Source organism: Ruditapes philippinarum, unplaced genomic scaffold (assembly GCF_026571515.1).
Source record: "Ruditapes philippinarum isolate M1 unplaced genomic scaffold, ASM2657151v2 ctg764_1_1_1_1, whole genome shotgun sequence".
Taxonomy (NCBI): domain Eukaryota; kingdom Metazoa; phylum Mollusca; class Bivalvia; order Venerida; family Veneridae; genus Ruditapes; species Ruditapes philippinarum.
In genome coordinates this window covers 14,168-302,525 of record NW_026857818.1, presented here as the reverse complement: position 1 = coordinate 302,525, position 288,358 = coordinate 14,168, and the positions used below count along the sequence as shown (strand labels likewise).

The 288,358-nt window shown below is 30.9% G+C and overlaps 4 protein-coding genes across 17 annotated transcripts; 1 reads left to right on the top strand and 3 right to left on the bottom strand.

Moving 5' to 3' along the window:
• Positions 1-59,998: 59,998 nt before the first annotated feature.
• LOC132751147 (cubilin-like) lies at positions 59,999-235,482 on the bottom strand. Of its 13 annotated transcripts, none has more exons than XM_060741278.1 (19): positions 235,418-235,482; positions 181,242-181,297; positions 118,816-118,897; positions 83,006-83,177; positions 81,955-82,172; positions 81,385-81,592; positions 80,516-80,766; positions 77,880-77,921; positions 77,106-77,292; positions 76,588-76,772; positions 75,762-75,795; positions 73,249-73,515; positions 72,599-72,819; positions 71,983-72,162; positions 71,271-71,400; positions 70,570-70,640; positions 69,608-69,718; positions 66,158-66,181; positions 59,999-64,642 (listed from the first exon to the last, which is right to left on the bottom strand). In XM_060741278.1, exons 3-19 carry the CDS (start codon positions 118,892-118,894, stop codon positions 64,194-64,196), a joined length of 2,829 nt encoding a protein of 942 aa, XP_060597261.1. In that variant the 5' UTR covers positions 118,895-118,897; positions 181,242-181,297; positions 235,418-235,482; the 3' UTR covers positions 59,999-64,193. The 13 variants fall into 13 exon arrangements, with proteins under 13 accessions (XP_060597261.1, XP_060597259.1, XP_060597260.1 ...); XM_060741281.1 differs by lacking the exons at positions 181,242-181,297; positions 235,418-235,482 and adding exons at positions 67,802-67,881; positions 121,717-121,758 and having other exon boundaries at positions 64,531-64,642; XM_060741276.1 differs by lacking the exons at positions 181,242-181,297; positions 235,418-235,482 and adding an exon at positions 161,391-161,786.
• Positions 235,483-258,571: 23,089 nt separating this feature from the next.
• On the top strand, positions 258,572-261,821 carry LOC132751150 (uncharacterized). The gene is made up of 4 exons (XM_060741284.1): positions 258,572-258,646; positions 259,076-259,270; positions 260,060-260,210; positions 260,763-261,821. The coding sequence occupies exons 1-4, from the start codon at positions 258,644-258,646 to the stop codon at positions 260,846-260,848; spliced, it is 435 nt and encodes a 144-aa protein (XP_060597267.1). The 5' UTR covers positions 258,572-258,643; the 3' UTR covers positions 260,849-261,821.
• Positions 261,822-267,857: 6,036 nt separating this feature from the next.
• On the bottom strand, positions 267,858-270,537 carry LOC132751146 (uncharacterized). 2 transcript variants are annotated; one of them, XM_060741267.1, is made up of 4 exons: positions 270,388-270,537; positions 269,534-269,686; positions 268,506-268,656; positions 267,858-268,235 (listed from the first exon to the last, which is right to left on the bottom strand). In XM_060741267.1, the coding sequence occupies exons 1-4, from the start codon at positions 270,388-270,390 to the stop codon at positions 268,150-268,152; spliced, it is 393 nt and encodes a 130-aa protein (XP_060597250.1). In that variant the 5' UTR covers positions 270,391-270,537; the 3' UTR covers positions 267,858-268,149. The 2 variants fall into 2 exon arrangements, with proteins under 2 accessions (XP_060597250.1, XP_060597251.1); XM_060741268.1 differs by having other exon boundaries at positions 269,534-269,683; positions 270,388-270,497.
• Positions 270,538-274,233: 3,696 nt separating this feature from the next.
• On the bottom strand, positions 274,234-278,360 carry LOC132751144 (uncharacterized). The gene is made up of 4 exons (XM_060741266.1): positions 278,157-278,360; positions 276,766-276,990; positions 275,648-275,798; positions 274,234-275,073 (listed from the first exon to the last, which is right to left on the bottom strand). The coding sequence occupies exons 1-4, from the start codon at positions 278,157-278,159 to the stop codon at positions 274,988-274,990; spliced, it is 465 nt and encodes a 154-aa protein (XP_060597249.1). The 5' UTR covers positions 278,160-278,360; the 3' UTR covers positions 274,234-274,987.
• Positions 278,361-288,358: the final 9,998 nt, after the last annotated feature.

Here is a 288,358-nt window from a genome sequence, read left to right as displayed (position 1 = left end):
TCCCACATCGTAATAATATGACAAGGTTGTATAAACATAATTTCCTTACTAAGCATGGAAACTTAACACATTACTGTGAAATAGACAAACTTATTTTATTATGTTTTGTGGTCGATATTTTCAAATACAGACTTCATCCTCAAATTCATTATAAATGGCAATACACAGGAGTGTATGACAATTAAAGAACTTTTTGAGGGACCGGTAGGGGACTACTGTATTGCCCGCAATACTATCAAATGCTTGTTATTATTTGTGTCCGTAAAAGTGCCTTATTGATCGACATCTGGTATAACGTCAACGATTATAAGAATAAAATCAAACACGGCTTTTTCTGTTATTCTGTTATTAAATGGGGACATTTAATTCAAACTTAAAATAAATAATTTTTATTAAAAAGAAATAAATGAAACTATATGAGTATTTCTAGATAAGTTTTTTCAGCACTAATAACACTGGAAACTGAATACTTTTTAAGCTTACGGCATTTGCCCTACTTAAAAGTTATAGACTTTGCAGAAAGTTTTATTTTTGTGCTTAACAATGAATTGACTGTACTGTATTATTTGGCTTCGGTTTCCTTGGATCTATCTGGTAAAGACTTAAAATATGTTCTCTTTATAAATTAATTTGCATGAAGACATGAGTTTTTTTTTCTTTTAAAAGAATATTATTGATTCGAATAAACTGATGCAATGACAAACGCTAGTTCAAGTATATTTTTCAAATTTCATGAGACTTTTGACGAAACGAATAATGTTAATTGGCAGCAAATTTCCGAAACAAAGTATTTGTTTATCATATTTTGTATCGACAAATTTTGCATATGCAAAATAATGGACATATTTAATATGAAAATTTGCAAAACCGCATACAAAATTCCAAATCATCAAACGTCGATAACCATTTAAAATTGGTTAATCAAACTATCGTCAGAGAACCAAATACATTGTTGTAGTCAGTCCCAGTCTAGGTAAATTGCTCTTAGGTTGTGACAGCTGTTTCCTGTAATTCTTATTCTTAAAGTATATAAAGCTATTTATCTGATGCAACAATTTTGTTAAGATTTTGAAAAAAGAATACTTCCAAAATGCTTGTATGAAATAAGAATGGCAATCAAATGCTTGAAAGCGAGAGGCGCATGCACAAAGACATTGGTCATACCCTACTTAACATAGCAAACAATTTTGTTCCGGATCATTTTATTCGGTTGACGTACATATTCCATGTGTGCTAAATAACAGAGACATTCTACGTTACTACTTTTTCGGGATCAACCATATAATAATGGAAGTAATATAATTTTATTGTTGATAAATATATAAAGATATTTTATAAAATATTGATTTATTCCTTCCCTTTAATAACGATTCCTCATATTTCCCATCAAATTTCAGTTGCTTACTATAATTGTTTTGTCGACCTACTTGGCCTGCCAAAAGGGTATCTTTTGACATGGTATTCATACAGAAGTGAATTGCATCCATCAAATTATTTTAGACAGAGAGCATGGCATAAGATTTCCTTGTGTTTACTACTTTTTGGCAAACATAAGATAAAGACATTTACTTGTAAGTGATCCGCATCATATAAATTATTGCAGTCACTTAGAAATATTTTCTATTCATCAGAACTTTATTAGCCTCAGAAAGTAATTTCACCTCTTTGTTGTTTTTTTTTGTCAATTTCAACTCATTTTTGTAATAATAATATCGGGTGTCAGTCACACTAACCGATTTGTTCAGTGACCAGTCGGTCGACTAGAGTCAGTCCAACGTGGTTTGACTAATTGGTCACTATAATGACGTGTAACAACAATTTACTGTTACAGTAGTAAACAATAAATGAGATATTAACACAAAAACAATATTCTCTTTAATATCGGACGCTGTTTGCCAGGGCGAAAGGAATTTAATAAAATTAACTTTACTGGCATGTTTAATAGCAAAACAAAAGAGAATTAAATTTGGACATCTGTCTCAGTGTATAAGTTTTGGGTCCGAGTATAGCTGTAGTTAATGTCTGCTATCCCGTGTCTGTAATGGTTTAATTTGAATTCACTATGTCAGGCATCTGAAGTATTCATGAAAAGCAAAAATACAGCTGGATGAAATACAAATAAATCAATAAAACACATTTAATGACAGTTGGTGAAAATTGGTATATCAATATTAAAATGGATATAATTTTAAAGCATTGAACGTTCTATGACGTTATTTTTCACGAGAAATTCTATGATCATATAAGATCCATGTGAAACTGACAACTACAAATAAATAGTTCTCTAACATGCTTATTTTGAGATGTAATTAAATCACTCAATGTTGTTTAACATAAATCTTTCTGTGTTCCACAATTTCTTCCCCCTTAAAACAATTTATTGGTCGGTTCTTCTTAAATTTATTGTTTCTGTTCCAATTTGATTTGCAATTGCATATTAATCAAAACAAATTTTGTGGTAATCAGAATGAATTTGATACAAGAATTGTTTTATAATTCGCAAAGAACATCATTTATAAACAAGATATTCTCTACAATAATCTGCTCTTATCCGGCTACAAAGCAAAAAAAGGTGTTAGTTCTTCTAGTAACATTGGTTTAAAAATAAATGGAGAAATCTGCTTTGATTTTTTAAATGTTGCTGAAAAATTTAACAGTTTTTATACTACTGTTGCTGAAAAATTAGTTGAAAAATTACCAAGAAGTTGTTTTAAATATGATAAATCTTTTGTAAGAAAATTTTATGTGTCTAAAGGTATTTTTCCAGATAGCTTTTCGTTTTCGGTTGTTTCAGAGAACAAAATTCTAAATTACCTTAATAGGCTCAGTGCTAATAAGGCCACTGGGTTAGATGGTATCCCCAGTAGGTTCTTAAGGGACAGTGCAACAGTTATAGCATGTCCTTTGACTCATATAGTCAATCTCTCCATTATTCAGGGTTCTGTTCCCGATGATCTTAAGAATGCACGGGTTATCCCTCTTTATAAGAAAAGTGATAAAACTGAAGTCGGTAATTATCGGCCAGTGTCTATTTGTGTGTTTTTTCGAAAAATTTTGAAAGGGCTATATATGATCAAATGGAAGGGTATTTGAGTAAGAACAAGATTTTATACAGTTTTCAGTCCGGTTTTAGACGCGGTTTTTCTACAGACACGTGTCTTATCCATTTATCTGATTTTGTAAATTTGCAAATGGATAAAGGTAACATGGTGGGAATGGTTCTCCTTGATTTGCAGAAAGCGTTCGACACGGTCAATCATAGTATTTTACTAATGAAACTGAATGCAATTGGCCTCAGTTCTGATGCTGTCCGATTGTTTCAATCTTATCTTTCAGATAGGCAACAGTTAGTTCAGGTATCTGGTGTTTATTCCAGCCAGGCTCCCGACACTTGTGGGGTACCCCAAGGATCAATATTTGGCCCCCTTCTATTTTTAATTTATGTTAATGATATGTCGGCTGTTGTCAGAAACAAACTTTTATTGTATTCTTGTGTGTGGTAAAAGTACTTCCGACATTGAATCTCTTTTATCACTTGAGATGGAGTATGTTAGTGAATGGCTTGTCGATAACAAGCTTTCACTTCATCTTGGCAAAACAGAATCTATTCTGTTTGGTTCAAAACCAAGGTTAAGGTCAAAAGGCAATTTAAATATTTCATGTAATGGTATAAATATCCAGGCTACCAGCTCAGTTAAATATCTCGGTGCAACTTTGGACCAGAACCTTTCCTGTGAAGAAATTGCACGGTCAGTGGTTACGAAAGCAAATGCCCGGCTGAAATACTTGTATAGGAAAAGTCAATTCTTGGATCTCCACACTAGGAAACTCCTGGTCATGTCCTTAATTCAATGCCATTTTGATTATGTTTGTTCTTTTTGGTACCCAAGTTTGACTCAGTATTGGAAGAAAAGGCTACAAACGAGAATAAATTGGTTCGTTTTGTTTTGAATAAGGACAGCAGGTCACATGTTGGGCCAGAGCAATTTAAGGTTCTTAACTGGTTTCCGGTCTCCAAAAGAGTTGATCAGATAACTTTTTGCCATGTCCATAAAATAAAGTCTGACACAGCCCCAAAATACCTTAAGGAGCATTTTGTACCCCTTAATCAGGTCCATGACCGCTGTACCAGGTCCAGAGTGTCTGCACTTTCAACATCAGATTCCTGTGTAAGCTATTCTTTTAGTGACACAGGACGATTTTCTTTACCAAAGGTTGGAAGCTTTGGTAGAAAATCTTTTGCTTTTAATGGTATTTCACTATGGAACGGCCTTCCTCAAAATCTTAGAGATATTCAATCTTCCCACACCTTCAAGCATGCCATCAAAGCCCATTTAATGGCCAGTTAATTTTAGTTTATTTTTCAATAGTATTTGAATCTTTTAATAGTCTTAATAGAGTCCCAGATTTTACTTATTCTTAAGTTTAAGCACAACACACATATGTTGTGTCCTTTAGTAATTTACCCATTTTTAGCTTGCACATTTAACGGGTTATAATATTTTTATTAAATTTTTACAGTTTGACTGACAATTTCTGTGATGCACTATTTCATGATTTATTGATGTGATACAAACTTGAACTGTGATTTTAATGTGATACAAACTTGGACTGTGATATATTGTGATCTCAACTAAATTATTGCAATTTATGTCTTATTAGTAAAAGAATTAATTTCAATTTCATACAAATTAACATGACTTTCTGTGTCATGCCTCCAATATCAGGGACCACAATGGAAATAAGAGGAATCCTTTCCTCTTTTTTGTGTTATCCCTGGTATTGGTGCGCACTACATGGCTCATATATTTATATTTTGTCGTATACTTATGTCATGTGATATTTCTAGTCTCTTTAATATTTTGATTATTGTTATATGTATTGTATCATTATGCATCATTATGTCATTGCCATGTCATGTACACCTTTACCGAATAAAAAAAAATATTATTATAAGCTAAATGGCAATAAATCGTCACACACTTTTATACAACTTGATAATGAATAATAAATATAATGAGTGTTTCTAATTTTTAAATACATTTAGAGATATTGAAAAACAACAACCAAAACTGATCACAAGGACTTTTGTGACATAATCGAAGACCTGTATCTTTTTCGTACATTTGATTTTTTAAAATTCACTCATATCTTGATAATGAGAATGCAAACTCTTATCGAAAAAATATTTCCATTGATTTTCTCATACACAAAATTGTCACAAGATAGAATCAATAATAATGGTTCAATCCGTGACAATGACACAGAAAAAGAGTTACATTTTGCACTATGGGTATTGAATTTTGATTCCATTCTGGAAATCTGTTGCTACGTCTCTTCCATGACGTTAATTTTGTTTAAATTTACATCTTCGGAAATATATGATGTGTTTGAAAAGAAGTCTTAATTTTGTATAAAACTGTTTCACATAATGTGTCAGAGACTGCGTTCTATGAATGCTTCTTGTCTTCTTATTAAATTTTAATTCAGCACAATAAATAATTACTTTTCTTTAAAACCTAACGATAACTATATTCCAGTAAATCATTAATCACCATAAAATACGATTATTGCAATGAGACTCGATTTAATTCAAGTTCATTCTGTCCACATGACTGAGGTTTTGTTTCCACTTCTAGGTGAACTACACAATTATAATTTTTCCAAATTATATTTCTGGCATGCATATCTTAAAGTAGATTCTATTAATAAGCTCTTCATTTACAACAACAACAACAACAACAACAACTACAAAACTTCCAATCAATGCAATGGTTTCTTGACACGATCCAGATACCAGAATTTATTTGCTTTTTTAATTTTCTGAAATGCCTCTTCAGTCTCAACAACTAAAATGATTTTTTCGTTATCAAGTCTTAAGTCCAAAGCACATAAACAATATGTAAGTGACTAGGGGATTTGTATAAGATATTGATATTTTTATTTTTAAATAATGCAGTGTTCTAACCGCCGATCAGATAAACTCGATCAAGCACGATCAAGCGTTCGGGTACCGGTCTAGCTCGCATGCGTGATCGGGGGTGGTCGGAGCGGTCTTTCTTGGTCGGCATGGTTCGGGCTTCCTACCCGAATTATTTTGAAATGTCAAAAAAAATTCGAGTAGCGATCGAGTAGTTAAGCGGTCGAGAAGCGATCGTATACATGGTATAGCGATCGAGTAGAAGATCTAGTTGATTGAGAATAAATCGTGTAACGATCTAGTTTGGTCGGGTAAACATCTCTTACCCGATTTGTACACGATCATCTCGACTTCTACACACGACTATTCACGACTCGATTGCGATAATTACGATCTGGTCGGGTAGAAATGTGGCAACGATCAAGCAGAGGTCCAGTTAGTCTAGTTGAGATCGTGTATGACTCGTGTATAGGTCTGGGTGCTCGAGAAGTCGGGATGTTGGTCGGGTTGTCGTCGAGAAGAAGTCGAAAAACATCGTGTAGGGTCGACTTGATGTCGTGTAGGAGTCGTGAATGTGCATTTAATCCAGCTTGGTCTGGCTTCATCGGGGATTTAATGCGATCGAGTTGATCTGATCGGCGGCGAGAACATAGCATAAGGTAAGTGACAGTAAAATTACATCGGACATAGATTTTTATCTCACACACCAGTAGCCTCTTTCGAGCCATCTGAAATGTGTATAGGTACCGTTTTATTAATTTCAAAACAAGTGATGTTTTATTTTTCGGAATAGATCTTTTCTTTTACATTTGAAAATTTTCATGAACAAATGTGTTTAATTACATATACTGTAACTTAAAAACTGGTTCTCAGTGTCAGTTAATTCTGTACATATATTCACTAGATATTTAACATAATAATTGATATACAGTCACATTTATGTAAAACCTGTTGTTAAATTAAGGTTGTTATAAAATGTTCTTCTAAATTGTATTGCAATACACTGATGTTTATATACTATATATTCATTCTTATGTTACGCTGAAAACAAATTATTAAGAAGTAATGAATTCCTTGTTTACCTTGACCACAAATAACTGTAAAAAATAATATACTCGTATCGGGACATAATTAGAGATGGGTGTGTTATAAAGTCAATGAATAAAAAAGATAATTTTTATTACTTGGCACATTTACTTTAACTAAAACACGACAAATTGTTGCAAGCTCTGGCTATAAATAGATGTATCCAAAATTATCTAAATAAAAAAACACAAATACCGCAAAATTGTAGCAAAATCGTTTACTCTCTCTCGTTTCAGTGTATTGGAGATCTTTAGGGCAATGTGTACTTTAAACGTCAAACAGTTTGCTGTTACTTTCAAATACTTATTGAATTACATATTATAAATACATCAGTTTTTCAAAAGTGTGTTACTATATTGATATTAAACAGAATAATGTCTCAGAGCTTCATATAAACATATCTAGGTTAATGTAAGTAAATGCCTTTGAAATGACCTGAAAATCACGAGCATGATATATTATGTAAATCATGCAGGATCTCCATCCTAAAGAAATGTAATTTGTAACAACACATAATGCAAATACATTCAGAAATGTAATCTATTATATGAACATGTGAAAATTCGAATGGCATTTCTCGAAAAAAGGTACAACAAATGTATAATGTAAATAACAGAATTGATGTTTTTTGAAGTATAATGTAAAGCGTATCACTGGTGATTTCGCAACACGCCAAAAACTTATCCGTCTTTTAGACTCCCATTTACAATCTGAAAAAGATACATTTAAGAATTGTTGTTATTTTCACGAAGAGGTTAATTGAAAACAACATGTATGAAAACGGAGCATGTTGTAACATTTGTATCGTGTCAAAAAAGTGCTACTATACAATAATGAAGAATTTGATTGGTGACACGAAGGACAGATTCCTATTGATCAAAACAGAATTTACATTGGATTTTAAATGAAATACCTCAGAAATGTTAGATAAATTGTATCCCTATGATGACATGATTTGCCTCCTTGTGTCAAATTGCCTATTGGTTTAATGTTTTGCTGGAAATCTGAAAGGAAAACGTGCACTTGGAATTTGAACAAGTTTTGTGTTTTCGTTTCAGTTACGAAATTGTTTAGGAAACGACGACACACACCATTCTTTCATACTTTTGATAATCATGTTTAACAGGTTCCTTTAATCATTAAAGGGTGACACAGGCAAAATTTTCATTTCTTAGTTTTGAATTTTTCATTCATTTTTCTGTAAATGCCCGCAAAATGTATACATTAGACAGTCAAAGGAACAAAACTTTTAAAGAATAAAATGGTGGTGTCCTTACTTTACCCGCGTGGGTCAGGTTAGAGCGCTAGGATTTCACAACAGTTGTCACAGTGAACTCTGTAAACGTTAAAGAACTTGTCAAATGAATGGCCTAGACTTGTTTCAATCGTACAATATCCACAATATCTGTTATTGTAACATCAAGGGTTTGTTCAAGTCATATGACTTGTTTTAAAAGTATTCAGTGCTTCATTTGGCGTCTAATTTTTGTTCAACATATATAGATATATTTACGCTTCAAACCCAAAATATATAGAATTTAAACAGAAATTCATGCTGAAACTATAAGAAACGTCATTTTAGCGTGATTTGAGTACATTAGATCATTTTCATATTTTTTTCATTAATTTGCCTGAATATCCCTTTAAATGAACAAAACGTAATCTAATCTTTTTTATGGTAACTATTCCATTCAAAATGATATCTGACTGTTTCCAAGTACAGTAGCACCGTCTTTCTTTCTTAAGTATCTAAATATTTTCATTTGTCTGATTGCTAAAAAATAGAAAATTACAATGTACTTGAGGCAAATAATAAACCAAAGCTTCAATAATGTGTTTTTTTAATTTACTGCGTCTGGCATCTGTCTGAAAATGTCTCGTAAAACAAAACAAAACGTAATTCCCTATGCTGCTTTATTTAAAATTAAACATGTTTAAAACAATTAAATGAAACGGTCAACAAAATGTCAGAACCTATCCCTAATATTGGACATTGGTTCAATCATTAAAGATATACTATGCTCAAATTATATATTTTAAAATATTGAAAATTGCTACTCACTCTCTTTGTATATATAGAATAACTATGTTTTGACTGAACTCAAAGTAGATATCTTATATGTTTTAATATCTACACAATATAGGTGGACACAATAAAATTATATTATGTCATTAAAAAACTTTTTTAGAAAGGACCAACTTCACTTGACATAGGTTGTTCATCATCCGACGCAATGTTTGTACATTCTTTTATTAAAATAAGACACAAGAAAAGCATTGATGCAAAGCATCAAAGGGCGTCCAAACAGCAGGTGCAGATGAACTAGTAGATATATGATGACAAGATATTCTTATAAACTTTTCAATGGTTCATTGGGTTTTACCAGAATTGTATATCACTTTTGAATGAACGGACGAAAGACATTGTTCATTATTTATAACTTTGATCGGCATGCTAGAAATTAGAATATTACTTGTTATTTCTTTATGATCGTGGTTATTAATAGCAACGGATATACATGTATACAATCATTTATAATCCATATGTGTAACGCATGATCAACACCATACTTGTGTAATTGTCCCTTATTATGTTATTGCTATTAACGAGGACCCCCTCTTAAGGTATCTGTTCACACTAAGTAACAATATGACACTTGTTATATTACCATGTTGATCATAATTGTTTATTATACAATAAATGTAATTTCTATTTTAATAAAAAAAAATACAGATTTTATGAATATTGTTTTCTTTTCTTTTTTTGTGTGTGTTTTATGCGCTATTTTAATACTGAGTTTTTACGTTTACTACTATTTTAAGAATTCAATTGTTATAATGATCGACGATTATAAGTCAAAACTTAACTGGAAAAAGTCAGTAAATCATGGTTAATCTTTCAATTTATAATATTGTTTATTCTTAAACCATATACATGTACATTTGTATTTTTCTTTATCATTTTTTAAATTATGAATGAATTGAATAATTCATAAAATCTGATTTGTAACTTTGAATAATTCCTCGGAATCTTTACTAAACACGAATAACAAATTATATAAAATGTTTTAAAGTTGATAGTGTCATATTAATGCCATAAAATGTACATTTTTTCTCAATTATTGTACATATTTATTGTTTTTATCTCGTATAGATAAAATATAAAATGCGATTTGTGTTGTTGGGTTTTTTTTCGAATTGTATGTTTAATGTATAATAATAATCAATCAATTCGAGAGTTGATCTGTGTTTATTAATTATTGTAACCAAACTAAGTGACAAACATTCATTTTGAAAAAAAGCTTATTTATCTGTAAAATATTTGTTCTGTTCTGTAACGATATCTACTCCAAAACCGGGAGAGACGGACATAAACGTGTGGTACTATTCGCCGGTCATTAGTAAATCCCGGGAGAGACCGGGAATTACCTAGGAGTACATCCCTCTATAATAATTTTCGGAATATTAATGGTCATCAACTCATCATTCTATTAACAGCTTTCGGAATAACATACCAATATAACCCACTGTGTACTACAAAATGATAAGCAAAAATACCCCCGAAGAGCGCGATTTATTGACGGAAGGTTATTTCATTGAAAATGTTTGCATTGCGAAATTCTCCAGTTCGCATTCATTGTACATATCGCGACTAAATTAACAATCAAGCACCCTCATACCGATCGGAATGATCGGCTTTTATTATTGGCAACTATAAAAGGCTCGAGAAGTTGCTGTCGCCCTTTCACAAAATCTCATTTCATTCCAATAGGCGCCGCGCTTCGGCGCGGACGCCAATAATAAAAAAAGTGACATAGATTTCAATTTACTTCTGGGATAAAAAATATTTTACTCTAAGATGAGCATAGTATATCTTTAAATATTTATTATTGAGACGTACTTTCCAAAGATTGAATTAAAGACGACAAGTTAGAAGAACTAAGAATAAACATATCTAAGCAAGACATCAATACATCTTAATCCTAAACGAAGTATTTTTTTTAAGCTGACTGAAATGTGATTTCGTTCAAAATAGAAAATTGAAGGATATTTTTTTTCCAGATATTTAATGCAGAATGACATTTCATCTGTAAATCAGTGTTGTTATTTTCTGGTCCTTCGTGATAATATATTCAAGCACATAAAGTGTTGAAAATTGAATATCACTTAAACTGGTGCTAAGCAGTATGAGGTATGTTGTGTTTTTCAATCATTAAAATGACTCGATCAAACAGTCTGCAATGTTCCTGTTATTTTGTTCTTTCTATTGCAATCGAGTTGATTCCCATTTTCAGATTCTTAATCATTGAAACGTCGACGTTGCAATTTGTTTACTTCAGCAGTTCATTTTAATTATCAAAGCAAATTTTACTGTTTCTTTTTTCTTTATTTTGTCTATTTCTTCTGAAATTGCAAATAAATAAAAATCGGATGTTCGTGTTAATGCGAAAGTATCTTTTGTTGGATGGTAAATTTGAAACAAACTCTTGGTACTATCGTATCAAAGTGTTAACTAATTTTGCAACCGAGACAATATTACAGTATTCGCCCGGACCCTTTACATGCTTTTTGATAAATAGAATGGTTACACATCTTTCTTTGTGATATTTTCTTCAACTTTACCATACATAGGCATATAGCGGAGGGAATCATAACCGCATGGCTCTACTTCAGTTCCTACTCTGTTCTTCTTCTCATATAATTATTGTGCTGTATTAAAATTTCATATTTTTTTATAATATTGTAAATTTTAAGATAAAATGGTCTCATAATATTAAGTATTGATTTTTTCCTTATTCGAAGAAAACTCAGTTCGATGTAAAAGTTTAATAAAGTTTTATCAACATAAAGCCTGACTAGTTAAGAAAAACCAAAGAGAGAGTGGGTGGGAATTTACAAACACGACTAATTTCCAATGTTTGTCTGAATATTTCGCATTATTATCATTCAGTTACTTGATTTATTTCAATTTGCAGGATGTTTGAGTCGCAGACATTTTACAAAAACAATTAAAACCAACAGTCACTAATCTCTTTCAGCAGTTGAAATCTCCATGAATAATAAATAAGTGAATTAACACAGACAAAAATCTTCTAAAGCATCTTCTAAAACACTTTTGTTCAATAACATTTCGCATCGTGTCATTTTAGTAAATTAAATAAAACATAATTGATTGATCATATCGGTAGGGTCTTTACTTTCTGTCACTTTGGTATATTTGAATGAAAATATACAGATATGATTTTATGTCTTGACACCCTGGTGTATTGTAATGAAAATATATATAGATTGATCTAATCGAGCTGTTTTTTTCTGGCTGATTAAGCATATTCAAAAAGCTATACATAGACGGATTTAAGTATGTATTTAACAATACATCGATTGTTTTTGATTGAGAAAGATTTTTGTCATTTTGGTATATTTACGAGTACATGAGGGTTTAAGCATGTGAAATTTTATTCTTCATTTTAATTTTGTTCCTTCATAGTATTCACCTCCAAGTGATATACAAAAATTTAGTCTTCGGATCCAAACTGTTAAGACATTTCATAGTATTCGTAAGTATATTATGAAGTCTCTGGAATATTGTTGAACCAAAGTGTTTGCGCTGAGCAAATATTCAGCTTGAAATGTTATTTTGAGCTTTTGAAACACAAAAAAATCACAAGGGGCAAGTCAGGTGATTACGGAGGATAGGAGAGCACAGCGACTTTTTTCTGCTTCAGAACATCTCGCACTATAGATGCCTTGTACGATGACGCATTGCCATGCAGCATTATAACACTGGCCAAACATAATGCGGGGTTTCGTTTTTAAAAGTATTTGTAGAGTTTCCAAAGAAGTGTTGTCTTGTACAAATTCGCATTAACATATTTGCTTTAAGGAACAGCAACCTGGCGGGACTGTAAAGAAAATTGTTAAGTACCTTTCTTTATACTTTTTTATAGTCTTGATTTACACCTTTGTAGCGTAAATTTTGTTTTGATGTTTTCGTTTTGGCTCATCAAATAATCCTCTGAATCGTCACTAGTGACGACATAAGCAGAAGACCGTGCACTGCAATTTGGATACTGTTTTAAGAAACAACCCAGCAAATTGAACGCGAGGCTTTTTCTGATATTCAGTCAAAAAATGGGGAATCCATTCATCACTGATCTTTCTCATTTTCAAATCACGTTTGAGAAGAGTATGAGCAATTTGATGAGATGTCAACGATATTAGCAATTTGACAAGTGGTGAATCTTGCATCGATATTAACTTTTTCTTAAGTATATAACTGTTCCTTGAATTTATTTAAATAACAATAAATGACGAAAAAGACATTTACAGAACAAATTTCATCAAAATGCCATTACATCCTCTGCCAAGGAAACAACGATTCTTAATATAAGACTGTAATTTCCATTGACACACCCTGATCTTCTACCAACCATTTTTGTACTACTGTTCACAGTTTAAGGGAACGAACTTAAATAATAGTCTTATCAATGTATAGGTAACATGCATAAGACCTTACCGATTAATTAATTCTCGTGTTTTTCGCAATTTTGAACAATACACGTTCAAGATGTTTTCATATTTGAACGCTCAAATGGCAAAATATTTACTGATATTATTGAGAGACTTTTAATGCTTGTTATCATGGTATGTTAGAAGGAAATATAGAGACATCAAATAATATACACTGCTGTTAATAAAACTTTAAAAGGACTGCTAAATTTATAAAACATTGAATAAAGTTACTTTGTTTTAAACAAATTATTAAAAAAAAACCTCAGTACGCCCGAAGCGGCTAATTTGATTGTTAAAAGCTCGGGTTGATTTAACATATACATGGACAAAAATATGTGTCATAAAGCTTTCATTATATTCAACGAATAAAATAACGTTTGAAGTAGTGTAACTATTATGTTGACGCTTTTTTAAAGCTATGTTTGATACGACAAAAATTTAGGAAAATGTCTTCCATAAAGTCAAAGTTTGTTATTGTTAAAAGTAAGGTTAGCATATTGTAACTATATGTTATCATATATTGATGAAAGCTTGTCTTAGCTTTTTTTTCAAAGTTTAAAGAACGCTAAAATAGCGTAGCGCTTTGCTTGCATGAAGCCTAGTAACATTAATAAATTCAACACTGTCGAGAATTTTACTGCCCAGTCCATAGGGCATATCATTTTCCTATGACACATTAAATTCATAATATTAATATTTGATTCGATGATGTATTTGTTCCATTTTCCAAATTTTGTGTGTAAACTTGTGTATTCGATTTACACTGATTAGGGTATGACACAGTATATTCAAATGTTAAGGGTAAAACCATCAGTGTACAAAAACAAAGCTTCCAACAGTACAGAGCCTTGACAAACTACATGCTTTGCTTGGTAAAGATTAATCGCTTTCGGTTCTCACAAACTGAAAATTAATTTATGGAAATGGATATTTTCCTATTTTCATTATTAATAATAAACTTCATGAACATGAAGTTGTATATATAGAATCTATGGAATAAACCATAAATTTATTTAAATGAAATTGCCGTTTATTATTATAAGACCGTTGCATTTGCTTAGAGTTATTTCTCAGAAGTTCGTTTGTAAATACACTTTCAAGTACTAAAATAGTTATCATCTGTGTGTTTCTCTTTTATAATATAATAAAAAGAATTTAATCTACTGATTTAATTGTTTGTTTTGTAATGAAATGACAATATATAGTTTCTGAATTTTTTTTTTGGTTTAAACATATTTTATTTCGAACATTTAACACATACAAGATTTACATACAATGGTGAAATAATACAGTACAATGCTGAAAAAGGAATGGATCCGAAAGCATAAAATTTAATGCTAATAAAGGCCTTTTCCTGACATAAGATTAATTACTATGAGGGGGTTTTGAAAATGTTTGAAATATTGAAGTTTAGGTAGAAAAGTAATTGTTAATGCTAGTAGTTTACAAAAAAAATGAAGAAGATTCGTCACTATCGCCATAAGTCAAATTAGCGACCTACAATCAAAAAGGGGCGTTGAGTAGAAGTTTCTATCTGAAAGATGTATGAATGGGGACTTAATAAATTACATGCAATAATTGGCTGTTTATAAATGTATAAAGTTAAGAATTTCATAATTTAAGATACACAAAGAAACTTAATTTAATAAGTAGAAGAAAGGAGGAGGATCTATTCGCTGAGAAATTTGGAGGAACAATGTAGCAAAGACTATGAAAATCGTTTGCTGTCTCGGATAAACATTTGAACTGCCTGAAATATGTTGATATTGATATCGTCACTTAAGTTTGTATCGCCGTTAAGTAGTGTGTGAAGAGTGAGATTACAGTAGGCTTAAAGAGATTGGAAAAGGCTGTGTCTGATAGTACTGAAGTGTATTGTTTGCAGTCAAAAAAAAAGATAGTTTTTGGCATTCCACATTGACATAGAGGTGAGTTAAAAATATTTTTTCTGTATAGATGGTAGTTTAGGGAACTGCACTCTGTTTGTAGACGTGCATGATATATTTGCCATTTTCTAACACCTGTATAGAAAAATTTTGGGCATATTTTACGTTTCTATTCAAAAGACACTTAAAAGCAGATAATGTTGGTGCATTTTGTACATCAATTGGTAGTCCATTCCATTCTGTGAGAGCTGAAGGAAGTGAAGCGCTATAGTATAAAGATGTTCTTACGTGAATGCCTTTATATCGTTCGAATTTCTAAAATTATAACGCGTGGTAGACAGGAGAGAGTCCATTTTTCATCTTATATAGAAGAATCAATTTATGTTTTCTTCTTCTACTGTCAAGAGGTTCCCAAAGGAACCTCTCGTTGAAGAATAAAGAGACACAAGTTTAGTAGCACCAGTTACAATTGTAGAAGCTTTATATTGGATTTTATTTAGTTCTGCTTTTTCATATTGAGTACAATTGATGTAAACAACATCGGCATATTCTAGAATTGGCCTGATGTAGAATAAGTAGATTATTTATAAATTTTCGAAGTTTTTGCAAAGTATTTCCTAGTCCATAAAGTTTATTTTTGAATGATTAGATTTTTTATTCGCCATAAAAAAGGATGCCTATTTTAAAAGGAAAAGAGTGCAGGACATTAAAAAAAAACTTCTTTCAAGTTTCCTGTGACATCCGAAGCAAAATATTTTTCAAAAAATTGTAGATGAGTAACAAATCATTTGGCATACATCCAGAATGTGCAAATGGGAATGACATTCTTAAAACGATGTAGAACGTTAATTATAAACACAAGTCTTTCAAAACCACATGTAAAGGGACCCACTAGAACTCCCCCGACAAACAAAAACCTGTCTTGTCAACTTAATTTTGGCAACCATTAAAATGCAATGTGGATAATAGTTTCAGAATAGAGAAAAGCAAAATCCTTAAATGGACCGAAATGGCAAAATAAAAAGTTTTGAACGATTGTAAATAAATCGTACATAATTCTCTGAAAAGGGAGCATGTTGTCAGGTTTTCTCAGAGAAACAACTTTTTTTTGCAAAAAAGTGCTGCTTTAATTTACATAAGTGAATCAGTATCTCTAAGATTGCGGACACGAGAGATAGTTTTCTATTTGTCTAAACTTAATTAGCACCAGACAGCACGTTCAATTGGTAATTAAATATCTTCATAAATGTCTACACAGAGTGTAAGATGGATTCAATATATGTGACGACATAATTTGCTATTTGTAGTCAAATTGCCTATTGATCAAATGTCTCGTGAAAATCCAAATAGGAAAATGATTTGTGTGGCCCATCAAGTATCGCTTAAGTTGACAACGACACACCTTTTGATATATGCGATAAATATATTTTTTATTAACTAATTGTTTTGATACGAATTTAAAAAGCTTTCTATCGAAATTTTATGTCTGTTTTACCACAATACATCATTTTACAGTGACAAACATTTTAATTTTGAAAATGTTGACAGTGCCAGAGTAGTAAAGTGAATTTATAGGGCTTCTGAATCCTTTGAAATGATACCGATTCTTGTCAGTACACGTTTTAAATGTTTTGCTTGTCTGTTGAGGTAAAATCAGAAATAAATACAGGTTATTGGCAACAAATTCGTCATTTGCTTTGCGACACAATGAAGCCATTGAAAAATGCACATAAACGTATTATCACATTATTATTATGAAAGCTCTTACCCGAACACAAAGCTATGCAAAAAAAGTATAATAGATAAGAACCAAAGAGTATATGAAGCAGCGTAATATTGAAATCACCATAATGTGTCTGACATACGTCTTAATATATCTCGACTTAGCAAAACAAATAGTATTTTCCTAGTATGCTGTTTCCTAATATGCTGATTATAGTATAATTCAACATGCATAAAATAAGCCAATAAAACAGTCAGCTTTCCTTATTATTGAGTTTATTAAATAAAATGTATGTTTTGAGACGTAATTTCTTCAATTGAATAAAAGACGATGAATTAGACGAAATAAGAGTTAACCTATCAAAGCAAAGAAACCATCCATCCTATTTTTGCAAGCAATATTTTTTTCATTGGACTGAAATAAGATTTAGTTTTAATTTTGAAAACGAAAAGATCTTCCATCTTCCTTATTTTAATAATACACAACGACTAAGTTTCCACATGTTTCATAGTGTTGTTATTTTTATTTTGTCTTTCGTGATTATTGTTGCCGGCAAATTGTTGACGATTGGATACCATTCAAGCCATTGCTAAGAGATTTCAGGGATGTAGTACTTTCCCATTATCTGTTATACACACTTATTCATACCAAGTCTGCAATTTTCATGTTATTTTCTTGTCATCATTGCCTCCGAGAGATCTCCCCTTTTCCAGATTTTGAAGGTAATAAGACATAATTAAAAACATTAATAATTTAAAGATACAGATAATTTAGTTCTTAATGTGTCTCAATTTCTTATAATTTATTATTTCAAAATATATAAGAAGATTTGAGAATTGTTATCACAATAACAAGGTACAAAAATCATGCTACTTTTCTCATGACTGCTTATGCGAGGTATTACTAAATAATGTATTTAAACAATGTTCTACCTAAGGTTTCAATTGTTTTGAGAACGGACAATACAGTACCTTATACCAGGAGAGATTACTATTTCTAAAAGTGTCTTAAAACATATAAACTGAATACTGTATGCAATTGAGTTAGAAGTTATAATAATTTATTAGAAATATAAGTTAATAACTTAATATAATTGTAACGCTACATTCAAGTTAACCGATTAGAAACATTAGCTTATTTTTGGCCATTTACAAGTTCAATATTATTTGACACACAAATTCTAGAATAATATTATCAAGTCATCAAGCCAAGCTTTAATGATGTTATGACTTCCATTCGTCTGACATTCATTGACAAAGCAAAACAAATCTCAGTTTTCTTCACTGATTATTGAATAATTAAACGCATTTAGAATAATTGAATGACGGTTAACAAAATACCAGATTTTTTCCCTTTTCATGGCATTTTAAACAAGTCGGTCATTTGACATGTTTTCGAGTGCTTATATACACATTAAGAAATAATTATACAAAACTGATATTAATCTACTTACAATGTATGAAACAATATTTATAGATAAATAAATACAAAATTTTGTAAATCTTGGAAAACAGTTTGAGTTTGCAAAGTATATGACTCATATAATTACGATGAATTTTCTGTCAGTTCAAGGTACAAGTTATCACCAAGGGCGACACATTTTATGATTCCACGTAGTGTGAACATATTGCGTGTGACGTCATATATAATTTCGTCATGTAATGTAACCGAAAGTTTTTCCGTTGGATATTGAAGAATAATATTTCCTTTTAAAATCTAGAAAACAAAAAAATATGAAAAACACATTTGTATTGCCACTCATCATTGGCGATAATTGACAATTTTGTTGAAGTCGGTATGTTACATTTTAACAAAATTTGCAGACATGTTTTAGAGATTGGGATTGTGTCTGTCTTAACCGATATACATTGTACTAGTTTGAACGTTGCAACGATATGCTTTTAAACGCAAGCTTACAAACAATGTGAATTAATATTTGTTTCAAATGTCCATATATTCAACAATATTTTATCAGAAATAAAATATATAATCATTTATTATATACTTATAAATGAAATATTGAGAAATATTGATGAAATAAAATGCGTTTTTTCATTTTCCGTATTTTCACTGTAAAAATTTATTTTTCACTGCAGTGAAACATATTTTCCGTATTTTCACTGGTGTCTTGCCGGACAACTTTCTTTTAAATTCTGCCAGTACACAAAATTTAAGGGACAGTCTTTCAAATTTTAATGTCAAAAAAGAGAAAAATGTATATAATGAATAGAAAATTCAAGTTTTTTCTATATATACATGATTTATTTTCATCTTGTGGCATGAAAATTACCATATTTCACTTGTGGCTACCGCCACTCATAAAATATTTATTTTCATACCACTCGATGAAAATAAACCATGCATTTATAGAAATAACTTGAATATCCTCTATATATTTGACTTTTTAGCAATGGGCAATGTGAATATCTCCTAACCGTGGAAACAAGTCTTAAAAATATTAGCTTTTAATTTTGATATCCAGTCTTTTTTAAGATAACAGAAAACAGGTTTACGTTATTACGCGACAACATTCAAGAACAAAGGGATCAATATCGGACACTTTATATAATAGATATAATTTTTACAGGAGACTTCAATATTAAAAAGCGGTATTCGAACATATAATAATAACATTACATGTTCAAGGATTCTTGTAATTATATAACAGGCAATCTCCATAATGAAAAACAATATACTGATGATTTATTTTCAATAGTATTTAGCGGCAGACATCGGTTTAGACGGGTTATATTTTATAAACATCCCCAGGCTACTCTACATTACATAGTCCTATTAGCATGTTAGGGACACGAGAATGTGGAATAGGTATCTGGTTTTTGTATTGTGCAAAAAAGGTTAAAAACTGACTCAAATAACATTTTTGTGCCTTTGTCTCTATTTGATATTGTTACTAAAAACTGTTTCTTAGATAAGAATACTAGTATAGGATCGTGTTACCCAAGAACTTTTTCAATAGTGTAATGATTAGAGAATGTTTCAAGAGAGCAGCTGATGAATATGTAAGCTAGACAACACGGGCTGCCGTTACAAATATTTCAAGAAAGCAACAACTTGTAAGGGTGAATTTACAGCCCTATAAACACTGTTTATATTAAGAAACTTTTACAAACTGTTACAAGTACTTTTGGAATAAAAAGCTTACTTCATACTCTTTACTTCATATAGACGTGTTTTGGCGGCTTTTCGACCCCCCTTTTTTGAGGCCTCAAACAGCGAAAATTTCAATGTTTTTGCGTTTGGGAAATGTTGCTTAAAAAGTGATCACCTTTTCGGCGCCGCCTCCTATCAAAAAGCTACATCAGGGGGTTGCCAGAAGGGGGATATGCCAAGAAAATTTTGGACTTGTGAGAGGCTAAAAATGACCCCTGATTGGTAACTAACGCAGAAAAGCCTTAGACCCTATCGCAATCCATTTAGAAGTTGCCGCACTTTAAAATCAATTTTGATGGAAAAAATCAAAGGAAAATAGTAATTTTTGGTAATTTTGAAATGTCCCCTCGTTGCCATGGTAACAGGAAATTTAAGACCGAGCATGTCGTTACAAAGGCAATGATCCATTCAACATCTGTGCCAAGTTTGATTAGTATTAAAGCAGTTTTCATAGTTTCATGGCAGTTTGAACTTTTTACAGGAGGCTTTTCAATGAAAATGGCCATTTTTCACAATATGCTCATGAGGGAAAGGGTAAATTAAAAAAATTTAAAATGCTACAAAAAACAATTGTTCACAAAAATCAGGTGAAAGGCCACATGTTAACATGAAAAACTAGATTTTGGGTAATTCCAAGGTTTTTCATCATTTTTTGTTAATCCTTTACTTCATATAGACGTGTTTTGACGGCTTTTCCACTCCCCTTTTTTGAGGCCTCAATCAGTGAAAAATTACCCTATTTAGGCCCCAAACACTGTTTTTCGTTTGGTTGCTAAATAATAGTGATCACTTTTTTGACGCCACCTCCTATTAAAAAGCTACATCAGGGATTTGCCAGAAGGGGGATTTGCCCCTTCTGTTTGGGGGTTTGAAGGGGGCGGTATTCCCCCCTCATCGCCAAGAAAGTTTTGGACTTGTGAGAGGCTTAAAATGACCACAGGTCGATCATACGGTAATGTGTTACCAACGCTTAAAACCTTTGACTCTATCTCAATTCATTGAGAGGTTGGAGCACTTAAAAATCAATTTTGATTGAAAAGTCAACGCAAAATAGTAATGTTTGGTAATTTGAGATGTCCCCTTGTTGCCATGGTAACAGAAAATTTAAGACTGAGCATGTCGTTACAAAGGCAATGGTCCAGTCAACATTTGTGCCAAGTTTGATTAGTATTAAAGCAGTTTTCATAGTTTCATGGCAGTTTTAACTTGTAACAGGAGGCTTTTCAATGAAAACGGCCATTTTTTTCACAATATGCTCATGAGGGAAAAGGTTAATTTAAAAAAAAATAAAAATGCTACAAAACAACAATTTTTCACCAAAAATAGGTGAAAGGCCACATGTTAACATGGAAAAACTAGATTTTGGGTAATTCTAAGGTTTTTATCATTTTTTGTTAATTAAAAAAATCAAAAATAATACAAAACAACAATTTCTCACACAAATTAGGTGAAAGGCCACATGTTAACATGGAAAAACTAGATTTTGGGTAATTCCAATTTTTTTCATCATTTTTTGTTAACCCTTTACTTCATAAACGTGTTTTGACGGCTTTTCGACCCCCCCCCCCTTTGAGGCCCCAACCAGTGAACAATTACCCTATTTAGGCCCCAAACACTGTTTTTCGTTTGGTAAATGTTGCTAAAAAAGTGATCACTTTTTTCGGCGCCGCCTCCTATCAAAACGGTTAAATCTTGAGGGAAAGGATAAAAAGCCTAAATAAAGCGAAAGTATATACTAGTTAAACATTTCACATTTATTTGATCATTTTACTTTGATACATGTAACAGTAATAGAAGTTCCATTTCAATAAGTTTTTAAGATTGAAATCAGTTCTAGAAACTCTTGACATTTAATTAGACAAAATCTGTAAATCGTTATAAGAAATAGTTGGTATTCTTTAATTAATGGTATACGAACACTTCAGAAATAAATCGAGAAAATGCGACAGTCATTAAAATCCATCAGATTTAATTGAAAAAAATAAATTTTTGGATTTACTTAAACGATGTTAATTTTTGTTCTGATAAATGTATTTAGTTACTGGCGTGATTTTAGAAGTTGTTTTATAGATTTATAAGGCACTGTCGAACGAGGGTCACAACTAATAATAATAAAATTAATAATAATGATAATAATAATAATAATAATAATGATAATAATAATAAATAATAATAATAATAATAATGATAATTATAACAATAATAATAATAATTATTATTATTATTAAAAAAATATTAAAATGATGATAAACAAAAAATGAAAATGAATAAATAAGATGAAATATAACAAAACGAAAACAATAAGACCCGTCTTTCCAAATAAAAACCCCAAAAAACAACAAAACAAAATCGAAAACAACAATAATAATAATAACAACAAACAAACAAAAGACATACACCTAAAAAACAACAGCAACCTGTAACTTAAATGTATATGACCCTGCGTTGCAATTTAATATATCTAATGAAAATTAGGTACTATGTGTATATTATTTTATCCAATAAATTTACAAGTAAAACTAATTCATAAGTATACAGATTTTAGAATGAAATTTAAGATTGTGAATTATAATTCTATTAAATTTAAAACTGCTATCCCTATTTAGTTTTCACAAAGAATTTTATTCAGAAAAAAGTAAAGGGTTGCCATTAATATCTGAATCATTTAAGTGTAAAAAGTAATTTCCTTGACTTTTATTAAACGACTTGGTATATTAAATGTTATTACCCATTGTTTACTAGCTATAAAGTCTGGTTATAGTATAAGAAATTATAAATTTACCAGAAAGATAAATTGTCAACTATTTTCATGTTCTGCTTCATGTTCGGGGCACAACATGTGCCTTATAAAAGGAAAGAACATGTTATATTTAAATGAGAAAGAATCATGTTTATTCTAGTCAGTGAACCACTTTAAATGGTTTATATAAAGCAATTTATATAAGCAAAGATCGTTAATGCTGGTTTTGAAACAAATGTAAATAGTGACAGTTAAATCCTTTAGTAAATAAAGTCAGTTAGGGAAAGGATTACTTTTTTAACAATTTGTTGAACTCTTGTTTCTTGTAAGAATAGAATTTATGTTGTGAATTTTTCATGCAACTCAACGTAAACATATTTTTTATACATTTGTAGACTCGATTTTTACACGCAAATTTAATGTAGTGTGTACACAACTTTATACATTCCTGTCAGTATAAGAATGTATTGCGTTTTAATAGAAAATAATCGGAACATACAGTTTTTAAAAAAGTGTACATTTTTACCAGTGTTAACACATTTGTCTTCCCAAATTGCTTATACTTTTGTTTTTTTTGTTTTTTTTCCCTTATATCTTATATGCTCCTTCTATGTTAATGTTTTCATATAGTATAACTTAAGGTTTGCATATAAACGTTACTTCAGGAGCAGACTTAATCAAACCATTCAGCAATTGTCTTATAATTTTATTGTTTTCATTGCAATTTGCCTCCGAAGGATATCGTCTTTTTCCAGCTTTTTATACTATTAAAATGACACTATTCTGTTCCAACAGTTAAAATACTGAACCGATTCAGTTCAATTATATCACAAATTTATTTCCACCAATACTATTCAATTTGATATGGCAAACCTAAATGTGTTAAGTCCGTCGTTATGTATTTGTTTAAACATCTGAAGGTATAATATGTTATAGAAAATTGGCTTGACTAATATTTTTATCACTGTCGGTGTCAGCAGGACAATGAGTAAAGGCCTATTTTTCCTCAGAAATACAATCATTTTTATTATTCAGAAACTTTTATTTTTATTTTTGGTATCTTGTTACAGTTTCCAAATATGTTCTCATGTTCTAAATAGTTGATATATCTTTTGTTTCTTTTGCTCTTCTGTCAATTGGTTTACTTATAGTGAATAAGTATTTGGTATAGAAGTAAAAATACTAACAATTTTACATTTCATATCTTTACGACATATGACTTCACGTTCAGTGCTACTTTGTTGTTGACACTTTATATGCTGTATTATTAAAATAATGTATAATAAAACACATGCGTGACATCTCTAGGGAATTGAAAAATGTGGGTTTCTGAGGCATAATGTGCCTTAAAGCTTATAACAATTAAAGGAGTGATCAAACATGAGACACTTTAACGACATTTAGCAGTAAATCATCGTGTCACACCTATCATTCTAATCTTACCTAAAATAAATTAAACTATCTACAGACAGATGAAGCCTTCAAAAACCAGCAAATTGCCAACCGTTGACACTTGAAAGTATTATTACTGATTCCGAAACCTTATTTAATGACTTTAACATTTAATATGGGACATTAAAATGCTGGTTAGATAGTGATAAAACTTTCCCAGATCTAATCAAATATATGTATATGCTAATAAAGCACGTCACATAAAGACTCTTTCATAAATGAATGCGCGTTTTACTTTCAGACAATAGCATAGTTAAATGTACATTGAATGTACGGTATCTTTCAATATGACCTAAATTCAATGTTTTTCACATCAAATACAAAAAATGAGCAAGAAACTGAACAAATACGCTTACTTTGTATAAGATGAATTTGTTATATTTAAGATTGGAAAAGAGAGACACAGTGATAGATTTCATTGAAACATGGTATTTTACGTATTAAGATATGCTTTTATTAATGTAACAAATAAACATTTTTTTCTCATTTAATTCTACAGATAACCATAATTAAGAAAATATAATTTATATCACCATTCCTTATACAAAAAAAAACGAAATCTAATTTGGAAACTAGATTAAGTCATTTGGTTTTGGAAACCTCATTGAAATTATTTATACCTTTTTGCTTCAAGTAGTTATCAAAATGCTCGTAACAGACTTTACAGAAAATATATTCTGTCTACAATCATGGACATTTTGATTATTTAAAATTGCATTTTTGCATTGAAGTTGTACTATTAAACAATATTTCAATAACAGATATAATAAAAATATTAATCATTTCTTATATCAAATTACGCATCATTTCATATCTAACCAAAATATATTTAAAAAAAAACTCGCAGAAAACAAATTGTTTATTTTCTTAAATGCACGATATTTTTACAAAAGTTTGTCGAAGAAGTGTACCGTTGTTATGCGTTTGCACTTTCATTCGCAATGACTTCCTTTTAAGTTTTTATTTTTCATCAAAGAATTTGAAATGTCAATAATTGATGCGTTGCATGCTTTCATGTAGCTTTTTTTTCATGTTAGATATGCATTACTTTCGAGAGAAAGTCGCATTGGTGAAGTACACTAAAATTTAATAGGAGAATATCATGTAAATTCCGAGCTCCTAGCTACAAGACGTGCATGTTATGAATGATAATTATATGTGATCATTGTAAATCACCAATTAGGTTACAACTGCAATATCAATATATCTAAAATATTTAGACAATTTTAGTTGCACGACATATTACATGCACATTTATACATGCAAAACAAAATATGCAGTTATAAGAAGCAAGATACGACAATATAGCAACGAAATGAATTTAACGTTTTGAATAAATCATGAAAAATTGGGTAAAAATATAATGTCATAGATATCTTTAATAACGTGTTTGATACTGGCAGACTGTTGAAAAATAATAATTTGAAAACAGTCTTAGGTAAAGGTATCAATTGTCATTGTCTTTATAATACAGAACTTGTCAACTGCTATTAATTTTTGTTATCAGTATTATTTCATCAACAAAAGTAATGTTTTGATCAAGAAATTATAACATTTACCGGTCAAACGCGTTATCATGATAGTAACCTGATCTGAAATTCGTAATTGACTTGTGTTGATGTGTTTGGCTTTTGTTCTTTTATATGAATGAAAAAACTACGTATAACATCTTTTTACCTATGAAGGCAAATGAGTTCACATAATTCAGATTTTAAAGAATAAAAGCGTTATCAATGTCTTTCTATAATACCACCAATTGCATGCATCTTTTATTTAAAGTACAAAACATAAAGTATGTCATGAACGAAATTGAGTCCCAACCAAACCTTTGTAGAAGGGAACATACTGAATTCACACAAAGTCTCTTGCTTCGTGTTAACTATTTCTCGAGGTTTTGCAAAAACATTCACAAGTTGCCAGATTGAATGAATTTTACACCATGTTTGTGTATGTCATACACCAGATGCAATGCATAATGAATATTTCTAAGAGCAGTCTCTTGAACAGCTGTTGTTCCTTATACTGTTATTTAGGGAAAAGACTGTTCATAGAGTAAATGATCGTAAATGTCTTTGTAATTATATCATCAAACAAAATATTTGAACACTCGAGACTGTGTTCTGTAGTTTTCACACTTTCAATGATCTAGCGCTGACATCAATCATTGTTTTGTTGGGTTTTTTTTAAATTCTTTTTAGCTGTGTTGTTTTTTGTAATCTGTTTTGGGTGCTTTTGTCTGTAATGACAGTTCACAATTCCTTCAGTTATTCGGTTGTTTTAATTAGATGTTTTGTTTATTTTAAAAATGTCGCATTTTGATTTTTATTTGAAAGTATTTGGTATCAGTCAGCAATAGTTAAGCTGTTTTTAAAGAATGTTTTGCTTCAAAATGAACACAAAAAAAGAAAAAAAGGACAGTTTACAAATTCATATTTAGCATATCTCATTACAGCTTAATCTGTCCGATGAATAACATACAACGGTCAATTTAACACTAGGAAATTGTTTTTGAAACTTTGCAAAATAACCAGAGGCTACAACTTCAAAACATTATGAAAAATCATACAATCATGTCTATTATTGACCTGAGACTCATTAATTTTCGGGAGGTTTTCGTTAGTTTCCGTAATTTGTTATGATTTACGCTTAAGATTTGATGACACTGTAAATCTCGAAACATTAATCAATACAAATTGGATTACAAGAATTACAAGAATGACGGAATTGTGACCACGTAGTTACAAGTTCAAATCTTGAACAAACTTTTCTTGTAGTTTTCAAAGTGACTTTTTATTTGTTTTAATTATATGATACACGAGTAAATAGTGTGTTTCATTTCTAGCATATTTCATTCAGATTCATATTCCATATTTTTATAACAAGGAAAAACTTTTAAAAATTAACGAAAGAATCATGTTTTCTTTTAGTAGGTATCAGTTTCTACTTCTGAAAAGCATATATTGTAAATCATTAAACTTAACCCAAAGACTAATCTTATCTTAGAACTTATCATATTGCTCATTGATTGTAATTATCCAACATTCAAAAGAATGTTAACTTTATATTCTCGAGACAAATAATTAAACTTATAATGTCAGATGGTGTACAGCACTGACTAACTACAGTCAACTGATTTCTAATATAATAATATGCGGTCACTTTTTGCCAAATATATATCAAAGATTTCAGATAACTGGACACACGCGTTTGTCCGCAGATTTTCTTCACATAAAAATTGGAACAATGAATCTAAAGACCGCCTAATAGAGTTATGTTAATTGGTTTGTCTAAAAACTGTACTGGTAAATCGTAGCATTATAGATGCGTGTCTCCAGATGAGCCACCATGTATCAAGAAAGTCAACTTAAGAAAAATGCAAAATTAAAAAGATTCATGTACTTATTTATGTGTTACGTACGATTCATGACTGATTTTTATATCACCATATTTCTATCACCGTATTTCTACTGCATGACTAACACAGTAAGGGCTATTTTACTTCTTTTTCGCTAATAAAGTGGATTATAAGTGCTGTTTCCAATATGTAAGTTACTTCCTTAGTTCACATTAAATTACTTTCAAATACATTTTCAAAATCTTCATGAAAATTATGCTGAATCTGGAGACATGCTGTTTTATTACGTTGTCTAGTTACCAAATGATATTGTCGGGAAACTTAATTCTATTATATTAATGTCTGTATTATAAATGAAATCCATTAATCATACGGTTGTAATAAAGTTAGATCTGAAGATCAGAATGTTTCATATCAAGTCAGACTGTTTAATTAAAACAATAATTTTAGCAGTTAGTCTTAAAATTGCCATATAAAGGAAAATGCGGTTATAAAATTCGATGTTAAATTTAATTTCTTTAGTAAATCACTCTTTGCTGTCTGTTTAGCAATTGTAAAAGTTACCTAAGGTTATAAAAAATAAAAACATCGATTTGTTCTTTTTTTAAATTAGTTAGACAAAACACAAGACATTTTGTCTAAAATAGATGATAAGACACAAATAGCGTCTTGTTGCTTGTTATATGAAAGTGAACATTAATGGTAAAAGACAAGTTAACTTACATTATAAGTAAAAATAATTGTTGAACAAAATCTGTCTTTATGAAGATGTCTGACATAATCTTGTCTAAAAATATTGCTCTTTAAATATCTTCAAAATACGACAAAAATCAATCACCAACATTCATACAGATATTCTTGCTTGTTTATATTTAAAACAGTTCATATCTTTCTTCAGAGCACAATTTTACACTTTCCCCATTCAAAACGACGTAAATATGAATAAAAACGTTTGCGCAACGCGCAACACTTTCCTTTAAATCATATTCCATTGATTTGTAATGTATTGCGTTTTGATTTTTATAAATGAAGCATGAGTTTTTGTATTTAAAAGAAAAGCAGGTGAGGTGTGTTGACAAAACGTGACCAGAAAAATAAAATGATTTCCATGTTACACTGTTACAATTATTGTAATCAATGTCAACGCAACATACAGCTATGATCAGTTCTTTTGCAAATCAGCTAAAATATTTCTTAACTCTTGTTTTGATAGGAAATGTTTTTAACTTCTGTTTTTACGGGAAACTGTTTTGGTGAATATATTCATATTTTTGTTTTAACTTGAACAGAGTTATGGTGCATAAACAGGCCAATAATAATGAAAACTAATTGGAAACATAACATAATTTGTGATTCCTATTTTGGGGGATGCATTCACTGAATGCAGTCCTTCTTGTTGATCTTTTCAAGATTAATTATCGTACACATGAAAAACAATTATAATAATTATAATATGAACTGTTAAGGTCATCTGTAAATGCCTTTTATACATTATTTCACGCCTTATTTCTTTTAATGAACTTTGCTTGCCTTAATTGCAATGAGGAAGGTTGATATCATAAATTTATTTATAGTGTACACAACAAACACATTTATTTATTTATTTATTATTAAATAACAGGATTAAGAATTTTAGTTACGTTATTCTAAGGATAGAATTATTGTTTCAGATACGTAATAATAAATAATAATTAGTAATACGTAAATCGGATACAGAAGGAGACATTCGGATACAATTTAGAGACTCTTGGCAATTAGATATTTCAGCAACCTCGTGAAACAACTGAATGAAAATGACGCATTTTCGTCGCCATTAACTATACTGTTTAAAATATCATTCTTTAATGATTGAGACGGTTTGCATTTAAGTTTAGAACATATTGTTGTTAGGACATACATAACGTTATAAAAGTAAACATTTATGCGGATTTCCCGTCTAATGCAATATTATCCGCAACTAACTCGAAAAAGACTGTTTAATTATAATTAGTATCCATAATTTCAGCAGATACTATTAAAACTGCCATATAAATGGTGTACGGTTATACGTTCTCGATGTTGATTTTAATTTCTACAATAAATCACCCGTTGCTGTCTCTATAACATCGTAAATTCTTGATTAATATCAGTAAAAGGAGCATGCTGTATTTGTAAACCAAACATAGATAGATTTATGTTGCCACATAAATGACACTTAATTTCAAAACCTTATTTCATAGAATCCTTATTTACAAAACCAGACAATACTTGATTAGTTATACAACTAAATGATTACTACAAATCAAAACATTACATTATAAGTAAGATCAAAATATATATTGATAAATATGTAAACATGGGTTAAGAATCATATATCATAAGACTACGATGAATAATTGTTAAGCGATAATTGTCTTGCTAAACTATTGCAATTTTAATTTAATTTGCACATTAAAGCGACATTATTCTCGTTTCTTCTATTGCCAAATTGAACTGAATATTTCAAAAGATTGACTATTATAATGCTGATTGACCAACAATTAATATTTGAAAATGTTCCGGATAAATTGTATATGTACCTAAAAATTAATGGACCGTCCCACTGTTTTATAAACTGAACGTTACAGGTAAATTTTTATGGATATTTGCAGACATTATCAAGGGCCATACGAGTTAGTTACTGATCATGCGAATTAAATTATAAATGACAAGTTGTATTTTGACCTTCACCTGTTCACTCACTATATAACATTGCATGGGCATAATGTCACTTTATAGTTGAAAAGTTCAAATAATAAAAAACTTGTTTGTATCAAACTCCAACTTTTGTTGATTTGTCCTCAAAAAGATGTACACAGTAAGTATATGCTAGACCATGGATGTGGTGCAACATAATTTTACATCACACATCAAAATTATTTATGATGCTAACATTCTGAATCTTAAAAGTTAACGTGTCTGCTTAAATTATACTTGGAAATCTGAATATCTCCTTACATCTCATAAACATTCGTATTATTTTAATATGATATGCTTAACCTGTATAAAATGTGCTACAAATACCACAGAAAATATTTTAATTTTACGTTATAGGTATTAAATCTAATTTCTGCAGAAAACCTGTCGCCTCTGTCTCGGCTAGGACATTAAGTATATAATTAGTATCTGGTGAAACCTATGATGTGTTTGATGAGACTAAGGTTTAATCTAGCACAATAATAACTACCTACTGCAATTTCACGACTATCATATTGCAGACACAGATGTTTAAATGCTGTTTAAAGTTTCACTGTCTCTCCTGTTTCGCTGATTTTCAAATATGTTATTGCTCTTCAACGATTTTTTTACTATGTTATATAAGTAATGACGTTGTCGAAAAAATAAGTCAGTAGACCAACGACATTCACCAAGAGCAATAGTAAATTACTAAATATAGTAATGTATTAAAAGTATATATACGGACATATCACTCCGACACAGAAAATGCAAACATCGATAAATAGCTGTTCCAAAAAGGAGGAAAAGGAAACTGAGATTAACAAAAATGTAGTTTGTTTGCAAATAAAGATGTGTTTTATGTTGTACAATGCGTGTCGTTTTTCTCTTATATTAGATATTGAATTACTTACTTGTTTTCAAGTTTTAGACCTATGTTGCAAAAGTTGAAAATGCCGACCTATCAAATACCCTCATCGGTGTTTGTTCTAAACACGACATATACATTTTGAGTAATCAAGGGAGAGTACTGAAGGTCAGTGCCCCTACTTAGCGGCATGTCCAAGCTTGAACTAAAAGTATTGACTCAATTTTAATATATCCTTTAAAGTGTTTCTGTTCACAACTTTTCCGTTTATGAACAGGTTTAATTAAACTAAGCCTTATACATTTCCAATTTTGCCCCTGTGAGCCATCTTTAGGCATTCTTATATTCATTGTTCTATAATGATTAATCTTATACGATTAAGTCATTACCAACGGTTCAGTATTAAAATGAGATCACCAACTTATATTTACTCTTTCTAAGAACCAAACCTATATGTACTTTTCTTTATATAAGAATTAACAATTTAATTTTTTCTTATCTTTCTAATTAAAACAACAGGTGTAATATATCGGCGAATACTGCTGTAAACAATATATTTATAAGCATATTTCCCATACAGAAATAAATTGAATTTTGCACGGCTTTCTATTGAAAGAAGACATTGATTAGATGTTAAAATCAAATCTCGGTATCTAATTATAACTTTCATTATATCCCTATAGCCAAAGACGTACCCTTTTGATTTATGAACTACAAAGTTACGAGATGCACTTATTTAATTATGTCTATTTAGATTATAATTGGGTACAGATTATGTGGATTTCTACAATTTCGATATTCTTAGAAATAATTTTATTTTCAGTAACAATATACATGCTTGGTACTGATAATCCTGGACCAAAGCATCGTTTGTATTGCAGATTGGTAGTAGACCTTAAAGCATCTTATGTCGACTATTATGCATTTTACAATATTAATAATTAAATATATTGTGCCAGAAATCCACACGTCTGTCCGTACTCAGATTTCACCCTATTAAAATGTGTACATTTTCGAACTAAATCAAGCGGGTACCAGTATCTTATTTCTCATTTAAAACTACCGAAGACTGGTTATTTAATCCTTGCTCAGAACATTTTGTTTCCTTTTCATTGAGTTTAAGTTTTAAAATGTAAATAGATCTTGAGTTTTATTGCGAGGTGGTATAATATTTCAAGGCCTTTGTAATTAGATTAAATTTAATATTCGCATCTTATTGCCTAACTGAACTTTTCGTTCCAACGGAAATTAAAATACGATTCTGATGTTTTTAAGATGTAATATGAAAATATTATATTTATAGTAAATTTTGCACAAGATGAAAAGATAAGCATTTTGAAATGGATGCAATTTGTTTACATGCGGGAAAAATCATTTATGTTTTAAGGCATATTATACCACAGAAACGATTTTCTTTCCATAACAGATTTTTAACGTTTAAATCATACTTTACGAGTATACTAGATGCTTATCAAATGAAGGAAAATCACTGAATATGAACTTATTTTAACCATCGTATTGTAAACTAGTTAGTATTTTGACGTCCATACAATAATAAAGTATATAATAATTAATCACTGTAATTATAGTACTAATTTCAATAAAAGCAAAACAGGCAAAATTTTGTTCAGGTAATTGGCAAATGACAAATTGCTTGCGAAACTATATCAGGGCACACAAAAATAAGAAGCCTTTGAAAAAGAAAAGCATTACTGAGGCATATTTGGTCTATAAAACCTTCACTGTCTGGGACAAATACTCGTGTTTTTCATGAAGTGGTGCTATATCTCTTATGTGTTGTCTGTTTATCTGATACTAGTCATATTGTCGTCTTCGACGTGTCGCCAGGAAACAGGACTCGTGTTTTTAATGAAATGGTGCTATATCTGTCAATGTGTCTATGTGTTGTCTGTTTATCTGATAGTCATGTCGTCTGCGACGTGTCGCAAAGAAACAGGACTTTCTAATATCGTTGGAAAATATATATTCGAGAACAAAATAAGACATTCAATGGTTAGCGCAATTTCTGTGATATACAATCAATCAAAATTATTACAAATGAACAAATTGTTCTTTTGTTACATGTAACTATTCTCATTTAGTGGTATAAAGTTAAAGCATTGTAATCACACTTTTTTTTATATCGCATCACTGTTACATTACAAAACACACAAAATATCGGATCATAAATTTGATATTCTCGTTTGGTAAACAGACGCAACGTGATCATGCCATATAGTATAGACAATTACATGACTGTATATGCAATGAGTTGTATAAGTGACTATAGTCTGAATGAGATACATATAGCCCGAAGCGCTAGACAATACTGCAAGGCTATATCTTTCATACCATATGACATTGTATACAATTTAATTGACAAAATGAGCTTACGCACGCGTTAGATTACAAAAATGTGAAATTAAGCAAATGTGTAAATACCGTGTAAAGTATATCTTGATAACATTGTCTGTTTCCTCGAAAAAAAATTTTTTTTCTCTTCTGATGATTGAGACGACATTCGTTGACCATTGGAATGGAAAGTAAATAACATGTCATATGTTATTTTAGGAATATTTCAAAATAAATAAAAATGACAGCAATTACTTGCTTCTTATATATATTGTGAATATGTAATCCGCTACATTTATTGTTGTTCAATCTATCAAAGCTAAATAAATGTCCAAAAAGCAATTTCCAGTTTTAATGAGATGTCTCCAAAATTCTTAAAATGTACCAAGCACGGTAAGGTTAATTGGCTCTCGTGTGTAATATTACTTGCTTTCTTAAATAAAATTGACTATTGATTAAGTGTCTTGGACGGTTTTAAAGCAGAAAACTGATAGAATTCAAAAGTGTCCGATGGTAGCTTAAGATTTTTATTTCGTGTTGACGAATGAATGTTTGCCAAAAAAGATTATTCGATTACATTTATGACAAAATGTGTATGTCATTAACATAAATGTATATTAAGAAAATTGAACCAAATCTTATCTTATATGCTCTAGATCTATTATTAGATATATTATTAAACACATGCCTGACATTCAAGGGAATTAAAAAAATATGAATTTTTGAGGCATAATGTGTCTTTAATCTTATATATAGTGATATAAAATGCGGACACGTTAACGACATTTAGAAGTTAATCTTCGTGTCACACCTATCATTCTACTTCTACCTTTGATAAATTAAACTATATTCAGACAGATGAAGCCTTAAATGAACAGCAACATGTCAGCCGTTGACACTTGAAAGTATTATTACGGATTCAGAAACCATATTGAATGACTTTTACATTTTATATGTAGTCTCAAAAGGCACATTATGCTTGTTAGATACTGATAAAACTTTCCAAGATCTAATGAAATATATGTATATGTTAATAAAGCATGTCACATAAAGACTCATTCATAAATCAATGCGCGTTTACATTCAGACAATAGCATAGTTAAATGTACATTGAATGTACGGTATCTTGAAATTATGACCTAATTTCAATGTTTTCCACATCAAATACAAAGAAAAGGAGCAAGAAACTGAACAAATACGCCAACTTTGTATAAGTTTAATTTGTGATATTTAAGATTGATAAAGAGAGACACCGTTGAAGATTTCATTGAAACATGGTATTTTACGTATTAAGATACTGTTTTTATAAATGTAACAAATAAACATTTTTTCTCATTTAATTCTAAAGATAACCATAAGTAAGAAAAAATAATTAATATCACCATTCCTTTTACAAAAAAAGAAGAAATAAAGGCCAGTTTGGAAACTAGATTAAGTCATTTGGTTTAGTAACTTTATTGAAATTATTTATACCTTTTTTGTTTCAACTAATTGTTAAAATGGACGTAACAGATTATAGAAAATATATTCTGTTTACAATCAGGGACATTTTGCTTATTTAAAAATTCATTTTTAAATTGAAGTAGTACTATTAAACAGTATTTCAATAATAAATATCATAAACATATCAATCACTTCTTATATCAGATTACGCATCTTATGTTATACCATGAAATATTAAAAGTGCTCGAAGAAAAAAAGACAAAAATGTGTATTTTTCTAAATGCACGATAATTTTACAGACGCAGACGTGTAATGATGTAATGTGTATGCAATTTAACTATATTTGATATTTCGCAATGACTTCCATTTAAGTTTTTATTTTTCATCAAAGAATAATTTGAAATGCCAATAATTGATGCGTTGCATGCTTTCATCTAAAAGTGTGAGATATTCATTATCTTTCGAGGGAAAGTCCCATTAGTAAAGTACACTAATGGGAGAATCATGTAAATGTCGAGCTTGTAGTCACGGGACGACGTGCATGTTATGAATGATAATTATATGTGATCATTATAAATCACCAATTAGGTTACAACTGAAATATCAATATATCTAGAATATTGAGACAATTTTAGTACCACGCACTTTTATATGCACATTTATACATGCTAAACGAGGACATTTGCAAATAGTTTTGAGTTTTGAAAAACCAAACTAGTATTCATAGCCATCTCTTATATTTGACTGAAGTTTTAATTCAAAATCTTCCAAAACTCGGTACGTTTATCTAAGATTTTCATGTTTATCATGACTGTAAAATTAAGTACATGTATATGATGTCCTGAACTTGTCTTTATGACATTTGAATTAATGTAATGACTGGTCGCTAGTTTATGAAATTTCCTCTTCGTCAGACTCGTTGCAGTAAGAATTGGTTTTGCAATATTTTAAGTTATAATTCAAAATATTTCCTAATTTCGGTACGTTTTTCTACGATTTCCATGTCTGCCGTTGTAATATTAATTATAAGATGTTCTTAAATTGTCTAAATGGCCTTATATTGAAGGTTATGACTGATCACTGGTTTATAAGATACATGTAGATATAAAATGATGTAAGAATGTTAAATTTACTAAATCTATACAAGAACAAAGTATGTAACATATAATGTGATTACAACTCCTCTTTAGGCAAGCACATTTGTTTCACATTTACTTGTTCGAAATCCTGTCCCATTGGTAAAATGTAAATATAACTGTTACAAAATGTAATTTGTTATCAATATTAAAGCGGTAAGTATAAACAGTAAAGAGTAATAGGCAAATCATGAGATCGCCTTTACTAACCCAAAATACCTTTTGGACATTTTTTTCATTATCATCACCATGTATTGTTCAGTAATATGTTTAAAAAAAACAACATCTTATTAAAACAAACGAATAACTGAAGGAATTGTGTACTGTCATTACAGACAAAAGCACCAAAGACAGATGACAAAACTCCAACACAGCTAAAAAAACCCAACAAAATCATTAAACAAAACGATGATTTATGTCAGCGCTAGATAAATGAAAGTGTGAAAACTGAAGAAAAGAGTTTCGACAACTGAAATGTTTGTTGGATGATAATACAAATACATTAACATTCATCACACCACAAACAGTATTGTCCAAAGAAATAGTATAAGCATCAAAATGCCATATTTTGATTTTTATTTGAAAGTTTTAAGTATCAGTCAGCGATAGTTTAACTTTTTCAAAAGAATGTTTTGGTTAAAAAAAAAAAGAAAAAAAAGAGAAAAAATTGGACAGTTCTCAAATTCAAATTAGCATATCTCATTTTAGCTTAATCTGTCCAATGAATAACATACAACGGTCAATTTAACACTAGAAAATTGTTTTTGAAACAAAATAACCAGAGGCTACAACTACAAAACATTACGTAAATTCGTACAATCATGTCTCCTTATTGTTCGGCATTATTGACCTGAGACTCATTAATTTTCGGGAGGTTTTCGTTAGTTTCCGTTATTTGTTATGATTTACGCTTAAGATTTTAAGACACTATAGATCTCGATACTATAATCAATACAAATTGTTATAATCCCAGTTGTAAGAACGCCGGAATTGTGACCACGTACTTGCAAGTTCGAATTTAAGCCAAACCATTTTTGTAGTATTCATGAAGTGATTTTGTTCATAAAGTTTGTGTTTTCATTTCTAGCATATCTTATTCTATTTCATCATTTCGATAGAAACGTATATTTTCATATCATTAATTTCAATATGTAAAGTCGTATAATGAGTACCCCATATGTATAAAGCATATAGGTCACGTTTTGCAAAATATGATAACAAATCATGCAAGAAAACATAATAAAGTTCAATCGATTCGAATTTACGACTTATTGAAAGTCTTACAGTAGTTAGTCAAGTGATATGCTGGTAAGTTATACTCGTACATATACTGTTGTATCACACGTTAAAACCCGTATGGTTTACTTCGGAATCCGATAATTACCGACAAAAATTCATGAAATGTTCAAATGTTTAAGGTTGATCTGTGCAAACAAAACACGTAACTATGGAGATTATGAGTTATAGATAAAATTCCAAGTACAGATGTATCTACTTTAATGCATTTTATGCTGAAACTATTTAAGATGAATAGTTTAAGATGAATAGTTAGTTATAGGTGCCTTTTCAAATATTAACTTAATTCCATTTTTAATAACAAAGAAAAACTTTTGAATTTTTAAAATTAACCAAAAGTATCATCTTACTTTTAGAACGTATCAAGTTGCTCATTGATTTAATAATCTTTAATTTACTTCTGCCTTTTAATAACAACGAATATCTTGTGAATCAATCATTAAACTTAAATAAAAGTCTTATATTTTTCTTAAACTAATTAACTTGCTTTAAACAAACACATATTTGGTAAGTCACAAATCTGTGTCTGATAGAGTAATAATAATATATAAAAGTAATTATTAAATTGCAAAGCGGCAGTCTTCTGAATATGTCTTACTTTAATTTAAACTTCTTACTTTTTTGTGCATCAAAATAACAAATATATGTGGTCGATTAGTTCTATATGTGAGTCATAAAGGAAGAAATGCAAATATTTAAAAAAGAAATTGAAACAAAGTAACAAATCGGTTTAATACCATGATTGAATATGATAATATTTCCTGTATGACGAATGCAATCATAATCTTGAGCATTGTATACTTTGAAACTTATATTCTGGTCTGTTTATCCTTCTAAAGCACGTACCATAAATACGTATAATGTCAGATGGTTTACAGCACTGATTAACTACAGTCAATTGATTTCTAATATAATAATATGCAATCACTTTTTGGCAAAGATATATCGAAGATTCCAGATTACTTGACACATGCGTTTGTCCGCAGATTTCACTCACATAAATAATTGGAACAATGAATCTAAAAACCGCCCAATGCAGTTATGTTAATTGGTAAGTCTGAAAACTGTACGAGTAAATCGTAGCATTATAGATGCATGCCTCAAGATGAGCCACCATGTATCAAGAAAGTCAACTTAAGAAAAACGCAAAAATAAAAAAAGATGCATGTACTTATTTATGTGTTACGTGCGATTCATGACCGATTTTTATATCATCATATTTTTATCACCATATTTCTACTGCTAACACAAGGGCTATTGTACCTCTTTTTCGCTAATCAAGTGGATTATAAGTGGTGTTTGCAATATGTTAGTTACTTCCTTTGTTCACAATAATTTACTTTCAAATACATTTTCATAATCTTCATGAAAATTAGACTGAATCTGGAGACATGCTGTTTTATTACGTTGTCTAGTTACCAAATGATATTGTCGGGAAACTTAATTCTATTATATTAATGTCTGTATTATAAATGAAATCCATTAATAATACGGTTGTAATAAAGTTAAATTTGAAGATCAAAATGTTTTATATAAAATCAGACTGTTTAATTAAAACCATATCTTTAGCAGTTAGTTTTAAAATTGCCATATAAATGAAAATGCGCTTATAAAATTCGATGTTAAATTTAATTTCTCTAGTAAATCACTCTTTGCTGTCTGTATAAAACAGTAACTTCTCTTTTTATACCTGCAAAAGAGCATGCTGTATTGGCAAACCTGTCTTAAGATGGCCCTACAAATAGCAACATTTGCTTCTTCTGGAACATAATATATATACATAATTTTGTGCTATGTACGCTATAATATCGCATTGTTTATAAAATGTCCATCATTCTGAAGAAGTGTGACATAATCGTGTCTTAAAATATTGCTTTTTAAATATGTTCAAAATACGACATAAATCAATCACCAACATTCATACAGATATTCTTGCTTGTTTGTTTAAAGTAATATTTAAAACATTTAATTTATTTCTCTTTTTTTTGGCATTTCCTTTTTACAAATTTATGGCAATTGTCGAATTTTATCATTTCGAAATAATAAAAAAATTATCCAACGAAGTAAATTAAGTAGATTTGGCATATTTGGCAATTTTGTCCCTACTATCAGTCAATCAGCATTGCTTTTGTAATATAAATAACAAATCAACTGACGTATGTAGTACAAAATCGAACATTAAACATTTCCATTAGTTTGATTTGTACCGTGTGCGTTATTTTATTTAAGTACAAAAATGTCTGAAAGTCACAGAATTTTCACATGTTGATGAATGGGGTAATGACTTTTATCGTCTGTAGAATACAAAAATGCGACAAGATGTGCTGTTGTTATTTCTTTCTGTACCTTTCGGGACAGTGACACCATTAGTTAAATGTGGAAAAGCAAAGTTGCTTCAGTATATGTTAGAGGAATATAACGAAAAGGAAAGGTTTAATATATTAAATAAACTAAATTAACAGCTTCTGCAATGTCCATCTTTTATATTTTCATTGATCTCTTTCAATTAGTATATTAATAATGATTCTTAAATAGTTTTCCTAAATATTTCAATAATGGTTTGTCTGATCTTTCAGAATCAGTTATTCCATTACTGTTGAAGACTGAATAATTTTTACGCTGGTGCTAAGTAGCATTATGTCATTCTAATGTACCAACGGATTGAACCGTCGTTATGGGACTTTCCACTCCAGTATCTCGAATATAATACATTTACCCTAACTTTGTGCGTATTTATTTAATTTAAAATAATATATGAAATGACAAAATATTTATTGATATAAACATAATACAATGCTTTAAGCATCAACATATGAACAGAGAAAGTACATTTAATAGTAAATAGTGTTATATTATCAGAGCAATTTCCAGATAATCATCACTGCACATTTTTAAAATTTTCCTATTTAAAATGATGTGAATATGAATAAAAACGTTTCGTTTAAGAGCAACGCGCAACACTTTCCTTCAAATCATGTACACCATTGCTTTGTAATTTACTGCATTTTGATGTTTATAAATTCAGCATGACTTTTTGTAACTCTTTTACATTTTTAAAAGAAAAACAGGTAAGGTGTATTGACAAAACGTGACCAGAAAAAAGCAAAAACTGTTACACTTATTGTATTCAATTTTAACGCAATATACAGCTATGATCAGTTCTTTTTGCAAATCAAAACAAATATTTCTGAAAACGTGTTTTGATAAGAAATGTTTTCAACTTCTTTCTTTTTACGGAAAACTGTTTTGGTAAATCTATTTATATTATTTATTTTAACTTGATCAAATAAGTGAATGCAGAAAATGGCGAATAATAATGCAAACTAATGTAAGAATTTCTATTGGAAACAGAACATAATTTATGATTCCTATGTTGGGGGATGCGTTAACTGAAAGCCGCCCTTCATGTTGATCTTTTTAAGATTGATTCTTGTAAACATGAAAATCAATTAATATAATAATTATGATATGAACTGTTAAGGTCATCTGTTAATGAATGCCTTTTTATACATTAGTTCACACCTTATTTCGTTTAATGAACTTTGCCTGCCTGAAGTGCACGGAGGAAGGTAAATAGCATTTAACTTTTTATGGTGTACACAACAGACATATTTATTTATTTATTTATAAATAAATAGCAGGATGAATGAGAAAAGTTTTTTTCCTTTGGTAATCGAAAACAGAATATTAAGTTTAGAATTTTGGTTACTCTATATTTTAAGAATGGTGTAATTGTTTCGGATACGTTATCCGGCTACAGAAGAAGACATTCGGATACAATTTAGAGCTACTTGAAAATGACATATTTTAGCGACCTCGTGAAACAACTAAATGAAAATGACGCATTTTTTCGCCATTAACTATACTGATTACAAAATTTTCATTCTTTAATGATTCAGACGGGTTTGCATTTAAGTTTAAAAGTATATTGTTTTAGGACATAACGTTATAAAAGTAAACATTTATGCGGATTTCCCGTCTAATGCTATATTATCCGTAACTCGAAAAAGCCGTTTAATTATAATTAGTATCCATAATTTCAGCAGAAGCTATTAAAACTGCCATATAAATGGTGTACGGTTATACGTTCTCGATGTTGATTTTAATTTCTACAATAAATCACCCGTTGCTGTCTCTATAACATCGTAAATTCTTGATTAATATCTGTAAAAAGAGCATGCTGTATTTGTAAACCAAACATAGATAGATTTATTTTGCCACATAAATGGCAGTTATTTCAAAACCTTATTTCATCAGAATCATTATTTACAAAACAAGACAATACTTTATTTTGAATTTTCCTGCTTATTAAATTAGCATGAAGATTAGTTATACGACTAAATGATAACGATAAATAAAAACATAACATGATAAGTAAGATAAAAATATATATTGATAAATATGTAAACATGGGTTAAGAATCATATATCATAAGACTACGATGAATAATTGTTGAGCGACAATTGTCTTGCTAAACTATTGCAATTTAAATTGAATTAGCACATTAAAGCGACATCATTCTCGTTTTTTTTCATTGCCAAATTAAACTGTATATTTTAAAAGATTAACTATTATATTGCTGATTGACAAACAGTTGATATTTGAAAATGTTCCGGATAAATTTTATTTCTACTTAAATATTAATGGACTACCCCACTGTTTTATAAGGTAAATTTGTATGGATATTTGCAGAAATTATCAAGGGCCTTATGAGTTAGTTACTGATCATGCCAATTAACTTATAAATGACAAGTTGTATTCTGACCTTCACCTGTTCACTCTCTATATAACATTGAATTGGCATAATGTCACTTTATATTTGAAAAGTTTAAATAATATAAAACTTTTTTTTATCAAACTCAATCGAAAAAATAAGAATCTTGTGTTGATTTGTCTTCAAAACTGATGTACACAGTAAGTATATGCTAGACCATGCCTGTGGTGCAACATAATTTTACATCAGACATGTAAATTATTTATGATGCTAAAATTCTGAATCTTTAAATTTAACGTGTCTGCTTAAATTATATTTGGAAATTTGAATATCTCCTTACATCTCATAAACATTCTTATTACTGTAATATGATATGCTTAACCTGTATATAATGTGCTACAAATACCACAGAAAATATTTTAATTTTACGTTATAGATATTAAATCTAATTTCCGCAGAAAACCTGTCGCCTCTGTCTCTGCTAGGACATTAAGTATATAATTAGTATCTGGTGAAACCTATGATGTGTTTGATGAGACTAATAACTACCTACTGCAATTTCACGACTACCATATTGCAGACACAGATGTTTAAATGTTGTTTGAACTTTCACTGTCTCTCCTGTTTCGCAGATTTTCAAATATGTTATCGCTCCTCAATGATTTTTTAAATTTTGTTATAATATAAGAAATGACGTTGTCGAAACAATAAGTCAGTAGACCGACGACACTCACAAAAAACAATAGTAATATAGTAATATATTATATGTATATATACGGACATATCACTCCGACACAAGTACTGCAAATATCAATTAATTGCTGGTTCAAAAAGAGGAAAAGGAAGTAAGATAAACAATTTTAGTTTAGTTTGTTTGTAATTATAGATGTGTTATTATTGTACAATCGATTCTTGTCGTTTTACTCTAATATTAAATATTGTACTCCTAACTTGTATTCAAGTTTTAGACTTGACAATGCTGACCTATCAAATCCCTTCATCGGTGTTTTTTCTAATCGCAACATATACATTTTGAGTAAACAAGCCAGAAACCTGTAGGTCGGTGCCCCTAATTAGCGGCCTTCTATGCTTGAAATAAAAGTATTGACTAACTTTTGATATATCTTTTAAAGTGTTTCTGTTGACGTCTTTGCTATCACAACTTTTCCGTTTATGAACAGGTTTAATTAACCTAAGCCTTATACATACCCAATTTTGTCATATTCTGTCATATTTATGTATTCTTATTTTCATTGTTCTATAATTAATAACTTTATACGATTAAGTCATTACCAACAGTTCAGTCTTGAAATGAGAACACCAACTTACATTAATCCTAAAAAGAACCCATGTACTTTTCTTTATATAAGAATTACCATTTAAACTTTTTTAATCTTTTTAATTAAATAACTGGTGAAAAATATCGGTGATTACTGCTGTAAACAATATCTTTATAAGCAAATTTCCCATACAGAAATAAATTGAATTTGCAGGGCTTTCTGGTGAAAGAAGACATTGATTAGTTCTTCAAATCAAATCTCGGTATCTAATTATAACTATCATTACATCCATACAGCCAAAGACATAGCCTTTTGATTTATGAACTACAAAGTTATGAGATACATTTATTTTATAATGTAAATTTAATTATATTTAAACAATGTACACGATTGATACTGCTAACCTTGGACCATAGCATCGTTCGTATGGCAAATTGGTATGCCTTAAAAGTATCTAATATCGACTATAATGCATTTCACAAAATGAATAATTGAATATATTGTGCAATAAATCCACATGTCTGTCCATACTCATAGATATCACCCTATTAAAATGTGTTAATTTTCGAAATAAATCAAGCGGGTACCAATAACTCGCATATTTATACATTACATTTCACGGCTAAAATGCATGCACAAAGGAAGACAGATGAACTACTTCGATTCCCTCATTTAAAACTACCGAAGACTGATTATTTAATCCTTGCTCAGAATAGTCTGTTTCCTTTTCATCGTGTTTAATCCGTTTTAAAATGTAAATAGATCTTGAGTTTTATTGCACTGTGGTTTAATATTTCAAGGCCTTCGTAATTAGATTAAATTTAATATTCGTACTTTTATGTCTAAATTAAAATTGAGAAACATAATAAAGCATGTCACATAAAAACTCATGCATGAATCCATGCGCGTTTTATATTCATTATTTAATAACATAGTTACATTGAATATACGGTTATCTTGAAATTATGGCCTAAATTCAATGTTTTTTCACATCAAATACAAAAAGGAGCAAGAAACTGAACAAATACGCCAACTTTGTATAAGTTGCATTTGTGATATTTAAGATACCGGTGAAGATTTCAATGAAACATGGTATTTTACGTGTTAAGATATAAATGTAACAAATTAACTTTTTTAACCAGGTTTTCAACGGAAACCGGGTTATTGTAATGCCGAAGTCGGCGGGCGGGCGGGTTGGCGGGCGGGCGTCAACTTTTGGTTTCCGCTCAATAACTTTAGTTTGCTTTGGCTTATTGACACCAAACTTGGTGTATGTATAGCTTATATCAAGGGGCAGCTTGGCATTGCTATCCACGTTTCTGCGATCAAGGTCAAGGTCACTGTTTCTAAAAAAAGAAATTCAGTTTCCGCTCAATAACTTAAGTTTGCTTTGGCCTATTGACACCTAACTCGGTGTATGGATAGCTTATATCAAGAGGCAGCTTGGGATTGCTACCCAAGTGTCTGTTATCAAAGTCAAGGTCGATGTTTCTGCTCAGTAACTTGAGTTTGCTTTGGCCTATTGACACAAAACTTGGTGAATGTATAGGTTATATTAGAGGCAGCTTGGGATTGCTATCCAGGTGTCTGTGATCAAGGTCAAGGTCACTGTTACTAAAAACAGAAATTCAGTTTCTGCTCAATAACTTGAGTTTGCTTTGGCCTAATGACACCAAACTTGATGAATGGGTAGCTTATATCAAGAGGCAGCTTTGGATTGCTACCCAGGTGTCTGTGATCAAGGTTAATGTACATGTATTTACTTTTCATGTTATAACTTGAGTTTGCTTTGATCTTTTGACACCAAACTTGCTGACTGACAGATTTGGATTGCGACAAAGATATCTGGGAGCAAGTTCAAGGTCATTTGCTTACAATAGAATTTTCAGCTTCTACTCAATAACTTCAGTGCTTTTTGACCTATTGATTGATGTCACATCAAAACTTGGTCGTTGAAAACCTGGTTTTCGTCGCATTGCGGCGCTTCTTGTTTCTTATTTAATTCTACAGATGACCATAAGTAAGAAAAAAAGTAAGAAACAAATATATTTATATCAAGTTAGGCATTCATTTGGTTTGGAAACCTAATTGAAATTATTTATACCTTTTTGCTTCAACTAGTTGTTAAAATGCTCTTAACAGACTTTATAGAAAATATATATTCTGTTTACAATCATGGACATTTTGATTATTTAAAATTGCATTTTGAAAATGAAGTAGTACTATTAAACAGTATTTCAATCACAAATATCATTAACATATCAATCACTTCTTATATCAGATTACGCATCATATCTAACCAGAAAATATTAAAAGTGCTCGAAGAAAAAAAACAACAACAACGTTTATTTATTTAAATGCACGTTAATTTAACAAAAGTTTGTTGCAGAAGTGTAATGATGTTATGTGTAAGCACTTTAACTATTTTTGATATTTCGCAATGACTTCCTTTTAAGTGTTTATTTTTTCATCAAAGAATTTGAAATGCCAAATAATTGATGCGTTGCATGCTTTCATCTAAAAGTGTGAGATATTCATTATCTTCGAGGGAAAGTCCCATTGGTAAAGAACACTAATGGGAGAATCATGTAAATGTCGAGCTTGTAGTCAAGAGACGTGCATGTCATGATAATTATATGTGATCATTGTAAATCACCAATTAGGTTACAACTGAAATATTAATATATCTAGAATATTTAGACAATTTTAGTTCCACGCACTTTTATATGCACATGTATACATGCCAAACGAGGACATTTGCAAATAGTTTTGAGTTCTGAAACCAAACAAATATTCATAGCCATCTCTTATATTAAAAATACATTAATATTCATCACACTATAAACAGTATTGTCCAAAGAAAACAGTTTAAGCTACAAATCATCAAAATGCTATAATTTGATTTTTATTTGAAAGTATTTATTTGTTTTTAAAATCTTGAATTTACTTCAATCTCTTTTTAAATAACAACGAATATTTAACCAAAAGTAACATCTTACTTTAAGAACGTATCAAGTTGCTCATTGGCTTTACAATCTTTAATTTGCTTCTGCTTTTAAATAACAAAGAATATCTTTTTTGTGTGAATCATTAAACTTAAATAAAATTTTTATCTGTTTCTTAGAACTTATCAACTTGCTTTAAACACATATTTGATAAGTCACGAATCCCTATCTGATAGAGTAATAATAATATATAGTTATTTTTAAAATGCACATAGGCCGTCTTCTGAATATATATTATGTCTTACTTTAATGAAAACTTCTTACTCTTTTCGTGCATCAAAATAACAAATAGATATATAGTCGATTGGTTCTATATGTGAGTCATAAATGAAGAATTGCAAATATTTAAAATTGAAACAAAGTAACACATGGGTTTTATACAATGATTGAATATGATAATATTACCTCTATGACGAAAACAGTCATAATATTGAGTTTTGTATACTTCGGATCTAATACAGTGTAACTTCTGAAAACGGAACACCTGTGGGACTAGTCAAAAAGTTCGGAATTTGGAAGTTTCCGGAATTCAGAAGTTCTGACTTATCTGAACAAGTAGAAACACTAAACATCAATTGTTTAAGTAAAACATATTGAAAAATATATGAAGCTGATTAAATTCATAAAACGGCAGAATTATAGGACTTTTAAAAAAGTTTATAACTATTTTAAATTTCATAATCACATGTAACTGAAAATGTTGATATAAAAGCATATTGTTAATTAATTATCACAATTTATCCTTTAGTATATTTCATGAAGTACCTGCTATTTACCTGTAATATTTTTATTTTCTTCACATTTTACTTCTCAATTTCTTAATTTTCACACTTTAATCAAGTGTTTGACATGCTTGACAGGTTGTGATTCTTATAGGTGTCAAGATATATGGTTATTGCTAATTTGAAGATTTTGAATGTTTTACAAACATAAGTATAATATTCCTTTACACCTTTTTCAATTTCCGGATTTTTGGAAGTAAATTTGAATGGAAAAAAACCCAAATTTTACCCAAAAACCGTTCGGAATTCAGAATTTAGAAGTTCCGTAATTCAGAGGTATTAATTACATAGAAAACAGCAGGAAAAATTTTGGGACTCTGAAAAATGTTCGGTTTTCAGAAGTTTCCGGATTTTAGAAGAAGTTCCGGAATTCGGAAGTTACACTGTATTCTGTTCTGTTCTTGCTTCTAAGGCACGTACCATAAACTCATATAATGACAGTTGAACAGCACTGACTTCCAATAAAATGAATGAATGAAACAATGAATCCAAATACCGCTTTTCCAATGTTTCACAATGCAGTTAAATAAATTAGTTTGAAAACAATAAATCGTAGCATTATAGCTGCATGCCTCAAGATGAGCCACCATGTACGTAAGAACAATGTACTTAGATTTTAAGAGAAGTAGTAAAATTCAAGATTCAGGTATTAATTTCTATGTTACGTGCGATTCATTACTGATTTTGTAGTATTTATCACTCATTTCTACTGCATGACTAACACAAGGTTATTTTTACATATTTTTACCTCTTTTTCGGTAATTATGTGGATTATTAGTGCTGTTTGCAATGTGTTAATCACTTCATTGGTTCACATTAATATTTTACTTTCAAATACATTTTCAAAATCTTCATGAAAATTAGGCTGAATCTGGAGACATGCTGTTTTATTACGCTGTCTAGTTACCAAATGATAGTGTCGGGAAACTTAATTCTATTATATTAATGTCGGTATTATAAATGAAATCCATTAATCATACGGTTGTAATAAAGTTAAATCTAAATATCAGAATGTTTTATATCAAATCAGACTGTTTAATTAAAACCATTATTTTAGACGTTAGTTTTAAAATTGCCATATAAATGAAAATGCAGTTATAAAATTCGATGTTAAATTTAATTTTCTTTAGTAAATCACTCTTTGCTGTCTGTATAAAACCGTAACTTCTCTATTTATATCTGCAAAAGATCATGCTGTATTGGCAAACCTGTCTTAAGATAGTTATCATGACCCTACAAATAGCAACATTTGCTTCATCTAGAACATAATATATATACACAATTTTGTATTATATACGCAGTTATATTGCATTGTTTATAAATTTTCTATCATTATAAACTAATAGTTTGATTAACAATTGTAAAACTTACCTAACGTAATAAAATATAAAAACATCGATTTGTTCTTTGCAATTAGATAGGCAAACATATATGACATTTTGTCTAAAACAGATGCTAAGACACAAAAAGCATCTTGTTGTCTGTTATATGAAAGTGAACATCAATGTTGAAAGACAAGATAACTTTCATTATAAGTAAGAATATAATTGTTGAACAAAATGAAGAAGTATGATATAATCTTGTCTTAAAATATTGCTCTTTAAATATGTTCAAAATACGACAGAATTGAATCACCAACATCCATACAGATTTTCGTGCTTGTTTGTTGAAAGTTATATTTAAAACAGATTATTTCTTTCTTTTATTGCATTTTATTGTAATTGTAGAATTTTATCATTTCGAATTAATACAGAATTTATCCAACGAGGTAAATTAAGTAGAATTGACATATTTAGCAATTTTGTCCCTCTTACCAGTCAATACCAGTATATATATATACATATATATATGTATATTAACAACATATTCTAGATAATCATCTAAGCACATTTTTACACTTTTCCTATGCAAAATGATGTAAATATTAATGAAAACGTTTCGTTTAGAACAACGCGCAAAACTGTCCTTCAAATCATACACCATTGCTTTGTAATTTATTGCAATTTGATGTTTAGTAATTCAGCATGACTTTATGTCATTCATTTGCATTTGTAAAAGAAAAACAGGTTAAGTGTTTTGACAAAACGTTACAAGAATTGACAAATCGTTACAAGAAAAGAAACAATAATTTCCATGTTTCACTGTTACAATTATTGTATTCAATGTCAACGCAACATACATCTATGATCAATTATTTTACAAATCAGCACAAATATTTCTTAACTCTTGTTTTGATAGGAAATGTTTTTAACTTCTTTTTTTTACGGGAAAGTTTTTTGGTGAATATATTCATATTTTTTTGGTTTAATTTGAACAGAGTTATGGTGCATCATAAACAGGCTACTAATAATGCAAACTAATGTAAGAATGTATATTTGAAACATAACATTATTTGTGATTCCTATTTTGGGGGATGCATTAACTGAATGCAGTCCTTCTTGTTGATCTTTTCAAAATTAATTATCGTACAAATGAAAAAGAATTACATGTTTTTGTATAATTATTATAATATAAACTGTAAAGGTCATCTGTTAATGCCTATTTATACATTATTTCACGCCTTATTTCTTTTCATGAACTTTGCTTGCCTTAATTCAAGGAGGAAGGTTAATATCATAAATATATTTATGGTGTACTCAACAAACATATTTATTGATTTATTTATCATTTAATAACAGGATTTAGAATTTTAGGTACGTTATTCTAAGGATAGAATTATTGTTTCAGAAACGTAAATCGGATACAGAAGAAGACATTCGGATACAATTAAGAGCTTCTTGAAAATAACATATTTTAGCGACCTCGTGAAACAACTGAATGAAAATGACGTTTATTCGTCGCCATTAGCTATACTGTGTAAAATCGTATCATTTAATGATTGAGACGGTTTGGATTTAAGTTTTAAAATATATTGTTGTTAAGGACATACATAACGTTATAAAAGTAAACATTTATGCGGATTGCCCGTCTAATGCAATAATATCCGCAACTCGAAACTGTTAAATTATAATAAGCATCCATAATTTCAACAGAAACTATTAAAACTGCCATATAAACGGTGTTATAAGTTCTTGATGTTGATGTTAATTTCTACAATAAATCACCCGTTGCTGTCTCTATAACATCGTAAATTCTTGATTTATATATGTAAAAGGAGCATGCTGTATTTGTTAAACAAACTAAGATATCTCTATAAATATAAATGACACTTTTCAAAACCTTATTTCATTAGAATCATTATTTACAAAACCAGTCAATATTTTTTTGAATTGAGCTGCTTATTAGATTAGGATGAATGTTAAATATACAACTAAATGATAACTACAAATAAGAACATAACATAATTAATAAGATAAAAATATACATTGATAAATATATATACATGGGTAATCACATATCAATAGACTACGATGAATAATTGTTGATGTCATGCTAAACTATTGCAATTTAAATATCACATTAAAGTGACATTATGCTCGCTTTATTCATTGACAAATTGGACTGTATATTTCAAAAGATTGAATAGTTGAACAGTTGATTTTTGATTATGTTCCGGATAAATTTTATATCTGCCTAAAGATTAAAGTGACATTATGCTCATATTTTCATAGTCAAGTGATCTGAACTGACTATATATTTCAAAATATTGACTGTTAAATGGTGATTGACCAACTGTTCATTTTGGAAAATGTTAAGGATAAAATCTTAATCTGCCTTAAAATATAAAAGACTGCCCAACTATTTTTATGAATTGAACGTTGCAGGTAAATTCTAATGGATATTTACGAGAAAGTCATTTTGATCCATGCTTTGTTTATTGTTAATGTGAAATAATTTGTTATATTAAAATGAATTATGGCAAAATTAAAAGTTATTTTGACCTTCACCTGTTCACTCATTTATGCACTTAAATGGGCATAATGTCACTTTAATCGACATAATGACGCTTCTTTAGTTGAACTGTTTCCGAAAGGAGGTACACAATAAGTATTTGCTAGAACATGTCTCTTGTGCAACATTATTTTACATCACACATCAAAATTATTTATGATGCTTAAAACTACGAATCTTAAACTTTAACGTGTCTGCTTTAAATATATATGAAAATATCCCCTTTCATCTCATAAACATTCCAATTACTTTTAAATTAATATTATATGCTTTAACTGTATAAGATCTGCTACAAATACCACAGAAAATACTTTTTGCATTATAGGTATTAAATCTAATTTCTGCATGAAAACCTGTCGCCTCTGTCTCTGCTAGGACATTAAGTATATAATTAGTATCTGGGGAAACCTATGATGTGTTTGATAAAATAATATTTAATCTTACACAATAATAACTACTTACTCCATTTTGTATAGACTATCATATTACAGACATACCGTGTGAGGAATAGTAAAGAATGATTAATAAAAGTTTAGTTTGATTGCAAATATAGATGTGTTTGATATTGTTCAATGATTGTCGTTTTCCTCTTATATTAAATATTGTTCTACATTGTATTCAAGTTTTAGACAAACGTTGGAAATGCTGACCTATCAAATCCCTTGATCGATGTTTGTTGTAATAACGACATATACATTTTTAGTAATCAAGCCAAATAACTGAAGAACAGTGCCCCGATTTAGTGGCCTGTCCAAGCTTGAAATAAAAGTATTTAAGTTTATCATTTAAAACTAAGCATGATACATTTTCAATTTTGCCCCTGCGTGCCATCTTTAGGCATTCTTATTTCAATTGTTCTACCTTATACGATTAAGTCATTACCAACAGTTCTGTTTTGATCACTTATATATCTTTTTAAAAATTTTATGTCGGTCTTTAAAAAGGTTACCAATTTTAAAAAATTTTAAAAATTTTTTATTTTTAAATAACAGGTGTAATTATGTAAATATGTTAAAACCCCAATAAAATTTGTAAGAAAATTTCCCCGATACAAAAATATATTGAATTTGCAGGGCTTTCTGGTGAAAGAAGAAATGGATTATTTGTTCAGATCAAATCATGGTATCTAATTATAACTTTCATAATATCCCTATAGCCAAAAACCTTTTGATCTGTGAACTACAGTTACGAGATGCACTTATTTTATTATGTAAATTTAATTCTATTTAAATTAAAATTGGGTACATATTATGTGGATATCTACAATTTGATATTCTTAGAAATATTTTGTTTATTTTCAGAAACAATGTACACACTTGGTACTGCTAATCTTGGACCAAAGCATCGTTTGTATGGCAGATTGGTATGCCTTAAAATTATTTAATATAGGCTATAATGCATTTTACAAAATGAATAATTTAATTTATTATATACTTATAAATGAAATATTGAGAAATATTGATGAAATAAAATGCGTATTTTCATTTTCCGTATTTTCACTGTAAAAATTTATTTTTCACTGCAGTGAAACATATTTTCCGTATTTTCACTGGTGTGTTGCCGGACTACTTTCTTTTAAATTCTGCCAGTACACACAATTTCAGGGAAAGCATTTCAAATTTTAATGTCAAAAAGGATAATCAAAGTGCTGCAGCACTGAATGCGACGGACATGCAACCGGGGAGACATTTAGGGTTATTTAGAAAAAAAATAAAACACAAAATATAGGAATCTATAACAGAGAAAATTTGTTCCATACAAGGAGCAAATATATTTTGTGTCCCAATCTGATATAATCCAGATTTTCTACTTTCAAGCAGAATGAAATATATGCCTAAAACCTGGTCAAACTTGTAAATCAGTGTCATTATCGATTTATTCCAAGAAATGATATGTAAATGGAAAAAAAACTTTCAACGACATATTTCTAAAATAAAACCATGCAAATAGACTTCAAGCATAATACATTATACCACGGATAAATCCGTGATTATACATGTGAGAATGTTATTTAGAATTGCTTCGTGTTTTAACATAGTGGGCATATAGACAATAAAATATAAGTCATTTGTATTTTTATTTCTTTTGGATATGTACGTCTCATTAAAAATATCTTTGGTTAAAATCATCAGCAATTAATAGTCACCGTATTTTTTAGATTTCTTTTATTTGCAAGGGCCAGAGCACATCGTTTTTATTATAATCTAAATGTCACAATTTTTTTTAAAAGCACTATAGTGTTTAGTTGTCCTTTTCATTTTCACACTAAATTACATTTTCAACTTGTTTGCTTCTTACAATTGTATAGAATTTCTAAAAGTATTGCATGTGAACAAAGTAAGTATCCGCTGGTTTATATAACATGTATAATGTGTACTCCCTACTGTCCGAAAATCAGCACAGGTAAAGCAGAATCTATTTTTTAGAATAGCGAAGGTTAACTCATATCGTGACCTAGAAAATGTATCTAATTTATTAATAACTGCTGAATATTCAGCTAAACCTGCGGTATGAGTCACGAAAATAGTTCTTCTTTTTATTAATGCGCGAGTTATTCTAGAGTCCAAAAAACTTTTGATTTGTTAATAATAATGTTTTGTATAATGTAGAAATATTTATTTCCTACTAATAATTTCTTGGAACTCAGAGCTTACACCTTTATTATAGTATAATTTGCTGTCCTAATTTTTCGACAGCGGTAAATCGTTTCGGCAGTAATTTGCATAATTGCGCAATAATACTACGGGACTACAACGTTTTTATCAATCATATACGTCCATATTTTTAACTTGGATAACTTAATTTGAAATTGAAAAGGCTAAATATGGAAGATTTAAAGATTATCCCGACATAGTATGGGAGTTTTAAAGGATCAAATTCATGTACTTTTTCTTGGGCTGTTAATCGGTTGAGGACACTTTGCGCGAGTGTAGCAGACGAAATCCCATGTAGATGACTTAGCTCTGAACGCGCCTGAGGGCGCGTCCGTCGCAAAAATGTATATAATAAACAGAAAATTAAAGTTCTTTCTATAAATACATGATTTATTTTCATCTTGTGGCATGAAAATTACCATATTTCACTCGTGGCTACCGCCACTCATGAAATATTTATTTTCATACCACTCGATGAAAATAAATCATGTATTTATAGAAAAAACTTGAATATCCTCTATATATTGCGTTAGAAATCCACACGTCTGTCCTTGCTCATAGATTTCACCCTATTAAAATATGTGTATTTTTGAAATAAATCAAGCGGGTACCAGTATCTCGCATATTTATACATTACATTTCCCGGCTAAAATTCATGCGCAGATTCATTCCCTCATTTAAAACTACCGAAGGCTGATTTTTTTTTTTCCTTGCTTAGAATATTGTGTTTCCTTTTCATCGTGTTTTAAGTTCAAAATGTAAATAGATCTTGAGTTTCATTGCGCTGTGGTATAATATTTCAAGGCCTTCGTAATAAGATTAAATATAATTTTTGCATCTTTTGCCTAAATGTACTTTTCGTTCCAACGTTTATTAAAGTACGATTCTGATTTTTTCTCAGATGTAATATGGAAATATTAAATTCATAGAAAATTTATAACAAGATGATAAGATAAGCATTTTAAAATGGATGCAATTTGTTCACATGCGTGATAAACCATTTATGTTTTAAGACATATATACCACAGAAACGATTTTCCTTCAATGACAAGTTTTATAACGTTCAAATAATAGTTTTCGAGCATGCTAGGTATTTATAATCACTGGATATGAACTTATTTGTTAAGTATTGTAAACAAAACAGCATTTTGACTTACATACAATACAATAAATACCGGTAACTATAATAAATATACTACTTATTCCATTGTCATGCTACACGGGCAAAATTTGGCAAATTATAATAAGCCTTTTGGGCAAATATATCAAGGCACCAAATATAAGAGGCTTTCAAGAAAAATAAAATAAATTTTAAAGCACTTCTGAGGCATATTAGGTCTTTTAAAACACTTAAGCGTTTGAGACTTCTGCTCGCGTTATTCATGAAATGGAGCTCTATCTGTCTGGCAAAGTGTCTATGTGTTGTCTGTTTATCTGATTGAGTGATATTGTCGTCTGTGACGTGTCGCAAGTAAACAGAACTAATATTGCTGGAAAATGTATATTCAAGAGCAAAATAAGACACTCTGGTTAGCGCGTTCTGTGATTTACAATAAATCAAAATAAAAGAATTGTGATATACAATCAATCAAATAAAAAAAACAAATTGTTCATTTGTCAACTACTCTCATTTAGTGTTTTAAAGATAAGCATCGTAATCATACATTTTATATATCGCATCACTTGTTACATTACAAAACACAGAAAATATCGGATCATAAATTTGACATTCTCGTTTTGTAAACAGACGCAACGTGATCATGCCATAGATTATAGAGAACATGTATATACTATGGGTTGTACAAGTGAATATAGTTTAAATGAGATACATATCGACCGAAGGAAGCGCTAGGCAAGACTTATACTAGCAAGGCTATATTCTTTCATACCATATGACATCGTAAACAAAAGGTTTAAGATACTCTAAATTCGAACAATTAATTTGTATTATTAAAAGGTTTGTTTCTTAATTTTCTGTCTTGGAATTAACTTGTTGTATCATTTGTATATCAATCAAATAATCTTTCTTTAAGGATCTTTTTCTTTATTATCAAGACTCTTGTATAACGTCCAAATAAAAATGTATCTGTTTGCCATTTTATAACGAAGATCGTTGTTTTATAATATTGCTATACAAAATGTAATATGAAATAGGGAAAATAAAAATCAATAATGAAAGACTCAAAAAATGAAAATGGTGCATGTTCGGTTACATTGAGCCAGTAACTCATGGCCGGCATTGGAAAGTGCAAGCTACCTTCCACGCCACTAAGCACCAATCAGAATTCAACATTAAACATAAAACTGGCAGGCAAATTTGAATTTGCAAAATAAGATGATACTTGTTCACCCTGGTTTTATAAAAAAATATGAATTGAAACCAAAAGCACATAATTTATCTGATTGTTTACTGACACTAATTGTTTGAACTAATTAGAGATTCCGAACCTCAGTTTTGTTAATTAAAACAAAACTAAAGCATAATTTGATTTTGCATTTTAAGTATATGTATACTCTTTGAGTCTGCGTTACCTCATTCTTATCCCTTAATAACGTTTTCTGAATAAGAATAAATTTAATTGATGAATTGTGCTTACGCACGCGTTAGGTTACAAAACTTATAGTTTGTAATTAAAATAAATTAAATGTATAAATACCATATAACGTAAATCTTGATGTCATTGTCTGTTTCCTCGAAAATAATACAATTTTAATCTTATAAGTTATTCTTTGCTCTTCTCATCATCGAAATCAACCTATAGTTATGTATTTTTAATCTTTATTAGACTAAGGATTAAAGATTTCAGCCACATATGTATGCGCTAGACACAACTTCCGATCGATAAAATGTATGTTAAATAGAATTATCAAACTATGTAACAACAACATGGCCATCAAATTTGACTTTGGGTATTGTAGTCACACACCGAACGGAGATTAAACTCGATTCAAGTTAATATTTCACTGATAACTTTAGTGTTACTTCAGGTTTCTATGGCATCCTATTCAGAATAATTTATTATATATGCATTTGTCCATACAGCAATGGGGAACATTTTAGACTTGATTTTGTGTATTATTTTTGTTTTAACACAATCACACTGTTTTTAAATTTTCTAATAAAAATAGATTTTATGATTTACAACATGTCACAGAGCTTTAAGGGATTAGAATAAACGTTTAAATGAAGTGATAGTGCCATGTTTGAATATCATATTCTTTTAATCATTATCTTATTTTACCTACATAATAAATAACGTGCCAATGAGCCAGTCTATAGTCGATCATTCTAAAACTTAACCGTTGAGAGAGGTGACAACTGAGGCAGTGCCACGTACTTCATTTGATTCGCCTCTGTTGAAGTTCGGTTCCGCCTTAAATTGTCTGCTAGCATTTAGTCTTCGTTGACGGAGAAGAAGGGAACCAGGACAACTTTGATCAATATCACTTGTCGAAGTTACAAAACCTAAACTACGCCCACTATCAGGGAGGCGGTTCTCACTCAACCGTTAAGAAAGTACAACAAACCGGTTACGCTACGGCCTGTAAGGGGAGATCACTGAAGAACAGTTTGTCCTCAAAATCATTCGAACATAATGCAATTCGTACCAATATTTAAATGGGTATATTCTCGGCACATATTGTCTTGAATTTATTTTAAGTATACCAATCATTTCAATTTTATTTGTTATGCAATTTATTTTGATTCGACCAGAAGTTTCAGTCTTTGTCGCAACAGACAAACATTTAAGAATTTCAGACCTGGCATTATTTTGTGAATTTATGCATTATGTTCTACTTTTTGGCAAAAATATGCAACTTTATTATTAAACAACGAGCACATACCAAGAACATGGAGAAAAAATTGATTTGTGCTTCGGATATTCAACTGTAATAGAGAACGATTTTTAATGCTGATTGACTGTTCACATCATTTGGCGGCGTCCTTGATGTGCAGCATCAACATTTAACTTGACAGTTATGACATCTCGTCTGTGACTTGCTTGTGTGCCCTGTTATGTTTGGTGTCCTGGGATCCTAACAGGTGGTCATGTGTTAGTGGACGAAGTTATTGAGTGCCGTCATTCCTTGATGATCTTATTTTTCATTTTCTATAAATATTCTTATATAGAGTACTGGTAATTTAAAGATTTATCAGATGGTGTAATATGTTGGCGCGCCGTTGTAAAACTTTCATAAAAACAAGCTTGGTTTTCAAAATCGTTACAGCCAGTATGTTTTTGTAAATTTACATAGGAAAATCTCACAGATTCAGACAAAAGGCAGATAAAACGAGTATTTCAGGTCATACTGAATTACACATTTGCGGTCCTATTAGTAACATGTCTTAGAATACGATGCAAAACACAATTTATCATCAAATCATATTGTTAAACTACTAATTATATCAAAACACTGAATGACTAGAAAGCGAGACCTAATTAAGGATATCACAATTGTACAGTTGTTCATAAAAAGAGACATAACTGGGAGAATTCTATAATTATCTATAGGCACCTATGGAAAAAATATTTTGAATTTCAGAAATCTTTGGAACATGGGTGACAGGAAATAAAGTATCCCATTGTTTCTCATTAAAGAAGTTGAAGTTGAAATCGTGAATTATTGAAGTTGAAATCGTGACTTATGTATTTTGAAAACGTCGATTTCATTAAGTTCGCGAAGATGATATCGTGAATTCATAAAGTTGAAATGTCTCCAACGGTCTTTCGTAATATTGTTATGCCAACTTATTAGTTATTAGCAATTTTAGAGAACATCAAATCACAATTGAGACGCCATTCTTTGACCATTGAAATAGAAAGTCGATTATATAAGAACGCATATGCTATTTTAGGAACATTTCAAAATAAAAACAAGACAGCAATTACTTGCTTCTTATATATTGTGAACGTTGTAATCCACTATATTTATTGTTGTTCAATCTATCAAAGCTAAATAGATGTCCAAAATGCAATTTTCAGTTTTAATGAAATGTCTCCAAAATTCTCAAAATCTACCAAGCACGGTAAGGTTAATTGACTCTCGTGTGCAACATTACTTGCTATCTTAAATCAAATTGACTATTGATTAAGTGTCTTGGACGGTTTTAAAGCAGAAAACTGGTAGAATTCTAAAGTGTACGATGGTAGCTTAAGATATTTATTATGTGTTGACGAATGAATGTTTGCCAAAAAGGTTAAACAATTACATTTATGAATTTCAGATTGACAAAATGTGTATATGATTGATATAAATGTATATTAAAAAAAGGAACCACAAATCTCCAGATATGTGTAAATTAAATATCATTTTTATTTGAGGGACAGGCAGATTAGAGGTATCGATGTGTTTCCTTACTGTTTGTGTATTTTATCGACGGCAAATTTCATTTTCCACCTATAGTAATATCTTTTGATATGGCAATTATATGAAATTATTTATTTAAAAATAACATATTTAACCTTTAAAAAAGATAAAGGCCGCTTAAATGAGTTGAATTAGGTATATTTCAATAATATATACAAATGTCAAGTAAGTTGTTAAGAAATTGACACAATATTAGCACCGAATAATGAAGATTATTAAATTCGGCTCTGATCGAGTACTATCATTTGACCGTCAATTGAGTTTTATTTCAGACTGAAAGACATTTTCATGAACAATGTTGAAATTTATACTTGTATTTTGTAAAAGAATAATTACAAATAACCTGTTTGAATGAAATATTCTTGTAAAGAAGAGGGAATGACGCATGCATACAGTTATTCAGAAATGCTTTTAACCCTACCCTACTTGAAATAACAGCATATATTTGTTACTCTATTCACATACAATATTCATGTGTTAAATAACAGAGACATTCCATGTTATAACTGTTTCGAGAATCGATCATAACATTTAGAAAACAGCGTAATTTTACCTGTTATAAATTGCATAACAAAATATTTCTTTCAATATAGATTTATACACTTTACAATGCACGCAGTCAACAATTAATATTAGCATGAAAATAAAAAAACTAGCAACATGTAAGTATTTTGATATGTTTATTTATTTCCATTTTGTATAAATCTACACATCTTACAACAGGTCTATTTCATATTTATCTTAATAAATATCTAATAGTCAATAACAGAACACTACGCACTCATGCTTTACCACGTGATAATTACTCTTAACCACGTGACCATTTTAAGACAGGACAGACGAGTGAACACAATAAAAATATAAACACAAAGAGGATAACAGAAGAGATTATTGAAATAAAATATACATCAAATTCTCATTGTTTTGAGTGAATGCATTTTTGTTCTGTATGCGGTTGATATTAAATATGTAATATAATTGTGCATATTCATCTCATCGAACCTTGTTTCGTTTATCAAGAAATGCTTAGAATCGTACAAGTTAATGGGAGTATTAACCCTTAGGCTGATGTTGTTGTAACAAAGATGAAGACCTATAGCCGAGAAGAAGCCCATGAAGCCCATGGAATCTTCGAGTTTTGAAATATAAACTAATGAAATTGGTAACGACACTTCAAGAAATATGTTCTTAAAACCAAATAATTAAGTGGTACTTAAAGTCGTTTTATGACTTTCGACAGGATGTCTGATTCTGTTATAAACGGGACTATTTCACCTGTCAAAGATTGGAATTAAGATGCACCTTTGTAATTTGAAGTGCTTACAGAAGTAATGAAACATAAAACCAAGTGACTTCAACATGAGAATTTCTTTTATTTCCGGAAATATCATGAAAAGTAAAGTTTGGGTAAATCCTATCTTTGGATCGTTATACGTGTATTATACATGCATATGCAACGTCAAAAGAATGATATAGTGTGTAAATATGACAGTTCACCTTGGGATTACACGATACCTTTATGATAACATCCCAGGATTTAATGTGGATACTTTAAAAAAAACGTATAGGTCCAGACAGAATGAATATGAAAAGTAGCAGTAGCAATATGTCTAGTCTAATTACTATGAAATCGATATCTCACTTTTAGCAACAAAACATGAAACAAATATACATGTATGCGAAAAGTCAACGCAGTTTAAAAAGTGAATAAGTAATTAATTTTGCAGGCACCGACCATGAAATTGTGCAAAATAATAATCCCTCTTTCAATAGCACGTTTCAATTGGTGTAACCAATGTTTAAACAGACAATCTGCTTGCTATTTAATTATTTTGGTTAAATCAATCACTCAATCAATCAATCAATCAATCAAATTAAATAAAAATCAAATAAAAATCAATCAATGATTGTAATGCAATAGAGAAAATATAATATGAGAATTATTGCTACAGCTTTTTCTGGAAATATGTGCATAAATATTCTTTAAATACCTGAAGTTACAAAAGCCTGATTATGTTAAAAATTAAATAATATTGTCTTTAGGCGTTTTACTGTATGCATTAATAATAGAGTTTCGAGTTTTGTTTTGTATATTTTAAATATCTAATTCTGTATCAAAATTCAAAATTACAGACACACACATAAATCTAATCTGTTTTTGGTCAAAACATTGATATTCAAATATGATAATTACATTATTCGCCAAAAAACCAGCGCGCCTCAAGATTAATGTTTAAGTTACAAATTCGTAAACATGTTGTCAATTTAGTGTACAAATAAAGCAACATTATCAAGCACAACGTACTTTCTGTCTACATAAAATACAGATAACTTGCCTAAATACGCAAAAATATAGTACGTAACATGTATTTAAACAAAGTATGTTTTTGTGTCCTTTATGCTTTCATTGAAATAAGTTTTTAGCTCTCAAACCATCGATATTATTTCGTTTAAATAATTTAAGTTTGATCATTGTCTAGAGGCGTGTAGCCTTACAAGATTTGTTATTATGTTGAAATTGAAATATATATATAAAAAAAACATAATACAACAAAATGCAGTTTGATATCTAAAATGTGTTCAAAATAATAGTGAAAACATGATTAAAAGTTCTAATTTGCGGATCATCTGACATTTTAAAAACAATAAACGTGTATCAATCACAATAATACTAGCATAATAATTATAAAATGTGATACTGTGAGACGGGAAATTGCTTTTATGATGACTTAAAATTAATACCTTATAATGTTTAGTCTAAGCGAATGAAATATCGTCACATGTTGAAAAAGATAAAAAGATAAAGCTATTTAAAATGAAACACTAACAGCCAAAAGAATAACAAAATAATGCCACATGCATTTTATATATCTTCACCCGCAATCATCTATCAAACACACAGAATATAAAGCTTCATGGTTCGATATACTTATTTTTTACAAAATATCATGCTAAATCTCATTCATCACGCTATAATTTTACGTTAGTGTTTAAAAATATGTCAAACACCTTTTTTTAGGAATAAGAAATCATAAAAAGAATATTAAAACAAATCATTGAAGAAGACAGATAAACATTATTGACACATATGCTTAATTTTCACACATTACAATTCATTATCTATTCATATTGACACTATTTCACAATCATGCATTTGATAAATATATATATTTCATAAATAATAATTTAAACATATCATTTACATTTAATCATTGACTTCAAAATTAATATTTATATGGTAAACAGTAATGATAAACAGTAATGATAAACAGTAATGATAAACAGTAATTAAGTTTACACATTTTTCGATGTTACAAAATGTACGATTTATATACAACAGTTCAATGTAAATATTATGAATACCAATGTTTTTATTATTCTTTAATGAGTTACGAACGTCATGAATTGTAAAAATTGAAATGTGAAATCAATGAAAAACGTATTGGCACTATATAAATATGATATATAAATAAATACTTTAAATTGTTGCTTTTGTTATACATTTTAAAACAAGACTTTGGCAGACACAAATGTTCGTGTTGTATCGAAACAATGTATTCAATATGTGATGGCTTAAAACTATTTTTAAATTAAATAATGCGAATTTAGGAAATTCAAAAAAATCGTTACTGTATGCTCAACCGCGTATTTAGTAATGGAAACTACCAATACATGTATTATCTTGCAGTTAAAATGAATATTAGTCTTAGAATAATAAACCGATTGCAAAAAAAAAACAAACAAAAAAACAAAAAAAACATTTTTTTCAATCAATGTTTCAATAAGTAAATTTCGACTAAATTCGTATAATTTCGTAAAACACGAAGCTGCTTTCGCCTATATCCGACAGTTTCTGTAATACATATATTTAGAACTTTTCCTGTCACATGACAAGATGTTTACCACTAAAACGTTATTTTTTGAGAAAATATCAATATTACGGCTCATTTCACGTACATGCTTATAGGAATCAAAAGTTTGATAAAACCATCAATAAAATCACGGTTTATCATACTACTTATCGAAATAAACTGGTAAAATATGCTAAAAACATCTTCCATGATTAAATAAAACTAGCACAAACGATAACTTTCAATTATATTGCTATTAATATGAAGAGGTTTTCACACTTTTCCAAAAATCTAGAATTTGGCATTATGTAATATTCATGTAAGAAGGCATGATTGGTCTTCTAGTGTTTGACCCTATGACCTCAGCATATATGTACATTTTACATGGTTTAACATGATAATCACAGATTAATTAATGAAAAGCATAAACAACTACCCGATGTACGGTAAAATATACAACTCGAAATACTGGACATTTCACACTTAACTGCTGTATTTAATGTTTTAAGTCAAAAAATATTTACATCAATGTTAACGTACGTATAATCTTTAAAAATATCGTTTTCAAATGTGATTTTAATAAGCAAGTACCTTACCAGTATACTGACTTATAAAGCCAATAAACCGTTATTAGGTAGAATCATTCCAAACGTATCTTATGTTAGATTAACTAGTAAAATGGTCACACAATAGTATTGTAACAACACCAGCTATGAACGTACATCAACTTAACAAACAAGCCCCCTTTTATCACAGTGGACACATTCACATGCCCCACTACTTCCTTTTACAATTTTATTTGCTTTTGTAATCAGTCTCTTTTTATTTCGTAATAGTGCAATCATCACGTCTTCATTTGTGTTCAGCTGAATATTTGTCGACTTCTTCATATTCATCAGAACCTTTCTGCATTCATGTAACGCTATCACCGGGCACATCATCTGTTTTACCACAACTTGCACGTAACAGGTACACCACATAATTGAATAAAAACTCCTATAAAAACTTTTATCAAACTATCGACACCTTTTGAATTTTTGGAGCAGTCACAGGACGGGGCAAAGTTGACGTGGATGGTTTCTCCTGAGAGGGTAAAGTATTGTGGTTTTGCCTCACAGAGTTATGGTCGCCTGGACCATTTTCATGTTCATTCAACACTTTTTTAACTTCTGCGTTGTGACCCACGTGGTCACGATTATTTTCTGTCCTTTCAGAAGTTTGTACGGAAGATCTATTTGATTCTGATTTGTCAATTGTGAGCAATCTGTCAGTAGTATTACTACCGGAAGTAGCCGCAACATAACGCACTTCCACATTATCTGTTTCCGGAGAATGTCGATCACGTGGTCGGAATTTTTTACGGTGATAGACTCCACAAACAAGTAATACTACACAAAAGAACACAGATATTGAGGTACCAATTACAATATGTACTACTTGTACTTTCTCTTTCTTCGGGCCTGAAAGTAGAGAACAACATTGGATAAAAACCTTTCCGACAGCTAGAAGATGTTTGAATGTTTTATAGACAAAATCCTTGATATTTCACGTTTCATTTAGAAAAGAAACCGCCACAAACTCAGTATTCTTTGTGGGTTTTATGTTTTCATCGATGCAAATAATAATTTGAAAAGTACATATCTTATTTATTATAATTATTTCTAAATCCAATTCTTTATTCATTGGTAATTAATGTTTATCAATTTTACTATCTTTAATGTCAGCTTTAAGGTTTTCGAATCATATTAGTACAGCAATAAGTTACATGCATGCTCATTCATGTAATCATGCCTTTAAATGATCTGACATTCAAATAATTTGTTAGTTTTTGTCTGTAACAAAAGCATGTTAAGAGCACTATAACAACAACAAATGGGAAATTAGAGAAGTAGATATTAAGGATGTTTGGAAGAAGAAACAAATTTAGTATTAAAAGCGGCAAATCAAAGAAAACATTTTAATTATATTGAAAAAGTATTACACTTTAAATCGAAATTAACATATCATTCTTTGTGTGACGAAGTTGTAAAACTGTAATTATGAAATTAACTTTAGAATACACAAAACAATGTTTGAAAGCACTAAGCAAGATTTCAGAAAATAGGACTAAAGAACGAAAAGTTTGAAATTGGAAACTACACAGAACAGGGAACAAACGATTATTCGCAAAGAGCGCAGATATATACCTTATTTGCAACTGAGATCATCATGAATTCGAATTTGTTATTTTTATTTTATATAATAATGCTGGATAATGATGGCTTTGTTGAAATATGTGCAGTTCAAAATAAGTTGAATGTATTTCATGTATTTAAAAGTTAAAAAATATTACAGTGTACAGTTAAACCTTAGAACAATAAGTTAATGATAACAAAAAGATCGAACACTTTTTTTAATAAAAAATCAAAGTTGCTTGCAAAATAAGTTAACGCATGCGCAACATATCAGAGATTTAACGCAAAGACTACGTAACTCTTACCCTGCTTGGACCAGACTTGGTAAGACTTTTCATCCAGTATAGAACCAGACCAGCCCTCACATTTGTGCAGTCTGACCAGACTCTTTACTGTGAACTGACTAGATTAAAAGTTTTACCTTGATGTCCCCATGTTTGTAGAAGGTACTGTTCAATTAATGAAATGTGAAAAACTAGATCGACAAGAAAGGGTGGCAATCATTGAACGCATCTCCCAGCATAACCCAGCAACACAGACAACCGGCTGGAGACCAAACCGGAAAAGGTCATGTAACTAAATTCAGCAGGTTAAGAGTTTAGGTAGTTTTTATGTGTATGCATAAGTGAAAGAGATACCAAAAAGAAAAACGTAAAATAATTCTGTAATATTCTACTCTATGTTCTTTGTTAGTCAAATTATTAATTAGATATACACATATACAACTAAAAGAACTGTGAGTAATGCTTTTAGAGAATTTGTGAGCAGCTATAGAAAAGATCGACAACTCTTATTACATACCACGACTGCTCGCCTGAGGTTCACCTAGGGAGTGTATATTAAGGTAGAATTAAAATTCTGATTATAACACCTGTAAGTTTATATCATGGAAAAAATATGTACACTGATCAAATAACTGGTGATGAAAGGAATTCACAAGATCGCAGTAATTTACAATAAAAGTTTTTTTTCTTTTCTTTTAAAACATTTTCTTTTAACCTTGATTAATATGACCATATGGTGGTAGATACGATGATATTCAGTGGAGCCTTCCTTCTTAAATAAAACAGGGTGCAGAATGTTAGTCTTTTTTAAACATTTTTTTAAAAGTATTTCTTATTTGCCTTAGAAAATACTCTCATTTTTAATACTCTGTTTTTGGAAATATACGCGAGTTTAATATCAAATTTATTTAATTTATTCTAAAAAAAACAAACAATGTTCATTTTTCGTATTAAAATATGTATTTAATATCATACAGCTTTGTGAATGCTTAATTTAAGATACGGTCTATTATGGTAACAATTGCATACTATATTTCATTTGTTTGATTATTTCGGCGGCGGAAGAAATAAGTTCATATAAAATTGTAACCAATCAGTACTTTTAAAAAAGAGAAGATAAAATTATGCAGTAACTTAAGAAAAAAATCTGTAAACAAATGTTTCATATACTTTTCTTTCATAAAGACTTGGTATCTCTAATAGCCTAATAGCTTATAACATGAGCCGCGCCATGACAAAACCAACATAATGGGTTTGCGACCAGCATGGATCCAGACCAGCCTGCGCATCCGCGCAGTCTGATCAGGATCCATGCTGTTCGCTTACCAACCCTATTACAAGTAGAGAAACTGATAGCGAACAGCATGGATCCTGATCAGACTGTGCTGATGCTGGTCTGGATCCATGCTGGTCGCAAACCCATTATGTTGGTTTTGTCATGACGCGGCTCATATTAAGTAAATGTATCGTAATGTCTTTAAACAATCAATACATGAGCATTTGTATAACTTTAAATATTTGAGTTGGTCACGACAAAACCAACATAATGAGTTTGCGACTAGCATGGATCCAGACCAGCCTGCGCATCCGCGCAGTCTGATCAGGATCCATGCTGTTCGCTATCAGTTTCTCTACTTGTAATAGAGTTGGTAAGCGAACAGCATGGATCCTGATCAGACTGCGCGGATGCGGAGGCTGGTCTGGATCCATGCTGGTCGCAAACGCACTATGTTGATTTTGTCATGACACGGCTCATTTGTATCACTTTAAATATTTCTTTTTCAAACATTCAGCGTCGTACAATTGTAAAACTGTAACAAAATATCAATTGTCAATTGGATAAAAAATCTGCAAAGAAAACCTGTTCAGATTCACAACATGACGTCAGTGGGATATTTGCTCTTTACTTTTAAGAATACCAATACATTTGTTTGAACTTTAAATTTCTGAAAAGACATATTTGTCATTTCTAAATTAATGACGTTATCATATTTTGAAACAAGTTATTATTACGTAACGGAACTAAACAATGCGATTCATTCACATTTAAGGCATAATAATATAGCGGTTACATGTAATTAAATGCGTGTCAGTCAATACTGTTATACAAATGTATTAACAATTAAACTGGTTATAAAATCATGCGTCCCGAAACCCTTACCTACAAATATATAAGCTCCGACACTATTGTTACTAAAAATAGTAACAACAGCGTGGAAGAGACCTTGAAGCTTGCCCCACCTAACAAACAAAGAGTTAACAAAGAATGTCACACATGTTATATAAGTTGATATGTCAAACAGTGAAAAAGCGTTTTGCAACAAACAATTGAAGTTTGCTTGTCTACGAAATAATGATTTTAAAATTTTGTAAAAATGTCATTTGGTAACAGAATACGCTCATGAATACATACAAAAATAATTTGTTTTTCAAGATTTAGCGGAAATAAAAATTAACGAACAACTCGTTTTATTTGTCCAGACATAGCCATTGTCAATGTTAAAGAATTATGTAAACGAAAAACTACAGAAACGGTAATAAATGAATATTTATTACTTTAAAAATCGTAATTGTAACGATTTTATTTTAAAACGTTCGTTTATCTTCACAAGTTGTCTGGTAAATCATTTGTGTTATTTACAAATTTTCATTTTTGTTACTCACATTTTTTCTATAAAACAATCAATGACAACTATCATGCTAACAAGAATGCATGGCAATAAAATTGTTTTTCTGGTGTCTTAATATAATGTTCTTAATTAATAAATAATCCTAAATGTTTTCCCTCCTTACTCATACTCGAAACATAACAAAACACGTATTGTCGATATAAATGCAATTTAATGTTTTTATATCAAAATGTTTCTTTTGAAATTTCACGCGTGCAATGGAAAACTGTTCAATTTGTAATCTCTACACGGTTGCTACAAAGATTTAAATCTTTTTTAACTATAGAACAGTTGCGTTTCATTTAATAAACCTATTAACAGATATTTTGGCGGTGTATAAACAGTAAGTTGCTAATCAACTACATGTATTTACATCTGTTTTGGCCATTGAACACATCATTGTACAATTATTATAACTAATAAAGTAGGCTATATTTGATAAATGATTAAAAAGATGTATTCGAAACTGTTTGTTAAATTGATAAATATATATAAATATATTTTAACATTGATATAAAACATGCATTTACAGCCATACTCTTTTAGGTCGTAGATTTCTTTTACTGTCAAATAAAACAAATCTACATATCGTGCATACCAGCGGTGCGTAGAACATTTAAGTGTTAAAATATAAAACCAAAAACATTTAGCAGACACATTGCTAAAATGCCCTTTCTTCCGTCTTTTTTTTTTGTAAACTAAAACAAGACTGACGACAAACTAAACACGTTTACGGACAGAGCATGAGTGCATATGATTCGGCTGTGTTAAAATACAATGGTCATTTTCACTTCTAACATTTATATCAAAATATTATAGGTAACAAAACAAATTTGTTTCTCGTTCATTGGTTTTCATACATCACTAACAAATTCAGCGAGATGATATTGTGACTGACAAAAAAGCAATGGTGAATTATCTATGCTTAACTTAAATAATTATTATGTGCATTTGATAAAAATAAATTATTTAATATCTATCTATCTTTAATATCTATATTTAAAGATGTTTTGTTGTTTTCTTTTTTCAATTTTTGAGGTACAAAAATATCATTCCTGTTTTGTATTTTCGCAACTTCAGTCTTCAACTTATGAGACGGAAAGTCAAACGAAAAAAGAAAATGAATCACCTGAATTAAATAAAATTAAAGAAACAATGGCAGAAATAAACCTTGACCCAAAACAGCCATACCATTGAAAAATAATTGCATATATATTTTATAATAAGTAAGCAAGAAACAAACTGATTTGCGGCCTATGTTTTTTTTTGATTGGTAAAATAAATTGATAAACATTTACATATTTCGTCCGATTTATCGCCTGGACCACAGTTAGGCAACTGGTTACACTTCAAGTCCGGAGAAATACAGTATCCTGTCTTCTGACACTTAAAACCATAGCATGGGCCAGCTGAAATAATTAATAAAAATATAATTCTGATACAAATACAAAAATTGCCTTATTAAAGTCTTCTGTAATTTTGAAGCTTTGCTTTCGAAATTTCTACCCACGTTTTATACTATATTCAAAAAGCAGGGACGAAGTAGTATCAGGCAACCGAAAATATAGGTCTGAATTTCATTTGGGTATGTTATAAAATTTGGTCTGCCGGGATCATTGATTGCAATATTTTTATTATGTTTGCCCAAGTCATAATATTGCATAGGCTGCAACTATTAGCTTCGTATCATAGCTTTGTTTAACGAAATATATGCAACATATGCAATATCTGCCTTGCAAGTATATAATTCTATACTTTATTATAATGTCAGTTATGTTTTTATAATAAGAACTGAATTTTTATATGTCCTTCAACATTAAATTCTGACATTTCTCTGCAGAGGTGAACTTACTTTAGTTTTTTTAATGTCAACTAATATTATATTTTTGGTTTTTTTTTTTGCTGTGTCGGGAAAATAAATTCCAACACTTTTAGTATTAAGGCTAAAATACCAACTCCCGGTGCTAGGGTGTGTGGGTTATGTTGCACTTGGCATTATTTCCCATGAATGCACTCAATAAAACATAGAGAACAATTTTCACTCACTGGTTTCTGTTGTTTTCTTCTTATTGCTCTTGAGGGCTGTATTATATGCATAAGTTTAATGGTATCAAATTATTGCTATACCATCATAAAAAGCAGTAACTGTTAACTGTTAGATTTTACAATTATTTATTTCTGAAAATCAATATTTTATTGCTTTCAATAATAAATGGTCAAAAAAGTGAATTATAGACGTAAAGAAGGCAAAGACTATAACCTGATACGTGTAACTCTGTCCACGTCAATCGGAACCCTTTGAAACCCAGAGCAGCATTTGATGTTAGAAACCTGTAAACAATACAATGTTTTGTATTTTAAAAAATATTCCAAAGTTTTAATTTCAATGTTGATACATACAATTCTGATAATGTATATCGTTTTACTTCTCGTGAAATCTTTAAGTTTGATTATGTATGAATAAGCCATGCTGTTTAAATGTAAGTTATCATTTAACATTTTTCATTTTTATTTTATTTATAACTTTGCTTAGTGTTATCTAGCGTAAATTTAATATAAATATAAATACATTTACTAAACTTAGTTTAGCTTTGTTAAGTTATTTTCCACAAACAGTAAATACGAATAGTGGCATGAGCAGGGAGAGTATGTAAAAATGACATTTTAAAACAATGTCAACAATGCAAAACAATATTTATGCTAACATTTATTTCAAGGAAAACCAAAAATAAAAAATATGATATGCCATTGATATACATACATATTAATATTTTCAGCATAATTCACGCACAAGAAAACCTTCGGCAAATTTATGCCATCAGTTTGAGCCAGGCAAGATTGCAAACTTAGGATCAATGGCTTAAAGCTTGTTAATGTGACGATAGAGAAGTTCATGTTCAAATTGAATATAGTCATTTATGGAAAGTGAACGACAAAACTGTTATATATCATCAAACTTACTGAATAACCTCGGTGTTTCCTGTTGATGTTATAGAAGTTTTTGACATTTCATTTTCATTAAATGTACCACATATTTCACTCATTTCTTTACCATTCTGTACTCTTAATACTGCATTTTTACATCCCTCTCCTGTAAGATAATAAGAAAATACAGTTTGCATTATCTCAATGTTTCAATATTTATATAATATTTTTGGTGTTATTTTCCTTTTCAAATATCGGGTTAAATACCCTTAACTTAGAGCTGATCGCATGTGTTCAATCCCCATTTCGGACAGGCTGTTGTAACTCAACAAACAAACTGACCACTCATTGTTATGGTTGGTCATTAAGCTTAAAGTTACCTACACAAACTAAAATAAAATATAAAAAAACTAAATGTATTGTTAAAAGCTCACTCACTGATAAAATTGTAAATTTTATTGATTAATTGGAATAAGTTATAAAAACATACCTTTCTTCAATATCAATATTTGAATCGAAATTGTAGATTCTTTATCATAAACAGTAATACCTTTTACATGACCACATTTCCAAAAATGTTACAAAATCGAAAAAAGTTTCTTTAGTTGTATTTTTTACTTTAAACATTTATGCATTCAATCATTAAATACCTTTGTCATATTTATTTTGCTTATCTATGTTATCATCTATAATTATTATAATTCCATAACTTGAAAAAAGAAAGTCAACAAAAAGCTACATAACGTACCACCATCTCGTCCCATCTCTCCTTCTATTTTGAAAGTCTCTAGTTGGATCAATATTCTATTTTGAGGTTTACTTGCAGTTATCTTCCATTCACAGTAAGTTCTACTTTCATACTTCAAAGGAAACCGCGGACTTGTTATTGTACCACCTTTTCCTCCTGTTACTATTTCTTGAGGACAACCTATAATAAAGGTATCAATCCGCATTTTGATTACATTGATGCTTAGATCCCTGACCTGTCTTATTCTAATCATCAGATAAGTGGATAATAAGAATTTCACCACAACATATTTGTTAACAAAAGAGCAGTAAATCTTATTTTTATTCAAATAAAATGTCAGAGTAGGGATCCATCAATTTCTTTAAAAGAAAAGGGAACTCGTATATTCTTTGATAAAAGGTAAAACTATTTTTGTTCAATTATGTCTTATGCTCATTGAACGCCGCCTTCCCTTGTTGATCTTGTTTATCCTATTTTTTGAAAATATTATTAATTTATCCAATAATAGAAAACAAAACTCATAACAATGCTCAGAACTGTTTAAATAATGGGCGATATCGGTTAAATAGCATGCATTGTACGTACATAGTACGAAAGAAAGACAAACATGACTTACCTTTTTGTAATTCGGCTTTCGGTACAAACTCATACCTAGCTTTGAATCCCTGAAAGCTGCTATTTTTCATGGCTTTAAATCTGAACTTGATTTCCCTGTGGGCAATAATTGGTGCTGGAAATTTGGTCCCGCAGTAAATACTGACCGGTACATACCGGTTCTGTGATAAATCGGCCTCGTTTAACTCGTACAATTCGAGAAAGTCGGTGTTATTTAGGCACCTAGTATTAGAAAGAAATGAGTTAATTATTTATTAAAGGGTATAAATCTACATCTTATGAACAATTTATATGGACATCTTCGCCTCTCAATAATCATTTTCTGAGAATATTTCAAAACATGCAATGCTTGAAGAGCAAAAAAGTGCAGACAATAATCAGACTTTCCGTGCCGCGTGCTGGCTGATTGTCGTCTGCACTGGTCACAGAGTTAGAATCTGTTGCCAACAACAGCATGACATAAACTGTATTTTACATTATTTTATAATAAATGAAAAGAATTACGAATATTCAGTTTGTTCGTATTTAATTAATCCGAAATAACATAAAATCTTCTTTTTTTTCCAATAAAATTTCCTACATTTAAAAATATCAGGTTTATTAAAAAAAACCAAACTTAATGTTTACTATTTGAATCCTTAAAATATTTACTTTTTTGACATAACATACTTTCGGCTGTGAGGGTCAATGATTGGTTCAGCAATATGATCCCCGCTTGAGAGTTGAAACATGTCGAATGAAATGAGCAATTTTTCGTTTCTGGACTCTGGTTGAAATATATATACACATTCTATATTTGGTGGATAGTTGTCGGGATGACGTGGTGAATTAAAGGTTCCGGAACGCTCGCGCTTGCTTTCAAACAGGAAGCTGCACTCGCCCTCTCTTCCAATATGCTGTCCGGATATGGCATAATCTAAAAATAGATAATAATTCAAAAAGGTCATCGCAATATCGTTATGCGCATGCGTAAATGTTAAAACCGTTTTTGTCGACTTAGCTGTGATAAAAAACCCATGAGAATTGAGTTTTATAATAACTGAAGTTTGAACAAAAAATATATTATTTTGTTACATGCATTTGTCAAGATTATAAAAGCGCGATTGTATGCTTATATTAAGTTTAAAGGTTATGCAGTCGGCTGAAACAGGATGAACTGTAATAAGTGGTGCACAATTTTATATTAAAATATATATTTCATAACATTTTATATTTTCAAAAAGATTTTCAGGCAAGTTTGACTATAACTAAAACAGTGCCTACATGTTGCTAATATCTACACTTGAACATAACATATATATATCTATTCATGCATTCATTACGACTTTTTATGATAAGTCCATGCCATTCCATTACATCGAAACAGTCAAATGAGTAGCATCAGGGCCATCTACCCTTCACGCAATTTTATTTTATAATGGTTATGCATCGCATCGAAAACGAAAATATTGGGAATCATATTCTTTTGTTGACCAAATACAAATGAAAAAGCTTAAAATTCTTCCATTGCCCTGATTTTATTGGAAACATGCGTATTATCCATCATTTCATTTTTTATTATTTATTTGATTTTGAAAAAATGTCAGTTGCCTTGCTGATCATTATTTCTCCAAATTATCCAGTAAATTGAAATGCAGTTTGTTGTTGGTAGGGATATTCTAAGACAGATAACCTAACTATGTCTCCATACTCTTGTCTAACGCCGTGATCTGTAAAACCATTCCTTGACGTCATGATATCTATCAATATGGTCTTAATTACCCTCTTCTGTGGATAAAATCTTTTTAACCCTCGTCTAGCGCTAACATATTTCTAACATTTGTTTTGCGCTTAGATCGTTCTTAACCTCGCCTAGCAATGAACGCTTAAACAGCTTCGCCTTGCATCCCTTGCCCTGAACCGAGATCTCTTTTATCCTCGCCTGGCAACGAAATTTCTATTACGGTTACCTAACACTAATATCTTTATAACCCTGGTTATGATTTGACATTTCTTTATCCCATACCCAGAACCATTATCTTTATAACCTTTGTCGAGGTCCACGACTTGCAAGTTAAGTTAATATGCAAAAATTCATAACGTTACAGAATATATTAAGTAAGAAAGAGATGTAAGTTTAAAAAAAGAGTCCTACAGATAAGATTGTTCTTGAGCAAAATGTGTGAAAGCATGCAAAAAAAGTACAGAGATGTCACACAGAAATTTTTTTATAGTAATTACAATAAGACTTGTGACTCAATATTAGTCTATAGTTATATAATGAAAGAATAGTATTCAAAGGAGAAAGTAGATATATAAATAGTGGAGACTTTAAGTCCCGAAAAGTTGAATATACGCGGACATTTTGATCTTCAGTGCTAAATTAGGAAAGATCATAAACCTGTCTGGAAATTTCAAAATGTACTCGTAAAAGAGATTGATTTTGAGTGGCTTTCGCAAAATCAACGATTTTGTTGTTATAGTGGTTCATACTCCGATATAATGTATTAAGTAATATAAAATGTATTTGTTTGATTATTGTGTAGGATTAAGTGCTAGTTCTACAATAATTGTCGGCCAGTTACCTTGATCATGTGCAACAGACAAAATGTCGCCTGTTAACATTATGCAACGTATAGGAAACGCAAACTCAAGGGCCATAATTTAATCAAACTAACTAGCCTCGCTTCTGATGCACAGTGACAGGCTATTAACATGTATTACTTAAAATATAAGATTTCTAAAGCATTTGATAATTTAATTCTATACGACTTTCTAATGTAGTTGATTATGTAAATCTATGAAACTTCAAAGAGAGAGAGAAAAAAAGGTAAACTTCGAATTTGCGGGCTTCCTGACGAAGGTTTCTTTTAATTATCGTTTCGATATCGGATGTGACGTCATACTTACAAACAAATGATCGTAAAAATTCGTCACAATTCGGCACTTTTCGTACAATTATTCAAAATCAAGTACATGTCGTCTGTGAAACAGAATATTCTTGAGAACTTAAAAGTTTTCTACAGGAATATCAGTTACGAAAAGTGCCGAAATTGCCGAAGTTAAACGAACTATTGACGAATTTAGTTCCTCATTGTGAGAAATTACTGTGTGACTACGTAAGTTTCTAGACATACAATAAAGATGAAGAAACAGAAAAAAGAGCAAAAGAGCACAACTTCCCTGTATCAATAAAATCGTTGATAGGGGTAGATTCGTCTGAAAGGAAGACCGTAGGATTTAGAAAATATAGCGAATTTGATTTAAATTCAACGAAAAAAAAAAAAAAGTTAGGAATTCAAAATTCATACAAAATAATAAAAGAAAACAGAAAGGTATCTGTGTGCATTGGTAAACTATTGCAATTACATTCTTTATTCCCTTCAACACATTCTTCATAAAAATTGAGATATTAAACGAAGATTTAGATTTTAACTTTTTTGAGTTATTTCAAATTGTCATTTTTTTGAACATTGAATTCCATACAAGTTAGCGATATAATATATAGTAATATAACAACTACTTTATACATCTATTAAAATGTAAGACAAAAATATATCATGCTTAAATTGCATGCAGGCGTCAAGGATTTCTAAGCTGAGTTTTACAAAATAGTTCATACTCAAATGCAATGCACATCCCGGTCAAATATTTCAATTACACATCTGCATAGTTAAATTCTGTACTGCATAGTTAAATATTGTACTGCATAGTTAAGGTATGTACAAAATGCATGACTTTTTGATATTCCTCCTCAAAAATCTATCTATCTTTGATTTCGTCAAATGATTAACTGTATCTATGATTTGACAAGCAACGTCCAAATTTATAGCTATTCGAGTCTTTTAACGGACAATTTTGCTTGCCAAATGTGCCTTTTCATCACCCATTTTTACAGCACACATTTTTAACCAGTCAGATGTATACTGAATTTGAATTTAAATTTTTTTTCAGAATAAATAAAATAAAAAAGTTTAAACTGCAAACGGTTGGATTAAGATTAAAACATACCAGAAATAAATTTGTACTGTAACATGAACCGTGCTGTGGAAGCACCGTGGGTATCGAACGTGAGTATCATTCGTGGATCTTTACTTGTTAGCTCAGGAGGCCATAGATGCCCACAAAACTTTTCGTCTATGACACTGGGTTTTCTGTGGCCTTCCTTCGTGACGCCGAGAAAGCCCTCTTTGCAGCTAAAAGATCAAGAACGTCCGTTAGAAAATAAGAATAATGATGTGTAGTATATCCATCATAAAAAGTTTATCAATCGTGGTAGAAGATAATTATAAGCATTGATAAAAACTTTTGTGTGCAAGTTAAAACATGAACTCTTTATCATTGTTATAACTAAACAGAGCAATTATTTCGTAGTTCACGAAAAAAAAAAAAAAAAAAAAAAAAAAACGCATCAGTGTAGTTTATTTTACACAGGCACCATTTCAACATATTTGACCAATATATTTATTGGACATGAAAACATCTATCATTAATTTTAAATGTCCGTCAAATTTACAATCGATATTTACTTCTGTATTGAACCGGATATGGCAAAATCCTTGAATAATACGTTGACTTTTTCCAAGTTACCCTGGTTCATTTCTCCATCTAGATAGAATTTGCACGTCGTGTTTTTAGGAAAATCCCCCTTCAGGTATCCAGGCGATTCAACTGTACCAATTGACCCTCCTGTACTGATGATGCGGACATCACATTCTGTAATGATATGTGTACATTTTATTTAAAAAATGACTTTATTATTATTATTAATTATTGTGAGAATTATTAGAATAATTAACAATACTCCGCACTTAACGTCGTTTACTATACCAAACACCAAAAAACCCGACCCGATAAATAAGCACAGTCTTAAATGAGCCGCGTCATGACAAAACCAACATAATGGGTTTGCGACCAGCATGGATCCAGACCAGCCTGCGCATCCGCGCAGTCTGATCAGGATCCATGCTGTTCGCTTAACAACTCTATTACAAGTAGAGAAACTGATAGCAAACAACATGGATCCTGATCAGACTGCGCGGATGCGCATGCTGGTCTGGATCCATGCTGGTCGCAAACCCATTATGTTGGTTTTGTCATGACGCGGCTTAAATATGCTATTTTTAGGTGTCATGTTTTACTAGTGGAGGAAGCCTCAGGTGTTTCGTGCATTATTTCAGGCACGTACTCATTAAGACAATTTTGTCTCGAATCATACCTTCTACCAATACATTCGCCATATTTTAATCATTTAATTTGAAAGTCACATGTTCAAGATGAAATCTTACGCATAAATTACTTACCAGTTCCTGTAACATGCGTAGCTTCCTTCGTTTGACGTAAATCTGAAAGTTAAGAAGTGGAGTTGAAGTTTTAATGACATTTAGAAAAAATAAACAAACCCACAATATTGTTTATAAGAGCTTATCTTAAACACTGACGCATCATCTTCTGGTATAGAAAAAATAAGTGCAAAAGCACAGATATACAATGTCTTATATTTTATGTATAGTATTGTCACTTTATATTAACTACTATTAACTATAAAGGATTGAAAAACGTAAGAATCGGCAAATATCGACTAATTTCGGGTTCTCTCGTAATAACACGAAGCGAGTCATGTCTTTCTTTGTCAGTTTTCGGTAAACATAATTGAGCCGCGTCACGACAAATCCAACATAGTAGGTTTGCGACCAGCATTGATCCAGACCAGCCTGCGCATTTGCGCAGTCTGATCGGGATCCATGCTGTTCGCTATCAGTTTCTCTACTTGTTATAGGGTCTGTTTAAGCGAACAGCATGGATCACGATCAGACTGCGCGGATGCGCAGGCTGGTCTGGATCCATGCTGGTCGCAAACCCATTATGTTGGTTTTGTCGTGGCATGGCTCATATATTTCACAAGAAATACTATCATCAATTTGACGACATTATAAAAAAAGGAGACACGCATGAATGTTCGTAAGTGTCTACAATTCTACTGTAACAAAAAGCGGATTATTTGCCAACTTTTCATTAAAAACTGAGATATGCTTCAATGTTCTTCGACCCTTTTCATGATTTCATACTTAACTTTTAAAGCTGTCTCTGATGTATTATGTGTTATCATGATGATGTTGCAAACGAAAAATATTATTGACAATAAATTTGACTGAAAGTGGTTGATCTGATTTGCTGCGTGTTTTTATCACAATTTAATTAAATTTTGTAATAATATCATCAGTAAAAATAAACTGTTACAGCAACTTGCAATTTAAAAGTTTTTCTTTCGACAGTGATTAAGTAATAACGACAATTGAATGTTTGTTATTTTCCTTATAAACAAAGGAATGTTGTTTTCCTTATAAAAAAAGGACAAATTCAGAACATTTGGCATGTTTTAATGACTGTGGCTTGTTTGGGAATAAAATGTTCCTGTTCTTGTTAAAATGGTCGCTTAAAATTACATTAGCAATCAATTACCAACGGAGAAAAATTAGTTCAGTGGTCAATAACAGAGCCAAAATAACACACGAAACAGAAGATCCCATATGTTACTATTTACTATTTATAGAACAGAGAGGTCGTTTAAAATCCGCGATAATGACCTACTCTGAAAGATTTTCCTAAATTAACAAATCTTGTATATGTCCATCACAGGGAATAGTAACATGCGGCAAATATTCGTTTACTTGGCACCGTGTCCTTATTTGTATTGCAAATGCTCTGTCGTGACTTATTGGAATGACTCCGTCCAATAGTCTGACAGCAAATTAGATCTAGTTCCAATGTCAGAATTTCTTACAACAAATGATGAGTAAATGTCCGTTTTCTAATTAATACAGCCAAAGCAGTAATTTCCAATTCAGTGACCGGTTCATTTGATTATCTCAAATGCGTTTAATTATTCATCAATCAATAATGGCAAACACGATTTGTTCGGCCTTTTTTCGACTCATTTGGAACGTATTTATATTAGAAAACGGAAAGTATTTGCAGCTAAATTTGCCCCCTGAAGGTATAATATTTGACCTATATAAAACAACCATTAACTTCCTAACGTAGTACTTCTGTGCTGATATTATTTGAATTTTCTTGTCATCATACTGATTTATTTTGGTAACTTATATATAAATATCTATTCATTTTGTCAATATGAATAGTCAATGTTGATTACCAAAGCCATATCAATTATAAGCTAGATAATTTTCACACTAATTCAGACATTTTTATACTGCCACTGACCCATTATATTTATGAAACATATATATAACTAATAATTTACTTCAGAGCCAAGCTACTTTGAATAATATTTAAATTTTCTTTCTCTTAGTGACATTTTAATACAAGCAGAATTAAACATACTGACAAAATAAAATACAATTTATAGGAGAAGATATTAATTAAACGGCAGCGGTGTAGAAATTTGTAGGAGTGTATATCATATTTTAATGGAAAATGATCTCCTACAATGTTTCATAAAGGTAATAGCATCGTACATAATTTGTTTCCGACTACTTAAGATAAATCTGGAACTAACTTGCTTATTTAACGTTGTATAAGTAAGTTGCTTTCCTTCATAAAACATACAATAAAAATGGTTATATTCTTCCTAACATTCTAGTTATCAACAGGAAGATTAAAATACACAAGAAATAACTCAATCCTGGCCTTAACCCGAACTCGCGTCATAGCGCATACAAGCGAAGGTAAAAACTCCCTAGCCACCTGAGCCAAAGAATCAATTCTAAAACGCAGGGTCAGATGTTGAACTTATGAGTTATGAAAATAGATATGATATCAAGCGTAACAATATAGATAGGGAAATATATATAAATTTAAATGAGCTTACAAGTTTCTTCATATTCCATTTTTTATTGATAAAAAAGAACCTAAAAAGCAACTTTTGTCGACCTTTGACATTTATGATTTATACTAGTTCAAAACTCACGTGACTTACCAAAACGTATGAAATTGGTGCTGAATTCAAATGATATGTTAAACCCACTTCTGTCAAACTTATAATCAGCTATATCATCCAGTGAATTTTCATCAAAACTAACACGTCCACTTCTAGTCACAAATTCAACAAATAAAAATTCCCTTGACGAAAACACTGTAACATTTTCATATCTTCCACAAAACACGCCAATGTCTTCAGCATATGTCTTTTCTCTCCCGTCCTTTATTCTCACATAATCAAAAGGACAGCTGAAAAATGACGATCAAAATTAATTTATGGAGCGGTGCCTAATGTTAACGGATGTCTGACTCTCAACAGAGATCATGGTTCAAAGCCTATCGGTCAACGACATGTTTTCATTCAATAACACATATGGTTGGTTCAGAACAGACTCGAAAGTTGCAATTAATATAAGTTGCAAGAACTTGTTTCGCAATCGAGCTTAAATAAATATGTCTGTATGTATACAAAACTAAAAGAAACGAAAAATTTGATAGTGATTATAAAGTATTATCAACCTTTCAAAAAAAACAACCTTTTTTAATTAAATGCAACTTTAACAAATGCATTTTGCTAATTCAAATTATACAAAATTAAAGTTTGAAATAAAGTAAACCGTTAAGTTATCAAATTGATATAAATGTAATTGGATAAGGTGTTTGGTAATAAGTCTAAATGAAAACCATTTCATTATAAAGTATATAATTTATTGCAAACTGATTTTAAATCATCATCATTATCATCATCATCATCATCGCCCTAATCGTCACCATAAAAGTCATTATCGGAAACAACAACGAGCACCATAACAACAATAACAACAACACCATCATCATCATCGCTACAAATATTTAAAACAAACTTACTAATCATCTCCGTGGAATAAAGAGAAGTCGTTGAATGTCAGTTTTATTCTTTCTCCAGGTATTCCTTGGAATTCATATGTACAATGCAGATTATTGGGGTATGTTCCAGGATAAGTCGGGGAGACGATGTAGCCCTGCCGCCTTTCTTTACTGTTGATAAGGAAGTTACAACCTCCCGGTGTCACTTGTTGCCCTACATTATAAATTGCTGCAAATAATATTACAATTTGTAATTTTCTGTTCCTGTATATAATAACTAATATACTTATTCATTTATAATTATTTTCATGATAAATGCTTTTAAAGTAAACGTTGAAAGAAATGTCGCAAATAATTAGATATACGAGGGTCAATCTAATCGAATACGCATCAAATCCGATAAATCTTATACATTGTATAATCCTTTCGATATACATGTAGTTTTGACATTAAACTACTTTGAAAGGTTTTACACACACGAAGCAATGAAAACAACTACTGCTTGCATTTAAATTACTTAACGATGTATTTATTTCGTTTATATAATGATTTAAAAAATCCAAACAAATATACAATGGGAAAACCTCTCACCAGCGTCAATGAATTCATAGTGACCCTGAAATCCTTCGTAAGTTTTCGAGTCATCAGAGAAGAATATGAGAACGATGACGTTATTAGTTGAAATGACTTGCTGAGGAAGATCTTCTTGCATGTCGTCCCCACAAAACCTCCCCAATAACTCGGCGTCCAGCAAGGCGTCGTTTGGGCTGGTCAGTTGAATATAAAGGTCTATATAGTCGTGTCGACAACTGTAAATATCAAACAAGTATCCCTTTATTTCCATGATATTTTTGATAGAAACATCAATCACTAAAACAAGCTCAACGTTTGTTCTCTAAACAGTATGATTCTTGGCAAGTAAATAAGGCTTTCAAGCATTTAGATCTCTCTTTTTCATTAATCTAGTTTAAGAAACATCTAAATTTATATTCAAATACGCAGTACACCGAGGTCTTTGTATGTTATTTAATTTAATTTTACGTTATCATTCATTTTTATATATCGTAGATACCATTTGCATTATTTTATCATAATTATGATATCAACCTTTTCGTAAAAGAAATGTCATATTTTTTTATCGAAAAATAAATGTGAGTTTATCTAAATAGATTAGGATTAATATTCTAACTATCATTATCTTATTTTCCCTCCATAGCTGAAGAGTATTTACATAATATTAATTTAATATATAATTTCAGTGCATGTTATACACCTTGAAACTGTTGTTTTTATTTTGTCATTAAAATTGCGTGCATTTTAACCGAAACACAAATAAAATAGAGAAAATAGGAATCCTAAAGAAAGTCCAAAACAATGTTGCATGCTCTGTTTGATTGAGCCTGTTTATGAACCGTACTGTCAAGTCAAAACTACCGTCTACGCTCCCTATCACCTGCTTAAGCAGAATTCAACATTTAGATATAAAAATGGTGATTTTTTTAAATATAGAAACACACCCGAAGAGGTATTTATGACGACGGTCGTCATGGAACCTTCAATGTGACACTTTCGTGCCATTCCATGAAAGCGGTATATGTTCCCCAAGTAATAGAAAACGTGTAGAAAAAGCAATGGGACTTACTCAGGTGACATTCCTTGCAGGTTAAATTTGCTGAATCTGAGTTTGACTCTCTCGGTTGTGAGGCCAACAAACTTGTAGACACAGCGTTTGTTATTTGGGTAAGGGTTAGGCCAGCCCGGGGAGGCAAATCTATCTCTTTTGTTATCCCGACTGCTGAACGTGACGTCACAGTCTGAAACGAAAAGATATTTAGTCAATATTACGTGCGGTCTGGTTAAGTAAGAAATTTTACTATGATATATTTTGTACAGAAAAACTCACAAATGCAAGGCTCAACAAAAAGTTGTAAAGATATTTTGTTTTTATAAAAATATTAGCTTTTAAAACCTCTCATAAACTGGCTTTATTACCGTTATGTAAAAGAACTCTTTTTTGTTATAAAATATTTGCTGTTCAGAATATCTAAGAGTCGCTTATTAGTTAGAAACGTTTCGTTGATTTAACCAATTACTGCTTATAAATCAATTTATCTTGTCTATGAAAACGGTTTATGCTGCTTTTATAATGTTAATAAGGAATTAGTGTAATTATATAAAAATGATGATTACACCATATAGTTTAATTAATGAAACATAAAAATTATGAGTTTATCTAATCCGACATCCATTCCAAAGATATCAAAGTTATTTTAGTAAGACGCTTGTAATTACGTAATAGCGCTGATAAAACGAATAAAAGTTGAAACATAATCCTGCCTGGATTTATGTGTAATTTAGAACATTGTAAGAATTACAGCTTACATTTGATTTATTAAGATAAATATTTTAGTAATGCTGATGTAATGGTATTATACATCATCTCTAACCTGTAATAGTAATAAAGCATGTTGTGAAATATTCCGGGACTTATTAATATTCTAAAATATAGATATCTGTTATCGTCAATTAGAAATTTAAGGGTGTATCATATCAAAATTTATAAAAACCAATCATCTGCTTCCGCCAATTGTAACGGGGTTTCAAAATGGTAAAACAAATCATCTTCTACCGTCAATTGAAAATTGAAGGGAGTTTCATCAAAATGGTAAAACCAATCAAGCAATAGTAATAAATCTTGACGGATGAGGAGGTTGACCTAGATTAAAACATACTATTAGCATAGACAAAATACTTACAATCGATTGTATTAAAATGGTCAACAAAGTTGTTATTCAATTTGTCCATTATGGGTTAATAAAATTGTAGAAAAGCAATATTTTTGCTGTTTGGTTACACATTACAGTCTTAGTCTTCGACATGAGACATGTTCGAATCGCGATATTTTAGCCTAAAAAAAACTTGCCAATGCATTTAATATTTGTTTTGTAAATTTATGTAGCAATGCGTAAGAAAGGATACATTAAATGGCAGAGTATGTGTTTGTGAAAACATCCCAAAAAATTCAAATGTATTTGATATCAAGGTAATAAGTCATTTATACATACTGAACGAGTGATAAAACGATAGACTTATCTCAAACCTTTCGAGAACATGCAACTGTGTTCTGGTTGCATGGAGATACATTCTGTAGATTACCTTTAAGACATTTGCATGATGCCATTATATGTTATCGCGATAATAGAGAAAGTTTTAGGGTGTGTTAGTTGTTTTTTCAATTATTACAAAGAATTCGAACAGTTCAACATGAATCATAAGTCAATCATCCGCTGCTTACAGTATGCACTGTTAGATAAATTTAACGATAGCTATTGATAAGAGAAACTTCTCTTTGCAAGATCTTGCTTTCCGTACGAACAAAGCAATCAGAAAAAAGCAAGAAAATAAATAGTTAAGGCACCATGTACATGCAGATTATACCATATCATTATGTTATGATTTCGATGTTTTTGGAAAAGGTCCATCGAAACTTTCAATCCTAGAGATATTTTGCCATGTACCACCTGAAAGTAATGACACGTAACGCATGTCTGCTACCTCGATTGACTCCAAGATGGATATTCAAAATTGATAACTGTTTTACCAACGATGAAGTTAGATAAAATATCTGATAAAACGGAGTGTACAGAAGTCGAGCCACTTAATTTCGCAGTAATCTTCGGTAGTGGGTTATAATTTTGTTTTGCTAAATAATTAAAGGTTAAAGCTGAAAGTGACAAATTGCACATTTGTTGTTATATTTAACCGTTTTTGCTGCGATAATTATCGATTGAAGATAGAATATATTCTTGCAATTTTTTTTATCTAATGAATGGAGCATCCACGAGACTGTGATAAAGATGCAACCACAAAATACAGGTAAAAGCAGCCCAAACGGATAAACCCAAAGGAAACACTCTTGAACCGAATGTGATTAGTCTTTGTCACCAGTATAGAGCCAGGCCAGCCAGCACATCCGCGTAACCTTACATTATTCTATAATGTGTGTAGATCAATACTTGTATCCTAACATTTTAATTCCTTTTTTTTCAAATTGTCTGTTTGAAATTCAAAACAAGGCAACATGTACACTTATTCAGCAGGTTGTTTGAGAAGATTTGAAATTACACTCAAGCATCTTCAATATTGGAACCTTCTAGAAATTGCCTAGCTTAAAATTCATACTACATTTTAGATTGCTTAAGTTGTCAAAAACAAAAGATTAAGTAAATAATCTTAAGCTTCCACTAACACTCCTTGTATTATCTCCTAAAAAAAACATATTATGTAAATAAACGCTTTTAAACGTAAATGCCCATCTAGGTATGTTTTCTATAAAATACCCGTAGATAATTTTTACAGGTTACCCCAAGTGATTTTTACAGTTTTTCTAAAAAAAATACATGCAGAGCATTTAGAAGATTGTGTACTATGTTAAATGTTTGATAATTCTTCGTAAGAAGACTGGAATTTAAATCATTCAGAGAATTCTGATTTTTTTGTTATTTGTACGTACGTGCCTGTGTGCATTGACATATATCGAAATTCGTTATTAGTATTTTTCTTACATAGAAATATCACTTATTTACCTTGCTATAACTTGAACGTTTTTAAAAAGAAAACGAATATATAGATATACTAGAAAGTTTATTACAAAAACAAATTTGATTGAACAAATCAGGCACACTGCTCTCGACTTCTCCGTTTAAATATATCAAAAAAATAACTTTAAAAGCGATATGGAATCTGAATTATCAATGCCAAAGACGTCAAAGAAAAAAAGAGACCCAAGTCAACATATATTTCTTTCCTCTTTCTTTCAATATATAAAAAAAACTACTTATTTTTTAACTGATGCAGAAGATAGAAGTAATGACATAACGTCGGCTAGTTTTAGACTAATTTGACGTTGTCTTTATTAAATAATATACGTATCACTTTATTCAATCACACAAGCTTTGGAATGTTTCTTTATAATATACGTTTTATGTGACAGCCGAGCTATGTTCTGTCTCAAGACGATAATTTTGCTGATAATTGGTCTGTAACTTGGATTTATAGACAGAACAAAGAAAATCTTTGATTTATATAAAGGACAGAGAAAATGTAATTACAACAGGACTGATGTATAGTTATCGTCTCTGGAGGTAAAAATATATTTTAATATTCAACCGATCGAATGATGTAAAAAAAAAACAACTAAAATTTCTATCCAAGCAAATTCGTGTTGCAATAGTAGATGGTTAATTAAAATAAGCCGTCTGCAGGCTTCAAAGCAAACGTCTGTAAATGAATGAATTCTTATGTCAGAATCTAGATTTAAACCAACAAAGAAGAGTTCAAATGATGTGTTGTTTAAAATCTTCAAAATCTGTTCATTAACTTGGTCGTTAACCATTTCATTACATTCAAACTTGCCCTGATGGCGGGACCTTATTCTACCAATGCAACAAATGCAGATCAAGATCAACCAGCACATCTGTAACTCATGATTTTCAGTATTTGCATTTTAATTCAGTAGTTATTTCAATATTTCACTAAATAAATAAGAATGACAGATGAACAAGACCATGTAAGGCATATAACACAATAAGGGTTAAACAACACTAATTATGACAGGAAGTGTGTGCGGTGATCAGTTTGTTTAATAGAGATGATATTGTTATTAACTATCTTATAATAATCTTAATGTTTTGCCTATTTGCATTGATTAAATCTTTTCATGTGACCATTGCAGACTGGGGTAAACCGGCACATTCATTTTCACATGATCTGCACTATTCGCTATTCCTTCAGTGTACCTACCTTCAAAATTAACTCTTGAAATAGTTCACGGTTTTGTTAAGATTTAAAGGTGAGATATAAAGCGTGTTTTAAGTTTATTTTGACTAATAGAAAGATTGTTGATGTATCCCAGACCAAACATAGTAAATGTTCAATTTATTTTCAAGCTTTTAAATAAAAATTATTGATCTCTTTCTGAAGCAAACTTACATAAAATTCAGGAAAACGAAATGCTAAATTAGACATTATTAATGAGTTAACTATGCACTGAAGCTTGTTATTTTGATGTTGCATCTCAGCATGAGATGTTGAACGAAAAGTAAATTGATATACCAATATATACAACTGTAAAGACTTTATTCATGTAAACAAGTCTGAACAGAGTCAGAAGAAGAAAAAACCGCCGTCATAATTCTTGAGCAAAATAAGTGTTATAAAATATCCATTATATATGCCAATTGCAACTTTTTAAACCATTGTTATCATGAAGATAAGCATCATACTCAATTTTCGTATTTACTTCTAGAAAACATGTTGTTTTAACAAAACATAATGTAAAATACTGATTGGAATATTCTATAATAGTTAAAATGTGTTAGTACTGCGTTGATATTGCTTGGATTGTTAATGTTTAGGGTACATATATATTACATCGCTCAACAACCACAACAAAAACATCTCTGAAAACAATATAATTCAATTTGCCGAATTACATTATGAAAAAAACAAAGCGCAGCAGAAACAAACACACAAGAACCGCAATTAATCACAATTAAGAGTTAACGAAACGGGCGCAATTTTCTCGACCATTCAATTTAAATTCAATTAACAGCTCTACAAGAAATGAGGGATCTGCTAATTAAATCCAATTAACATTTTAGGAACACCTTGTTCGGTAAAAATAAATTGGGTTGGTGGATATTTACAATTTGATGAATATGTTTTTTGAGAACTCCTCAGCTTTTCAACATGTATTGTTGATTTATTTATGTATTAATATGCGTAGACAGAACATTTTAGTAAAACTTAAAGTTAAGAAAGCAAGGAAGGCGAAACAATAACTTCTTTTCTTACTTAAATAATTTCATGAACAACAAAAAGACGGTTTCATAATCCTAAAATCATTGTAACATAGTATGCAAGATCTCATGTCAGCAGATAAAATGTCAATTCAATCCGTCCGACGTCTCAAGAAAAGTACATGTATAGCTTTCTTCATAAACATGTACATGTATAAACTTACTTCCACCAATCCGCGTATAAAGCATCGGGCAAAAGTGATGTGCAGAGGGATTATAATTTTATGAAGATTTGCGGAGAACTGGTGAATCATATATTGTTAATATAAGTAGATAATATTTATGTATTGCCAAAAAGGGTAAAATTATTAATATGCAAAGACCAATATCGTATAAGTATATCATGCAGTTATTGTTGTCATATAATAAGTGACATGGTTTCATTTTTCTTTTCACTTTTGCATTATTGTTTTTGTCCCAAATACAGCGCAACAACCGGCTTACAAAACACAGATTTCAATCACAATTAACATAGAACAAAACGGGAATAATTTCTCAACCAATCTGTTGAAAATCTAATCAGCAAGCAATGCTTTGAATACGAGAATGGTACTTGCATTCCAAATTTCCATTTTCATTTTATTTTGCTTTTGCCTAAAAGGACATATTTCAATGTTAGCAATCAAACATTTCTTTCACGATGGGACGATGTTTTTATCAATCCTGTCAAAACGGCTTTTCAATATTAAGTTTCATTGTGGCATATTTGTTCACAAACTATTTTGTTGGAAGACACAAGTCAAAAGTTTTCTTTGGGTTACTTATAAACATTTTTTGTATCATTCTTATATAAGTAAAGATTTTAACAAACTAAAATTGCATTTGAAATTGTATTTAACGATATTTATGTAGCTTATACGATTCTACGCACATTTGTATGTTATTGGACAATACATGTATTGAGAAAGAAAGGATAATTTCACATCAAAAGTTGTAACATTACACAATTCTACGGCTATAAGAGAACTTACAGCAATTTAAATGCATTAGCAGAAACCATAGAAATACAATTGTAGACGGATTCTGTCTGAAGCTAAATCACAGATTTGGTCATCACTGCGACGAATATGGCTGCTGCAAATAAGATGTATTTCAACAATTTTCTAAGGTTATGCCTACAGCAAATGTGTTATTTTTCTGACCAAGAAATAAAACTTAAAGTGGATAGAAATTGGATCCTTAATATCAACAATCACTGCACAACTGAAATTGTTAATTCATTTATCATATTAATATCTTTGTTACAAATTACACATGAATCACTAGACGAGTATCATGTTCTACCAATCAGCAATGGTATTTCCGATGATCATATTATCTCTACAATTTTGATGAATTTTGTACACTGTAAAAATAGATGCTGGCTTAAAATAATCGTGCACTTTAGTCAATCATGGCATATCCACATACAAACACCACTGCATTAAGAATAATAGCTAAATATCTAAACAAAAGTAATGATAAAGGAGCTCCTTCACTGAAGCGTTATGAATGTGGGTAAAATAAATTACATCTATATTTTTGTTCAATAAATCTGTGTATCATTTTATCTAAATCTTGCTTGTACATTCCAAAATGATATTTCTTAGAGTTTCCGGCAAAAATATGTACTTATCAATGATAATCGGATTCTAATTCCCTTAGGAAAAGTTATATGTTTTAATTGCAGGTAAATATCAAGCATCTACACATTTTTCTTGACGGTATCAAACTGCACTTGAAATATGATTTTGGTCGACATAACTGTGAGAAAATTTTACCTTATGCTGTGAGTATTGGTTGAAAGGGCGCTAACCGATTGAATTTGCAGATATTTCCTTCTTATCATAATAAGAATATAAAATTATGAAAATAAATGTAATGGTGCTGTTATTTTGAAAATGCATTGATTGAATCCAAAACGAAGTTGTAGAATAATTTACATAGCATCATATTATCATAATTATATTATAATATCATTTCATTTAAAGTAATTAGTGCTAGTTGATAGAATTTTCACTGCAAAAATATTAACCATTTTAATTTTCTTTTCACTTTCCTATCTTAAAATTGCATGCCTCCAGATGAACCAAAATATTTCAAGACAATCAACCATGAGAAAAATGTGCTAAGATTTTCAGAAACGCTGCAAGCATAAGTTATGTAGTAAGGGCTTTTTTTTGCATATTATGAGCTATTTTCTGGTAATTTTCGAAGATTTATGCCGTTTGCAATTATGTATGAATTTCTTTCGCTGTTCATTTTATTTTACTCTTTGATAGATTTTATAAGTTTTTTATGAAGGTAAGTATGAATCTGGAGGCACGCTGTTTTAAACTTCATATTCTACTTTTATAAGTATGAATATTTGACAAATTTGATAAAAAAGAAAAACATGAAATAATACTTAAAACTGTCAGTCATGCAGCATGATATGATGATTACTTATACAATGTTATATCGAGAAAATAGCAATGTTTCTGTCTTCAGACTTTTATTCTCAGTGTTATGTAACAATGTTACGGTTGCGTGCAGAAATTTTGCTGAGTATTTATCAGCATGTCAGCATGAAGTCGAGTGATTATATCTTATAGAGAAAGTATTTGTGTGTGTTGTGAAGTTTTTGCAAATTATTGCAAAAATTTCCTCTAATCTACATATAAATGCTTGAAAAATAGAAACATAGAAGTTTTAAAAGTGACGGGAAATAAGCAATAATGTAGGGTTAGAAATTAATTTCCGGATGGGTCAAACTTAGAACCACAGATACATAAAAAGACGATGCAACAAAGAAGCAAATTACAACCGGAAAAATAAGATATATATTTCTTCATATTCTGAGTATAAATAAGACATATTTTTCGTAAAAACTTTGCTAATTTTGAAGGCATGTAAAATCAAATAATCACTTTATTTCACAAGTATGATACAACATTAGCATTTGATGAAGTTTTAAACACTTAGTTTACTGAAATACAAATGACTGTGCCGGTTTTATGTTGCGTAATAAAACAACAACTTTTAAGCTTTTAAAGTTATTTAAGTAATAAAGTAGTTTCTATATTGCAATAATAATTTATATTAATTCGTAACAAACATTAAAATTGAAGAAGCTTTAGCCGAATTACATTAAATGCATCGTATACATATCTATTTATCAAATGTTTGATAGCTTGGAAAGGATCCATTGAATCCTTCAATCATAATAATTTTTCACTCAGTACCATCTGAAAGTAATGACACGTAACGCACGTGTGATGCGTCAATTGTATGCCAGATAATTATTTACAATCAATTATAATTTTAACTCTGGCTTATCTAAAAACAATCTGGTAACCCATCAGATAAGTATTTTGATTTTACAGGCTAAAAAAAACATTCATAAATTCTGTCTTTATTATTAAACAAAGACGTCAAGGAATGAAAAGAGACCAAATAAACAGATATTTCTTTGTTTCCATTTATTACAAAACTACTTATTTTAATTGATGTAGAAGATGGACGTCATGACATTACGTCGGCTAGTTTTAGACTAATTTGACGCTGTCTTTATCAATTAATATACGTATCACTTTATCCAATCACACAAGCTTTGGAATGTTTCTTTATAACATGCGTATTATGTGACAGCCGAGCTATGTTCTGTCTAAAGACAATATTTTTGTTGATAATTGGTCTGTAACTTGGATTTATATACAGAACAGATAAATGATGTATACGTATTGTCTCTGGAGGTAAAATACACTTAAATATTAAACCGATCGAATGATGTCTGAAAAATTAAAAACAGTTCTAAAATTTCTATCCAAGCCCATTTGTGTTGCATTCGTAGATGGTTAATTAAAATGCACCGTCTGAAGGCTTTGAAGCAAACGTCTGTAAATGAATGAGTTCTTATGTCGAAATTTAGATTTAAACTAACAAAGAAGAGTTCAAATGATGTGTTGTTTAAACTCTTCAAAACTTGGTCATTAACTTTGTCGTTAACCATTTCATAATATTAACATTTGCCCTGATGGTGGGACTTTATTCTGCCCATGAAACCAGTGCAGACCAAGATCAACCAGCACATCTTTAAACTCATGGTGTTCAGTATTTGCTATTTATTCACAAGTTATTTCAATATTTCCCTAAACCAATGAATGGTTTTTTCAACAAGGCAATATAATGCATTTAAAAGCGTGTGCGGTGATCAGTTATTTTTAATAAAGATGATATTGTTATTAAACATCTTATAACAATCTTAACGTTTTGCGTATTGGCATTGACTAAATCTATTCATGTGACCATTGCAGACTGTGGGTAAACCGGCACATTCATTTTTTCATGATCTGCACTATTCGCTATTTCTTCAGTGTACATATCTTCAAAATAGTTTATGGTTTTGTTAAGATTTAAAGGTGAGATATAAAGCGTGTTATAAGTTAATTGTGACTAACATAAAGATTGTTGATGTATCCCAGACCAAACATAGTAAATGTTCAATATATTCTCAAGCAAGATTTAGATAAAGATTAATGATCTTTTTCTGAAGCAAACTTACATAAAATTCAGGATAACGAAATGCTAAATTAGACATTATTAATGATTTAACTATGCACTGAAGCTTGTTATTTTGATGTTGCATCTCAGCATGAGATGTTGAACGAAATGTAAATTGATATACCAATATACAACTGTAAAGACTTGATTCATGTAAACAAGTCTGAATAGACAACTGAATTATTGTCAGATGAAGAAAAAACCGCCATCATAATTCTTGAGAATATAAGTGTTATAAAATATCCAGTATATATGCCAATTGCAGCTTTTAAATGATTGTTTTCATGAAGATAAGCATCATACTCGATTTTCGTATTTACTTGATTTAACTTAACATTATGTAAAATACTGATTGGAATATTCTATAAAAGTTACAATTTGTTTGTACTGCGTTAATATTGCTTGGATTATGGTATATTTGTTAATGTTTAGGTAAAATATGTATTACATCGTTCAACAACCACAACAAAAATCGTAACACCTCTGAAAACAATATAATTCAATTACTTTTGAAAAAAAAAACAAAGCGCAGCAGAAACAAAAACACAAGAACCGCAATTAATCACAATTAAGAGTTAACGAAACGGGCGCAATTTTCTCGGCCATTCCATTTTAATTAAATTAACAGCTCTACAAGAAATGAGGAATCTGCTAATTAAATCCAATTAACATTTTAGGAACACCTTGTACGGTAAAAATAACTTTGGTCGGTGGAGCTTTTACAATTTGCTTAATATGCTTTTTGAGAAATCTTCTGTCTTTCAACATATATTGATGATTTATTTATGTATTGATATGTGTAGACAAAACATTATCATATAATTAAAAGAAAGCAAGGAAGGCAAAACAATAACTTCTATAATACTTATTCCCTGAATGATAAAAAACCGTTTCCTCATCCTAAAAACATCGTTACATAGTATGCGAGATGTCATATCAGCAGGTTAAAAGCCAACTCAATTCAATTCAATATTGTATTTGGCATTAAACGAGCCATTATCACATTATATATGTAAAGTGTAAGACATTTTTACAATTAAATGTTCATAATACCCAATGTTTTCAGAAAAGTAATTTAACAATAGATCTTCATGTAGATTTATCAATAAACAATAAGATATTAATTTACAAATTCAATTTGACGTCTCTAAAACAAGTACATGTACATTTATAGGTTCTTTGTTATATAGACATGTATACACTTTCTCCCACAAAATTCGTGTAAAGCATTTGGCAAAAGAAAAATGTGCGAAGTGATAATAATTTTATGATGATTTGTGGAGAACTAGGGAATCAAGTTATAGATATCATTATTGTAGATGATGCATATTTAGTGCTCAAAAGGGTAAAATAATTTTACATAGTGTATACGTATGTCGTGCATTTACAGTTGTTTTCAGTGACATGATTTCATTTTTCACAGTTTCATTTGTGTTTGTCCAAAATAAAGCGCAACAATCGGCTTACAAAACACATATTTTAATCACAATTAAAATAGAACAAAACGAAAATAACTTCTTAACCAATCTGTTGAAAATCTAATCAGCAAGCAATGCTTTGAATACGAGAATGGTACTTGCATTCCAAATTTTCATTTTCATTCTAATTTGCGCATGAAGTCGCACAAAACGTCAATGCAAGCAGAAAATATGGCTTTTTGCCTAAAAGGACATATTTCAATGTTAGCAATCAAACATTTCTTTAAAGATTGGACGGTGCTTTTATCAATTTTCTCAATCAATAACGTTTATACCGGCTTTTTCAATGTAAAGTCTTTAATACCGAAAATTTGACAGTAAACAAGTTTCTTTGTGACCTATTTGTTGCAAAACTATTTTGTTGGCAAAAGCTTTCTTTAGGTTTCTTATCAATATTTGTGTTGTATCTTACAGAAATAAACATTTTCACAAACTAAAAGTGCATTTGAAATTTCTTTTAACGATTTTTATGTAGCTTATACGAATTCTCTAAATCTACGTACATTTGTATTTTATTAAGAAAGAATAATTTCACGTCCAAAATTTTATCATTAGACACAATCCTAAGTCTATAAGAGAACTTATATCAATTTAAATGCATTAGCAGAAACCAAAGGAAATACATTTGAAGACGGATTCTGTCTGAAGCTAAATTACTGATGATTTGGTCATCACTGCGACGAATATGGCTGCTGCAAAGTAATATATATGAGCCGCGTTACGACAAAACCAACATAGTGGGTTTGCGACCAGCATGGATCCAGACCAGCCTGCGCATCCGCGCAGTCTGATCAGGATCCTTGCTGTTCGCTTACCAGCTCTATTACAAGTGGAGAAACTGGCAGCGAACAGCATGGATCCTGATCAGACTGCGCGGATGCACAGGCTGGTCTGGATCAATGCTGTTCGCAAACGCACTATGTTGGTTATGTCGTGACGCGGCTCATATATATTAACAATTTTCTAAGGTCATTCCTACAGCAAATGTATTATATTTCTGACCAAATAAAAAATTAAAGTGTCACTGAATAGAAATTGGATCCTAAATATTAGCAATCACTGCACAACAGAAACTGTTAATTCATCTTTCATATTAATATCTTTGTTACAAATTACACATGAATCACTAGACGAATATCATGTTCTACCAATCAGCAATGGTATTTCCGATGATCATAATAATATCTGTCATATGTTGCGGTTCGGACCGGAATATCCGTCCCGAGGGGACCCGCCCATTGGGCGGTAACGAGGCTTGCCGAGTTACCGCCCATGGGCGGGTTCCCGAGGGACGGATATTCCGATCCGAACCGCAAACATATGAAAGATATTTTTTCTTGCATATTCTGCCATATTATTTCATATTTAAAATGGTTTACCTCAATATGATATATGTTCATGGAAATTAAAGTCATTTCATCCATAACTATTTTCTTACAATAGCGTATGAACTTTCAACTTAAATAACAACGGCGAAATGACGTCATCCTAAGACATATTTCCCTTCTAAAACGACGTCACTTTAACGCGGTTCATTCATAAATGGCGCTAAAATGACGTTGTTGTTTGGCACGCGACTCATCTGGCACCCCCCATGCCAGACGAAATTTCCGGCATGGGTAAAACTCACGGAAACGCCAGTCTGCTATGCAAGAATATTATGTCTACAATTTTGATGAATTTTGTACACTGTAAAAATAGATGCTGGCTTAAAATAATCGTGCACTTTAGTTAATCATGGCATATCCACATACAAACACCACTGCATTAAGAATAATAGCTAAATATCTAAACAAAAATAATGATAAAGGAGCTCCTTCACCGAAGCGTTATGAATGTGGGTAAAATAAATTACATTTATATTTTTGTTCAATAAATCTGTGTATCATTTTATCTCAATCTTGCTTGTACATTCCAAAATGATATTTCTTAGAGTTTCCGGCAAAATATGTACTTATCAATGACAATCGGATTCTAATTCCCCCAGGAAAAGTTATATGTTTTAATTGCAGGTAAATATCAAGCATCTACACATTTTTCTTGACGGTATCAAACTGCACTTGAAATATGATTTTGGTCGACATAACTGTGAGACAATTTTACCTTATGCTGTGAGTATTGGTTGAAAGGGTGCTAACCGATTGAATTTGCAGATATTTCCTTCTTATCATAATAAAAATATAAAATTACGAAAATAAATGTAATAGTGCTGTTATTTTGAAAATGCATTAATTGAATCCACAATGAAGTTGTTGAATAGTTTACATAGCATCATATTATCATATATTATAATATCATTTCATTTAAAGTAATTAGTGATATTTGATAGAATTTTTCACTGCAAAAATATTAACCATTTCAATTTTCTTTTCACTTTCTTATCTTAAAATTGCATGCCTCCAGATGAACCAAAATATTTCAAGAAAATCAACTATGAGAAAAATGTGCTAAAATTTTCAGAAACGCAGCAAGCATTAGTTTTGTAGTAAGGGCTTTTTTGCATATTATGAGCTATTTTCTGGTAATTTTCGTAGATTTATGCCGTTTGCAATTATGTATGAATTACTTTCGTTTAGGAAATAGATATCAATTCTGAGTGCATTGTTGTAGAATAATGCACGGTTTGAGTTCAAATGCGTAGTTATATAATCACGAGGCCGATAGGCCTGAGTGATTAATTACAAAGCATTTGAACGAAAAACGTGCATTATTATACAATAATGCACGAAGAATTAATATCTATTTCCATTCTAACACGTCAAGAAAAAATATAATTATTATTATAAAGTTGGACTTTATGTTTGGTGGTTTAATGTGTTTTCGCCTCAGAGTTTCCAATAGAAACGTTCTTTAAAGGTCGTTCCAGTGGGTTGAAAAAAACTGTCGTTAAATCTACCGTGTGTAGAAACATTTTGAGAATAACGAATTTTGAAAACGTTGATAAACGTTATTTTATTGCAGTCTATAATTTTCCAAGCGAAATACAAATTATTAAAAGTGAAATAAATGTAAAACTTAACTCGTTTGCGACATTAAAATAGCGTACTTGATTTGATTGTTTTGCACGTGCTGTTTGGCGCTACATTGTGACGTCACGTAAACAACACTTTAAACGTCTGTACAGCGTTAACGACTGAATTAAAGATATTGGTGTTCGGATTAATTTTCTTAGTTAGACCATTTTCTTTCATTCTAGATAGTTTTCACAACAAAATTCGACAAAAAATTGTTTTTGTTTATCAGATTTTGAATCAAAATGGCGCCCTCAATGTGAAAATACACAGGGAGATAATAAGAACAGCGAGTGCATTGTTTCAGAAATAACATCGGCCTGAGAGGTGTATATCGGCTATTATCCTGTCACTTGTATCAATTTCGGCCCGATAACAAGGTGCCGTATATTTTTACTGATCTACGGCACTTGATCACGTGGTATGCATGTTTGCCGGACTACTTTTCAAGAAAAAATATAAAAACTGTCGTTAAATCTTCTGTGTGTAGAATAACGAATTTTGGAAACGTTGATAAAACTTTGTTTGTTTATTTTATTTCACTCTATAATTTTTCAAGCGAAATAAAAATTATTTAAAGTGAAATAAATGTAAAACTTAACTCGTTTGCGACATTAAAATAGTGTACTTGATTTGATTTTTTGCACGTGCTGTTTTGCGCTACATTGTGACGTCACGTAAACAATACTTTAAACGTCTGTACAGCGTTAACGACTGAATAAAAGATATTGGTGTTCGAATTCATTTTCTTAGTTAGACCATTTTCTTTCAATCTAGATAGATTACACAACAAAATTCGACAAAAAAATTGTTTTTATTTATCACATTTTTCAAACAAAATGGCACCCTCAATGTGAAAATACACAGGGAGATAATAAGAACGGCGAGTGCATTGTTGTAGAATAATGCACGCTTCGGGCCTTCTTTGTTTATATAGAAACATTTCCGACAGTGTGATTAAAGGTAGTTTGCCTAATAAAATTCTTTAAAAAAAACGGTGACAGGATAAATAGAATAATAGATTGGTGCCGTGGATGGAGGAAGTTTATCTGGCTCTGCCCCGGAATTTATTGGGTGAGCCGAAGGCTCACCCAATAAATTCCTCCGCCTCGCCAGATAAACTTTCTCCATCCACGGCACCAACCTATTATTCTCTATTTTAACACCGGTTTGGAGTTTTGATGCGTAGGAATTGACCACGAAGGCCGTAGGCCTGAGTGGTTAATTTTGTCGCATCAAAACGACAAAACCGGTGTTAAATAGCCGATATACACCTCTCCGGCCGATGTTATTTCGATTCTAACACGATAAAATAAGGAAAATCACTAATGTTATTTTTCAAGCGGAAATAACTTCCGGTGCCGATTTTCGTATAACGCTGTTCGATTTTCGCACCCTACTGTTGCGAAGATATAGAAATTATCAAACAAAAGAAATAATAAGAAAAAAACGTTATTTTATCAAGTTTTCAACAATAAAAACTTACGTCGTATTGTGTTTACATCAGTGCCGCATTTATCATTCTTGTATGTATGAAATAACGTCAGCTTGTTTATGAATGAGTTGTTTATTTAGGATGACGTCATTACGCTGCTTACGGATTGGCGCCGTTTTGTCAAAATATTTATTAACTGATATGGATCTGATATGTGGCGTTAGTGTATATGAGATATTATTTCGGTATTGTATGAAAAGGAAACATTATACGAACTGAAAATATAAATAAAAATGCTTTTTATTGTTGCTTTAAAATGCTTTGTAAACTATACAATCGAGGGTGAAAATATAACAGCGAATATACAAGTAGTCCCTAACTGGTGTTTATTGGCAGTTTAACACCAGTTTTTTCCTTCTTTGTCTATAGTGACAAAATCACGTGAGTGTTAGAATGTAGAATAATGCACACTTCGGGGCTTCTTTGTTTATATAGAAAAAATTCCGTTAGTGTTATTATGTTCATTTGATAATTTTTTACTCTTTGATAGATTTTAAAAGTTTTTTTATGAAGGTAAGCATGAATCTGGAGGCACGCTGTTTTAAACTTCATATGCTACTTTTATAAGTATGAATATTTGACAAATTTGATAAGAAAGAAAAACGTGAAATAATATTTAAAACTGTCAGTCATGCAGCATGATATGATGATTACTTATACAATGTTATATCGGTCATAACGAATTTGTTGCATATAATATATTACCAGTTGAATGCATGATAAGGAAATAGCAATGTTTCTGTCCTCAGACTTTTATTCTCAGTGTTATGTAACAATGTTATGGTTGCGTGCAGAAATTCTGCTAAGTATTTTTCAGCATGTCAGCATGAAGTCGAGTGATTATATCTTATAAAGAAAGTATTTGGGTGTGTTGCGAAGTTTTTGCAAATTATTGCAAAGATTTCCTCTAATCTACATCTAAATGCTTGCAAAATCAGACACATGCAAGTTTTAAAAGTGACGGGAAATATGCAATAATAATGTAGGGTTGAAATTAATTTCCAGAGTGGTCAAACAAAGAACTACAGATACATTATGACGATGCAACAAAAAAGCAAATTACAACCGTTAAATAAGATATATTACTACATTTTCTGAGCATAAATAAAACATATTTTTCGTTTGCTAATTTTGAGGATATGTAAAATCGAATCATCAATTTATTTCACAAGACTTAGTATGATACAACATTAGCATTTAAACATTTAGTTTACTAAAATACAAATGACTGTGCCTGTTTTATCTTGTGTAATAAAACAGCTTTTAAGCTTTCAATGTTATTTAAGTAATAAAGTTGTTTCTATATTGCAATAATAATTTATATTAATTCGTAACAAACATTAAGATTGAAGAAGCTATAGTCGAATTGACATTAAATGCATCGTAAACATATCTATTTATCAAATGTTTGATAGCTTGGAAAGGATCCATTGAATCTTTCAATCACAATAATTTTTCACCCAGTACCATCTAAAAGTAATGACACGTAACGCATGTGTGATGCGTCAATTGTATGCCAGATAATTACTTACAATCGATTATAATTTTACCTGTGGCATATCTAAAAACAAACTGGTAAGCCATCAGATAAGCATTTTGATTGTTCAGGCTTCCAAACAATTTTGTTCGGTATTTAATTTGAATTTCCGCAGTTGCTCTAATCTTTCTTAATGATAAGTGTTTTGACTTTCATTTTGTATTGTACTGTCTAGTGACATCGAAATGTGATACCAAAAATTGACATTTATATTAATATGTCTTCTTTTATAATCAGACAATTGGTAATTAAAAAGCAAATCCTTTCCTTTTGTTCATAGCGCGATTAGAATCAATATATTCAATACATGCTCCAGTAGCAACATTCTTTAGGGAAGTTCTCATTTCGTAAACATATTGATATAGGATATTAACAGCACTTTTTTCAAAATTGAAAATGTACAAAGAAGGGCATTGCAGAGCAATACAATGGATGTTATATCAAATGCTAAATTTCACCATATGATTTCGGTTGTTTTGAATTATACTAAAGCCTTTCCTATAGAATGTGAGCTATACTTTTCATTATCTAGTGCCATTCATTTGTAGAGGAAATCAAATCCATTTGAGCCTGCATTATTTGTGTCATAGTTGAGGACATCCAAAGCTTTCTTTTGTACATCCAAGAAGCAATAGTGTCATAATCTCTTTGCATATAAAAATCATACCCAGATTAGAAAATACCAGGGATCATGGGGTCAAGCCCTAGTCTGGTCACGACAATGATTTCTCATGACATCAGTACTGGTTAGTTCAAGGAAGCGGACTCAAAAGGGATTAATACAAGTTGCAAGAACTTGATTCACCATCGAGCTAAAATGAATATGTTTTAAACTAAACTGAAACGTAGCATACACATATTGCAAATTAAAATTGGATGCCCATTAAAATAAATGAATATACCAACATCTACAGAGTTACTTGGATTTTTGTACATTAAAAGTTTCAAATACATACAAGCAGTCTTAAATAATCATAATATTCCGCCAGCTGTGTTTCTAGTTTCTAGCAGAGCCGAACAAGTGCGACAATGATATACAGGCAACAATTTTAACATTTTTCTGTATTGTTATTAAGTAAAAGAAATAGTTCAGCCGGAGGAAAGCATATTCTAGCATTTAATCATGTAAAATTGTCCGAAAAGAAGAAATAAATGTTCCGTTCTTTTTACCAGTACTAATCTTTAAGAATTCGTCTAACGTCTATATCGGATCAACGTATAGACTTGTTTGCTAAAGTACAAATAAATATACATTAATAAGTAAAAGCGAGAAACACATTATTTTGATTAAAACTAATAGAAAGATTTTGGTATATTTCAAGCCTGTAAATGAAGACAAACAAAGTTTTTAATGAATCAAGATAAATTCGAACTGATACACAATTAGACACTATTGATGATTGATTTTTAACATGTTTTGGAGCTTGTTAATTAGATGATCGCTTTATTTATGTATATGAACATCAGACGTATAGACGTTTCGTGTAGGATTTTTATTTTTTCTTCATTCCTTTGCCCCGTTTCTGTCCAGTACACTTCTACATGTAGATCTTAATGCATCTGATTAAAACTATATAAGCCACACAATCTACATTAATTGCACTGACAAAAGCGTTCGCTAACTTGCTGAACTAAATAGTGTGTTGCTACTAGCTCTTGATAATGTTCATGTTGAAATGAATTTCGTTGTCAATATTTTCAAAGCTAAAACATAGAACGTGAGTTCGGAGGCTATAATGCAATTATGTTGCTACTACAACACACATTCCGTTTTTTTAAAATAGATTAAATTAACTTATTTCTTGCGCACAGGATGAGGATTTTGATTATTAGAAAGACATTTAACACAACTACTGTGCTATTATAATTCCAAACAAAACACAATATTACAGTCCTTGATATTGTAGTTAGTTCTGTTGTCAATCCACCCAACTTTCTTTCCTTTGTTACTTTTTATGATCCTTAAACTGCCTGTGATTTACATTGATGTTATGAAGTCTTCTTGTAATTTAATGTCACGAATAATTTATATTATTGCAGCAGGGGGGTAAATTCTATCTGTCCAATCCTAAAATTGTTCAGCTCTTACTTATATTTCCTGAAACGCTCTGAATAAAAATGCAATAAACCCATTCCCTGCTAAATTTGTGTAATGGCTTTGACATGCTTTAAATCTGGTGTCGTTTATTTTAATTGAAGGATTGCATAATAAAGTAAAATTTCTGAGCTACCTACCATATAGAGCTTGGCCAAACTGTATGAACGAACATGCTTACTAGGCTCTATGCTAGTTGCAAATGCTTATCACTTCCAGTTCAAGCTGGTTAAAGCTGCACGCCTCCAGATGAACCAAAATATTTCAAGAAAATCAAATTTGAGAAAAATACTGGGATTTTAAAAAGATTAAAGTAATAATTTCTATGTTATGTGCGATTAATGACCAATGTTGCAGTATTTTTAACCATATTTCTACTGCGTTAGTAATGTAGTAAGGGCTATTTTTGCATATTTTGAGCTCTTTTTGTTGATTTACATGGGCTGTAAGTGTGGAAATTGTTATCTTTGTTCACTTCACAATATTTTACTTTTCTATGCATTTTCTCAATTTTCGTGAAAATTCGCATGAATCTGGAGGCGTGCTGCTTAAAAGGTTAAAATAAAATGGGGGTATTTCATATAAAAAAAAAGAAAAAAAAAGTAAAAAAAAAGTTGTTGAACATAATTATTAAACCGGTAGAATTTCTCTTACAGCATACTTCAGTCTTTTATATTTTAGCAATATGTAATACGTTCAAATGTATCCAAGAAATCTTATCTTTTCAGAAACTACTTATGATATGTCATCCTACATTAATTGCAATTATCAAATTTCGATCAAAGCTTTATGTCAACTTGCAATTTTGCAACGTCGGCAAAAACTGATTAATAATGTATTGATCTTTTTTGTATAAGTTCAGAGTTTCAAAAACACTGTTTGCTAATTAAGGATTAAACAAAGCCATAACAAAACTCATGAACATTTGAGATTAAAGTGTTTTAAATTTTAACATTTTAACTGAGGCAAAAAGCTCTAGCAACAACGATTTTAATCACAATTAAGTTTAAACGAAATGGTGTAATTTTATCGACCATTCATTTTAAATTTTACATTAATCAACAAGCATCATTGGAAATGAGGATTTTGCAGCTTGCTTCCAATTAGCATTGAAAACAAATTACATTATGTGCACCTAAGCATTTTATATATTACAAATGCGTAAAAAAGAGCTGTGGTAATTTATTTAAAAGCAACGTCGAGGACATGCTTGTATCCGTAAAATAGTTTAAAATTTCACGACAGATATGTGTTATTTTTAAATATGTCCTTTTAAAAATGAGTGTGTCACTTTAGAATTATTTTGTACATAAATGGATAACAATTTCAACACAATTTTCCTTTTCCTTGTCACAAATCATGATATATTACGGACCTTTTCAAAGCCAGTGTAATTATTACTAGATAAGCACTTCAGGTAAATTTCAGGAATTGAGCTTGTCTGCAATGAAATTTTCTTCAAATTATGGACCCTTCATTAGAACATATTTAGCGGGAATAAACCTAACATCAAGAGTTTTGTCATTAGCTATTAGCCTTAGGCAATAAAAGAAGTTTTGCTTATTAAATAGCCATACCAACTGATGACAGTTTTTTTCTGAGGCAAAATTATCGACCAGGTCATTTTTTAAGGTATTAGGCTCAATTTACAATGTATATAGTTCATAGCGAGTTTATTTGAAAATGCAACATTCTTTTCATTGCTTTACATATGAGAAGACTGCAAGTCGTACATCAGAGTTATTAAATATGAGGGAACATAGTTAAGTCTCCTTTCACAGAAACACACAGTTCGACATTTTCCATTAAATAGCCTAATTGCAAGCAAAAGCCTCATGCTCTGTTCTCGACATTAGCATAATAGCATTATATATTAAAAGTTAACACATAAACAAACAGAACATGTCTATTTCTGTTGTTGTTGTTAATAATAATAATAATAATAATAATAATTATAATTATAATAATCTGAAAAAATATCCGCAATAGGAGGATTACTATTTTTTATAAAATGCACTAAATATTGAACACTTTTTAAATTAATGACCGTGTGATATAGATATCATTATATCATGTTCACAGCTATCAGACATAATTCGACGTTGTCTCAATGAATAAATATAATAATCACCACTTAATTCTGAAGAAACATACTTTATTTTTGTCCTTCTTTTACGATATGCGTATTACGCTTATTATGCGACGGGCAAGCAATTCCCCGTCCCGAGACAATAATTTCGCTGAAGATATGTCTATAAGTTAGATTTATAGATTTTTATAGAGAAAATGTAATAACCACATAAATGATGATGTATGTCTATTGGAAGTAAAATTGTTCCTTTACGGTTAACAAACCTTTGCTTGTCGTCTTTTAAATTTAGACATTAATATGGAATTCAAGATAAAGCAATCTTTGTAATGATATTTTAACAGCAAAATTCCAAAATTTTTGGTAAGAAAATCATTTGTTGGACACATTAGCCAAACCTTATAACAACTATTTCGCATATAAATAGAACTATCGACCTTCGGCCATGAGCAGGAATTGCTTCAATTAAATCATTACCTTAGCATATTTCGAACAATTACACGAGAACACAGTTTGGGAGACATCTGCTCATCTGATTAGCTGTCTATAAAATGTTTAGCAATTCATTTCATATAATGATAAACGTTGAATATGGTATGAATAAGCATGTGCTATAGGAATTCACTACACTTCACTCGCCAGGCACGGCCACGACTGTGACCATTTCAATAAAGTGTTACAACCAAAGTATAAGAAATTATCCTAGTAAGAAAATGATTATTCGTTTTTTGTTTTGTACATACGGCATAATGAAAATCTCACAAGCCCTCTAGCACCGGCTTGAGTGGTACTCAATTTTCAACACTTTAAGTGTTGGATTAATGATCAGAAAATATAACAACACTGAATGTGAAATACGGGGCAATGTTTTACAGCTGCCACACAGCACTTTCCACCTACTGTTGTGAAGGTATAACAAATATGTCGCACATACAAATTGCACATACACATTTCAAACGATAATGTTATGTTTATGTAAGGAGTCAAGCAGGCTAAGCAATATGTTATTATACGGTAATATTAGAATCTTATCAATATATTACATTAATCAAAATAAGCTGCTTATACAAGAATTCATCATAGCCTATATTATCAGAACATTCTACAACACGGTAATATATCATGACTGTGCAATATACATGTATTTTCATATGATGTACTTGTGCTTATGTTTTTCATGAATCTAATGTAGTCTTTAAAAGTTAAAGATGATGGCCTTAATATCATGATATATGAAATTACATTTTATGTGTCTGTGACATCTGTGTTTGCTATGAAAACTCAACCGGATTTGAGCCCCTTTTTGTCAGTCTTTAAAGCCGAATTAAATCAGTATTAGCGCGTCTGCGACTAACTGAATAATGGTTGCGCCAGCATGGATGCAACCGCCGCAGCAACCGGCAGTTGATCCCGATCCATGCATGTTCGCTATCAGTTTCTCTACTTGTTATAGAGTTTGTAAGCGAACAGCATGAGTCCTGATCAGACTGCGCGGAGGCGCAGGCTGGTCTGGATCTATGCTGGTCGCAAACGCATAACGTTGGTTTTGTCGTGACGCGGCTCATATTTTAGTCAGGTCATAACTAGGCGGTGAGGATACTGGTCGGCTTTGCGCAGTTTTAATTAATTTGTTTCTGTTTTTATTTGTTTTTAGTTATTCCCTTTTTCCCGATATTTTTTTAACATTAATAAAAATGTTTCTTATCATGAAATGAATCAGTTTAAACATTTAAGACTCTTTACCGTTTAATCGTCACTTTTGCGCCATAGCATGTTTGTCGAAGACAAACAGTATTATATGCACGACGAAAACATTTTAACAAATACATGTACCATATTATCTCAATAATATAATAAGGAGCACAGGCATAAAGACTACCATTGACGACAAACAGGAAAACTTCAGCTTTCATTAAATAAATTTCATTATGCTTGACTGTGAAACACATTCTACTAACTAAGAATATCTTCCTGAACGTAAACATACAGCTTCTGATATCATATGAAACTTGACCCTTCAAAGAGTTTGGCTACAACAAATGCTCCTTTGGTTGAGTGGAAGTCACATAAACCACCAGGTCACCGTTCTGTTTATCACAGTACAATCATGTTAAATTCATAATTGATACCGTGTGTGTATATATCAGTTACCGTTCTTGTGGATAATTAAATAAATTGTTGATGAAATCCAGACTTTGGTAATGAATTTGCTCAATGTATCTCTAGATGTTTAAACAAAGATGAATGTTTAGTCAATTAAATTTAACGTCAGTAAACGAATTGCACAATTTGGAATTAAAGATGATTTAACTATGTCTTTAAGTTTTTTTAATCTAATGTTTTGAATTCCGGTTGAATTGATTGATTTAAACCCTAATCTAAATAAAGATAAGACTAATGATTATTTAACTAAGATCTTCTTAATTTAATATGGCGTTGTAGCGATAATTTTGTTTTTGATTCTATTTGAGAATGTACGAACCGGAACAGAACATATGAATACACCGCTTTGTTTAAAGCTTATAAAAATGTAATTAAACAGAAGGAATTAGCCGTTACCATCGAATCAAAAGAAATATCATTTAAGCAGCCCCGAGGCTGCAACTTTCGTTTATTTCTGTAATACATTTGTTATCATTGCTTTCGTCAATTATCCTTTTTTCCAGATATGCATATAGGCATAACGGTATAACTATATATTATTAGCTTATATATTTCTATTTATCTGGTCATGACTCGTGTTCCATTTCTAAGTTCATTATATATATAAATACCAAAGGAAAATCTAATGAAATAAAAAAAACTACTGTACTTTATAGTGACAGATTTTCTTACAGATGTGTCTACTCTCGGGTAAGATAAAAAAAACAATTCGTCTTCAAGTACTTTTCAAATACATTTAAAGTTTCTGTACTTTAAAGAAGGATATGATGTCTATCAAACTACTATTCCTTCATTACACTATATTATTAGAAAAAAAATCACATCATGTCTGTCATCAAACAGAATCCACGGGCTATGTGAGCACTTTTAATAATGTAAATACATTAATAGAAACCCTTGGTCGACAAATTCTGTCTGAGCTTCAGACAATATAACAAAATGGTCAAATGTCACTGCCTTAAGGCCCTGTCATATATCCAGCAACGACACAAATACACCCTTCCATTCCGGCAAGTTTTTATAGGTTCTCTCTTAAATGTTTTCTTGGTTTTGGTCGGTTTAGTTCCAGTAGTGTACAGCTCTCATAATCAGAAATTACATTTTAACATTGGGTCGAGCAATAAATGGAACAAAGTAATTACGGTTTGGTATGTTTTAGAACAGATCTATTTAACAAACAGTGTCGGGTAATATATGGGTACCAGTATATTCGTATCTAACACTTAGCAAGGTCTTTCAATGTGAAATTCACCTTATTAATCATTTGTGTATCCAGTAAAAGTAAAAGTTTGAAACATTGCATGCAATTGTTAACTTTCTTTTAGATTTCTTTACGTTAGTTAATCACAAAATAAAGTTAATTTAATTTATGTCGTCAACTAAAAGACAAAATTAACTTTGTCTCAACAGTTCATAATCATATATATGACAGTGTATTATATTCAGTTTGATTTACATTGTGTGGCTTTTATATTGCAGATGAGTATATTCTGTCTCCAGAAACTGTCTTGCTGATTGTCTATCTATAAACTAGATTTATAGATTTGGACAGGGAAGATATAATTACTACCTAGATGAATATTATTGCAACTGCTTCATAAAGGAGAATTATACTATTTAAAACAAAACAGTTATTTATAGTTTATTGAAAAAATAAACGTCAACATCAGACTTTAAGTAAATCCATGATCTTTGAATTTATCTGTGGTTGAGTTTCAATAAAACAGTTTGTGTGAAAAAAAAAACAACGTTCTAAATTTAATTGTAGTGGTTGACAACAGTCTCAATATCTTTTATTCTCAAGTTTAAATAGATATTGGTTGAAGCTATGTTGTTTTGGCACATAGTTTAAGAAATATAACTTTACTTCTTAGCAGATATGAGGTATAATTAGGAATACAAAAGCGTTATCCTTATATTGTTATAATAGATTAATGATAATTTTCTATAAATATCTAAGTTAATGCAATTGCACGTTTTATTAACTTTATCATAGAGGAATACATAATCGACAATACTAACATTTGTGTGTTTGTTTTAAATCAATGTATGGCTACTGAAATTAACAAAGAAACAAACTTAACGATGTCATCTATAATAACTGTTTGATTTAAATCATTTTCAATACACTGTCGTACATAACATACTTAAAGTAAATACTCGTATCAAATACTCATTTTTACAACAAAAATTATATAACTAAATGATAAAAGGGCAATCCATGCACTTTCTTTTCTAAAATACAATTGAATCAAATGTTTCTTTATTGACGGCAAATACTTCTTATTAGAAATAGTGAAATTAATTTGTAAGTTTCTCAGAAAATCTCAGAGGTTTAAATGCTGCTGTACATCAAACATTTGGAAATGATTCATGTATCAGCTTGCACTAAGAAAGATAATTTTATTATAAAGATAGCCTTATACTGGTTCCATGCGATCTATCTTCTTTATTAGGTTTACATGCGTCGTAGATTTCTCAATCAAAATAATTTGCCAAAAGTACCTAACCATAATTTATCTTTGCGGCACAACACATTTCTTGGTAATACTTCAAGATAATATCAACGATGATCGTCCATTTATTAACTAATGACCAGGCTTCTGAAAATTTGAAAGAGTCGTAGTTCTTCGTTTTAAGTCTTTCTAGTGTTGCTATTGAAAGGAGGCCTATGGTGTCTATAACTAAATGTATACTATAGCTTCCCCGCAAGAAATATTAAAGTTTCAGGCATGTGTTTAAAATCAGCATCTCTTTCTTTCTGAGTCAATATACATGTGTTATATAAAACAAAACATATCAAACAAATAGCTTTCATTAAATAAATTTCATTATGCTTGACTGTGAAACACATTCTACTTACTTAGAATAGCTTCCTGAACGTAAACATACAGCTACTGAATCATATCATGAAACTTGACCCTTCAAAGAGTTTGGCTACAACAAATGCTCCTTTGGTTGAGTGGAAGTCACATAAACCACCAGGTCACCGTTCTGTTTATCACAGTACAATCATGTTAAATTCATAATTGATACCGTGTGTGTATATATCAGTTACCGTTCTTGTGGATAATTAAATAAATTGTTGATGCAATCCAAACTTTGCTCAATGTATCTCTACAGTAGATGTTTAAACAAAGATGAATGTTAAGTCAATTAAATTTAACGTCAGCGAATGAATTGCACTATTGGACATTAAAGATGATTTAACTATGTCTTTAAGTTTATAATGTGATGTTTGGAATTCCGGTTGAATTGAATGATTTAAACACAAATCTAAATAAAAATAAGCCTAATGAGACAATAACGATGACAGCAAACATTATTTTACTAAGCTTTTCTTAATTAAATATGGCATTGTAGCGATAATTCAATTTTTGATTCTATTTAAGAATGTACGAACCGGAACAGAACATATGAATAGACCGCTTTGTTTGAAGCTTATAAATACGCAATTAAACAGAAGGAATTAGCCGTTACCATCGAATCAAAAGAAATATCATTTAAGCAGCACCGAGGCTACAACTTTCGTTTATTTCTGTAACACATTTGTTATCATTGCTTTCGTCAATTATCCCTTTTTCCAGATATGCATATAGGCATAACGGTATAACTATACATGTATATTATTAGCTTATATATTTCTATTTATCTGGTCATGACTCGTGTTCCATTTCTAAGTTTATTAAGTATATTAATACCAAAGGAAAATCTAATGAAATAGATAAAAACTACTGTACTTTATAGTGACAGATTTTCTTACAGATGTGTTTACTCTCGGGTAAGATAAAAAACAATTCGTCTTCAAGTACTTTTCAAATACATTTAAAGTTTCTGTACTTTAAAGAAGGATATGATGTCTATCAAACTACTATTCCTTCATTACACTATATTATTAGAAAAAAAATCACATCATGTCTGTCATCAAACAGAATCCACGGGCTATGTGAGCACTTTTAATAATGTAAATACATTAATAGAAACCCTTGGTCGACAAATTCTGTCTGAGCTTCAGACATTATAACAAAAATGGTCAAATGTCACTGTCTTAAGGCCCTGTCATATATCCAGCAACGACACAAATACACCCTTCCATTCCGGCAAGTTTTTATAGGTTCTCTCTTAAATGTTTTCTTGGTTTTGGTCGGTTTAGTTCCAGTAGTGTACAGCTCTCATAATCAGAAATTACATTTTAACATTGGGTCGAGCAATAAATGGAACAAAGTAATTACGGTTTGGTATGTTTTAGAACAGATCTATTTAACAAACAGTGTCAGGTAATATATGGGTACCAGTATATTCGTAACTAACACGTAGCAAGGTCTTTCATTGTGAAATTCACATTATTAATCACGTGTATATCCAGTAAAAGTAAACTTTCGAAACCTTGCATAAAATTGTTAACTTTCTTTTAGATTTCTTTACGTTAGTTAATCACAAAATAAAGTTAATTTAATTTATGTCGTCAACTAAAAGACAAAATTAACTTTGTCTCAACAGTTCATAATTATATATATGACAGTGTATTGTATTAAGTTTGATTTACATTGTGTGGCTTTTATATTGCAGATGAGTATATTCTGTCTCCAGAAACTGTCTTGCTGTTTGTCTATCTATAAACTAGATTTATAGATTTGGACAGGGAAGATATAATTACTACCTAGATGAGTAATATTGTAACTGCTTCATAAAGGAGAATTATACTATTTAAAACAAAACAGTTATTTATAGTTTATTGAAAAAATAACGTCAACATCAATATTTAAGTTAATCAATGATCTTTTGTAATTTATTTGTGGTTGAGTTTCAATAAAACAGTTTGTGTGAAAAAAAACAACGTTCCAAGTTTAATTGTATTGGTTGACAACAGTCTCAATATCTTTTATTCTCAAGTTTAAATAGATATTGGTTGAAGCTTAGTTGTTCTGTCAGATTCATTTTGGCACATAGTTTAAGAAATAGAACTTTACTTCTTAGCAGATATGAGGTATAATTAGGAATACAAAAGCGTTAACTTTATGTCGTTATAATAGATTAATGATAATTTTCTATAAATCTCAAAGTTAATGCAATTGAACATTTTATCAACTTTATCATAGAGCAATACATAACCGACAATACTATCATTTGTCTGCTTGTTTTAAATCTATGTATGGTTACTGAAATTAACATAGAAACAAACTGCACGATGTCGTCTATAATTACTGTTTGATTTAAATCATTTTCACTACACTGTCTTACATAACATACTTCATGAAGACAGTCGTACATAACATACTTCAAGTAAATACTCGTATTATGTATTCATTTATTACCGCCAATACAACAAATATATATAACTAAATTATAAAAGGGCAATCCGTGCAATTTCTTTTTCTAAAATACAATTAAATTTACATATTGAACCAAATATTTCTTTATTGACGGCAAATACTTCTTATTAGAAATAGTGAAATTAATTTGTAAGTCCCTCAGAAAATCTCAGAGGTTTAAATGCTGCTGTACATCAAACATTTGGAAATGATTCATGTATCAGCTTGCACTAACAAAGATAATTTTATTATAAAGATAGACTTAAATACTGGTTCCATGCGATCTATCTTCTTTATTAGGTTTACACGTGTCGTAGATTTCTCAATCAAAATAATTTGCAAAAGTACCTAGTAACCATAATTTATCTTTGCGGCACAACACATTTCTTGGTAATACTTCAAGTTAATATCAACGATGATCGTCCATAAATTAACTAATGAACAGGTTTCTGAAAATTTGAAAGAGTCGTAGTTCTTCGTTTTAAGTCTTTCTAGTGTTGCTATTGAAAGGAGGCCTATGGTGTCTATAACTAAATGTATACTATAGCTTCCCCGCAAGAAATATTAAAGTTTCTAGCATGTGTTTAAAATCAGCGTCTCTTTCTTTCTGAGTCAATATACATGTGTTATATAAAACAAAACATATCAAACAAATAGCTTTTCTAAGCTTGAAAAGTCAGCCAGACTTACACTGTCAAAAAGTCATAAATAGTAAATCTATATCATTAACAAAGCGCACCAAATGACAACTCTGTATTTATCAAGTCAGTTACCTATAATTATAAGCATTATTCATCATGTGTTTGTAGCTACATGTTCGAATTAACAGAGCTAAGATGAAATTTATCAAATAGTACAAAAACGAAACAAACAACGCCTTTTACAACCGTAATTTCAAAAAGATTTGATTTGATTTGATTGATTGGGTTTTACGTCACATCGACACAGTATAGGTCATATCGCGACGTTCCAGCTTTACTGGTGGAGGAAGACCTTAGGTGCCCCTCCGTGCATTATTTCAGGCACCTGAGTAGAACCACCGACGTTCCGTAAGCTAGCTGGATAGCAATTTCAAAAAGATCTCTATTTGCAAAAGATGATAGTTGAAACAAAAATCTACTCGCGAAATATGTAATATTGAAAGCTTGGATAATTATCTCGACAAGTATGATGCCCGCAAAAAGAGAAGACAAAGTAAAAATAAAAAGAAAAAAAAACACACAACAATTTTGCACTTCTGGTCTTTAAAATAGTAAACACATTCTATATTAATGTACCGATCTAAATTCTCCAAGATTAACATAGTATTTGATATAGTTGGTAAAACTGCCGAATTGATCACACTGTTGTGCTAACTTCAGTCCGGTGTCAAAGTTCTGTCAGCATTAACGTTATATCATAATACTTTTACCGTGAAATGTTTGCCATTGACAAACAATATGGCAAAACATCGATAGCATCACTACCATAGGATAGGCTTAACGATAGTCAACGGCGGTGCTACCGTACTGATGATGACTCCCTCGAGAAATCCGGTTACTGTGTTAAATTAATGATTCATGGGTTATGAATATTTCGGCTGTGGTTCTCACACGAGGATTATAACATTAAAACATAGGCAAGTTATACTTGCCATTTCAAATAATGCACATAATATACTTCCGATAATGAAAGTGTTGCGTATGTCATAAATGCTTCGTTAGACACAAATTTGTATGTGACCCGGATTAACATGGTCAGAAACGTTAAGTGACTGTCATGAATATAGCTTTTGCTGAGGGGAAGGGACGCCAGCTTACACTTACAATTTCCATCCCTCAATATGCACACAATCACAACGAGTCTTAAACATTTGAAATGTTGCCAATTTGGGTGTTCATTAGGAATTGTGTGATATATATTTTGATATTGTACTTTTTGAAAAGATAATATATCATGACGATACGCGTAGATAAATCCAAGGGTAGCATAAGGCACTGATTGTACCAAACATGTAAACGCTGAACAAAAATAAAAGAATACGTTACGGTAATAATGGATGATGGTATTTTATCAGTGTTGATATATAATATGCAAACTGATTCTGATATTTAATTATATGAAATTAGTTTTATAATAGTAAATGCGAATACAAAGATAAAGCACACCTTTTACTTTTGTTGTTAGAGCTGAATTATGAATATGCTGATAGGAGGAAAGAAATGAGAACAGCAAATCAAGTTATATACAGTTTAACATTTAGTGCTTTTAATAAAAGCATATTGCTTTTAATAAAAGCATATTGTAACATTGACATGATTTTCCCGAAGCTTAGTTTGGTCCGTTAGAACATATTTTGTAAAAATGACTTCATAATCAAGATTTTTGTCAATAGACACAACACTGAGGTAATAAGAGAACCTATTTCAATTTGAATACATAAACGGAAACCCTGGAAACAAATTTGTTGACAGATTCTGTCTGAAGCCAAATTATCAGCCTGGTCATTTCCACTAGAAAAAAGCAATCTGCCAAAATGTAAATGCTGTAGGGGAAAGTAAATCTATATTATAGCAACTCGAATATTAAAATGTTCTTATTGCAACGTTTGCACAATTTTCTGACCAAGAGTATCTCAGAACTAATATTATATTAAATAGAAAGTAACGATGCTTAAAGAATGACTTTTGAAATAATTGATATAAAAAAATCAGTGATTCCTTTGCTTAAACAAATAGATAGATTGCAACAGTACAAAAACAATTTTCTCTAAAGAAATATTATCCTTAATAAGATATCATTCTGTGAGTTTCAGACAAATTTGACGTTGTCTCAACAAATTAATATATTTATCATTTAATCCAAGCATATTCGTTTTTTCCTTACCATATGCACATGAAACGATAGGCGATCAATATTCTTCCTAGACAATAACTTTGCTGATTATCTGTCTGTAATTTAGATTTATAGACTTCATAGAAAAAAAATGCAATTACCACATAAATGATGTATAGATATTGCTTCTGGAAATAAAAAAAAAGCAAAGAGGCAAGGATCAACAAGAAAGAGCAGCGCCTACGTTACGCAGTCACCGGCGATATCTAGCAAATATAACTACCCGGAAGGCATCTTGCAGGGTACCGAACATGAACAGACAAACGTCGAGTGGACGGGGGCAAATCCAAGGGTATTTGTTAATTACCAGGACAACTTAAATTATTAAATATACTTCTTTGGTTAAATACTTCAATGCAATGGATACTACAATTCAGAACTTAATATTCAAATATAAGTACATTTCTAAATTTCTTGTTTTAAAATTATTGTGTTCTAGTATAACCATCACACAGACAAGCTAGGGTTTCAGTAAAACATTTAAATCTTAGTATCTCCATACAACATAAATTCAAACGGTACAATCTTTACAGGCTAGTTTTCATTTGTTTGTATATAAGTGCTAAACACGTAAAATAATCTTATAGAATTTCTGGCAAAAACAATAGCACTCAGACAAAAAAAGTATGTGAGAATGATACACTAAATGATATGGTTCCTTCATGAGCGTTAATGACCATTGCAATAATTTTATTATGTTTAAAGAGCAAATACCGGTATCAATAATACAGAGCAACCTTCAATAAAGCAGCCCCCAAAAAATCTAACAACACAGGACCATCTGCAATACACAAGAACAAAATGGCCAAGCAAGGGCGGAGGATTGAAAAACCTCTCAAACCCTTTAGCTTGCTAAATGCGCTACTTGACCCTCCGCACACCTCACCAATCTCTTTCTCTTACTCATTAAACAGCTTTTACAATTTAAAATATCCTCTTGAATTGTTTCATACAACAACAACGTAAAAGTCGTTGTTGCACTCAAACTAGGTAAAAAAGATATATTAAAAAAATATTCATTTATATATTTAATCTATGAATCAGCCTCTTAACACCTCTCGGCAGGATTCCCATACATTATCTAATGATGTTTCCAAAAACACATTTTCTGCAAAAATCGGTTGTTATCAAATAGTAATCTCTTTTTCAGATCTCCAGGGAATCGCTTGTATGTTCTAACTGCATCTTAGTATCAAGCATAGAAAATGTATGTCTTTTTATTATAGTTGGAAAAATAGTTTGGCAAATATCATATACCGGTAGATTTGCCAAGATAGCATTGACACCTTTTCCCAGTTAGACCATGCTAATACTCACTTTCGGAAGTACCTTTGCAAGCTAGCTAGTGATTAAAAATTATATATTCAAAATAATGTTGTAGGTTAGATCTCTTGAAAGCAATGGCGGTTAAAATTGAGGACAATTTTATTTAATCTGTTCATGAATGTTAATGACGACTACAAATCTCTCAAACACCCATAGACCGACTAAAGCAGTACTAAAAGTATCAAAATTAGTGACACATACCGAGTATTTGGAGATTAAATTTCAGCTTAACAGCTTCACCAGCAACAGAAAGCCAACAGTAGATCGTAACTTTGACCAATGCAACTATATATCACATGGCCATGAAAGCAAGCTGTCCAGCTGGTTTTTTCAATCACAATATTTACTTCTACTGATTTCTGTAACTATGGATACATTCACAAACATTTTGCCTTCCTCATGACTATGTGTGCTTTTCAGAAATAGCAGATTTATCCTTATCACAAAGCTTGACAACCCAATTCATAATTATAGAGAAAAATTCAAAATAATTACTGACTAAATAGCGGACATTGTAGACCCTGAAGGTTGGGTAAATTTAGTCGTTGCCAGCGGAGTAAGAGGTGAACGTTTCTTTAAAATAACGAGTTTTGTTATCCTTACTGTCTTCGGTATCAATACTGCATATTTCATAATTATACATCACAAATAATTGGAGACACAGACAAAATTTTCAATTCTTAGTTTTGATGTTTTTATTCTTATTCATTATTCTGTAGATCTCCTCAAAAATGAATATGCTAGACAGTCAAAGGAACAAAACTAGAATAAAATAGTGGTTTCCTAACTTGACCCGCGTGTGTCAGGTTAGAACGCTTAGATTTCATAGTCGTCACAGTGAACTCTGGAAACTTTAAAGAACGTGTCAAATGAATGACTTTGACTTTTTGAATCATACAATTTCCACAATATCTGTTAATTGTAACTTTGAGTCACGTGACTTGTTTTAAAACTATTCGGGGATTCTGTTGGCGTCTAAATTTCGTTCAAGAAATATAGATATACTTACGCCTCAAACCCAACATATATAGAATTTATACAGAAATTCATGATGGGACTCTAGGAAATGTCATTTTAGCGTGATTTAAGTACATAACATCATTTGAATATTTTCGTTATTATTTTGCCTGAGTATCCCTTTAAAATTGACTTTTTGTAACAATATTAATCCTGATTTTGTTTTGAATTGTTTTGAAATACACAATCTACCTTATCAATTTTACCAAAGAACAGTTATTGATGTCATAAAAGTTATCAAGTTCATTTCCTAAAATACGTAAGCACGTTAAGCTTCACAATGCACAAAAATTGTTATCTTAATATTATGTCCCTCAACAACTTCAAACTAATGTCTAAGTTCTGTCAATTTAACAGCTATATCATTACAGCATTACTGATATTACAGATATGCCGTCAAGAGTTTGTTTTTGACAAACAATATGGCATATACATCAATATCATCTCATTCCTAGGATAGGCATGAGGATGAAACCAAACTTGTTATTTTAGTCTAATCAGCTTCACAGCATTAGGTATCTCCTCCACTGATGACCCCCTAGAGAAATCCGGTTACTGTGTTGTATTAATGATTCATGATCTGTACATTTCGGTGATATTTGTGACTTGAAGATAATAATGCTTAACATGAACATTTATTCATGCCTGATACTGTAGCTGATGCTTGAAAACTTTCATTTTTATGTCATTTGAATAGCATATTAATACAATAAATGCTATATTCATAAAAAAAATGATGTATCATTTTGAAAAATTTGTAAGATTTAATGCGATGTGGCGACACCCTGATTAACTCATATATATATATATCTGTACTATGCTCATTTTTGCGTAAAAAATCTTTCTTCGCAAACTATCATTTAAATGTAAATGGTTCTTAAGAATATGTCTAAATTTAATAACAGAATGCACAAACTATGTTTGAAAATTACAATCGCTATTACTCGTCAAGTTAATTTGGTCCTTTCTTAAGAAAACTTCGGTTTTAAGTGACATATTTTGTATTCATACTGTGTTCACCTATACCATTACGAGTGTAAAATGTAATCTATCTTATCTGCGTGTTCTTGAAAGATGTTAACTTTACATTCAACAAGAGAAGTTGTAACAGTATTTTAGTGACTAGCATGTGTCGCAACAAACCCAGTTTTATTATTTTTCAATTGCACAGCATTCGCATCACTACACTATCGCATTAAACATTCCTGAGCATGGGAATGTTTTAGACTTGTTTCAATGTTGTACATCGCTATAACAGACTTATTGGCACTGAGTGAAGCCTTTTAATTAATTGAAAACCTCAAGTTTGTAAACAGCTAATTATGCATGTAAGCTCAAGGCTTAATCAGTTAGGGAAAAAGTCATCTAAGTTAATTAGGGACTGCTACATTAATAAGCTCGGATATGGGAAGGGAGTTCTGAAATAGATTTTTTCTCTGTAGAACAGCTCTTGTTCAACTTGTTAATGTGAAAAAGACTTTGGGGATCATAAAATGTTTCATTTCATATCATTAAGTAACCTATTAAATTAGTTTTTCGTAATTATTTCTTTGGCTTGTACAATTCAAAATATAACGTATTAGAAAACAAAGCCAAAAACAATAATGTCGTAAGCTTAATGTATCAAAATAGGTACAACATGCATGGTCATTTGAATGTGGGTGTTGAACATACCTCTGTCCGCAGTGCCGACCAGGACGAAGGAGAAAACCGTCGTTATCCATATCAGCAGCCGACATACACGCGGGGGCATTTTCTGAAAAATATGAAAATAAAACATGAAAGCATTTATTATATAACAGTTTAGTAAATATTAGATAGGTCCATCTGGAGCAAGGTAAACAAAATGAATGAAACTTAGTCTCTTCATTACATACAATGAAAAGTGCAACACGACTACATAAATTATTAAAACATACACATGTTTATTCATTACATTCTAACTATCATTTCATATACTTCCAACAAATAACAGTAATTTTAATACTTCATAACAAATCATAAAATGGCGAGTTCACAAGCTTTTTTTTAAATAAACACAACAACATGAATCTTTAAAGCGAATTGGTGTATTATAATAATAGAGGTCAGTGATAATATAAATAATTATACAGATATTATCTAGTATCACAGACGACAACAAACTACAAAAGAATTATATATAAGTGTTGTTGATAAGTGCGAGAGGCAAGATCCGATATAACATTTGTAGAGACAGCAGATAATAAATTGTTTCAGTACAAAATATTTCAATTGATATATAAATGTGCAGTATTAATCACTTATACATTTTATCAACGTGGTTTATCTAGAAATGTTTCATAAGAATATCCAAATGATACTTTAGTACTTTTCATCAATATTTGAAGAAAAAATATGGAAAAAGTGCCAACTGTAGTCCAATCCTATTTAAGACAAGAAAATGCCGAATAACGCCGTGTCTGCTTATGGTATTGATAGATTTATAAAAATACTGATAATCTGTGACATAATACGTCATTTGTATTAAAGACACATAATTATACTACTATTTCCAAAATTACTCTTATTGTGTTTATGACATATGTGAAATATGTAAGTAATACTTTTCATAATACGCTAATACGTATAAACACAATAACACACATTGTAAATATCAATGTCAATTAACATGCTTTGGGCTTATATATATTTAGACTAAAATCAACGTTTTATTAACGACTGTGCCAATAAAGCAGGAAGATATAAATTTTTATCTAATTGTTACCGATGAGATACTAAAATATACTAGTAAGATATAAGTCATATCCAACTGAGTGAATTATGGACTTCATATACTAAAATACATGTATTTCAAAAGCACTGCGTGACGTTCATTGTAGTAACCTTATATAAAGATGTGTGATTTGAAAACATCCTGAGTAATATCTGATAAGTTTATTGCAAATATTTTCGAATTTTCGAATATAGCATAAAAACTGTTTCTTTTCGAGTAAATGATGAACGTATCTCTTCCTTCCACAGTAAATAAAGAACTTTTTAGTTATCATTATACAGAAGTACCGTTATTTAGGCTATTCACGGTGCTTGCGCTCTTGAAGAAATTTCTTGAAACCTTTTGTTTTGTTGGATATATTCCAAATTCATCTTACAACGTTTTTTTTATTGTCTTTATTTTATTTCAATAACTTAGCATTATATTTAGAATAATTTATGACTACAATATGTTTAAGCGCGTATTGATCTGTTTTAAGAGAAAGCGTCGGAGGTGATATGGAAAGATTCTATGGTATTTTTAAACTTCATCCCGCACTGAATTAATGTTGTCTTTAGTTTTCTTTTTATCAGTTTTGACAGACATTCAAGACAACACACATACCACCATTCCTAATTGTTTTACATACATTTTTTTAGTTATCATTATACAGAAGTACCGTTATTTAGACGAGTGTAGGTGTTACTTAGACAATAGTAGACAAAATCGATAAAATTATCATGCTCTGAATAATAATCCAATGAAAATGTATAATTTAATTAAACAGTATCATTTGACACACTTTTTGGTAACATCTCTTGACAGGGGGTGGTGGTGTATTCGTTTTTCAACTTTCAATGAATTTCTGTTAAGAAATATAATAGTTTTTTTTACAATAAAACAACCTTTTTAAACATTAGTAAGTTCTATATTGATTGTCAATAAATAGCTCTTAATTAAGAAGCACCAGAGCAAAGCAATCGCTTAACACAAAAAGGGCAGTTTCGAACAGTTATATACGTCACTGACAAGTTATTTTAGCAAAATTTGAAAAGTTGCGCTTCGTTGTTTACACATGTGTATAATAATTTCTTAAAACATGACATCTCGTCGGTTCTGACATAACATATAATATACTAATTATTTTAGTTTTTTTGGAACGTAACTATGGAAAATACATATTAATATAGGGAAAGATGGTATAGACAAAAAGTTATTTGAAAAATGTATGTGAGTAAATCAGACAAACATAGTTGGAAATATCTACAAATATATGTCAAAGAATGAGAAATTCAGGATTTCACAAGAAAATATAAGTAAAAAGGCGTTGACCGTTTAGACTGTAAAATAACAACATTTAAAAATCAATAACCGCATTAAACAGCAGGCCAGCACTTCTTCAGCTAGACAAACTAGAGTAGTGTATGCAATAAAACAGCATTATAAATCCCGCGGCTTTCCAGAAATATGTCTCGGATAAGCAGGCTTTTGGTACGATCGACACAATCCAAATAAAAGTCTAATTTTATGTCTTACATGAAACAAAAGTTTTATAGCATAATCAAGTTAACTCTTTTTGATCCCATTTTCTTATTTTACAATATTTGTTACCACAATCTATAAATTTATTATATCTAATCAAACAGCTTTCATCAACCAAATATTGCACTAAAGATTGCATCAGTTGTCAAAGAGATTTTACAAGCTTGAGATTAAAGTAAATATCAAGGCAGTGTCTAATATTCATCTAAAAATCTCTTACTTAAATTAAAGTTATTCAAAATAATAGAACGTTCTCAAATAAAAGACAACACACACTCACAAAAATCAAAGCTACTTACTGTCTTACAATTTAAAGATATATCCATAAAATGAATCTCACTCACACGAAACATAAATCAAATAAACACCGGGAATGTGAATTGTATGTTAGTCTAAATATATAATCAAGTATAAAAAATGGCGCGACGATCCCCATATTTGGACATGTAAATAATTATATTACAATAATAAGAAATACAAATGTATGTTCATATTTTAATCATATATGTATATATAAATATAACATAAAGATCAGGTGTTTACTGCGAATTTTAATGAACAATCTCATTAAAGAATACCAGCACGATATTTCTAATCATGTATTATTGTGAAACGAATAAAAAAAGTTGTAGCTGTTTTAATTATACTATTTCTCCGAGAATTTGATTAATATCTTTATACCCAATACAGCAATGCGTCAACATGTTAACAACTCTACAATAAATCAATAATTCTTTGTAAAACATTATTTTATCGTAATTGATGGCAAAAAAAAAATTATTCTTTAGCGCTAAGTATAGGTATTTATTTATAAGCATGTACAAAATTAAATTGGTCAAGAACGACGCAGCTAACCCATTAAGTGTTTGAATATTTTTTGGTAAGACTGTCGATTTCATGGACTGATTAACTAAAGTAAATACGTTATGATTCATTTGAAATACTGCAATTCTATTGGACAAAAATAATTCCAAACACTAAATATTTTTAAAACATCAGAATAACGTTTTTATATTTGTTCTTAGCCTTGAAAACACTCGATTTGAGAATATGTACACAGTAATACCTTCAAATGCTGTAACTCATTCCATGCATGCGACAAAGGAAACATTAACAAAAATCGGCTTAAAATCCATACATAATCAAGCTCTTGACATGAAGTTCCATTCTTTGCACTGATACATAGTCAAAATAATTATTCGTAACAACTCTCAATACTAAAGTGCCTAACACAAGTGCGTTTAATGGTTTGAACAAAATCATACTTTATCATGCAGCCTTTTTACACAATGACGTATATTACTGCGAAAATAATCTAGCTCCAACGAGAGAAAAAAACTGAACATGTAAACAAACATTGTGATAAACGTAGAAAGATTTGAGCCGCGTCACGACAAAACCAACATAATGGGTTTGCGACCAGCATGAATCCAGACCAGCCTGCGCATCCGCGCAGTCTGATCAGGATCCATGCTGTTCGCTATCGGTTTCTTTACTTGTTATATGGTCTGTAAGCGAACGGCATGGATCCTGATCAGACTGCGCGGATGCGCAGGCTGGTCTGGATCCATGCTGGTCGCAAACCCATTATGTTGGTTTTGTCGTGACGCGGCTCAAATTTTGTTTCTGCATGCAGTAAAACCGTATTTTCATGTTGAAGTCAGAGAAAATACGAGAACTTTCAGTATGACTAGATAAACACTGAATCTGCGGGAACATTAACTTTTGCACAAGATTGTTGATGATGGAATAAATAAAACATATGTACACTGTTGTGTTTTAGAATATAGGTAAATATCTACTGATAGTGCTACATGATAAAAAAGAGAAGAATTTATTTTTTCACCAGTAGCTATCAAAACAATCTAGAATGAAATGAGATTTCTTGTATTTTTTCAGAGAGATCTGATATCATATCTTAATCCGTATTTCAAGAAAGAGATTAACTGAATTGATCCTGAATGCGACGATTATCTTATAAATATTCGTAGATTTACTCTTTAAATCTGATGTAGTAATCGTAAGAGGACAAACATTCGGCTTATTCAGCCACTTTTTATTCTCTTAGGAAACCTCAATTAAAGAAACAATACGCTGATTAAATCTATAAGCTTTAGGTTTGAAAAGCCTACATATTTTTTAGTTTACGGTTAAAAAAAGAAATCATTTGCCACAATCAGAGCCATCTTTGGCTTCGAAGGCACTCTTTTCTTTGTTTGGAAGTCAGAATACTACTTTTTTCATTTTGCTTTCTGTGTGACAAATTATTTCATTTTCAGCGCTTCACTTTATCCAATGGATAAAGAATAAGCATTTAACAAGCTCAATATCCACTATAACAATATTATGAACAAGTTTGCCATACATTTTCTAAAGAAAAATATACATGTGTTCATTTATTAGAAAGCGTCCATGTAACATAGACAAAAATTTATCAACTTGGGCTTTCCAAATAAAAATGATATACGGAACGTGACGACGTAAGACGAATTTTATACAAGCACTTGATGGATATAATTCCTTACCATAAGCGTTTCAAAGTCAGGCATCCAATTAATTAACCTTTCTGTAATAGGGGCATTCCGCTTTGTTAAAGCCATTGAAAACGAGTTTACTGTGATCAGTGATTCTATATTTGTATGCCTGAAGTCTCGTATTTTAGTCGTTTCTATACGTATAGAATGAGAATATTAACTTTATTATTCCTTAAATGTATATACTGTATCCGCTTTCTTAGAAAACTTCTGATAAATTGGAAGTCTCTAGTGATTTCTCAGAGACGATTTTGGATTTGTAATCGATCATACTTGTGTGCTTACAATCTAAATCAAAGATACGTGACGCACATGCGCGTTACTGAAAATACATGTATGTCTTTTGAACGGACATTTGAGGAGAAGCTAAACATTACAGGTGTGCATGATATAAAAGTAATACGGACACTGCAGCAGCTTTTAAACTTATAAAACGTACAAATATGTTACCTTGCTTAAGGATACATTGCACATTAGTAGAAGCAACTAAATAACGAACCAGTTTTGCACTGACATGTAAGTTATTTAAACAAAAAAACACACACACACGTGCACAGCCTATATGTTCTATACAAATAATTTATTTCTGTAATCGGAAGCCGAAAGTTAAAAAAATTAAATCTTGCAAAAGTCATATATAGCGAATACCAAACAATAACATTTTACCAGAGCTGTCAGTAGTACAGCGTGCTCGACTTTTCTGAGTGCTTGATAGTTAAACAAGTGTCTGGATAATATAGAATTTTCTAAGTTTAAAAGGGCGATAATTCTGTCAAAATCCACGTAAGGATTAGTAAGTGACTTCCTGTTATGATTTCAAATATGTCTGTGAAGTTTCAACCCATTCTTTTGTGTAGTTTTAGAGACACCATCTGCCACGCAAATACTTATCCCACGCCGACGCCGGGAAGAGTACGATAGCTTATATATTAAACGTATATGTTTTTTTTTGATTTTGTGAGAAGTACGTAATTTGTATTCTATTTGTCAACTAGTGTATTCTACTGACATCAGCAAAAAGTGACCTAACAATTTGAGGCGGATGCAACATTCTTGGAATTATACATACACTGTTATTAATCTGGATATGAAATTATGCTAGCTTCAGGTTTTTCATAAAATATAAACATTTAAAACCTTGAAGGCTTCATTAAGACATTTCTTCTTGACACTCATATATATCTTGGAGGGAAACGATATTCACGTTTGAGATTAGAGGGTATTTCATAATATGCTCATAATATGCTCAAAACAAGTGCTAAACCTGTAACTCAATAACTAATTGAAACCTTTAAATGTTTTATCTCACGCAAAATTAAATTGCTAAAGACATTTGAAAGGGCTAATGTATTTCTGGCTTTTCGAAACTATCATAAAACACTTTTGAAATTTCCCTACAATACATTTAGACTTCTAAATGTTACTCTTACATTCAAACTAAATAGATGCCTAAATTATCTGACAGTTATAGACCAAAGAGTGATTACATTTTAAAGTATGTCTATAATTTAACTCCTAATGGAATATTTTCATAAAAGATGCATTTTGAAAAAGACAAAAACAGTTGTTTAGGTCTTAAAATTGCAATAAATGTCAGTTGGTCGGGTAAGTATACTTAGGCTTCCTATTCATTTGATGTTCGGAGTGATTTAAAATACTACAGACAATTCAAATAATGACATCATCAAAACTATGATTTTATAATGCTCTTCTATGAAAATATAAAGATGCAATGAAATCAAACGAATTTCTTTCCGATAGCCCTGTAAAACAAATCAAAACAGCCTGTTAGTCGTCGGTAGTTATATATTACCTTGTCATTACAGCTAAGCCTTAGTTTCTTTTTAGCACTTTGGTTATCGATATCAGTTAATTTAAAGGCTGCTTAGTATTATGTATGAAAGTCAGAATGATACTTTGTCTTCATTTTCCTTTCTTCATGACAAATTACTTCATTTCCAGCGCTACACTTTCTAAAAGATAAGCACCTATTAGCTCAAATACATTCTAACATAAAATTCTGATTATCTTTAGGCAGCACATAAAAATCGTGTTCAAAAGTTGTGGCTACGATGCACTTCTTGTCTATTATATTATGCGAGGAAGCTTTCAAGCTAGTTTTCAGAACAATAACGGTATCGATGTGACAAACCCCCAACACCACATTATCCCCCTTCTCCAACCTCCACCGCCCGAAAATATACATTTCATTTTTTAAATCATCCCGATCAAGAAAGAAACTTCAACATAAACTAAATCATATGATTTTTTTAATCAAATCCCACCACGAGTTGCTCCTGTTTTTTATGGGAAAAAAGTCTAGAGTCGTAAATCACAATCCTTTAGACCAAACGACTGGTTTGCGGTCAAATCTTTGTCATTGATGGATGCGTTAGAGATAGTAAGACAGATGTCGCTATGATATATGTTTGCCTGTATTTGTAATGGTGATACTTTTGTATTGTGTAGAATCAGATAAGCCTCTGATGCTAAACTTAGTGATAATGAACAGGAAAAGAAAATATATAAAATATATACATTATACAAAATACACATTTGTAGCAATAGTTGTTTTGTGTGGTTACATATTAACATATCAAAAATAAATATTGATACAAATTTGATACAAAACCCCTAAACGTGTTTATAAAAATGATTGATTAAACCGTTTGCACGTTTGCAAAACAAACATGCATTTATAACTTCAGGAAATTTATTAAATTCAGATTCGTTTGGAAAAGGCTAAGTTGCAAGAGGGTTATAACGAGAACAGGTCAGAAGAAAGATTTTATCTTAACCCAGACTTAGATTATGTGTATTGTAACTAAGAAAGTTAAAACTATAACTGGTTAGTGGACATATTTGTAATTAGTTATATTTACCTAGGCAACAGTATTCAGACAGGAGAGCAAGACCCTCTCGTTAATACGGTAGTTATAAATGTCTTCCTGCAGACAACACTGACATTATTACAACTTGCAACATTGCAAACGCATTACCTGAAATTTGGTTTACCTGAACATTACTGGCAAACAACCAATAGAAAAAAATATAACAACATTAAACCACGGGTGACGAATATTTATATGATAGTTGTTAAACGGAGCGCCGCGTTCAACAATCTATAGAAAATCGCAAATTTATGTTTTTTGTTGTAAATATAACTTATCCATAAAACTACTAAATAATATCATCTTTTATCGGTTAATTGCTTGGCCAAACATTGATGACCTGACTAGCATTTCATGACTTTCGTATAAATTATTAACACAATGGCATTTTCAAATCATTTCCATGTTATTGTGATTGATATGATTTGACATCTTTTTAAAAATATAAATGTTTGATTTTTGAAACTTATTTAATAACAAAAAAACTAAAATTCAAATTTTGAAAATCCTTTGGTCATAAAACATATATTTAAATAACCATCTTTATAGATTCTAATTTTACAAGCGTTAACAGAATTTGATTTGTAATCGAGCAACCTAAGCTAGCAGACGACAAAAACGGAAACAGGCTTACCCGCCAGATATAAATTTACAATACGCCTAATGCCCAACAAAGCCGTTGACTTATCAAATAATTTGATGGGGAGGAATTTTAGTGCTTTGCAATCATTTGGAAATTCCCTTGTGGTAATAGATGAGCAAGAACTATCTTTATTACTAGAAATAGATAGAGAATATATATCAGACCATTTGAATAAATGCAATTAAAATAATGATGGATCCACTAATTGAACAAAGATATCCTGATCGGGTTCTAAGTTTGCATTTCATTAAATATATATTACTCGATAATAGCCTTAGTACATAATACGTATGGGTTAAGCAGAAGAAAACATGTGATGAACAAATATTACAAAGTATTAATTGTTCCCTTAGCCAAATAAATTGGCAAATCCAAATTGATATATAATCTACGGAAGACTTAACGTGCTACCTTCGTTATAACATTTATTTAAATGAGATCAAGTACTTCTTCTGTATCAGAAATACATCATTAATGGAATATATTTTCGTAAGCTTAAATTACTGAAAACATTCATCATATTTGTCAACAAAGTCACCTATATGTTCTGTTTTCCGGCCAGTTTGTCCAGGCACAAGGGAAAATAAATGTCTTGTGGCGATAAGAATCATTTGGTTAACAACCAGTTAAGTATAAATATTGGACTCAATTGCAATTTTGTAATTATACTGAACACTTGTCTTTTATTACAATTAATAATGAATCAGTTGTCTACATGTAAATACATGAAAAACAACATGTCTTGTCCAACAGGAAAGAACGTTACAAACGTGTGATATCATAAACGTTGTTTAAAGGCTTCTATCAAACCGAGCCTACAACGCCGTTCCTAATTTTGTTTTAAAAAGATACGATTATTTTTTTTTACATATAATTTACTAATTTTATGTTAATGAAATTAAATTATGAATTATTGTTTCTGCGGGTTAACATAAACTATGAAAGCGAACACCTTTATAAAAAAGAAAACATATTAATTACTTACACGTATTTTATATATTAAAAAATCACATAAAATGTGTATACATTTCCTTGCAATGTTGCTGTTCTAAATAATCGATAACTGAATCGATCAGACTAGCACCTGTAGAGTAGAGATACTATGCATTTAATTTGTTTTGTGCTACCTTGTTAATTGTGCTAATATTATAATGTTGCCAGGCAATTATTTATGGCTACATGTTTTTCGTGACTCCATACAATTTGGTATTGTAACTGACTGTACATTTTTTATGATGCTACTGTCTGACAATCGCTATATAAGTATACGGAATTTTGTCTTTTTAATATCAATTCTTGTAATTGACTTATACTGTTTTATAGCTTAATACAAATGAGGCAATATCGATTTTTCAACATCAACAATGCGTAACTACATGCATGCTTAAACGCACCCCCCCCCCCTCAAAAAAAAAAGAAACCCAACAAAACAAAAACAACAACAACAACAACAAAACAACAAAATCCCCCCGCATATTTAAACACGTATCAACTATCAAATTACGATAAGCATCATGTATATCTTCCGTAAACAGTAATGTTACTGATTCCAACTAAAGCAAAACTATGTTAATTAATATAATTGATATTAGTGGACTTGACCCAGTCTCTTTTATTTTACAAGTCTCATAAAAATAAATCTTTATTGTCAAACAAATTATTAATCGTTTATAAATTAAAAATAATACTGCATGCTTGTAACGTTAATTGCGAAATGGGTAAATGAGAAGCTTATATTCGCTAAATCAGTGAAATATGTATTGTTTATATGATTACATATATACAACCATTTTCTAATCTTATGATTGAAATTAATATGTTAATATTTTCAATTGAAACTGAAATGCAATATCATATAAGCGTTCCAAAAACTTTTGTCTTGTTATATAACCTCGTAAGGCGCCCGAAGATAACCCATACGCGTACATCCATTGATACAGTAAATATAACCAATAACAAATCTTAATGTCTAAAAGTATAGCACATATTGACAAATGCTTTATAATAAATACACTATACTTAGATAAATGTGTTCTCCAGCTGTATAATATTAAATGAAAAAAATCGATAATTTAACAGAATAACATTACATACAAAAAAAACACCTGCTTGATAGAGAGGTGCTCTTTATTTAATTTGTTCCGACCTACTGCGTTAATTGTGCCAATATGTAATAACTGCCAACCTGTCAGGCATTTCTACCTATATTGTAAAAGTAGAAAAACGTATATATACCACCATTGGGTGTGGAATAAGAAGTTGTTTATACTGTGTAATAGTATAGCCATTTGACAACACAAAAAATGTTGTAAAATGTCGGTAAATATAATATTAATTGCCATTCTATCATGTTGTTTTACGGTTCATTGTGAATAAATGGGACGACGCAATTTGTCTATGGAAACGAGTATACAATTTGGCATTGAAGTTTGTTTTTAACAAAAACACCAATGTATTTAATAGATACACTAAAGGGAAATCATTTTACCCGGTTTTTTCATAATTGTGCTTTTGGCTAAACATTCAATACAGCGCATTATTATTTTCGATTTGAGACTACAGTTTAAATTTTATTGTAAATCTTATAATGCCGACTTCACATGTTACTTAATTAACTGCACATATCTATTGAGAGCACAATGCTCACCTGACCTTACAATTAATATGTAACGAACTTAAATTTGTTTTAATTCTAATTTTCACATGCTCACATATTTACTGTCTAGTTTATAGTCGAGTGATTGATACTTAAAGTTTGTACATTATTCGTATTTGAAGATTTGAAAAGTATATAACAAAATGTTTAACTATTTACAATACAACAGATTAGAAAACAAAAACACACCTCGATAGCATATCCAGGAATCCTTAATTATATAGAAACAATATTCCTCTGTTATTTTTACTGGAACAAATTAACACACATATATTCCACTTATATAACGCATAGTTGTCTAACAAATTACACATACAGAGGGAATTTCCACTTTATTACACATTATACGAGCTTTAAATACCTCCTATACATTTCCCACTTACGCATCATTTATTTGTGTATATAACTACAAGCACCGGCGTTCTGATATCTATGTTAAACACTGTTTTCCACACTCATAGGAAATAATCAAGGCTTTGATGTTTCCTCTATACGTATAATCACATATAACAGTATGAAAACTCTTCGGAGGCAATATAGTGCTAATAATAAACTCTTCCCAAATCGACGGAACCAACTCACTACAACGTATGATTATTATTGGAAATATTTAGGCTCTATATATGTGTAGATTTGCGCGTTCCTTCCTTAGCTATTGAATCAGAACTAAAGTTATTGTTCGAGAGAATATTAGAAGGTTGTGGTGCAGAAAATCACTTGTGTCCTACGGTGATTGACGAAATTACATTTTGTAGCACATTTCCTAGCGTGCTGAGCTGTAAAATAGTGGATTATTTACAGAACGAGTTGATAAATCTACAGTTTAACCACATGGTTTAACCAATAGTTTTACGTAGATTTATTTGCCATAATAACTTCGACAAACTTTATCACTTTTAACATGCTACTTACAGAGGAAACACTTTAACATTTAATGATGGTGGCAAATGTTAAGAGAACTATGACTTACAGGAAATATTTATACAATGTTAAAACACAATAGCCTCTTAATATTAAAATCACAAGAAATGAAGACAAAGCTAGACAGAAAAAAATGATACTTTCAATTTAATATCAATTTACATACAAGTATTTCCTTGAAATATTTTTTATATTTCAAACATTATATATTAACGTTCATGAAATTTTACATAGTTCAATACACACAGTTTTAAGGTTTTATATAATTATGATAAAATAATCTCAGAATATGTAGAAGTTAAATGTTAGAACAATGAAAAAGTGATGAATATTAAATACATTACAAGTGAACTTGTTTTCGCACGCACGAAGTGATGCGACCGCCCTTCTAATTTAAATATAATAGAGAGTGGCCCGGAAAATTAGAGATACACCGTTTTAGCTTATTAACGGTTACAAAGTTCGTTTTACTTCCATAATTCCTTTTTTTTTTACATTGAACTGATTTATCTAAAGATAACATATTTTACCATAATGATTACAAACTTAAATACGTACGGAACTGAAAATGTTTTAGCTCCTTATTCATGCTAATTATCATGAGAATTGTGTGCATAAATCATGCAGTAGAATTAGGGTGATAAATGCTGCAACATTACTCATTAACCACATATTACATTGTAAATTATTCCACGAAAATCTTGAATCTTTTCACTTTTCTTAAAATCTTAGTACAATTTTCTCATATTTGATTTTCATGAAATATTATGGCTCATCTGGAGGCATGCAGCTTTAACTACTTCTGGCCTAACACAAATCAGTGACGTCATAATATTCTTAGAAGTATATTCAATGGAGATAATAATTCATGTTCAACGTTTACAAGTTAAAACAGAATTAGAATAATAAGTAATGCAGACTAAACATTAAAAATCTAAATATCTGCCTTCAACTGAATACCAGAACGTTTCTTTTCAAAAACATTATACAAATGTTCGTGAAACAACTAGACGCAAATGATGGCCAACGCGTTAAAAGCCTGTTAAATCAAGTCTAAGTATGTTTTATACCCCGAGCATCGAATATGAACGGAAATCTTTATGTTTCCGGTCTGACCTTGTTTTATCCATCGCAATAAATCATATATTCTTAATGCAATCTGCCAAATTCTAAATAAGAAAACAGAAGGCAATATATCAATGAGAAAGTATTGACCAATATTTATGATGAGAGGAAAATACGAAAGATATTCTTATAAAAAAATAGTTTATCAGATCTAGATTCAAATGTTTATGTTTTAAACTAAATAAATTTGTTTTGCTTGTGTTTCGAGCCATACATACATAAACAATTTATGTAAAAGAAGTGATACAAACGTGAATTTGTAAAAGTACATACGTTTCTTTATCAATGTTAATTAATCGCAAAATACCACCACTCGGCAAAAAAGGAATTTATCAAACATTCTTAAAAAAAGTCCGATAAGTCGTCCAATTTCAGTTTTAAGGTCTGACAGAACACACATATGTATTCAAATATCTCTTAAATCTAAATGTATTAAGTATATTAACATGTTCTTTCCATTGATTTGTTTAAGAAGAATTAAACGTCTCCAATTGATGCCTATTGGCCATTAATACCGATGAAAATTAACAGAAATCTTGTGTAATTTTGGAACAAAAATGTGGTCATTTTTTCAATAAAATGCTCATTATGTTTGTTATATAATTAAGTAGCCTTTGGTTAAATGACTTAAGTAAAACCATCGACTTAATATGTATATTCATTAAACTACTGTAACTATGTAAGTAATAAAATAAACGTGCTTCCTGCCTAGTTGTTATTGGCATTGTTCCAATAACAACATAAAATTCATATCTACAAACACATAGTTTCTCTTTTACGAAGCATTTCATGTTTATCAAATGATTTAGTAGATATCTACAGAAACTATCACCATTTGGATGAAGAGCACGCAGAGTACTTTTCTTGTTCTAAAAAGCTTTGAAACATATTATCTATGACGCTCCAAGAGCATTGGTTTTGCGAACGTATTGTGTAAGAACGAGGTTAACAGATTGAAGTACGGTTTGCATGCTTAATTACGCGTCAATATCATTCAAAGTGACCGAATCTACACATTCTTAATATATATAGATTTGACAAACATGTTGGAAAACAGATGACTTCTGTATATTTGTAATTTGAACAGTTTTAAGTTCGTGAAATATAATTTCCTTTTTCAAATTAATTATTTTGTAGTTAGAAAACACGGTTCAACAACATGATATACACGTAATATACATAGCGATACAATAATCAGCAACTCTGTTTGTTATCATATAAATAAAGGCCATTTGATAATTATAAATGCTGTTCAACCGACGCATTTCCCTGAATGATTGTTGGACTTTTACTCGTACAATGAATACAAAAACCATGTAACACTATAGTGTAATAATACTCTGACGTGACGTCATTTGCGTTATATATAAAACAAAGTTCAAACGTACGCTAGAATCTACTCTTTACAGGCTCGCATAACATGATTTTTATTCAGCTCGTTAAATAAATTAAGTATTAAATCTACAGTCATTCAATATCCTCAATATGTTTTTATAGAGCCCAAGGTATCTGCACCAAATATCAAATGTTATATCATAGTTACCGTCTTAATTTTAATAAACGAATGCCATTTTACACCGACATCTTTCATTCTGCATATCAAGTCACTAAGTTATCAATAAAACTGATACAAAAACATCTGTTCTTTTAAAGTATTTGATGAGATTTTAGAATTTCCTTATTTCTTTCTTAGACCACCTACAGATTAGTGTAGAAAGTTGATTTAATTCAAGTCCAATTTGGTTTCATGAAGGGTAATTTTACTTCTACTAAGTGTATCAATAACAATTCTAGACAAGCGAATGCGGTAAAAATAGAGAAAAAAACTTTGATTTACTAGACTAAGTATGATTTTATCCTATAGCTTTACTTTAGCACTCACGGAGATAGAAGGAGCACCTGTTAAGTAAATAGCTTTTATATCTCTGTACCTCTTCAAAGAATTAACTCTAATTGTACAAATGTGTAATTATTGCAAAATTGCCAAAATATGTTGTCGTGATTTAAATCTTATACACTCGCTGCAATTCTCCTTTTTTCCATAAACAAAACAGCACATCTTAACTATTATAACAATATCATGTAAACACGCAGGGAAATGTCACTCGAAAAACTCGAAAATTCTTTCCAACAGATATAACATCAAACTTTAATACAAACAAATATTATAGTAAATATTTGATAGGCATGATATAATTTATGTAAATCATACATCTTTGTAAATGTGCCATTCCATATAAAAATAGCAGAACTCAAACAAACAAACAAACAAACAAACAAACAAACAAACAAACAAACAATCAAAGCAACAGCTTATGCCTAGCATCAACTTTATAAAGTATGACTTTAAATTACAAGACACGTTTTTATTGTTGTACATTTATACTATATCACAACCTTCAATCGCATATTTCTGGGAAAGGAACAATTTGCAGTGATTGTTGAAACTGAGACAGTTGTTGTAAATAAGAACACCAATTTGATTAACAATGCAGACTGAGGCTCTTTTAAAATGCAAGAAAGCGTCCGATAAAGATCCATAGTAGAAAATTTATAATTTATTTTAAAAGCTTTTCGACAAAACATTTTGAACGCACATTCGTTATTATTGACCAAATCACATTTCAGTAGCTATGAGATCAAAATAATATTCAATACAGAAAATAACTTGTTGTGTCATGTCATGGATAAGAGTTTATGACTAATGTTAAGGTAGTCTCGACTGGTTACTTATATAACCGTTACCATAGATGAAAACTAAAAACATAATCAGTAAGTCAGAGATAATACATGGATAATGAGATAATGACATTATATCACATCTCTTCAAATGATTTAAGTATTATTTTGTAGTAATATAACCATGTCAAAAGCATGATATTACAAAATAAAAATCTTGAGAGTGATCCATCGGACGCATGAATCACAACAAAATTACATGAAAACTCCAGACTCGGTTTTATTGAGTCTGTACATGAGGGATAATGAAAACTTGCAACACACCTAACGCCCAATTGCACCGGCTTGAAAGGTACTCAAGTTTTTACACTTAAAAGTGCTGGAATCCATGATGGCTATGCCAGTGAATTCATAGCAAATCTGCGTGAACAATTTTTACTAATATCATATGGAAAATGAATGCACATATCTCAAATCATCAATGTAATATGAATAATTAAATAGATTGATTTTGTTTATGTTTATAGAATAAATGTTTAGCTTAAATTTCCTTAGTTGATCTTGTTTACCATATTTTAAGTTCCAGATTATGCAAACAACTGTATATTTAGAACATGGAATAGCAAAATTGTTCGTCGGTTCTTTGGTCGTTACCATTTATAACAAATGAAAGAAGCTTTTTACGAGTTATCAAATAAATTCAGTTTGCACATTATGTTATATATTATATTCCTATTTCGTTTTTCTCTATTTTATTGACACATCCGTGTTTTTATGTCCTGTGGAGGCCGTAAAATGTTCCCCCGAACATTCATTCAATCAGAGATGTTGTATTTCCTTGAAGATCATGCAGCACTACGTAATTTATTTGCTTGTGGTAATTTATTTCCTTATGTTTGACCTTTCCTAGTGACTAGGTGACTTGAATACTGTATGATCACCATTTGGATATTTTATCTGCTGTTTTTGTTTGTTTATTTGTTTTGATGCCATGTCTGTGATATTAAGGGTTCAAAACCCCTGTCCTCTTTCAAAATCCAATTTTATTTAGGTTTCTCATTTTAGACACACATATTATTTAAATCGGGGACGATAAGCCGCTTGTCAGACACGAACGTATGCCAAATTTCAGCATTAAATGTTTGAAGGTTTAAAATGTTGAATTCAGCCTCGCCGGTGCTATACTGTTTTGAGGGTAGCCTGCACTCATCACATTTTGACCCTTAACATTTTCAACATCGCCGCTTTTGGCGTTCTTTACGGTTTTTCTCTAATGTTTGTGATGTATAAATATCTGGAAAAAAGTGATTCTTTAAAAGCATTAAAAACAAAAAATACATGAAAAATGCAGACGTAAAGCAGACGTAAATCGTATTGCAACAAAATTGCTTAAAATCTAAAAATTCGACATTTTATATGTTTGAATTGCTTTATAATTTTAAATGATTTCATATTTTGTTTGTTAATGTTTCACGGGGCACTGTCACAGTTAATCTCAGGTGTTACAAACTTAAAACAATATCAGGGGTCAAAACCTCCTCATCTACTGGATCTGAAAGACTTCTCCTTATGTATTAATGAATAATTAGCAATACCAAGCAATACCAAGCAATAGAAATTTAACATGCACTTATAATGTTGTAACAGTTAATTATGTAACTGATAAAATTGTATCAATGCCATTTACCCTGAAATAAGTCTTAACAGCTAATCTTGTATTATATTTGAAAAAAAATAATTTATATTTCATTTCAAAGGTAATATAAAAGGATTTTTATAGATAATATGTGAGGGAAACCTACTGCGATATTACCAACAAAGCATTAACCATTCCTACTCTAATTAGAAATCACAAAGACAAGACACATTAATATATTTTAAATACATTTCTTATCTATGGTATCAAACTCAATGCATCAAATCAGCGCAAATATCTTAAATTGTTGAGGAAAACACCTGCTTAGAACAGATGCTTTTAATCGGTTCTGAGAATGAAAGCTAATTGCTGAAATATGTTATACATGTCAAAACTGCCAAAACTTATTATCTATTCTTTCTAAATGAAACAAAAATATCGATATCTAGAGCAGCATGCCTTGTTGCTTAACAACCTTCTAGTAGAATTCTCTAACATAGCATACTGATCAGACAAAGCTGCAAAACTCATTGATAAAAAACTGACTCACTATTTTGCTTTCTCCGATGAAAGGTAAATAATTTGGCAAATCTTGTATTAAGGAGAAAACGGAAAGTTCTGGTCAGATGAAAATATTAATTATTTTCATCATTATAACCCGACTACAATATCAGATTTATTGGCGGGTTGCCAATTTTTATTCTATAGTTGCTGAAACATGCAATATCTTAAATATTCAACACCACCAATTCTGCATTCAGTGTAATGAAAACTAAACCGTACCTCACAAAACAAATAAGACCGGCATTGGAAAGGAGCTTTGCAATCATTTTTTTAAAGTTTGTATGTAAATAAGCAAAATGAAAATCTGCAATTACAATTGTAACCGGCTGTCAAAATTACGAGAAGATTATTCACATACTGACGTAAAACGATTCATCAATTAGTGTAATTTATGGCACTTGTTTGCTTTTATTTTCAAAATTATATATTTCATTTGGAAAAAAATCTGTTAAAATGGTGATCCTTCGACAGTAGCGAAAACAAATATTGAATGGAAATTGCAGATTCGGTTTGATTGAGTCTTGAATGAGAAACGATAGAAAAGCATTTTGTGACATCCGATGTTTTGGCAGGGAAGCTTAGTATTTTTTTCTAAAAGAATATATAACATGTACAAACACTGCGTTTTTATGAGTTTAACGATAGGTTTTTTTATAATAAAAACTTCAGTAAAGGTTCAATGGCACTATCTGTTTAAACATGGATGAAAATTATAAGTACTAATTATTGAATTACTAAATCATGAATGTAACATATAAGAAACAACTCATTAAGAGCTCACCTAGCTATGCTTTACATTTAATTTTATCAATTTTATAAATAAAATGAATAACATTGTCCCCGCAATATGCATAATCTTTGTAAAGTATACATAAATTCTCTAGAAATTTGTTTTACAACAAGCAATACTGTAATTAAACGGCTTGGAGGAACCATAAAATCAGATTTAAGGACTTTATGATCAGAATAAGAAATATAAATCTTGCTTAAGATTACAAAGAAAACGAATTTAAAGCAGTTACAAAAAGTAATGCTTGTAAAATGTGAAATTTGATATATAATGTAAGTTTATCTTTCAAAATAATGAATTTCATGTACGATGCGCTCGAAACCTTTCATCAGGCATAGATATGTGAAGTGAACACGGTAAAAATGGTTAAAGTATCAGCATCGTTGCCATTTGGGTTTCAAGATTTAACATGACAGGCAATATAGTCGTAATTTTGCAGCAAAGGATGTTCTATCGAGACCACTGAAAGACATCGGTATATTTAACAATGGTGGCACAACTGAACATATTACATGCATATACCTATGCATATATGTTGAAAAATACACTTTCATCACTAGTTATTACTATCTTCAGTGTACACAAAATCTAGTCTACGAAATGAGTAACCAATTTAGATATTTGAACATTTTATGGCACATAATCAGTTAAAACTGTCTGAGATGAGTTCGTTGTCTGATAGATGAACGTTTCAGTTTTAACTGATTTTTCTACGGTGAGTTTAGACTCATGACGTGCCCTTAACATCTTTATTAAGTTTATGTAAATGAACCTTCTATTTTAGGTACAAGATAATCTGTAACAAGAACACGACTAAGCGAGTACTCAACAAAATTAATAAAAATTTCATATGGTTGTTTCTCTGCTATTTAAGTTTATTTTACATTTGCGACATTCTTGAACTTAGAGTAATAATGATATTGTCTGCATATTAAAGTGGAAAAATTTATGAATTATTGTTGAAAGATAAACCTTATCAGATAGTTTATATGTAAACATGGTTGGAAATTACCAGGATTTAATTATATTGCTTTGGCTAAGTGTGGTCATACTGTATTGCTATTTGATTTAATTGCGTCAGTTAAGTCCCTTGTTTATAACTTAATGAGTTATTGTAAGTATATATCTTAAATATTCAATTTTGCAGAGAGCACCACCCGAAAATTGAATAAAAGAGTTATATATTGAATAAATAGTAAATATTATATAACTGACAAGCATTCTTGTATGCATTCAAGAGACACTACGGAGGCATATTTGCCTCATTTACATATTATTATAAATCCATGCAATTTAACATCTATAGCATCTTACATCATAACTTCTTGTTTACAACAAATTGAATATTATTTATTTGATATAATAGTGAACACCTGTAAGATTTCCGAGAAAATAACTCATTTAATAATACTGCAGTCATACATACATAAAACAGTTGAACAGACTTAAATCGTAGTTAACCACACTGTGTAGACAATTTGATTATTCCAGGTCTTATATTCCTCTATTTCCTACAAATCCTACCTAAATGAGAAAACAGAACCTATCCATTTATGCTATCCTGTACTATGTGAACCAAATGTCTGCATTTTGAAACAGGCAAATAGAATAGAGAAAAACGGAATCTTCAAAATACGCCCAAAACGACAAAATTGAAAATGCTGCAGATTGGTTTGATGAAGGCTGTTCATGGACGGTACTGGAAAGTGTAAGTTACCGTCCGAGCTCCGCTAGCAGCGGCTTAAGACGATACATATTAAAAAGGCTTCCGTATATATTGTGCCAGAGAGAGCTTACCTAGTCAAAGATTAGTTTTGCTGGTCGAAAGAACTGACTATGCATGCACATTATTGGAGCTGACTGAAACAATACGTATATTCGATATATCAGAGGTATCATTTAGTACAAGATTGTTTTAAGTATTTTTTTAACCACAAAGAAAACACGATGATTACAACAAAAGTATTTTGTTAGTGAATGGAAACAATAAACCATAAAAAGTAAAGTAAAGGAGTTTCCATTAAAACGTTTTTATCACACTGTGATGTGATATTATCTTATAATAAGGTTTGTTTCAATGCATCTTAACTTTAATATACACATTATACGAGTTAACATAAATTTCTTTTTTTGTTCTACGCTACGTTTTTATCCAGTTACTAAGTTATTGACAAACCTGATACAGTAGCAGCTGTTGCTTTAAGCAGTAAGTTGAAATTCTAGAGTTTCCTCATGTGGTTTAGACCACCTACAGATAAGTGTAGAAATTGATTTAAATCAAGACTTTTAGTCTAAATTCGTTTAATGAAATGTAATTTTACCTCTACTAGAAGTATAAAAAACAATTCGTGATGAACAAATGTGAAAACAAAAAAATACTTTGATATACTCATATGTTTTGATTTTGTTGATACCTGATTTATCTGTCCGCCTAATGCATTTGTTTGATCTCTTTACCTTTTCAAAAATTTATGAATTGTAAGATTGCCATAATAAAATTCTGAAAACAAAGTTTTCTCGATTCGAATCTTACAGGCTCGCTGCGGTTACAGTATTTTGTTACAACACAATAAGTACTACGTATGGACTATAAATCTTTAAATGATACTTAAAATGGCACGCCTCCAGATTCTTGCTAATTTTCATGAAAATTTTGAAATTGTCTTTAAAAGTATTATTCAGTGAAATAACCGAAAGGAAGCAATTTACACAATATCAATGGCACTTACAACCCACGTAAATTACTAGAAAGAGGACAAAATATGCAAAAATAGCCCTCACTGCGTTAGTAACGCAGTAGAAATATAGATATAAATACTGAAAAATCGGTCATTAATAGCATGTAACATGTAAATTATTACTAGAACTTTGAATCTTTACATTTTTCCTTAAATCTTAGTACATTTTTCTCAGGTTTGATTTTATTGAAATATTTTCGCTCATCTGGAGGCATGCAGCTTTAAAGATAAACTCGATTTACTTTTACATTTTAAACATTTTGTCAAGCAATTCAGTGACCTTTGAAGGGTTCAAAGTAGTCTTTGCTGAATTGCATATAATTCAATTTCTTTAAATTTACTTTTAACTGAAGAGCACCAGAAAAACGAGTAAGTAGCAACGATTCAAAAATATGTGGCTTTTGCGTGGACGGTAACTTGCACTTTCAGTACCGTCCAGGAACAGGCTCAATCGAACCGAGTCTGGAACATTTTTAGTTTTTTAGTTCTATTCTGTTATAAAAATGAATCGAATAAATTCATTTATAAATATACAATTGATATGCAATTGAAGATAAAAACTTTCAGAAATTGATTAAGAAAAAATAGGTTAAGTTTTTACAAGACCCAACTTAATAATTAAAATTCTTTATATTAAGTAAGAATGATTTGTTACGTACTTCAGTATATCTATTAGTTACAGCCTGTTTTCCTAAATATCACGACTTTCAACAATTGCATATTTCTGGGAACGGATTTTTTTTCTAAACAATTTGCAGTGATTGTTGAAAGGCAGACAGTTGTTATAAATAGGAACACCAATTTGATTACCAGTGCAGACTGATAGAGGTTCTTTTAAAATGCAAGAAAGCGTCTGATGCGAATCAATAATAAATGATATAGCATGTATTTCAAAGCTGTTTTGTCAATATATTTCAAATACATTTGTTATCACTGATCCAATCACATTTCAGAAACTATAAAGAATTATACAATAAATGTAATATTATAAATCTTACTCCACTGGGTAATATTTGTATGGATTCAAAAGAGTAATATGATTTATTTAAGGACTAACAAAATAAATAGAGAAAAAAATGAAACCATTAAGAACGCTCACAAGTACGAGTAAAAATGAAACTATTAGAGCTCGATTTGTTTCAGCCTACTTACAAGCTTATTTCAATGCCCCCACTAGCACCGGCTAAAATGTTTGAGAGACACATGTATGCATAGTGTACGTAGAATCTTCTATTTATTGTCACAATAGTCAAACAAATTTTATAAGGAATAAAAAATATTGTTCGCTCACAACTCACAACACAACATTTTCTCAAATGGTTAATTGAAGGAACATAAATGATAATAATTCCTGAAATCAATCTAAACAAGCTAACATTTATTTGACAAGCCTTTTAATATAAAAATCTAAAGTCCATTGTTAAATTTCTATTCATGATAATTATATAAAGCGAATTATTTTTAATCACTTTTCGCAAAATTGACTTATTTTTACTTTGGTTATATCATTTGAAATAAATTATTAGCTGATCCATTTCATTCCTAAATGTCCATGATTTGACTGTTAAAGCAGGGAATTTAACCAAATATACAATGTGAGTGAGTGAGATGCGAAGATGTATTTAAACATATGTTTCTTAAACAGAATATTGAATGTCACTTTTACAAATATGTGGCATAATGGAGAAACAATCAGTATGCAATTATTCCATGTTGTCAGTTTTAATAATTACTGTTACAAATGTCGGTCTTTTTGGCCGTGTAAAATTAATTGCTCCTGAATTGCAAATTCAGCTTTTACTTCATTTGTCAGTGAAAGCCTTAAAGATATAGTTATGGTACAGTAATGATATTATATTATCATATTGCCAGTTCCTGTATTTGTTCTGATATTAATAAACTGGCAACTTGCAACTGACAGAAGGTGCCTCGCAACAAATTGTGATTTTCAAATTTCCATTGTTTCCTTAATTGAACATACTAAGTTCTACAAAGGAATATAGTGGTTGCAAAAAAGTACAAAAAACGCCTCAAAAACTTCTTGGAAATGGTATATAAATTACCATAAACTAGAACAAAACAGACATGTACAGAAATATTATGACAAAAAGTACAGGTGCAATATCAGTGTAAGCTAAGATATTAGCTAATATATTAGGTGCTTGTATGTCATGATCAAATATTTTTTTTATTATTAAATGAATGTTATAAATCATACATTAATGTGCCAATGACACATTTCCTCATATTCCCAAACAATCAAAATATGTCAGATTTACTGATTTAAATGACCTTTCTTGAAAATATTCACTGTGGTCGGTCAAGGGCCATTCACCACAAGTATTTCTTAAAGTTGCTATTTCATATTTTAAAGTATTGTGAGCATGATGCATAATTCAATTTCAACCTTAAATTCAATATTTCTTCCTTAACATGCCTAACTTGGCCTTTTTGGTGTCTCATCTGTTCAGATTTTGTCTAAATACGCATTTATGTTCACTTGCACACAGACAATAAACTAAATGGGTCTTCAAGACTTTATTTGCTAATAAGATCCGCATTGGAAAATTCCATGATGATAAAATTCAATAAACAAATGTCGTCTGGCTACTGGAATTGGTCAATTGAATAAGCCCGTATGCAATTTGGTGTTAACAGTATAATAGGACTTTTTACTGATTTCACACTCAATAGTGAGAACAATCGTTTAAGTATTCTAGGGGCCGCTGGTTCGATCCTCCGTTGAGACATTATTTCACCATGACAATCTATTTCGGACATTGACGGAAACGGTCATTTGTCTCCAATCACTGATTCAGAAATCACGTGGGATTAGAAAACTGATTATATGCGGGGAAATTGATAAATACTGGTTAATTCCGGAAAGTCGTTAAAGTGGATCGACCGCCAAGATATGACCAAAAAATGTATTAAAATCGATGTAGTAATACAAGTATAAGTCAAACTTATGTGACAAGCTGTAGCAAAAATCAAACGCAAGAGCTGGTAGAGATTTTATTACAGGGTAGCGTTATAATATCGCATCTTTACAAATGATTTAAGTATTACATCATGTCGAGATAATGGTGTTAAAATAGTTACTATCTGCTGTAAAAAGTCGCAGTGACGTCATTACCAATTAGCGTTCAAAGTTCCTATACAAAAGTATAATTAAAGAGTTAAATGCATGAAAATCGCGTGTCATATCTAAAATAACAAGATAATGCAAATAGTGTGAAAGATACGCTTCTGCAGTTGCTTTAATATCAATTATTAATGAAGGTAAGTGCTTCAGGTTATGCAATCGACAGCAGAAATCAAACATGTTTACACTAGCAACGCTTTGGCCTTTTGCAAAGTCATACACCGGAAAAATCTCTTGTTGATTGAATGTTTTATTACTTAAGTTGTAGCAGCAGTTCTTTAGTTTAAATTAGTTTAATTGATATATGACAATTCGTAAATTCGTATAGGTTTAACAATGTTAAAATTGTATTGATTTATATTGTAATATAAAACAAATAAAATGATAATTTAATATTAAGCATTACATTGATTTCACTGTACATGTTATAGGCAATATTTGGAAAAGTATCACTTTATGCACATTGTACTATGGTTCGAAATTATTCGAACATAAAATGTGTCTATTTTCTAGTTTATTCTGTCGCTTTAACCCCAGCATTATCGAACATAAGCAGATTAGTTTCATTAATTACATTATAAGTTAATTAGTTTTTATCATTACATCCAATTTCATTAATCTCAGAACTCAGTAAGATTTTATCTAAATTATGAATTCATTTTGTATCCATACCATTGTAAGCTAAATTTGACCAAAAAAATAATACGAAAAGCAAAGCTTTATTTTTTTATCAAACTCATTACTAACTTAACTAAATTGTACAATGCAATGTTTGACAGCGTGTCTTATATTTAAACTGTTTGAACTTTCTATCATTTTAAACGTATTGCAAAATAACCAGACAATCATGTTTTGTTATAGTTATGCAAAGCTTTTGCTTACAAAATAGGTACAGATTCATTTGAATTTGATAGTGTATGTGTAAACTGTGAGCAGGAAACATTTGATATACCCTTATCAGAGCTATAAACTGATAATTACGTGTTGCAATACCAAATGAAAACTACTACAGAAATGTGTATAATTAAGTTATTTTACATGTTCCTCATGCTGTTCTCTTAAATCGAGCATATAAAATGTTGTACCGTATTACTATGCACATGTAGATGACATTATTGCAGCACGTCGTTAAGCCTGTGTAAACTGTTACATTAGTAAACAAATAAAACAAATTTAGATTATTTGCCCTTACAATCAAACCTCATCCCTTTAATTCACGTATGAACCTTTTGGTTGTGGCCTTTGAAATAAATTTGTAATTGTAACAGTTGTAACAAACACCCCTCCCTTATCGTTTTCCCACCCTAGTTGCATCTCCCAACTTTGGTTTAGTGCCAATCTAAGTGCTTTGCTGGTGCGGCTAGGGTTACAAGTGACTTTGTCTAGATGATCTTTGTGCTTATTGTCTACTTGGTTTTTATATCAAAGGTATTTAGATAATTGCCAGGGACATGTTCACTACGTTATCATAATTAACTACTTCTTATTTAAAATTTAAATTCCTTCGCCATTCAGACACAGAGAAATAGATGCAGAATTTATTTTGAATATAATATACATTTATGCTACCAGAATCTATGCATTACATTAGCGCCATTATTAACGTAATTATTGGGGAAAAAACATCTGCAAGTTAATAGCTCAAATATGTTATCCATGTCAAAACTGCCAAAACTTTCAATCCATAACTTCTTAATGAAACCAATATTTAATTTTAAGAACCACATACCTTGTTGCTTAACACTTTTCTTAAGGAATTTTCTTACATTCAATAATGTTGAGAGAAATCTACGATATTCATTAATGTCGGCTGACTCACGTTTTTTGTTTTGTTTTCTCTAACGAAAGGTTAATTGTTAGCAAATGTATTACGCATTTAGGTGTAAACGTTCTGGTCAGATAAAATCATTAAAAAAAAATACATCAATTTAATATGGCTACAATAAGTGATTGCTTGACCGGCTGGCAAACATATATGATATGGTAGCTTATACATGCAATAGCTATCATACTTTTTATCAATATACCAGTCGTCCTTGTGACATATTTAAAACAACTACCCACGACAGAAAACTTGCAACAATTATATGAGCATGTAATTAACGAAACAAAATTAAAACCTGCATTTTAGGTAAAAAATAGTCGACCATTCAAGCTAAAACAATTCCCACACTGACGTACAAAGTGTATTCCAATAGTATCATTAACGCTCACTATTCTATTTAGAGAAACAAATACATGTATTTATATAAATCTTAGAAATACGCTACATACAAGTAGTGTATGTTCAATTCAAGCAAGAAACAATGAAAACATCATTTTTAATACTCAACAAGTTTGAAAAAATGGGAAAGAGACACAAGTGCATTAGAAGCTATATATATAAATATAGCTTCAATGTTTAAGAAAGTACTAAAATAATTTATTATAAAACATACTAGTGTATCTCATGTTGCAATTAAAAGATGTTATTTGTATTTTTCCTATTAAATATGGTAATGCAATATGTCATTTTAAGGGCCAATAAAAACCTACTGTTAAGGCATGTACACCGTTTATAGCCTTTAAAATCTTAACCAGCAATTAATAAATTATAACCTTACAATAAGCAAATCTATGAATATGATTTACATGTATTTGCTTATAATACTTATATAAATTATAATATTACAATAATGTTTAATGCTAACATTATACTGTCCCTCTTTATTTTAGCATGTTTGTCAATTAAAAATCACAATTCTGCAATATACTCGACTTCAACAATTTAATACCCATGATTGTAACAGTCACAGATTCTTGAAACAATTTATCACAGAGAGCTTTTAACAAAAAATCCAAGCGGTCTAATCACATTTTCTTGCAATTTGTTTTGCAGAATTTGATTCAAACAGGCAGAACGATTAATGCTTGAGTCGGGAAATCATATAATCAGATTTAATGATTATATGGTCAGAAAAAGGAAAAAATCAATCCTACTTAAGTCCAGAACGGCGACGAACGGCGAGGAACATGCAAAAGAAGATAAAATTCAATGCTTATAAGATGTAAATTTTTCCTACAAAATAAAGAGTCCGAACATATCCGATGCACTCGAAACCTTTTATCAGACATCAAAGCGTGGAGTGGTCAAATTTTAACAAGTGAACAGTTAAATAAACACAGCATAGACGTTGTATATGTAAGAAATGTAACTGTTCCTTTGTTTAACCTGCCTTGCAATAGGGGACTGAATGTTTTATCGGAGCGAAAGTAATATAGTGTTTATTGAGAGATTGATAATCATTGTCTGTGATTCCCATTCACTGGTAATTAAGCACAGTTAATTCGAGTCTAGAAAAAGAAATGCAAAGTTTCATGTCAGAATTTTTTTTAATGTTCGGGACTGATTAAATATTAAATGCATGGAGGTGGTCTTGTATAGTCAATGTGGAAAGTTTTCGTATATTATTCACGATGTTGGTGTGACTTAATACGCAATCTTAAACAATAACGCCTAACAGTTTTGTAAAAGAAATACCGTAGCTAAACCGGGTGCTATTGTTATTTCTTTATAATGTTCTTAGCACTAAGCGTAAAATTTACGTTTGGTAATAACACTAAAATATGCACCATTGTCGATTTAATTAAACAACACAACTGATTAATGTACGTCGTCTGCAAAAATCTAGTCTGTGATAAAGAGTAACTAATCTAGGTTTTCAACACTTTAGGTAAATTTACACGCTAGTTGTGGCAGATAATCAGTTAAAACCGTCTAAGGAGGTGAGGTCTTTGTTTGATAGATGAACGCTTCAATATTTACCCGATTTTCTTCTGTGATTTTAGACTCATGACGTTCCCTTGACATCTATATTAGGTTGATGTTTTTAGAACATGAAATGAACATTCTATTTTAAGTACTAGGTAATCTGTAACAAGATTATGTCTGGCTTACGAGTTCTTCATAAAATAAATAGGCTTTAGATAGAGTGGCTATTGCTATACTCTTCATAAACCCAAACTTTTAAGGTCAGATTAAATTTGCAGACTCCTAAAATATAAGTTTAGAAGAAGATTGCGTGCTAGATAAATTCTAGTGTCAAGTGAATTCAGAATAAGTTATATGGTAAGAATTATATATAATGCTTCCAAATAAAAGAAATTCATTTGAAGAGAAAATGAAATTTGCAGACATTTCCCATTTTATAAATTGATGTTAGTTTAATATGTAATTACATTTAATAACATCTTATGGTATAACAATATCCTTTTTGTAATATATTAATAAAAATTGCAAGATTTCAGGAAAAACAACAAACTCATAACATTGCAATTTAATAATTAAATGTTTATTAGTAGCCTTTATATTTTCATCTATTTCATAAGAAATATCTGAAATCAAAATCCAATACAACTGTTTAAGTTTGAATTACAATTGTTAATACAAAAAACTGTTACGAATGGAAACACGTTGATACAGCTTATGGTAATAACGTTCAAAAACGTAAATTGTTTTAATTTTATCTACATATCAATTAAAAAAATCTATTTATCAATTCGAACAATATACATGATTTACAACTTATTTAGATGTCAATTATTCGTAAATCAAAAGTATATTACAATGTAATTGGACAAGAGCCGTTACATATACTCAGTCTAAATTATAACTATTCGTGACTTATTCAATCGAGAAATTCCCGTCTCCATACAATGGTCAGTTAAAGTTTGTTAGCAAACAAGATGTGTAGACCCTGATGGCACGCTTTGATAAAGTATTTCATTTAATGTTCACACAAACACAGAAATATATAGTTATGACCTGACAACGCCAGATCAACAACCACCTTTGATTACATCACTCACAATACTTGATAGACGTAATCATTCAAAATTGTCTGCAGAGATAAGGTCATTTATATGTCTTAATATGAGCAGCGTCACGACAAAACCAACATACTGGGTTTGCGACCAGCATGGATCCAGAACAGCCTGCGCATCCGCGCAGTCTGATCAGGATCCATGCTGTTCGCTTACCAACTCTATTACAAGTAGAGAACCTGATAGCGAACAGCATGGATCCTGATCAGACTGCGCAGATGCGCAGGCTGGTCTGGATCCATGCTGGTCGAAAACGCACTATATTGGTTTTGTCATGACGCGGCTTATATGTCATAATATTTACTTCTTTCTCGATCGATTATAACACAGACAAACGCAATGGTTAGTTATGAGAGTGAATTTAATAACGGATTCAAGAATTTAGTCTAGACAAGTAATATGGATTTGATTAAACCTACCTTTATTACCATTAAACATTCTTAACATCTATCTTAATTCAAATTTGCAACTTGATGTAAACTTACTTTGTTTCTACTTCACAAGATATTGAAATTAAGATATATATCATTTTCGAATTTCTAGGACTGAAATCCATTTGACACTTAAATATAATTGGTTCTTTTAATTGGATAAGTAAGGATAAGAACTTGGTTTTGCTTCACTTTCAAACTTTCAAATCTTCCCCATGTATTATATTAACTTTGCATTGTATGAATGTGAACAAGTGGCAAGCAATTTTAAACAAAAAAACGAAATTTACTCAATCATTTGAGAAACATGAAATACTTTTTTGTCTGGAATGCAAATTGTTGTGTTTAAAATCAATGAAAACTTTAAATATTTAATCATTATAAAGTCGCATGATTGAAAAACGATCAAATTAAACTGTCATTCGGAAATTAATTGCATCTTAATTGTATTTTATTGCAGCTCATTTAACTGTTATGACAAAACACTGTGTATTTTTAAAACCGAGCGTAATAAAACGCGTAAACTCCTTGTTGAAGTCTTTAAGTATTGTATCTGCACCAGCAAACGTATGGAAAATATAATTTTACGCTTGGTGGAGTTGCGCTTGACAAAACAAAATGCGGAGTCATGTTGAACTAACATGAAATGTTACAAATATTATGGATTGTAGGAAAGTAAAAACCTAATTTAAACCCTGCTGTCATATTTATATCAAACTCACATGAACATACTTTTGTCAATAAATTTAGCATGCAAATTTCATGAAAAAAACAGTTCTATTTTAATAACCACTTTAGCATGAATTAACAAAGGGATGGCGGGATGTGGTTAAAACTTTTTCATACAATTCAAAAAAAGATATTCCCTTCTATACATTTAAATGTTAATAAAATAAAAATTGTTCATGCAGTAAAAATAAAACATATAAATCGGCTGACTTCTTATGGTTTTCTTCTTTTCAATCGTTTTGTATTGTAGCTATAATATGGGGCAGCAATTATATCAATAAGTGATAAGTGGCGCCTATAAATGTCGCCCAAAACTATACATCATGCAAAATAAATTACTTACAGAAATACGAAACTCCAGATAATGATTTAAATATTAACAAGGCGCCGGTTTGTGGATGATAGACCGTTTTGTGTCTTCTTGAAGAAAGTCATCTTCCTAGCACAAGTATTTTCTTACAGTATTCTGATGGTGCGCAGTGTTAAATGACCAACATTGTAAGTATTGAGAAATTTATAACTTTCTCTACAGTGAAAAGGTGTCACGTGTATAGAAAGTTATATAAATGTCAATGAAGATGTAACAGTTATAATTACGGTGTTTTTATTCTTCCTGTTTTCTGGTTTCACAAATTATATATTATATACAAAATCAAAAATCCAAGAATAAGTGTATTTTACTTAATTCAATCCAAAGTGTCTTAGACCCATGTGGTAAAACTGTTCTAATTGGCACGTCCAAAAGACATGGCTCTCTGTAAAGGTACTTATTTTTTTATTACAACAATCATTTCGAATTGTGTGAACTGATCGAGAACTTACAAACAATGAACAATGATATGAACAAGACACCTGTTAAACATCAAAGATTAACACACTTATAATATTAAACGAAATGTTCTTGTACTTAAGGCAGTCAAAAGAAGTTCATTCATACTCGTATCAAAATTATTCACTGTCATGAATTCCATCTTTACTATTAGTTTTACTTTACTATTTTTCTCGTCACTTGCCTAATTAGGTTATGTTATAAGATCCAGGTCTGTTTTGTTAAGTTTATATCTATTTAATTTGTACCACGAATTTCCTGATTAACAACACTATTTTACAGTACAGAAATAGTTCACGTTTTAAACATTTGATTCGTTCCTATATTAACAAGTTAAAATAAGGACATCAGAATGCATTTCAGCAGACATAACAAGATAATAGCACATGCGATCATTTGCCGTGTGTATGTTTCCCAAAAGGTATTTGATAATAAATAAGAAAAATATGGTAATAGTTACAAATAAAGTTCGCAGGAGAAGGTACCATTTACGGTCTCTTAAACATTTCCTACCCTTACAAGTGATGTCAGCATGCAAGAAAACAATAATATTACTAATTTGTTGATCCAAAACATGCAATAATGAAAGAACATTTTAATTTCATGCAACAATAAAAGAAATTGCGTGTGAACGTTGTAAGACCGGGTAATTTCCAAACAGCTCAATGAGTAAATTGGTTAATGATTGCTGCAATTGAAATAAAGGCGCAATCTTTAAAAGGAATTTCCTTAGAGGATAATAATTTAACGTTTCTTATGTTTGTTTGAAACTCATGTTCCCTTCTATCTGTAAGATCTAAATATACTATTTTTCTTACAGAGGATTTGGATATTAGGATAGAAAGATGAACAACGTAACAAAATAGAGAAAAACAGAATCACTAAAGATCGTAAGCAACAAGTCTCTTTATATCTTGTTGTAATGTCCTGGAAATATTTTGAGTTTGCCATTTGATAAAGACTTGACATAAACGAGTGTAAGAATTGGCTCTTATAAATAAATTACCGGGACATGTTACATGTTTGTTAATACATATATATACAGACAAGATAAGATATGTAAGTTTTTTTTTGTCGCTTATAAAGAAAGAAAGGAAATCCACTGCAAAAGCAAAATCCTCGTGTAGAAATCCATTCTGTACATTTAGTATGACTATGTAATATCACGAAATATGTAATAGTTATATTTCATTGAAAATATAATGTGGTAAAGCGGGATTTATGTTGTTATTATCATATTATAACCAGATATTCGACACATAATTAATACTCTTAGTGCGTGCTACTAGCAAATATGTTATTCTATATGTATATAAAGACTTGTGCAGCATGCCATCATAAGAAACTATCATTATAGACCCATTATCATTTTCTTTGACTAAAACAGTATAATATTAATTTGTATCAAAGGAGAACGAGAATGTCACGTGCTCTTTTACATGGATTAATAAAAGTAACAAAAAATAAATGCTCCCCTAAGAGACAATATTGATATATAAATAAATTGTCCCGTCGGTATTTTGTATAAATACAAAACATAACATTTATTATACAGGGGAAAAATACTCGAAGATTATTTTCTTATTGAAAGTAATATATATAATTTAGCGAAAGTCAGGATTGGTATATTATAATGATCTAAATCATTTGCAAACTGATGAGCATTTCCTCTTAATGAAGTTATAATAGGGCATCATTTAGTCACCCATGCAGCGTTATAAATAGATTCATTATCCTTTCTTTGTAGTAGAAATAACTTCTCCACATGATATAGATAATGTTTAACTTGTTTCAATATCATCTCCACATCTCCACATGAAATGTATACTGTCAAACAATGCCGTCCTAAATAATTTCATCATAAATACTTAACCAAAATAGATTCATGTCGGTGTTACGATAACTTAGATTGTAAAGCAACATTGAGGTAGATGGTCAGTGTCTAAAGTACACAGCCGCCTATGTTTTGCCATTAGCTACAGAAATAGAAAAAATGTAAATTGAATAAACCCTAGGCGGTGTTCCAATTTAGCCCGAACATTTAACTCATCTTCATGTGATTTAACGGCACTTTTTGTCGATTTCCACATTTTACGGACTTTCGACATTAATGTTTTTATTATACATTGTGTTCATAACCTATATACGTCATGCAACGACATAGTATAATAGTTATGACCAACGATATTTGAAATTAAAGGTATATTTATCAAGTATTTCTTGTGAAATGAACATTTATAATCTTCTTGTTTTCTTGTTTTTCTAATTGTCATTTTGTAAGACAAATCAATGTTTTACTGGAATTTTGGTAACTTTTGTGAAATAAGTTTATGACATCATTTCTGATTTCTGAAAATAATCGCACAATAAGACATACTCTTTCGATTTTGATATGCAATCATTTGTCCCATATTCTATGTGGCAGTATCGTTTCTTATATTTTCATTCTAAAATCACGTTTGTGTTGGTGATATTTCTTCTTCTTATTCGGCAATGATATATATGTAGACTCGATAGTTTCGTTGAAGAACAAAACTTATCATCCACAGCCTAGGCAATTAAATAGGGTTTGTAATCATTTATTCTTAATATTTCCGTAACGAGTCTCTGATATCTCATAATTTCCAAACAAAGAATAAACAATAGCTGAAAAAAGCTTATGTATATACATTTTCACGAGACAATAGGTTGCGTTGCAATTCCTTTAGGTAATGTAAAATGCTAGTGAATTATATCTATATCGCTTCTTGTTTATTCTCATTTCTGAAAAGTTTGCTCGGGAAAATTCAAAGTATCTCTCGTGAGAATTCAACGAGACTTTCCGAGATTTGCCATCGATCATAGCTTGATAATTATTAAGCCGGTAAATACGATTCTATTCAAAAGTATATTCAAATGGGATCACTGAACGTTTTTTTTTCTTATAAAATCTGCTATTTCCATAATTGAAAGATTTATCATTTTCATTGACAAATTCAACTTCCATTTATTCATTTGCTGTCTAACACAGAACAAAATGGATTCCGTGACAATTTCGTTATGTTGTTATAAATATGTGAAAAGTGGGTATTGACAATAGTTTGCATGTACCATTGCCATCGATGACATGCGAAATCCAACAAAAACTACAGCCTTCTCAATTTTTGTCATATTGGGCAACATTCTAAGCCCCTTATTTTACCTACTCTACATATATCTGTATTTGATAAATCATATCCTAAATTGTCCATTGATCACTTCCTGATTTAATACATTTAGAAATATTGCTACAAATGTTAAAAAGGGACTACAATTCCGTGAATTTGACATTAAACACACACTTCAACTATCAGTAATATCAAATCACTTCAAAACAATTTATATAGGGGCATAAAAATCTTCAAAGCAATTTGTTTTATCAGCAAATCCCATGTAACCACATCATATCCATTTACTGGCGACAATGTTATTTCGATTCTAGCAAGAACATCAATCTCTCGGGCTGCAATAATATGTACATGTCCCATTACGAATAAACGATATTATGTCAAAAACAGTTCTATTGCAAAGATATGATTCTTTCAAAGGTTTCTGACACTTTAAAAAATCATTAAACAAAAATAAGAAAAACATATTGTTTTATCGATTTAATTAATGTTTATTTTGAATGAATAAATATTGTATTACATAACATGAACATACTTACTGACCGTGATAATATATTAACGAAGAAATAAAAGAAGATACGTTAGGAGTAATACTCGATATAAAAAAATCAGAATTAAAGCTAGATTTGAATAATGTTAAATATGTAACTGCGTCAAAATCAGAAAGTCATGTCATGTGTTAAGAAGTTGACAAACTTTATAAGAGATATGAGTGTTTACGTAAAAAGCTTAAAATTTAAAGGTACACGCCTTCACATGAGCCAAAAAAAACATTTCAAGAAAATCAAATTTGATAAAAATGTACTTAGATTTTTTAAAAAGGAAATTTTTTCAAGTAAAAATGTACATGATTTTAGCGTTTATTGACTAATTGTGCAGTATGTATCATTATCTTACTGCTTGACTAACGCTTAAAGGCTAATGTTTTGCATATTTTGACCTCTTTGTTCGAGAATTTACATGGATTGTAAGTGCCATGATCAATGTGAAAGTTACTTTATTTGTTCACATGAACAAAATTTAACTTTTACATTATCAAAATTATCATGACATTTCGTATAAATCTGCATGTATGTTGCTTTAAGACTGACTCCTCGAAGAAAATAAAATCATAAGAAAATAACAATAGAAACTACAAAAAGAAGAACAGAAAAATCACGACACGCAATATGGCAAGACTATATAAATTAAACGATTTGATTTTTGTATTTTTATCTATACAACTTCAAAGACCGTCTTGCCTTGTACTGTTTTCTTTCATATGTGTTTAAAGTAAAATATACAGTGAAACTAGAACACTTCATTGAAAATCAATCTCTAAACAGAACTTTTAAAACTCATTAAAATGCTTGCATATTTCTTCTTCCACGTTTTAGCGGCGACGCATATACTGCGTCTAACATTAAGCTCAGCCCTGACATAGTGAACAAGACACGCAAGAAAGTAATAATAGTGAAAGATGATGTAAGTTAAACATGCAACGAACATTTATACGTTGTTAAGCACTTTTTACCAAAAATAATGGAAACTGCATTCGGTGCATTGTCGAAACACATGCAACGACATAAAATGTCGGAGAATAAAATGCTTGTGGAAACGGAATAAAACTTTGTTTTTGCTAAAAGCAAAATGCTATATCTGAGCGTTTAATTCAATCAAACATATTGTACTATAGTCTCCATAAGTTTTTTTATTATGTAAGACGTACTTTTAGACAATTCGTACATTTATTTACAGGAGCAATTATCTGATATACTAGATAGAAAAAGAAAATTGTAACGAAATCATGATCATCATTGTCTTCATATTTTTGACAAGGCAGCACTCTGTTTGAATTATTTTTTAAATCAAAATATGGTCCGTAACCTTAATCTACATAGTGTATTATTCCAACTTTTATAACGAATAAGATAACAACATTTAAAGGAGAACTTGCAATATTGAAAAGTATAATTTACAATGTCTATATCTTTAAATAATCATACAGCCTATTCATTCATTATCATCATGCTGTTATGTAAAGCCATTAATTTATAAGACAATCGAAAACAATATGGCAACAAGAAGAAAATGTTTGCCAATCACTATGCTAAAATTTTGAATTGTACCTCGGAAAGTGTGATTTGTTTCCTGTATAATATTATATTACAGGAAAACATCAAATATACTGTTGCAAGCGCGATTTATTGCGATCTATGATGATTGTTTACTTGATCTTTTTTTTACTTTATATTATATCAGTGTCAGAAACATAACATGTTGACGCTAAAATTGTAGATTTTCTGTCAAAACCAGAACGTCATGAACCATATACAATTTCTCCAGCTGTCAATAATATTTGCCTTGTCTTGAATAAAAAAAAACAGCCGAAACTGACCGATTTATCCATTTGCAAGAAGTACTTCATTGACAATATTCACGACCGTTTTCCACCAATGGTCATTGATACTTGTAATTAAGATTTATTTTGATTTACTTTAGGAAACATACAATATATATACAGGATTGTTAAACAATCTTACCTCCGTACATGTCAATTTTCCATGACATCAAAAACATTGGTAAGTTCGTACTATTATACTAGTATAAATCAAACTAAGCCTACAGTACACAATAATAACATGTCGGGCTACTCCAAGCGTTCCCTCTTTTACTTCATGTATTTGCTGTAATTGTTTTGATAAATTGCAGGTATGGTATGACTCTGGTGCATTTTGTGTTTTATCTATTTTTATTTTAAGTTTAGTTTACGTTTTGAATTTATTCGTTTTCTTACTAATATCTTTGTGTTCGTTAATGTAAACGTTTTCTATTACAACATGTTTAATTTTATTTTTATTTTTTATTGTCAATCTAAGTTTCCTAATCAAAATGTTATTATCGTACTAATAAATGTACATGTTGATTTTCCATTTAATCATGGCATTATTTTTTTAATCAACAATTATTAAAATGTGTTGTGTCCCACTCACGTTATAATTTGTGAAACAAATAGTAAGAAGTAAGAAATACTAGTTTGATCGACATCAATAAAATATCAACTTTTGCCCTTTAAAGGACAAGAACAATTAAAGCTGGTCTTCCCTAGCAAAACAAAACAAACATATAAACAACGAAAATACATATCGTTATATCTTGCAAAAGACAAAATATGTCAATTAAATGTCTTCTTTAGCAGATTTATAGACAACTTGTATTCATAGAAGATCACGGAAATAAAAGGCTTTAAAAGACAGAAACATATGCAATTGAAAACGAGAACATGTTTGTCGACAGTGTATTAATCTGAACGACTGTATAACAGTTCCATAATGATTATTGCATTTATTCTTAAACACTATTAATTAAAAATATCACAATAAAATAAACTACAATTTATGAGGCAAAACTAAAGGATCTTACTAAAGTCCTCATGAGCAGGAATCTGTTCATGAGGGATAATGAAAATGTACAGCATGAACACAAGTGAAAAAGATCTGGAAACAAAGTGATCCATCGGAAGCATTAATTACAACAAAATTTTATAAAAACTGCAGACATGATTTGATTCAGTCTGTCCATGACGGATCATATATGAATAAATGCAACATCCATCACGCCCCCTAGCACCGACTTGAGCGGTACTCAATTCTCAACACTTAATAGTGCCGACATCATGGATAAAATTGTTTCAGTTTATTGAAAAGTTTTAAACATACAACAGAAATTAACACGAGGGCTAATTAATAGTGATACAGGCAAATAATACTTAATAATTATTGAATTAGGAATTATAAGACATCATTATTATTTTTAAGGTTTGCCGTTGGCAAGGCAACAGGTTTATTTACTTTATTTTGCTTTATTTTCCCCCGATAGTTCTGGATGTAATTGTTTTATTTGTGCTCTGTGCATCTGTAATATTTGCATTGGTGTGCCTTCATACAGGTGTTTAAGTTATGTGGTCGGGTTAAATGCACACTAATGATCAGGTCATGGCGGCCAAATTGTTCGTGCTTGAGTAAACAATGATATACATTATCAGAATACTCAGGAGATATATAGTGTGAAGTTTAACAGACTAGTGATTATCAAAATATAATTAATGAATGAATACTATCTTTTTCAAATTTAATAGAAACGGAATTCCTAACGAAGGCCCAAAACGACAAAATTGTAAATATTGCACGCTCGCTTTGCCACATGTTGCCAAGTTTTATTAATGTGATATAACTCTGTATCTTAAAAAGAAACACACTATTTTGCATTTAATCGTGTATATAACTCATAAGTATGCTGTAAAATAGGAACATACTACTTTGCAAGCGAAAAACCATAATGTGCGTGGTCCAATGAGCGCCTTACTATATATAAAAGAAGGTGTCAATAACATGGATGCCTCTACTTAATAACAACACAAGATTCGACAGTAATGCCCTTTCAATGTAGCTTACTTTGAAAATATAAATCAGTAACGTATTTTCCATATACATTGTTAAGTAAAGATTGGCCATTGTCCGTTTGATGCACTTGTAGACAAATTATTCACTGCTGTTGAATATATGACCTAGCTGAAGCGAAGTCGAATCATGCAAACTATGTATCACTTTGCGTAAATAAGAATCTGTCTCACTACTTTTCAATAGATTTCTGTCGAAGTACTGAAGGAAATAAAATGTATGTCTCGTGAGAGTTCGATGAGACTTTTAGAGAATTGCCATCTATCAACGTCATATTATTGTTAAGTTGGTGAATACAAATCTCTCCGATATGTTACCCGTATGGGACCGTCGCTTGCGTTTTCCTTTCAAGGCTTGCAATTTCCTTAAATTGGTTATTCATCACTATTATTGGAAATGTCAACCACTATTTAGTTGAAAGGAGAAAAACATGTTCTTTCTTACATACAGTTCATTAAAATTCATAAGGCGGTTGACAACAAATTCTAGTCACAATTCATATGCGTGATAAGCATAACAATTAAAGAGTACACGTTAGGAAGAACCTTTATTTGATATCTAAAGATGTTTAAGAAAGAGCAATGTTTATTTGGAATTGGTACTTTATTCTCATGTGTATTCTTTCACAATGATTATGAATGCTTAACGTACAAAAAATCTAAATAACCTGTTATGTGCCACAAAGACACGACTAACGTACAATATGATCATCAGCATTGGTCTGCTATTCATACCATGGTACACAACGGCACGGGTTGCAACAGGTGAAAAGGCTGCCTATACTGGTGAAGCCTCTTCACTTCGAATTTATTCTCACGCATCCATGTTTAAAAAAAACAAAGTCAGTAATGGTTTTGTTGCCGAAATTTGTAGATAGCTGCATTGATGCCACCTGTCTTAATTGATTTCCTGTTCTTATATTTTTGGACATCTTCTTTTATAATAATGCAAATAAATTTCTCAAATTCTGATTGGCTTAAACACTTTGTATACTTTGTCGTATAACCGTGAAGAACCGAAGCACGCACAAATTACAATGTGTTTCTACATCGAGGAGGGTAAACTTCGTGCATGTCATGTGTGCATATTTTTTATTGCTTTTTTGGGGGGCATATTTCTATATTAAAATGTCATTACTTCAAAAATATAGTTAAAAGTTACACAGCAATGATGACTTTATTGTTAGATTACCTTTCATTGTGCAACGTTAGCGAAGCCATTCATTACGTATGTCTTTTCCCGCGCTTTTTGGAAACTGTCTAAAGTTGCTGGATTTTCTTGCGTTATTGTAAATTCGTTATACAAGTTGGTGACGGGATATATAGCCTTCGTGACAAAAATAATACCTTCGGCTAGTGCCCGGGGTCATATTTATCTCATTTATCACATTTTGTATATCCAATCAGCAACTTGTATAACTAATAGTATATACACAAGGCCATATATACAGGATTGCCTATGCCTTCTATAAAACGGTAAAGAAGTAAAAATCGCCCAAAGTCGTCAGAAAGTCCACATACCATTTTGAAACATTGACGCATATAATGAACTTTGAGAAAAAATTTAAACAGTGACACAAAACATATCCGTTTTAAATGTTTACAAACGAAAGAATAACAAAACCAAACAATAACATATGCATCGCTGTTATATCCTTGAGGAAAGAGATATAATCATACAAATAATAACATAAAGAAAGCATCATATACATTTAATGTAAATGACACAAAAAGATGACACAGTCATTCAAGTGACTCGACATACATCGTATCATATACCCTTGATACACATCAAAACAACAAAAGCTGAACCATCCATCCAATAACAGATAGATCACATGTCATTGATATACTCTTGAAACACATCAAAAGAAAACAGGAAGTCATCCATATTAATGCCAGATACAACACATAAAAAAGGGACATAACCAATAAAATACCAGATGCATAGCACCATATACTCTTGATGTATATCAAATAAAAAATGGAAGAAATCATACATCCCATACCTGATACATTGCATTATATACATATAACTCTTGATGCATATCAAAACAAGAATCGAAGTCACCAATCAAATAAAGCATTATGTACTTTGTATTTACATAAGAACGAACAAAAGGAAGAAATCATACATCATAATTATGATAGATAAATCGCACAATTTTCTCTTTATGCACATTCATACAATGAAAGAGACAAATCATCAAAATGCAGGATACATGGACATTAGACGACTTGCTGAATAGGGCAACAAAAAAGAAGCATCATTTCAAGCTTGGAAATAGAAAAAAATAAGAATCCCTAAAGAAAGCCCAATACGGCAAAATTGAAAATGTTATAGGCTCCGTTTTATTGAGCCTGTTCATTGAAAATAAATTCAAATCTTCATCAGTTATGTTCAAAATCAGGAATCATACTGAAAAGCTGCACCAAGCATGTTTGTTAGAATAAAGGAATTTCATCATTTTATCAATAACAAATATTTTAAAGATGATTACAGGGTGTAGAACGTTAGGAAACTAATACAATAATCAAATCCGGAGAAATACTTCAGTATAATACAAACACACTTCAGTCGAAACTTTTTAAACATATACACCTGTTTTGACTTTTTTATTGTATTGTGTTCTGAAATTCAGCGTTAATTATGCCAATATGCAATATTTGCAACATTGCCAAAACATGTTCACCTTGTTGGAGTGATAAAAATAGAGCGAACATCATACAGCTCTCTGGAAAGTATAAATAATAAGTTGCTAGTACACTACTTGAAAAACTACAATCTACCTGTCAGCGAGAGAAGTAATTTACATATGAATATACATATCTAAGACTCTATACAAGACAACCAAGTGTTGTATCTAAAATCCTTCATGTACAACATTTAAATGTAGTTACAGTTATAGCAACAGATATAAAACCAAGCTTTTCTTTCCAACGCATTAAAACAACAAAATGCATTATTTTTAATTTATACACATGTAGTTTATATCGTTATAAACTTCTATAACATTAAACAGTGAAAGTCATGGTACCACTTTGTAAGTGTTACTGTGACAATTACTTTAGAGACTTTTTAAAAGTATCATTATGAAATTCAAAAGCATTAAACAGAAAATCATTGTACCACTTTTTTTAGACAGTTGCCGTTAAAAAAGGTATACAACGAAATCTGGGTTTGAAAACAACATTTTATAAAAATAATCACTGACCTTGGTAACATGTCCAGTAATCCGTAAAATAAAATAATTCCACGTTTGAGCACTGTTCAACTGTTCTGTTCCAAGAAATTCTTTTCCCGTTCAAATGACACAATGATTACATTTTATATATCACCATACCGTATACCTTAAAAACGGTTACGTAAACTTTGGAACGATATTTATATATCCGTTTCAATTGCTAGACTAAACAGCTAGCAAAGTATTCCAAATTGTATACAAACACGCTTGCTTTCCAACCAACAATTTACTTCCGTATCTTTAAAGCTCGACCTTAGGATTGCACTAAGATTGTTGTGTTTTTCACTCTGAAAGATAACTATCTGGAAAATAACATGTTTTCCGTACCTACAATCGGAGAAATGTGGGATAAACTCTCTTTAGTTTCAATGCAGTTCTAATAATAAACCCTTCCACAGAACACTCTGAGAGTTACGGACGAAGAATAGTAATTATTGGGATTATTTAGGAAGTCTGGGTGTCGATTCGTGCGATCGTCTCAGTGCTATTGAATCTATTGAATCAAAACAAGACCGATTGTGCGGGGGAATATTAGAAATAACTGATGCTGATAATCACAAGTTCCGAGCGTAGTTTGCCAATTTATCTGACAATAGTATTTTGTTCTATAATATAGTATAATGTCATAATGATTTGCTTTTGTAAAGTTGTGTATTATAGACTATATTAGATGCATTGCAGGTTGATTTAATCATCCTAAAAAAACATTTACTTTGAAAGATATATTTTTATATAGTTATAGTAATGCATGTTATAGTCATTTTAATACAATAATAACACAATGCACGAAGCCAAAGACATAAAGAAAGATATATCGGACTTACTTCTTACGTCTAGATATTTTACTTATATGTTTCCTCAAGATAATGACGTGTTATGCATAAATATTACAGTGCGAGAACTTTATTTAATAACACAAAGTCTCTAGTCAATACTTTTGAGTAATAAATGTTTCCTTTGTCAAAAGCATTCCGATTTATTGGCGCGAGACATTGGTAATTTCGAGGTAAGCTCACGAGAAGCAGACGATATGAAGTCTCTCAGGACTAAACCCGTATTCATCAACTTTAATTGACTCTTACACTTTAAATAAACGACACTTCTAGACTATGTCAGAGCTTTTTATCGAAAGCTAAAAACTGTGTATCATTGAATTTGAATAAAAAATGTTCTTAATAATGTTTCACACACTGTAAAATTCTCGATCAAAAAATAGAAGAAAAACATATAAAAGATTGATTATTTGACTTATAACTCGTATTAGCGCTGTGCTCTTTACCATTTACATGATTTCTTATTTATTTTGTTATTTATGTTCATTTGTCATTATAACGTATGACGGTAAAGATGGTACCTGTTGAAGTGTCCTTCCTTATTTGTAAATGTAATTTACGCAAATAAAAGGTACACTATGTCTTAGGAATGATCTGTATTATTGTTAAAAAATCAAATATTTGTTAAATGATATTTCAACAATGTATTAAAACACATTATCTACCTGGAATGAAGTAGCCTTGAATGCTAACTAATTTGACAATCACTGTACTTTTAAAACTAAGCTCCCTTTAAAATCATAACAAATAAAATGCAAGTGATATATATGCGTGCTTTTTTCAATTATTTAAGTCACAGAACCTCATGATTTATTTTTAGATATGATTGTTCGATAAATGAAGGAAGTTTTACTAGATGTTCAACATTTTGGTTAAATGAATTGACAAAAATAAGTTGACAATTTCTGTTCTTTTGGCGTTGTTAAAATGTATAAAGCTATATATATATATCTGCTGCAAAAGTTAATGGTAGAAATTTATTTAAAAAACAAAATACCTCTTAAATGATGCTAGTATACAAGTAATATGGTAGTTTGTTGCCTTAGAGGCGAATAGTGCGTACACAATATAATTGCTAAACGGATAAAACCTACTTAAAAATGAAAAATATTTCATTCTTGAATATAATTTCAGTTTACGTATATTCATGTGTGTTAAATAGCAGAGACATTTTGTGTTACAACTCTCTCGAGGACCGGCCATAAGGCTATGGAAACAATATGATTTTACTGTTGTTTAATTTTTCGAAAATATTTAATAAGATATAATAATAGACCTACTGTTGTAGTCTCTTTAACATAGCCATTTAATTCATTTAACAAATTGTTTTAGTCACCAAGTGATAAAACCTTTTTATTTTAAAACAAGAAATTGCATCGAGTGAAATTATTATTATATTTTAGGACGTAGTGAAGCTTAATCACTGAAACAGCAGGAAATAAGTGTCAAGCTAAATTATACTAATGTGTCCTTGAAAAACCATTATAATGTTACCATGTTTTGGCAGATTTCAGAACAGATTTAACAAAAATAGTTTTACGAATAATGACAAATTATTGAGCGCATCATTATGTTCTAATGTTAATGGGTGAGGTAATTACGTCTTCATGCGGCGAACATTTGCACGCGACGAAATTCAGCTGCGACAAATAACCATATCAGACCCCATTTCCTGTGGATAAGGAGAAAGGAAAGAAAAATAATGAGATTATTGCATGACTTCAAACTGTTGTTTCTAAAGGGAGAACCTGATTACTGAACGTTTTATTTCGTGATATCAGATGAAATTCTTGGATTGTTTATGGTTGTGTAGTCGGGTGCACGTTCTTTATTTTTGTCGAAAACCACAGCGTATACAATAAATGAACGAACTTTCCACTAATAATATGGAAGGAAAACATACAATGTAGTAGTAATTTAGAAATTTTTCAATTAATGTACACTTTGATAAAAAGTATGACAACAAGTAGAAACTTGAAAAAAGTGCTACTATTATTGTACAATAAACAAAGAGACGCAAATTTAATCGTGTGTAAGAATTTGTCTCGTTTAACAATGATAACGTATACATTTTGTTTTTGCATGAATTTTTTGAAATCGTTTACTTTCTTGGTTTTCCAGAGTTACCTTTAGGAAATGCAATGGACTATGTTTTTACAACACCTGTTTTTGTTTGTTTAAATGGCGGTTTGCGACATTCATAGCAAAACATCTTAAACAAAATTGTAAAAACCCTTTATAAAAGAATCGATTCATTTATTGAACACTTTAGCAGAAAAGTTGGAAATACGATCACTATAAACTTGTCTAGACTTGATCCCATTTTCAAATCCTTGTTGTATAGTAATAGCATCTATTATAGTAAGGATTTTCTCGGAATGTTAAAAATCTCTGACAGGATTATTTGTAGGTATGAAAAATGTGTAAAAACAACAACAACAACAAAAAAACCAAAACAAAAAAAAAACATTGGATTTATCAGTTTGTCTTTTTGATTATATAAAAAACTAAACACATTTTATTTCGAACCTGAAATCACCTCTACTATACGATCAAAATTTATCTAGAACCTTTTTATACGAGAAAAACTAGAGTAATTGCACATTTAAATGAAATTCCGAAGGGGATTGTTGATAAATTTTACGACGATCAAAGAAGAGTAAAGTGAATTAAAACAACATATTCTTTATGATCTCCCGTTGAATGGATTATTAACAAGATTCAGTGACTTGCAAAAGGAAATTTCAGAAGAGCACAAATAACTAATCAAAGCACAAAAATTGCATTTCCAATCTTTGTCTCAAGGGTAAATATTTCCTAAATGACACTTGAATTATTCTTTGAAACAGAACAAATACAATGCATGAAAAGAATCAATTCAATTATGTATAAACAAGTTCCACAAATCTAATATAGAAATATTCCCATTGACATTAAATATTCTAAAATCATTAAGGCTCTCAGAGAAGTTATTTTACTTGAACTAGAAACTGCTCAGCAAAATTTTGTTAAACGGAAAACTTTAAAAGTTGACAAACATATCCAAAATAAGCATGTTTCATGCTCGCATCGATTAACCGGTTCATGTGTTAATAAGTAGAAGACCGATACTGACCCCTGTCATATTAACAGAATGCTCAATACGCTTAATACGTCGAACACAACCTTGTCCAGTACATTTGCTCTACAACTACCCTTTCTTTGAGACTACAAATGGGCAATTTAGAACATCAAATATTTCAATCGAATCGATATAAATCGCAAAATGGTTCCCGTCTAAACAGCAGTGATTGGCCATTGATAAGAAAGAAATATCTCTTGGAAATGATAAATCACCATCCAGCAAAATTGTAATAAATCGCAATGATTCTCTCTACGAAAAGACGCTTACCAAAAATAGGACGATCACTGTTGGGTAAAAAACGACAGTTGATTCAATTATCTACGCAGCCATTACCACTGATCTAATATCATGCGCGTCTCTGGTCTCAAATTGCTATATATTACGTTTAATTCTACAGCCAGAACTTTTTCAATGCAGATAAAATGCTCATAAAATTATTTCAGCGATTGACGAGAATGACTTCTTCTTTTTAAACGCTTTGGAATATTGGTTTTCAGTCTTTGAAATGTTGACATTACTTTGCAAAACGACATAAATAAGACTTAACAATAAAAAACTAAAATATAACTAAAAAGTAAATAGTTTTGCCGATTTCGACATCAATAAATTAGAAATCTTATTTGTATAAGGGTACTACAGTTAAAATAAATTAATTTTTAATTTGAATAAACGATTGTTTGTCATTTCAATTTGAAGATATACTAATTTTATTATGAAATGTTTTTTTCTAAAACCATTTATTGACAGATAGGTAAATATTCAAAGATTGGTTTCTGTTTGACTTGATATTGACCTTGAATTTTAACGTTATGAACAAGTTTTTGTTTCTGTTTTTGTAAGAATTAAAAGTACTAGATGTGGGACATTTGAAATGTGTTATTTGTTTCAAATAATTCCTGCAAGTTTGTGTTCAACAAGTAAATAATAGTTTGACGTCAAAACAATAGCATACAAGAAAACGGACAATGTTTGGTTTGATAATTCGAAACTTCAATTATTATCTGATATACAATTACAATCTTAAACAAAAACAATTTGATATTTTAAATATAATTTAGTACATCGATCTAGATAACATGCAAAATATGACAGAAATGTGTAAGGTATAACAAGAATGAAAGTATATAAAACCAAAGCCCGTTTAAAACAGCTTGTTTATGAAATTTAAAAACAATGAGAAGATGTTTGAAGATAAGCAGTTTCGGTGTCATATAACCTAAGACAATGTGTACCAAAAATTTATGGGACTACTAAATCCTTGAACTTAATTTGCGTACACAATTATGCTAATGGGGTAATGATCGTCTAACATGTTTACAGGACAACAAGGTTCATTGCCCACACTTACTAATTTCTTGGCAGTGAATAGGCAGTTCGACCAAATTGAATGTAAATAGTAAATCTCTGCGTTCATGTTTTTACCTTTCAACAGTAAGTTGCAAAAATATATAATAAATTTTAAGCAGGACGTAAAATATTCTTAAATGTATCTTTACATTTAACAATTTTAAAGAAAAAAAAACCTAATTACGATTTACCTTAATTGGTACATTTCAGTTACAGTCTTAAATCTCTATCAGAAATTGTAAGTGGTATTGGTCAATGGCCGTTATAAACTGTATTATTACATACATGCAAATTAATTTAAAGTTAACATATTTGGAAACTTTACAAAATCTGTTTGCTTTTAAATTAATTAATGAACCCGATAACAACGCTGCAAAATACAAATTCCTATTCCTTGTAAATATTACAAGGTTTTTATAAACTATTCTGCTCACCATTTTGTAGGTAATAACAGTTGGGGAAATCATAATTATGTCCGTCAACACTGCGTAATAGTATATCAGCTAATCATACATATATGAGGCTTTCCGACTTTCAATACTAATGATGTTGTAAAACGTAAATTATTCATAACATCTCTTATTTACTGTAAGTTGATATACTTCTAAATCAGAAGGACAGTAAGAGGCCGCTTGTTACGGCCTAGTCTCTTGTTACCCCTAGTTGTTACATTAAATATTAAAATCCTATAGTATAACAGGCGACTAAAACCAGTGCAGAATAACAAGTACCTTATGCAAGACAAATATAATGATGCATTAATTAGACTACAGAAGGTCAACAAAGGACAACAACATAACTAGTTGTAAGTCGTTTTATAAGTATTATGCAGTCAATTATGGTATAATCATAGAAAAGGAATAAAAAATGAGTATATTTACCAAAACGCGTGATAGGGGCTTAAGTATGTCATGACACCTTTTCTTATCCAATTCAACTTTGACATGATATTCAGTGGTTCTCTGATTTAAATGGAAGCCTAAGTGCAACATGGTACCAAAGGTGGTAGTCTACAATTATGCTGAACTATGTGGTGGACATAAAAATAATAAAATATTCGGCTTGTTCCGGATGATATATCGGACATGAAATAATTCGAACGGTATTTTTATCCAGGTGTTTCAATACATCAAAAACAAATTCACCATTTACTTGTACTTGTTTTTCAGGAATCTTAGGAAGATAGTAATTCGTTTTCGAATTCAATATATTTTGCAAAATTAATAAAGCAATTAATGTGTTTCATATAAATCGTGCTGCAATTATATGTGATTATTATAAATAAGCTACGTACCTAAAGATGTTTATATTAAATTTAATATGAAAACATTGTCAAGTTAATATAAAAACATTGTCAACTATTCAAGACCTATCCTACCATTACCATTACAAAGCTGTACTTTATATAATGCAATTATTAAAATATCAAATTTTATAGAAAAAACTGACAAATCGAATTATGTAGAAAGACTGGCTGTAACAAAATGTGATTAGAAATTATTTACTTCCATTTCAAAGTATTATATTTTTATTATGATCGGATGTTTAATTTTGTTACTTGTTTGTTACTGTAATTATAGCATTTTGTTTCAAAATAAAATGTAAAGCAAATAAACATTAAGTTTGCTACATAGCTCTGTCCATGTAGCCTGTAAACACTGATATTTCCTGCTATTTTGTAAATACGCCTGCCACATATATAAAAATTGTAACTTTCTTGGAGCGAATTATGTCTACAATTGTAAGAGGCACAAAATATTATAATAAGCCTGCAACATTTTCAATTTTGTTGTGTTGAACTTGCTTTAGGGATTCTGTTTTTCTCTATTTTATTGTCACATCCGTTATATTTGTGCTGGAATGGAATGGCACTACTGTGTCACATTGAAGGTTCCATGATAACCGCCGTATGAACACATCTGCGGATTTTTCTAAATTCAAAATTACACCATTTTCGTGTTAAATGTTGAATTCTGCTTAAGCCGGTGCTAGGGGGCGTGGACGGTAACTTGCACTTTCCAGTACCGTCCATGAACAGGCTCAATCAAAACGAGCCTGCAACGTTTTCAGTTTTGTTGTGTTGAACTCTCATTAGGGATTCTGTTTTTCTCTGTTTTATGTAGGAAGGAACGAAAATAAAAAGTGAAATAAGCTTACTCAAATTTACAACTTTCATTAAGATTTTTCTTTTATAAAATAACAATCCTCTGAAATCAAAATGTATTCACAATTTTCATTAACGTGTTCAACGTTAGGAATATTGGACCACAATGAACATGTACATTTAGACTCTTCAAATAATGATGACGTTATATCACTTGACATAAATTATCTTCAATAGGTATAACGAAAAAGCGAAAAAGGCGGAAAAGGCTCTGAAGTGCTGTTTAAATGTTAGAAATCTGCAATATCATCAAGTTATTTAATCCTTAAAATCTTAAAACAGTACACTTTCTTTACATTAACACTTACATAAGCTCGTGAATATCTTGCAGAAACATGAGCTGTCGGTGGGACAGCTTGTTCGATTATTCCCTGACATTAAAAAGAACCTGGATTATAACTTCATAAAGGGCAATTATCTTTTTTTTTACAAAATGTATGTCAGAGTTTGTCCCATGAATAATTACATCCTATTATGCTTAAAAATATGTAAGTAAAGCTTCAACCAATTACCCTCAGTTGCTTTTGAGACACCAACTTTCACTCAAGCAAACTTTACCAATGTGTGACGCCGTCGTTGACGCCTGGGTAAGTAGACTATAGATCTTCAAGTTCTTCTAAAAGTCAAGATATAAATACCAAATGCTGATATTGATAGACTGGGGAGATACATATATTTGCCAGGTGAACTCAAATTAGGTTCAAAGATAAGAAAAAGAAAACTATCACTCTGGCCTAGAGTGTAATACCGGTCAATATAGACTTTTCGGATTTTGATTGAATCTAACCACAACATAATTTCTATATAGAATTTTTGGAAGTACTTTGCTACCTCAATATTTTAAATTACATCAGTAGATTCATTTTATCATATGTTCTTCACAACTCTGGTTTAAATTAGCAAAGGTATTTTAGATTTTTAGAATTTTATATGTAAATAGTAAGTCAACCTTTAGTCTCTTGTAAATCTTATAGATTGGCAATGTGCATTTATATTGTATTTTATATGACTGTATTTTAACTGTGTACATTGATGAGACTGTAATAAACTAATAAATAAATAAATAGACTGATATCTTTAAAAATCAACCAGCTAATCCAAGTAATAAAATATTTTTTAATAAAACAATGAACATTTTAATGTTTGACATATTCTGTTTCTAGTTTTTGGTATGTAACTATTTCTGCTTCAGATACTGATCAATATTGATTTAAAATATTATTTACTGTATAACGCTTGTATAATTTTAAAGGAAAACACTTTAATAGCCGGTGACACGGTAAAAACCTGTCAGACCGATATATAAATTCCAAATTTTCTTATTATATTATATTAAACAGTTAAATCTTTGTGGTCTAGAAATCTACAATAATTGAAAACTATACATCAAATGACTAAATGATTTGTCTCATTCAAAAGATACTGTGCAAACCCTTTTTAATTTTTATAAACACGTTCATTGTGTTATTCAAGATCTATAGTCTGAGCAAATGAACAAAGATGCTTCCATTATTCATAGAGAATCAATATATAAATGAATATGAAAATAAATAAATATAAATAAATAAATAAATAAATAAATAAATAAATAAATAAATAAATAAATAAATAAATAAATAAATTAATTAATTAATTAATTAATAAACAAATAAAAATGAATGAATGAATGACCTAGCTGTAAGCTCAAGATTTTTAGCTGATTAAATATCAGGATAGGACGTTTAAAGTACCACGTCGTAAGGAAGTCATGCCTCTGTTTTTTTCCCCAAAAACCTATGGATAAATTTGACCACAGACATTATTCTTTGAGCACTATTGATTACTGTCCGGGCCAAATTCATGGAAGAATTGTAAATAATCAGTATTCACTGATTTATATGTCTCACTCAGAAACCTCAAATTCTCTGAAGGCAAAAAATAAGTTTCATATTATCGCCAAAGATTATCTTCTCGACATGTCCTAAACTATTATTTGTATGTCCCAAGACGGTGACATTTTTAATGGTTTTTGACTTTATTAGACACAGTAATGGAATTGTCGTCTAATGTTTGAGAAATTTTACAGCGGATATCAATAAAAATGACTGACAAATAAATTGTTCCGATTACCCACGTGGATAGGCACAGTTTTGCTGACGAATACCTAATGAGATTTTCCGATTTGAAAAAACAACATAGTCATAATTCTAGCATAACAGATGCCTTGAAAAAAGGTTGAAACATTGAAGAATTGGCTGGATTATTCTTATGTTTTCGGCAATTTAAACCTTAAGGACAAAAGAAAATGTTCGTATTTTAATTATAACAGTTTTGGCTTTATCATATTATCACAAAGAGTACATGTATGACTATAACATAATGATACAATAAATACTCAAATGTATAAATACAAATGCAATGCAGTTGTAACATGTGAATCGAAGAAGTCTTAAATTGTTGTATACATGTAGAGCAAGAAGTATCATTAACATGGTGTGTGTTGTTTTTTGTATCAAATGCTTTAGCCTTAAAATCTGATTGACAGTAACGTGTAAGTCGTACATAAATTATCTTGTCAAAGTCTGAGATAACAAAGTTCAGTGTACTAATTTCTTGGCTTAAATATTCATCACTACGTGCACTCTATATGATTTGTATCTGTATTCATGGCGCCAAATTAACAAGGCTGTATGATAACAAAGTTCACAATTAACTGTGATTTACACCGTTCGTTGACTTCAAGCAACATCACGCAATAGTCTTTCAGTTACTTCAAGTAAATATTGGGACTCTCTTTGCAGTGAAATTATGAATTTATTGAATGTACTAATTATTGATTAGAAGCTCGTATATGTAGAGCAATCGTCAAATGATTATTTTTAAATACAGCGAGGGTGCGCTTTTATGCTACAATTTATCTTCAATTTGTTAGTAATTTATTTAACATGATGACTATATTACAGTACATACCAATTTAGAAGTCAGTATCAGTCCGGGAATTACGTGCGCTTTATCTACAAACATATATTTTAAAAAAAATTGGTTTCTAACGCAAAGTTCTTCTAAGAATATCAAAGGGTTTTTCTGGAATTCTTTCTACAATGTATTAATTTGCAGAAATGCTAAGAAAAAATTTAGTAAAGATTTTAAGAAGAATATAATTAAAATGCGATTTTCATTCGATTTGTATAAAAACAATTCGCATATTTGTGAAATCTTAGCCCTGTAAAAATATTGAAAAAAAGTTTCACTGTTTTAATTGCTAAACCCTGACATAACACACTTAGGCCTATCCACACTTATTTTTTGAGTCTGTTTTGTTTTCTGTATTTTGGAAAAAACAAGTTTTAAAATTTCATTTTAAAAATTTTTTAATTTTTTAAAAATAAGAATTTTAAAAGGGAAAATTTCAGTTTATTACATTTTATGAGATGCAAACAAAAAAACTTTTGATTGGTTTAGGTTTAGTTTTTTTTTTTTGGATTTCGGAAATTCCCCCCTTTTTAAGAAAGAAAAAAGTTTTTGCTCAGGACAAACGGTTTTCTCTGGCGGGGTTGAACTCTCGCGGTCAGTAATACTTAAATTATTAGTCCAACGCGTTAACCACTATGCCACGCCACCACTCTCATGGTAGTTTGCTAATGAAGTAATTTGTACATGATCAAAACTGCCAGAAACGCAAAAACGCAATTAAGAACTTAATTAGTAAGACATGGAAATGTCATGAGTAATACTCATTTACAGCATTGAAATAAATAATAATTTTCATGCACATCATAGTTCCTTTTGTGCTTACATGCTTAGTTATCTAATATTCATCTGAAATATGCATGCATAACATGCACATGTTTGTATGTAAATGACATCCTGACATGCAAGTATTTGCTTAAGTTCAATTTCCTAATTTTCATCAAGTAAATACCAACAATAGCGTACACACAAACACTTCAAGATTGAAAAGTAAAATTGTGTTTGCCTAAGGTTAAAATGTTTCCTAAGGTGTTTTCTTTCAATGCCGTTTGCAATTATTTTGTTATAGTATTGCTGAATATCTAATTTGTACTTCAGTAATGGGGATGCGTCATCCTTTTAGTTTCTAATTTTATTTATATTTTAAAAGATAAAATAGCAATAATAATTTCGTAAGAGCTGGAACTAAAATTATAACAAATATATATAATGATCAATCAAAACAAATGATCTTTTGTTTTGATCATATTCTCGAATTTAGTTAGTTTGTTTATTAAGAACTAAAAGTTTAATACGCTTACATCGTTGGCAAATATATACATTCAATAATGTTGACTGACTTACTGTATTGAATCAATTTTTAATAAACTTATTAACTCTAGATATGATATACATATGTCCAAATAAGTGGAAAATTGAATATCCGAATTACTGATTTATCGTTTCTAAGCCTTGCATATATCGTGTATTAAAGCATTCAAATGCCCCTGTCTGTTTAATAGGGGATGGTATGACGCGTATTAAAGTATATTATATTATCACATACTAATTTAATGCAAATCCGAAATCTTCTTGTACTAACAAATTAAAAACTTTATTATTTTTTCTCTGCCAATTTTCACTGAATGATACATGTACCAACGATAAAAAAATACAATAACAAAATCAACACAAGCTTCAATTTTTATTGAATTAAATCTCAAACTACCATATCATCAAGGAGATGAAACAAATCAAATTTGTTTTCTGAAGGGATGTTTTTCTCGTAAACATTAAGACAAGAATCGATAGTAACAAGAGATTCCATATTAATGACATCATACAAAAACATTCTTATTATATGTAACGTTTCTGAAATTACGTTAACAGTTTTAAAATCTAGGAAGATGCATGTATTTGTGTGACAGTTGTCTAATCAAGACTGAATATTGAATGGGTTTGTCACGCATTTGTATTTCTTGACATTTTTCATATGGTTCGTGTCTCACACTGAAATCTATCCCATCTGAAAAAATAATGCAACGGTACATACTGACACAAGATGTTACTGAGCGTGACAATTTTAGGAACTGTACTCTCAGATTGTTTACGTTTATTGTTTTTAGTTCGTTGTTATTGTCTTTTTCAGAGAAAACATTATAATAAAACATTGCGTCTTTGATGATAGGACATCAAACCTTCCATTATACGTAGTTACTATAATTATCAAACTTTTGTATAAAATCTATGATAATTGTTGTTCAAGAGCAGATGTCAAGATTCTGTACAAACGTATAAATGTTAGAAATAGAGAACAAAAATTTATTTCTGAACCATTACATACAAATAAATGTTCCCGTTTCAAATAGACCAGGTTTGTTTACTTTAAAGTAATGTACAAAATTCTGTTGCACACAATAGTATTTGTTGTTGTTTGAATTCAACTTATAATGGAACCAAATGGGTGGGCCCACGGTGACCCTTACATCAACAATCTGGCCTGTGTAAGATGAAAATTAATTGTGCTTTTCAGAAATATACTGTTCAATTATACACCAAGACCATGTGCTTATTTTTTGTCTTCAAACAAACCAAACATGTTTTCAAATAATCAAATTTTGAGTAATTACACGCTTTATGTACTGAATGTTTAAGTGAAATGAAACATCTTAAATGATAGTTATTCTATAAATGGATCATCACAAACAAAATAGAATCCTTTGCAACAAATGCAGCGGAGCACAAATATATTCATATTATAGGTCTTGATTAAAATGCGTCATGTTTTACTAGCATAAAATTTGATGAAAATGAATTTATTCATCTATATCATGATCAACATCCATTGCCTCTGCCTGACTTATAATGGTTACATCAAGGTTTCAATATTTGTCATTGTCTTTTGCCCTCTAGTTACCTTACATCAATTTACTTGTTTATATTTAAATAACATGCAAGGCCTTGTAAGACATGACATTTCAACATGCAAATTTAACAGTAAATTAAATTAATGAATTTTCTGCATAATAAGAGCATTGGTAATTTATATTTAATAAAATCTGAGGGAACAATAAGTAGTAAATAAAATAAAATACAAAATGTCCAAACGTAAATTATTTTTGATGCTATCAATTTCGATGTAGATACTTTTTTTATAATATTGTCATTTCTTTAATAATAAAGACAAATCGACAAAATTTACCTCGTATATATTTAAGCAACATATAGGTAAAAAAGCTTTTGTATTGGTATTAATGACTATCATTTATATACTGATTGATAGAGTACACTCATATAATATTTATGATATTATACGTAAATGTAGGTAGCGTCATAATTGTTGTGTTATTCAGCTGCTATAAAATTAATAAAAAAAGTTATTATCAATTTCTTAAAATTATGCGTTTACGTTCCAACTGTACTGTATTTTATCAGCGCCGTTGTTCATCCTCTAATCAAGCCAAATGAAAACTGTATTTAGCACAACACATACTATCAAAGAAGACTTTTCCTCAAGGGCAGTATTGATCAATGGTACGATAGTAGATATAGATTATTTGAAAACAAACAATCTGAGAGGCATATATATGCAGAATGTTTTTAGTAGCCTAAATCAAAAGAATCAGGCAACGTCCGCGGTGAGAGTCATTCATATTATAAATAAGTGGTATAAAATACTAGTTATTCGTTTTCGAAATTTGAAAACTGAATAGGTCATGGGGAAAACGTCTCTGTGTCTTATTGTTTTAAAATATTCATGAATTTGTATTTTATCCTTAATGTAAGCAAAACGCTCTTTAGTGAATATATTGTCAATGCAGTTTGGTAATAAAATGGAAAGTCCTTAAAAATGAGCACATCAATATACAAATGGTATGACAATCATAAATAATGAGTTAACAAGTTTTGCACATATCATTTTATTTATGATGCTTTTATTAAGAGACTATTTAGTTGAATATAATTGATTAACATTAACAGATACATATATGAGTCAAGTGTTTTTTTAACTTTCAAAAACATGAAAGAAATAAAGTACGAGTACATGCCATTCATCAACTTTTTTGCTTTGGTTTTAGGTTGCGCAATCATAGTAGAGATCATATAAGCCGCGTCATGAAAAAAACCAACATAGTGCGTTTGCGACCAGCATGGATCCAGACCAGCCTGTGCATCCGCGCAATCTGATCAGGATCCATGCTGTTCGCTTACAAACTCTATTACAAGTAGAGAAACTGATAGCGAACAGCATGGATCCTGATCAGACTGCGCGGATGCGCAGGCTGGTCTGCATCCATGCTGGTCGCAAACGCATTACGTTGGTTTTGTCATGACGCGGCTCATATGGCAGTTTCCTTGCTTCACAGGTTGAGGTAGGTTCCCGTCCATGCATTATGTCTATTACTTTTACATTATAGGGAAAAAGAACTCAAGTTATTGTAACAGATTCAATCGAAAGCACTGCTTGTATGAACTTTGGTTTGCTGCGTACACTAAATAAACAACAGATTAAAATGTCTAATTAAAATATTGCATGTTTATTTAACTGAACACGGCTTTCCTGCTCCGTATACAACAATTACAAGTATTTTAATTCCTATATGCTTACAAGGATTACAAAGCCACATCGTTAATTCAGCTCCTGGCAGCATGTTCGCGACAACATTTTGAATAAGCCTTTCAATACATTCTTATTTTTAGAACTTTTTCAGATAGACTTGCAGCACTTGTTGTTGCATGGGGTATATATTTATTACAAGTTCCCATTTATTGCATGCTTATGCAGTAATTACTCAAAATAACAGCGAGGGAGTTCTGTTCTGGCTTTGTCCTTAATAACCGTAAGTTGTGAATTATATATTGAAAATATTCTTGTTGTGTGTAGCCAAATGAATACTTATAGGGACATATCTCATACAAATCATATGTGTTATTGATTTCATTAATCAAACAACTTAAGGTCCGGAAAGTTTAAAAACTTTAAAAAATAACTACTTTATATTTTTTTAAGTTACATTAATGTTTCATTTAACCATCCACTGAACATGCTGAAGGTGCTGTTCCATAGAGAGAGATATGAATGATGTCAAAATATGTACAATCGTTGTAAAAAATGATTTTTAGTATACTATTTTATATTTCTTAAACTAGAAACCTCTACACAATAAACGAGTTTCTATTACAGAATATATCCCTCACATGTCACTGGTCATTATCCGTATATCCTGAGATTATGTCGTATTCAGCAGTAAAGACAATAATGGAACTGTCATTTCTTGTTTCAAAAGAATAGTCTACGACCTACACAGTCATTTATAACTGTTTCTGTCACCCTCAGAAAAATTATTTTGATTTGATATACACAAAACTTCTTAAGAGCATGTCTACAAAATTTTATCTTCGATTTACGCTTATTAAGAATATTTTGTCATGATTTATTGACAGTTCTAAATAATAAGTAGATCTGTTTATTCAAAAACAAAAATGTTAAGATTCATCTAAACATTTAAGATGGCATAATCAATTTCTTTCCAAAGGCAAGATACTGAAAATCAATGACAGAAATTAGATATAATATTTCTATATTGGTGTAAACATTTGGCTAACCTTTTAATATTTCTTGTAAAAAAAGATCAAAACTGATCCGCAATAGATCGAAATTTCAAGAATAAAGGTACCAATACGATATGACCTAGAAATAACACAACAGGCAACCATAGCGACGGATAGATAAGAAATTATTCTCTAAATTTTGTATCGGAAGTTACATTATGTCAAGGCCTCTACATATAAATGAGCACATAAAATATCATAAAGGTAGATAACTTGTCATAAAAGGATATAGATGCGACTTGTTTAAGACAAATTTGTAAGAAATATATAAGAATTGACCTTAATTTCACTCCTGCAGACACTGTGTTCATAAAAACGTGTTCTGTTATCTGTCAAAATAGGCCACCAGGCTAATAAGGAAACAGCTGTAAACATTTCTGATAGGTTACAAGCAAACAAGTATTGACTGTCATTAAAACCGGCCAAAAAATAAATTCTTCAATATGTCGTTTTCTACATATAATTTGTTATTTGTTCCTAGATCATTTAATGTAAACCTTTCATTACAATAAAAACATATACGTAGCAATGTTTTCTAACACATGTCTTTAATATATGTACCTTAGGATGTACCTTATTCCTCTAACACTATATCCGCTTCTGTGTGTCACAATATTAGTTAGCCCGTTATCATTTGAGCAATGTATTTGCGACGAAAACTTGCCCCCATTTCTTTTCTGGGACATATTCAACCAATACATGTATAAAATCTTTGTATCTTTATGGCTACAATTAACGTTCTTTTAATGGTGTCTACCTTTCACCACATTAAAGCATAGTCTTCTTGTATCGATAGAAAAACTTTATGTTATGAAAAAACGTTACTGGTTACTAAATGAAATTAAAATGATAAATAAACGGTTTTATTTTCTTAAAAAAAACCTTAACAAACACAAGAAAATTCAGAATCCTCTGCTTTAGTACCATATTGCATGCAGCCATATTGATAAATTTGACCATGAACATTATTTCTCGAGCAGTATCGATTACTGTCCAGAACAAATTTAGGGAAGAATGGTAAATAATCAGAATTTACTGATTTATATGTCTCTTTCGGATACCTCAAATTCTCTGAAGAAAAAATGGGCCTCGTAACATTGTCGTAGATTTTTCTTTCTGACATGTCTCAACCCATTATATGAATGTCCCGAGACGATGTCATCTCTAATGGTAAGTAAATGGAAGAGACATTGTAATGGAATTGTCGTCTTGTATTTGGGAATTGTTAAAACAGATATCAAAGAAAAACACTGACGTATAAACTGTTGGATGTTCCAATGTAAATAGTCTTGTTTATGATTAATCAAATAAGCTATTTTGCTCTTTACATGCCAACATTTCGCAACGTTCGGTACATGACATTTAGCAACTTAAAAACGGAACAAGTGATGTATGTCTTAGACTAACAAAATATGAAAGCATAGATCAACAAGAAAAGGTGGCATGCTAAAAACAAACACACCCCGTTACACAATCCAGCAACACCGGACCACTAGCAAGGAGTAACATAATAGGTCTATGCAGGTAGGACTCGAAGGGAGTGGGGGGGGGGGGAACAAACAATAAACGCCAACCTCTCTCTTGAAGATGAAAATATAAAAATATTGATTGTATGTACGGGGAAATTTTCACACCTTTCAAAGTTACAAACTTAAAGTACAAACATTACATAAGCAATTCCACAATCCAATCCTCTCATAAGACGCATGTATTGGGATTAAATGATTACACACATATGAAATTATTTCGAATAACGATGAAGTGCCATAACTTTTATGAAAATAACCACAATTACTTGGACAAGGTGTCCTATCATCACTATTGTACTTTTTAACAGTATAAAATCTGGTCACGTGGTCTATTTTCTAAATAAAATGAAATAAAATAACCGCCCTTTTTTCACTCTCGATTCATTCTTATTTTCACCACGATAGGAGATCACCATCTTCTTTAAAGTATTTGTGACACCCATATATTTTAGTTGTTTGCACCCTGGAGTGCTTTTCGCGTATCAATTATCTTTTTGTTGAATAGTCAAAAAGTAAACATCCGTTTTCAACGGAAGTAATTGCAATGTGAATAATTATTTGTCAAACTGGAACATGCAGACGATTAAAGCATGCAACAAAGGATTATTTAACAATTTTAATCAGTGAAACGATACAGATATGGTGGGACAGACATAGGATATCATCGTTATTTTGTCAAAGACCATGCGAAGAATATTCTGAAAACAGAAGGATCAGATTTCACAGATCATAACCGTATAAATGGGTTAGTGTTTTGTTTTCTAAATAAAACACAGCTTATTTTATGTTTATGACTAGTAGATATCATCACTTGCTTAAAGAATAAAAGAAAACTTCTCAAGTAGGCCTAAAGTACACTTAAAACTTAAAAGATATGGACAGTTTAGTTATTGTTACTCTTGGTTTATTTTTGTTACAGTTAGATTGAGTTGACAATTTCAGGTCATCACAGTGTTTTTGTTCGGGATAACAGTAACAGTAAAAATATCATCCCGAGCCGAGGCGTAGCCCACAAATGCATGTGTTATTTATATACCATTATATTTAACTATAACAATGCAATAACTAGGAAACGCTGTAAAGAGAAAAATCTATAAAGTCATGTTAATGAGAAATTGAATTACAAGACTCTGAAGCAAATTTACATCTTTTACGAGGCGTTCTTAATTCAAATATCGATCAATTGTCTCCTACTGATAACAATGCAGAACTACTCTAATCATAGGCGTCGGCGTTAATTCTTTGCCAATATATTTTAAAAGCTACATTTTATTTGGATTTTTTTCCATATCGTAATTGCAGTAAAATGTTGACAAAGTGAAACAGTTGACAGATTATGTGCTGCTCTCTTTCACCTTCCCATGAAAATAAAAACAGTTTTTGTTAAACACAAAGGTTGTGATCTACACGTGTTATTATCTATAATATGTGACACAATTTAAATGTTCTTAACTGGCTACGTGCTATGTTATATCTATAATCACACCAACAACTTATTATGTATTTATATTTCCTATGACCCTCTTTATATGTAAATATCAAACTATATATTAAAGAAAAGAGCATTGACGAAATGGTTCAGCAAAATGTCAATAAAGTTATGAAAATAGAACGTCCTCTTTCCCAGGGAGCATTGCAGAAACAACCAAATTGCGGAGTCAGTTTATTTAGTTTGTATTCAGTGCAACCTCTCGTCTGCCCTCGTGCATCTGCCTTAGTGATATTCAATCCTCAAAGCTATAAGTATTGGAATCAATGATCCTAGAGAACCCGTATCTTTGCTTAAAAGAATGCTATAATATACAACAGTACATATTTCAAATTGATGTTTGATAGTATTCTCACTTCCATCAGTCTACAAGCTCTCATGATATATAAATAAATCAATGACAACTATCTGTACTCATGCACACAGCATGATGCAATTATAAACCTAATGAAACACCTTCTGTTTACAAGACCTTTTGTTAACAGGAAAACGGTGCGTCTTTTATAAATAATTGATGTCTTTTAGACACCTAAACGCAATGCACGCTTAGATATGAATAAATAATGGACAGAAAAGAAATGCACTGACTAACTTCGTCAGGTGCATATTTTTGACAAATGGTTAATTTGATTAAAATCATGCATGATAAATTCTAATTACATTATAAAATCGCATTTTGTCTGTATTAACATCATTCTATAACACATTTCCAATAACAAGTGGCTAACTTATGATAAAACAAGCCGTCTGGTGTTTCAATATTATATAGTAATATTAAATATATGTGTACTCACAATTGACAAAGCGCATCGCTCTTTCTTCGTCAAAAGAAATGAAAATCCATTTACACCTGGAATCAAAAAGAAAAATATAAGACACTGGTACAGAAATAAAATTAATCAACAACTTTGTAATTGAAAAGGAAAATTTTATTTATATATTTCACATACTTTTTCGTAGATACGCTTTTATTTAAGTGAGACATATTATAAAGTTTGTTTCTGAAATACTTGTTCTTACATTCTTAACATGATCGTTTTGGCAGAGATATATTTTCGTCCTGGAATTATTGAGTTAAAGACTGTCTACGAGCACAGATAATCTATTCCTTTTCTGAAATGTTTCTTTTTTATACATCGATGCTAGCTCTCCAGGAGCTTAATATTAGATTATAAATCGCTGTACAACCGACATTTATAGGCATTTACTTGACAAATGTACTTTTTCTTTTATCAAGGACATGCACATTAAAAGTGGAAACGAAATGTATAAAATCTGGATTTCTAATCAGAAAATATTTTTTATCAATTCTCAAATGGTTCTTATGTGATTTCTTAATTGGATAAATCTAATACAATATGCAATTTAAGTTATATTCTAAACAAACAAAAACTAATCAGAGAAAAATCAAGATTCAAAACAATTTTTTGTTTTGGAAAATGATACAACGGAAAGATTGAAAAAAATCTTTACGAATGCAGAACTATATTGAAAGCAGACAAAAGAATGAATCATAAAGGCAAACGTAAAGTTCATCTTGAAAGCCGTTAAGTGGATTAAACAAAAAAGTTTTGAACGGCGAAAAAAACACAGGACTTAAATATCCATGCTTAAAATCGTTATATCTAATCTGTATATTACTGAAATGAACAAACAGAAAAAGGACGAAAAATCGAAGAAGTAATCAACAATTACTTTGTGGCATTATTTTCATTATAATGATACTTATTCCTCAGTTATTTTATTACAAACGAACTAGAAGGGTTCGATAGTAACACTCTTATCTTAAAATTGCTTATAATAGGCATTGTTTATTTTAGCAATGTTGTTGATTCTAACTAATTGTTTTTCTTTAGCCAGTGAATATCTTACAAGGCAGACATAAAGACACAGGGAAAAAAATTAATTCTGGGTACAGTTTCAAGACACACTTTAGAATAGGCACGGTAACATATAGAATACCATAACAGAATTTGTATATGATATCTTAAACATATGACTTAAATGAAAACCGTATTGAAATACAAACATAGTTAAAGCATACATGTTTAAAACTTGTTGATTAAATTCGTGATAATTACAAAGAAAAGAAGCAGTTTATAATCGCCACGAATTGATTCAAAATTAAGACAAGAGTTCCATTGTTGGCTAAATCATGCAAAAAAGGTTGAAATCATGTTTTATAATGAGATAATTTCACAACACCGTCTTTATATATAATATAACCCATATATTTTCACTTCTTCGTGATATATGGAAATTATGGGTCGTATCTTCAGACAAATCAAACGGAAACAAGATACTAATAATAGTTCTACAAAATAATATACCTCGTGGCAACATTATTGATATAGGAGACGTAGTCCCCCGTGTAATTGTATTCTATCATAACCATATATTATCAGAGTAGTAATTGTTGCTTCTTTTTACCAGTGGGGAAAATTCTTGTTTACACTAGATAGTCAAAGCACGTATGAACATCTTTGCAAACGTACTGTCATTCTTGGTACATTTGCAGAAACTTGTTAAAATTTTAAGTGTGATAAATTAAAGGTACAAATGTCATTATTTCATATACCCTAGAATATATTTTATGAGATACTGAAATAATTTCGTTTAATATATGTATGTTGTTGGTAAGTGTCAGATACATGATCCGATACAACATCTATTTACATATAAATAATGATTTATTGTTCTATAACAAATATTGTTATTCACCTTATCTTATGTTTAATAATATACTAAATCACTATGAACACTATCATTATTTCTTTATTTTAGAAAAAAGAAATATTGCATAAGAATATCCAAATGGTACATTATTGTTTTTTATCAATATTTGAAATACTTAATATGTACTGTCATTTATCAAATTTACAATTTTGTAGATACTGGAATATACGTTCTCTGTAGAAAAGATCCATAGAAAAATAAAGGACTTCTTTAGTTATAGTAGTTATTGCAGTTCCAACCTTAAATTAAATAAGCAAACGTCATCAAATAAACAAACACGCTCAATTCTCCTTTTGTAAAAGTATAATCTAATAGATGTGCTGTTAATTACTCTGTGGGTGAGAACAATACTCCTCAAAAAGAACAATACTCGCAGTACTGTATAATTAACAAAATAGTTGTAGCATAATAAAATTGACGAATACAGTGCACCAATAAGCGTTCTATATATGTTTTAAGAAACGCCAAAATATTGTTGTACAATGTATCCACATGTCAATAGATTTACCCTGAATGTCATCGGAATATAATATAAAGCGTTGAATTTGTTGTTCTTAGGTATACGCGCAGAGTCGAAATTATGAAAGTTTACGTTACCTTCAAAAGACAAAAAGCCCACAATTTTTTTAATTTAACAACATCAATATAGTAAGCATTTTCATATACGTATGTATGTATGTGGTTTGGGAAAACAAACAAACCTTAGCATTATATCTACTAATTTTGTGTTCCTTACAAATGTCTTGAAAGTTTGTTCCACTAAATTGCTTTCAGTCAATAAGTCGTATCACAATTATCAGCTGCTATTCTTGTAAGAATTCAACAAGAATGTCTTTCTATGTAACACGAGCATCACAGTTGTCTTCTATCGGTTCAGCATGATTGTTCTAATTTGACAATTTTTGACCTATAAATTTGAAATAGTATAGAAATGCTTTACCGATATACTTTTCATGACTTTCATTGTGATTTTAACAAATACCAGAGATTCATAGCACACAGAATGTGCAAATGTGCAAACGGCATGCCTGCTACATTACAGCTTGTTTTCTGAAAACAGTTGGACAGACAAACTGTGCAATAGCAACATATCATGTTTAAGATGTGTTACTATAATATTGCCTCAATGCTGAAAATGGAAGACTATTCTAATCTTGAGATAAACAGCAACATCTTGTGGTAAACAACAACAAAAGTTTCAATTTATGAAATAATGCTTTAATGTCCTGACAATAGCCTAAATATGAACAATATACAATGCAATAGATCACAAAAATGGAAGTCTTTACTGCCTTTCATGTATTTAGCCTCGGGTACTATAATTCATTCTTCGTATGTCGTAAACAGACAGTTATCTCAAATTTGAAGATACTTCCCAAGAGGATGGTATATGTAATTTATATCCTACGTTTTTCGTGTCTACTTTTAAGAAATTAACGCCCACTCCAATAATCTATTTTCGTGTGCAAATTAAATTTCATTGTCTACAGTCTCTAGATAATTCATTATAGTAATCTGATTATAAATAATTATAGTTTAGTCTTCGTTTAAATAACCATTTTTGCATTAATAATTTAATAGTTGTTAAAAATAGTCTTAACAATACGCCTGTTTAAAAGAAAATTTCAACACTTTTGGAAAAAATGCAGGGCTGCAACTTATACAGTTATATCATCATGTCAAAAAATATACGGTTACCATTAAAGAGGCATTTTGCTTATTTGTTGGCTGTCAAATTGTGCTGAATAAGTACTTATATATTTTAAAAGATTGACTTATATAAACAAAATTGAGCAGTAATTAGAAATGAAAAATGTTTATGATAAAATATAAAAACTACCTAAATTATAAAAGACTGTCCCACTCTTCTAAAAACTTGACGCTTCCGATACATTCCGAAAGATGTTATAGACATGGGTAACGTGAATTATTGATTATTTTTTGCATAATAAAAATGAAAAGGAACAAAATTAAGGCAACATTTCATTTTGACTTTTTACCTGTGCTTATATGGTTAATTAGTATCAAGTCTCAATTATTTATTCTGAATATCTGTGCACAATTATCGAGATTTTCTTTTAATTGGATGCTAATTTAACAATTCAGAAACGTCATTCTCACTTGTTTGTGACGACACCTACTGTCAATGGGAGAACTACACAAAAATCCGAACAAATATGGGTAAATATAGAGGAAAGTCAGGAGGATAGAATCATATTTCGATTTTCTTTAAAAAAAATTGAATTTTATATAAATGTTTAAAAACTTGAAAAGTTACATGCGATTGACCTATTTTCTCTTTACATATCGAGTTATAGCGCACATCTTGATCAGTGGAAATTCACATATTTATTTTTGACCCATCCTCAATCTTGAGATCTATATGGGGTTCAACCCCCGTGTTTATTGTACAAGGGAAATCATAGGAAGATCTCGTAAAATGTCAAATTTTCCCCGCGCTCTCGTTTTACAGATTTTGATTGTATGTTTATTACTTTATGTTTGTTCCACTTTTCTTTGAGAAAAACATGCCGCATAAATAAATTTATATTGTCACATAATCGCTTGTTATTCAGTGTGATAGAAAACTATGTATTACTTATTTTATAACTAGGCATTAAGTTTTATAAAATGTATAATAAAATGCTTAATTGGGAATGAAATGTCAAGTGTATTCTTAGGAAAACGGGTTTTATAACATTTTAATATTTGCAATACAGAATAATTCGCTGTTTTATTATAAGCAATAATTCTGCACCGTCATTTTCATTATATGTGCAAACACTAAAATCATAAAAGCGGTATAAATATAATATTATGGTGCCACAGCCGAAGCAAATGATTTGTTTAGTGCTTATCAAAATAGGGCAACTTACAATGCATCTGTCCTGGGTTATTTCTATTGGTCACTGTAAGCTTTCCATAGCATTTCTAAAACAGATGTATATCTATAATTAACATGATTTCCTATGAGACCACATGTTGTAGGTTTTATCTTTAACGTTGGCTTTATCTAAACAATTTATATTTTGACATTTCGACATTCCGTACTATCTAACGGGCTGAACAATTACATTAATTTGGAAATCTGGAAATAAGAAAAAACTCGTTTTATAACAGACTATAAGCGTATTGATTGACAAGAAAGAGATGAAAAAACTTTAACTGTGAACCGATGAAATTTAATAATAGTATTGTTTGTACTGAGTACAGATTAACATGGTATGGAAACAGTAAAAAACTTCGTACGTCCGTTATTTTCTGCGCGTCTTTTCATTTATTTATTATTTTGCAGTTATAAATGTAAAAAAATAATATTTAGATTTCAGACCGAACACATGAAACGCCTTTGTTGTTAAGAATCGGATCTGCCGGCTTTTATATATACAATACGTGTAACACATTTAAAGATAATGCCAAACTTTAACGGTTTTTTTTACATTTATTCAGAATATTCATACCGACATGCGCATGGACCTTCTCAGCAAAATTGCATGTAACTGTTAACACTAGTAAGGGCCCTTTTGAATACAAAGGATGTAAGGGGCATTTGTTTATTGGTGATTTTAGACCTTAGCTGGTTTTTGACCAACACTATCATTTATGAATATCCCATTTGGAAGTGATTTTACATCATAAGCTATTCTTGCAAAAATAATAATAAAAATAATGATAAAACAATAGGAACAAAAAATCGTACGCAGGTATAGTTAATGTAGAAAAAGCATTAACGGATAAAATCACGCGAGTACATGAAGTTGTCGCACGTTCTCTATTATGCATATAAGTGCGTCAACTTAAAAAGCTTACTGCAATGTGAACCCACTAGTTTCATTATCAAACCATAGCAGTTAACAACACTGCACTAGCATGTAAAACCATGGCGAAACCGGATTTGTATACGACAAACAAATAAAGAAACGCAAACGTATGGAATCCGACGTATATTTATGCAAGAATAGTGTTAATGCACCATTTTCGTGCATTAACATCAGCAGAATCTCTTTCGACCTGCGGCTCGCTCTTTATATGCATTATCTTGCCTCTGTAGATCTTAATGCATGAAAAGAAGGTAAGGAACTCCACTGAGGTACAAATGCCGTAAAGAAATTGGCCCTTACATATAACATGTTGGCCACTTAAAAACAGAAAGACTTCAGAAGGATTTGCAAACGATATTAAACTTTCTCCGAATTAAGTTGAAAATCGTAATTTGTGCTATTGCTAGCCCTATTTGAATTATTTTTGGGCATTTTTTTCGCTATTAGAGTGATTATTCTGAAAAACAGAGTGAGCGGATAACCTGAAATTTTGCGCAAAGGTTATTGTTTTAGACATACATCAAGTGGCACATTGATGTCAAAAAATATTTCAAGTACAGTCTTGTTGAAAGAAAAACTAAGTGGAGTAGTTAATATGTCAGCTTACATACAGGTATTCGGTTTTAATGACAAGTTTGACATTGAAGCCTCAAATTTAGATTCTGTACAAAATGTTGTTAACGCCATGCTATAAAATAGCATCTTCTAGTGAAGAGGAGACATGGATTTGATAAACGTAACAACATACATTTCAATTCTATTGCATTCAACTTATCGCAATAACATTAGAGTTATTCAAGCCATTTTCTGAATCAAAGCAATATGGTCCTAACTTTACATAGTTGTCTAAGTTTTTATCAGAAGTTCTGCAACTTAGAAAAGCTGTTACAAACAGGAACAGCCAAAACGATGACAGAATTGTCATTAATTACATAGTTAAGTGTCTGTAATAACATACTATGTTTTATAATCAGTTTATATAAATCATTCGTAACATTTCACAACAGACGTTAATCTCTTATTTGAAAAGAATTCCCATTAGAGTAGTATGTGCAATTTTAACATCTCCCTGTGACTTCAGAAGAAAATTAAAAATAATTCAGCGAACTTATTTGGATAGTAAAAACTATGTTTAATGTATTACAAATACACATTCAAGTAATTTAATCACAGAAATTACAATTTTGACTGTTTTCAATAGGAATCCCTATGCATATTATGTTATTACTATGGACTGAGTTAAAAAGCACATACTTACACTCAGAGTGAAATGTTATTGTATAACACAAAATGCGCTTATACTTTTAGACTACACATTCATGATACTTTATTCTTGCCACCGAACCCTAACTTTATGTCAACGCATATATCAAGATGAATCAATTAAAATTAATAGATAAAATATTAAACATGTTATCAGACAGACATTTATATAAGTTATTTAAATTGTGTAGTAGGTAGCTAAATGGCTGGGATCAAATAATTATAAGATTGCCATTCATGGCTAATTCTATACAAGAAAAGCAAATGACAGTATGAATAATCATATAAATAAATAAATACCAAAGCATACCTTAGCTGTTAAGAACAAGAACAATTAATAATTCATTTAACAGACCTTACAAAGTCTGTATAACCATATAACACACAAAATATTGTTCTCTAGAAAAGTTGTTACCACTTTTGCTCGGTTTTCCCTTGCCAAAATCAGAGAAAGGTGAGAACCACTGACAATAATTGGCAGCCGTTTCTTCGTCGGTGTGATAATTGATGAATATATTTCTTTACTTTACTTGACAAATTATGGGGAGATGCTTGTTATGCGTCAAGTTGTCTTGTAACTAAAGTTAATTTGCATTGTCGAAGGAATATTCTTGCCTACGTTACAGCAAGTGTATAGTACATTTCTTCGGAAAATATTTTTATAAAATAGAATGTTAAACTTTCTGTAATAAAGTTTAAACATAGATTGGCTTTATAACTTAATCTGCAAACAATGAAAATATATCACTGACTTTGAATCAGTTAATACATTTCATGTAAGGTTTTTTTATACAAAATATTATATTTGGCTTAATGATGCTAACTTTATTGCAAAATAAATGGTTATTGTTTCTTTTTTTCTTTTAACAAATGAAAATCGTATGAACTACTAAACACATTTAAGCATAAGTACTTATTTGTCAAAATGATTAACGTGTATTTTGTGTGTTTTTTGTATTTGCCATAAAAAGAAAACATAATTATAATAATAAATTTAAATCTTTGCGTTACAGTGGTCTTTGTGATCAAACAACAAATGTGAAATTTTACCAGTAGTATTTGTTCTTTAAAAAGCAAACATAGAATTTCAGAATGTATTACAATATACTTAAATAGTACCATGGCTATCACAAAACACCAGTTCTGTGTATATCAAAATAGAACAACAGTAAAGAGCAGCCTGGAAGGATTACTTAAATTGCTCATTGAAAGCTCTCTTACTTTATGTTTATCTTTAATCAACATAGTTTCATTTAATAGAAAATGTTGTCTTATCTCTAATGCAGACCTTTCCTCGAAATGTTTGTTACCTTTAAACGTTCAAGAACTTATGGTTGATCCCATTATATTAGGCTTGTCATGAAAAAAATGTCATAGCGCGGTATTATTGATTGAATGTAGTTGACTGTTAACCTCACTGTAAATTTGTAGTCTTTAAATGGAATCAAGTTACTAAAGCCTAAATGACCTTTTGAATTCTTCTTCTTCATAAATCAGATGTATAGGTGGAACATCTTCATATGGAGTACACTTAATCACGTTGGATTGACATATATTTGTTAAGACAATGTATAAAATATGAACAACAAGATCAACAAGGAATGAAGGCATTCAGTGAACGCATTCCCCAGCTCGACGAAACAACAAAGGACCCCCGGCATTGAGCCTAGCAGGATACCAAACAAACAGGTAAGGTCACAAGGGCAATCCACGGCGGACAGTGTGTTAATTTGAATAAATCAGAAAAAGAAAAACACAAATATAAAACTCAATGTTAACATAAAAGATAACCATATATTGATTTACAAACTTCGTTTCAGTACAAATGAATACATTCTATATTATACATTACAGTTTTATTTTAGGTCTGCCTTTACGTTGTGCCAATACACTAGAGAACATATTACGACTTTCCAGCTTTACATGTGGATGGAGACCTCATGTGCCCATCTGTGCAAATGTGATACCGATGTTCTCTTATTTCGCTGAATAGCTTCCACCTTAGAAAGAATTAAAGGCTCATGTTTGGTCAATATCATAATATTATGAAATCTTCGCATACATATCTTCAAACGTCAAAAGTAATGATGATATAACTAAAAAATGGAGGAAACCATACACTAACGAGGCATCTAATAATATTAAAACAATTAAACGAAGATTTGTTATAAGAAAAGCAATTATGGCATCTCATTTTCAAACGAAAGTCTTTTTTAGTTCGTAATACTTTTCTTTAGATTAGCGTTATAACAATTATAACAATATTATCATTTGTTGAAAAATATAAATTAATTGTAAAGAGCAATTTTAATATGAACACTGTTATTTAACTTCTACTGCAAGACTAGTTTCTAAGAGACAACTTACTTAGCCACATATATTATTTCTGTAAATTGGTGTCATCAGTTGGTTGTAGATTAAAACCAATTTAGAGACGAACTTTATAAGATAATTATGATATATTTCGTTCTTATCTATTTCAACAGCGAATATAGTTTAATACGTACTCGTATATCATGTATAGTATATGTTCTTGAATTAAATATGTTTTAACTAATACAAAAAGTAATACATTTACACGAACATAATTAAAACTGTATTTTTTTAGTTTGCACAGTTTTAAAAAGTAATCATAACACATTATTCATTATCTGTCATCACTTCTTTAAAAAAGATGGTGTTACTGTATGATTTACTCAATATATGATAATCAAAATCAACTGCGTATGCATCTATGACTAAAGTTCATGTCTACACTTCACAACAAGTCGATAACAAATGCGATAATTTTGCTTTTACATTCGCAATTCCGAGACAGTAAAGCGTTCAATCATAATCTTTATACATGCTTCGTTTGCCCCCAGGAACTTGATCATTAACTAAAAATGCAAAGAACATATTCTGCCTGCAGGAGTCTGATGAAAATCGATCAGTTTGCTGACAAGACCAGATTAAGCGGTAAACAGCATAATCAATCTGTATATCCGATTAGTTTCTATAACAGTTCTGTCGTAATAGTAACCTGTATTAATACAATTCTTACAATTGATCATGAGGCAAAAGCTATCTTCATTTCATGAAAATCGGTACAATTTATTTGAGCGTATTAAGTATGATATCAATATGTGATTTAGACATGAAAGTTTTCGATAAAACATATGCAATACATAATTATAAAGATGGTCGAAAGTTGGCAGAAGAATATAACAGTTTTAACGCATCTACACACACGGAGTTTCTGTCAGAGATTCAGATTGCTAAAAATAAAATAAAATAAATACATCTAGAATAGTGCATATTCGTTTGAATCGAGGGCAAGAAGAAACTGCTCTTCAAGATGTGAATGTTTAAAAATGCCATCAGTTACTCTTCTGTTTTTGTTATAAAATCAACAATTATAAAATGCTTGAAAAGATGTCAATTCAACAATACAGTCTTAAGAAGACTACTGTATATAAAAATCATATTTTTTGTATTTTTATTTTACAAAATGCAACAATATTAGTGTACACATCACCTTGTAACGTAACGTACTATCTTATAAAACTAAAGACAAATAACGCTCCAGCATGTAGGATAATTGCTAATATAGAACTGTGTTGTCTAAAAATATATTAAAATTTTGTCCCGCTAAGTGACTGCTGTCTCAAGCATGTCTTTTCAAATGTCGCTTAACTATTCCCTTGTAAATAAAGTTTACATTTGGCTATACCAAGGAAAAGAAGCATTTCCGCAAAATTGGTGTATGTTTTATAACATAAATAACATACGGTACTACTTGTTATTTACCGTAACGTTTGAAAAATGGTTCCTCCATATTTACTTAACAAATAAAACATGGCCTTGAGGGCAATATGCAAGTTTACGGACTGGTTGGTCAGACTGAGGAAGGTATATTGCCCGAAGCGCAGCTGAGGGACATATCCCTTCCGAGGTCTGACCAACCAGTCCGTAAACTTGCATTTTGCCCGAAAGGCCATGTTTTATTTGTTATATTATACCAAATCTAAATTCTTTCATCCCTTTTGTTGCTGTCATTTTTACTATAATTTGCTTTCAAATAATAAGTTATTTGTTCAGTGTGTGAAATATCTCAAAACCTAGTCGAATTTTTTATTATTATTTTCAAGCGATACAGCAAAATATCATGCTCTTCTTTTGTTATTCATTTTTGTTAATCGAATTAAACAGGCAAAAAAGAAACCCCGAACTTTCAGATTTTCACAAACTGTATAAATAAATTTATAATCAATTTAAAGACAAATCAAGACTTTGATCAACATGTAATAAACTTATTTGAAACAAAACAATAAATTTAGTAAAAAAGATCACTCGAACGTCTGTTTCTACAGCCATGCCTCCAGCTGACAGACCTGTAAGGGAGCCCTGTGCAGAAAACGAGATGGATGGCCAATCCGGACCTCCGGTAGACGTTGATCTTCATCACCTAGAAGCTAATAAAGGTGAAGTTTCCAAAAATTTCATGATAAATACTTGTTCTGGTACAATGCTAGGCGCACATGTAACTGTCAGTACTAAAGATAAGATATGGAACAATCAATTTGTAGAGTTACACACTTTGTTGCCAAAGAAAAAATATGTTAGAAAATAGACAAAAGATTCAACTTGTTGATGGGGAACTTATAATGAGTACCCAAGAGCAAATTCCGAAACAAATAGAAAAAATAGAAATTTGGTCAGATGCATTCGTGGTGTACATGAGTATTTTCATTATGAAACATCCAGAACAAGCAAATAACCTATTACAATATTTTGCAAACATTCGTTTAGCGGCATCCAGAAATGTCGGATGGTTCGAGTACGATAGGCAATTTAGGCTTAAAAAATCAATCGATTTGGTGTAAAGTGGCAAAAATATTGACCCAGAATTGTGGATGATATATATGCAGCCTATTCAGTCCTTGAGCCAGCCGGCACTTCTGAATATTTCAAAAAAATGTTATGACTTTAATAACAAAGGCTTTTGTACAAATAGATCATGTACCTACAAACACGTTTGCATCAAATGCTTTGGTAACCACCCTTCAATACACTGTTATGCAAATAAACAAACAGCGCAATTCACACCGCGTCATGTAAGGCCTTCATTACGTTTCAGACCACCCCAGATGCAATACCCTCGACAGGTATTTGGATTGCCAGCTCAAAGAGTGCCCTATGGGACCTCGGGTTTTCACCAATTAATATATCGGGTCTCGCTGATAAAACTGTTTCAATACCCAAATAAGGATGATGCCAATTACATTTTACAAGGCTTTAGTACTGGTTTTAAGCTCGAATATACCGGACCAAGAATCCCTATTTTTTCCAAAAATCTCAAATCGGCAATTGATCAAAAATGCTTATTAAATAAAAAGCTTCACGACGAATTTTTACTTGGGCGAATCCTAGGACCGTTCAAAAACCAGCCTATTACTAATCTTAGAATAAATCCCGTAGGTCTCGTACCAAAACAAAACGGTGGTTTCAGATTAATAACGCACCTTTCATACCCACCAGGCAACAGTATAAATGAATTTATCGATCCAGAATTTTGCCATGTTCAATATTCACAATTCGACAATGCAGTAAGAATAGTTCAAGAAATAGGGGGTTCTGCTTTTATGGCAAAAGCTGACATTTCTTCTGCATTTAATTTATGCCCTATATGGCCAGGCGATTTTGATTTATTAGGTATAAAAACCGAGGAGGGATATTGGATTCAAAAAATGCTGCCACAAGGCGCATCATGTTCATGTTTTATTTTTGAAAAATTTTCAAAGTTTTTACAATGGCTTGTGTCTAAAGAATCAAAATCATACTATATTGATCACCTGCTAGATGATTTTTTTATGGCAGAAAAATCTTTTGAAAAATGCTTGAATTTAATGCAAACTTTTGATAAAATTTGCAATGAACTTGGTGTCCCCCTAAGTGTCGAAAAAATGGATGGGACCTGTTACAACTATAACATACCTGGGTCTTGAAATTGATTCAATCAATCAAATGGTGAGGGTGCCTTTAGAAAAAATAAGGAAAGCGAAAAAACTGTCTCGTTTGTTTAAGAAACGCTAAAAAGATCAGACTCAAAGACTTACAATCAGTCGTTGGTCTACTTAATTTTATATCAAAAGCTATTCCAAGTGGCCGTGCCTTTAATAGACGTTTTTATGACGCCATGTCGTATGTAAAGAAACCGTTCCATTTTATTAGAGTCAACCAAGGCATGAAAGAAGATGCGAATATTTGGCTAACATTTCTTGAAAAATTCAATGGTTATGTTATGTTTACAGAAAAAATTGGGCAGATAACTGCCATTTAGAATTATATACGGACGCATCTGGCAATAAGAACCTTGGTTGCGGAGCATACTTTCAGGGCAACTGGGTGGCTTTTAAATGGCCAAGCGGTTGGGACGATTCTACTTTTAAAAATGTTACTTATTTAGAATTGGTCCCTATTATACTGGCATTTTATACTTGGGGCAAAGAATTAAGAAACAAAAGATAATGCTAAGGTCCGATAATAATGCATTAGTGGAGATCATAAATAAAAAGTCATCAAAAAATAAACTAGTTATGGTACTCATCCGCCATTTCGTACTTTTGCTTTTAACCAATAATATTCAAGTGAAAGCAAAGCATATATCGGGGTACAAAAATAAAATATGTGACACTATTAGCCGTTTTCAGTGGCAGAAAGTGGCCAAAGTTCTACCGGACTACGCTGCATCAGACCCATGTCCAATCCCAGAGGCATTTCATGCGATCTTCAAATAGAGAAAGAGCGATTAATCAATGCTGCACTTAGTCAAAGTACACATAAAGCCTACCTTGCAGGTTTAAATCATTTGAAGAATTTTTGGCAAAATTGGGACACTCTGAAAACTGGCCGCCAGTTGTACAAGATATAACGAATATATTGCATACATGTCTTTACGTCAATACTCATTTTCAACAGTAGCTGTTCACGTTTCAGCAATAAGTTATTTTAATAAAATAAACAATTTGGTTGACAATACAAAACAATTCATAGTCAAAAGTATGCTAGAAGGGTTCCGTAGATTATCGAAAAGACATGACACAAGACACCCGATAACACAAAATGTACTGATACAGCTTTTATCAGCCCTACCTAACGCTTGCAGATCACAATATGAGTGTTTAATGTTTTCTGCTGCCTTCTGTCTTGCCTACATAGGTCTGTTAAGAATAAGCGAATTTGCATTGCCTTCAAAGAAATCAAAAAAGGTAGTTTTAAATGTAGATGACGTAACGATCAATCAAAATCTCATCAGACTGTATTTTAGATGTTCAAAAACAGACCAGAGATATGTAGGATGTTCTATTGATATTCCGATAACTGACCAAAACAAACTCTGTTATGAAAAACTGAAAGAGTTTTTACATTTTAGAAGTAAAGTGCAAGGGCCGTTATTCTGCCATTTCGATGGAAGTCCCTTAACATCCTTTCAATTCAATTCAGTATTAAAAAGGACTTTGAACTTGATAGGTCAAGAAAAAAATGAATTTAAAGCACACTCTTTTCGAATCGGCGGGGCTTCTAATATGTTCCGTGAGGGTTGTGCTATCAATGATATAAAATACAGAGGCCGTTGGCGATCTAACGCTTACAAATCCTACATCCGATAAGTTTATGGTATTTCAAAATACTTATTTTTTTAGGATCTGCCAAAATGGCTGTAATGTGAATGCCGGCGATCCGAAATTTGGCTATTAAAATAAAATATGTATTTGTATTAAGAAACCGTTACCGGGTCTTAATACACATTAATGTATCAAATAGAGCAATTAATGCTGTTGTAATAAAAAGATGTTGTATATATTGGCATTATGTGCCTGGCATTATGTGCCTGATATTGTGTTTTTTAAATGTGTTAATGAATAACAAGCAGTTGGCATTATGTGCCCGACATTATGTGTCTTTAATGATTTATAACACCCAGTTGGCATTATGTGCCTGACATTATGTGTCTTTAAAAATTTATAACACCCAGTTGGCATTATGTGCCTGACATTATGTGTCTTTAAAAAATTTATAACACCCAGTTGGCATTATGTGCCTGACATGTGTTTTTTGATAACATTACTTGATTATTATTTATATTAAATGGATAGGTACACAATACTGAATATATAATCAAACTTATTTCAGACTGTAAAATGTCGGATGTTTGGATTATAGGCTCTTCAATTATTAGGGATGCCTTTCAAACAGCATGTCGCAGAAGTGAAGGTGCTCACTTGGGACTTCAATCTCTAGGTTATAATGTTATATGGGAATATCAGGGGGGCATGAAAGTTTCTGATTTAAAACCTTCGATAGAATACTTGCTTGAGTTTAAAAATGCGCCTAAATTTTTTGATAATACACTGTGGCGGGAACGATTTAGGAAATCGACCTTCAGTTGAAATCATATGGGACATCAAAAACTTTATAACAGGGACTTTGCTTGAAAAAATGCCTGATACGAAAATAATTTGGTCTCAGATATTACCAAGAAGGTCATGGAGATATATCCAATGTAACAAAACTGCAAATAAAACCCGCATGCGTATAAATAGTTGTATCAGTACATTTGTTATTAAACTCGGGGGTTATTATATTCGTTACCCTGATATTACGGAGAACCCTAGGTTGTATAGGCCGGATGGCACACATCTGTCGGACTTTGGGGTAACCACATTTTATTGAATACAATATCGGGTGCTCTCCACACATTCACGTCCATGGCTGGGTAGGGCAAAATTGTTGCTGTGGTAGCCCGCTTTGGCGGAAGCCCACAGTCAAATGTTTCACTTTGCTTGTGGGCTTTTTGGCATGTGCTACCACGTTTTTGCAACCGTTGCCGGGGCAAAAACAGTTATAGTAAAGACATTTAGTAGTTTTAACTCGAAACACATAGACATTTCAATAGGTTAAATAATTAAAATGCTTTTATCCAGCCATGGCCGTTTTCACGCCAACACGTTTTTATTAATAAATATTAGTACGTTTTTTAAACTGATTTCTCTTTTCCTTTATTCCCAAGTTGTAATGTTTGAATAATATTTGATTTATCCGCTAGAGGATTAAATCTTTTATTCAAATCTTACAACTTAACATTTTTATTATAACACCCCAGTAGGGCCTCAAAAAGAGTTGTCAGGGGAGACAACCTACACTGGATTATGTCATATATAAGGCAGAAAAAATTCTGGGAACGGTCTTTCATTCGTGGACACCATAGAAGAGGTAGACTAGTTTATCGTTAAAAAATCTAAATTAAAAAAATCAAATATTGAATCCCACCACAAACCCACCCGTTCAATTTCTTTGTTTTTGCTCTCTTCCCTTTTTTATATTTTCAGATAACACTATTAACACGTCATGGCTGGAACAGAAAGATACAGAAACAGGAGAATGCTTATAAGTCTCAGCGACCGTTATCGGAGCTGATCAATTTGTAAAACAGACATGTTAAAGTGATTTCATCATCTGTACCTGTGTACCTTGAGTTGAAGCATGTGCTACCACGTTTTTGCAACCGTTGCCGGGGCAAAAACAGTTATAGTAAAGACATTTAGTAGTTTTAACTCGAAACACATAGACATTTCAATAGGTTAAATAATTAAAATGCTTTTATCCAGCCATGGCCGTTTTCACGCCAACACGTTTTTATTAATAAATATTAGTACGTTTTTTAAACTGATTTCTCTTTTCCTTTATTCCCAAGTTGTAATGTTTGAATAAATAAATTTATAATCAATTTAAAGACAAATCAAGACTTTGATCAACATGTAATAAACTTATTTGAAACAAAACAATAAATTTAGTAAAAAAGACTCATTTAATAACAAAATAAAATATATTACCTCATTTGCATACGCCCTTCTATATTACTTATTAATATGACGTCATCCGGTCCATATAAGAATTATGGACCGCCCCCGGTCTGTATGCGGTTTATGGACCGGATGACGTCATATTAAATATAGAAGGGCGTATGCAAATGAGGTATAATATAAACAGATAATACCACTGTTATTTCGAACTCATTTGACATTTTTTTTCTAAATAATATACAATGCACTATCGTAATAAGGCCAGATATCCGGCATTTTAACAAACAGACACGTCTGTTATGTTCACATTCATATGAAATATACATTTAACATCAAGCTTTACGTATGTAAACATATCAGGACATTAATCATTGTCAAATGGACATGATAGTGTTACATAATTTTAGTAACAATAAGTAAGTTTTCAACAGATCTTACAAAATTTGTGGGTCTATGTTCTAAACAGACGGTATATAACTTAATCTAACGAAAAAATTAACTAATTAATCGAGCGTCTATCATTTACAATTTTTAAGGCAAACATTTTCCTTTTTTCATCACAATTTATAGCTTATGTCCAATGGTAAAGTGTATAAAGTCATTAATTTTTAAAGAAAACATTTTGGTATTGCATATTTCGTCGTATCTCTAAAATAACTGACAAACCTTCAATTTTACCATGCAAAACTAAATCTACACTGTTAAAATGTTAAAATATGTACTTTAATACATGTACTACCAAAGCTGTAACAAAAGTCTTGTTTTATTTTGTTTCCTTTTAATATCCAGGCAGTTTTAAAGGATTATTCTAATTGTCAATACAAGCTAAAACCAGAATGTATTTTTTAATAATTAACGTGGTTTTCCTAATGTGCCACATGTTTTTTGCCTTATCTCTATTCTGGCCTTAAGCGCTGATACTCTAAAAAAAGTCACTTTAAAACGTTACAGGATTTATGGTTGATCCCATACTTTTATGGTCGTTGGAATGAAATGTCAAAGCGTGGTAATATCAATTGAATGCTTTTTTTATAACCGCTAATGTTAATTATGTATTCCTAATATGGAATCAAGTTATGACAATATTAAAAAAAGAACATTTTAATTTCCTTTTGAAATTACTATTTCTATAAAATAAATCAGATGCGTAGGTTGAACGCGCAGTAAACTAAATTTAGAAACGTTGCCTCGATCAAACTATATCTGAAGATATAGTTTAAAGCAAGAACGAAAGAATGCATTTAGAAGTCAATATAAACATTAAAGAAAACAACTGTTACATTTTTAGTTGCAATGAAATAATTTACAATAAAAGAACGATCTATACCGTAAAATACTTTATTATGAAATGAGTGCAAAAAGGTATATAAGTAGCTTGCAAACAGATTTAAAACTGTAATTGTGCTAAATAATAGTATCAATATACTTCTCGATAGTATACAAATGATTAAATACAATATAAATTTAGTTGTAACAATGACAAAAGGAAGATATATAGAAATAATATATAGCATTATGTGTAACGTCATAAAATTAAAATAGTACTAAATTTCAGATCATATTCAAATATCATATATCATAGGTGTAGCGTCATATAATTGAAAAAAAAAATATTTTAGAGAATATTGAAAGTGATCCGATACAAACTAGCACATTATTAAATTGTATCATTATTTATTTACAAGTTTCAAAAAATGTCATCAGTTCGTTGAGATACACCGTCTTCGGCACATTTGTTTCAGATATGTAATTTGAAAACAAGTGATAGCATAGGCGATAATTGTATTTACATATACAAGAAAGCAAAGCATTAATTTACAACCTTTATACATGCTTCCTTTTGCCCCTCCACCACATCATAACCAAAATTAGCAATAATCATATGCCGCCGGCAGGAGCCTTATATAAATTGTTAAGTTTGCTGATAGAATCAGATAAGGTGGTAAACAACATTGTAAGTCTTTTTGTTTTCATTATTTTTACAAAGATATTGTCTGCAACGTACATTTTGTTTTAATGGATAGCATTATGTATAAAAATAACTTTAAATTCTGACGCTACTTGATAATCTATTCGTCACGGCAATTGGTACTGTAGGTAAGGTTTATTTGAACTGAATTTATTTAAAAGTATACATGTATAATTCATGAATAATTGATAGATGAATAAGCGTTAGACAAGACTTGTGCGGAAGCTACAAATAAACTTCCGGCATAATATCACACGATAAATATTGAATACATATTAAGATTGTTAAAGAATTTCATTCACAGATTTAGAAGCTTACAATGAAAATAAATTGATTCTCTTAAAAATAAATTCTAGAATGATGCTAATACGTTCGAATCGATCGCGATAACAATAGTCTAGCAGAGCAAGCTTTTCAAGGAAATGAATGATGTGAATTTTCTACATTCCCATTAGTTTATCTGTGTTAACATCTAAAGTTTTCACACTTCTATCGGTTTGCTTTTTATCTTATATGAAATCTAAAACTACTTCTGCTTTACAATACAGGTATTGAACCATGCAGGTTAAGTAGAATAATTTTCATATGATTTTGTATTTATTACATACTTCGTTGCAAACTGTGGCAAATACGTAACTATGGTGGTGTTGGTAGTTTACACTCTCGATCATGGCAGTAAGCAACACTAAATGTAGTAGAGCACATAATAGCCATCGCATCGTTCCTGGGCAGGCTGTCAAGCAGTTTACTAGTACTAGTTGCCTTTACTTTCGCAAGAAACTGATAACTTCTGTACATGCCAGAGTAGAGGTACAGTGCAAATGACTGCAGAAAGAATTTTGTGATCAATCACACGAAAGCGATCTGCAACGTCCGGGAATCAAACCCGGATCGCCCGATTCACAGTTCATCGTTCTACCTACTGAGCTAACCGGACGATGCGAATACGTACGTAAGTAGGTAGATATGATTGTTTTTACAGCCTAGTGAAAATTACAAAACATATGACTGTACAGTCTGTTGTAAGATAAAATATTAAAGTAATAAACTTCAATGACATTCTCTCTAAAGCACACACGGTTTAAACCCGCAAAGGTTTTGTTGACACGAATGTTCAATATAAAACCTCAAGGTAAAACATAAAACAGTCTCTGAAAATAAATTAAAATTTTTGTCCCGCTAAATGACTGCTGTCACAATTAACCGCCTTTTTAATGACTGTAAACTGTTTCCCTTGTAATTATAGTTGACGTTTGCATATTGATGTTTCCCCAAGGAATAGCAGCAATTCTGCAGAACTGGTGCTTGTTTTACTTAGTCAATAACAGACAACAATTTATTTTCTGTACGTTAGGGTAATATACACGGTATCCGAATATTTATTTCCTTTTTTGACAGTTACCGTAATTAAACATAATGTCGCCGTAGTGCTCTTTTGTTTAAAGAAATGAGTAACTTGCATTTTAGCTATTTCTTTAATTAAAGTAAAAAATAAATAGGTATGAAAACAAAGTTATTTTAAAGCATCCATTATTGCTTAAATTTTATAATACTTTATAGGTTTCTCCAATTTATATTCCAAAAAAAAAGATAATAAAAATCCAACATCGACCAATATCATAATAATTCGGTAACTTCTGGAACGTTATTTTTAAAAAAAAAACTTCGGTATTCATTTTTGTAACCGTTTATAACCGGAATTTAGTACATACATGTACCGATAAAAGCTGAGTGATTGTTAATAATTTATTGCCTAATATTTTAAAAAACAACTTTCTGCAAATTACCGATTTGATACGATATTGGCCGATGTTAGATTTTTTGGCGGGAAAGCATAACAGTTAAACTACCTTAATTACTTAAGTATATATTTCACCACTACTAACATTTGGCCTGCTGTAAGCAACACATTCTACGTGTTTGGTCAGTACAGATCTGGCAGGTCATGATTAACACTGTTGTTCAATTTCTCATTCAATATTCATTTTGAAACATATCCTTAAATTGTGAATGGTTTTGTTCAGACTTAAATCTGGTAAAGTTCATTCTATATGACCGTGATAAGCGTTTAACACTGACATTCCTCTCTATCCCTTTTATTTAATAATATTAAATAAAAGCGCTTTCTGTTAGATCTTTCAACCGTGTATTTTTATAATTAAACTGTAAACAAAATTATAGTTTTTAATGCATAGAATCAGTTTTGTTTAGTATTATAACATTATTTAGTATAATGTATTGCAAAGTAAGAATTAATGTCGATCAAACGATGTTAAAATTGTCGTCAATCAAATGTGTGCGTACTTTAAGGTTTCGGATTTGTACATTATTTTGTAATATGCTATAATTAGTCAGTTATTTTACATTTGAAGCGTTTTTTCTATATTCAATAGTTCAATTTCAGCGTGATATAATCTTTGTTTGTAAATGTTTTTTAAATAATCAAAGTCATCCACGCACATATATTTTGTTAAAAATTGTCTGCTACCTCTCTATGATCCAACTGAGTAATTGTATGCCAATAATTAGCGATTTCTAAAAGCAAGCATAACGACTATGTAGTTATGTTAACAACTTTTATGGTTTTGAAATGTTTAACCGTAGTTTAAGAACTCTCCAGAGGCTGGAATAGGAGGTCGAGTGAAATTATGACATTGACACTTTGACTACTGTATAATTACCGTTAGGATAGGCTGTCTGCTTTTGACGTCTTGTTTGTAAATGCTGGCTTTAAACCTCTGATCCCCTCTCGATTTCACACGTTGTTTTCCCGGTAAGCGCACACGCATTATTTAATTTGATTTTCATAGAATAGGACGAATGTTTAACATTATTTAAGGTTCCATATTGACCATCGTATCAGCACATCTGCTGATGTTTCTCATTTCAAAACATTTACCATGTCATGTTTAATGTTGAAATCTACTTAAACCGGTGCTAGGGAGCATGGGCGGTAGCTTGCACATTCAAGGTTCCTGTGTAATTAAACCAAGCTTGCAACATTTTCAATTTGCATTTTTTTCTTTCGAAATTATAGGAAAAGATGCAGTTACTATAACTTCCGGTAAGCACACATTTTAAAAAAAGGCGATCTTTCAAAATCTGATTCTAAGCGAGAATTAACGTTTACCAAAGGCTTTTTAAAACTTAATGTTAACCTACTATGAAGTTGCATTTGTATAAAAAAAATATTTGAAAGATACATTATTTGATAGAGCTCGCTTTTAAACTCTGATTTGTTTATATTTTAGTTATAAATATTTCTCAGTTACATGTCTTATCAAATATGTTTAAAACTATTGACTTTACACTTCAGTGCAAAGTTATACACGGTAGTTCACCTTTATTTTAATAACAATTTATATCTTATTCAATAAATATAACTTTTAATTTTTGGTAACAGATAGAACTCTTATATATAGCTTAAATCACCCACAAACATTGTTGATTAGAAAGATGAAATGACTTTTGATCAGCGTTACTTTGCCAAAATCAGAGAACAGTGACAAACACTGACATTAATTGGCAGTCGGTCTTACATCGGTGTGATAATTGATGAATATATTTCTTTACTTTACTTGACATTCTATAGGAATATGTTTGTTTGGCGTAAATATGACTTGTAACCAGTCATGTTAATTTGTGCTAACGCCTCGGGAAAAAGTATTTTCCTCGAGATGATATTTTACTGTTAACAAAAACCCATGTGTTATTTATATATTGTTGCAGCGATAAACCTTCTTGAATTTGCTGACGACAACTGTAAGGCCATTTTTCAGAGAAAAATTTGATAAACAAATATGAGTTATAAATAGTACATTTTTTCAAAAAAACTAAACAAAGAAAATCAACATATGTTTTATTCTCCAGTTAAAAATAATCCAAATGCCCCCCCCCTCCCCCGAAAGTGGGGGCACAAAAATCAATAATTCTAATGAAAGACTATAACATTTAGTTATACAACTTGTGAAATAACAAAGTGAAGAATAACATATTCAACACTGATTTAGTTTTCCCACCAAACTCATTAATCATTGAAAATAAAGGGAACATGATTTACTATTTTAAAGATATGTTCATTTAATGTGATTCCATTATTTGTGTTTGATACGACAGCTATTTCTAATTATTATGTCTAGTAAATCTCAATTTTGTTCTCACAAACTTTATGGTTGTTCTCCTTAATTAGAGCTCGCATCGTAAACATCTTCAATACTGTCTATTTATTGTTCTTTTGGTGATAAAAGGGCAGTTTTAAAATTGATGTTCCTCCTAGGAAATACGTTATAATCACGTTTCAACAGCTATGCTTTATTAAACAAATAATAAAACTATTCAGAGTTGCTTAATTAATCAAACATCTTAATTTCTTTTTCTACATTAAATGATTAATTTATCAGTCTTAAGATTCTATGTTGCTTTGATGCTAGACAAACCCTAATTTATATTTAAACTAAATCAACTTATTTACTGCCAATATGTACTACATGATTCAGACTTTGTTAATCATGGTCCGGGCAAATATTTATATAGTTTAGATGTGTATAAACACATTTTACATTGTTTTCGAACATCTTTAAGCTAGGAATGTTATCAGGGCTTTATTTCATATATATTTCATTTTCCGGATCATTTGAGCATGAGACGTTGTGAGACGTAACAGTGTCTGTTTAAATTAACTATACATCGGTTTTACCAAAGACACATTGATATCTTAACATTAAATGAATTCAATACTTTTAAAATCCATCAAATGTTCACATTTGGAAGGTTTCAATTATTGAAAAAGGTTTACATTTACAAAGGTACTTATATCAACATAATTAAGGAGCAATATCTTCGAAGCAGTGAATTGAAAAGAAACGGAAATTAAATGCATTCATTGAATGTATCTAAGTATCAAAATGACCATTCCAAATGACCAACTTATACAGTAACTTATATATTAATTAAAAATTATGTAGAAGTTGCGAATCAACGTTCGATGTAAAATCAAAAGCGACCAGATGTAAGCTGAAACATTCAATGCAAAAGGTAACCTTTTAACATTGAACACGATGAAAGGGCGGAGGCAGCCTTTTAAAACGATTAAAAGTAACTGTTGATATCCTATGCTCATTTGTTTTACACATGTTCTTGGTTCCATGGGTAACATAATGGCCTAAGTAAAAAAAAAAACACCGACTTGATAATCAAATACATATTGACAGTTTATATATTTAAACAAATTTGTTCATATAACTTATGAGCTTAAAGAGAACATAATCTTAAATTCTGTTTTCGAAATCGTCTGAGTTTAAAACAAATCAACATGACAAAGCAACGGGTCAGTTATATCACCTATTATAAATATAATATTGCGGAAACTTTCTTTAGGTAAAAATGAGAATAAAATGTGTTGAGTAAATTTCATAGGACTCCATTGGTAATAAAAATACTGATTGGTGGATATTTTGTATGTTGACCCCCTTGTTAGGCAACACCCGTGCTAAATCTTAAGACTATCAACTTTTTCCCCATTATTGTTAACATTCATATGACTCGCTGTTATCCAGTTTGCAAAAAAAACATCAGGAAAATATAATCATCAAAGCTATATTCAGAATTTTATCAATAAAATGAAATCAGCCAGTTTTGACATTTAAAATTTTGAAGTTAATAAAACGCGTAGGAATAAAAAAGTAGTATCAATTAAAAGTTCATTTTTCAGTATTGTCCTATTATTTTCAAGTCCTAAAACTGAAATATGTTATTAAAAACAAGTAATTATAATGACATTTTAATTTCCGTTTGATATTTTTAACTATGTTATTTATTGTTCGCGTAGGTTCTACATTAATATGTAGATTGAACTAAATTTAGAAAACATTAGGAAGATGTTCAAAATCCAAAGCAAGTACAAAAACGAAACGTAAAGTAAAACAAGAGGGCCATGATGGCCCTGAGGTCGCTCACCTGTATAAAGGCACCCGGAGCGGGGCCAGTTTAAACCCCAGGGCTTTGATTTAAACAAACTTGGAAGACACCCATTAGAAGATGTTTCACGATGTTAAGTTTTTACTACACACATATAATCAAAATCAACAATCTACCCCCTTACTTCCGCCCCCTCCCCCCCCCCCCTTGGCAGGGCCAATTTTAACCCAAGGGCTTTTATTTGAACAAACTTGGTAGACACCCATAAGAAGATGTGTAATGCTAAACATCTAAGCTCTAGCTCATTGGGTTTTTTTAAAAGAAGATTTTTTGTAAGTTTTTACAATACACATATAGTTAAAACCAATGACGCCCCTGGGGCGGGGCCAATTTTGACCCCAGTGCTTTTATTTGAACAAACTTTGAGACAATTACTAGAAGATGTTTCATGCTTAATATCTAAACTCTAGCTATTTGGGTTTTTTCAAAGAAGATTTTTAAGTTTTTGCTATACAAATATAAGGAAAATCAATAACACCCGGGGCGGGGCCAATTTTGACTCCAGGGCTTTTATTTGAACAAACTTTGTAGACACTCACTAGAAGATGTTTCATGCTTAATATCTAAACTCCAGCTATTTGGGTTTTTTAAAAGAAGTTTTTGCTATATACATAGAAGGAAAACCAATGACCCCCGGGGCGGGGCCAATTTTGACCCCAGGGCTTTTATTTGAACAAACTTGGTAGACACTAATTAGAACATGTTTCATGCTAAATATCTTAGCTCTATCTCTTTGAGTTCTTTAAAAGAAGATTTTTTAAGTTTTTGCTATATACATAGAAGGAAAATTTAATGACCCCCGGGGCGGGGCCAATTTTGACCCCAGGGCTTTTATTTGAACAAACTTGGTATACACTAATTAGAACATGTTTCATGCTAAATATCTTAGCTCTAGCTCTTTGAGTTCTTTAAAAGAAGATTTTTTAAGTTTTTACTATATGCATATAGGGAAAATCAATGACCCGCTGGGGCGGGGCCAATTTTGACTCCAGGGCTTTTATTTGAACAAACTTTGTAGACACTCATTAGAAGATGTTTCATGCTTAATATCTAAACTCTAGCTATTTGGGTTTTTTCAAAGACATGAAAGAAGATTTTTAAGTTTTTACTATATGCATAAAGAGGAAAATCAAAGACCCCCTGGGGCGGGGCTAATTTTGACCCCAGGGCTTTTATTTGAATAAACTTGGTAGACACTCACTAGAAGATGTTTCATGCTTAATATCTAAACTCTAGCTATTTGGGTTTTTTTCACAGAAGATTTTTTAAGTTTTTACTTTATGCATATAGGGAAAATCAAAGATCCCCTGGGGCGGGCCAATTTTGACCCCGGGGCTTTTATTTGAACAATCTTTGTAGACACTAATAAGAAGATGTTTCATGCCAAATATCTAAGCTCTAGCTCTTGGGTTTTTTTAAGAGAAGATATTTAAAGTTTTTTCTTTCGGTTGCCATGGCATGCAGAGTTCTGCATGGAATTAAATTCTTTGAACAATTTTTAAAGGTGACCACGAAGGGAACATTCCTGTGAAGTTTGGATGAAATTGGCTTAGTGGTTTATGAGGAGATGTCATTTAAAGTAAAAGTTTACGGACAGACGGACGACGGACGGACGGACGCCGGACGAAAAGCGAGCTAAAAATACGTTAGGTATCGGAATGAGTTTTATTGTGTGGGGGTTGCGGTCATTGAACGCCGCCTTTCCTCGTTGATCTTGTTTTTCTTAAGAATCGACAAATTACCAAAGCTAAGACATTGCCATAAATGTCGAGGTCTATAAGGTATATTTTTGTAATATTAAACGTTTACATTTCAGTTACTAGTGTATCATATTTTATATGGGTAACAACTGTTATAATTGTTTGAGTTTTCATAAATTTAAACGAAACATTTCGAATTCACATTAATTGAAGTTATGACTGGACCTTGTATGATAATGAAATTATCATCTCAATTGATAGTCTTAGTTATTTGTGCCATAAATGAGCGGCTAGTGGCATGTAAGTGTAAGTCATTTATCCTTAAGTCAGAAAACGGCACTCATACATTTAATATATATAATATACGATTCTTAATCGCAGTCGTATAGGTGCGGGTTCGATCCCCGGGAGATGCTTTGGTAGTTTAGCGAGAAGGAAGGTAGTTTAGTACTGGTGTAACTCTCCAGGAACGATGGTTAGGAAACTACCCGCCTATATGACTGAAATACTGTTGGGAAAAGGAAGGCGTAAAATGAAACAAACAAACAAAAAAGTATAGGTGCACATGCATATGTTTTAAATTTTGTATTTTTACTGTTGAATATTGCATAAGGCGATGCTAGGGACGTGACCGTAAGCTAACTTCAGCTACTTTAATATATTGACATGAGCAAAAACTTATTTGGTATGTTTAAGAGTTCCACTGTATTCCATCTTATTAATTTATTGGAAAACAAAGCAATCCTTGTATTATGCATTACTTTCACTTAGCACATGCTTATAACGTCAAACAAGTAAAGACCATAAAGTTTTGCTTCTATTGTACTACTATCCTGTGCATTCTATCGATCGGTTCAATATAACAATTTGAAATATTATTAATGTCAAGACTTCACTAGCAGTTCATTGTTATTTAGAATGACATCGACAATGATTATTGTAAAAATCAAATGCATCAAAATTAAACAGACCTAACTACCTAAACAGAGCATTGTTGATACATAATAGTTCATGGGTAAAAAACAACATAATTCCATCGATTGCCAGTCTACTTAAAGAGATAATTATCAAAGTTTTTTCACGTTGACATTTCAACCTTTTTACCATCGCCTTATATGGTGAATATGTGCAGTTGATGACATAACATCATAAACAGTTGCATGTCAACACTGTTAAATAAGTTGATCATTCTGATACTGTTTTATCATGACATTTCCAGACATCAAGCGTTCAATCATAATCTCGATACGTTCATGCTACATTACCTCACCGGAACTGGATCGTTAACTCAAAGAAGCAATGGACATATTCCGCCAGCAGGAACCTGGCATAAAACGATCAATCCGGCGATAGAATCCGGTGAGGCGGTTAACAACATAATAAATCTGTGTTTCCGATAAAAATACAGAATCGACAGACTTCTCTTTTGTCAGTGTTCATAAGATCAAAACTTTTATGAATCTAACTTAAACATTTTAATCGAATCTACTGAGCGTAAAACTTATTGACATGAATGACTTCATTTTTAGTAATATACGTATCATTTGAATTGAATCGATATATCAATCACAATGTCTATATTTGTATTATTTTAAAATGGTTTGGATATTTACAAAACAAATTCTTCTTTTTCACGAAAAGTATTACATCAACTTTTAAAGCGATTTATCCCAGAAGATGAACTCCCATAAGAGTACATTTGAAAACTATAAAAAAACATTTATTGCTTTATTATTATTTACATGAGGTTCGTAAAAGACGGTTATACTTTGGTCGAATATGTTTCAAAATACATGGATTGTATGTTATGCACACATTTATTTTAACTATTTTCTCAAAAGTGATTTCAATAAGTAATAAGAAAATTTATACAAACTAGTCTAAAATTATTTGGGCCTATTTGTTTTCCATAAATTTCTTAACAACCGCATATCCTTTTGTGTTTTTATGAAGAACAAAATGTTCTAGAACTATAAATTATATAAAGGGCGGGAAATATTTACCGATTGTTTCTTATTTCTGTGGTCTTCTATGTCATCATTATTTAAATATTATTTCTTACTTTAATAACAGCAAGTTATAAGTTTTTCTCAATTTTCAAGAATAACAATTATCTAAATATATACCTTAACTTTGAAAGACGTTTTAAAAACCTTTTGATCAAGTCATTTTCTGTTTGAATATATTAAGTTTATGGTTTAAATTATTTATTTAAGTTCGATTGCGAAATATATTTATGATAAATCAAAACCGTATTTAAAGAGATATAGAGGATATTTGTTTGTTTGTGTGTAAGATGAAATTTTATTTCATCGAGTGGGCTTTAAAAACAGTATTCTCACGAGTGGCGTAGCCACGAGTGAGAATACTGTTTTTAAAGTTCACGAGATGAAATAAAATTACATCTTACACAACAAACAAACAAATTTTCTTTTTATTTTATGCTAAAAAACAAGTTAAAACGAAATTTCCATAATATTAACGTAAATATTAAAATCTGTTTTCCCCATTGAGAGCCCCATTTAGTCGGAATTTCTCATTAAAAACAAGAAGTCTTGAGCTGAAAAATAAGTCCGACAATCAACATTAAATGACAGTGATATTATTTATTTTGTTAAAAAAATATGAATGATCGTTTGTTTTAATAATAAAAACAAACAATTCTTGTAGGAGAAAAATTCCAACCATCCATCCATATTTCTGTTACTTACTGCGAATTTATATTAGACCTGGCTTTGTTAAATGTAAGCGGCAGCCATTTTTTAAAGTTGTGTATTTCATGGGAGGAAAATAATTGTGTTTGATTCAGAGGGATATAATTTGGATTTGTTAGTCATACACCTTTTTAAAAGAAAGAAAACATATTTGAGGATTGAAACAGACAAAAAATAAGTGTTGACATATCTGAAAACAAGAAAAAAAGCAGCTATGAAATGGAAAACTTGGAACTTGCTCGGAACGCTGGGTATTTAACTTGTTCTACGAGCTGGTAGCTGTCATTGCTTTTCAATTTTTAATAAATCATATGGCAGTTATTGCTTGTAGGACATGTAGGATACTTTAATATGCCCAAATGTCATCAAGAGCAGTTTGCATGTGGAAGGAATGTATTTTTCAGACTGTAAAAATGAAACAAACAATTTAGTAATGAAACTTGGTGATTGGAATTTGAATGAATAGAAGTAAGTTTTCTTCTTTTTATTACTTTTGACATTTAAGTTATTTATCAATTTTTAGCTTTGCGTTTTCTTTAAACAGCCTGACATTGTCAGAATTGTTAGCAAAAATAAAATTGAGGTACCCAATGGGAAAAATCTTAAAAAAGTAGTTTCGGCATTGAAAAGTGTGAAATTATATTTTGATAATTTTCACTGTGAAATTATCAAATATAATTTTCACGGATAAATCAGTAATCCACTGAAAAGCATAAAATAAATTATGTTCTATAACATGATAAGGACAGGATATGATTTTATTTTATTTCAGCTTTTTTCATTAATAAAACAGAGCATATACAAGCTTAACTTGAAAAAAATCAATCTTTTACACAAAAGAATACACTATGGCACTATGAATTATTTCAACAGTATATATTACGTTTACCTACATATACACTTTTTATCAAAACAACAGACAAGATATACTTCCACACAATAATGGCGCAATCTACAAATATGCAAAAAACACAAAATATTAGTCATTAGTGTAAAACAATGCGTCCATGATTGAAGCGTTGCATAGCATACTTCTATTTATTTTTTGAAGGAAAGAAATATTTTATCTATTATTTCAATTTCGAAGTATAATACTTAAAAAGACAAAAAAATGTTTCCGGTATATCACTGAATGCAATGTTGAAATATATTCTTTCTAATTAGTCTAGTGTCAAATAGTATAAAATAGTATGAAATATTTAGGAACATTCTAATTTTTTGAGGACATTTGAGTGAAACTTAAAGAATAAGGAAAATCACTGTATACTTTCGTAAAGCCCGAGCTTTTCGTTTTTTGTTTTTGTTTTTTAAAATTACGTGCGTGTTTAGCTTTGATTTTAGCAGTCCAGTCCATCAACAATATAATGGCTTTTACCTCACAAGTTGATCGGATATACGATATAAATGTAATTGGTTTCTGTCACAAACCGTGAGCCTCCACCCTCACTCATTATCTCAATGCATGCTTCATTACAGCCATCGGAACTTGATCATTAACCTAACAAGCGATCAACAGACAGTAATAGCGAGGACAAGGCGATAAACATTTATTCCATTCGATTAGAACAAGTCAGCTGGAAAACAATCCCATAAATCTGGATTAACATAGAAATGTTATGCTTGTAGGTTTTTGTATACGCAGTTTATGCCCCACAAGGTAAAATATGTATTGGAAAGGAAAATGTATACTAGGTACAGAGAATATTAAAGCAATAGTTTGTTTGGGTCTTAATGGTTGGAGCATGTGCCAATGTGTAAGTTGTATTTACCATGCAATTAATTTGTATCATCTAATCAAAGCAAAGCTTTATTGACAGGACTCATTGCAAAAGAAAATGCTATTGCCATCCTTAGAAATAGCAAAAAAGCTCAATTAAACTAAATTTGCCTTATAATCGGGTTCATTCAAATCAAATCATTTCGAAAATTTCTGACGAATAAACATTATGTCGCTGTAGAGGTATGCATTGGTTTAATACTAAGAGTATTATGTGTCTTTTATGAAACGTCCAAAAAGTAGAATAATTCTTAAATGTCTTATATGTGTCATCGACACGGTCGATAGTGCTTCTGATTGTAACACAAATATATGGCAGAATGAAGAGACATGATACAAATACAGCCTTATTCAAAGTTGAGTTGACTCTTAATAAGAACTACATATGTTTAACATATGAGTATTAAATGTCTAACACAAAAAAACAGTAACGACAAAACATATAGTAATACTATTATTTTAATATCATAGTTATTCTTTTCTCTCAGTCGTAAACTCGTTGTTTATAAAATATCATAAACACTGTTTTTTTTTAAATATATATTCCTGAAGATATGTGTCAATATTAATTTACGAGTAGCTTTTTATTACAAGAACGGAAATGGGTGTAATTACTAGTCCGGAAAAAGACAATTAGGTTCCACACAATCGTACAGAATTTTCAAAGCTTCAGCTTTCATCAGTGTTCATAAAAATCATGTGAGTCAAAGAATGGTTTAATGAGCAAAAATGTATAGGCAAATAAGGTAAACAAATTAGACCCGTCAACATTAAAAGAAAGACAACAAACAATTATATACTTTATGAACAAATTATTTAAATAGTTTTTCATTAAATATATTTATTATCAGGTGCCATCTAGCAGCAGTAATAATACGAATACTTTACGGTTCTAACGATATTTTACACCGCCATGACAAAAAATAATATCTATATAATGATACTGTAAGAACCACATTCAAAGTATACAAAAACATTTACAATAAATATAGGTATTTCCCACGCTGTTAAGCTGTTGCATTCTGAAGTAACGTTAACTGTCCTAAGAAAATTATACTCCACAGAGGGTTAATGTACCTTTTGTCGTGCATTAACATCTGCGAAAGCACGAGAATGCATTTTAAGTCTAAATGGTTTCTTTAAACGAAAAACAGTTACGCAGAATCAATCACTGAATTTGCCGTGCACGTATGCAAGAATAAGGCTAATGCACCCTTTTCCGTGTATTAAAATCCGCAAAAAGCGCCCGTAGCTGTTACATTTATCGCGCTGAAATCTCGATCTTTAAATACGTCTTCGATCGTTCTTTGCAACATGTAAATGCACAAAGGTTTTTTTTAAACACTATTGCTACAGCTATAAAACGCAAAACGTTCTCAATAATATACTACAATATATTAAAGTCATCAATCATATAATAAGGAAAAAGCATAAAAGCATGGCTTTATGATATTTATCATAAACGATATTTTCCCGTTTAATATATTGCTTAAATATAGTAGAAATTGTTAAACATGTAAAGCAAAATTGAATGCATTAAAAAGTGACCCGGTTGTATCTATTAATAGCAATAAATGAGTGAAAGACATTTCAATTTAGTAACAAAATATAATAAACAAGATCAACAAGGAAAGGCGGCGTTCAATGAACGCAACCCCAAGTCGGTTTTAAAAATGTCTCAGGTGCAAACGTAATTTATTAGCAGGTATGAACATTATAACCTTTTCAATTTATTCAAGCAAAATAAAGGTCGAAGGAGACAGAAGTTTCCGTTACAAAAGAAGGTCTGAATCAATATATTCATTAGACAACAAACACAAGGCTTGTTAGTAATGACTGTGAAACTCGCCAGATGGTCACCGACTCTGATTAGATTGAATCAGCGAAACGTAGCATGTTTCACAAGTTCAACATTATATCATTATTTCTCCAAACGAAAAAAAGGTAGCTTTTGTCATACATACTTTCACCTGTTCAATTTATACTGGTTAGTTTTCAGCAAAAATTGAGTAAATAAATGTGTATAACACACGTAATTACAAAGCACAATTTAAGATATTAACTAAGTTCTTGTCAGTTATTTTTGCAACATTGCACAATTTGCTGGAGTAAAATGTTCTTATTTCATATACAATTTTGTACACACGAAATGTAGTGAAGTACCAATATCAGCGTGTAAGCGTCGAACATATACACTGTCACATGTGATAAATACTTAACTGATGATAAAAAGTGCTCTGTCGTAAAAAAAACACTAACAAATTAAAATGACCATTCAAAAGCAATCGTTTACGGTGGCACAGAGGTGACATGTGGGTGTCTTTATTTATCTCGTTCCCACGAGATAATAAGTCGTTCCCACGAGATAATATCTCGTTCCCACGAGATAATGATCTCGTTCCCACGAGATAATAAGTCGTTCCCACGACATAATATCTCGTTCCCACGAGATAATTATCTCGTTCCCACGACATACTATCTCGTTCCCACGAGATAATAAGTCGTTCCCACGACATAATATCTCGTTCCCACGAGATAATATCTCGTTCCCACGAGTTAATTATCTTGTTCCCACGAGATAATATCTCGTTCCCACGAGATAATTTCAGCCAATCAAAACTCAGTATAGTGGAAAAATTAAAAGTTATTTCCCTTTTTTTAACAAATGCTAAAATGGACTTTAACAATCAGGCTAATATTAGAAACCTTATATCAAGATACTTTCATGAAAGATTGAATTACCGGCAAATAGTGACTGTGTTGCGAGAACAACATGGGATATTATTGTCAATAAGACATTTATATAGACTTTTAAGGTCTGAAGGACTTCAACGAAGGTCGTACTCTGATCCATCTTCAGTTATAGACTTCGTCCAGAATGAACTCCAACATTCAGGCCAGCAACACGGATACAGGATTATGCGTGAAAGATGTCTGGCAAATGGTTTATATGTTCGATCAGGCGACATAGCAACCATTCTCCGTATAATGGATCCCGAGGGTAAGAAAATAGCACACCCGTCTTTATAAATGTATAGCCACAAATAACAAAATGTCATGTAAAAACTTGAGACACAGACATGACAACAAACGTCATATTTATAAGACTTTCTTTTCTGTATCCATTATCATATATTCCTTTATGTTATTTGATGAACAAAAAGCCTCTTCTGTATGAACTTCATAAACGCACTACCCAATTAAAGGAGAAATCACACAGCATCCAGCAGTATCAAAGCCACATGATCCCTATGCGACCAAACATTCACTTTGTTAAAGGGTAAACCCAATAGCAACGATGTTGGCCTATAAACATGAGAATACATACAGGAGAGAAATACTTTAAATGCGACGTGACGTGAGAATACAAACAAGAGAGAAATACTTTAAATGCCACGAGACGTGAGATTACATACAGGAGAGAAATTCTTTAACTGCGACGAGAAATGAGAATACATACAGGAGAGAAATACTTGAAATACGACAAGACATGAGAATACATACAGGATAGAAAATCTTTAACTGCAACGAGACATGGGAATACATACAGGAGAGAAATTCTTTAACTTCGACGAGACATTAGAATACATACAGGAGAGAACTTCTTTAACTGCGACGAGACATGAGAATACATTCAGGAGAGATATTCTTTAACTGCGACGAGACGTGAGAATACATATAGGAGTGAAATACTATAACTGCGAAGAGACATGAGAATACATACAGGAGAGAAATAATTTAAATGCGACGAGACGTGAGAATACATACAGGAGAGAAATTATTTAACTCCGACGAGACATGAGAATACATACACGAGAGAAATTTTTAACTGTGACGAGACATGTGAATACATACACGAGAGAAAAATACATACTGGAGAGAAATTCTTTAACTGCGATGAGACATGAGAATACATACAGGAGAGAAAATCTTTAACTGCGACGAAACATAAGAATATAAACAGGACAGACATTCTTTAACTGCGACGTGACATGAGAATACATACAGGAGTGATTTTTTTAAATGCGGCGAGACGTGAGAATGCATATAGGAGAGAAATTCTTTAACTGAGACGAGACATGAGAATACATACAGGAGAGAAATTCTTTAACTGCGACGAGACATGAGAATACGTACAAAAGAGAAATTCTTTAACTGAGACGAGACATGAGAATACATACAGAAGAAAGATACTTTAAATGTGACTAGAGGTGGAGAATACATACAGGAGAGAAAAACTTTAAATGCGACGAGACATGAGAATACAGATAGGAGCGAAATTCTTTAACTGCGAAGAAATTGTTAAGAATACATAGTCATACAGGAATAAAATACTGTTAATTAGACGTCTGCGATAAGGTATTCAGTGGGAATAGTACAGAGTTCCGTTAGGGCAATTTTAAATCATTGCATTTTGCTGTGTGGATCTGATTCGTAATGGTACGATGGTTCGTTACCATTCAATTTGAATGATTTTTGATAGTTTTCGAACTGTCTGTCCGTCTGTCTGTCTTCATTTCGTCATTGACAATAATATCCCATGTTGTTCTCGCAACACAGTCACTATTTGCCGGTAATTCAATCTTTCATGAAAGTATCTTGATATAAGGTTTCTAATATTAGCCTGATTGTTAAAGTCCATTTTAGCATTTGTTAAAAAAAGGGAAATAACTTTTAATTTTTCCACTATACTGAGTTTTGATTGGCTGAAATTATCTCGTGGGAACGAGATATTATCTCGTGGGAACAAGATAATTAACTCGTGGGAACGAGATATTATCTCGTGGGAACGAGATATTATGTCGTGGGAACGACTTATTATCTCGTGGGAACGAGATAATTATCTCGTGGGAACGAGATATTAAGTCGTGGGAACGACTTATTATCTCGTGGGAACGAGATAATTATCTCGTGGGAACGAGATATTATGTCGTGGGAACGACTTATTATCTCGTGGGAACGAGATAATTATCTCGTGGGAACGAGATATTAAGTCGTGGGAACGACTTATTATCTCGTGGGAACGAGATAATTATCTCGTGGGAACGAGATATTATCTCGTGGGAACGACTTATTATCTCGTGGGAACGAGATAAATAAAGACACCCACATGTCACCTCTGTGCCACCGTAATCGTTAAAGAATGAGTAGGTTTATTTGACTTGGAAAAATTGGCGTCTCAAAAATGTTGTATTGATTTCAACTGTTCAAGCGAATAATCTTGTTACCGAACGCTAGCGTTAATTAACCGGGGCGGCAGCCGTCAATCAAACGACATCGTGTTATTATACAAACAAAACCTTACAGGAGGGACAACGTCCTTGATCTCGGACGTTAATGAGCACACACAGATGGCGGTTATCGATTTACCACAAAACGAGAAAAATACTTTAATGGCATTGGGCAGTGAAAATTACATCAACTCTCTGTAGAATTATAGTTTGAATAAAATATATAATCTCACACATTCTATGCAGTTATAATATACTTTAAACATTTTACGTATTTACGCCGACAGCAGTTTTCAAACCTTTAACGCGTACGGAACCCTAAATTAACTAAACATATCCCACGAAGCTAAGAAATAACATAATATACAAATTATGGTTTTTCATTTTACCTCTCCATTTTACCCATTGCCTCTCCAATGTACACCTTGAAATGATATTTAAAGAGTACAATAGTTATCAACCGTACGCGTTTTATGAACGACCGTGGTCAAGTTTGATAATTTTGTAAATGTCAAACTGATAATCATACTAATATGTACTCTAAAACAGACAAGAATGTAAGAATTCTGTTTATATTAGTAATTTTCTCCACATTTGATTCTGATAAATCTTCAATTATCTCAAAAGTGTGAATAATTTCAGAAAATTACCAAACAGTTATTTAATTAGAATAATTTATTGCGATAAAATTCTCAAATTTTGAGACACAGGGGAAATGAAGTCTAAAAGCAAAAATTTTCTTTGATTTATTCGATATTCTTAAGCGGGTGTAATCTTATTATAATAGAAAGTTGTTTACCGCTCAAGCAAACGTAAAATGAAGCTTGTGAAAAAATACAAATCGTGTATCTAAAACTAAGATCACATAGTCCTAGATGAAAGAAATTTTCATGCACAAAAAGCTTTTTGTTTACTGACTATTTTATGTTGGAAGAGCTTCTTTGTTTAGAAGAGAAATTAGATATCAACATATGAGTAAGTGGTAAAACAAAAGGTCACATTTGGAAATAAAGTGTTATTAAACGAATCAAAAAATAAAAATGTAAAAAATATAAATAGTATTATATAATAAATAAATATATAAATAAATAGAATAACACTGGAGTGAAGGACAAGCTCAGTTTTAACAAATTCAACCAACTTAATTGCATTTCTGAAACATAAGATTTCGCAGAGTACAAACGTATACTGAAAAAGACTGACATATCTTTCTACGTTGAAGCAAGTGCCGTACCGGTAAATAATTTCTAAGTTGGCTGTTTGAAAACACACGAATAAAAGTGATCAATGATAATGGAAATACATAGTCATGAAAAATTAAATACTGATTTTATATTACGATAGAACGCGGAGTTATCTATTGATTAACAATATTTATTCTGGTAAAGGAAGCACTCTTCATTAAAATCGATTTTTAGTATTGTCCCATTTGGTAAAAAGAACATTAATTTAACTGTTTAGAAACTAAACCATATCACGCATTAAACACAACCGATTTTATAGTTATGTTGAAACTTCAAAGCATTATTGTAATGAACGAAGGAGATATAGTTTTAAAAACAAGACAGGTATAACTAACGCTGGAACTATGTTTTCTGTTCTGGTATTTCCAACAAGTCATATTTATTGCTTATTATACCAATTTGAAGAAGTTTCCGCAATTCACCAGACATCTACAATTGTTGCTAATAAATGACAACTTATAGTGATATAGACAAACAACTATAACTCAAATGCGAATGTTTAAAATCTTCTATGTACATAATCAATTGAATATTATTTCAAAATATGAATCGATTTAGAAGTACGATTTGTTGACGTAAAAACATTTTTAAAAGGACAGATAAGTAAAGTCACATGGGATTGTACAGAGAAAACTGTTGAAGTTGTCAATTTGATGACAAGCATTAACAAGATTTTATGACTAACCGAATTTAAAATTGTATAAAGAATCCAAACACGAATGCGCTGAACTTATGCACCATAGCAAAACAGTAGCAATTTTACATTAATATGTTCCACATGGGTATAAAGCAAGTGTCTACAAAATGCTACATGCATTGTTATGTTATCATCAATTATTATAATGCTCCTAGACAACTTATTGCGTCATAAAATGGTTTATTACAAAGTGATAAATGACCTGTTTCTGAAACATAATAAAATTATTTCTTTCTTAATTTCTGATCACTGGTTTAAAAAATAATGTAATAAATGTGTTTTCACGTTTTTAATACATTGAACGAGGGTGTTCAAAATATTTTGGGACTAATCTGATAACATTTACAAACTGAATTACGCATAAAAAATTAACACGTGGTACAGCTGACCATTTCCTCTACATAATGGTACAAAATTAGCAAAATATGTTTACAAATACCAAAACTATACAACCAAAAATCATTAAGTTATGTTTAATTTGCTAGTATTTTGAACATAATTGCGCAATGTGACCATTGTCGACAAAGTCATATTATTTTTTGTTTTGTTTTTCTATATCCCTATTGTTAACCTACAAGTTATATACACAGAATAAGGTGCAAAATGGCCAAGATAATATGCTTTATAATATAGCTCGTATTACATGTTACATATCTTGATTTTGTTACTTTCATTACAAACAAACGCCATGTCGGAAGGTTTGGGATCTATTACATGTATTAAATAATAAAGAATTTACAATTTACATAGATTTTAACTCTGCTGAAAATAAACCGTTTTGCTTGAGCGCCGCAGTAATTTTAAACAACTGACGGCAACACAGACAATAAATTCCATACACAGCGTTCGTAATCTGATCAATTTTCTATATAGTTATAAAACGGGTGTCTACAAAGTGCTAGCTGCTTTTTATTGTTCTGCTACATGTTATCACCAATCACTTTAATGCATCCCGACAGCTTATGGCGTCATAAAATGGTTCATTTTAATTTGATAAATTAATGTACAATGAAAATTAAAATACCAGTAAAGTGCAGATGTTTCTTTTTTCCAACTGTAAAGCTTTATTTTATCAAAATCGCAATATTATGTAAAGTGATATTCTTCATTACTGTAAAAATTGTTATTTTTTTGAATTCGAGCGCTAAAAAACAACAAAACTATGGCAAAAATCAGTTAATCACTTGTAACATTGTGAACCTATTTGCACAGTTTGACCAGAATAATTAATTACATGTCTTGTTGCTTGATAATCAAATAAATTTCCATTAAATATACTCCTAGACTGAAACTCCAAAGTGACCAAAACATTTTTTTAAGAAGCAACATTAAAATATTTAAAAGAAAAGAAAGGACCTTACAAACAAATTTTCCAGAGCAATCATGTAAAAACATCGAGAAAGGTTATTATGACCAATTTTGAATAAACTGCTTGTTTGTTTGTTTTTCTGCATTAACGCCGATTTTTACAACAATTTGATTACATTTCGTCAGTCGATCGAATGACCACAATAATCAATGTTTAACATCGAATTTTATTTTTGTCACAGAGAAATTCAAACTTGCTAGAGGATCAAATCAGCGACAACTATATAAGTAATGTTTACCTATTATTCATAGTTTTGTATATAAGCAAGTAATAGAAGTATATATAAATTGCCAAACTTTATATGTTATATTGTTGAATTCTTGTTGAATTCTGCATAAACCGGTGCTAGTGAGCGTGGACGGCAATTTGAACTTGACAGTACCGTCCATGAACAGGCTTAATAAAAACGAGCCTGCCACATTTTCAATTTTGCCGTTTTGGACTTTCTTTAAGGAGTCTTTTTTTTTTCGCTATTTTTTAATATCTTTTAAATGGTGTATTTTACCAAATTGTATACAAGTAGATTTTCCTAAAATACGCAATTCCATGTGGACAATGCAAATAATTAAATTACTGATTTACCCGTAGTCTACATTTGAATGTTAAAAAAATGTATTGCTTTTGAGTGTTTTGTACGTATTTGTAAATATTCGCAATCTGTGATAGACTGTCACAGAGCTGATGAATGAACGTAAAACGGTATATGAGCCGCGTCACGACAAAACCAACATAACGGGTTTGCGACCAGCATGGATCCAGACCAGCCTGCGCATCCGCGCAGGATCCATGCTGTTTGCTTACCAACTCTATTACAAGTAGTGAAACTGATAGCGAACAGCATGGATCCTGATCAGACTGCGCGGATGCGCAGGCTGGTCTGGATCCATGCTGGTCGCAAACCCATTATGTTGGTTTTGTCGTGACGCGGCTCATATATTCTCCTCATCGACCAGTTTCTATCCTACGATTATTATGTAAATTAGGATAAAATTGTGAATACGATAACACAATAATTGATCGAAAACTCTGATATTGAGATAAATATTCATATTTAGGTCACATTTGTCTAGACGAAAGAGAATAAGCTAGAAATGAATGAATGAATATAAATGTCAGCGAATTAATGAGTGTCTTTTAGTAATGAAAAGTATTCAAGCTAAAATGCTGTTTTGTTGCCAAATCATCATCGTCATCATCAAAAGATGCTTTTAAAATCACTGATGGGCTGTATATTTTCTTTTAGTTACTTTTGTTAGTTTTTCAAAATTTATTTATCACTTGTTTTTAATAATTAAGATATCATATCATATCACGATCATCAATTAATAAGTATGGTCATATATCTACAGATTAGAAGAAGTGTACCTGTTTGAAAATAGTACGCGATACAAAATTGAAGTACTTCCCATTACTCGTTTACACTATGCATGTTTCAATACGACAGCAATAACGCGATTAACATTTATATAAGTAGATTGAAACAAGTCCTTCGCAAATTTACACAATAAACGTGTATTAATATAAAAGGGTGTTGTAAATGTTATCGCATCTAAACCTAATATGTACATGTATACTATCTTTAAACATGTACAGTTCCATGTAGGATTATTAAAAGATCAAGCACTCGGAGACTTAAGCAGTATCTGTTTCTTTCAGTTTGATCATGTTCTGTTTTGACCTAATCTCATTTTCTCTGGATTATTCAGATCCCGATGGAAATTGTTAATATCGTAGCAGCAATATAAGTTCGATGTGTTATCACAAACTACATTTTGTACAACACTGACGTTTATTTTAAAAACGAAACTACTTTGGTACTCTTACCTTAATAAAAGGACAGATTTTTCGAGAGAAAAAAACGTGGAGGAGAGTGTTGCGACAATATTTGCAGCTACAACCAACAATTATTGGAACAATGACATGATAATTGTATTCCAGAAATTATTTGATCGTCCTCAAAGAACTGTTTTCTTTTTTGACAAAATTCAACAAAACATTCAGCAAATGTTGAAAAGACGTTATTAATAAGCGGTTAGGTTAATAAGGACGGTGTAAGAAAATATAATTGTGATCAAATTTGGATTTGTATCAAACAAACCATCTCATAAGTGGCTTTAATTTTTATGGATATTGTATTTTCTATTTTAGCTTAAAGCTACCATTGAGACTTCAATTGAAAGCTAGATAATAATGGTCATATACTTTCATCAACTTGACAATTGTCGGACTGTTAACTAGCTGTAAGTAATCTGTCATTTTATTGGTGGATTTTAGAATAAGATCTGCCAATCAGGCAATCACATAAACTGATACCTTGCAAGAATATTTGTCAAAAATATTAAGTATAATGTCACGTCTGTGAGCAATATTGTCTTATATATTATCTGGTATTACTTACTGTAATTTTTATATGTCTGCTTTCTTGGGAACTATCTACTTCATTACGCATTTATAAAGCCTTATCAAAAGTTACGTCGTGTTTTATCAATCTTGTTGTTTGTTCAGATGAAGTTACATTAAACCAGACATCAAACATCGTCTATTCGCAGCAGAGACAAGACGTTTTGATCTTTTAGCACCATTTTTCATACTGTTTTCATCATTTGTAGCTATTCTTCGTAATTAATTTAATTCTTTAGAATCAATATTATTGTCACAAATATCAAAAACAAATTTAAAGTCTGTAATATCGCTTTATGTCTTTGAAGTCTTAATACCTGAAATTAAAGTATACACTGTATATATTCATTGGCGTAATAAAGTAACTGAACATGCACGAACTAATTATTTCTTTTAATAACTAATATTATATCCAAGAAATCATGTGAAGTACATTTTATTTTAGTATAGGCCTTGCTTCATTTTTTAAACAATGTCGAGGTCACTTAGCATTTGATGTAGACATGTGTTTTCAATGTATAATGTTATGATGACCTTTTGTTCTATAACATATGAAACATAATGATAACACCAACCATAAAATGCACAAAAACCTGTTACAAAAAAAAACATGTTTTATAGGCTTCATAACCTCTGATCCCCTTTCAAAATTCCAGTTTATTTAGTTCCGCCCATTGTTTTCTAGTTTAGGGCACACACTTTTTATTACTTCGGGACCATACGTCGCTTTTCATGGAATGGCACGGAAGTGTCACATTGAAGGTTCCACGATAACCGCCGTATGAACACATCTGCGGATGTTTCTAAATTCAAAATTTTACTATTTCATGTTTAAATGTTGAATTCTGCTTAAGCCGGTGCTAGGGGGCGTGGACGGTAACTTGCACTTTCAAGTACCGTCCATGAACAGGCTCAATCAAACCGAGCCTGCAACATTTTCAATTTTGCCGTGTTTGGCTTTCTTTAGGGATTCTGTATTTATCTATATTAAATAATAAAGTTCCTTTCATTCTTAAAAAAAAGTTCCTTCTTGTCAATTTGCTGAATGTTTAGAACACAATACAGGCAGATTACAATATAAAAATATATATTCCGACTGATAACTGTCTTATAAAGTATGCATACATATAATATTTTCTGTTGGAAAGCTTATAATTTCACAAAGTTTAACCTAATTATATCATAAAATATTCAAACAATAAATATGTTTTCCCAAATAAGTGCGGAATGTAAATTTGATAGTCATGTAACTTAACCATCTGTATTCATTGACTTTGCAAACTAAATGACCGCATGTTAAGCTTAAGATACAATCGGATTAGTAAACAAGAAGTCGCTAGTTGGATCTATTGGCGAGGCGTAACTTTTTCCGTGAAAATTAATCAGAAATATTTGAGTTAAACTGTCATGTGCCTTTAACTGCTGTTTCAGAATTACATGGTATTAGTAGCTGAACACTTGCGGAGAAATAGGTAATTCCTGGTTTTTCTTGTAATTTTGTTGTAATTAATGCTTCCGAGGGATTACTTTGTTTCCAGATTTTCATTTTCAGGGAAGACAGTAGGTGAATGGACCGCTGAGATGTGACCAAAATATTGTTTAAAATTCGTTGTAAAAATGAGGAAAAGAATTATAAAATAAACAGAAACCTAATAAATTTCATTAAGTGTAAACATAACATAGACTGTATGTTGAATTATTCGTTAACTGCTAAACAGCTTGTACGTAAATTAAGAAAGACAAATACTAGGACCTTTATTAATAATAAGAAAAAATAAAGGAAAATGTCGCAGATGGTTGCATTAACCAATTAGCACTAAAATGATAATTATCATGTTTGCAAAGAATAAATACTATGATCAAAAGAAAGGCCTTCTAATAATTGACTGACTGAATCAATACGATCGCCAAGTACAAATATCAGGTCAGTTTGAAAAGAATGACTGGGAAATCGCCGTTTGTGCTTGAAATCGAATCTAATGAGAGCGTAAGCATGTTAAGATTTGCTTTGATGTGAATAATGTGGTATACACGCGTCCCACCCATGTAGATTGCAAAATAGACTTTTCTACATGACCGACCTCTTGATCTTGAGGGATCTCTCTATATCTTATTTTTATTTCTTTTGTTGTGTCGAATATACTTAATTAATCATCGACTCTTTATTGTAACCGTAATGAAATACAATGGCGACTTTCTTATGATAACGCATAAAGTTGTAAGAATCAAACCAATGACAAGGAATTTTTGTCTCATTGAAAACGGCCTTACGCTTTACATAGGTGTATAACATTCCAAATTGCCAAAAATAATCGATAGCCAGGTTTTTCGTAAGTACTAAAATGCTTAAAATTAAAGGTCATTTCTGGTTTGAAATTCCATACAGCCAGACAACTAAGTACTTAGTGGGAAATAAACGGTAAGTAGAATTTACCAGAACCGCATACGAGCAAGCTAAATCAAGCCTGTAGAATCGACGTATTAACACCATTTTTGTTCTAGATTAATCTTTCTTCGCAACAATACACCGTGTACGACGGATCTAGATTTGCAGTATTTCAATCTATATAGCAGCAGTCCTTACATCAACAAATAACTGATATCTTAATTAAATCTCACAACTACATAAGTGAAAACCATCACAGACAATGCGAACGAACGCGTCCGCTGCTTCCGTTATTTTTGTTTGGAACATTAAGATAGTCCCTGCTAGGTATGCACTAAATCAATAAGCGCATTAACAAAGGAAATTCAACTTATAACTGATATCTTAATTAAATCTCGCAACTACATATTAGGCGAAAACTATCACAGAACGAACGCTCAACTGCTAACCTTGTTTTGGGAACTTAAAATAGTGCACTAAATCAATAAGTACATTTATAGCAAAGGAAATAATTATAAAACAATGATTATGTTGCATATTAACATATCTTTTAATCATATTGAGAAACGTCTACTGCTATAAAAGGTACGACATGAATGCATAGAGAAACGAACATATAATATCAACTCGGAAAGGTCACTCTTTGGTGGTGCAATAAAAATAGCAGATTAATGATAAAATATGAATTATAGTATTTATATATACTCAAGTTATCAATAACGATTTTGTTTGTACATTGAATAATTGATATGAATTTTTTTTGGCTATGTGCAATAATATCTAGAAAAAATTTGTTTTCCTCAAGTCTTAACATTAATATGGACATAAAAATTGATACTAAGTTTCAATTTAATATTGTTATTGGAAATAACAATTAAACGATATATGACATATTCGTGACATTATCTTTTTCTTCTGTGGAGTGAAATAACTGTTAAGCTTTATTTTTCTTTGCAATACGGTACATTTAAAATAACACGATTATCTTTTTCATCGTTTACGCATTCTGTGATTCACTACACACAAATGATGATAACAATTCATGCATGATGCTAAAATGACATTGCCATTGCGCAGATTACTGAGCGCAGCAACAAAAAGGGGGGGAATGTAATTATGTAACGAAACATAACCTTGCTGTTATTAGCACTAATGTATCTGATAATATATCTATATAACCATACATTATAGCAATGGTACGTGCAAAACGCCTCCAGTCTCAAGGGAGTTTATTTTGCGGTTTGTCAGTGTTTTGTGCAAGGATGCGTGATTATATCAATTATTTAACCAAAATGCGAACAGAAAGATGGTGATTGTAGGGCCATATTAAAAGCTTAAAATTTGATTTTTAAATGATATTAATTATGACATACAATATAAAGCCGACTATAAGATTTTTTATCATTGAATTTTGTACCAGAATGTATGAATGTCGACACTAAAACGATATTGCATTTATATGTTTCAATGATTCATTAAAAATGAATTTAACTTAGCAATCTAAGTCCTTTTGTGCATCCTACATTTTCAAACTCTTGATTTTTGTTTGGAATCACTAAGTATTATATTATTTTGAAATCAAAATTTACAAAAATTCAGACATTGTAAATTAACCACTTTGTAAAAAGAAAATGAAGAACTATTTTCAGTATCATAAATACAGTGCATAACTATAGTTTTTTTGATACGTTCAAAGAATATCATTTTTAAAAATGTCAATAAATCTGAAACATATAAAGAGTTCTCAAAATCTATAAACTATCTACAAAGTCTTTCATGTTTTGTTTGAGTTAAGCATAAAATTAATCGCTCTTTAAGAATGTTACTGAATGAGACGATTCAAAAATTTGTAACAGATATTTAGCAGGGAATGTTTCTTTCCGGCTATTGAACGAATGCATACGTTATGCTTTGTCTTAATCGAGCCGCTTTACCAATCAGTTGGTGTCACTCCCACGATTTTATGCAAATTAGTTTGAGAAAACCAATAATGTGATTGATGGAATTCTCTAATATTGGGATAAATATTCTTATTAAGGTCACAATTGTCTAGACAGAACTTGATAATTTAGCAATTTTCTAAGGCGCGAATTAATGTCAGTGTGTCTGAGTATTTTGTCGGATACCATATAATAGAGCAATAATGCCATTCATATTATTACAATCTTCATTCTGCTTTGCTCAGATTGTTAATTAAAGACAACGATGAATACAACTTTATACTCGGATTCTTAAGAGGATCCAGCAGGATTGTCTCCCATTCAAGCACACACATTTGTTTGGAAACAATGATGTATATTGTGTGCCGTTTTAAGCTAAGAAAGTATAACAAAATTGATTGGTTAATAAATAATAAATTGTGTAGAATAATTTATAGACTAGTTATTTATCTTATTTTCAAATACAAAAATGTAATGTTTTTTTCCAACAAAATATGTGTCACAGACAAACATAAATTTGCAATAGTTATTAGAGTGATTTCCGATTCGTTTGCACATATTTTACCCACTCAAGGTTATTTTTTCTCCTTTTCGGAAAAATGAAAAAGTGCTACTGGAAGAAAGATAGAATGTACTGTTGATTAAATTTACATCTAGGCTTTAAAGAAACTGTATCAATTTGCTGTCTACTAGCAAGCATATCTTGTATATCACGTATTGTCATTTTAGCGCAAGTTCTAGTCACATGAAAAAAAGAACTTTGAGTTCATTGAACGATCAAGCCTCACAACATTAGAAGTAAAGTACATTTTGTTTTACATGATATCAATATGTGTTTTGGATGCAATATTCGGGATAGATGAATCGTCTTTTATTTCAAGATAAATGATATTTACATACAACAAAAGCTGCCTGTACGAAATCGTACTCGTCTATTTAAAGAGCTTATATACTAAAAGGGCATAACTCTGTAAAAGGTCATTCAGAGTGATCGGACCAGTGCCCATCATCTTAGATAGTCACAGAGAGCAAGTCCGTAAAGTTTCAACCGATTCGCTTAATTAGTGTTGGAGATACCAACTTGAACAACCAAACAAAAAGAATCATGCACACGAAACATGCTTATAAGATGTACATACATTAGTGTGCAATATTTATAGATATATTTTTATCTATGGAATTGCAATTTATCCCTGCCAATGGCAACAAAAAAATCCATTAATTAAAATTATTTAAACATTTAAAAATATTGGAAGATAAAGTCGTGAATAAAAAACACATTTGATCTATTCAATATTTCCCGTAAAAGCGGCACTGATGTTGATTGTACAAGTGTAAGCTCTCGTTACTGTACGCTAGCGTTAATTAACCGGAAGTCAGCTGTCAATCGAACAACGTGTCGTTATTATACAAACAAAACCTCATGCGGAGGAATTTATGTGATAAAATGATCACGATGTAGGGCATTAATGAGCACGTAGAGCTGTTGATGTATTGATTTAATAGCTAACAAGCAGAATTTTATTTGATATTTTAGGACCGTGAAAATAACAAATTCAGCCTTTGTTAGTACAATGTTTGTCAAAATAGGAATAAAAATTGTACATTGAGATATAGTTGTCAGGAAACGTGTAAAATTGTTCTTATACAAAAAGCAACAACAGCAATCAATGAATGTAATATATACCACAGATTGGTCTGTATGGTTCAATACAATTAAAACCTTTATAAATATTGATATTACAAAGTCCTTGGTTAAATAAATGTTATTTTATCATACCCAGTAACATCACACATCTGTAGTTTAATTTCTGTATAAATATTGCCACCTTCACAATGTGATCATGGACTTGACTAATTACATAATGGGAAAACAGTTTTAAACATGATCAGGGATACATTCTTTTCGGACTAAGTCCATCTGATAACAATTTGCAGTGAAATTTACAGGCTAGAACTGAATATATGTAAGACTTTCATGGGTCAGTTTGAAATTAGGAAATCTCATTGATCATTCTGAAATTAATATAATAATAATAATATAAAAGAAACGTATTAACGACCACATTATTAAATAATCTAAAGAATTAGCAGAACAAAATCTTTTAAGTTGTAATTTCACGGATATTACAGATATGTGATAGAGTCTTTACATGAGAAACGATGAACAATTGCAACATCACACACGCCTCCCTAGCGGTACTCAACATTTATGTATTGTAAAGTATTATCAAAATTGATAAACTCAATATTTGTAAAAATAAAATCCAATACTGTATCGTGGTTTCATACTTATGTAAACGATATTAATGAAAGAAGTCCTTTTTTATTGTAACTAAAGGCAAAAGCTCATTAATGCCAAATATGACATCCTCTAATAGTTCTATTTGTCAAGTGATAGATAAAATAATACTATAAAAGGCTAAAAGTTATTATTTCTTTAAAGTTACGTAAAAAGCATAGTCATGATGGTTATCTAAGTTATGAGGAACAAGACACATCATGCATTAAGGGCAAACCAATTTTAATCATGTTAAAATGTCATCGCACAAAACCGCTCTGAACGCAAATGCAATAACAATAAACAGCAACACCGATGGTACAATAAGGCATTAAACTGCTGTTCACAGCGCTAGTAATCTGATAAATGGTGAACATAGTTATAAAACAGAGGTCTACAAAACGCTAGCAGCTTTTTATAGCTCTGTTACATGTTATCATCAAGTGATGTTATTTCTCCAGACAGCTTATGGCGTCATAAAACTAATGTTTGGTTTTAATCTAATTTGATCAATACTCTAAACGTCGGACGTTAAAATCATAGATAAGTGTAGCAACAGCTCATGGAGATAAGTTAAAAAATAACCAACAAACACATTTATTGTCCACGCAACATTTGACTATGATATTCAAACCTATTTTGTATGCCCGCTTAGCTGAGTAGGGAGGACATCTGATTTGCTATCAAAGGGTCGCTAGTTCTATTCGTTGTAAGTTCAGATAACGCGTTCAGAAAGCCGGTTAGATGACCGACCGAAATGTGCGAATATGTGAAGACAAGCTGAACAAAAGATCATCTTTAAATTGTCTCCGTGTGCGTTCAATTGTATAACGGTGAAAAGTTGCATTAAGTACGCATTAGTATAAGATAAAGATGAAAATATTATTAATTTGTTAACTTCTCTATTGCTAATAATTATTTCTGTAAGACAAAAGACGATTAAATGCATGACTTGTATACTTTTCGTTTAAATACTTTTCATAAATTCATAAAAAATTACCGTCCAAGTTATTTTAAATTGTTATGAAACATGCCATTCATAAGTAAATTCTTTACAAATGAGTGCTTTGTGGTGATATAATGAATTTTTAATTTATACAGATTAATCAAATCGAAATTATGAAATAACGTTTTATAGAAATAGTTCTAAAAATGTACAAATCCTTTTCATGTTTCAATGTTTAGAAAAAACTATAAACTTCAGTAGGATAAAATAATATACTTATGTTTTATCAGCACTCAGAATATCATGCAAAGACAGAATATGAGGGGTGAAGAGCAACGTTTTGTTCTAACGGCTTTTATCCATGTTGGAGTGCGTTTTCAAGATACAATAAAAAATGCTTGTAATATTTAAGTAGAGATACAAAGTACCACAGTAATGGAATATCCTTTACATTCCATTGTAGACGGAATGCATAAGAATGGCATATCATTGTTAAAGGCCTTTGAAATTTCTGCAATTTTAAAAGCATATTAATCAAGTAAGCCTTTTCATATGCCAACAATCAGAGTAACCGGGTGAAGGGGTTTTGTCATCAAGAAATTTAAGTTATTGATATAAAGTCAATATTCAATTTTTCTTTTCTTCTGATTTCTTAACTAAGAGTGTATATATCTGCCATTAACTAAAAAATAAACTCAAATAGAATAGATGTATACGAAACTTTATTTCCTTATCGGAAGAAAGAAAATCAATTATTATTTTTAACAAAGTCTTCACATATTTTGTAATCGTACTTGCCGCTTTTAATGACACTATCTTTCTAAACCTCTTATAAGATAATCAGATAGGGTATAACAATATGTCCCCAGACTAGCTTGTTAGTAATGATAACATAGGATTAATCATCCAATATTAACAAAACTGATAAGAATTCAACGTCATCATGCCCGTCCATTGTCTGTAAGAGTAATTAAGAAAATAACTAATATCAACACTAGGTTACAGATGAAAGCTAGTCATTGTAAAAAAAGAGCTCTGCAAAATTATGGTAGCGTGATATAGCCAATTAGCTTATCATAGACATTATTCATTAAACTAACACAATTATTTTGACATGATTGATAATAAAAAGAGTCCAAACTTTTATGGTGTAATTGTTTAACGTAAGTGTAATATTTTCAGAAACAACTTTTTAAAAAACAAATGAAACGTTTCATGTTAAAATTGATAACGATAGTCAACCTTTTAAAAGACATTATTCTTTTCCGTATTTTTGAGTTTCAGTACATTTCGTTACTTTTAATAAAAAATCGAACAGAATAAAAATCAACAATAGATAATCAAGATTGACAATTTATAGACATGCTAAAAATCGCCAAACGGCCTTTAAACGCCTTATAGCATCATAAATACCCAATAAGTTTAATAAATACAAACATTTAATGATTTATAAAGTATTTGGTTTTACTACACACAATGCAGCTAACTTATAAGACGTACTTGCAGTTTTATATGGCATTGGAGCAACATGTTTAATTAAATTTAATTTAAAAGTCATGTGGAAAAAAAATAAGTTATTGCATTTAAAATTGAATTATAATAATTCAAATTGAACTTGCTGATTAAAATATTTAAAATTTGAATTTGATTATCATTTAACGGACATTTTTATATATGTACATGTATAAGATGGCCATTAGATTAACCAAAAACAAGGTTAAATGGAAAAGACAAAAATAATTTGGATACATCAGTACTCGTCTTTCAACAGACATGGTTCATGTACAAACAACAGTATGTCTTTAGCACTGAAGTTATTGGAGTAAATATGTCATAAACATTACGAAATAAATGAATAAAAATACTAAATAATTTCCACCAATGCTATTTATATGACAGGAAAAATACAGTGTTTAAAGAGAGAAAATGAAAACACAGACCAACAAGGACTGGCGACGTCCACAGACAAAATCCGACACAATTCAAACACAGCAGCAGGTAACCCAGAAAGCATCGAACCAAAATTTCGGAGATAAAATTCATCAATTACAATGCAAAAATGGGGCTACAGAAAAACAGTGTAGCATGGTTAGATTCTCTTTTTTAAAAATTTCCCCCGAAAATACAACAATATTCTACAATTTAAAAGAAAGGGATATTTAAATTTTTGTGCTTTCTATACAAAAAACTATTCAATTTCAGGTTTTGTTTATAAAAAGTTGTTTTTTGCTATTTTTTTAAATAAAAAGAAGCTACTTTCTATCTAAATTAAAACAAACTGATACCATATGTTTTGTACTTTCAAAAACCTTGCAAAATAAAATAAGCTTTACTAATTCTCGCTGTTATATGATTTTTGTCACAAAAAGCACCAGGCATTAATAATGAGTGTTTGCTTTCATTGTAATTGAAGACAACTTAACAGCGTTAGAAATTAAATTTATTTATCTAATTTAGAATATAAATTTATTATCTATTATTCAAATTTAGAATAAAGTAGAGGGTACATTGAGCAAATGTAAACAGCAAGGAAAAATCAAAACATGCATTCTATCTGTATTTCATATGACAATTTAATATAGCTTTAAGCAGCACGCCTCCAGATTCATGCTAATATTCATGAAAATTTTACAGCTGAATAACAATTACATGCTTCATGGCCGTCTTTTAGTGAAGAGCTTTTACGCCATGTGTGTATATAACACAAATGACATCACATCAACGATAGTGTTACATCGTTTTTGTATTTTCTGATCGCAAGATCAGTAAATACATAGCTAACATCCACGGTCTAACACAAAATTTCCTAACAGACCTAACAACGCAAAGTAGTTCTCACTCAAAACTGCTTAAAAACCAGCAATTTAAAAGACAGAATAATTTTTAATGTAGGCATTTAACGAATTACAGTGCATTGAAAGTTCAGATTAGTCAATAGAAATATGAGGTTACAATCACAAATTTCGCGGATGAATATCATTTTAAACAATGAAAATTTATTTTTAGCTATGTCGATTACTGAATACTCCAGGGCGTAGTATACAAATAAATCTGACTGCCGAGTAGTGGAATATATACATGTCGGACTGTTTTGGCGAGAAGATTTTCGCTAAATTATTTTTAAACAGGTTTATCGTGAACAAAATACCTCGATTGATAAGGATTACAAACACGAAATGGAAATTCTCAATTTAGAATTACAATGTATTTATTTTTATTCAGGCTACATATTTCGTATTAATTCACCGTGGTGCAGGGGTATCGCGCTCGTATCGCGCTCGTTTAGGGTGTGAGAGGCCTAAGGTTCAAATCCTAGTCGAGGCCGCTTTTTTTTTTGAAGTGTCTTTTTTAAGGAAGTAGCCACGATATGCAAGGAAAAAGTGTGGCTGTCATAAAAAATGATTTTTGATGCAACTCTAGTCATGCAAAATTCCATATGTATCAATCTCAAACTGTAATAGAAAAAAATCTTAACGCAGTCGCTGCGTAAGATGAATTATAGTATATAAAATAAACATATATAGGAAAATACATACAGATAGTCAGTATGATTTAGATTGCAAAGATCAGAAAATACCACAGAGCTTGCAGCCCTTTGATTATTACATGGGTTGACTTTATTACTTTCCTGCGCCGTGGTTTATGTGATAATATATGTACTTAATATATTATATTGGTAAAAAATGTAAATATATGCTTCGAAATTATATCATACAGCTTGTAAATTTTGCCGCACTTTATTATATCAAGACCTATGATCTACAATCTACGATAATGTTGTTTCCCGTGAATTTCTCATGGAATAAAACATATAACACCACAAAGTAAAAAAACAATAGTGTAATTTTTAAAACAAAATCACGTGACCTCCGATATCCTCATAATATTTTCTTTTGTCTCAATCCTTTTCTTATCTATTGGTGTCACTCCTACACTGTTTATGCAAATTAGGTACCAATACACTATGATGGATAAAATGCTCTGCTATTGAGCAAAAAGTTCTTACTTAGGTCACACTCGTCTAGACGAGAAAAACATCTTGCAATATTCTCGGAAAGTACTATAGGGAAAAGGTATTTTTCTCGCATAATTTTCGTTTATCACCAGTGTGTAAAGGAGGTATACATTTTTTTATTTCAAATTTAAATTTACACTTATAAATGGATACAGTGACTGACACAATTGCACCGTGTACTTCATTTACAAATTAGGAAATATAAACGTGTGATTTTATCAGTATTTTAATGAACAAGAACATAGGAACAATCAGTCAACAACAACAAAACTCCACAGTATTGAGTTACAGAAATATAATATCAAAATCTTATAAAGTATGAAACCCCACATGAATGTTGCGAATTTACTATTTGCTCAAACACTTTTTATATACAGTAAAAGGAATCAAACCATATGAAACATCATCTAGAATTCTCACCCTTTACTTTGAATTTATAAACTGAGTTTTGTTACCATTTAGGGTGTTTAAGATATCTTTAGAGGAAGACCTATTGTTATCACTCAACACTTAATTCATACGTTTCTTTTGAGAAAACGTCCCATATACTTTAAGACATACAATGTACTGAAATTCTCTAAAAACATGGTCCTAAACCTAATATATGCGACATTCAGTGGTATCAGGTGAGTATTTAAGATAGAAAGTAAGTTGACATACCTGAACTTTATTTCAAGCTGCTGGGGCACTTTTGGTTTACATTAGAATCGTTGATCTGAAATGAAAAACAGGTACATTTATCATCGAATGTCTTATATCTTATATAATTCATTCAAAATACTGAAAGCAAATAGCGTATGCATGTTAAATTCTTAACACCAATTATAACTCAGCAATATTTAGATAACGTCAATAAATATTTATTTTTAAATTATTGTAATTTCATAAAGACTTTAATTAAACAAAGTAGAGAAGTGTTTTATAATGCTTTTGCGAGCGTTAGAATTTTTTTAAACAATTTTAACAAATTTTAATTTATGTTTGATCACATTTTATAAGCATGTCAGAAAACGCTGAGAATCGGAAACACGAGTGTGTAATGTTTTGTGTTATGTTATTTTAAATTTCAAACGTTGTTTTGATGTCTATAAATATAAAAGACCTCTTTAAAACCTTTCTTATTAAAACTTTGAAATAAACGTGTTATGCTAACTTATGAAGTATTTTATGAATGTACCTGAATATACTGGAACTGGTGATGAAATGATGCAAAAATGTTTCAATGCTTGACAGAAATAAATTGTGTGAATTAAGCTCGTTTTTACTCAATTTGATTGGTCCGCCATAATCGAAATAACTTTGTGTCCTTTGACCTTAAAAACAGAGGTTGAATCAAATTGTCGGGTATTTTGAAGCTAAAATATCTCTAATTTCTAGTCTGGCAACCTCACCGTTTGAACAAGTCATGCGTGAACATAAACCAATTTGGAGTGCTTAATACAATGAAATTCTCATAGATAACATTTGCAATTAAAAATAGATAAGTCCCCTTTTTACCATGGTTATAGGAAATTTTAGATTGAGTGTGCCGTTACAAAAGGGCTATGGTCCAGTCAACATTTGTGCCAAGTTTGAACAGTATTGAAGCCTTTGTTATAGTTTCATAGCAATTTGAACTTGTAACATGAGGCTTTTCAATGAAAACAGCCATTTCTTTTTAAAAAAAAATACTCATGCAATAATTGCTGTTGTTTTGGAGTTCAGACGTTTTCTAGTTGCAAAGCAAAAACAAAAACAACTACTATTAGGTATTTAATGGTATTCCCAAACTATCTTTCAAGATATAAATAACTTAGACAAAACACGTATGCCACAAATGACAGTAATATAATAAAATGGAATCCGAGATACCCTAAAACAGAATATACTCTGAATAAAAATCAACAGAAAGATCAATTTTATAATTATTTTGCACTTGCTTACTGAATCTTCTTACAGAATAATTCAGTAGATGCAGTCAATAATATGCCATGCCCGAAACATTTGCAGCTGCATTCTGTAACATCTGACGCTGCATCAAGCTCATATCATTTTCCCTTCTTCACATCAATGGGTAAGTGCAAATTGATAAGCTCATTTTAATTCATCAAGTTGGTTGTATTTGTCTTTATTTTAACTTTTTTTCAAATTGATTTAAGAGATATCTACGTTATTTCAGTCCTTATCGTTACACAATACTTTAGTAGCATGGAGTTCTTTAAAGAATAAAATCTAAAAAAAAAACAACTGTGTCATACATTCCGTTTCTTATCGCTAACGACATGAATTAATAAATAAATAAATAAATAAATAAATAAAAATGAATAAATAAATAAATACACAAACAAATAAATGAACAAACAAACAGAAAGACAATAAACTTATTGGAAATAAAATTTGTCAAAGTTACAATACTGGTCTGTTTTATTTCGATATGCAAGAAAAGTGTGTTTTAAAACATACAACACTTGTTTAGTGTGTTTAAGTCTGTTTAAATCATATAATCACTATCTTGTAATACTATTAACAAATAATTGTAAGGATGGAAATTATTATCATTTACTGCTGCGAACAAAGGCCATCCAATACAAAGTCCACAACAATATATAGTATTCATAAAGTATAATAATTATATCAATACTAAAATCGGTTCTCAACACATCAAAGACTGAACATCTAGGAAACACATGCCCGATGACAGACCACATAAAAACAGATTTTAATGACATTCACCAATAGCAATCACAATACTGGATACTATATAATTATGGCAATGAGCTTTGTATTCTTGCAGTATCCTAATAAAGTCAAAGAGGTACATAAATTGGATTTCCGATTGAAGTATGTCTGATGTATGGTAATTTCATTCTATCATTGCATCGACTAATAGAAGCATTGCATGACAATAGCTATGAAATCATAAACACTTATTGGACTACCGAATCCAGGCACTGAATTTATTGATTTCCATTTCGGTGTTATATTAAGTACAGTTGTTCACATAAGCTTGAAAGTTCATCATCAAAAGCACGCTATTTCTTTAAAAGCTCATTGCCTAAGTTGTAATCGGGTACATTTGATACTACAATGTTGTGGTATAGCGGTAAATAGTCTGCAAAGTGATCATTAATGTCAGGAAAAGCTTATATAATGCTATTTCAGGCTAAAAAGGGTGTATGATACCGGGCAAATCCGCACTACACGTTCATCATTGTATATTACCTATAATACCGTGTTACTAAAGTTTGAAATTTTAAGTACTGTGAAACTAATTTCTATTGCAACGGTACGAAATGCGATCATTTACTGATAAAATTCTCGACAGAAACATTTTGTACATTTCTATTTCAATTGCTGGTAAGCATCCGCGAAAAGCAATTTGTCAACTAACCGAACTCGTATCTTTCTTTATCGTTGTTATATTAAAATATGTTATGTTTCATACCTTCAATTTGATAGGTATTCATATATTCCTTACGAAATGTTAACAAAAAGCATGGACAACATATTGTTATACATGATAACATAACAGTTCTTGCAATATCAGCCGCGGTGACTGAATCTCTTCATCGCATTCGCAAGAAAAAAGGAGAGATCCCATGGATGCAAATAGAACAACAAAATATTATAAGAAAATTGCAGACTTAGTTTGTTTAAGTCTATTCGTAAGAGATAATGGAAAAGTGCAACATCTTTCAGCCCTTCCAGCACCGAATTAAGCGGTTTTCAGTCTTCAATACATATTACCCTTAATGCGCTATGCGCTGAAATGATCCCGATGGACCTTACAAAATATAACAACACTGAATTGATCCACATTTATGTGGCGCACTTAGCAATGTAAAACAGTCTATTTTGAAGAATCCATAGAGAGCTTTCTGTAATATTAGCTTAAAACTATTCGGATACTTTGTCACACCGACAAATGGTTTGCAAGTCACAGAAAATTTTATTTTAGATACAGACATGACAAGCAGTGCTTCAATCAAAATCAAACATATAGATTCCAAGACAACATTTCTCGCTACACTTGCTCTAATGTTTCAGTTGTCTATTATAATAAATGACTGCGTTGATTTTGGGAATAATCGATCTTATATTTCAATATCTTTCAACTTGACTGTATTGAAAATACAAAGATGGTGTGTTTTGTTGGAGTCAACTGTCTGAACTAGACTTGAATCGCTGTTGATCTGTTGCCATAAAGCTTTACTATTTTTCAATTTATATTGATAAATAATGTTTTACAAAAAAACAACAAAAACAAACAAAAAAAATTACTTGAAGAGTAAATTATTTTGTATTTAATTTGTCTGCAAATATCAATCCCCATTACATTTTATTCTTATTTCTTCAGGAATTAATTACATGTTACAAGCACTTTTATATAATGAAATGCATTTCTCAGCAAAAAAATATTACTATTATTACTATTACTATTATATCATTTTAATGGAAACTATTCTGATTGACTCATCAATAGAAATGAATGCATTAAACCAACAGTTCAAGATTCCTTATATCACGGGACATTCATGGCCGACTAGTTTAGGTCATTGACTTTAAACCCATTTTTATGTTAGGAAGCTATCCAGCTAGCCTGTTGAACGTCGGTGGTTCAACACAAGCACCTGTCAATAATGCACGGAGGGGTAATAGAGGTATACCTCTCTCAACTATTTCATAATATTTTCTATTGCTCTTATTATGAAATACATGATTCGTGTACACATTCCTTTAATGCATGTATGCGTCTTATCGGACCTATTCTTGTTTTTCTTTTTTCAAAAGATTATTCAACATGATTATTGTGATAGTTCTGTTTACAATGCAATGCTTTGTTGGAATGATTTAAAATGTTGTTTGTTTCTTTGTTTGATTTTACGCCTTTTCCCAACAGTATTTCAGTCATATAGGCGGGTAGTTTCCTAACCATCGTTCCTGGAGAGTTACACCAGTACTAGACTACCTTCCTCCGCGCTAAACTACCAAAGCATCTCCCGGGGATCGAACCCACGCCAGAGAGGTAACTGGATTAGAAGTCATCGACTCTAACCCTTCGACCACGGAGGCGGTCTTTTAAAATTTTGAAATCGTGTGATACACTATAGGTGATAATAAGAATAACTTTTTCGTAATATCTGCAAATTTCATATTCCATTCAGCTTTCATTTATCATGATGTTAGACTGGTACTGAATTTTATTTGCATATTTTCTCGTGTAATGCTCTATAAAATAACACAGCAAATGTCACATTTGGAACCATTATATACTTTCCAGACTGACACTGTCTGGTACAACATGGTCATAAATTAACATAAACACACTTGAACATTTTGCAGTATTGTAGACTACAAAGCAATTAGTATAAGTTAATTGAATTCTTTAACAGACCAATTGTCAAGTCGTTCTTAAACCTTTGAAGCTCAAGTTATGTCAACACTTCAAAAAAGAAGTAAGTTATTATTGTTCACTTCCTATAGTTAAATATTACATTCTTGAAAGGTCATTAAAGTATATTCATTTAACAACCATTGCAATAGAAAACCTGCATAGACATATCAAGTAAGACCAACATTAAATTTGTTTTATACAGATGTCGACTTGTACTATCACTTATTATAAGCATCACAATATAAGACCAACCAACACAACTGAAGGTTTACCAAAAGGCAAAGTTTGAAAAAGACTCGGGGTACTATTTCTTCTCTATTTACAAACAAACAGAGTTTTATTGATTAGTTTCTTTTTAAAATAATGAGTCACAGCATTTGTTGCAATTGTTTTACTGGCCAAGGTACTAAACCGTTGCAATTAAACAATACTGTATCATCAATTGTATTTAATAAGGTTATATTTTTCAATTGAAAACATTTGTTATCATGGGCGTGCATCCAGGGTGTACAAACGTTCTATTGTGAACAAATTCTATATTTCTTAAAAGATCTTTTACCAAACTTTTACATTATGACTGTTTATCATGTGCTCCGGCGCATATTGTTGGCAATTATCATTTGCTTATAATTTTCCACATCCCTTTTGCACAATATTTGGAGAAAACCTAGTTTGAGACATCATCGTGAAATTTGTTATAGTGCTCTGCTCTGCAAATGACAAATACATGCTTTATTCCTCTCGCCCTGCTCATCAACTTTGTGTAGAGGTTTTGTTCACCATGCAGAAAACAATAATGCAGTAACCGTTTTAATTTAATATACATTATGGTTAAACTTTTATGTATATACTTCCTAGAAAACATAATGTCACCTAAAGTTTTTCTAATATTGTGACAATTTCTAATGAAGATTTACTCCCACGTAACCTGTTTATCATATATCATAAATAAGACTTGAAATGTATTAAGATAAAATCATTCATAGCTTTTTCTCAAATTTTTAATTGCCATGATTTTACAATAAAATGATATACATTTGATGAAGTTTCATTTGTTCAAGTCGTTTGTGCTACAATGAAAAGCGTCAAAATTTGAGCCGCGTCGCGACAAAACCAACATAGTGCGTTTGCGACCAGCATGGATCCAGACCAGCATGCGCATTCGCGCAGTCTGATCAGGATCCACGCTGTTCGCTTTCTGTTTCTGTAATTATTTTAGAGTATGTAAGCGAACAGCATGGATCCTGACCAGACTGCGCGGATGCGCAGGCTGGTCTGGATCCCATGCTGGTCGCAAACGCACTATGTTGGTTTTGTCATGACGCTGCTCATTTGTGTAATAAAAATGTTGAATTTAACACATTCTCTAATGAATAGTAAACATGTCATGTGATATATCTGTAGCATACAAACAATTAAAGCATTTTAATGTATAAACATATATGAACGCTCTGGTTTTAAATGCAATATTAAATATGATTGCGATATTTTGTTAAGTATCCTTATCAATGTTTGAGGAATGGTATTATTTATTGCAAGGAACATCTGACAATGCTTTTCTCATTTTCTGATTAACAGATGCATAAAAAAGTATGTCCTGTCAATACATTTGCATTTAAAATACACTTACAGCGACATATAGACAAAGTTTTTCAAAAGAGCCGAGAAATGTGAATCTACATTTCGACAAGTAAATATGAATCTACATTTTGACAATAAATAATCGGCTTTTCTTTCTTTATTTTCTTTTTTTTTTTGGATAAAAAATACATAAAAAAGCAATCCACTTAAAGAAGAATGTTAACGTTATTGTTATTTGGACATCACTTAAATTTCTTTCTTTTTCTTGCGCAATTTATCAAATTTTATAGCCCAGTCTGGGAACGGTCTTGTTTATTACTCGAGTGTTTTATTGCTTTTATTTTGAGAAGGAGAGAGGTTGATATTAACGTTATTGAATATCTAGGACATTAGTTCTAAACAGAACAAAGCAATGTTGTTTTGTTTCATACTTATTTGTCAAATTGTATTGGAACTTATGGTGAGGAATGAACAATATCACGATGTCATTAAAATATAAAGGATAACTGTCTATAAATTTAAATGATTATGAAAAATTGAATCGATTGTATGCATTTGAATATCATTTTAAAGTCAATATCATTATTCTTGTCAATGTCTATCGGATTTGGTGAGACTGTTAAGATATCAATATATTATATATGAATAAATACAATTCGCTCCGAAAATTCATTCACACCGTCATTGTTTGTGCACTTTCTTTGTCATATAAATACCTTCCTGACAAGGGTGTCATTAATGTGTGTTCTTCTGTTATAGCATAACAAAGCTGAAAATGTCCCGATTGACCGCTAGAGAAACCTTCTAACATACAAATAAACCTACATTTATAACTATTTTAATATCATTATTGTCAAATACAGTAAAATTGAATTTTATAACTTGGTTAGAAATACATACATGAAACAAAAGTGCATGGTATTCGCTTATGAAAAATTTGTTTGTCAATACAATATGCATTACAATAAAAATGTAATCATCTTCAAAATTGTCATGATTGAATGGTTACAAGATTGAAAACAATTCAAATAATATATTCAACATTTGTAAAAGTGGATATGTCAAGTTTTAAAAGTTTAGTAAAAGATAGACACAATTTTGTAAATCGCTTCCAAAGTGACACATTTAAGTCATACTTATCACTTTTAAACTTAACAGGTATATCTTTCATTGCTTAATTATCTTTTTTTAAAGATTCAAAGCAATGTGTCTTCTCAAATAAAGACAGATTTACGAGCATCATATCCCTGACCATAGCCATCATTTATACTTCGAGATAACAAATGGTCTGGTCCAATTCGTTTATGTTTAGATCTCAGGAGCAGAACACAAGAATATCTCATTTTTTTTAAGGAGTAAACACGGGTACTGTGGTAAGAAAATCGTTTCGCATTTTTTGAAAATGCAAATATCACATGAAGATATTATCCATATTGTTATCTTTTAATTACTTAACACGTTGGCCATCTAACATTTTTCAAAAGTTTGTTAATTTCTTAGAACATCCTCTACAATCTGTATACAATATAACACAAATTGGAGACACCGCACTTTATTTGTCAATGAGAGGTAAGCAAAGTTCGGAGGATGTTTTTTCATCCTAAATGTTCAACAAATATGCCCTTATATGCCAAGAGCCTCCAATATTTCTGGACCATGCTTTTTGATAATTAGTATCATCTTATTTAAAAGTTCAATATAAACGCATGTGTCGAACTTTTTATGAGTTTACATATGTTTGCAAAATGAACGAAGGGGCACTTTACATTTATGACACATTTTGTCATGGTTATCTCGTATAAAATCGATCATTCAACCGTCAAATATTTTTATATTCGTTCAAAATGTCTTTCATGATTGACATTGTTCATAAATTGCTTAGGCATATTTTTATCATATTAATGGTAGTCCTTTAAAACTATAAACTATAACTATAACTTGAAGTACAAGCTATAATTGAGATAGTTTGATATTTAGATAAACAAGTCTTTAAATGGTTGGCCACCGTATAAGTTCTATGTCAACACAATCTGTCTTTTTCGTATTTACTGACGATATGAGCTCTTGAACTTTCAGGCTTGCAAATATAACAAGACCTGAGAAAACAACAAGGCTTTGCTATGATACAAATTTATTAGAAAACAAAACAAAAACAAATTGTATTGTTCTTATTTTCAAATATCTTAATATCTAAAATTGATTATGGTTGTCTCAAGTATTACATCAAATGTTCTTTATAAGCTTTAATAAGAGAAATTAATTTACAACCATTTCAATTTATATTTTCCTTCAACATAATGAGAGGTAAATATTAATTTCTATAATAACTGTGACCCTGGCGGCAAACAGCAAAATTTAACAACCATCAATTTGACAACGTTGTCAATTCTTAAACACATCGTGTACAAACATATTCATTAAATTCAATGCTCAAGAAGCCTAACATTAAATATCCCATCAATGAATCTTCCCCTACCGTATCTGTGAATATTACATGAACAACTTAATTCATAAAGCTTATCAAGTGTATATCTTGTCTGATGTAAGAAACAAACATACAAATTCCAAATACGGCATTCACAACTAAATACAGCTTCAGAGAAAATAAATTCATAACTTGTGCAGTAAACGGTTCAAGAAAACTTTTACTTGATCGTTGTTAGTTCATATTAATAAGTTTAATTTGTAATAAAAATAGCACAAAACATGCCAAACATGAATTACCTTAACACTGGAGATTGAATTGTATTGGAATTATAAGCAAACATAGTACGACAAATGTTTTGTAAAACATAAATATAGCATTTTTAATGAGATCATTTATTTATAACATTCACTATTTGATTATATGAACACTTGTTATTACACTGCTTAGTTTAGTATTGTCGAATTGAATCTTCTATACACATCGTGCCTTTATATTTCTTACAGTGCTATATTTTACTTTTAAGCCAGAATAAATGTTTAAAGTGCAAAACATTTTCTACAACTTTGCGTGGGTTTAAAGCAGCATGCCTTCAGAATCATGCTAGTTTATTAAAACGTTTGAAAATGTAATTTAAAAGTAAAATACATGTAACTTAAAAATTAACTTTTTTTTTAAAGTTTAATTCTTCATATCCGAATGTATGCGTGGATAATTATGTCCAAATTTGTAAGCTTGTGATTTACAGCAGTTATAAGGTTTAAATATTATTAAAATAGTAAAATATCTCAGATTTTGAGAGCACGAAATCAGTTTTCTACTTTTAACAGATAAAAAGATATATTTCTATTGTATCATTAAATTCAATAACATAATCATGTATACCGGAAATGTATTGCAGCAATATCATGCAGTAGCTCAAACTAACTGCATGAATTTACATCATTAAATGTTTGTTATACACTTCACGTTGTAAATCTGTTCAAACCTACTAATCTTGTTCAAACAAATAGGTCACAAAGAATAGACTATATATGGTACTAGTATAACAAATAATTAACCTATTTTCTTTAAAAAAAAAACAGAAAGCTACTTTACAATCGAGAAACTACGGTGTCCTTATCGTGCCATTTAGAATGTCGTCCGTCGCGTCTAAGGGTAGACAAGAATGACACGTCGCGTGTGAAATCGATTTTAATATGACCTTGGGGGCATATCGATCTCGATAAATTATCAGTTTAATGGATATCTGTGGAAGCATGTTGTTTATAATGTAATAAAAGCTTATTAACTATAACAATTAGCACATTATTAATTTTTGTTCAATTACTTATACAATTATACGAACAACAAATAAGGAAAACAGAAATAGAGGATATTGAATGAGTGTAAGTTCAATACTGAATTTATTGCACGAGTTGAATAAAATTATATTATGCGAGCCTCTGGCGAGCATAATATTATTTTATTCAACGAGTGCAATAAATTCAGTAATGAACTTACACGAATTTAATATTCTATTTATCACATACCCAAAATAAAGACCGTTTAAAGAGAAATAAGAGTCATTTTTCATTGACGCGCCTATAGTATAACGCTAACATTTAGCGCGTCATTACACTATGTTTGTATAACGCTAATGACGTCACGTCAAAATATATGCACGGCCGTGCAATACCATATTTACGGAGTCGCAAAATCGGCACGGGTGTGTGATAAATCACTTTATTTCATATTTGCACTAAATACGACATAATAATTATATTTTGTTAAAATATACATTACGTATATGTACATGTTATATATTTTAACCTATGATGCATTAAGAGGTTAATACACGGCAGGTGAGGGCCGGAAGGTGATAATCGGCCCGCAAAATGAATAATGGACCCGAGGGCTTTAGCCCGAGGGCCATTATTCATTTAGGGCCGATTATCACCTTCCGGCCCTACTCTGACGTGTATTAATGTCTTTAATACACTTGGATGATCTAATAGTAAGCATTTAAAAAAAGAAAAGAAAAAAAAAAAACAAACAAAGTTCTTTCGTTGAAATTCTTGTCTACTCTTCTACTGTTCTGTACAGAGATGTTTACTGTTTGTGTGTTCAAAGCAGTAGAATCTAGAAGCAAGTTTTATTTTCATTTTTTTTCGGAATAAATTTGTCGTATTATTTCTTCAAATTTCAATAGTAACAAAAATGTGTTTGTACTAAATACGCTTAAGCTCTCATAATAAAAATAAAGCGATTCGTGCTGACAACCTACTTTCAATTTTACAGTTAACTGTTTGATGACGTAAAATATGACGTCATTGTTTCAGTTTGTGCACGTGTACATGTTCTGCGGGCTGATAACTAGTTCTCGGCCCCGGGTCGCAAACTCATGATACTTATAGGTCACGTGACACTCATAATCAGTGGAAATCATAGGCGATTTTGTAACTATATATAGTAACAAGTGTATTAAAGTTTTATACATACTTGAAACAAATTATGATTTTTCGTACATCATATTTTGACTACATTTTTAAAATTTTAACCAATATATATAACACGTTTGAAGAAAATTCATTAAGGTACTTAAATAAAATATTATATCAAAATAAATTGAGAAATATACAGTATATATCAATTGAATTTTTTATAATTAATATGTATCATTTGTAATATTGACATCTTGAAAAAACATTTTATCAAGTATTTCTCGACCTCGCCTGTAATATCACCAACGGCAATTTGACGCCTTCAATGTTTCCCTTCTTTGTGTAACTGGTCAGCAGTTTTCGATTAATCCTTCTTTGTTTAACTGGTCAGCAGTTTCCTATATATTCTATATCGTCAGCTAATTCGTCAGCAGTTTAGTGCGACCCCCTTCCATGATCGCACCGTTTGTCGGTGAGTTAGTAAATTCTGACCAAGCACCGGTAGACGCACGACAATGCGATACGATATTATTCCAAATGTCGCTTCGCATTGTCGAGTGTCGCTTCGCGTTGTCGAGTATCGCTTCGCGTTGTCGAGTGTCGCTTCGCATTGTCGAGTGTCGCTTCGCAATGTTGAGCGTCGCGGTGTAAAAATCATAAAAATAACGCGACATTTACTCGACATTTTAAAAATGTCGCTTCGCGATGTCGAGTGTCACTTCGCATTGTCGAGCGTCGTATCGCATTGTCGCGTTGTCGTTTCGCATTGTCGAGTGTCGTGGTATGCACTTCTACCAACCTCGACACTCGACAATGCGAAGTGACAATGCGACAACGCGAAGTGACATCGCGACAACGCGAAGCGACGCTCGACAATGCGAAGCGACACTCGACAACGCGAAGCGACATTTCTTAAATGTCGCCCTTTTTTACCGCGACATTTCTAGGCGACAGTGCGACATATCGTTTGACACTGTCGAGCGTCGCTTCGCATTGTCGCATATCGCTTCGCGTTGTCGAGCGTCGCTTCGCATTGTCGCGATGTCACTTCGCATTGTCGTGTGTCTACCCTTAGACGCGACGGACGACATTCTAAATGGCACGATAAGGACACCGTAAGAAACACCGAAAATGTCGGATATTATAGCATAAGTCTCATTGGTTCCCTTAATATCAAGAAGAAGGATAATTAGCAATGTCAAGTGTTTAGGTGTCAAGTGTCTAAACTACATTTAGAGTGTGAACTTTATGTTCTTAAGTAAAGTGAAAAGGAGCATTAACAGTAAATTGCATGTCTTAACAAGTGTTAGATTGACACAGTAAACTAAATGTCATTCTCTTTCAATTAGAAAGCGGAAGTGTATAATAAATGCACATGCCCTTTTCTCATACAATGATTTGAAGATATGTCAATTAAAGATACATAATTTGAGATCAGCTTTAAATTAGATATTTATTCTATGCATGATTTAATCATGATTGTTCAAATAAACATTTAAAGCATTATAATCATTGGTCAGCTCTTAAGCAGAAAATAAATTATCAAAATATAATTTCACACTCTTCAATGACAAAACTACATTTTTGAGATTTTCCCAATGTAGTACCTCAATTTTATTGTTGCTGACAATTCTGACAGTGTCACGCTGTTCATTCATTCATTCATTCATTCATTCATTCATTCATTCATTCATTCATTCATTCATTCATTCATTCATTCATTCATTCATTCATTCGTTCATTTTATTATTATATTTTTTTATTCATTCGCTTATTTGTTTATTTTCTTTCATTATTTCTTTCGAAGACGTGTTTGCTCAGTACGTGCGTTCGTTTATTCGTCTGTTTATGAAATTTATTTTCATTCTTGTGAACGTTTCATCTTTATAAACGTATAAGAATACAGACTTTTAATAATGTTAAATTGTTCATAAAATTTTAATAACCAACAGTTTTCAAATAAGGACAGTTTAGCGCGTGCTAAAAGTTTAAGATCAGGAAGAAGGATAATCAGGTTAGATAAAAAAGGAAAATTTATATTTTTAAATAAATAATTATGTCACTGTGTCATATAACTATGTATATTAAAACGTTATTTTGGCGCGTAAAGTCTGCATTGCTTACAGAGAACTAAGAAAAGAAACATGGTAAGTTTATCGTTTTATTTTGGAATAATTTGGTTAATAATTAAAAATTTAAATGGATAAAATATTTTGTTTTGTTCGATTCAGAATAAGCCGTATATATATAATTTGAAAGTCATTTTATAAAATAAAAATTAATATAAAATTTTTAAGTTCGCTCTTGCTCTATCTTGGTCTTGTTTCATCTTGATTTATTCGCTAAAATTGATACAAAAACATTAATTTAACAAAGCTGCAAAATATGTATTTAAAGGAATGTTTTTACATTTTACTTTCATACAACTGTTTATAAATGTTTCGATTTGTAAGAATTATATTATGTTAAAATAGACAGTTTATATGATCACAATTATATACCTTGAGATCTCACATAATTGCATATAATAATATTCATCGCAATTATGTTATGTGTGTGCATTAAATCTCATTTCAGAAGATATTAGGTTGGTTAATAACATTTACAATGATTTACTCACATTGTATGTGTTGTGAGAAGTCTTCCAGACCACGACCTTACCATGCTAACACAGCAAAAGTACCATCATGGGCGAAAGTGATTTGTCATTTATATAAAGATAAATGTATATGTACAGAGATACAAAACCTACCAGTGAAGAGAAGTGTGAGGGTAAGAGCATCTTATTTTATGCTTTTCGGTGGATTACTGATTTATATTTAATAATTTCACAGTGAAAATTATCAAAATATAATGACGAAACTATTTTTTAAGTTTTTCCCCATGTGATACTTAAATTGATTTATGACTAACAAATCCAAATGGTATCTCTCTGAATCAAACACAATTATTTTCCTTCCGTGAAGTACCCAATTTTTTAAAATGGCGGCCGTTTATATTACACAAAGCCTGGTCTAATATAAATATGGAAATATGGATGGATGGTGTGACATTTTGTCTACTAGAATTTATTGTTTATATTATTAAAACAAGCGATCATTCATGTTTTTTTTTATTAAAATGAATATATCACACTCAATCGTTGATTGTCAAACTTATTTTTCAGACCAAGACTTCTTGTTTTTCATGAGAAATTCGACTAATAGAGGCTACCAGTCGGGAAAACAGATTTTAATATTAAAGTTAATGTTAAGAAAATTTCGTTTCAACTTGTTTTTTAAGCATAAAATAAAAAGAACATTTGTTTGTTGTGTAATGTGTAAGCAACTCGTGAGCATACTGTTTTTAAATCCCACTCGATGAAATAAAATTTCAACTTACACACAAACAAATAAATATCCTCTATATCTTCTCACATTTTTTGCAGCTACAAAATTAGGTAAATACATCGGTCAAATGCCATACAATACTCTTAAGACATTTTTTTAGCACTAAAATGACGATTAATGCAATACATATTAAATTCAATTAATTTGCTTCAGGAAACACGATTGAAATCATTGGTGATGCATGTGACTTCCACACTTATGATAGCGACGGTAATGGAGAGATTACAAAGATGGAGCTTATAGCTATCTTCAAGAGAGATGATTGGAGCCAACGTCTCTTCCAGGGTATAAATAACAACAAAGGTTGGTTTGTTGAAAGTTTTGGATTCTATATTTTTTACTATTTTATACAACTTTATTCAGTTTACCAATGTAGTTATGAGTATTCATGTATTAAAGTAGCTCTGACAGATTTATGACATATGTAAAAGGCCTATTATGCCAAAGGTATGCTTATGTTGTTATGACTGAAATACTTTAGAACTTTGTTTATGTCCTTTTATGTTTTACAAAATGATAATCAATGGCCCATAACCCGAACAATCATTCGCTTCTGTTGCATTTGTTAATAAATTAAAATGTAATATTGAAGTATTTTGTATTTTATTTACATTTGCTACTTTTATAACGGGTAATTTGACATTCATAGAAAGTTTTTACAGATGATAAGCATGTTAAATATTCTGTAACCACATTTTTGCCCTTTCTAAATAATGAAAAATGTATTTATTTACGAGGCATATTCTGCTGTTATAAAAGCAGCCAACATTTCACGAAACTTACAGCTTCTACACTCATCTAAATAGTTTTTTGTGTTCACGGCATATGCTAATTTGCAATTTACATTTTTTTCAGAAGACGGGGTCATTACCTTTAGCGAGTTCTATGAGACAGCACCACGGTACATACAAGGGTGTTGGAAGGAGAAAGAGAATAACTAGAGCTGTCAGTCGGAAAAATATTGTTTTTCATGTAATGTGTGCTTAGAAATTATTTCATACAAAAAAGCAGCTAGTAAACCCTCTGACATTATACAATTTACTGTTCATATTGGACCCAATCTCGTCTGTATTCGATATGTGCTGTTATTGGGAATAACTGTAACTAATTATCAGAACGTAACAACAATAGTGTGCAGAGATATACATGTATATTACTTTTTAAAGGAAAAAAACTCAAATATCTATGATTTACTGACATAAGCAATTCCGTCCGTTTTTACGAACACTAGCTACGTTCTAAAAATATGTTCATCCAAAAAATAATGGATATTTTCTATCATTTCCAATAACATAACTTAAAAATTAAATTTCATAATTTGCATTTTCGATATGCTACATCTATGAGGCATTTACCATATACATGTATTTGTACCGACTTTTCGTTGCCATTTACATTTTTTTAGATATAGTGTTTGTTTGTTTGTTTGTTTGTTTGTTTGTTTGTTTCACAAAATTTCCATTTTCTCATTCAGTGTCGTATAACTATACCGCTTTGATAAAATAGAATCAGAGTTTTTAAGCATGCAAACACATTTCTTCTTGTTCAGTTTAATGTTTAAAAATTAAAGTATAATGTATAATTAATTCCAACATACCAGTATGAAAGAACTAGTTTTGAGCCGCGTCACGACAAAACCAACATAATGGGTTTGCGACCAGCATGGATCCAGACCAGCCAGCGCGGATGCACAGTCTGACCAGGATCCATGCTTTTCGCTTTCCAACCCTATTACAAGTAGAGAAACTGATAGCAAACAGCATGGATCCTCATCAGACTGCGCGGGTGTGCAGGCTGGTCTGGATCCATGCTGGTTGCAAATGCACTGTGTTGGTTTTGTCATGACGCGGCTCATTTGTATATCGGTATTTCTTTTAGAGCAAATTGTGTATGTGTGGACGTAACACCAAACGGTTCAAACATTTTCCTTAAATTGCAGCATAATACACGTACATTGATGTTGTTTCTGAACATTTGTTCTGTTCACAAGCAATTTTTATTAATGGGTGGGCTTTATAACAGTAATATTCTATGTAAGACCTCTTTCGAACATCTATCATAAGTATTTTAGTCATATAGGCGGGTAGTTTCCTAACCATCGTTCCTGGAGATTTACACCAGTACTAGACTACCTTCCTCCGCGCTAAACTACAAAAGCATCTCCCGGGGATCGAACCCACGTCAGAGAGGTAACTGGATTAGAAGTCATCGACTCTAACCCTTCGACCACGGAGGCGGTCTTTTAAAATGTTGAAATCGTGTGATACACTATAGGTGATATTAAGAATAATTTTTTCGTAATATCTGCAAATTTCATATTCTATTCAGCTTTCATTTATCATGATGTAAGACTGGTACTGAATTTTATTTGCATATTTTCTCGTGTAATGCTCTATAAATAACACAGCAAATGTCACATTTGGAACCATTATATACTTTCCAGACTGACACTGTCTGGTACAACATGGTCATAAATTAACATAAACACACTTGAACATTTTGCAGTATTGTAGACTACAAAGCAATTAGTATAAGTTAATTGAATTCTTTAACAGACCAATTGTCAAGTCGTTCTTAACCTTTGAAGCTCAAGTTATGTCAACACTTCAAAAAGAAGTAAGTTATTATTGTTCACTTCCTATAGTTAAATATTACATTCTTGAAAGGTCATTAAAGTATATTCATTTAACAACCATTGCAATAGAAAACCTGCATAGACATATCAAGTAAGACCAACATTAAATTTGTTTTATACAGATGTCGACTTGTACTATCACTTATTATAAGCATCACAATATAAGACCAACCAACACAACTGAAGGTTTACCAAAAGGCAAAGTTTGAAAAAGACTCGGGGTACTATTTCTTCTCTATTTACAAACAAACAGAGTTTTATTGATTAGTTTCTTTTTAAAATAATGAGTCACAGCATTTGTTGCAATTGTTTTACTGGCCAAGGTACTAAACCGTTGCAATTAAACAATACTGTATCATCAATTGTATTTAATAAGGTTATATTTTTTCAATTGAAAACATTTGTTATCATGGGCGTGCATCCAGGGTGTACAAACGTTCTATTGTGAACAAATTCTATATTTCTTAAAAGATCTTTTACCAAACTTTTACATTATGACTGTTTATCATGTGCTCCGGCGCATATTGTTGGCAATTATCATTTGCTTATAATTTTCCACATCCCTTTTGCACAATATTTGGAGAAAACCTAGTTTGAGACATCATCGTGAAATTTGTTATAGTGCTCTGCTCTGCAAATGACAAATACATGCTTTATTCCTCTCGCCCTGCTCATCAACTTTGTGTAGAGGTTTTGTTCACCATGCAGAAAACAATAATGCAGTAACCGTTTTAATTTAATATACATTATGGTTAAACTTTTATGTATATACTTCCTAGAAAACATAATGTCACCTAAAGTTTTTCTAATATTGTGACAATTTCTAATGAAGATTTACTCCCACGTAACCTGTTTATCATATATCATAAATAAGACTTGTAATGTATTAAGATAAAATCATTCATAGCTTTTTCTCAAATTGTTAATTGCCATGATTTTACAATAAAATGATATATATTTGATGAAGTTTCATTTGTTCAAGTCGTTTGTGCTACAATGATAGGCGTCAAAATTTGAGCCGCGTCGCGACAAAACCAACATAGTGCGTTTGCGACCAGCATGGATCCAGACCAGCATGCGCATTCGCGCAGTCTGATCAGGATCCACGCTGTTCGCTTTCTGTTTCTGTAATTATTTTAGAGTATGTAAGCGAACAGCATGGATCCTGACCAGACTGCGCGGATGCGCAGGCTGGTCTGGATCCATGCTGGTCGCAAACGCACTATGTTGGTTTTGTCATGACGCTGCTCATTTGTGTAATAAAAATGTTGAATTTAACACATTCTCTAATGAATAGTAAACATGTCATGTGATATATCTGTAGCATACAAACAATTAAAGCATTTTAATGTATAAACATATATGAACGCTCTGGTTTTAAATGCAATATTAAATATGATTGCGATATTTTGTTAAGTATCCTTATCAATGTTTGAGGAATGGTATTATTTATTGCAAGGAACATCTGACAATGCTTTTCTCATTTTCTGATTAACAGATGCATAAAAAGTATGTCCTGTCAATACATTTGCATTTAAAATACACTTACAGCGACATATAGACAAAGTTTTTCAAAAGAGCCGAGAAATGTGAATCTACATTTCGACAAGTAAATATGAATCTACATTTTGACAATAAATAATCGGCTTTTCTTTCTTTATTTTCTTTTTTTTTTTGGATAAAAAATACATAAAAAAGCAATCCACTTAAAGAAGGAATGTTAACGTTATTGTTATTTGGACATCACTTAAATTTCTTTCTTTTTCTTGCGCAATTTATCAAATTTTATAGCTCAGTCTGGGAACGGTCTTGTTTATTACTCGAGTGTTTTATTGCTTTTATTTTGAGAAGGAGAGAGGTTGATATTAACGTTATTGAATATCTAGGACATTAGTTCTAAACAGAACAAAGCAATGTTGTTTTTGTTTCATACTTATTTGTCAAATTGTATTGGAACTTATGGTGAGGAATGAACAATATCACGATGTCATTAAAATATAAAGGATAACTGTCTATAAATTTAAATGATTATGTAAAATTGAATCGATTGTATGCATTTGAATATCATTTTAAAGTCAATATCATTATTCTTGTCAATGTCTATCGGATTTGGTGAGACTGTTAAGATATCAATATATTATATATGAATAAATACAATTCGCTCCGAAAATTCATTCACACCGTCATTGTTTGTGCACTTTCTTTGTCATATAAATACCTTCCTGACAAGGGTGTCATTAATGTGTGTTCTTCTGTTATAGCATAACAAAGCTGAAAATGTCCCGATTGACCGCTAGAGAAACCTTCTAACATACAAATAAACCTACATTTATAACTATTTTAATATCATTATTGTCAAATACAGTAAAATTGAATTTTATAACTTGGTTAGAAATACATACATGAAACAAAAGTGCATGGTATTCGCTTATGAAAAATTTGTTTGTCAATACAATATGCATTACAATAAAAATGTAATCATCTTCAAAATTGTCATGATTGAATGGTTACAAGATTGAAAACAATTCAAATAATATATTCAACATTTGTAAAAGTGGATATGTCAAGTTTTAAAAGTTTAGTAAAAGATAGACACAATTTTGTAAATCGCTTCCAAAGTGACACATTTAAGTCATACTTATCACTTTTAAACTTAACAGGTATATCTTTCATTGCTTAATTATCTTTTTTTAAAGATTCAAAGCAATGTGTCTTCTCAAATAAAGACAGATTTACGAGCATCATATCCCTGACCATAGCCATCATTTATACTTCGAGATAACAAATGGTCTGGTCCAATTCGTTTATGTTTAGATCTCAGGAGCAGAACACAAGAATATCTCATTTTTTAAGGAGTAAACACGGGTACTGTGGTAAGAAAATCGTTTCGCATTTTTTGAAAATGCAAATATCACATGAAGATATTATCCATATTGTTATCTTTTAATTACTTAACACGTTGGCCATCTAACATTTTTCAAAAGTTTGTTAATTTCTTAGAACATCCTCTACAATCTGTATACAATATAACACAAATTGGAGACACCGCACTTTATTTGTCAATGAGAGGTAAGCAAAGTTCGGAGGATGTTTTTTCATCCTAAATGTTCAACAAATATGCCCTTATATGCCAAGAGCCTCCAATATTTCTGGACCATGCTTTTTGATAATTAGTATCATCTTATTTAAAAGTTCAATATAAACGCATGTGTCGAACTTTTTATGAGTTTACATATGTTTGCAAAATGAACGAAGGGGCACTTTACATTTATGACACATTTTGTCATGGTTATCTCGTATAAAATCGATCATTCAACCGTCAAATGTTTTTATATTCGTTCAAAATGTCTTTCATGATTGACATTGTTCATAAATTGCTTAGGCATATTTTTATCATATTAATGGTAGTCCTTTAAAACTATAAACTATAACTATAACTTGAAGTACAAGCTATAATTGAGATAGTTTGATATTTAGATAAACAAGTCTTTAAATGGTTGGCCACCGTATAAGTTCTATGTCAACACAATCTGTCTTTTTCGTATTTACTGACGATATGAGCTCTTGAACTTTCAGGCTTGCAAATATAACAAGACCTGAGAAAACAACAAAGCTTTGCTATGATACAAATTTATTAGAAAAAACAAAAACAAATTGTATTGTTCTTATTTTCAAATATCTTAATATCTAAAATTGATCATGGTTGTCTCAAGTATTACATCAAATGTTCTTTATAAGCTTTAATAAGAGAAAATAATTTACAACCATTTCAACAGATATTTTCCTTCAACATAATATGAGGTAAATATTCATTTCTATAATAACTGTGACCCTGGCGGCAAACAGCAAAATTTAACAACCATCAATTTGACAACGTTGTCAATTCTTAAACACATCGTGTACAAACATATTCATTAAATTCAATGCTCAAGAAGCCTAACATTAAATATCCCATCAATGAATCTTCCCCTACCGTATCTGTGAATATTACATGAACAACTTAATTCATAAAGCTTATCAAGTGTATATCTTGTCTGATGTAAGAAACAAACATACAAATTCCAAATACGGCATTCACAACTAAATACAGCTTCAGAGAAAATAAATTCATAACTTGTGCAGTAAACGGTTCAAGAAAACTTTTACTTGATCGTTGTTAGTTCATATTAATAAGTTTAATTTGTAATAAAAATAGCACAAAACATGCCAAACATGAATTACCTTAACACTGGAGATTGAATTGTATTGGAATTATAAGCAAACATAGTACGACAAATGTTTTGTAAAACATAAATATAGCATTTTTAATGAGATCATTTATTTATAACATTCACTATTTGATTATATGAACACTTGTTATTACACTGCTTAGTTTAGTATTGTCGAATTGAATCTTCTATACACATCGTGCCTTTATATTTCTTACAGTGCTATATTTTACTTTTAAGCCAGAATAAATGTTTAAAGTGCAAAACATTTTCTACAACTTTGCGTGGGTTTAAAGCAGCATGCCTTCAGAATCATGCTAGTTTATTAAAACGTTTGAAAATGTAATTTAAAAGTAAAATACATGTAACTTAAAAATTAACTTTTTTTTTTAAAGTTTAATTCTTCATATCCGAATGTATGCGTGGATAATTATGTCCAAATTTGTAAGCTTGTGATTTACAGCAGTTATAAGGTTTAAATATTATTAAAATAGTAAAATATCTCAGATTTTGAGAGCACGAAATCAGTTTTCTACTTTTAACAGATAAAAAGATATATTTCTATTGTATCATTAAATTCAATAACATAATCATGTATACCGGAAATGTATTGCAGCAATATCATGCAGTAGCTCAAACTAACTGCATGAATTTACATCATTAAATGTTTGTTATACACTTCACGTTGTAAATCTGTTCAAACCTACTTATCTTGTTCAAACAAATAGGTCACAAAGAATAGACTATATATGGTACTAGTATAACAAATAATTGACCTATTTTCTTTAAAAAAACAGAAAGCTACTTTACAATCGAGAAACACCGAAAATGTCGGATATTATAGCATAAGTCTCATTGGTTCCCTTCAAATCAAGAAGAAGGATAATTAGCAATGTCAAGTGTTTAGGTGTCAAGTGTCTAAACTACATTTAGAGTGTGAACTTTATGTTCTTAAGTAAAGTGAAAAGGAGCATTAACAGTAAATTGCATGTCTTAACAAGTGTTAGATTGACACAGTAAACTAAATGTCATTCTCTTTCAATTAGAAACGGAAGTGTATAATAAATGCACATGCCTTTTCTCATACAATGATTTGAAGATATGTCAATTAAAGATACATAATTTGAGATCAGCTTTAAATTAGATATTTATTCTATGCATGATTTAATCATGATTGTTCAAATAACATTTAAAGCATTATAATCATTGGTCAGCTCTTAAGCAGAAAATAAATTATCAAAATATAATTTCACACTCTTCAATGACAAAACTACATTTTTGAGATTTTCCCAATGTAGTACCTCAATTTTATTGTTGCTGACAATTCTGACAGTGTCACGCTGTTCATTCATTCATTCATTCATTCATTCATTCATTCATTCATTCATTCATTCATTCATTCATTCATTCATTCATTCATTCATTCGTTCATTTTATTATTATATTTTTTATTCATTCGCTTATTTGTTAATTTTCTTTCTTTCATTATTTCTTTCGAAGACATGTTCGCTCAGTACGTTCGTTCGTTTATTCGTCTGTTCATGAAATTCATTTTCATTGTTGTGAACGTTTCATCTTTAAAAACGTATAAGAGTGTATAATTTTAATAATGATAAATTGTTCATAAAATTTTAATAACCAACATTGTTTTAGTAAGGAAGTAAAACCGAGGACAGCTGAAACTGCGCTAAAAGTTTAAGATCAGGAAGAAGGATAATCAGGTTAGATAAAAAAGGAAAATTTATATTTTTAAATAAATAATTATGTCACTGTGTCATATAACTATGTATATTAAAACGTTATTTTGGCGCGTAAAGTCTGCATTGCTTACAGAGAACTAAGAAAAGAAACATGGTAAGTTTATCGTTTTATTTTGGAATAATTTGGTTAATAATTAAAAAATTTAAAATGGATAAAATATTTTGTTTGTTCGATTCAGAATAAGCCGTATATATATAATTTGAAAGTCATTTTATAAAATAAAAATTAATATAAAATTTTAGTTCGCTCTTGCTCTATCTTGGTCTTGTTTCATCTTGATTTATTCGCTAAAATTGATACAAAAACATTAATTTAACAAAGCTGCAAAATATGTATTTAAAGGAATGTTTTTACATTTTACTTTCATACAACTGTTTATAAATGTTTCGATTTGTAAGAATTATATTATGTTAAAATAGACAGTTTATATGATCACAATTAAATACCTTGAGATCTCACATAATTGCATATAATAATATTCATCGCAATTATGTTATGTGTGTGCATTAAATCTCATTTCAGAAGATATTAGGTTGGTTAATAACATTTACAATGATTTACTCACATTGTATGTGTTGTGAGAAGTCTTCCAGACCACGACCTTACCATGCTAACACTGCAAAAGTACCATCATGGGCGAAAGTGATTTGTCATTTATATAAAGATAAATGTATATGTACAGAGATACAAAACCTACCAGTGAAGAGAAGTGTGAGGGTAAGAGCATCTTATTTTATGCTTTTCGGTGGATTACTGATTTATCCGTAAAATTATATTTAATAATTTCACAGTTAAAATTATCAAAATATAATGACGAAACTATTTTTTAAGTTTTTCCCCATGTAATACTTAAATTGATTTATGACTAACAAATCCAAATGGTATCTCTCTGAATCAAACACAATTATTTTCCTTCCGTGAAGTACCCAATTTTTTAAAATGGCGGCCGTTTATATTACACAAAGCCTGGTCTAATATAAATATGGAAATATAGATGGATGGTGTGACATTTTGTCTACTAGAATTTATTGTTTATATTATTAAAACAAGCGATCATTCATGTTTTTTTTTTTATTAAAATGAATATATCACACTCAATCGTTGATTGTCAAACTTATTTTTCAGACCAAGACTTCTTGTTTTTCATGAGAAATTCGACTAATAGAGGCTACCAGTCGGGAAAACAGATTTTAATATTAAAGTTAATGTTAAGAAAATTTCGTTTTAACTTGTTTTTTAAGCATAAAATAAAAACAACATTTGTTTGTTTGTTGTGTAATGTGTAAGCAACTCGTGAGAATACTGTTTTTAAATCCCACTCGATGAAATAAAATTTCAACTTACACACAAACAAATAAATATCCTCTATATCTTCTCACATTTTTTTGCAGCTACAAAATTAGGTAAATACATCGGTCAAATGCCATACAATACTCTTAAGACATTTTTTTAGCACTAAAATGACGATTAATGCAATGCATATTAAATTCAATTAATTTGCTTCAGGAAAACACGATTGAAATCATTGGTGATGCATGTGACTTCCACACTTATGATAGCGACGGTAATGGAGAGATTACAAAGATGGAGCTTATAGCTATCTTCAAAAGACATGATTTGAGCCAACGTCTCTTCCAGGGCATGGATAACAATAAAGGTTGGTTTGTTGAGAAGATCAGATCGTATATTTTCATTACTATTTTATACAACTTTATTCAGTTTTCCAATGAAGTAATGAGTATTCATGTATTAAAGTAGCTCTGACAGATTTATGGCATATGTAAAAGGCCTATTATGCCAAAGGTATGCTTATGTTGTTATGACTGAAATACTTTAGAACTTTGTTTATGTCCTTTTATGTTATACAAAATGATAATCAATGGCCCATAACCCGAACAATCATTCGCTTCTGTTGCATTTGTTGATAAATAAAAATGTAATATTGAAGTATTTTGTATTTTATTTACATTTGCTACTTTTATAACGGCTAATTTGACATTCATAGAAAGGTTTTACAGATGATTAGCATGTTAAATATTCTGTAACCACATTTTTGCCCTTCTAAATAATGAAACTTGTATTTATTTACGAGGCATATTCTGCTGTTAAAAAGCAGCCAACATTTTACGAAACTTACAGCTTCTACACTCATCTAAATAGTTTTTTGTGTTCACGGCATATGCTAATTTGCATTTAACATTTTTTTCAGAAGACGGGGTCATTACCTTTAGCGAGTTCTATGAGACAGCACCACGGTACATACAAGGGTGTTGGAAGGAGAAAGAGAATAACTAGAGCTGTCAGTCGGAAAAATATTGTTTTTCATGTAATGTGTGCTTAGAAATTATTTCATACAAAAAAGCAGCTAGTAAACCCTCTGACATTATACAATTTACTGTTCATATTGGACCCAATCTCGTCTGTATTCGATATGTGAGATATAGTGTTTGTTTGTTTGTTTGTTTGTTTGTTTCACAAAATTTCCATTTTCTCATTCAGTGTCGTATAACTATACCGCTTTGATAAAATAGAATCAGAGTTTTTAAGCATGCAAACACATTTCTTCTTGTTCAGTTTAATGTTTAAAAATTAAAGTATAATGTATAATTAATTCCAACATACCAGTATGAAAGAACTAGTTTTGAGCCGCGTCACGACAAAACCAACATAATGGGTTTGCGACCAGCATGGATCCAGACCAGCCAGCGCGGATGCACAGTCTGACCAGGATCCATGCTGTTCGCTTTCCAACCCTATTACAAGTAGAGAAACTGATAGCAAACAGCATGGATCCTCATCAGACTGCGCGGGTGTGCAGGCTGGTCTGGATCCATGCTGGTCGCAAATGCACTGTGTTGGTTTTGTCATGACGCGGCTCATTTGTATATCGGTATTTCTTTTAGAGCAAATTGTGTATGTGTGGACGTAACACCAAACGGTTCAAACATTTTCCTTAAATTGCAGCATAATACACGTACATTGATGTTGTTTCTGAACATTTGTTCTGTTCACAAGCAATTTTTATTAATGGGTGGGCTTTATAACAGTAATATTCTATGTAAGACTTCTTTCGAACATCTATCATAAGATTCTGAAGCTTTTACCATTTATAATGTGCATATTAAGATAAATATTTTTTTTATGCAATTTGCTGTGTATGGTTGTTGGATTATATGGTCTTACAATAAAGGGATTACGTATGATAGCGAGATACCTCTTTTCCCTTATTCTGTATTCTGTCGTGCAATTACATTTATGTTTTACATTTTGTGTATGTTTGTATATTCCATTCTCACTTAACATGTTAAGGAAATGATTAGGCCAGTATTATCTTTCTTTTTTAATTATATTTCTTTTATTGGATTTTTACTCTCGCCAACACAGTACAGGTGACGAGGCGACATTCCAGGAAGACCTCATGTGTCCCTGTGTGCTTTTTAAAGGCACAAACGGGCACCTGTGTAAAACCACCGACGTTTCGTAAGCTAGCTGAATAGCTTTCTTAGAGGCGCGTGCGTGGCTCGAACCATCAGCGTAAAAGGCTAGTGGTTTAAAGTTAACGACCTTAACCACTCGACAACGAACGCCCCTATAAAGAATTATTCATATAAATCATATGGAGTTACATAGTACTCTTTATATTTATTCATTTCATTTTGATGTAGTACGCAGAGGGTATACTCTGTTTGTTAATACGATATATGTTCTGTTCTTAAAGCTTTTTAAGGTATTGCTAAGTGAAAATGATTAAGTGATGCTAAACATAATGCTTGAGGGGAAAAAAGTAATATATTTAAACGGAAAGTTCTGTAGCTTGAAATTTGTCTCTGAGTATTGATTATCTATCACAAATAATTCTCAGATCTTACAAGAATTCGTTCCATTTGTTAAAGTTTAAATTGACGTAAAATCACGCAGGAAAGTAATTAAACTGTGAAGTCGTTCGTAAAATATACCAAATGTGTTAATTGTCTCTGCCAACAAAATTAAAGTTTCATTCTTCTTGTGTGGTAAATTGCCCAATGCTTATTAGTCTTAGTGTGGTGTTGAACAGTTCAGTATAATGGATATTTAATACAATTTTACGCACAGTTTAGTTACTAACAGAAAGATGTAAATCTATCAGAAAAAATATCCATCCTTAGCTGGGATTCGAACTTGCGACCTTCCGTTTACAGGCAAAAACAACGATCCTCTTTATACCACGGACCCAAAGAATTGATTCCCTGAAGGCATTGTCAGGTGTTGTTCATATAGTTTTGGAAGTAGGTGTGCCCTCAACAGAATGACATATTACATGTATTAAGTCAGAAATTATTTCACTTACTAAACAGAAACCATTTTGTTTTCGATCAAATTCTAGGATCAGGCATGCCGAACAAATGAACATATTTTGATCGAAACAGGAAGATGCAAATGCATAAAAAAGATAACGCCATGGCTGAGAATCAAACCCTCGGCCTCCTGCTTAATTGCAAGCGGAAGTAACAATGCTCAAGACAATAATTATTGATCCGTAATTCAGTAATAAGAGCGTAAGTTAGTTATAAAGGTAGGCGTTTGTTTTGAAAGTCACTATTTGTTAACAAATAAAAAAGAATTTCGTATACATGTAGCCATATACCTCTTCAGATATAGCTTAAAAAATGAACAGCATAATTCAGGTAACGATTACCCACTTCCTCCACTTCAAAAGATAATAACTCGGTAAACAATCATTCTGGTTCTTTGTTACAGGTGAAGTTTTGTGTCAACAAAGATTTCTCATTGAACAAGAGAACATACAGCGTAGCATATGTTTCCTAGAAAAACGTTTATGAGCGTATTAAGGAATCAAGTTGGCCACATCATATGCATGTGCATTGTAGAGAATTTCGTTAAATTAATAGCTATTAACATTTCACGTCTGACTGAAGTCAGACAAGAACTAAATAACAGTACTGAAAAGAATTATTATGTTTTCCGTTATTATTTCAAATTACTTTAGCCCATAAGTAAGCATTGTTAATTTCCAGTTAAGTTAGGGTCCGTACTCTCAGTGCCTGAATGGTTGGATTATTAAAGTTTGAACACACACCAGGTATGTTGAGTGTTGAAAGAATAAAACAAATTTATTTACTTTCAATAAGTTACAAAAACCTGAAGAAAGCCGTCTGAGAAAGCCGAAAATGATTAATTAATTAACCAAATGAAGTGAATCAAAACAGAAAGCACAAAATAATTGATTCACCAAATAAAGTGAATCGAATAAGTAAAGGTGAAATTCTAATTATTACACAAATATAGTAAACAAATATACATTATAAAGTGAGACTTAAACAATCTTAAAGTAACCGCTATTTTACTAGAGCACTTGGAAACGCCCGCTCAGTGACGTCACTTTTTTGTTGTGTTTGAATATATTTGTGTGTATAATAAAAGATAGCTGATAAAGGAGGCGAAAAGTCCCGAAGGTTACAGCGTTTTTAATCATATTTTCATATATTGTTAATAAAACTTATAGTTTATATTTTTATGTGCTGTGATCGTTTTATAAGGATTTATCAAAAAAACACCTTGAATTTACGCATATAATTTCCCAAGTGACTGTTTTGGAATGCAGGTAGTTTACTTTTTGAATACCAATTTAATTGTTTGTTACTGGTGCACAATAATGACAAGTTGTAACCAAACAACGTATTATTTAGATTTCACAATGAAAAAAATTGTAAACAGTATATCACAATCACGGTGAAGCCATCGAAAAATCCATATCAAAGTGTGTTGGCTTCTTATTGGCAATCTTGGCTTATCAGAATTATATCTATATAAGTCATAATTATAACATATATAATATATTATGATATTATAATTTAATATTAAATAGATTACTACATAAAGGGTAAATGTATAATCGTTTTTTTTCGGGACAAAGCAAAATACATAGCAGGCTATTAGATGATAATATTCCGTTTGTATCATATAGTTATATTATACATGAAAATATTTCAAATATGTGTATACGTGTATATAAATATAAGTGCATACACTTATTCCTCGCAATGCCTTTTGTTTAAGAAGCATCGTTGATATAGCCAACCATTTAACAACATGTTTTCCAGTTGAACAACTATTCAATATGGCATATTACAGTTTTATTTCAGGAAAGTTTCTGTTTCTTATCATACAGTATAAGGCTCGTTTATCCATGTGTATCTATGGTACAGTGGCTTCAGTAAACTCACATTTAACATCTAGATATATCACAGAGTAGAGTAAGGTTTACTTAAGACATATAATAAGTAAGGATAAAACAATTGAATGAATGGCGGATATTTTAAGGCCGAATGAAAAAGGCAATTGTAATAAATAAGACAGTGATTTACATAAAGATGTATCGTCATATTAATAATTAATAACTGAATAAGCAAATCAAAATGGGAAAAAAACAAGAACACTTTATCATGCAGTGCGCTTCATAGGCGTTTATTTGTTGTTCTTATAATCTTTATAAAGCATTTCAACCTAAATATAAACGTATCATGCATCAAATATTATTATCAAAGAAACAAAACAAAACAAAACAAACAAACAAACAAATAAACAAACAAACAATCAATGATAATTTTTAACTAAAAGTATAAAAAGTGTGAAGTGAAGAGCTTAAAATTAATAATATTCCTTAGGTCACAAAATTTATATACGGTTATAGCGATATATTAGTTGTAATATCGATCGAAATATCCAGACAAAAACTAAATCTTAGGACGAATCTTGTAAATTGTAATAAGCTTTTGGTTTATAAAAAATATTTTAATTCGATTGTGTAGGAAGCTGTAAATGTATCGACACAAACTGAAAATGAGTTCCTGGAACCAACGCGTACTGAGAAATGATTGTAAAGTTTCTTTCCCAAGGAAACAACGACTTGCGCCTGACGGGTTGTTAGCCCGTGCCGCAAATATCTGATTTGTACGCGGGGGGCGTAGCCAAGTGTTTTGAACGATATTCATTTCTCGGCCGTCACAATAAGTAAACCCCAGAAAATAATGAGCCAATCTGTGGGTAACTAATACCTGCACTCCAGTTAACGCAATGTGCATGTATATGTATACGATTGAACTCATTTTCAACAGAAAGGTTTCCAAACTATGATACAAGCAATCATTTGATTACTAGTGCGACTTGTTCACCACTCGGCCATGCCACCACTTTAACCTTTTAAATCAGCTTCTTGTATATAGTGCGTCATTTTGTATAATAAATAAAATTTTAATATTTGATACTTATTGTCATACATCAACACATTTTCACAAATCATTGCAATAAGCTAGCATTCTTTTTTGACAAAGTGGTGTAAGCTATTTTTCTGTAATGTATTTTCACTAGGTTTAGTTTACCAAGATCATTAAACTATAATATCTTTTAAATGGTCTGACCAGATTTCCATCACATAATAAAAAATCTTTTCTTAAAGAAAAGAAACAATTATCTTTTTCAAAGAAAACTAATACTTTATATTATTTTAAAATGTGTTTCTTGACTATTCTTTTTTAACTATAATAACTAACGTAAGAATAATTGAAAGAATATAGTAGTTGGAATGAAATTTCGATGTATGTGTTTTATAGTTGTAAGAATAAAATATTTCTGACTTTTTAAAGTCTCAAATTCGATATTATATCTATCTGGGATAGTTTTATATTCGTTTCTTAATAAAACTTCGTAGTCCTGTATACATGTATGTTTAATATTGTTATAGGACAGTTTGGTCTGTAGCTTTAACAGAACCGAACCGTTATCATACTGCACATGAAATGCCGCACTAGCCACTGTTAATAAATACATTTTCTGGCTGACATTTCATAACCATATACTGTCCTAGGATGATAACTTGAGCCTTTGTTAACATAACAAAGACCAATAACAATGCGAAAAATAGGTGAGGCAGATCAATGCCACAACCTATAAAAATGAAAATAAAACTGCATGTTATTCCCTGCGGTCTGGAGACCGCAGGGTATTGGTACGCGTTTTACTTTTGAGGCATGGAGGAGCACGTGACCTGTTTTCGGTACATGGAGGAGCATGTGATCTGTAAACCGCACATGATTGGTTAATTGACCTTTTCGAAAACCTGGCTAAATACCGTTTGCCGGTACGTTACGGATAATCCTCTAGGGAATAAGTCAGAATTACACCTTATTAAGAACAAAAAACTGTTACGTGATATTTTTAATTTTCTATAATTATGTTACCGTTTAAGGTGGAAAAACTTGAATGATGTGTTTGAAAATTATTCAATGTTTCTTTTTTTTGCTCGGAATTATTCATTAAATGGTAGGCCTATTTAATCATTTTCTAAAAAAGAAATAATTGTTTTATGTTCGACCTTCTCCGGTCATCAACGGTCACCAGTTTCCAAAGACCTTCTTCTATATTGATCGATTATTGTCAACTATATTCCTGATACAAACGTTTATTTATCCCCCCCCCCAAACAATGTTGAAAATAAGTAAATGAAATATCTTTATATCATTAAAAATGTTCCCCGCAGGAAACCATTTTACTTGTCATATGTCTTGTTAGCGCAGTAGGTAGAGCAACCGTGACAGTAATGTGTTTTACCTGTACAGGCAGAAGTTCGACTACTAGTAAGACACGTTTTTTTACCTCAGAACTGTCAATTGTCCAGAAAAACAAGTTTGACCGTTTTTTTTTCATATACATACATGACTATAAGATCGAATATTTTATTACACTGCGATCAAAAATACAAAAATATAGAATAGAAACAAAAAATAAATATATACTATAAACCATATATTATAAGAAGAAATCAAAAAGGAAAACGAAAAATAAATAAATAATAATGATAAAAAAACAGAGCAAGAAGGAAAAAACTGTGGTTATAAAATGGCACCACGTGGGGTTCGAACCTATGAGGACAAAACACTAAAAATTACAATAACTTCGATCTAACGGCAAAGCCATAACGGTAATACACCAATGATACTGTAAGAATAATGCTATATAGTATATGTAAGTGTTTACTTTTACGATATCGGATAAAATTCCAGATAACCCCGTTTTTGGACTTTTCCATGTACCGTTAAGACCAAATTATCATCCTAGGACAGTATTAACTGTTTGATTTGCTTTTGATTGTTGTTATAAAATATGCGGCTGAAAAAACAGATTTTCTTCCTGTTCAAATTATTTAGCTGCACTTTTATGTTAAAGTTAAAATCCAAAGACGGCTTGATGTTTGTTTTAAAGCATGCCGCATTCATACTGTAGTATGTAATAAAGAATACATTTCACAAATGATTTGTGCGTGAAAAAAAGATTTATTTGATTCCAGAGGCATAGTTATTAAAATCAATACTAATATTATTGCATTTTAATAATGAATTCATAGTCTTGACTTAGATTATTTCCTCCAATGTGCTTCACAAGTCTGGTACACATCTTTATGATATTGTTTTAGGCACGCAATAAGCAACGGTACGAAGTAAAAGGTAAATTGTACAAAGAGCAACAGCAGCAAACTGTTTGTCTGTTAAATGATAACCAATTACACGCCATATGATTATCATTATGTCCAACCAAATAATTTAGTTGACCTTATCAGATTCCTTACACCCTTTGATGTACATTGGTGCAGCCGCAGTGAACTCGATTAAGGTAATGACCCCGTCTTCTGAAATATGACATAATGTCCAATGGTGAATGTTGAAAATTTAAAGACTGCAGTATACGACTATTAAGATTAAAATAACAGATGATTTTTTTTAAATTTGTTGGCTAATATACACAACATTAATGATGTCACGGAACGTTAGATAGTATGAATAAAGATATAGATAATACACCATATTCCTAAGATGTGTGGAAACCTAAATGTTCATCGTATTATACGCTGATATTTAAATTTAACTGCATATTGGTGCCAAACTGTGAAAAGAATAACCTTTCTCATTATCTAAACTCAGAAAGAGACGCTGGCTTTCATCGCTTCTTCCAGAAATAGCTAATAGCTCATCCAATGATATCTCTCCATTTTCATCGATGTCATAAGTGTTAAAATTACAGAGATCCGTAAAGATGTCCGTCTCATCATCCTGAAGCCAAAAATGCATCGAAGAAATATAACTCTTATTGTATGAATCGTCATATTGAACAGAAATATTGTATCGTAAAATAGTTTTGCGTTCAAAAGATTATATGCGTGCCGCTTTTTAACAGTTTTTTCTTTCATCTGTTGCAGCACTAAAGTTTTGTGAAAGCCAGTATAACGTGCATTTGTTTAACCTCATTTTAATTTGCAAATCCCCTTTCCCAGAATTATTCCTTGTGACCTAAGTCGGCCATGACACTTACAAATTAAGTGAGAACCTCTTTGACAAAATTCGCTCAAACATATATAAATATATTGGAGCATGCTTCTTGACATGATTTAAATATTATTACCAAATCAAGTTTACAGTTTTTTTCTTTGGTACTTTTACAATATCAATAGTCAGAAAATCACCTTTATTTAATATCTTTTGAGAGAAAAAAAAACAAACAAAAAACAGAACAACATCCATGCAAATTAACCCGTAGAGGTCAATTTCGTAATCACGTGATCTAGCATTTCTCGGCAAGATGACAGCAAAGTGCTGCAAACTTTACTTTTCGGAAATTACTAGGCTGTTTATGTTCGAAGTAAGCTTTTTATATGTGCATACTTGGCTTATTCATAGATTATATATTGTTTTATAAGAACACTTTTCACTTTACTCCATGGCATTCTACATGAATGAATACGAGCATGCAAGATTCCTTGCACGATCAGTGGTAGACCTTCCCTACTGCGTTGTCTTCAGCGTATCCGTCCTGATAACGAATAAAAACCGGTACGCTGAAGACCTTAAGCTAATCTGGAAAGTGTTAATTTAATTGAACTTACGCGTTTATGCCATTTATAGCTGAACAAAAAGCAGATACTGATATTACCTGAACGCTTCTCTTATGTCGGCAATGAGGTTGTCTTCTACACTCCCAATAACGGCAAGGACAATTAGTAGGATCAATACGGTTATGACTCATATTACAACACATACAGTGAGTCAAAAAGATTGTTAATACTACAAATAAACACGTTATCTGCTGAAATGAAACAAAGTATACCCGACCATAACATAGGTATGATTAATATTCCAACTTATAGTTATGCAAGGGTATTTTGTAGAGTTTTAAGTAGTATACTTTAAAAAGAAAAATGATCTGGTAAATAATAAGCCTGGACATAGATATACATAAAAGTTTTAAAAACTAAACAAATCTAAAAGAACAACATTTGAACTGCTTATCAATATTCATCTGTTTTAAAATAAGGAAACAAAACTAATAAGTATTTCAACTAAGATACGTTATAATCGACGTGATCTAGCTCAATTTGCAAGCATAAATTTTCACATTTAAATGCGTTTAATGTATTTGTAATAGACAGACCTCCTTGAAGTAAGACTGTGGATAGTATATTAAACGAAACAGCTTTATCAATTAAATCGTAGATTGCATTTAAAGGGTGAACTAACAAAATAAGGATCCGGTTTTATTGAGCCTGTTCATGGACGGTAGTGGTATATTGTAAATACAAGCCTAAAGCAATTACTTGAGAAAAGGTGAAATATTAAATTTGGAAACAATCATAGGTTTGTTCTCAAGGCGGTGGTCATTTTGCCTTCATTGGGACCAACAAGTGCAGTTCTTTGAAAACAGCTTATGGTCCCCAATTAAAAGAGATGCGTTAAGTAAAAGAAACAATTTTGATTTAAGAAAACAAAAGCAAACTACAAGTCACTTACCATGGTTGCCTTTTTAGTTTTGTGTAAACAATTCAGTCTTAACGTTTACTTAAATTGTGAATAAAATACACACACGGAGACTAAATTCTTTTGTAGATACACTTTGAAAACGTTTCATTTATAGAATTTCATTATCCTTCTTCACGGTTTGAAGTGGACCAATAAGATATATTTAAAAATAGAACACTTTTAAAGTTTCCTTTTTTCCTCGTTATCTTTTTCCTTGTGGAAAACAATCGTAACAATTTAGAATATAAACAAGTTTTTTTTCCTTGACTCATCCATGACATCATTTATAGAAAACATATAAAAATTAACATATATAGAAATATAGAAAAACAGAACCCTTAAATAACGCCTAAAACGGCAAAATTGAAAAGTTTGCAGGCTCGAAAAATTTGAAAAGTTTGATGAATATAAGATAAAAAATAATGACATTTAAACTATACCTCTTAAGTGTTAACAATGCATATTTATTGTAGCGTTTTGCAACTGATCAATGTTTCATATTTGGACAAGAGGAACGTAGCATAGGTCAAAGGTTGAAAGTGAATGAGATTTCTTTTATGTGAATCAATCTTGCAAATTTTATGGTATTGCCGTTGAAACGGCAATATAGAATCGTAAAAAGCAGACGATTGCAGTTCCGTTGCATACAGTAAGATGTTATTGTTTTCTTTCCAAAATGATGTCATAAATATAAACATTTCATCCGGCATTTTGAACCAGAATATTCACTTCAATAAATAGATAAGTGTCCATGAGAACATGATGAATCAAGTAATTTTAGCCAATACTGATACACCACACTGCGTTGTTTTATCACTCATAATTATATTATTGTTTTAATTTCCTTCTGTATGTTGTGTTGTTGTTGTCACATCTATATAAGAATCATAATCTAAGCATATTTTGTTAAATTTTTTAACTAATTAAAACCTTTAAGCATAGATAGGAAAAATTGTTTGCAAGTTTAACACCTCGAAATATGAATACAAATGTATTAACATTCTGTTGCTAAAATGCATGTATATACGTCCAAAAAAGCACAGATAAATCATTTTAACAGCTTGGCGAAGACTCAGACAAATTGAAAATTTACGCAATTTTATCTTAACCAAAATAATATATAGCTTAATAGAAAAATACAGACACAACATAAAAATGAGTATTATTATTTTTAATAAATCCTTACAAGTGCCAGCTGTGCGTACAAATGACTTGCTTATGATCCAGACATTGTCCCGCCCTGTATAGCACCGTTTCTTTAATTAAGTATGATACACTGCCAATATTACCAATAACAGACACCACAATAGCGCATTATAAGCACATTTATGAACCAGACTTCTATAATCATTGCCAATCCAGCAAACAACTATAAAATGACATGTTCGCACAATTCACATACAATGTACTTGATTTGAATAGTCAGTCATTTGTTTGTGTCAAATTCAATTATAGATAGGCAAACATCTTGACAAATAAAACTATGTTTAAATAAATATGCCCCACGAATAAGCAAAAACATTTTTTGTCATATAATTACCGTATTTTCATTTTCTTTATGTTTTTTTCAATGTAAGTAAGTACATGCTTTGAATAAACATGGTTTTGTAAACTTGTATGTATTCTATTCAAAATATTGTTTATTTTATTCCAAAAAAACATCTTTGGTACATTAGTGTAAAGCGACATTGTACCTGTTTGTTCATTTTTATAATACTAAAAGTTTGTCGCGTCGGTTTTGATTGGTCGTTTATATAAATTATATAAATGGCTGCTGTCGTTTGCAAATCAGACTATATAGGGCCATCTAACCTGTCAAAGTCTGTTTAACTAATTAAATCCAAAAATTATACACATCGCCAGTCATCAATATTACTCTTTGATTGTATGTGATTGTATGCCTTAAATGCCAAACTATAGATAAAGATTTATCATAACTTAATTGTATTAGTACTTTATTACATATCTATTTTGGAAACGGTGGACCTTCACAACATCTTTTTTGTTTGTGTATATGTATCAAATGATAAAGCATACATGTTGTTTTGTGCATGACCAAACGACATGATTATGATAATTTATGATATTCTGCAGAATAAGCGCGGTTGTTCCATGTCATTTATTTATTTAACACGTGTCACGCGCTTTTTTAAATTACAAATACATTAACAGCGATATACTGTCATTCCGACATTTAACAAATCAACATGTAATACTTATATACATAGATTTCACACAAGTTAAGACACTGTAATCAAATGTATTTAAAATTGTATATTTACTTCATCGAAAGGAAGAAACTTTTAAGTTATAAAGTCTGTCAAAATGTTAAACATGGTAGATAAGAGAAATCAATATGTTTAAATGAAAAGTTCTTAAGCTTGCAATTTGTCTGTGAGAATTGATTATCTGTCATAGTCAGTTCCCAGATCTTCTCGGAAATGTTCCAATTCACAAAAATTTAAATTGACATATAGCCTCGGAGGGAAGACATTGCGCGTTGTGGTTTAGCACAAACTGTTACAAATGTCAATTGTATTGGTTAACAGATTCAAATTTGTATTCTTCTAATGCCAAATGCCAAATGGTTATTGGTTTAAAAAACATTTTGAAAACTCAATTACTTTCGAAATTTGAAATAGCATCCTAAAGCTTGTATGCTAATACTAAAATCAGTTGCTGGTAAGACAAACCTTCAAAAACAAATCCATTTAACCTTAAACAAGTGATTGTGTAATTTTTCGTTCCATCGCTTTATACTATATGGAAACGTGGTAACCGGATATTTTACACATCATCTTAAAGCTTGAATTATCCGTCATAGGACGTCATGGTTTTAACGATTATAATTCCATATCAATAATTATATATAGTTGCTCACTGCTTTATTTTTTATTTTGTAGACCTTGCATCATACACACAAACATAAAATTATTCAGTTAACTCTATTTTACCGCACGCAAGAATTCTTTCAATATGCATATTTGCCGTTCCTTAAAGCGAGGGGGCCATAAACATAGCTTTAAGGAATAGGCATATTAATAACATATAGACCCACTTACTTGAAGACAATTTTTGCGATTGCTGTAAATATTTATGACTAAGTAGCCATTTTGTACGGAAGCACAGAGGGGACATTCCGATTTTATTTGTGGCCACGAGATATAACTCAGAAAAAAATGCTATCTCGTGGCCACGAGATATAACTCAGAAAAAATCGCTATCTCTTGACCACGAGAGATAACTCAGAAAAAAACGAAAAACAAAATGCTATCTCGTTCCCGCGAGATACAACTAAGAAATAAATCCCTATCTCGTGGCCACGAGATATAACTCACGAGAAAACAAACAACAAAACTTGCTATCTCGCGGCAAGAGTTATATACTCAGAAAAGAAAAATCTCTATCTCGTTGCCATGAAATCGTTCTATAGGCCGCCATCTTGGCAAGTATGTCTCCTCTCTCCGAAATCAACAAGCGCATTTTCGATTTCACTGGTCAGCTAACTCGTTACCACGACTTAGATGACATAATTGTGTTCATCTGATCGGTCCACGAGATAGCAAAATATTTTTTTCTTAGTTATAACTCTTTGCAACGAGATAGCAAGTTTTGTTTTTCGTCTTTTTCTGAGTTATATATCGTGGCCACGACATAGGAAAATAAAATAAAATTGGAATGTCCCCTCGGTGCTGCTTCCGTAATTTTGTCAAGTTTGTAACCTATTATCTTGCTTAAACCAAGTGTGCAACCACTTCACGTCCTACCCTTGGCTACGGAATCACTTGGAACTAGACAACGTACCATTTAGGATTCACAATAAAAACACAAACCCGATTAAATTAACGAAATATTAATTCCAAAATAAGTTGGTAATTCTGAATTATAGCTTTGTATCTATATATGTCAAAATCATAACAAATAAAAACAACATAAACGTAATAGATTATTACATAATTATACGAAAAGTGTAATATAAACTTTTCTTCAGGACAAAGCAAAATACAAAGTTTATTCCAAATATATTATAACATTATATTATACATGATTTCATGTTATTGTAGGGAAGTTGAAAATGTTGAGTTAGTCTTTGATAAGCAATAAAGCCTGGCTGCAAATCAGCAGGTGACGAAGAAAATGTTTTCTAGTATTTGTACTACCATTTGAAAGACCATCGTAAATTACCGATGTTGATATGAAATGAGTATACGAAATAAATAAAAGTATGTAATACTTTCTGTTTCTTATCACATTGTATAATGGGTGTATAGTCGTGTATATCTATGGAAGAGTGGCATTAATATACTCGCATTTTACTTACGACATATAAATCATATAAATCAAGTAGGGTAATTTTTAAACAATTGAACCAATAAGGATAAGGTCGTAAGGAAAAATAAATCAGCAAAATATGCTTGGCAGGTCTTGAACATATCGTTATGGTATTTTGAAGTCACATATCATAAAATTATGCCGAATACAATAAAGGAAGGACCCTTAATAAATAGTAACATGCACCAAGAGCGACAGCAAACAACTTTTTCTCAGTGAATGACAATCACACGTGGAATGAAAACTTATAATTTCTAATTCAGTTCTTCTTATCAGATTCAATACACTCTTTAATGTACTTTGGTGCAGCTTCAGTGAACTCACTTAAGGTAATGACCCCGTCTTCTGAAATATGACATATGTAAAATTGTATACGTTGATAATGTATTGACTGCAGCATAAGTGTATATAAATTTATATAACAGATAACTTTACAAATTTGTTGGCTTATACATTGTATATACAACACAAATTATACCATGGAAAAGTTTGAGCTATCTAAAAATATATGAATGTAGGTATAAATAATAAACAAGTTCATGATGATGTTTGGAAACATGATTTCTTATCGCCTAATTATTAAATCAAGGAACTCCACTGATGTCCAAAAACTTCCTAACATAAAATTCATTTTCTTACATAGATCAGCTTAAAATAAAATGATTATGTAAAAATAACTCTGAAACGTACTCAGAAATGTTTTTAAAATCTTTTTTTTTCTTAGCCCGAAAATTTTGGACACAATCAATTGGTCTAGACCTACATCAAATTGAACATAAATCTTGAAAAATCATTTCATGTTCCATAATGTCAAGAAAAACCTCAGTGGAAAAACCTCAATACAACTTCCATTGTATTTACGAGTACTGCTATTTTTAACATTAAAATTTGAGCCAAAACTTTGTGGAAAAAACCTTACCTTTTCCATTATTTAAACTCAGAAAGAGACGTTTGCTTTCATCGTTATTTCCAGAAATAGCCAACAGTTCATCCAATGATATTTCTCCATTTTCATCGATGTCATAAGTGTTAAAGTCACAGGGATCTCCAAAGAAGTCCGTCTCATCATCCTGAAGACAAAAATGCATCGAAAAGATATAGGTACTCCTATTGAATTTGTTGTCATTTAAGTGCAGAAAAAAATACTGTATTTTATGCTTTCAGTATATTACGAATTTGCATTTTATTCATTAAATTGTAAGCATAATTCCACACTTTTCAATTCTACAACACATTTTCCATGCGGTACATTACATTTTCTTTATTCAGACATGATAAGGCCTGTTTGAAGCAATATTAAGCAGCTGAAAGCGATTAATAACTAAAAGTGCAATCATAATAAATACATTAATTGATCACTGAAAATATTCTTTTAAATTTATGCTTAAATCAAGATATATTACAGTCCGATAATAGCACTCCTCCTGTTGACATTGAGTATTAATAAGTATCTTATGAGCAATTACTGTAATGTAAAGAGTACAATAAAGCTGCACAACTCCAGATAAGCCAACATATTTCAATAATTTCAATTTTAAAATAAATGTATTAAAAAAAGTAAATAGTTTTAATATTTAATAAATTATTTACATGTTAAAGGCGATTAATGACTGATTTCGCAGTATTAATCACTGTAATATAATTATAATCTACTGGGTTACGAACGCAGTAATAGGTATTTTTATATATGTTTTTACCTCTTTTTGTTAATTAACATGGGTTATGAGTGCCGTTTGCAATGTGTAATTTACTTTCTTTGTTCACTTCACAATATTTTACTTTTAAATGCATTTTCAAAATGTTCAAGAAAATAAGCATGAATGTGGAGACATGCTGCTTTAAGTAACGACACTTATTAACCGGAGAGGCAAGTAAATTATCCAACATACAAATACAAATGAACTCGTGAGCTTTTTAAGTTCACTAAATTAAATAAGATTCATTTGCACTACAAAAAAATATCATCTATGTGTTTAAAAAGGTTTTATTGAATATATCTTTTACAGGTATGCCATAAATACATGCAACAAAAATTACCTGAATGCTTCTTTTACCAACACTACACTTAGAATGAGATGGGCAGTATCTATTGTAGGGGTGTTTTCTCATTCTTTCTTCTTCTTTCAAAATTTCTAAAATTTCTAGATATGACTTTTGTCCACTTCTTCTCGTGCTCTTGTTTTCTCGTCTTTTTCTTTTACAGCACATGCAACTGTTACATATGAACAAAATTGTAATTAATACGACACAACCAGTCACATTCTGAAATAAAAAAAATGTACACACAATAATTACATTAGTTTATCACATAATCAGCTGCTCAGGAGTGTAATTAAGCCGTTTCATTAAAACGATATTACACTAGACGATATACACTTTTACGTGACGTCATTTGAACTATAAACATAGCTTTAATAATAAGAAATTTTTAAGCATCATTTGTAATACTTCGCAATTTGTATTTGTTTTAAAGTAAGGAACTCCTTTATAACATTTGAAGTTAAATGAAATTGATGATCAACTTGATATAGCACAATTAAAGCAGAAGTAAACAATAATCTGGAAAAAAGTGACCTCTAGAAGGCAATGAAATAACGGAATCTCATAAAAATTTTAAAGATGTTTACAAGGATGAAATTAATTAACCGCCAGGTGACATTAATAATATAGTATGAATTAAAGCATCTTTATCATTTGAATCGTGCATTGCAATCGAAAAGAAAAAAATTCCTAATAGAACGCTAATTTAAAAACGACAAAACTATAACTGATGACGGTACGGTTTGATAGAATATTTTTAAGTAGAGGCCACAATATACCCATTAAATCATCAGCTGAAGCAATATTTATTGTGGCTGATTCGTGCCATTCATGCTTTCGCCCCGCGACCCCTCAAAACAAAAAGTCGAGAATTAACAAGTTAAAATGGCGGGAAAGCGGAGCGAAAAAAACGCTTATAAGCGGAGGCACCGGCGACGTTTTATTTCCGTTCCCCCGATAATTAGCGTGTTTTCGCTCCTCGACCCTTCCGTTTAATTACTTAAATCTCGCTCCGCGCCCCCGCTGGTGGAACTTTTATTTATTTAACTTGGCCCCGCTCCGTGCTTATAAGTGTGTTTTCGCTCCGCGCCTTGGCCATTATAAAGTTTTTTTTGCTTTTCGCTCGGGGGTTAGCGGGACGAAAACACCAATTGGCACAAATCAGTCACCATAAGTATTCATTATTCAAACGAACAATTAATGGAATTTTCAGTCGGAAACATCCACAGATATGTCCCGTACGGTAATTCATTGAACTGTTCGTGTGAATTTGACATGTAAAATAACTATGTGCAATTCAATTATTAAATAGCGAGTTATGGTCCCTAGTAAAATGGGTAGCGTTAAAGCTAAAAATAAATGTTTTTGAAAAATTAATAGTATCTTACCATATCTGTCTTTTTAAAAACGCTGTAAATCCTCCTTTACTTTGAATAAAATATACGGACGCAGACAAAATTACTTTAGTTCCAACGCTTTGAAAACGTGTCATTTATATTACATCATTATCCTGCTTCCTGGTTCGACACCTGGATTTCATTTAAAGCATAAAACACTCTGCGTTATCCTTGTTTTAGATTCATTGACGGAAAAAAGAAACGATGCATTGTTACAAAGATACAAAGATATGCAAGTGTTAAACATTTATGTACTTTTGCCACTTATGCTCCGATTTCCTTTTAGTAAAATAAACCAAATGAAAGATTTATTTAGTTTCAGTAAATGTTATTGAATGGAAATAAAAATGGGTCCGTTTTATTTTCTCTGCAATAAATATGGAAAAATAAGTTTTAAAAGCGTAAGCAAATATACTCTATAATTCAAATGAGGTCTACGCTTGAATTATTATATAATACCTAATGTATTATGTGTACTTTAATAACAGAAACTAACATCAATCGTTTCTTTTTTTAACAATTTACATAATGAATTATGTAAGTCCATGAAACTGCTTTTTGATATATTAAAGTCTGGATCAGAGGTTTTACAACAATTTGTAGCTCGTTCTCATATCTAAGGTATATGATTGTTCATAACAGAATGAACACCGACCAATTAAAATCCTGGGATTAGAGACAGAGCTCAAAACGTAAGACCAAGTCTGTATAATGTTAGCCGGATAGAACAACACATTTCTAATATTCCTATTCATTGTTTTTTATTTTCTTGTGGGTCTCTTCAGTGGTTTCAGTTTATAAGAATTTATTTTAGTTCGATAGTGTTGGAAGCTGTTAACTTACTGAAACACTTTCGAATCCGTTCACAAAATCTGTTTATTTCATGTAGTTATCATGGTATTTATTTCTACATTTACATTGTATGAAGACAAAGAATGCTGACATGTTTATAAACTAAATAACCAATAAATATGTGGTAAAAATGCTTTCATGCCTATTTCGTTATTGCAATTTGATTGTTTTTGTGGAACCTTCACAATCGTAGACATAGGTCTACACATTTTTTTCTGTGTAGCAGTAATATTCATTCAATTCCAGATTTAAAATATTCAATATAATTCTTGCTGGCAACTTTTGAACGATTTTTATGAAAAACATGATAATAATAGGAACAAAATATCTTTAAATAAAAAAAATCGGTAAGTATTCAAACGCATGGCAGAAAGAGTTTTAACTTTCAATGATTCAACATCTATATTAGTCTTTATGCAAAGTCACTATCAAATTTTAAAAGCATCCGGGCGGATTTCGCCCGGATCCAACCCGGAGCCCGATTAGACACTAGTAGGCGAGCGATTATCTCCTATTTATGTACATGCACATGGTAGTTATCGTTTTGTCGTCCGGTGACCGGGCAGCTTGATTCTGTTGTAACTGAAAACAGTTGCAAAATCGGCAAGTTCTGAATCGTGATATTCTTTGTTTTTATAGTCACGATCACCCGGATTGTAGACAAAATGCTATTTTCCTTACATTTTTATTCAAGTTCTTAATAATAACCTTCTATGGCCTCGTCATTACTGGCCTTTTAGTGCTCAGGGTCAGCCTGACTGACCGTTTCCTTGGCATTCTCCATGACTTTCCTTGCATATAAACAAGTGACTTATCATTAAAAGAATATCTTAAAATGACAAGCATTTGGCCGGTGCCCGTGCGGCGACGGTCCGATCCATTTTTTAATCGCACTGACACCTTCCGTACACCGGGCGGTGATCGCCCGGTCCTTTAAATGCTGTCATCATTTCGACAAAAATCGCCCGGCTATCGTTTCATTCATGACAACGCAGGGTATTATATTAATAATCGCCCGGCGTCCACAAGATCGTCAAAACAGCCGATGCTGTAAAAATCGTTAAATCAGACGGCGGCCTTTCCATTTGTGACAAAATGAATTTCAAGCAATCTCATTTAAACCAAAAGGAATATATAGTAGATTAATAGAAAAATAAAATAATCCATGACAAAATTGACAAAATGAATTTCAAGCAATCTCATTTAAACCAAAAGGAATATATAGTTGATTAATAGGAAAATAAAATAATCAAAAAGTTGTATTGTTTTAAAAACAATTCTTACGAATGCCATTGCGTACAAATGTATGACTGGCTGATCACTCAGACATTGTCTCGCCCTGTATAGCACCGCTTCTTTAATTAAGTATGATACACTGCCAAAACTACCAAAAACAGACACCACAATAGCGCATTACAAGCACATTTATAAACCAGACTTCTATAATCATTGCCAATCCAGCAAACAACTATAAAATGACATGTTCGCACAATTCATATACTAGATTTGAATAGTAATTTGTTTGTGTCAAAATCAATTCTAGATAGGCACACATATTGACAAAAAAAAAACAATGTTTATTCAAAACATCAAAATGAATTATGCAAAATCAATGTTTACTTTTCCAACATGTCATACAATTACGATATTTTTATTTTCTCTATGCATTTTCCTATGTAAGTACACGCTTTGAATAAACATGTTTTTGTAAACTACTATGTATTTTAAAAAAAAAAAATCTTTTGGCACATTAGTTTTACGCGACATAATACTTGTTTCTTTATATTTATAATACTTCAAGTTTGTCACGTCCCTTTTTATTGGACACTTTTGTGACGTTTATATAAATTATATACATGGCTGCTGTCGTTTGCAATTCCGTTTATATAGGGCCGTATAACCTGTCAAAGTCTGTCTAACTAATAATATCCGAAAATTATACACATCGCCAGTTATCAATATTACTCTTTGAATGCCAAACTATAGATAAAGATTTATCATAATTTAATTGTATTACATTATTACATATCTTTTTGGAAATGGTGGCCCCTCACAATATATTTTTGTGTCTGTACATGTATCAAATGATAAAGCAAACATCTTGTTTTACGCATGACTAAACGACATGATTATGATAATTTATGATATTCTGCTGAACAAGCGCGGTTGTTCCATGTCATTAAAATCACAATACATTAACACGGACATACGTGCCATTCCAACGTTTGGTTATGAAGATTGTTGACAGGTTATATGGCCCTATATAAATTGTTGTTTGTAAATATAACGAGCCGCCATGTGAGGGTTATATTGCAAACAACCGTTTATATTCGGCCATATAACCTGTCAACAGTCTTTATAACGAATTTATAATACTGCAAACTTCCTTTTTTAGAGATAAAAGTGAGATTTCTTTACAAATTTACAGCAGCTGTGTATATAAAACTATATAAACGTCACGATTATCCAATGAAAAATGACGTTACAAACGTGCAGTATTATAAAATACTTATATACACAGATTTCACACAAGTAAAGACACTGTCATCAAATGTATTTAAATGTGTATATTCACTTCACAGAAAGGTTATAAAGTTTGTCAAAATGTTTAACATGGTAGATAAGAGAAATCAATATGTTTAAATGAAAAGTTCTTAAGCTTGCAATTTGTCTGTGAGAATTGATTATCTGTCATAGTCAGTTCCCAGATCTTCTCGGAAATGTTCCAATTCACAAAAATTTAAATTGACATATAGCCTCGGAGGGAAGACATTGCGCGTTGTGGTTAAGCACAAACTGTTACAAATGTGTCAATTGTATTGGTTAACAGATTCAAATTTGTATTCTTCTAATGCCAAATGGTAATTGGTTTAAAAGAACTTTTGAAAACTCAATTACTTTCGAAATTTGGAATAGCATCCTACAGCGTGTATGCTTGTATTAAATTTAGTTGCTGGTAAGACAAACCTTTAAAAACAAATCCATTTGACCCTAAAAAAGTTACAAGTTTTATAACACAGATTTTTTCATAAATGAAATGAGGAAGTGTTTAAACTACATGTACAAGCTGTAATTGTTTTTGCACACAGGTTAAGGTAAGAATCCCGCATAAGACATGCCTGAAATAGTGCACTGAGGGGCGTCTGATGTCTTCCTCAATCAGCAGGGTTGTCGAATAGCCAGACAATTGTGAATGCGGCAAGAATATAAAATTGAAACATAACTTAATTGTTTCAGGTATCATAGTTCAGTATTTTGTTCAGCAATGGCAAGATTTGCTACCAATGGGACCTGTTAATATATATCCACCGGAAAATCTTTACATCATAACATTAAGAGATCGGTATAAATTGTTTGCAAGAGTATTAAAACATTAATTGGACCGAATTTGTTACTTTTTTTTTTGGTATTATAAACGATTCAAAGAGGTAAATACCCCTTGTTACTTAACTCCGTAATCTTGCATTTAACTGCAAATCTAAAGGATTCCTTATGCATTTTTAACCTGATCAAATAGTGAAAAACAGAATCCCTAAAGAAAGCCCAACACGGCAAATTGTAAAATGTTGCAGGCTCGGTTTGATTGAGCCTGTTCATGGACGGTAATGGAAATTGCAAGTTACCGTCCACGCCCCTTAGCACCGGCTTAAGCAGAATTCAACATTTAAAATGGTGAAATTTTGAATTTAGAAACATCCGCAGATGTGTTCATATGGCGGTTATCATGGAACCTTCAATGTGACACAGGAGTGTCATTCCATGAAAAGCGGCGTATGGTCCCCAAGTAAAAGAAAGCGTGTGCCCTAAACGAGAAAACAATGGGCGGAACTAAATAAAATGGAATTTTGAAAGGGGATCTGAGGTTATGAAGCCTGCATATCACAGATAAGACTTCAAAAGACAAATTTAAAAAGCAGGCAACATATCCTAAGGGTGATTATACAGTATTCAAGTAGGAATACTGGAACCACCCAAATTGAAAAGTCCAAATTCAAGAAACTAAAACTACCATATAAAATGTATACACAACAATAATGTCGTGCTGAACGATCTTCAAGGATCGAAAATATAACATCATTGATTAAATGTACGGGGAGACTTTTTACAGCCGCCACACGGCACAAATAACACGGATGTGACAATGACAAAAACCACAACAAGTCAATACAATTCTTAACATAGGCTAACATTGTAGGTTTATTATATTCAATTATCTAAATATCCAAATCATCTAACAATTTATAACAAAAAAACAACATTTTATACAGTATTGATAACTACAAACCGTATGTATAAACTGTTCAGATAGTCAGATAGTGAAACCTATGTTAAACAACAGAATGCTCGTTACAATGCTAATGTGACTTCAATCCAACATACATTTACGACTGAATTAGTTTTCCTTATTGATATACAAACTTCTAGTTAAATATAACCAGTTAAATGTTAAAAGCAAAAGTTATTGATTTTCTAACGCCATTTTTTCACAATTTTATTATCATTACTTAGTAATACTCATTTGTTATCTAGAAGTGATTGTGTATTTTTCATTCCATCGAATTTTAGAAACCGAATAAATTTCAGAGCATTTTAAAACTTGAATGGTCTGTCTAGGACGTCAGGATATAAACGATTATAATTCTATATCAATAATTTCAGATTATATGTAGTTGCTCAATGCTTGAATTTATATTTTGTAGACGCTTGCATCATGCACACAAAGAAAACAGAATAATTCAGTTAATTCGTGTGATCATGAATGTAATCTATTTTTCCGCACGCAAGAATCCTTTGCAGTATGCATATTTGCCGTTGTAATTATGCCTCGAATTCTCGCCATGTCTAGAAAATCAAATTACGTTTTTATCATAACATAATTGTGAGTATAATCATGTCTAATATGACACTAAGCCATCTCAGGCATGGCACATTGGTGTAGTTCTGAATGTCATAATTATCTATAAAAGTTGATTAATTCGTACACGGACAATATGATACATTTCAAATTTGTTTATTATATTGACGCATTGAAATCGACGTGAAATTATTGTCGTTGAAAAGTTATTGATATTTATACAGAGCTACTCAACCAATGTAGACAGAGAGATTGACATACATGGCTGTTTCCTTTCGAAGTAGGTGTCCGAGGGTAATGTTCGCAATCTGTATGCCGACTGATGACAGCGATATGAACTACTGGAAGGGATAGACGTGAGATAATCCAGAGACTGAGCCAAGCTGCCAAGCGTGCGTCTAGCTGGCTGTGGCTGAGACGAAAGGAGAAGAGCTAGAAGCAATCGACCTCCACACCGTAAGACGTTGGCCCACTCGCCAGCAGATACATTGTATACATGGATAAGGGCCGAAATATCAATGACGGCGAGCACCATGCTGATGATGGATGGTGCAGGTCGACCAGCAATCTAGAAGCACCACAGTCAGGAGATCTACAGAAGATCTACATTAGGTGCGTTCCAGATTGTATCTTACTCATAACCAAACAGTTGTAGAACGAATTGGTCATTAAAATTTGGCTCGCCAGATTTATCATAACAGTTTTTTGTTTGTTTTCTACTAAGTGTACTAAACAGTTGTAGAACGAATTGGTCATTAAAATTTTGGCTCGCCAGATTTATCATAACAGTGTTTTGTTTGTTTTCTACTAAGTATAACAAATTATATCATACACTTTAAGTGCAGATACCAAGACAAAGGCGACCACTTTATTATGTTTCATCTAGTTTTTAATAATATTTTGTAATCAAATTCTATATCGATGCACAGCTTAAATCAACATTAAAAGACTGTTAATAGTTTGGCTATATGTCAATATGAAAACTGTCTGTAGCGAACCTCATTTACAACAGGTGTGACACCGGGATGGAGCTGATATCATTATAATTAACATATTGTTCTGGTACAGACACTCAACATTTTCTGAAGAGACTTTAATACTTCACATAATCCTATACATTGTACATTCTTTTAACGAACATTGTTTTCTTATTTCAAAAAGGTAACGCAGAACATGCCTTTTTCTTATAAGATTGGCAAAGTCAATATTTAGGTGTTTTAAAAGTTTGTTTCTTTAAAAAGAAGCATGCGAGAGGTCTTTTTGCAGCTGTTGAAGATTTGTTTATTGTTTTTTTCGAAAATATTTGGAGATATAAAAGACACCAGATTTTTTCAAAAACGGGCATAAAGTATGTTAATCAATCAATTTTAATTCCCAGATTTACATTAATAATGTATATCATTTCATTGGAATAAACAATATATACTGCTGCATGCCTCCACCAATAATATGGCAAGAAATCAAACTTGTTTGGGGTCCGCCTGGGAACCTTGCCACTGGTTCTTGTTGCTGGATTGGTTGTTGCGTTTATTGAACGCCGCCTTTCCTTGTTGATCTTGTTTATCATATTTGTTTAGAAAAAAATTGTGCCATTTTCGCCATTTGCGCCAAAAAATCTCCGTTGCGTAATTTAGTCATACCAGATCAAAACTGAAAGCACCAGCAAATTGTCGGTACACCGTTCACTCGGTCATATAATAGTGCATGGTGAAATTGTTACTATAATGTTCAATGTTCCTAATTTTCGGAACATAAATAGTAAAACGTTATTCAGAAAACAAGTATTGATTTATACAGTATAAAGGATTAAAAACGGAATGGACCATTGCTCGTACGTTAAGTAACGTAAATGATATTTGTACCGATTTGTTCACTTCGATGTTTATTTTTCATTTAAGGTAAGTCGTATTTTGAGGCGGAGTATGCGCATAACACTTTTTGTATGTAACAGCAAACAAGATATCGGTAAAAGAAAACAACCACTGAACGTCTTAATGACAACGCGTTAATACAATGTAACAGGATTTGCAGTAAATCATTTATAATTAATAATAAATAAAGTCATGTGTCTTCCAACAATTCATTTACTTGTATCATTGATATAGAACTACTTTGTCAACCTCTGGATGATAGTGTTGAATATCATGTTCGTTTTGTTAAGTGGTTCATTATAAGATTATTCTGCATCTGTCATATATGCATTTTGTGCTTCTTACATTCTGATATTATCCATCGCTGCCACAGTACTGCTATTATATTAAAATGATCATTCTAATTATGAGCCAGTGCTTTCATGAATAGATGATTTCTGCATAAACAAAATAGAATTTTGTTTCATAGGGAAAAATACAATTATCTTTACAAAGTAAAGTTGCATTACAAATATTCTTGAAACCATAAATCTACGCGTCACTTGTTGTTGAAGCCTCAGTCTTAAAGATCAATTCAGAACAATGTAGGCAACATGTGTTTTAAATGATTTATTCATATCAATAAATGACAATGCATGATTAGTAAATTCACGCAAAGCACTGTATGAGAAAAAAGAAAATATTGACTTCATTATTTCAAAGAATTTAACGATTTTTCCATATAAGCTATAAAATAACACTAAAAGACGCTTCCTGTTACTGACAGCTTGCGCATTATTTATGACCAAAACATATGTTGCTGCAGCCTTCGATTACTCATACTCTTGGTTAATATCCTCGTGAAAATGTCGGTCTTGAATATTTGTTACGGCCATTTGAAAGGGATTTTCATTTGGCTTTTCTTCAATTTTGAAAGCATCTTAGAACTTCTTAAGCAACTTAGAAATCGTTTTGTACTGTAAAAAAACAAGTACTCGTGTATTATGAAATCCGTCACAATTTGTATTACCTCGTTATATACATTTTGTTTTATTACCCTAATTTATGAAATCGTCAAGAGTTTTACTTAGTTGTCATGGCTATACATTAGGAGATACATGTAGTTGCAACAAACCATTAAGGAAATAAGTTAGTTGGAATCTTGTGAATGCATTGTCGTTCAAAGTTCAAATTTAATCAGAATCGATTTTTTTTTCTCCTTGAGAAAGGGCAAACGAGTTTTACAACATTTAAATAATGGTTTTGGAGCGCGTTAGATGCTTATCAAATGAAGATATTAGCGTTAAACATTATAATTATGTCGTTAAATTAGCACAATGTAAACAATGTAGTATTTTGACTTCCATAATAATTAATAAATTAATGTAACTGTACTGATTGTCAGAGAGCAGCTAGAGAGAAATAGATGCAAAAGATAATCAGGTAATTGGCCAATGAGTAACAGTGTGTAACATGACATAAAAGAAATGTAAAACAAATTCTGAGTTTAAGTAGTCGTTTAAAGAAGTAGGACATAAATATCTGAACAAAAGAACAAAAAAATGTGCCATATTGTATGATGTTATCAATGCATGAAGCTTTTATAATATTCGCATACAAAATTATTGATCTACTTTTTCAGATATTTTCTTGAAATCATTTGCTGTTGATTCATATGTCTGGTATCATAAAATAATCTGGTAGCATTCGTTTTATAACAACCGTGCACGTACTGACGAATAACTCTTTAGAAAACGTATCTTCTTTTTATTGAAGAGACAGCATGAGCCAAATTTGAATTCTAATAATAACACAAAACGTGTCTAGTATTTGTCGTAATTCGTATGGTTTTACATACTTCTTATATCTGCCGATCAAGTGTTTAATTAACAGTCTTCTTGAATATTTCAGGTTTATATAACAAACATTAAATACCACCAAACTATCCTAGGAAACATATTTTCTTAAAGAAATATTGCCGCATGAACCACATAAAATAGCAGGAGATAATACACGGATCAATAACTGATAGATCGGCTTAGAAAATACTTTGTGTACTCTTAACAGAAATCTAATGCACCTTTTTCGTGCATTTGTAGAAGCACGCAGACGCATTTAATGCCCGAGCCCGCAGAGTAAGGGATTGAATTAAGTTGAAGGGTTTCTGCAAATAAATCTGCATGAAAAAGGGTACATTAGTGATACATTTTTCTACAATTATACGTCAGATTTGGTAATTGAACCTATCGCTATTGTTAGTTTTCGTAAAATGAAAGTTGTAGCAATTTTCCCTTTGTCTGTGGCATATATGTGATTGTTGCTATCTTTTATAATATAATGATTCACCAAGCCTATTTGTTACAAGACAGGCGAAGTAAAGTTGTTTTTATGTGTGATAATGTATTACAAATATTTATATTTGGTTTTAGTTAGCAGTATTTATCTTATATACTTTGTAGTTCATACAAATCATATAAAATTATGTACAACAACATAACATAATACAGGATTTAACAGGAAGTCAAAGCCCTATGTAAATTCCATTCCTGTGAAGCATTTATATTCGTTTTAGCAATGTTCTTTGTTTAAACAATCATTTAAATGCATCAGTCATTCAATAGACGATTACTTCTGCA

Coding starts and splice junctions, on each gene's coding strand:
- LOC132751144 (XM_060741266.1), bottom strand. Junction 275,799..276,765: donor TTGGTAAAAGAAGCATTCAG/GTAATTTTTGTT, acceptor TTTTGTCTTCAG/GATGATGAGACGGACTTCTT. Junction 275,074..275,647: donor GAGTTTAAATAATGGAAAAG/GTAAGGTTTTTT, acceptor GTCATATTTCAG/AAGACGGGGTCATTACCTTA.
- LOC132751146 (XM_060741267.1), bottom strand. Junction 268,657..269,533: donor GACATAAGAGAAGCGTTCAG/GTAATATCAGTA, acceptor TTTTGGCTTCAG/GATGATGAGACGGACATCTT. Junction 268,236..268,505: donor GAGTTTAGATAATGAGAAAG/GTTATTCTTTTC, acceptor GTCATATTTCAG/AAGACGGGGTCATTACCTTA.
- LOC132751150 (XM_060741284.1), top strand. Junction 259,271..260,059: donor CAGTGAAGAGAAGTGTGAGG/GTAAGAGCATCT, acceptor AATTTGCTTCAG/GAAAACACGATTGAAATCAT. Junction 260,211..260,762: donor GGGCATGGATAACAATAAAG/GTTGGTTTGTTG, acceptor CATTTTTTTCAG/AAGACGGGGTCATTACCTTT.
- LOC132751147 (XM_060741271.1), bottom strand. CDS start 122,528: ATGTTTCCTTTGTCGCATGCATGGAATGAGTTACAGCATTTGAAG. Junction 83,178..118,815: donor GGTCGGCACTGCGGACAGAG/GTATGTTCAACA, acceptor TTTTCGTTTCAG/ACTGTGACGTCACGTTCAGC. Junction 77,293..77,879: donor TACGCATGTTACAGGAACTG/GTAAGTAATTTA, acceptor ATATCATTACAG/AATGTGATGTCCGCATCATC.